The 288,358-nt window shown below is 41.4% G+C and overlaps 3 protein-coding genes and 1 pseudogene across 6 annotated transcripts in view; 2 read left to right on the plus strand and 2 right to left on the minus strand.

Moving 5' to 3' along the window:
- Positions 1-4,139, minus strand: part of LOC117485999 (anion exchange protein 3-like) — an 85,942-nt gene extending 81,803 nt beyond the window's left edge. Inside the window, 1 exon segment of the mRNA XM_034134717.1 lies at positions 3,989-4,139. The gene's annotated coding sequence lies outside the window, so the exon portion shown is untranslated.
- Positions 4,140-60,566: 56,427 nt separating this feature from the next.
- Positions 60,567-103,580, plus strand: col5a2a (collagen, type V, alpha 2a). Its single transcript, XM_034134294.1, has 54 exons — positions 60,567-60,810; positions 81,473-81,706; positions 82,773-82,792; positions 82,890-82,922; positions 83,018-83,050; positions 83,287-83,340; positions 84,729-84,821; positions 85,142-85,213; positions 85,894-85,938; positions 86,046-86,099; positions 86,241-86,294; positions 86,780-86,833; positions 86,973-87,026; positions 87,138-87,191; positions 87,338-87,382; positions 87,729-87,782; positions 87,886-87,930; positions 88,114-88,167; positions 88,996-89,094; positions 89,362-89,406; positions 89,489-89,587; positions 89,690-89,743; positions 89,885-89,992; positions 90,550-90,603; positions 90,717-90,815; positions 90,925-90,978; positions 91,074-91,172; positions 91,275-91,328; positions 91,975-92,028; positions 92,117-92,170; positions 92,313-92,366; positions 92,524-92,568; positions 92,655-92,753; positions 93,016-93,123; positions 93,350-93,403; positions 93,535-93,588; positions 94,597-94,650; positions 94,742-94,795; positions 94,939-95,046; positions 95,209-95,262; positions 95,417-95,470; positions 95,799-95,960; positions 96,581-96,688; positions 97,056-97,163; positions 97,264-97,317; positions 97,396-97,503; positions 98,195-98,248; positions 98,361-98,468; positions 99,590-99,643; positions 99,764-99,871; positions 100,082-100,382; positions 101,306-101,487; positions 101,633-101,875; positions 102,470-103,580. Exons 1-54 carry the CDS (start codon positions 60,720-60,722, stop codon positions 102,614-102,616), a joined length of 4,491 nt encoding a protein of 1,496 aa, XP_033990185.1. The 5' UTR covers positions 60,567-60,719; the 3' UTR covers positions 102,617-103,580.
- An 18,115-nt stretch (positions 103,581-121,695) lies between these two features.
- Positions 121,696-242,130, minus strand: LOC117485955 (PTB domain-containing engulfment adapter protein 1). Of its 4 annotated transcripts, XM_034134664.1 has the most exons (13): positions 241,948-242,130; positions 191,040-191,125; positions 161,698-161,778; positions 141,381-141,442; positions 133,737-133,808; positions 130,004-130,102; positions 129,730-129,867; positions 129,440-129,556; positions 128,798-128,884; positions 127,210-127,431; positions 126,223-126,364; positions 125,178-125,272; positions 121,696-122,452 (listed from the first exon to the last, which is right to left on the minus strand). In XM_034134664.1, exons 3-13 carry the CDS (start codon positions 161,723-161,725, stop codon positions 122,381-122,383), a joined length of 1,134 nt encoding a protein of 377 aa, XP_033990555.1. In that variant the 5' UTR covers positions 161,726-161,778; positions 191,040-191,125; positions 241,948-242,130; the 3' UTR covers positions 121,696-122,380. The 4 variants fall into 4 exon arrangements, with proteins under 4 accessions (XP_033990555.1, XP_033990552.1, XP_033990554.1 ...); XM_034134661.1 differs by lacking the exon at positions 127,210-127,431 and having other exon boundaries at positions 241,948-242,118; XM_034134663.1 differs by lacking the exons at positions 127,210-127,431; positions 191,040-191,125 and having other exon boundaries at positions 241,948-242,119.
- A 30,507-nt stretch (positions 242,131-272,637) lies between these two features.
- On the plus strand, positions 272,638-275,493 carry LOC117485867 (annotated as a pseudogene).
- The last annotated feature ends 12,865 nt before the right edge of the window (positions 275,494-288,358 follow it).

Raw genomic sequence — 288,358 nt, forward strand, 5'->3', positions numbered from 1 at the left:
CACCCACCTCCTTGCTACAGTAATATCCAATGTCCCACCCCCTCCATACCAGCAGTGTAATCAGAGAGCTCTGAATGGCTCGCCCTTTGAATGTGTGAAGGGGATGCTGACATACATTACATTAGTGACAGACATTGATAGTGTTGTGGCATGGGGGGGGGGGGGGGGGGGTGCCAGCTGAGATATGCAAACAGACACAAAAAAGGAAAACAAAACCACTGGTGAATGACAGAACCACGATATAAATGGTGATGGTATCCCAGGACAGACCCCTTTAAAATAAAAAGTACTGGCCCGAATGCTCGGTCATATGGACGAGAGGGCAGCACAGTCACCAGCTGATCCTTAATTTCCCCCCCCGCTTAACTCAAAATGTGCTGCTGATGATGGAATAGTTATGTAAGTAAAATATAATTTAAATAATGACGGCAAAAAAGAGAAAGTGATAATGAAAGATATCAATGACAAAAACTAAGAACACCAATATTACGCAGACACATTGATTACATAACTGGAGATTGAACCTTTTTTATATAAAAAGTACATAAAAAAGGCCAAAAATCATTTCACAAATCCAAAAGTAATTTCATCCAAAAGCTTGTTTTGTCAACCAACAGTCAAACACTGAAAGATATTCAGAGTATTATCAAATTAAACAAATAGAAGCAGCAATTGGCGTGTAAATAGCAAGTGATTAACAGGTGAGAACTAGTTAGAAGCCTGAACCTGAAGATATAGGTCATTTTCCAAGCAAAAGTAATTAAATGATCATTAAATACAAATGGTTACAGATTGATTTTGATTCATCTCATAACAAAACCATTACTTTCAATGAACACTAGTTTTTTCAAGCCATCAATATGATATGCAATACATATTAAGAACACATGTTCACATGACTATCTAGAGAAATACTGTATAACATCAATAAGGTGCAGTTCTGCTCTAATACATTTTATTAGAAGCCTGCCAGCCAATTTGGACAGAAAGCTCAAAGAGAGTCGGAGAAAGTGTGAGAAAAGAGGAAGGTGAACTTTTAATTGGCACAAACCAAAAGAGTGCTGAGTAAAAGATGAACAGTTGGACGACACAGTTGTGCAAATATTGTAAATACTGATTATTGATGAACATACCTCATCCTTTATGATTTGGGGTTTATAGTGACTCTAATACTTATTTTTGCAGTCAGTCCCCCTCAGTTTTTTGTCATGGCTTCAGGGCCAGGACTTGAAACTTAGGTTCCAAATGTATTTGAGTTAGGTTCATAACGCAGGTGCTTTAGGTACCTGACATTATCGCTGATTTTTGTTTCTCACGAGACATGAACAAATGCCCCCTGGGAAAAATTGTGTGTTTGATTGAACCATCAATCTACATCGACCTTGTACCTCACTCCTCATCACCTTATTTCCCTCTTTGCTCCCATCATAACTACAGCTACTAAAAGTCGCCTTACAATAAATGCATTATGATTGAAACTTCCGAAACTAAATAAAATATTATCCACAGTTGTAGTTGGGCTGATGATTATTCATGTACAAACTATTTGGTAGAACGTCCTATACAACGTTTCACCAACAATAATTTATTGTGAGCTTTGGAATTATTATGGCACTGTAGAAACCAGAATGATAAACTTTGATTAAAAACTGGACAAGAATGACTCTTGGCATCAGTGCGGAGACATCTTGCAGAGTTTCACAGTACATGATGGCAAACGTGGAAAGGACTTCACACATTACAGTGCAGAGGGAGAGTGTAAGATCACAAGTCACTGCATACCACAGTTAACCTGTCACACCACACGCATCACTCTGTAGCACCCTCACACAGTACTTCATGTAGCCTTGCATATCTGCACAGCAGGCAGCACTGCAACAAATACACTATCTCTGCAAACACATTCAGAAAGTCTTATCAGAGGCCACCTGCATAATCCTCATTCTCAGGTCTTTGCACGGTAACAACCACCCCCCCACGCCAAGCCAGATGCCCAGATCCAGCGATTTCAGACGCAGCTACAGTATTACTTCATGTATGGATCTATATTTAGAGACAAGTGGGTAGAAAACTCAGAGACACTGTGGCTCATAGTTCTACAGAAGCTTCAAATACAACACTGTGATGTGGAAGACAGATGCAACAGTGGGATAAGCTGCAAGGCTTAAGCTCATGTACATTATATTCAAATCACAGGAAAGGCTGACATTACAAGTAAAATATTGTAGGGATAATTCACCCTTACTAAAGAAGTCACCTTTGCCCAGACTTTAAGATACCCTATCATAAAAAAGGTCTCCATGAAAACAGTTTTCCCGATGCTAGCACTAATAGGGACACTTATTCTGGCAGGATATGCAACACCTTGGTCCAGAGTAAAATATCTCAACAGCAATGGAAATAAATACAATTTCTGACATGAAATATAACTTTGAAATATTTACAAAATGCACGTTAAAATAACTAACTAATACAGTATATAATGTGTCACATTTAAAAAAGTCATTTGACCATCACTGATCAATGAGATCACAGCCTAGCTAGTAGTCTAAGTATTGTGTTATTTTTTAAGTAACTAGTATTGTGTGGGATTACAAATTACTACACAATCCCAGGATGCTCTGCAACTTTGACATTCCGAGGTCAGTTTGTTCACTGTCCTACAAAGAGTTGGATGGAGGGTTGAGATCAGTTTGTATTTTGTGGATTCATTGGAGAACAGTTGCAGGACAAGTTAGCTTGGTGCGGGAGCTGAGGGAAAAAAAGGAGGAGAATGGGACTTCTGCAAATAGTAAAGTTGTCCAACGTACATAGTATGTGTTCTTGGCCGGCAATAATAAGTACTGTAATTAATAATAGTTTTCAAGTAGCAGTATGTTAGCATGGTCAGTGTGTGTTTATTAGCATGTTGACATTAGCATGTAGCAAGTAGTGCTGCTACCATAACTGGAGACTCATAATCTTGTTTTAAAGGACACATTGAACAAATAAATCAACCTATTGGTATTAAGTTGGAGGCAGAAATATTATACACGACTCAGGAATAATTCAAACCAAAACTTTTGTACATGCACGGTGAGATACCAATAAAGTTTCACAATAACATGTATTTGTTTATATGTAAATATGGTGACCTGATCCTTTAATCACTTGGCACCAATCATAAGGTTTCAGTCATGTACAATTAGCAAGATTATTATTATATGTTACATGAAAAACAGATAAGTCTTTTTAAATATTTTCTTTCAGGTCATTTACCATGATAACCCTACTGGAGGACAGTCTGTAGTTTACACAGCTTCAGCTATCCCACTCTCCACTTCTTCTTCTTGCCCAGACATAAGTGGTGCACTAATCAATACTTGCACTCAATTCTGAAACTCCATATTTATAAAACAGTGACGCTCAAATGTGTCAGGTTACCACAGGCATTCAGTTTCCACAAGAACTACACAGCCAGCTGCTCTGTACCATCATTTGAAAAAAAAAAAAAAACCTGTGACGCACCATTAGTTTACGCTCGATATTTGCTGAGTCATTACTACAGTATGTGACCTTATACACCTCCAGATTCTGTTTGAACTTGAATCTCAGACTATCACACTGATCACAGATAACATATATTGTTTCATGCTTTATTAGGTTATTAGGAATAAGCCAATGCACTTTAGTACCTAATCTATACTGCTGCACAACAAGGACCACACTACAACCAGTAAGCCACCGCCTCCACAGCCCTGCTGCTCTGACTGTGCACAAAAAAGACCTCAAAGCATTGCCGTGCACCTAAAGACAACGTCATACCTGCAAGGACACACTCTCTAGCATCGATTCACCATGGTGCATATCTCAGTCTGTGCAAAAAAATACTAATTGACTGCGCTTCTGCACGTGTCTTTGTTGCATAGCAATTACGCAGACAGCGACTCAGCATCATGCGTAGTTGCCCATTAAAGTCAATGCATTTGCTACCTAGCGTACGCCTTACCTGCGATTTCAGAGAGCAGACCAGCGGTAGGAAAACTGGAAGCAAGAGATGCTGCGACTAAAATACATAACCGCATCAATCCTGGTCCATGATGTAGTGGAGAGCATGCAGTCTGTGGTGGAGAGACACGCTGCGCACTGTGATGCCTCTGCAAGGGATGCTCAACAGGACCACGTGACTCTGGAGGACAACCTGCCAATCTGAAGTCACTGATGGAGGGACAACAATAACATGCTGCCCTCAACAGTGTGTTCTGTCTAAAGAGGGGGGTAGGTAAGAGGAGAAGTAGTTGTAGAAGCTGTTGTAGGGGAAGCAGTAGTATGGTAGTAGTATTTGCTTTAACAGCCTCAGGGATGGAGTAAATGTGTAAATGTGTGGTGCAATGAGTAGTATGCTAATATATGCAGCCTTATCACAAGCTGTCCACTTTTTTTTACTGCAAGTATACACCACATGCATACTTAAATAAACACACATAGGACAAATGTTCTTGATTTCACAATTATTTTGCAGATATTGACCTACTCCCTCACAATAACATTATCAGTAAATGTTTTCTTGTATGTTGTTTATCTGAGGGCAACAGTTATCTGAATGTCTGCTGGCTAACACTTTGAATTATTGTGTTTCTTTTAGTTTGCATACTTAAATAAACACACATAGGACTTAAAACCATATAGTCTATACAAACAGGATTGTCAAGTTACAGTATATAGCTGAATCTGTATTCAATGGGAACATTTACATAGAAATACATGTGTAAATAAACAAAGATAATTGCCAGCTTTTGAAAAAAAACCTGTTTTATTCAGTTTTGTTTTTCCTTGTATTATTTACCATACATGCATCAATGCGTTCATGATTATGTCATTCTCATGACATTGCCCCATCCCTTCACTGCAACATACATTCATATTCAGCATCATCTCATCTAAACATTGATAGCAGTCTTCCATAGCTGCCTTTCAAGAAAATGTTTTTTTATATCAGTTTATAAAAATATAATTATATCCAAAAAAAAAGACCATGTGAGTGAAGGTCTAAGGAGAAACAGGAAATAATCCCTTACTGTTTAACAGCTTTGTTATTGAGGTTTCAGAACAGTCAAATGACCACCACTGTGTGGCAGCAACGCTTCAAACTAAGTACAGAGATAGATAGGTTGCGGTCGAATTGTCCTAAAATCAGCTCCTATGGTCTTTTCCTGTCCACTATGTTCTTGACCTCTGTGTGAAACTTCACAGAGTTAAGGAACAGTGGTTAGGAGAATTCAAAAGGATTTAGGAAAAGAGACTGCACTAACACTATCCAATGTATTTATGAAGCGCCAGAGGATGTTTTATAATGTGCGTTGGGTCGGGTGTTGGGAAACTACAGTTTTCTATACAGCGGACTACTTTAAGCGCATCTAGTTAGTTTGCACCGTGCTCCTATGCAGGCTTAATGAACGTGGACAACAGTGAAACATGTATTCTTCATTAGGTTGGAGTTGAAATAAAAAAGTGAAGTGAAACTCCCCCCTCCGGTGATGTATGAAAATATGTATGAAACTTGTTAGGCCTTAACCTCTATCACTGTGTATATCACCATTCAAACATGTTTAAAAAAGTTGAAGAAACCCCATACAACTCAGTAAATACTGTGAAATGTTGACTTTATTTGATCATTCTACTGGGAAAAAGTAACGTTCATATTTCTCCTTTTGATTATTATAGTGTTGAACGGTCAAAACAAAGCACTTTGGCAAGTTAAGGCATAAATTGTAAAACGCTTAATAAGCACTGTAACTTTCATGATACGTATTTCTCGGTCACGATTGGTTGCTTTCCTGAACGGCCGAATGTTGTGTCCTCTCCTTTCATGAAGGAAGGTCCAGTGTTTCCTAAACTAAAGGAGGTTATAAAGGAAGTTTGAAACCTCCTTTCCTATCATCTAGAGAATTCAACAGCTCTTATCATGGCTGCCACTGAGGGACTTCCGGGTCACTTCACTCCGTGAGGAACCTCCCTAAGCTAAACTGACAAATCGAACATAACCATAGACTCACAATGCTGGACTATCAAACAGGTTAGACAGCTCCAGACCCCCAGGGTCCCCTAATGCCCAACGTTCACTCTGTCTTTTTTTTGTGGTCATTTTAATACTTTTGTTTGTATTATGTAGTGTATTGTTTTATCAGTTTGATCATTAATAAATAAAAAAGGCTTTTCATCATGTATTAATTACATTGTTTCATGTCCAATAAATACAAATAAATACATCCTTAATATTTCATTATAACTGTCATTTATAAACTAAGGTAACTCACTTGAGTTACCTAAAGTTAGATAGCTATACTAACTTTACCCAACTTATGTTGACGTTGGCATGAAAACATCAGGAAAACAATGCAAAAAACCTAATGTAATCATTTCAGCTTATGTAAAAAGTAGTCTGCTGCGAGCCATAGCATAACATTCTAACATTAACAAACTCATGGTTACTTTGGACTACACTCTATTTGCTGTTTAACGTTGCGTTAACCCTGGTGTTACTGCTAGAGTTTGTTTGTCTTATTCAAACTAATGACCACATAGTGTCTTATCCTTATAATGGTCTTGTGGTGTACACAACATCACAACTCTTCCAAGGTCAGGACTAGTGGGCCTGAGCCTGGAGCTCTGCAGCTAAACGCTTCTCATATTGGCATGTTTGCCTGAAGTTTATAGGTCTGAGTTCTTTCTGTTCTGACATGCCACACATTGTGTCTTTGACCTGCACGTTCAATAATCCAACACAGGTAATCTAATTTAGCTAGATTAAATATTACCGCTGGACAGTATCTTTAACTTGGGAACGCCATGTGTAAGTGTGAACTCTCACTGTTGCTTAAGATAATACTAAATTAGTCTGCAAATCCACACAAAAATAATAAATTAAATAAAGGGTAAGAACACAGCAATAGTTCTGACTGCTCTCAATTGTTTAATAAAGGTATGTTGCAATCTCAATGTTTTGACCTTTGACAGATTTGAGCAGATATACAAACAATTAACAATGAACTTAACCACTGTTACTTCTGATTATCACATTTTAATCAACAAACATAAATACAAACACATACACCTAATTCCATATCATCTGTTATAATCTTAATCTGCAGACTCCTGTATGACAGCAGTTGCCACAATGCAATATGGATTCACTCCACTAGAGGATGCTGCAACTTCAATTATGAAAATACAATACTCATTTTAAGAGTTACATGTGTTTGATGTACAGTACCTCAGTATAATTACTAACATGTTGCTATAAACCTATGAATATAAGAAAGAATTAGAAGGAAGAGCCAAGGGTATTTTAATAGGAGTAAAAATAATCGAGGTAATCGAAAAAATAAGTAAGGCTTTGTTTGTTCTTCAAAATTAAGTAACATATTTTTATGCATTATTCCTTAGATTGATTTATTGCAACAAAATATCCTGTTAAAAAAAGAAGACATGTATGGCTGACTATTAATGGTGTAAGGAAACCCTGTTAATGTTTAAAGTTCAAAGATGTTTAAATCTGTGAGGCAGACGCTTCACAGCTGGACGACCATCCAAACGGAACATTTTCCACTGCCACTATTTGTAAGAGCGAGAGAGAGAATTTATAACGTTCTGTTCCCATGGAAGCCTGTCACTTATTGTGTTCAGGTTTCCAGCTGGGACTATCTTTCAACTCTGCAGCGAAGGTGATTTCAGCCTCCCATGCCACAACACAAGTTAAACAAGACGAACGCCATCTGAAAATTGTTACAGTGTGAAATATGAATGCACAGGATGGAATTTAGGAGGAGCTAAAAGTCAGGATCAGCACCTCAAAATTGGGATTACTTGTGGAACTAAGTCAGCGGTCCAAAATACTGAACACACGTACAGTAGAAACAAAGCCTTCTCACAGTGAAGTTGAACTCACTTGCTTTGAGCCTGTTTCCTAATGTGACCTCAGACAGACCTCCTCAGGTGGTTTTACAGGATGTTTCATTTGGCTGCGTCACTACCTGAGGCTTTGGATCTTGAGGCCAAGGGGCAAGGCTGTTAGTCAAGTGATTACAGGTCTTAAAGAGCGAAATAACACAAGACCAGCAGTCATTCATTTCTCTCTGTTCTTCTACTGAGAAAATCAGTGAAGCTCAGTCCAAGTTTTATCCACTGTAGTACAGGGTATTTTATGCATTTGCCCAGTTTATCCTATACTATGTTTGTTTTGACGTATCTTAAAAATATCAGGAAGTGAAGAGTGAATGGATGGGTTAAAAAAACTTTTTACCCATCCAGTAAACTTTGTTTTAAATGTATGTCCAATATTGTAACAAACATAATTATTTTAAGCAAAATCATTGTCATTGTTTTCTAAATCTCACCAGGTAGTTTCATTGCCTAAACCTAACCTGGTAGTCTTGTTGCACCTTTGTTTAGTCTCAATTGTTAATGTAAGCTGTTCTGTACTGCAACCTTAGTTTAGGAGAAAATAAATGTCCTTCTAAATTGTATTGATGCAAGGTTTTATAACCAGATACTGTAGGGGTTTTCACATTCCTTTACTCAAGGAGATGTATGTGCGTTTCTCAAAATCAGAGAAACACACACTAAGTTGTGTATGCTACACCCACTGTCTATCACAGAAATGCTGACACGCATACAGGGAAACCGTCTCAGAGTTGGCATTAGCATAGTAGAAGTTTAAAATCAAACATAGTAAAGTGTGCAGTTTTTGGATGTAAACTGGAGCTTCTTTCAACAACTTACCTAAAAAATCCATTATACTATTGTATTTCTCAAATGACGCTGTGTCAGACGCTCACAAACTAACTAACAACCGGTAACAGAACGCCAGAAGAATGGGCCTTCGTTCCTCTTTCGGTTAAGTTGGGTTTTGGAATAATGAGCAGTCCCATTTACATGAAGGAAGCCTAAACGAGAGACACCAACTCAAGGCAATCGATGCTTCCAAACTTGATCTTTTCTCATTATTTTGTATTGTATTGAGAGACTCCTAGTGGCAGAAAATTAGTACAATAACTTTAAATGTTTACTAAATTACATCATACTTCTCAACATGCAACTTGTGCTCAGGGTGGAAACCCAACAAACCAATAACAATCATTAGCGAATAAGAACAGAAGAACTAACATTCTGCCTCTCAGTGTATCACAGAAGGGGATTTTTCTAAATCCGCCCACCAATTAGAACCAGCTCTTAAAAATAGCAACATAATAAAAGTTTCTCCAGTGGTTATAATCTCAAATACAATCTGTTAGTTCCTCCCTCTTGTTAGACCTTGTTTCCTTTGGAATTTGATGGAGTCTATTAATTTATTTTGTGTGCAGATTTCCTGTCTGAAGAGCAAGTCAAAGCTTGCCTCTCCTACTTTCTCCAGGCTCTTAACCTGCATCTTTATATGGCATGCATCTCATTTGGGGGAGGCATAGAAACACAGAATGTATAGAGAGGATTATTTGTCTATCGCCAGGGCAAATCTGTCATCTGTTCATTAGCAATGTTAGCATGTTAGCTGTTTTCAAATTAGAAGCATTCAAATATAAGTGAGGTATTTTGTGTTGTAAGATCTTTTTTGGAGACTGATGTCGATTTATTCTTGGTAATGTTAGTAAAAACATTGTGTTCTCCTGTTGTACGGAATGTTCGTACAAATACCTTTTTTGGTGTATTAACTCTTCATCAACTTAAAGAAAGAACTGCATATTTATTTTTATCAGCACTGCTTTACAATTGCAATGAATTATTCATGATAATCTTTATTAAAAAAAATGCAAGTACACGCCTGCACTGGAAAATGGTGAAGCTGAAGCAGACATTTTAAAAGGAAGCTGGCAGGATCGGGTCTGCAAATGTGCAGATGATGAACAGCGAGCCCCTTGGGAGCCCGGTTCCACGGAGCTGAACATCTTAAAGGAACAGTACAGCAGTTAAGATAAATTGTGATCCAGCTAATAAGTCCAAAGTATCATAAAAGAAACAGAGATTGAGAATGTATTTGACTCTGATATCGCATTAGAAAAGGAAAGCTGACTATTTGTGGGTAAAAATAATGTTATTACATCCAACCAAACTACTGAAAAGATCTAAGTGAAGAAGAAGCTCTTTGTCAATGTGGACGCAACCCACAACATGCAAGAGGAAAGGCTCCCCTGGAGAAGAAAACATGGTTTGCTGTGGTTCAGCCACACAATGCAGGGAGTAGAACAGTAGAAGAGCAGTAACACGACTCAGCAAACAACATCTGTCTTTCCTCAGCTCTGACAAAGACCCAGAGGGCTTGATCAGTCTAACAACTGAGTGCTCTGTTGAATCGGACAACTAAGTTATTAGTGACACTCATCCAAGACCGCGTGAAACCCCTCACTCTGGAGAGTTTCCCAGAAGTAGGCTGTTATAATTATAACTTGCTCGGTTTCTTTGTGTCGCAGCAATAACGCATTAAGATGCCAAGTATGACCCATATCCCCAACACAAATACTTAAAATTCCATGTGCAGACCCTTTCCAACTTTCTAATACTGCTTCAGCTTCCTGTCTGTGTTACCCCTGGACTAATCACTTGATCACATTTGAATAATAGGAGAAACACGTGTGTGTCCAATAAGGAATGTATACACACAGCAAACCAACTATTCTAACCATTAACAAGAAAAAACAAGTTTAAAACATTTTTTATTCCAATTACTTATTTGGTAATAACATACATATTTAAAAACACATAGATAAATAATAAAATACCAACGTGGACTTTAATTGTGCAGCCCCTTTAAGAGGATTGACATGGAGCTGTGTCTCTGTTTGTCCATGTGGTCTTCCCATAGCTTTATATTGAATTGTAAAAGTCTATGAACAGTTCTCATTCATTTTTCTCAACAGAACCTTGAAGAACATATTTCTGTAAGTAATGGGGATATGTGTGATTTAAATAATTACTTACTAAAAGTTATTTGAAACCGTTTTTTTTGGTGGAAATAATGGCGATGCTAATCGCGTTAGCTTGTCTATGGCATTTCCAATATTAAGTTAGCATTCAAGCTAATCATTGCTTTGCTGTAGTCTGTAATGAATGAAAATCTCACGTTTGTGTAGTTATGTTGAGTACAGTGATTGATGATGCAGTGTTGTTAATGTGACAACACTTAAACTTATTACAATTTGTAACCTTGTGTTTTTTTTCAGCATTTAGCTTTACAATTAACTTCTGATACATCGTAAATGTACCTGCTGTCCCCTGGGTGTTTGGGAATGGAAATGTGAAGTCATCAACAGCATGTCGGCCATCTTTGGAGGAGACAGGAACTGCAACCTGTTGACTAACATGTTGGGCAAGCAGCTTTTGTGAGTTTTTACTTGAAACTTTTGAAACACTGTTGAGTTGTTGGCTTAACAAACAACAAAATGATCATGTGATCAATTTATACTTTTATACCATCATTAAAAACGAGAGAGAGGTAGCCAACATCAGAAATAGACGCCCAATGGCTTGGGTGGCAGCTATCCAACCCAGTCTCACGGCATTTGGTGTTATAGTCACGGCATTTCATCTATTGATTCGTGTTCACCAACACGATTTTCCCCTTTTTTCACACAGAACGATTTTAAAAGCAATGTATTTCTATTGGTAGTATGTTTCGTGCCTGCAACACGTCTTTTTGTCCGGTCGGGTCTTGGAAGACCGGAAGCTGTGTGGTTCAGAAAAACATGTTCTTACTCAATATCAAGCCACGATTATTGTTTTTATTTAAAATCGTATAATGTTGGACTTTTTTTTTTAAATCATTTTTTCCTTCTAATTTGTTATTCTTTTCTAAATAACACACTGTTATTTACTCAACAATAACACACAATTATCCTTGTTTTTATTTATTTGTTTAATTCTATAATCTCGGGCTTTTTTGGCGTCCGTCAGGAACTGAATTTCAAAATAAATTAACCGGAAACAGATACACACCCACTGAACTGATTACCCAAGATCCTCAGCTATGGTTTAAGCTCGGTGATTGGATTGTTTAGCCGCAATGCACGTTGGGATATGGTGTTTATGCGATATGAAATCCGAAAAACATAAACAAATAATAATAATAATACTTTATTCCGAGTGTGCTTGCTTTTCTCTTTGAAAGTCATCACATAACGGCATTGTAATACACGGTTCGGCTGCATTAAATATTACACATCTGCCGTAGTTATTTATTTATAGAGTCCTGATTAAAAGACCTTTGGACAAACTGGAAGAACTGCCACCGAAACTGAATACGGGACGTGGATCATATCAGCAATTAAACAACATCTTCAATTTCTCTTCACACAATACGTCTCCTTGCAGTATCAACACTAATTCGGCTGACTTTTATATTTGATCCAATTGGTAGATAGGTTATATTTACACCATAACGGTGCACAGCTGATAGAAAATGACTTGTAGTTTTTAAAGATATTACTGATTTTCTTTGAATATAAGAATGTAAATACTGAGTTGAGAGAATAGTCAGGGGTTTTGGGTGATGGGAGACACATCTATGGAATCATACCTTTCTGTCTGTGATGTTTTACAAATCAGATATTAAAGGTGGGGTAGGTAAGTTTGAGAAACCGGCTCGAGATACACTTTTTGTTATATTCCATGGAATGCTCTTAACATCCCGATAGCAATGAATATCTTAAGTGCTTTGACAAGTCCAGTTTTGGATAGTCTGCCGTGGTTTCGTTCCATTTCAAAGTGCTGTTTGGCGCTCGGCGTAACCTTGGCGCACTGCCACTCCAACAACCAATCCCAGAGCTTGAAGATTAATCACGGGGACTGTAGTCCCAAACGATAGCTGGGGATTATGGGTAGTGTAGTGTCTTCGGCCATCCTAAACTCCGAAGTTTTTTTCGGATTTCATATTGAAATGTCCCATATAGGCCTATGTCTGTTTCCGGTTATTTTATTTTGAAATTCAGTTCCTGACGGACGCCAAAAAAGCCTGAGATTATAGAATCAAACAAATAAATAAAAACAAGGATAATTGTGTGTTATTGTTGAGTAAATAACAGTGTGTTATTTACAAAAGAATAACAAATTAGAAGTCAAAAAAGATTTAAAAAATACAGATTTCAGTATTCTGAGGCTCTGAGCCCCATTTCTTTTCCTCACGGATGGCAAAAAAAGTCCGACATTATACGATTTAAAATAAAAACAATAATCGTGGCTTGATATTGAGTAAGAACATGTTTTTATGAACCACATAGCTTCCGGTCTTCCAAGACCCGACCGGACAAAAAGACGTGTTGCAGGCACGAAACATACTACCAATAGAAATACATTGCTTTTAAAATCGTTCTGTGTGACACAAAAAAAAGGGGAAAATCGTGTTGGTGAACACGAATCAATAGATTAAATGTCGTGACTATAACACGAAATGCCGTGAGACTGGGTTGAGCTATCGGCTCAGTGTTTTGAAAATAACTAAAGCTAAACTACAGTAACACAAACAAGTACATAGTGAATTAAATGTATAACAGGAGATTTTGGTGTACACATAAAAAGGTCCTCTTTTTGGCCTTCAAATATGTAATTGTTTTAATTGCTGACGGGTGATGCGCTAACTCATAACACCAAAGACACTCTTAGCCATTTGCCAAGCTAGAAATCATGACTATGGTCTTGCAATGTCTTTGCTAGCTTACTGTCTAAAATCCTAAAATTCCCGTTGCTTGTTACATTGATGCTACGGCACTAACCAGTATGTCACATGTCCGATTAACAGTACCTGGGCTGGAGCGTTTAGCTTAGCTAGCTAGCAAAACAGACCCATTTAAGCTACCCTGGTACAACTGGTTGGAGTTTAAAGGAAAAAAACTAAACTGTTTCTTTCACTCCATTTTTATATTCTAACTAAAACTGTTTATTTTTATGACATTCTATATTAAAAACCTTCTACTCGCTTTTTATGGTTTGAATGCTGAAATGTACACCTACAGTGTATATAGTCTGTTGAATTGTTAATTGTAATAAAGTATCTGATAATGGCACTCCAAGCTTAACAAGAAACATTTGCTGACCTCAGTTTCTTTTATGAGTGAACCCAAATTATAGGGGAAATTGATGACAAACGCTGAATGCTACTTTAAAGTGCAACTTTTTCACCACATGTGAGCCATACATCAAGGCGTCAGCTGGATTCTGACAGTTTTTACTGGGATGGCAGTATAAAGGCCTAACCCCTGCATAAACACAAACCCAGACACATCTACATAGAGAAAGACATGGCCTGCTGCCAGAGAGGAACTGTGTAAACAGTGTCAAAGTACCTCTAGTCCAAATGATGTTGTGCATGGTGTGGCACAGCCTCATATATCTGCTCTGGCTAAACAAGGCTAAACAAGGAGTTGAATTACAAGCCTGTCTAGCAGCAACCAAAACACTAGAGATTGTAGTCTTAGAACAATTTATATTGTCATGTCAATCTTAGGAAGTATTGACAATATGTATACAAAAATGCAACTAAAAAAAACATTTTCTTGGCATTGCACTTTTAAACAGTGGGGGCCGTCAGGGCAAGCGAGGCCTTCTCTGCTGGCCTAAACACCCTCAAAATCACTGACTAACCTTTTAATATAGGCTTTTCATGAACATGTAATAAATGATTTCCAATAGTCTATTCTCTTCTTGTCATAGCTTTTCTCTGTGTTGCACTCGGTTGCGCTGCGTCTAGTAATGATTGTTAATGTTGGAGCTTTAATCCAACCATATTTAAGTCATAATGTGTTACTGGGTCAAAGAAATCTGCCCTGAGGCCTTCAGAATCAACAGTGCCGGCACTTGTAGCTAAAAAATAAATGGCAATGAAACTGTTGCATTGACCAATCAGATTTAGAGTTGGCGACACCGGGGCAATCTAGCATGCGTACGCTGACGTTGGCATTTTCACGTCTTTGTTTGGATTGTCAGCGCTAGCAAACACTAGCGTGTGTAGCGACCTGCTAGCCAACGGCATCTGTAGCGTCTTTAGCAACCTGCACAAGATAAAATATTTGCGTTTAGATTTGAACAAATATTCAAACGTATTGGTGAGTATAGTCTTTAATGACTTTTATTTAAATGTTTTGATATTTTCTGGTATTATTAAAGGTCCCATGTCATGGCCATTTCTACTGATCATAATTCCATTGTTGAGGTATACTAAAATAGATTTATATTGTGCAATTTTCCAAACTCACATTGGTTTCTCATACAGGATCTCTGTAAACTACTTGTATTCACTGAATTTCACTCTCTGCCTTTAACGGCTCGTTGTAGCTCCAATAGCTCCAGCCCCAACCCTCCCTGTGAGCACAGTGTGCTCTGATTGGTCGGGACGTTGTGAATCGCGCTGAGCTCCGTGGAGGTGTTGTTTCCTTGTTTAGCATACACAAACAGCCAAACTCATCCTGAGCACACACAAAGTCACAGTCGAAGTAAAAACAATAAGTGTGGCTTGATATTGAGTGAGAAAAAGGTTGATAAACGCTGTGAGAATGGGTCTGCAGAGAGAATTTCGCCGCGATCCCAACTGTCTGTTATCAGCCTGCAGCCAGGGAGGAGAAATCAGCTGAGCTGCCTGCTCCCTGCACACAGATGTGTGTGTGAGGTAGTCCGTGGATTGGTCAATTTGGACCAATCAGCGGGGGCTTAACGTAACGGCTCCGCGGACGTAACGTAACGGCTCCACGGATTGGTCCATTTCGTTACATCACCTCGTCCCGGAAGAATCAAATGGACAATGACGTATCTCCAACGAGGCGTTTTGGGGAGGTATTTTCTGTGTTAGAGTTTTACTCGCTACAGGGTGTACTTTGAGGGTTTTGACTCTGCACACCGTTTACATGCATAAAAACCTTCATAACACACAAGGGGACGGGTAATAATCGGAAAAGCATGACATGGGACCTTTAAGTAAATATTGATACTTCTGCTAGAGATGATGTTTGTGGCGCAGCTCTGGCTGCAATGAAGGGATACATGTTGCATTGTGTTATTTGGGTTTCTTACTTTGTATTGGCATTCATTCTTACTACATTAGATACCTGTGATGCAATGCCCTGTTATACTGCGTTTCTGTACAATATTGATGGTTTCTATAGCCGTGACGTCATAATGATGGTATTAAGAGGTGGGTTTATTCAGTTAGGACACTACTGAAGGCCTATGTGTGAAATGCACGGCCAGCTATACTGCTTTAATATATCCATCTGGGGGTGGGCCACTGGGAAGATTGGGAGAAATAGACATGTAATAGAGTGGTGCAGTTAAGACGTATTTTTGTAGTCTGACCCTTAAGTAAGAATCACAAGGCCTCCCTTGACAAAAAGCAATGGAATATTTCAAACATATTGCAGAAAATGACATCATAAAACATTCATCATACTTAAATGTTTTGTTCAGAAGGATAATCTCCACATATTTTCACTACTGTTAATTTTTTTTAAAGCGTTGATGCAATTGGCAGAAGTAAAAAGCGCTGCGCTTCAAACCAACTATATCAATGTTGCATGATTGCGCATTACTACTGCTAAGCTAATGGCGGCTAATTTTCAGCTTGATGAGGTAGTCTCATTAATTCATTTGTTAGCAACTGCCATTTGTATCACACAGAGAAGCTTCGGATATTTACATATGGGTTATTTACTGACATATTTTATGTCGTAGAACAAAAATATCTTAAGCTTGTGTTAACCACAGCTCTTACTTCAGGCCTTTAAACATCACCCGTTCAAAAAACATTTGGCTTTGAGATGAGGGAACCGAAAGTGGTAAGAAGATGACTCAGTTCCAGGTTTTGGGACTCATTCCTGCACCACTCTAGTCATGGGTCACAATCCAACCTCTTCAGAATGGACGCTACCTCAGACTTAAACTCCAGAAGCACATGCAGTACGTCTTTGTACAATCACCCACTGTCTGGAATGTGACTCAGCAGTTGGGGGGTAAATGTTCACCACACTGGGGGAGTTCAGTCAAGGCCCCTGCATCTCCAGGAAACAAGGATAATTAGCTCAGCCTTCCCACTCCAATGTGGTGAACAGATCTGAGCTCTGAGGTCATCGTCATCTTGGATAGGGGGCTTCCTTTTTCCCTCTCCGTCCCTCTTTTCCCTACATTCTCAATAGTTTTCCAAAGGTTTTCACTGCGCAGACTACAGTACAAGTACAATAAAACAAATTAAAAAGCACGAGTTGAGTGAGTTGTAATATGATCTTCACTTCTGAAGCCAGTCATTGGTTTTAAAAACAGCAGCAAGATGTACGTATACGAAAAAAGCGAGTTTGATGAAAGACTTAAAAGAAACAGTGCCAACTAACTGAGAAAAAAACACAATGGAGCTAGTCATTTTAAAGATACAGTATATCTATTGGCAGGCTATTAGGAGGCTTGAGAACTATAACACAAACCAGCTCCTATATTTTGAACAAAAAAACAAACAAAAACTCAAGTTAAATTGTTGAATGTATGTGAAAGACTTCTAGGTACAAAACATTACAATACATCATGAACTACAAGCGGATGTTTCGAAGTCATGGCAATATGCATTAGTCCACACCCCAAAGAGGCAGATTACAGCAGACATCTTAAAGCAAAGACTCACTTCAGAAATAACAGGGTGCACGTATCAAACAAGTCTGAAAACAAGAAGGAACGATTCCAGTGTGACAGCCAACAGGACAGTCACACTTTATGAGCCACAGTGCAATAACACCAGAATCCAAAGTAGAAAGTTCATGATGTACTTTCCTAATTTGTATGTACAGTGTAAACATAGCCTGAAAAACAGCTTACGATGGAGAGATATAGTCTATAAATGTAAAAATAGGTCTGGTGTGAAGGAGATAAATCCTCAAACAAAGTGTCTGTATTGAAAATAATCTGGAGTGACTGAGATAAGATACTGTGTCTTTTATTTCTCTTTAATATCTTAACATAGCATTCAGGTGGAAAAAGTATCTAATTTTAAACTGCACTGCTGTATAATGTACATATTATTTACTACAGCTGTACAATGTTAATATTATCTATCAAAACACTTTGTATGGCAGCACCATTCTGCAAATTGAATATTATACATGTCTTGGCAATCATTTAATACACATTTTCCTAAAACTGTCTGATAGCCTTGGGGATAATAACATTCTGTGGCTTTGAAAAAGAGTTGGCTGTACAAATTGAGTATGACTGTTCTGCCAGCAAGAGGAGGGAAGAGTAAAAGCAGACTTGTATTTGTTCAGAGGCTTTTTCTGTCGTTGCCTGCACACATGCATGCACTTGTTTATATGCATGAATATGTGCATGCACAAAGGATAGCTTCTTCTGCAGACAGTGTACATCCTTATTGTAATTAAATGCATGTTCACGAGAAGATTACCATGGGTCTAATCAGGGGCATTTCCTGGACCTGGAAACATTCGGGGCTTAGCCCACAGTGGCGGCGCCAGAGATTTTCTTTTGGGGGTGCTGTCGGGTAGCTTGACGTTTCATAGAGGGTGCTCAAACATGTAGGGTTTCCCATTAAGGTACCGGGCGCTACAGTGGAATTTTCTACTGCAACACTCCCCACGCAAATACACAGTACACCTGCGACTTTTACTATGAAGGCTCGATAATCAGCTCACAGCATATAGGTGTAAGCAGAGGTAAAGTGGGTGGACCTAACATCCTCTAGGGGGGTCCTCACCTCCTCTATTACTCTCTGATTGGTCTGGTGTCTTGCCTCTGTTGCATTCACTGAACACGGGAAATTACAATCCTGCCGGCCACTCTCGTGTCATGATGAGGTTCAGGTAAAGCACGGTTAATGTATTATATTATTGAGGGAGAATTGTCCGGAGCTACAGAAAACACATTCGGGGCTTCCAGGCCAGGTGACGCCACTGGGTCTAATAGTGTATGCATATACTGTATGTATTTTCCTATGTGAGAAATTAGAGTATAAGGCTGGTATGATTGCCACATCGCAACATGTTGGGCTTGCAAGCTGAAGAACATGGCTTCAGTCCAAACTCATTCCAGCAGCACACATGTTAATATGAAACACATCAACAAATCAAATGTTGGCTTGCATCACAAAATGACAAGAAAGGTAATTTCTGCTAAGAAATGCATACATAATTAGGTGTACACAACATGGTAGGAGTTTTTAAAAATCACTGTCAACAATCTTTTTTTAAGAAATCAACTGTTAAATGCCTGAAATTAAAACAGGACATATTTACTTTGGGAACAATGTAGAAATAACTTGTAGGCTTTTAAACTTTGATTTATTCCCATACAGTACAAGATAAAACAACTTGTTGAACTTCTCTCTCCTTTTTGAAGCTTTACAAGTCAGGACAGGAGGAGGAAGGTGTTCTCCCTGAGTTATTGGCAATGAAACTCAACACATCATCAATGCCTAGCAGTAAGGGGAAGAATAAAAGGGTGACAAGAGACACACACACACCTGTAGGCAGGGTCGAGGCAGGCAAACACTCCTACCTACCTGTACCAACTGCAGCCCGACATGGTTGAATAAATAACTTTATGAAAAGCTGTCATTACTCAGCTATCAGCTATTTGTAACATGACCTGCCCCGGGTTAGCGTTCCCTCTGCATCACTCCTCAGCTCTAAAGCATAATGTGAGTCATTCTGCTTTGAAGATTCTGTATACATTAAGGGGAGTCTGCACAGGCATGCAGCAGGCATGTTGCATGAAGCCAAACAGATACTGTTGTCCTAGGAGTCCAGGGAGGTTGAGGTGATAACTTTAGTACCGCTGCTTTTTCAGATTTGCCTGCCATCTTTTTTAGAACCATGTGATTTACTAGCAGCCTAAGGTTATAGGGATAGTTCGGAGTTTTTAAGTGGGGTTGTATGAGGTACCCTCTCATTGTCGGTGTATTACCTACAGTGGATTGTGGACAGCACGACCTAAGTTTGGAGAAGCCCAAGTGCCAGGAAGTGCAAAAGTATTTGTTAGTGGCAAAACTGTGTTACTACACTTCCATTCTAGTCGGTGACTTTATTTGGGCCCAAAAAGTTTTCTTCCCATTCACTTATATTGGGAAAGAGACATCTGTAAATCAGTGTTTAATTATTTTATAGATAAATCAACCAGCACGGACACTTTTATAACCCTTATTTAAACCATTATGGTCTAACAGTTGTACAATGCGCTAAGAGCCAAATCTAGTTTTTATCCCTCTCAGAGCCAAGACATGCAGATTGGAGGCAGTGCTTATTGTAAACTGAAGTGTGCATGCTCTATGCGCCCACACCCCTGGATAATCCGGGCAGGCACTTTTTAATTCCCATTTGGTCTATTTTTGGCATCATGCGCCAATAATCTTGATGGTTTATTGGGTCTTTTGTGTTTTAAAGGGTTAGTACAGATTCTCAAAAGTCACACAATACCTCAAACGAACGGTTTGAAACAGCTCCATTCCCACGTTGAAAATACAGCCTACACTTAAACTGATATTGATTTTTTTAGGTGGGCGTTTCTTTTAGTGGGCTAAAATATGCTTGCCTTCTGCCTCCGTCCCAGCGGTTCATTACTTAGCTTCATGTTGTTACTGTTTGTTTCTTGAAATTGGGCCCGTATAGAGTGGTGGTATTTATGTAGGCTGACCAGAATGAGTATTAAAGAAAACAAAATATGCGGCCAACACACATTTATGATATTATGAAGTGTTTTTAGGTATGGATAATCTTAACATACACAATATTAAAACCCCTTTTATAATAGTTAAAGTGGACCTATCATGCTATATTTGAATAATATATTGTAGGGCCATACCTATATAAGGTATATTTATACGTTTTCTTTTTCAAAATACCAAACAGATCATGCATTTTAGCCATGCCTCATTTCGCTCTATTTTGCTCTCCTCCACCCTGTCTTTGCATGCGCTGCAGCTGACCACGCCCCCCTGTAAAGGAGGGGGCCGAGTTACGAGCGTCGTGTTACCATGCTGTTACCATGCCACGGCAACCTCTCATTCCCCTGATAGGTCAGCTCCGCCGTCCTGACGTCAGAGGAATGTTCAAATCTGGATCAGTCTGTATCAGATCCGTTGCAGCCCCGTTTTTAGAGATTTGGGTATGGAGGAAAAGAGAGAGGGTTGTGTTTTCTGACACTTGGTGAGTTCCCTGACACACCGGGGACACATATTCATGTATAAAAGACGTACAAAAGTGCATTTTGCATGATAGGTCCCCTTTAAGCGTAAATGCAATCACCAGAAGTAAATATTTGGCTACGGTCCGTTGACCTCAAACCACCAACGTTGAGCTAAAGACAACTGCTTTTTATGACATGTCAAAGCTTGTATGGGGTATTTCGTGACATATTTTATGTCATGGAACAAAATGTGAAAATGTCTTAAGCTTGTAAGCATCTAACCAAATGTATCTAGGATTTATTCCTGGAGCACTTTTGGCCAACATCTAGTAGTAAAATAGCTATGGATAAGAACCTCATTCAACCACACTTTAAAAAATCAGAACTATCCCTTTAAGGGGTGGTTTCAAGTTTCCATTTTAGTTCTTCCTGTTGATAAAAAATATATCAGATGAGTTGCCGTTTACATCCATGGTGTTTTTTGTTGTATAAAGGTGCCTTTGTAACCTTTCATCATAAAATGCTCTACATAGATTTCCTAAACCATTGCTTTTTTTTTCCTAAGGGAATTATACATATTCTTTCCTCTTGACTCATAGACCTCGGAGTGATAAATTACTGGTTACATTCCATTTTGGACCCCCACTCACCAGACACACGGGGGGTTTGCTCATCTGTAGGATCGACTGGAATATGTTTTTTTTCCTTCTCTTTTTCCCCTCTCGGCTGTGGAAAGAAAAGGCCCACATCCTAATAAAAGCGTGACATCACCAAAGTACATGAATTTATTTTATACCCAGTAATTATCCCTGTGTTGGAGAGCGTAACTTTCTCATGAAAAATCTTCTTTCCTCTCACTTCTCTTGGTTTCAGTTAAAAGAAAGTCACATCCAGGGTCCACGGAATCTCTTATTTGTATTTGAATGTGGGATTTGGAATATGTTAGTAGATTGTGTTTATCTCTTCCGTAGAACAGTTAACCTCTTAAGCACGGCGGTCCCCCCATTGGACCCCTCCAACCGTTTTTTTTTTCGAGATAATGTCTCAGGGCTTCTTAACATTTATGAAACTATTAATGTGTAGCACCAGATTAACGGGAAGAATCTCAGCTAACTGAAGATATGAACCATTTTTACCAAAACAAAACACAAGTCTCATAAGAAGCGTCTAAATGACCCCTGAGCGAAAACATTCTAACGCACTGCGGCACATAATTCAAGATAAAAATACCCTTATTACTTATCGTAGCTGCACATACAATATAGCCGATTAAAGCTGAGACTCCACTGATTATTTAGGTATAGTATCATCACTGAGCGATCCGAACTTGCGACAGGGGAAGCAAACACAGACATCACAACACGTACCTTTACGGAGCTTTTACGGCAGATCGTCTCACCGTAGCTGTCAATTAGGTCAAAAAACGTGTTCAATGGCATTAAAACGAAAAAAGAAAATGCTACAACTGTTGATCCATAGGTTGATAATGTACCTGTGCCTTTGAAAAAATTATTTATAATCCATAATTCCATTTTTTATGTAAAAATCGGAGCGGAAAAGTTAGCTGCTAATGGTAGCCACCAGAGTGTATGCAGCTTCCGGTTTTGGTAACGCGTCACTCTCACTCCTTATTTGTTAACGTTTTGGTGTGTATATAACTTTCCCTCGATTCCATTGGCTCTAGCGGTTATAAAGAGATTTCATTCATCAAAATCGAGCAAGGGGGGCCAGAGATAGGTCAAATCGACCCAAATGACCCCAGAAGTGTTTTTTTTTGGCTAAATCTCTCTAAAAAGGTCAAATTTCACTTGTTTTGCATCAATCTTGATACAGGGTACTTATTATATGTTGTACTTTGGATTCCTAAAGCTTTTAGTCTACTAACCCATCATCCAAGGGTAGTTTTCACTATAAGTAAAAAAGAATTTTTGGACGGACACTATAATTTACAGTTTTTTACTATGTAAAATCTGAATTTTCTTTAAAATAAAAAACATCTATATTAATTCTGACTTTTCTACATCCAACTCACAGGTTTATCATTACTTTGAGAATAAAGATTATTAATTTAACCCTTTTAGAAGGGAAGATATGGTCATTTGTTCTGGGAATGTCATTTTCGAGTCTGAGACCTGAAAAACAGGCTCAGGGCTTAAGAGGTTAACAAAGAGGAGGTCGTAGTCCTATATAAGTTTTAGCCTGAGGTGTATAACGTTTATTAGATCATTTCCCATATTCACATTCCCAGGGACTATGAAGTTTATTTGATCTCATACACAGTTCATTGTAAGGAGAGATGTTTTTTTTTTTTATCCAAGCTCCACATAGCCTGGAGGTTTTCTACCTCAGTATGCAGAATTGCTCCCCTGCTTGTGGTCACTGGGGCCTGGAAGAAAACTTATTCTGCTATTACACCAAATACTCCTAATTGGTCTCGGCCTCCTTGCAAAGTATGGTCTCAAATGGAAGAAAAATGTTCAAATCACTCATATTTCTGAGATGAAATGGAATGTTTCATCATGTTAAACCAGTTCTGGTGGATCAGAGGTTTGGTCACCATGATGTGACACAGTGAACCTTTTGGATTGTTCTGCATCTGGCAAAGCAAACTGGCTAGATTCTGTCAGATGAAACAAAGTAAGGTTCCTTTGGTCCCACCCTTATGGCTCCTGGATGGTTCCCAGTGGAGGTATTCTAGGCTAGCTGTTCAAAACGATTGGGCTGCAGAGGTCAAATGGAATGGCCAAATGGAAAATCATTTTGGTAATTTATAACTTTAAAAAAATGAGCTAAACGGTTGTTGTTGCCTAGCACTCTGATATGTCCAGAGAGATACGAGGATAAAAATGGATGGATTGATATGAATTTACACAGAAGTCAGGTGTTGACCAGCACATTGTTGTGAATTCTTATCCTTCTCATCATCCAAGCAGTCTCACACTCAGCTCACACACTTGCTTGCCTTCTCTAGAGTATCCTGCAACAGAAATGGTGGGGCAACCCTTTTCAAGCCCCCACTGTTCCCTTACAGTAATTGGCTTAGTGTACTGCATTGACAAAAACGAAATAAAAACTCCAGAGAAGAGAGCAGACATCACTGCCTGGCGAAATGAAGGCCCGCCCCCTTTCCTGTGAAAACAAGGAATTGGCGGCAAGCGGGAAAAAAAATAGTTTTATAATGCCTAAAAGCTGCTGTGTTGTGTATTGCCAATCAAATGTGTTTCCTTACTTTTACATAAAAAAAGGACGGTAAAAGAAAAGATCTCTGCTGTCCGGCCATCCACAGAGGGTAAAGTGTAATCAATGGAACCCGGTCAGTCAATACATGTACGTCTATGGGAAACACTTTATTACAGTTAATTATGATGCTAATGAGGTTAAACACAACCATCTAAGTAAACTGTTGTATCTTAAAAGTACTATCTGTAGAAGCTGCATTGAAATATAAAGGACTGGCAAGCCAAGGAAATACCAGTTTAAGTCTTAGCCTAGCCTCAAAATTCAAGTCACGTGACTTGAACCCCGCTCTCGGGGTGGACGCCCTCTCAGCCCTGGTCTGACGGAAACACTGCCATCAATCCCCTATAGCTTTTAATGAAATGTATATCAACGCTGATTCTTGATCTCCGATGACATCATGTTATTGTTTGCCTGTCTGACCATCGTATTTTGGCTCTTGTAGACAAAGAAATGCACTCAATTCTTAATTTGTTTTGATCCTACTCGCATAGACCTTAGAATTTGTATTTCTTTTGCCCAAAAAGGGGCGCGGACATGATGTAGAGGGGAAATACCCAAATGGATTGCTCTCATGTACATAAGACATTGTGATTGAATAAAAAAAAAAAACTATAGACGTGCCAGAAACATTTATTATTTTCATAACAATTGTATTAATAAACATAGCAAGTATAATAATACAAACTGAACCCTTGCTACACCAGGACATGCACACTGATTAGTTATAGTTAAAATTGCGTTCTAAGTACCAATGTATTTGACCCTTGAAACAACATAAGGAGCACAGCTGAAAAAACAAGGGTCTATTTTTCGATAATAAAAGTGCCTCTTAACATGAAAAAACAGTGCTTTGTTGCTACAGACTTTCCCTGATGTGTTGGTACATTCACATCTATCATTGTTTTACACTCTCACTGCATGACCAATGCCTTGATGCCTGTGGGACACAGTGTGTCAGATTAAGTTGAAAAGTAATGAACTCAAGTATTTCCTCATCTTTCAAGTCAAGTTTGAGCTCCCATCAAACATTAGCTAAGAGTCGTGTTGCCTGCCAGTTTCCGAACAGTTTGACAGCCGCGCTGCGAGCCCCTAGGACATGCAACATGCTTGAAGCCGATATAAAGCTCCACTGCACTCACAAACATGCAAGCTAAGTCTTGTTCCATTTGAAAGGCCTTAAGTATGATACTTTGGCTAGCAATGCAAAGTTCTGTAGTTTCTGAGTTTGCTTTTGAAGAGTCAGAGGTCAAGATAAACAGTTATGACTATTCTCTTTTGTCCAAATCAACTTTAAAGGTCACCTATTATGCAAAATCCACTTTTCCTGTCTTTTATACATAAACATGTGTCCCCTCTGTGTAAAGGCATTCTGGAAGTTTCAGGAAAAAATATTTGCTCACTTTTTGTCCTGATCCATTTATATAAAAACCTGTCGAACGATTTTTTGGCTTGTGTAACCATTAGCCAATAACCAACCAAGGTAATTGGCTAATGGTTACATATATATATATAAATATATATACGAGAGTTATTATTACATGTTCATGAGTCCAGCAGCTGTTAAGATGCTGACTTATGTTAACGTGTCAATACATTACATGTCATTTGTTAGATGCTTTTATCCAAAGCGATTTCATACATTCAGTACTGTGGACATTCCCCACAGGAGCAATTTGGGGTGAAGTATCTTGCTCAGGGACACATTACATTACATTGCATTTAGCTGACGCTTTTATCCAAAGCGACTCACAATAAGTGCATTCGACCAAGAAGATACAAACTTGAAGAAAAACAGAATCATATAAGTACATCAGGTTTCATAGAGCCAAAACATTTCAAGTGCTACTCAACTGGCTTTAGATAAGCCAGTCCTTTCTTAGTATATAAGTGCTTTGTTAGCAATTCTTTGTTAGTAATTCTATCGCTCGAAGTGGAGTCGAAAGAGATGAGTTTTCAGTCTGCGCCGGAAGATGTGTATGCTTTCTGCTGTCCTGATTTCAATGGGGAGCTCATTCCACCATTTTGGAGCCAGGATAGCAAACCGACGTGTTTTTGCAGATGAGAACTTGGGTCCCCCTCGCAGTGCGGGTGCAGCGAGCTGTTTGGCCGATGCAGAGCGGAATGCACGTGCTGGGGTGTACATTTTAACCATGTCCTGGATGTAGGAAGGGCCAGATCCATTCGCAGCATGGTAAGCAAGTACCAGTGTCTTGAAGTGGATTCTAGCAGTTACTGGAAGCCAGTGAAGCGAGCGGAGGAGCGGTGTGGTGTGGGAAAATGTTGGAAGGTTGAAGACCAGACGAGCCGCTGCAATCTGGATGAGCTGCAGAGGTCGGATGGCACATGCAGGTAGACACAACGACATGCTGACTGCAGTGGGACTCAAACTTGCTATCCCCTGATTCGAAGTCCAGCACACTCACCACTGAGCCACAGCCTCCCATGTTGTCATCCATCAACAGCAGTACATTAACGAATTGCATTATAATTGTTAAAGTGTTCATTCTTATAATAATCAAATAACAAAACAGCTATAACGGACCGTCCACACAGCAGCGTTAAAAAAATCTTGGAGGTGGGCGTATCTGAAGCTTGGGGATTTTTTGCGAGCAAGGCACCAACAACCAATCACATGAATCTCCCGCCCCCGACATACAAAGCAAAAAAGCCCGAAGTAAACTGGATATAAACTCCCCAAACAGGCGAAAACATACCACTGTCTCTGCCACCTCCCTCCATGCCTGGCTCCTCCGGTTTATATCCCGGTAGGTCTTGTCATAAAGCACCGGGTGATTCCCTACCGCTAATTTCTCCTCCATTTTTTGGAATATGAGGAAATGACCTGCGGTATGTCTCTCCCAGCATACACGCGGTTTGATTGGCTAGCGCTTGAACTGTCAGATTTGCATACACGGGATTTGATTGGCTGACGCTTCCACCTCAGCTTCAAAAGTTGAACATTGCTCAACTTTGAATCCTGAAAATCCTGAAAATCTCTGCTCGCCTGCCCACAATGCAGTTCGGCGAAAAGTGAGGCAAAGTGACGTCACCCCATTCAAAGTGAATGGGCAGAAGCGTTTCAAGATTTTTTAACGCTGCTGTGTGGACGGTCCGTAATAGTAGTCATGTGAGGCTGTGCTTATAGGCAATGTGGTACTTTGTGCATAAATGGATAGTTCTGAGTGTTTGAAGATGGTTTGTGTGAGGTACTTATCCAAAGTGTGTATTACCTACAGAAGATGGCGTTCAGCATGCCCCTGGACAGGATTACCGGCACGGAAGTAAAGCAATGTAGCCTACCTCATAATATACCCACTTCAAAACATCCAAACTAAAACTTTAATAGTAACATTACAGTAACGGGGACCATGCTAACATGCTGTTGATAAGTCAAATTGACACGTCACAATTTCAGTTCAGCATGTTAGCTTCTAACCTTTGCTTATCGGCATATCAAATAAAATATTCGCTTCACATTTGATACTCCACATAAATATTTATATGCAAAACCAACTTAACCCTACGGTTAGCCTGATTTTGGCATTGTATTGTATGTATATTTGGATTTGCACCCTATGGTTATTGGTATCTTAGAGTTCCATATATGAACACTTTCCACTTTGTATTGTAACTGCTGCACAGCAATTTGCCAGATAGAAAGTAAAAGCATAGCAGAGGTTATTAAAATTCACCCTCTGGGGACCTTGAACGAATAACCAATATCATAGCTATCCTAATGGTAATTGTCAGTTTATTTCATTCAAAAACCAAAATGTGCATCACAAGTTCTAAAGGTAATGTCTTCATTCTCTATCCTGGTCACCATGAAAGTTGTTACCTTTCAGAATTGGAAGGTTTTGGAAATGTTTTCAGTCTGGACCAAAGAGGTGGATTGACTTACCCAATGTCAACTCATCATTGTCGTCCAGGCCTACTCTAATACAGTATACTATGGCATTATTTGTGCCTTTTTATTAAGTACAGTTTATTTTTTAACATGTTTAACTATTTATGAAATGTTTTGCACTGGCTAAATTGATACTTTCACTTCCATAAGACATCATCTTTAGAAAGTTAAACATCAATAACGGTTAAAGACTTTAAAGCAAAGGGTATTAATCTTGCGAAGCTAGCAAGAGTATGGTTGATTAAAGTATGAAAGTACTGTAGTGAACCTAAAAAAAAAAACAGCCCAGTGTTGCACTTTCAAATGAAATTTGACTTTCAAATGAAATTGGCTACAAGCACCACTGTAGCTCCACCAAAAGGTCACCCTTCAAAGCCATTCATCCAAAATTATCATTATGAACAAAAACATATCATAAAGAACAGAAAAAGAAACTTGGCAATTGTAAGTACTTAAAGGTCCCATGACATGGCCATTTCTACTGATCATAATTCCATTGTTGAGGTATACTAGAATAGATTTACATTGTTCAATGTTCCAAAATCACATTGGTTTCTCATACAGCATCAGTATGTGTATTCACTCTCTGTCCTAAACGGCTTGTTGGAGCTCCTGCCCCCCCCCCCTCCCTGTGAGCCCAGTGTGCTCTGATTGGTCAGCTCGCTCACTCTGTTCTGATGAGTCCACCACCGTTACAGCGGAACATCAGTGATTATGTGTTACAATGGCGTTAGCAACCAGAAAATGACAAACAGATGTGAATGCTGCGTGGGGTCTGGGTGCCGTGTTGGCGGGACGTTGCGGGGCTCGCTGCTGCGGACAGTGTGAGCTGGATTACTGGGGTCTAGGGATGTTAAGATTCACAGATTCGCATCGGTGTACCGGCATAAACGTTCAAGATGCGAGTGCACCGGTTGAAAGAGTGCACATCGGCTACAGTTTGGGTTGAACTCGCGATGCATCGATTGTAGCGTCTTTGCATCGGTAAAAAAACGATTCATTCATATAATATCCTCTCATCCTGTCAGCACTCAGCAGAGACGATCTTTGATCTTTGCTTCGCCACTAAGGAGGCCGAGAGTCTCAGTTATCAACACACATGGAAGTCGAGGAGAAAGAGAAACACAGCGCACCGAAAAATACCTACAAATCAAACATTTGGCAACACTTCGGATTTTTCAAGAAAGACAGACAACTTGAAAAATCGCTCGCAAATTGTAAACGATGCCGTGCCGCTTTAAAGTACACCAGTAGTACGAGGAACTTAGCGACGCACATAAAGAGGCGACATGGGGTCTGCGGCTGAAAAGAAAAACCTGAAAGTTAGACATATGAGTTAAATCACTCAGTGAGGTGTTCTGTCAGTGAGAGTGGTGTTTAGTTTACAACAGCCTGTGACTGCCAATAATAGTTTACATGTCTTCCTTACAATTGTAAGCAGTTATGAAATACCTGTTTGTGAAAGGTTATTTGTATTCTTTATTGTTCACATAGAAACCACTGCTTTCTGCTCACTGGTGAGTTAGCCTATGAATGAGTGTTAAGCACATCAGGCTGGCAGTTGTATGGGCATTGCTCTATGGTAGTTGTTATTTGCACATTGTTAATCATGGGCATTCTTAAATTGTTTAACTGTGAGGTGTTATAAAATGGTACTGTACTCTGGAGACAGAGAACACTACTACACTTGTGAAAAGGCCTGTTTGTGAAAGGTCCAAGTGTTTGTTTTTTTTAAGGTAAAAAAGAAACAGCATAATGGGATGCACTAGTAGAGAGAACGAAATATGTAAAACACTTTTTTGTTAATGTATGATTTGCTGCATATAAGGAATAAAACAAAATCATCTGTCGTACCATATTGAATTGTATCATTATTTTTGCATCGTGTTGAATCGCATCGTATCGCCCCGAATCGCATAATGTTGAATCAAATCGTATCGAACTGTATCGCAACAGGGGTGAATCGTATCGTATCGCATCGCCTGGTGTTTCAAAGGTATCGTTAATGTATCGTATCGTTGGCAACGTATCGAGATGCGCATCGCATTGGCCTCAGTGAAGGAGATGCACATCCCTACTGGGGTCGTTTCCTGGTTGCTGCGTGGGGTCTGCGAGACAGCGAGACATCGCAAAACTCACCTGTGCTCAGGCTGAGTTTCGCGGTGTATCGCTGTCTCAGGCTGAGAAATCCGCGGAGCCGCAGCTGAGAAAAGATAAGGCTGAGTGAGTGTGTGTGTGTGTGGAGCTCCACGGATTGGTCCATTTGGACCTGGGCATGGTTACGTCACCATACTCAGGAAGCAAAAAATGGAAAAAGAAAAATCTCCAACCTCTAAAAATAAAACAAAACCAAAAGCTGCACTCTTCTGCACTTTAATTGTGGGCAAATAAAAAATTCTATCAAAAAACAAGAGAGCATCAATGTTTTAACGGGTCACAACTGCAGGTGACTCGTTATCAATAGAGTATGTGGAAGAATTGACAGCGAAGCATCTCCTATGTCATCTGGCATTTATTCTGAGGACAACAAACACACAATGTCCTTTAACATCCACGTTGCACGTCACATCACCACATCACTGCTCACGTCACTGGCATAGTATACACATATTACAGAATTGCAGAATAACTATGAAATTGCCAAGATAACATTACCGTATTTTCCGGACTACAAGTCGCACCTGAGTATAAGTTGCTCTTGTCAAAAAACGTGTCGTTAAGAGAAAGAAAACATATATAAGTCGCTTCGGTGTAGCCTATAAGTCGCATTTATCCACTGAAGTCTTCATCCTCTGTGTTGCTGTGAAGGTCTCACTATCACCGAGCTAGCTATCCATCCAGTTAAACACTTTCAAAGAAACTCCAGCACAGAGGTCAGCTTTACTGAAGTTTAATGAATTGGTGAAACTGTAAAAACAATACAGACATGGCACACTGCTATTAACTGCCCGACTGACGAGCTGAATAAACAACATAATCCACACAATGAGCTACGGCACATAATACTGATACGCTAATTTGCCTAGCCGCTAATTAGCTTAGCCACTCGGAATTCTCACTGTATTTATACAGTCGCTGTTAAACACTTCCGCCAACTCCGGTGTCGATGAAGCAGCATGTCCTGCTCCGGGCTGTCCTCAGACTCACCATCAGAATCAGCTCCGATTAGACCTTTCTGAATCCCGACAGGATGGTGTCAGTCATCGCTGAAGCCCATGCTGTGTCGATTCAGAGAAGGGTCCAGCTGCAGCCGCAGCCAGACGGTTGAACCTGTAGGAAGTTGTAGGAAGTTGTACTTCCAAGTATGGTCAGAAGAGAGCGTGCCCAACACGTGAGATGCTGACGCAAGGATATTTAATGAGACATGGAGGTTTACAGAGAACAGACAACAGACAATATGGCGCACCGAGTACAGGTAATTAACGTCTTGTGGTTTTAGATATAATTACATACTATCTAGGTTCTCGGTTGTTTGTCGATTTGGCTGTTTAGCGCAGTGTAATTGTGTTTATTTTGCTAATTTGTATTTTAAATATTCAATTTAAAGGAATGGAATACATAAATAATATATATATGTGTATGCACGCTCACAGTGAGCAGTCACCACATCCAACTAAAGACTTGGATGAGCTCCTGAGAGGTGGTCATACTTTCCCCAATGCTGCATCCTCCCTTTTTCAGACACTAAGATCATCGGACTAGCCATGATCTCATGGGAACTTCATCCACAGATGGCAACCACTGCCTAAAAAAAAGGGATTGGAAGGACTGCCCACATCATAATTGTGTTTTAAATCAAATACAAAAGATGCCAATTATTAGAGGTAAAATGATAAATTTCCTCTTAGGATTTTTTAATATTTCTATTATTTATTATGAGTTATTAGGAAAACAGCAGTTTTTTTATGAAGGGATGATAAAAAGTCTTAGATGTGCCAGCTGTTGAGGTTTGTTCAGGGTCAGTGCAGAGTAACAATTTATACAACAAGAATCTTTGCTTTAATCCGATGTAAAAAAATCGAATGCATTTATACTTTGAGTGCAGTTCGCAGAGCCCATTGTACCATTGCTTTCTAGTTTAAGTGTTTGTCCACTCTCAAGCAGCTCTGTCAGCGATTACAGTCGACACTTTTCATACATTCTGCAACGTAACAGACATTTCCAATGGAATTCTTAAAATGTCCAAACTCAATAGTCTTAATAAGCACTTTAACTGTACGAATATTCAATCAAAACCACTGAAATGTGTTACGTGCTGCCTTCCATTTTCCCCTCCGTGTGCCTCTCAGCTCCTCTGTCTGGGAAGTAAACAAATGTCTGAGTCCGGACTCTAAGGCAGGACTTCCATCCCCCTCAGAGATAGCTGGCCAATGACTCATGCTCAGCGGCCTCAGCTCTCCACACATTTTCCACAAGGTGCAAATCATTTCCCCACAACCATGTAAAACCAAATGTACATGTGGTTAGGCATTAGGCCGCTCTGAAAACCTTTTTACCACTTATTTTCTTTGGTTGTTCCAGTTCTCTGGCTGTTCCTGCTCATTTGAAGAAGCATTGCACTAAAAAGCTAAAGCTGTCCGCCTTCAGTGCAACCTCCCATTGTGGAGCTGTGGCAGAATAAGAAAAGTATTCCATTCCATTTGTATGTGCAAAAGATTGGCATGTAACTCCTTAAATAAATCTTAAGTCATGACAAATGTATGAGTCATTTTTGTGTCCAACCATATCGGGTCTCAACCAAGGCGTATCATACACTCTTTTTTTGCATTTTACCAGTCACTACACCTCACAAATTTACATTGGCCATTAACCAGTTAAGCCCCAAGCCTGTTTTTCAGGCTGCACGCTCGTGAACTGTTAGCGCCGTGTAATGCATGCCCACTGCACCTCGCGGGAGCGCGCACAGCGTAAAGCCAAAACTCACAGACATTTCAATGATTTGTACGGCAAAGTTAGGTTTGGAAACGGTATCATTTCCTTTTTGGCGGGCATGCATAACACCAGAGCCTCGCTGCGGGGAAACTTTGGCGCTGTTCCGAGTTTGTTCTAATCTGTCAAAATGATGGACTGCTTGCAGATTTTTCCGTCATTGTTAAAAAAAATCCGCCATAGACGGAAAATATTCGGTTAATGCGACCTCTGATCAGCGCTAATAGCAACACGTAGTAACAGTAAAATCATTAGCATCTTAGCGAGTTGGTAGAAACTGATGGGCATTATGTGTTCTCCTTCATCAAATCAACTTATTTTATGGTCTGAAGGTGTGTGCATTAAAAAGCCAACAGCACTGACAGAAAACGCATTGGGAATTCATCGCCCAGACTTTCTGTCTCATTTAAATTCCCTGCCTGATGTTTAAGGAATGCCTCTTCAGCTTGTCAGTCAGCACCTGTAGCCCTCGGTTGAGAATGTCATGTTTTTATTTTCTCTCTGACTTTGTCTTGCCTACTGAGTTCTTGGCGCTAAGGCAACAATTCTACTTTGCCACATGGATTATTCCAATCAGATGCAAAAGAGGTCAAATTGCAAGCAGCTGCAAACTTTATGCGCTCTAATACCATTAACTCATGGTGAACCAGACTTAGAAACAGGACAGACAGCGGTTGAAAGTATACGCAACCTAATGTTCTATCAGAGGTTGCAATCCATTCGTAGTGCATTTACCTGTCAGTTCAGTAGATTTAGTCAGAATAAAAAATATATTTCCCCTCCATTTTTCGATAGAAGGCAGGTTTCTTCATTACTGTATCTCTCACATCATAAATATGTGGTTGCAATAATGATCTACAGTGATATACACCCAGACACTGACACACACTGGGGAATGGAGTCCTTCCATAATGCTCTCCACTGAAGAGAAATTAATTTTTTTGCCTTCAGTGAGATGCTTAGTTCCCATGTTAGTCCTCCCACATCACTGAGGAAATCCCTTCCCCAGATCTGCCCCCGGCCGCCTGGAGGAGCCTGTCTGTGACTGATGACTGTTTTGTTATGGCTTAGTTTTCTCATTTGTCACCCGGCATTCCTATTGGTTGCTCTGTTCGAGGGGTTTGTCAGGACTTGTTCTGACGGCTCCTCAACAATCTATTTAAGAGCATTCATCTCCATTACAAAGTCAGAAAGACTGTTGTCAGGAGAAAGGGGAAAGGGCCAGTGACAAAGGGTTGAATGGACATGCGTGGCTTCAGGTCTACTTCCATTGAAAATAAAACGTATGTTTATGCTCAGTTTTACAATATGCTTTGTGTGAGGTCTCACAAGTGGATTTAATGTAATAATACATTTATAAAGACTGATTTTGAGCATTTTGATACATTCATTGTTTACATCTTTGTGTACTTGCTAGCCTTTGCTGGTACATTACTGTCTTGTAGATCAAAAGAAGTGTGTGAAAACTATTGGCAGGAATATCAGACATCAGACGTACCCACCAGAGAAAAAAGTGTTCCATAGAGCTATAGTTTTTACTTTATTTATGATTACACAAGGTACCTTTAGAGAGGTCACATTACACTACAGGAAAGAGAAAAAACGAAAAAGCATGATCGGGCCTCTTTAAATGGGTCAAGAGACTGTTTTTCAATTTAATTAATATTTATTGTAGCATAACCACAGAGATGTATTACCCAATTAAGCTGCTACTCTCAGCTTTACTAAACGCTTTACCCTTCTTTTACGCAATTATTTTCTTTGCCTCATAAACCTAGTTCAGAGCTGTACCAGACAGCTTTTTATGTAAAAATGGGCTGAGAAATGTAATGTACACTACCTGCCCAGTTAAACATAGCCACTAGCTGTGTGACATAGGAGTATCTAGCAAGATAACGTAGCTAGAAGAGACCAAACCAGAGTTAAATAAAGATTGCATACTGGACTGGACTTACATTCATCAGGTTGCCAGAAACCAGCCTCCAAATATCCTCTGTATGTAAAAAGACACCTGGTTGTTAACACGTCCACCATAAACAACTTTAAGAAGGTAATAATAAGACAATGCAGTGTTTTTGGCAGCACACAGAACAATACTATAGCTAGTGAAAATAGTGGAGTGGTTAGCAGATAGAAAAGCCAGATATGTTCGTCAGAAATTGGTGAAGACTGAATGCTAATATTGCTATGTCTCAGGTCGAACCATGTGTTTACTAATGTCTTCATTTTGACACTCTCAAGGGTCCACATCTATTTTTGATTGAACCATACTTTAGCTTAATTGTATAGCTGTTCATCCTATAGTAAGTTACTGTCTTAAACCAAAGAATGAAAAGTATGACTTGGAACTTTCCAGGAAGCTAGGAGAAGCATATTTTTATTCAACAAATCCCTCTTTGCTAAGGACTTTATTCAGTGTATCCCTGTATTAACTGACAGAGTTAAGGTCATACTTAGTCATTGTGATTATTAACTCATTAGCAAACTTTCCGTCAGCCTTTTTTCTTCAGGATATCATACCTGTCGTCAAGGGTTCAGCAGGAAGACTAAGGAAACAATTAATATCTCTTTGAGGTAGAGGAGGTCAACCCGTGGTTCACTGCAGCATGCAGCACTCATATGTGGGCGCCTTGGAGGGCCCCTGGTGCAGGTTACAAAGTTTCCTTGCCGGAAATGTGCTTCATGCTAAACACAACAGTCCCCTGCCGCCCAGATGAGTTTTGAATTACGTGATCAAAGAAGCTAATTTGGTGAGAAAACCATTTCATCCTCAATTACAGTGAGACAACATGAATTTAACACCAAAAACAAAGAGTGAATGTAAAAATATGTATCTTTAAAGACCCATTGCAAACTCCCATACTGTTTTTAAGTCAAATTAGTCACACAGCTTTTGTAATACAATATGTATTGAGCCCTACTTGTTTATTAGTCCCCTTTGACATAAGAGGATGAGTAACATGAATCAGGGGGACATTTTTGTCCTAATGTGGCTGATTCATCTTACACATTTCTTTTATTATATAATTTCAAATGAGAGGCTTATAGCAGTTGATTAATCAAAACACAGTTTCCACTGATTGCATAGTTTTGAAAACTGGCTTGATAATGTGAGACGTTGTTTATCTTGAACATTTTGTACCTTCGTTTTTGTTCTGTTAAGAAAATCAGTTTTTCTTGTCTCAAGTTTTCTCCTGTTATTGCCTCCGTTTTATTGGCCTCAAATGTCTGCTAGGTTTGGGGGGGTTGGGGCGAGATGACTTTAGCAGATGAGCCCAGGCCACGAAACTGCATGTTAGGAAAGAGTGGAAAATGATCACAGCCTTGGCAGTCAGAGCTTAGTTTGGAGTGGAGGGAGGATTGTTGAAGTACAAGGAGGAGATAGCACAGAGGATTTTCCGCTGTAGGAAGCTGTCAGGACCAACTCTCTGCCTGTCAGATTAGCTCCCATTGAAGCACAGGTTTTGCGTGATTTTTCCTTAGACGAACATCAAATTTAACAAAACAAAATTAAATGTCATTATACAAACATATATACACTACAATACGTATTTTGTATATTTTTAAACTGAGAATTTAGTAGATTTGTGCTTTAAAAATCTTAAAAATTGTGTTATTTATGTGGACATTATCCTGCTTAACAAAACGTAATATAAACGTGTTTGCCAAACGTCTTATTTACTTTAATACTCTGAAATCGAATGGAAAAAACCATAGCTTTTGAGAGCCCTTGCAATGCTATTTTCTATTTTGTCCTACAAACATAATTCATCATTATCCAACTCTATACACAGCAGCCAGGCTTTCAAATGCCTCAGAAAGACAGGTTTGCAGCTGGATTTCTATTTTTAAGATTTTACATAATCCTTCATCTAAAGCAGGGGTTCCCAACCTTTTTTCCCAAGAGCCCCCCCAAATGACTCTTGTTGGAAGTTGCGCCCAATAACCATCAAAGTCACTCCAATAGTGCTCCTTAATTACAATTAAAGAAATTAAAGGACGGCGCAAGTGGAAACAATTCACAAGGGGATTAAACTCTTTAAAACACATGCTCAAAGTAAGCCGGATTTTGCCGATGTGTTTATGTGGATTCAAAAGTCGTAAATAATCTACAAAATGGAGGAGACGATCTGATCGGAGCAACTGTGACAAATAATCCAACTGAAACCGGCATGGACAATGACTATGTTTTAAAAATGTGCTTATCCAGAAAAGCCTGGTTTGGACACTTTACGGGCAGAAGAAACATTTCTATTAAAGAAAAAATTATACATTTCTGTCTTTTTATGCCTTTAATAGCTACTAACTTTTTACTTTTTCTTGATTGACATTTTAAAAAAAATTAAAAATAAAAAAAAAAGTTAAATATGATATTTGGCCTCAAATCATCTGAGGCCTGGCGCGCCCCCCAGGTTTGGAACCACTGATCTATAGGACATGTAAAAGATTTGATGGCTTAGCTTTAACCTACAGTTAGGACTCCATGCACTGAAATGTACTAACTATGGATGGCATTAATTTGGCCTCCAGTGAGACTGTAAGGAATCTTGGTGTTATATTTGATCAGGATTTATCCTTTAACGTCCACATAAAATCAATCTCAAGGACCGCCTTCTTTCATCTACGCAACATTGCAAAAATCAGGCATATCTTGCCTCAAAACGATGCAGAGAAACTAGTCCATGCATTTGTTACTTCAAGGCTGGATTATTGTAACTCTTTATTATCAGGGTGTACCAAGAAGTCAGTTAAGTTGCTTCAGCTGATTCAAAACGCTGCAGCACGTGTACTAACTAGAGTTCGGAAAAGGGACCACATTACTCCTGTTCTGGCTGCCTTACACTGGCTCCCTATAGAACACAGGATAGAATTTAAAATTCTTCTTCTCGCCTACAAAGCCCTTAATGGGAAGGCGCCATCTTACCTTAAATAACTCATTATACCCTACTGTCCTACTAGGGCATTGCGTTCCAAGAATGCAGGGTTGTTGGTTGTTCCTAGAGTCTCTAAAAGTACAATGGGAGCCAGAGCCTTTTCTTATCAAGCTCCACTTTTGTGGAATCAGCATCCAGTTTGTGTTCGGGCGGCAGACAGCCTATCCGTTTTTAAGAGTATGCTTAAGACCTTCCTTTTTGATAAAGCTTATAGTTGATAAAATAATCTAATAAGAGTGCATTGACGTAGACACGTTGTGCCTCTTCACCGATACATTTTAGTTCATACTCTTTTTCCTCACTGATGGTATGTAATTGGTTGTGTGTAGACGGTGGAAGCAGGGAGAGGCATTTACGTGCCTTGATCCCTGCCGAGTCGACGCACAACTGTTGATTGGTGTCAGTGCCAGAAACACTTTTTGGAGCAATGCGCTCATGGTATAGATGTGGCGCATACATCTTAAATCCTACTCTTTTCCCTCACCCTATCCTAAGGGAGTGCATGTACGTAGACACGTTGTGCCTCTCCACCTCTGTTCCCTACTTCTTACCTACTACCCTTTTCCCTCAACCCATCCTAAGGGAGTGCATGTACGTAGACACGTTAGTTTAGCTGCTATAGGCTTAGACTGTCGGGGGACACCTTACTTCTTCCTTCTGTCTGTCTGTACCTGTGTACTCTCATGTTCCGATTAACCCAGCTTCCCCCAAATTTCTTTTTGGTGTCTATCTACGCTGGGATCCTGAGTCGTGGCTGATCCTGTTGCTGCGGTCCTGTGTCCTGGATCCTCTATCCTGAGTTCTGGATTTGAGTCCTGGACTTCGAGTCGTGGCTGAACCTGTCTCTGCGGTCCTGCCTGACTCTCATCATACTACTTCCCTGATGGCTCCCACAGGATTGTTGACATCCTCGTGGATTCATCTTCTTATTATAGACACATGCATTTCCAAACATTTGGTCTACCTACTGTACGCTGTAACATGTATTATCTCTTCGATTTACACACTGCATCTATTGCACGTCTGTCCGTCCTGGGAGAGGGATCCCTCCTCTGTTGCTCTCCCTGAGGTTTCTCCCATTTTTCCCTTTAAACTGTGGGTTTTTTTATTTTTTGGAAGTTTTTCCTTGTACGATGTGAGGGTCTAAGGACAGAGGGTGTCGTATTGTCATACTGATATTCTGTACAAACTGTGAAGTCCACTGAGACAAATGTAACATTTGTGATATTGGGCTGTATAAATAAACATTGATTGATTGATTGATTGATTGAAATGTGCCATTAGGTCTGTTTCTCCTTTAACTTCCTAACACTCAAGGGTTAACTATCTAACTATCTAACAGAGGTCCCCAAGCTATCGTAACTAGGGGATGTTGCAGTTAATGTTCGCAGTGCAGGTTCCACTTGAATTCTGCCATAATGTACAATGACTTTGAACGTTTAAAAAAAAAAAAAAAAACTTGAGTTAGATTTTTTTTATGATGGTTTCAAGTTTTTAGGAAGCAAGATGGCCGCATTGTCTTTTGGCTCCTCTCCAACTTTACTCTTTTTCGTATTTTTTTCGTGTTTATTTACTTTTTGCCGTTTGCTTTTAACATGGTTCACAACATGCAAGCCGACCGCACCAACTCTGCTATATAGCAGAGAGGAACTTCTTCACATCAGAAACTTTGTGGACAATAGCCCACCGACAGACAATGGAGATTCGCCATGGCTACCTGTTGTCCTACCTGAGAGACGCAGGAGGAAGACCAAGCGGGGGTCCCGCGCCGGGCTGCTGGTCAGACTGAGAAAACGAGAAAACCGACCCCCTCTTCCGAGTATTGTTCTGGCTATTGTTCAATCCATTGAAAATAAGCTAGATGAACTCAGAAGTCGGATTGCTTTTCAACGGGACATTAAGAACTGTAACGTGTTCATTCTCACTGAGACTTGGCTCAACCCCGCAATCCCGGACTCCGCCATTGTTCCAGACGGATTCACTATTTTTCGCCAGGACCGGACAGTTAACTCGGGTAAAAGTAAAGGAGGTGGTGTGTGCATCATGATAAATAACAACTGGTGTACAGATGTGAGGATTATTTATTCGGACTATTCCGCTCATTTAGAGCACCTCGTGATCACATGCTGGGCTTTTCACCTGCAGAGAGAATTTACATCTGTTGTGATAACAGCAGTGTATATTCCGCCGCTCGCCGACAACAACACGGCACTCGATCAGCTGTTTGGGATTATCGACAAGACCGAGACTTCACGGCCAGAGGCGGCGTTCGTTGTGGCCGGGGATTTTAACACCGCTAACATGAAGAAGGTCCTGCCGAAGTACTACTGCCCGACGCGCGGGGGAAACATACTGGACCATGTTTATTCCCCTTTTCGACATGGATATAAGGCTCTCCTTCGCCCTCCCTTCGGCAAATCAGACCACATCTCACTGCTGCTGCTGCCTGCTTACAGGCAGAAACTTAAACGGGACAGACCGGTAACAAAGACACTACAACGATGGAGTGAGGACTCAGAATCAAATCTGCAGGATTGCTTTGCATCTACGGAGTGGAGTGTGTTTGAGGACAACAACATCAACACACACTCGGACATGGTCATCTGCTACATTGGGAAATGCATCGATGACGTGGTACCGAAGATTTATGTACGGACATTCCCGAATCCAAAGCCCTGGATAAACGGCGAGGTGCGTGGCAAGCTGAAAGCGCGCACTATCGGGCACAGAGCTGGAGATTTGGATGAGTTCAGGAAATCTAGGTATGAACTCCGGAGAGCAATCAGCAGCGCAAAGAGACAATACAAAGACAAGGTGAAATCTGACTTCAAAGGCTGTAACACCCGGAACATGTGGGCGGGACTAAGAACAATGACAGACTACAAAGGAGCAGCGGCCGGTGCTGCGAGAGTGTCTGCTTGCGCATCTCTCCCAGACGAGCTGAACAGTTTTTTCCAGAGCAGCCAGACGGGGGTGCAGAGAAGGATCAGGAGCCCTGCCCTTTTGTTTTAAACAGGGCAGATGTGTGCAAATCCTTTAAAAGGGTTAACACACACAAGGCTCCTGGACCTGATGGCATCCCTGGCCGTGTTCTCAGGGTGTGTGCAGTTCAGCTGGCAGAGGTGTTCACAGACATCTTCAACAGGTCCCTGCTGCAGTCTGTAGTCCCCACATGTTTGAAACACTCCACCATCGTTCCTGTCCCCAAAAAGACAAAAATCACCAGCCTCAACGACTACCACCCAGTAGCACTCACCTCCATCATAATGAAGTGCTTTGAGCGGTCAGTCAAAACCTTCATCACCTCCTCCCTCCCTGACTCTCTGGACCCCCTGCAGTTTGCCTACAGAGCAAACAGGTCCACAGACGACGCCATAGCCCTCACCATCCACACTGCCCTCTCACACCTGGACCAGAGGAACACATATGTGAGAATGCTGTTCATTGACTACAGTTCAGCCTTCAATACCATTGTGACCTCCAAGCTGGTCATCAAGCTCAGAGACCTCGGGCTCAACAGCGCACTCTGTGACTGGATCCTGAACTTCCTGACGGGCAGACCCCAGGCAGTGCGGGTGGTAAACATCACATCCTCTACCCTGAGGTCGAAAACCTGACATCTTGGGGCCAGGATAACCACCTCCATCTCAACGTCAGCAAAACCAAGGAGCTGATTGTGGATTACAGGAAGCAGCAGAGAGAGGGACACGCCCCCATCGCCATCAATCGGACTACGGTGGAGAGAGTCAGCAGCTTCAGGTTCCTCGGTGTCCACATCACTGAGGACCTGACATGGACTCTTCACACTACCACCATCACCAAAAAAGCTTGACAGCGGCTCTTCTTCCTCCGCAGGCTGAGGAGGTTCAACATGGACTCCAGGATACTCTGCAACTTCTACAGGTGCACCATAGAGAGTATCCTGACTGGCTGCATCACGGCCTGGTACGGCAGCTGCACCGCCCTCAATCGTAAGGCTTTACAGAGGGTGCACTACAGAACTACAGATGCTGCACAGAACATCACCAGGACGGAGCTGCCATCCATGGAGGACCTTTACTCCCAGCGGCTCAGGAAGAAATCCCTCCGGATTATAAAAGACCCCCCATCACCCCAGCCACAAACTGTTCTGTCTGCTGCCGTCTGGCAGGCGTTACCGCAGCATCCGGACTAAAACCACCAGACTCAGGGACAGTTATATGTCTCACAGGCTCCGCCCTCTACTGGACTCTATGGGTACTACCTTATCCCGCGTGCATTCTCCCACTGAGATTTCTATAGACGTAGCCGGCATACTTGCCAACCCTCCCGATTTTCGCGGGAGACTCCCGATTTCATTGCCCTCTCCCGGTTTCCTCCCGGGGTCATATTTCTCCCGCATTTCTCCCGATTTCTGACAAAATCAGATATACTCAGGACTGTTTCCACTCGGACTTTAATACAGCTACACCATTGTTTGGTTTCCATGGTCCAACTGAAAGTCTGAGAGGGTGGGGAAAATAGTCACAGAACCAGAATCGACAACTCTACCCTCTGCTCACTCCTGTCCTTCACATATGCTCCATAAAGGATGGTGCTACAGGCCGCGCAAGGCAGTGCCCTTACAACTACAATAAGCATGGTGATGTTAATCTAATACAGCTCCGGCGATCCACTAGCACCCCTAGTTAGCTAGTATGGTAGCCGGCCCAGGGCGGGCCTACCTGAATGCGCGCACATCACACCGTATAAAAGGAGGCCTCGCCTCCTGACTATCATCCTTTTTCTCTTCAGCAGTGGAAGTGATTCCACGAGCTTCGAGACCATTGAGAAAGAGAGAGTAAAGTGTAGGACCTGCCCGAAATGCCCGAATCTAATTACCCTTCTGCTTCACGTCCTTGGGGCCTGACCACGCGGTGGGTAATATGGGCCCGACGCTGACATGCCCAGACTGCCAGATGATCCCGCGGCTCACACGAGAGCATCGTGGGCAGCACTTCCTGGCGATCCTACACAATACACTTGCACATGTTGATGACTGTACAAATTCCCCACTCGCCGCCCCAGCTATAGCTCCCGTTAGGGAGGAGGCTAGTGGGAGTGTGCAGATGAGAGTGATAAACCGCAGGCAGCACTGTTATAGTGCGGTGCGGGTACAGGGACATTATGGCTGACGTTTTTCTGGTAGAAAAACCCCCGAGAGCGGGCCGCGGGGCGTTCATGGACAGAAGAAGCTCCGATTAATGCCTCTTTCTTCTAAGAGAAAACAGCATTATGGCGGAGCGCGCGCTCTTACGGGAGCGTGCCGTGGTGCGTTCAGGGACCTCAGTGAAAAATCTGCCGTTTTTTTCTCTGAGTGGAAACTGCATTATAGAAAAACGGCCCTTTCTGTGTCAGCCCCCCATGGGTCAAACTTCCTTTTATGGAGGGTTTGACGGCGGAGTGGGCCACCAGAGAGTACCACAGCTTCATAGCTGCGGCTCCGCAGCTGATTGCACATCCCCTAACACAATGTTATGGGGAATGGAAACTCAGCTGTGTACTGACAAGGTGGATGGACAGGACGCTGAAACGGGGCTATTCACTCCAGTTTGCAGCATCCCACCTCCTTTTATGGGCATGCGAGAGGTAAATCTGTCTTCCCAGGAGGAGATGGGTTTCCTCTCAGCAGAGATTCAGGCTCTGGTGCAGAAACAGGCTGTGTCTGTTGTGCATCCTCAGCACAGAGAGAGGGGTCATTATTCCATGTATTTCCTGGTTCTCAAGAAAACAGGGGAATTCAGACCTATTCTAGATCTCCGGGGCCTGAATCGTCATATTTCCAGCAGGAAATTCCGCATGTTAACTGTGAAACAGTTACTAGGGCTTGTGCAGCCAGGCGATTGGTTCACCACCATCGACCTGAAAAACGCGTACTTTCATGTGGAAATTGTTCCAGAGCACAGAAATTATCTGCGTTTTGCCTTCCAGGGAATAGCCTACGAATACAACAGGCTGCCGTTCGGTTATTCCCTATCCCCACGCACATTCAGCAAATGTGTGGCCACAGCGCCTCAACCGCTGCGCGCACACGGCATGAGAGTTTTCTTTTACATAGACGACCTCATAGTCATGGCTGGGTCCCGGGAACAGGCAATGTTTTGCACAGCACAGTTGATCACACACCTAACCAAATTAGGTTTTGCGATCGATTGGAAAAAGAGCACCCCCATACCTCGCCAACAGGCGTTGTATTTGGGTGTGGTGCTCGATGCAGACGCGCTGCGTGCCACCCTGTCAGAGAGCAGACGTGCGCCCCTTCTCAGGGCGGTGCACAGGCTGCGACAGGGGGCAACAGTGACAGCTTTAACTGTCATGCAGACTCTGGGTCTCATGGCGGCTGCTCACATGGTGGTCCCGCTGGGGTTACTACATATGCGCCGCCTGCAGAGGTGGTTCTCCAGCCTGCGTTTGGAGGCACAAACGACGGCTGGTGACCATCCCTCCCCCCCTCAGTGGAGGGCAACCTCCGGTTTTGGGGGTCTCCGGACCACCTCCGGAGGGGGTCTCCACTGGGACGGGTGACCTCCTACATCACAGTGTTCACGGACGCGTCCGGAACAGGATGGGGAGGGACCTGCCTGAAGAGGGCTATAGGTGGGCGCTGGGCTCTGACAGAGTTTCGACACAGCAACCTCCTAGAGCTACGGGCACTAGTGTTATTCCTCTGGCATTTCATGCCCCTAATTCAGGGGAGACATGTAATGGTCAGGAGCGACAACAGCACCACAGTGGCTTATATCAACAGGCAGGGCGGAGTCCGCTCCGCCTCCTTGTTGACTACAGCGGAGGAGCTGTGGTTATGGGCCTCAGAGGTGGTGTTATCTCTGAGAGCCCTCCATGTCCCGGGACTGGAGAACAGAGGGGCCGACCTCATGTCGAGGGGCGGCCCCCTGCCAGGCGAGTGCTTCACCCGGAGGTGGTGAAGCAGGTCTGGGCCCAGTTCGGGAGAGCAGAAGTGGACCTGTTCGCCAGCCGGCGCAACAGCCACTGTGCCCTGTGGTTCTCCATGGCCCTGAGCGACGACCCGCCCTTGGGGGTGGACGCGTTTGCACACGAGCCATGGCCAAGGAAGCTGCTCTACGCCTTTCCACCGCTGCGTCTCATTCTCCCTCTCCTGGGGAGAGTGAAGCGAGAACGTCTGGCAGTCATTCTGGTGGCACCGAATCGCGTCGGGGCTCCGTGGTACGTGGTAAATGACACAGATGAAGGTGGGCCAGCCCTGGGCGATCCCCCAGTTCTGGGGGGGCGATGTCTCAAGGGGCAGGTGCAATCGGGGCGTTACCCACTCTGGGCCGTCCTCTTCAGGCTTGGCTCCTGAGAGGGACAGGCTGAGACAGGGTGGATTGTCTGACAGCGTTATTCAGTCTATCCAGGCAGCTAGAGCAGGATCCACCACAGCCTGTTACAGGCCAAGGTGGCTGAGATTCCAGCATTGGTGTGAGGAGCGGGGAATGGAGCCCCTATCTTGTGAGTTGGGCTCTATTTTATCCTTCTTACAGTTACTGGTGGACAGAGGGCTGGCGCATTCCACAGTGGAAGTGTATGCAGCAGCCATCTCGTCCTGTCATGAGGGATTTTGGTGGCAGGTCAGCCTTTAATCAATCACTGATGTCGCGGTTTTTACAGGGGGTTAGGAGACTGCGCCCAGTAGTGCACGTCTCCACCCCGCAGTGGGACCTGCCCCTAGTGCTCGAGGCTCTGGCCTCGGGACCATTGAGCCTCTGGAGCTCTCCTCTCTGAAAGCATTGTCGTGGAAAACAGCTTTGCTTCTTGCCTTAACGTCAGCCAAAAGAGTGTCCGAGTTAATTGCTCTGTCGGTGCACCCGAGTTGTTTACTAATTCGGGGTGACCAGAGTGGCGCGACACTTAGACCGAACCCCTCCTTTGTGCCTAAAGACCTAAGGAGTGCGTTCAGGTTGAGGGCTATTCAGTTAGGGGGTTTTAGTCTCCCCCCCATGGGGGGCCAGGGAGGCTAAACTGCACCTCCTCTGCCCGGTGCGTGCGCTAGCATGTTATGTGGAGCCCACGGCTGCCCTTAGACGCACCGAACAGCTGTTCGTGTGCTACGGGGGCGGGGTGATCGGGAAAGCTCTGTCCAAGAAACGCCTGGCAGGCTGGCTCTGCGAATGCATTGCACATGCCTACGGACAGGCAGAGCCCCACGGGGATTCGTGCGCACTCCACACGGGCTGTGTCAACAGCCTTATTCAACAATGTGGAGGATATATGCACAGCGGCGTCTTGGTCGACGCCAGGCCCCTTTATAAGGTTTTATCTCTTGGACATGTCTGGCTCTTTCTCCTTGTCTGTGCTTGCTGGGGCAACACAGGATTTGTAGGGGGGGGGGGTTGTGGGTCAGTTGGCATCTGACCCCCTCCCCGGACGTGATGCGCCTTTCCTGGGCCCTCTGAGGGTCTCGGGATAGGCAAGGGGCGCGCTGGCCCGTTACGGGGCGGAGGGGGCTCTCCCCCCCCGTCTATCATATAACGGGGGGTTACGTATTGTAACCCTAGTTATATAAGCACAGGCGGAGCCCTCTACTCAGGGCACTGTCTGTCCTATTCCGCTCGCTGAAGAGAGGTGTAGGATGATAGTCAGGAGGCGAGGCCTCTTTTTATACGGTGTGATGCACGCGCATTCAGGTAGGCCTCGCCCTGGGCCGGCTACGTCTATAGAAGTCTCAGTGGGAGAATGCACGCGGGTAGTACCCATAGAGTCCAGTAGAGGGCTCCGCCTGTGCTTATATAACTAGGGTTACAATACGTAACCCCCCGTTTCATCCCACAGGCAATAAGACTGTTAAACACCTGAACTGTTGAAACAAAATCTGTTAAACACCTGAACTGTTGAAACAACATCTATAATATTCATCTGGCTGCTACTTAGAAATGATTTATCTATTTACCTAATATATCATATTCCAATAACTTGCTTATAGACTCTTATTGCACTATTTCACTATTTCACTTTTTTAAACTATTTTTCTTTTTGTATTTACTATTTACTATTTACTTGAACTATATTTTTCTGTGTTTTGTGTTGCATTGTTTGAGAAGCCTGTGACCTTGTGAAGATTTTCATTGGCATAACTACACTGTAGCTATGTTCGTATGACTAAATAAAGAACCTTGAACCTTGAACATAAATAAAGACATCATACATATGATCATCATAGTACAGCTGTGTGAAATATTTACCGGTTTCTTTTTTAATGACTGTGATCGTTTGACAGCACCATATACTACAACGATATACAACATGGAGGTCTGCATTTTACAATGGGCTCCATATGCATTCCATCTGCTCCGACATTCTTCCTGTCTAGCGCAATGGTTTAGTTTACAAAAAAGTAACACAAAGTAAAAGGAATTATGCTCCCTGGATTCAAATGTGATCTTTGCAAACCCGAGGTGGTGACTATGTTAGTTCTTTATGCATGGCTACTTCGTCCAAGGAATGGTGAGCTTGCTGACAGCGCTCTAGCTGGAGAGGCGGTTTATTGCAATATTTTGGCAGGCGTAGCTTTGGAGACACTGATAATTATTTCCAGTCTCTGTTTGGTTCCAAAGCTAAGGTTATTTGGGATCAGAGAGCAACCTTATCTCTGAAAACACAGAATGTACAGCTGAAGCATGGGTTGTCTTTTTGTGCATTAGCCCCTAAACATAACATGAATTCTTTAAATAACTTTCAGAACATTGTAATTTAGAGCATAAAGCCTTTTAAAAGTATTTTTATTTAAAATAAAATTGCTGCAATGACCATTGCTTTAGTCCTCCATTAGAGCCACAGAGACATTGTAACATCATATTGGAGGAGAATATGTTGAGCACAGTTTTAGAATAATAAAAAAAAGGCCAATAGTAGGAGTGTATTTCTGGAGATGGAGGAGTGAAATCGGGGGGGATTCCAGTGTTACCATAGCACACCTTTTGTTAACTATTTCCTACTACAGCAGCTTTTCTTTTTTTTTAAATCCTTGGATCAGCAACAGTTTATATGCTTGTGTGAACGTCACATATGGGGCTTTCACACCAACGCGGTTCCAGGGCCGGTTCGGAGCTGGAGCCTGAAAAGCACCTTTTTTTCTTGTTCACACCGCAGCGGACCGCCGGAATCCGGTTCGTTTCAAGCACCAAAAAATTGTCGGTCTAGATCAGGGGTCTCCACATTTTTAGGATGAGAGCTACTTTAAAAAAATAAAACAAGTTGTGAGCTACTTTTACGCCTCTTTTTTTTGTTTTTTGCAGTGTATATATTTAGCACATTTTAACATTATTATATGCTTACCTTTAACCTTTGTGTGCTGTTTGGGTCTGTGGGACCCGTTTTCAGTGTTTACTAAAAAAAAAGCTGGTCCCGCAAATCAATCAAGCACCTGATTGGTCGATATTCATTGTGGGGGGTGGGGGAGGAGGGGTGTTAGATAGATATAGAGTTGTAGTAAGTAGATCGCTATGATTGAGGTTTCGTTTATGCATAGGGTAGATTCTTTTAATTACATTTCCTTTTTTTTGTGTTTATTTTTTACATTTTGGATTTGCTTGGCGAGCTACTTATTGAGGGCTTACGAGCTACCGGTAGCTCGCGATCGACGTGTCGGAGACCCCTGGTGTAGATGCAAGAACCGCATACGTCAAGCTTACGTCGGAGGGGGGCGAGATTAACCTGAGCTAACAGTTAAAGGCGAGTACGGCAAATAAAAGTTGTAACAAGCAGTAGCGCTGAGCAAAGTGACTAGAACGCAACCACACACTTTATACGTAAAGTCAGGCAACACTAACCAGGCTTCGTGTGATTCTGTTTATTTGTACCTTACTTTGACCATCCGTTCGCTGTTATTGATCATTGTGGAGAGCAGACAGACGTTTTGTTTTGTATTATAGCAGCTATCGGATGGAATCAATAGAGAACCGCAGTGACACGTCCTAAAACCCGGAAGTAAACTCCTTCCGGTTCCTTCGTCAAAAACGCAAGGCAATTTCACCATAGGATTTTGGAAAATAGCTCGAAATAAGGTCTGTGGTTGACACACATTTAACCCTTGTGCCCTCCTCGGGCATTTTTGTACATTTTTCCTGACTTTTTTTTTTGATTTGGTGTTCATTTCAGCTGTGTTACAGCTTTTGGCATGGATCTTTGCAAGAAGTCTTCTTTTGAGTCAAATTTTTGAAATCCAATGTCGTTTACTCTTACATGTTTTGTATACTCTCGTGATGCATTTTGCACCCTCTGGACCCCTTCGTGGCAAAAATGTACACGCTCATAGAAACTGCTATTAAATCATCATACATCAATATTTTATTAAACTTTTTTTTCCATGAATCACTTGAACAACTTCTAACGTGCTCAAAACTACCAAACATCCAATAATTTTCAGGATTTTAACCCTTTAAATGCCTGTTTCATTATTTGAATTATTTAATTTCTCTTAAAAAAAAACACAAAAAATGAATTTCTTTCAATATAATAATTAGTAGAGGGATGGAACTTTGGTGGTTATTAGAGTCTTGGATGTGTCAAAGATTAGCAACAAAATTGATTTGACTGCATTATTAATTTTTACGTAGTGTCAGATACTACCTCTGGACACCTTCGTGGCAAAAATGTACACGCCCCAAACAACTGCTATTAAATCATCATACATCAATATCTTTTTCTACTTTTTTTTTCATGAATCACATATACAACTTCTCACGTACTCCAAACTACCAAACATTCAATCATTGGCAGGATTTTAACCCATTAAATGCCTGTTTCATTATTTTCATTTTTTCATTTATCTCAAAAATGCCTCATTGACTTCCATTCAGACCACATTTGTTGATCTCACTGCCATTGCAGTATAAAACCATGCATTTTGTAATGTCAGCATTTCATTTAGAAGAAAAGTAATGATATTTGATATTTCTACTCTATTCCAACAGATTAAACCATTTTCCCACTGTAGGCCGATGCATTACATTCTTACATTTTTGCCAGTTATATTATGGAGCCGTGTCACTACCAGGGGGCCCCGAGAGTGGTGTGTGTGTGTGTGTGTGTGTGTATGTATATGTATGTGTGTGCGTGTGCGTGTGTGTGTATATGTGCGTGTGTGTGTGTGTGTGTGTGTGTGTGTGTGTGTGTGTGTGTGTGTGTGTGTGTGTGTGTCATTTCCAGCAGCAGACTAGCAGGTCCTGCAGCATGTGACCTGGTGCTCTCAGGTGATAGAACAACAATTTTTTAGGCCTGTGCAGAACCAGCACACACCTCTCCTCCCTCTCCGTGTGTGTGTGTGTGTGTGTGTGTGTGTGTGTGTGAGAATCTGTAAGCATGCACAGATCATTTCATGGGAAAAAAAGGCCATCTTTTGAGGGATCTGTTTGATGTGTCTTTGAAGAGCTGCTTGATTACTCAAAAACAAAAAACAACTGTTAGTGTGTTTATGCACCTGGCTGCCAAAGATAAACATGCAGTTTGACCAAGGGCTTATTTCATTAGTGAGCAGAGAAGGAGAAAGACCTGGAGCAAAGAGAAGGAACTCAAATGAAGAAGCTTTTCAGTGCAGAAGAGACTTCAGAAATAATCTTGCAGCGTTCTTCTGCCAGCGAGCTGCAGGACTCATCTGAAGAAGACACAAGGTTCGAGGGGGGGTCTGACACTGAATGCTCTCTGGAGTCCAGCATTTCTTTGAGTTCCTCTGACCCTTCATCTGAAAGTGGAGAGGACACTGAGGGTCCGGCCCACCATCCACCACCACGGGGGGCTTTCTTCTCACAATCTGTGAGGACACCCTGGTTTTCCCCAGCTCCTCCACGACCTCCGTTCTTCTCTGTCCCCTCACTGTGGGCCGGACCCTCAGTGTCCTCTCCACTTTCAGATGAAGGGTCAGAGGAACTCAAAGAAATGCTGGACTCCAGAGAGCATTCAGTGTCAGACCCCCCCTCGAACCTTGTGTCTTCTTCAGATGAGTCCTGCAGCTCGCTGGCAGAAGAAGGCTGCAAGATTATTTCTGAAGTCTCTTCTGCACTGAAAAGCTTCTTCATTTGAGTTCCTTCTCTTTGCTCCAGGTCTTTCTCCTTCTCTGCTCACTAATGAAATAAGCCCTTGGTCAAACTGCATGTTTATCTTTGGCAGCTAGGTGCATAAACACACTAACAGTTGTTTTTTGTTTTTGAGTAATCAAGCAGCTCTTCAAAGACACATCAAACACATCCCTAAAAAGATGGCCTTTTGTTCCCATGAAATAATCTGTGCATGCTTACAGATTCTCACACACACACACACACGGAGAGGGAGGAGAGGTGTGTGCTGGTTGTGCACAGGCCTAAAAAAAATGTTGTTCTATCACCTGAGAGAGCACCAGGTCACATGCTGCAGGACCTGCTAGTCTGCTGCTGGAAATGACACACACACACACACACGCACATATACACACACACACACACACACGCACATATACACACACACACACACGCATACATATACATACACACACACACACATATACATACACACACACCACTCTCGGGGCCCCCTGGTAGTGACACGGCTCCATAATATAACTGGCAAAAATGTAAGAATGTAATGCATCGGCCTACAGTGGGAAAATGGTTTAATCTGTTGGAATAGAGTAGAAATATCAAATATCATTACTTTTCTTCTAAATGAAATGCTGACATTACAAAATGCATGGTTTTATACTGCAATGGCAGTGAGATCAACAAATGTGGTCTGAATGGAAGTCAATGAGGCATTTTTGAGATAAATGAAATAATGAAAATAATGAAACGGGCGTTTAAAGGCTTAAAATCCTGCCAATGATTGAATGTTTGGTAGTTTTGAGTACGTTAGAAGTTGTATATGTGATTCATGAAAAAAAAGTTGAAAAAATATTGATGTATGATGATTTAATAGAAGTTATTATGGGCGTGTACATTTTTGCCACAAAGGTGTCCAGAGGTAGTATCTGATACTACGTAAAAAATAATAATGCAGTCAAATCAATTTTGTTGCTAATCTTTGACACATCCAAGACTCTAATAACCACCAAAGTTCCATCCCTCTACTAATTATTATATTGAAAAATAATTATGTTTTGTGTTTTTTCGTAAGAAAAAATGAAATAATTCAAATAATTAAACAGGCATTTAAAGGGTTAAAATCCTGCCAATGATTGAATGTTTGGTAGTTTTGAATACGTTAGAAGTTGTATATGTGATTCATGAAAAAAAAAGTAGAAAGAAATATTGATGTATGATGATTTAATAACAGTTATTATGGGCGTGTACATTTTTGCCACGAAGGTGTCCAGAGGTAGTATCTGATACTACGTAAAAAATAATAATGCAGTCAAATCAATTTTGTTGCTAATCTTTGACACATCCAAGACTCTAATAACCACCAAAGTTCCATCCCTCTACTAATTATTATATTGAAAGAAATTCATTTTTTGTGTTTTTTTGTAATAAATAATGAAATAATTCAAATAATTAAACAGGCATTTAAAGGGTTAAAATCCAGAAAAGTATTGAATGTTTGCTAGTTCTGAGTATGTTATAAGTTGTTTATGTGATTCATGAAACAAAAAGTAGAAAGAAATATTGATATATGATGATTTAATAGAAGTTATTATGGGCGTGTACATTTTTTACCACGAAGGTGTCCAGAGGTAGTATCTGATACTACGTAAAAGATAATAATGCAGTCAAATCAATTTTGTTGCTAATCTTTGACACATCCAAGACTCTAATAACCACCAAAGTTCCATCCCTCTACTAATTATTATATTGAAAAGAATTCATTTTTTGTGTTTTTTGTCATAAATAATGAAATAATTCAAATAATTAAACAGGCATTTAAAGGGTTAAAATCCAGACAATTATTGAATGTTTGGTAGTTTTGAGTACGTTATAAGTTGTTTAAGTGATTCATGAAAAAAAAAGTAGAAAGAAATGTTGATGTATGATGATTTAGTAGCAGTTATTATGGGCGTGTACATTTTTGCCACGAAGGGGTCGAAAGGTTGAAAATTCGAGGAGGGCACAAGGGTTAAGAGACGGATCACGTTTTGTTCAGCCGGATAATATCCACATCTACCCTACTTTTATAATTTTCTAATCATAAATCTAGTCGCCAGAAGCAAAATGCTAACGTTATGCTATAAACGAACTACAGCAGGGTCGCTGCTTCAACGTCACGCCAACTTAAGATCCATATTCAAACATACAGATTCTAAATGGTACAAGTTGAAGCGTTTGTTGAACAGTTTGCAGGAGGCAGGTATTTGCTTTCAAGCAGAACAGGGCAAACAAACTTAGCGGGAGTGTTTTACGTGTTCGGTGTAATGACGTAAAACGGCCTGGACAACTTCTGTAGTCCTATTCAGCCACATGTTAACAACCATCGTTTTTCAGACACGTAAACTCTTCAAAAATCACCAGCGGGGTCACTGCTGATGTATTTAATGTTGTAGAACAAAACGTGATCTGTCTCTTCAATTTGTGTCAAACACAGACCTTATTTCGAGCTATTTTCCAAAATCCTATGGAGAAATTGCATTGCTTTTTGTCGAAGGAACCGGACGTGGTAAAAATGCTAACTTACTTCCGGGTTTTAGGACGCGTCACTGCGGTTCTCTATACATGGGCTGCACAGGTTGTCATGACTCATGTCCGACTATCACAAGTAGAATCATAATGAAAAATATGCCGGTAAAATGTGCCTGTAGAAAGCGGCTTATGCCACAATAGGATAGCAACAAAATGTAGTCAAGATAGTCAGTTTAGCTTCGGTTGCTATGCTAACATCACCTATTTTATACCAGAGAAACTTTCATAACAGCGTTGTGATGTCAAACAGCGTCAATTCATACTGAAACACATTCACTTACAGTATGGGGAATTGGGGATATGTATCAGCTGCTTGTGTGACAGTCAGACAGTGAATACTTTACAGCGGCCGCTGCTGTGTGAGCTAACCCGGAACAAAACGGGGGCTGAAAAGAAAAACCGGTTCCGAACCAGAAAAGCTCTATCACGGAGCTAGAACGGGCAATACAGTATCACAAAAATGTGACAGGGTTAAAAATGTATTTGTCACAGCTAGCCAGTATTTGTTACTGTTAAATGTGCACTTATGTTGCATTCATGTGTTTTAAAAGATGCTTAAATTAAAAGCTAATATAAACCACATGTGGCTTAAATGAGCCTCACCTGAGATTGTGTGACTGATGAAGTATGTGACCTGAAGACAGATGTATGTACTGTACTACAGCGAATGATGGCTTTATACTGATTGGCTGCTTCGGTTTCTGACATTTCGGATTCTGGCTCACACTTGAGTAGAACAGGGACATCGTTAACGTTATTAGTAACACCTGTGCTCTCATTACTCTGCCAGCTGTGAAAAGGCCTAATTAGCCAGGACATATACTTTAATATGATGGTTTACAACAGTTATTGACAGTGTTTTTTGCAGCAGGTTGACTATGGATGATTCACAGGTTGGGACTTTGTATGGAAAGAGAGGTGGCATATGAGAAGGAGGAGGTTAGTATTTTAATGAACAATAAATGAGAAAGGTTTTATTAGTAGTTAAAGTAAAATGTGACAGCTGTAGATAAAAATAAATGACCTATTTTATTTAGCATTTTATCTTAGCTAACGTTAACATAATGTTAGCTAAGATAAAATGAGCCTCTTGAATTCTGTTAGCTAGCATTATCACATACTCTACTCCATTATACTATTTGCTAACAGCGAGACACTTTAACTACGCTAACGTTAATGGCTACTTTGCAAGTTTAGCTAGTTTTCTTGAATGAGCATTATTGTAATATTGTTACGTCAAGTACAGAATTATACATGATGTATTACACTATAGCAATAAGCTGCTTTGGTTTCTGACATTTTGCTAGCTCACACTTAAATCAAACAGGGCCATCTTCTAATCTTTGAGCAACACTTGTGCGCTCCAAACTCTGCCAGCTATAAAAGAGGTCTTATAAACCAGGACACACACATATAATTTAATATGTGTTCTCAAACAGTTATTGACAGTGTTCTTTTTTGTTGTTGTTGTAGCAGGTTGACTCTGGATGACTTGCAGGTTGGGAATTTGTACGGAGAAAAAGAGGAAGCATACGAGAGGGAGGAGGTTAGTATTTGTATGAACAATAAATGAGAATGGTTTTGAATAGTTAAAGTGTAAATGTTACGGCTGTAGGTAAAAATAAATGACCTTCTAGCATTGTATCTTAGCTAATACTAACATGAAGTTGGCTTTAAAAACAGCCACTTAAATTTTGGTAGCTAGCATTATCATTACTCAAACTATTTGCTACACATTAACTATCCTAACGGTAATGGCTACTTTGCTAGTTAGCATTATTGTAATCTTTGCTACTCTACCTAATTTTGCAGTGTTGCCATTGACCACGAAATTGAAGAAGAAACAGCTCCAGTTACAGGTTTTAAGGTAGGGAACAACTCACTCCATTTCTGCAGCTGTCAACTGATTAGAATTAATGAAATTACACTTTGTAAGTTTCTGTTTTATGTATGTTCACCACACAGTTTATGTTGTTCATCAATGTTATTAAGCTTAAAATGCCAGATATATTACATTAAATTAGGTTTATGTGATGAAAAATGTACTTTTACGGAGTACAAACCGTGTCCTTAAATTAATTTGGCTGCAGACTATATTCTATTTTATCCTCATAGGCAAACACATGAATAACCGCAGATTAAGAGTCATTGATCTGACTTTTGCTGAGTCACTATCTATTTCTCCACATGAATGACTTGACCTGATACTGTAAGAAATAAAATCAATGTTTATATGGCGTAATTTAGATTAAATACACTGTTTTAATTTAGAACAGTTTTTATTCAGAAAACCGGAAGTTCACACAACGACTTCCGGTTTTGCAAGTAAATATTGTTAGCTTCAATTTAAGGTTAGCATTAGCATGTGGCTAAAGGCTACGTTTTGAAACAGTGAATTTCAGGTGAAATGACACGTAGTGTTGTACACTAAACACACTGTCTTTAACCCTCACTTATTGACACTGAAATACTTTATATGGGAATGTTTAAATAACCACAGACATTAGAATATTGTAAATTAACAACAGAAAAACGCCAGGAAGTGCCTTGGACCCGCCCCCGTCGAAACCGGCAAATAGGAGAAGACTACAGTTGATAACCCGTGATGGACAGAGGAAAACGATCTCTTTCACCCGGCTGACCCCACGTGAACGGGACAACGGGGGGAAGCAGCTGCTTTTGCATATTCCATTTGTGTCACCGTATCATTTGTTTAAAGGGGACCTATCATGCAAAATGCACTTTTGTACGTCTTTTATACATGAATATGTGTCCCCGGTGTTCCAGGGAACTCACCAAGTGTCGGAAAACTCAACCCTCTCTATTTTCCTCCATACCCAAATCTCTAAAAAAGGGGCTGCAACGGATCTGATAAAAACTGATCCAGATTTGAACACTGTCCTGACGTCAGGACGGTGGCGCTACGGCTATTGGGCCAACTCCACCAATCAGGAGGAGACAGCCACGGCCATTGCCGTTCGAAAGCGCTGGAGACGCTGTAGTACATATGCCAGGCCTGTAAGTGGCGCTGTAGTCTGACACAAAAGCAGCGAAGAAGACTTGGTTACCATGGTTACCCTTCTGTTTATTCTCCACTGTGGCTTTCTTTCTCCCTCCCCGAGGCAAGCGTTTGCTCCCGCTGCAATGCAATCCCTCCCCGTCGAGGCAAGCACTGTAATTCTCTCCGGTTAGTCCACCAGCAGAAGACAAACACCCACTTCTCCGCCTCTTCCAAGGAACGAGGGGACCGTGCGGCAGAGTTTCAGTTTGTTTCGCCGGTCAAGATGTCCGTTAAAGTTGAAATCTTCCGGACAAAATTAGAAAAGTGCTGGTCAAAGGTCTTCTTTGTTATTCATTGGGCTTTAAAACAAATGAATAACGACTCTATATAATAAAACACGAGGACAGAGATCTCTTTTTCTCCCCCTCTTCTGACAGCCCAGCAGCTGATTAGAGCACGTCTCCCCTCTCCTGCAGGGGGGCGTGGTCAGCAGAATCAGACCCGTAGACAGCAAACAGCACATAGAGCGAAATGAGGCATGGCTAAAATGCATGATCTGTTTGGTATTTTGAAAACAGAAACGTATAAATATACCTTATATAGGTATGGCCCTACAATATATCATTTAAATATAGCATGATAGGTTTCCTTTAATTAAATGCTGTTAACTTTTGAGAAAGCTTCCTTGGACTCTTTTCAGCTAATCCTGCTCTCAGGTCTAAATCACCTATACCCTATCACATTTGAGACCTATAACATTTCATTCAGTCTGAACAAAAAACACTTTTAACAGTCCAGTCAAATAATAAAAAAATAAAAAAAACTTTGTGATATATTAAAGTAGGAAGTAGAAATTAATGCTTATCTCCAGATTCCCGGAAATCTGAATTAAAATAATCCTCTTTTGAATAACTGTAAGTGATGACAGCCTAATCTTGCCTTTTATGTAAGAGGAAACCAGGACTTGTAGATTGATTTGCTACCTATCAGATGGGGATCACCCAAGCGGTTGATGCACATTCTGCAAGCAAAACCTCTGCTTCAACATTTGAAAAGGTCCATAAAATATCATCATGCAACACTGACTCTGGATGCGCGTTCTGTTGTTGACTTTCAACACATTTGTATACAGACCAGCGGGGGACACGACACAAATTGATTCCCAGAGAACCTATCCTCTTTTTTGGCAGAATTCTCTAAAATGAAAAAATCCTTGGCAATCTGGCAGTATCTGCAGTGTCCTGATGGTTCCTTTTTTTTCTCCACCAATGTTTCCACAGTAAACACATTGAATGCTTCTTGTGAGTCTTGTTAAGAAGATCTCTGAGTTGGCTGACCTGGTTTGTGGGCAGGGCCAACAAGAAAACAGCTGTCTTTCTCATTAGCTCTTCCCTAGTCTCTTGAACCCCCCTCTCTTTCTAAACACACACAGACACTCGCACACACCCTGTCTGATGGAAAGCCAATAACACAATGCTTTTAGCACCTTGTGAACATGGCAAACAGCTGTTTCCTGTCACACATTTCAGGGTTAGTTGTGTGTGCACCCTGGTATCACCAAATGGTGTATGATAAACATGTTAATTTCTTAAAAAATGTGTATGTTATCAGTCTGTATTTTTTGACCCCAGCTGATGATGTAGTATAATGAGTGAAAAGATTCCACAAAAGGGAGAAGGACTGGATGGATGTAAGGGCAGCTGTAGGTGTTCCATGTGCTTAAGTTATGTAATGAACTTACTTTTATTAACCAACACCTTTTATATTGTTTATACCTTGACAATAAGTTATTTTGCCAGCTATCTTTTTTAATTCATAACATTAAAGGTGGTAAGGTAAGTTTGAGAAATCGGCTCGAGATACACTTTTTGTTATATTCCATGGAATGCTCTTAACATCCCGATAGCAATGAATATCTTAAGTGCTTTGACAAAAAATCCATAAAAAAATGTCATCTGTGGAAGCCGTAATACTGTAAAAAGTACGACCAATCATTTTAGCCAGCCCGGCTAAAATAATTGGATGGCCTACCTGCCTGTCAGCCTTCCATCTGTGCACAAACTTATCTCGTGCCCTCATTGGTCATGTGCGCGTTCGTGTGTGTTGGAGGAGGGGCTCTGTAAGGAAGTGGCAGATTTTTTCCGGCTGTGTATTTTCAAATTCTAGCGCACTCAACCTGGTTTCTCCAAAATTACCTACCCCACCTTTAACAATGTGTTTTAAACTGCAGCAATGTGTCCGTATATAATGATTAGCGCTGGCTACTTTACTTTCATACTTTACGTAAATGACTTAACACACATACCCATTTGAACCCAAATTTGATATTTTCTTAACCTTACCAAGTTGATTATTTGAATTGACAATGTTAACCACATGTTCAAACTGCGCTGAAATCTGTATCAGACAAGATGGGAATGAAACATGACCTGCTAAATGTCCTTAAATGAGATCATGTTAGTGTGGTTAAGATGAACATTCTTGGTGTCATCTCAGTTGAAATAAACCAGTTTGTTTCACTATAAATAACAGCTGAAAAACAAAGGTTTGAACAGTTACTACTGTACAATCACGTTACTTGTGTTGGCTTTAAATGTGAAGCATTGGTAATATGTTCGTATCCAGGACTTCCTTACCATGATTCACCACGACTGAATGAGACAGGGAGAAACTGCTCTGGAGGGAATCCTTCCACTGCTCTTTTTTTCCCTCCTACATTCATTTTCCAATAGATGAATCAATGGCTTGTCTGCAAACCATTCTCAGTGACTTAGAGAACTGAAGTAGAAACAGATTCCTTCATGTCTTTTGGGAGGAGAAGGAATGGCTCATCATTCCAAGTAGTCTCACTTGTAGGAGGCGGGGTCAAATTAGGAGTTGAATCTATGAATGTTATGTGTCTGCCTGTATCTGGCATGAAGATTGGATTTCGAATGACATATGTGTTGGCAATGACCGAAAAAATATCAGATTGTGTTGAATATCAGCCTTTTTCGTATTATTATATGTAAGGGTTCAGTTTAAGAACTTTACACAAACTGACACTGTATGTATCAGACAAATCTCACTGGGCTACTTTTACCTTTACAGTAGGTATCCAAACTATTTCACTCTTATCAGATTTTAAAAAGCATTCCATGTTGTCGCCATAAATCAAGAGGTGTTGTTGACCTCAGATTTCTCTCTAAATTTAAACTCTGGATTCCCAATCGTGACCACCTACAGTCGTGACCACCCACAGTGACCGTCACACACAGTTTCACTTTGCTTTTTGTCTGCTTTTCTGCACTTTGCTTGTAGCTAAAGAGATGCTACAGAATACAAAAATAAAACAATTAACAGACAAGCTTGTATGTTTAAATTACTTCACTACAATTTCTCATCAGAAAAAGAGTTGTTATAAACTCTATTCTTGCTTTTAATTGGCCAGTAAAAAGGGATTCTGATCTTACTGTGGGTCTTGTTTGGTGCCCCAGAGACGGCAATAAAACAGCAGTTTTATGATCTTACTTAGCAACCACTTCTGAAAAGAGTCAAAAAATCAGTGACACCTCAAGACAAGCCAATGTCTTTTTTCCTTATCTGCTCCCTTGCATCTTTTACTGTTTTTTTTTTTAATACTAATACATTGTGAGATAACTAGACAGAAAGAAACGCAGAAAAGTATGAGAACTTGTGAACATGGGTGTAGTTCTCCCACAGCCACAAAAGCCTGTGAGAGGATGGTTATGGGAGAGGGCTGACAAAAGGGGGAGGGAAATTAGGCTGGCCAGCATTCTTCTCATTTAAAGCTGTAACTACACAAAAAAGCACTCACGCAGTCGGGGCTGGGTCTGCTTGCTGCTTACAAGGAGAGCTACTCTTGAATTCATGGTGGTGCAGTGCTAACCTGATTTTTTTTTTTCCTTTTCATCCTTTTTCCTCTTGCTTCACGCACAAGAAAGGCTCATGTATTTTTTATAAACATGATGGGTTTTGTGCATTTAAGGAGTTTCCTTTTTCTGGTGGTCTCCATCGCTCACGTTTTGATTGTTACATGTCAAGACGCAACTAGTGGTAAGTGAACTCATCTGCTGTTTATTTTAACACCCAATTGTGTTGAATATAATGTGTGATGGTGGCTGATGGTTGCCCTTTGAATGGACTGGACATTGTGCTGGACGAGTGAGCAGTTGGATTAAGTAGTTCAATGTCATTGTTTTTGCCTGTTTGCTCTTGATTAAAGGAGAACTCATTCTTGATAAGACCTTTTATTACATATTGTTAACTTCCTACACCAAGCATTGGATCTTTTTGCTAAAGTCACTTATCCTCACATGGCAACTTGATGTTCACTACTGCCTTGTTACGAATTGTGGTTTTACAGGACAACAGCTGAAAATGTAGTTACTGCACGGAACATGTGGGTAAGATCTCTGGTAGAGATGATTGAGACAAAACCTACCTAGTTATTAAAGACTAACTTAGTGAAGATTTAATAATAATGGTAGCTCTTATGTGGATTATCTGCAATAGAGGAACAAGCCCTTTATGTCAGGGAACAGTCCTGTGGACATCTGTCAGTGATTGCAAGTGATGTCACCCTCAGGCACTGAAAATGTGCAGTGGAGGGGAAATGAGCACCTTTGCGGTTTTGCATTACTCTTGGACTACTTCACCACTTTGGAACATTCATTAAGTGTTACCACAGCCATTTTCTTCCCCTTCGGACTTATATTGTACATCTGCAGAAAGGATTTCAGCACCAGCGCTTGCGCGCCTCTGAGGGAACACAGACTGCATGTTAATTCAGGCCAGATGTGAGGAGACATTGGAGGAGAGATGCTGTTGGAGCCTCTGACTCACTCTGTGCTGCTGAGGTCTTCAGCTGGCAACACACAGAGCTAGAACACCTGAGTGTTCTTGTTTTACTTGAACTGTGCTTCCCCCTTTTTTTCCCCAACTGAGTGTTTGATCTGGTGTGTCGTCACAGGGACTGTGTTGTTTTTACATATGATGTCATGGGCCACACTGATCACTGGAAAGTTAATTTGATTGGCCCCTGATGAAGAGTTGAGTTAAGCAGTGCCACACAGACAGTACTGTTTATTGTTTTAAAAGCTGTGGATACCTCTGGATAATTTAAGTTTTCTTTGACATTATATCATCAACTAAAATAAGTTTGCTTAATGTGAATTTACGGAGTAAAGCCGAGACAGCTGTGTGATAGTGTGGCATCAGATAGAGCACCACCCTGTGGTGAATGCAGCAAAGGGCCCAACACATCTCTCATACTGTATGCACACTTTTATTGACTAGAAACAAATATTTCTGTCCCTGCCTTTCTGTTTTGTTCCAACATATATTTTAACTCTGCTAATGCTGGACTTAACAAATAGGGTAACACTACAGTTGAATTCATTTCCCCTGCATATATGGACATTGAGTTATCTCTGAAAGAAATACGCGACTGTGAAAGAACAGCTGTACTTGGCTGCTCTGTCGTGATCAGGAAAATGACTTTATGTTAATCTGTTTGTCCCTATTTATTTCAAAGTTCTTATAGGCCTTCTTTTAAACCGTTTTCCATATGCCTGTGTCTCTCTATGTTGAGCACACTTCTTTCCATGGAACAGTGGTGGGTGAGGCGATTGCCTTTGACCAAATGAAAACAGTGGAAAGTTCATGGTTTTGTAGACGAAGGGAAAATGTGGTTCACTAGCTGTGTGTGTGTGTGTGTGTGTGTGTGTGTGTGTGTGTGTGTGTGTGTGTGTGTGTGTGTGTGTGTGTGTGGTGTGTGTGTGTGTGTGTGTGTGTGTGTGTGTGTGTGTGTGTGTGTGTGTGTAGTGTGTGTGTGTGTGTGTGTGTGTGTGTGTGTGTGTGTGTGTGTGTGTGTGTGTGTGCTGTGTGTGTGTGTGTGGTGTGTGTGTGTGTGATGTAGTGTGTGTGTGTGTGTGTGTGGTGTGTGTGTGTGTGTGGTGTGTGTGTGTGTGTGTGTGTGTGTGTGTGTGTGTGTGTGTGTGTGTGTGTGTGTGTGTGTGTGTGTGTGTGTGTGTGTGTGTGTGTGCTGTGTGTGTGTGTGTGTGTGTGTGTGTGTGTGTGTGTGTGTGTGTGTGTGTGTGTGTGTGGTGTGTGTGTGTGGTGTGTGTGTGTGTGTGTGTGTGTGTGTGTGTGTGTGTCTTTTTCACAATATGTCTAGTGTTATATTAAATGTTTTTATACTTTCCCATAAAAATAAATTGCATCATAAAGGGACATTTCTTTTCTCCTTGATTACCTTAGTCTTGACATAAAATATGTAATCTAAGTCAATGGAAGTTCCCGTAGCGAGAAGGTTGGGCTGGATGGATAGGTCAAATAAACACAGTACCTTTGCTGTTTGGTGTCCAGAAACTAAAAGAAAACATTGACTTATTTTAAGTTTAGTTTATAACCTCAGTTGTATAACAACACTGATCTTTGCCTTAACCCTAAGTACTGTTGTTGGGTTTTAAACCACGTGTCAAAAACTTTAAACGTAATCTCGGAGGAATGCTAATGCTAAGCTAACCACCAATGAGGGGCAACGAGAACATCATATGACACACTCAATTGTACACCTTCGAAACAATGCTGAAAATAGAGTACCACTGGGATATTCTGAACGCCAATGGCTACAAATACCAGTGTTCCTCCATTTAATTGGGACTTTTATGTGGAAAGTTGAAACTTTAAATTGAGTATGGTTAAATGTTGATGAAACTAAGTAATTGCAAGCAGTCTCATTGGCTCAGTAAACTATTAACACATTAAAGAATCTTTTTAATGAACTCAGCAAAAGTCCATGTTGAGGACCACAAGGTTATTGTAAAGTTATTGTGAAGATCTGATTAATAGGACTTTTGTAGAATGTATTAAGTCAAGTATGGTTCTTTTGAAGACTGAAAACATCTTTAAAACAAATGTTGATTTTCGTTTTTAGTCAATGGAGTTATGCAGCTCAAAATGAAAGTCATATGGTGGGCTGCACATGTGCGGAAAGTCTGCATGTAAAAGGACATAAGTTGGCAAGTGAGATCAAGGAGCAGACTTTATGCTTTAAGCAGTTGGAAATGGTGACGCCAGTACAGATTACCAGGAAAATAATGTGCATCCTTCATTGAAAACCTATGACCTGGCTGTAACTGGAGAAGCTGACATATTGAAATCCTATTTGGAGAAAAGTTTACCGATGTGAACATGGAAAAAGGAAAATAAAACTGCAATAATAAAACAAATAAAAACAGGAAGCCAGCCCACAGTTTTACCCTGAGAACATTGTGTCTAAGTGCGTAAGTGTGTGTGTGTGTGTGTGTGTCTGTATGTATGTGTGTGTGTTGAACATTGCTCCTCCCAGACGCTGACATAGCTGTAAAACATCTTAAAAGATGCCACTTAGCGCCGTGCATCAAAGACTTAGTCTTGGTTACACCAGTGAATTACTTCATTACTAACATTCATCTTGATTTTGGATATTCACACAGCCAAATCAACTCAAAATGTGTTTCCCTCTGTGTGAGCAACACATGAGCAGAAAGCAAAAATCTGCTATTCAAAATCAACAAAATCTTCATGAGGTCACTGTCTTCCAAATTGGTTCCAGTTGTTGCCACATCACTGACATCGCAACAAATGGGCTGTTTTCTACCAAAGCTGAAACGTCCAAACATGTGAATTCAACCAGGTCCACAGACGGCCCTGATTAGAAACACATGCCGCATTTTTGTGCCATGACTTGATTACACGCCTCTTTTCTCCCAGAGTTTAAGGGGGAGGGGCTCACCGAATTGTACATTGTGTTACACGCTAAGAAGATAACGTTTTTACAGTGGTCTGATATATAGCGTCTGGTGGCGAACGCTGGGGTGTCTTGGTGGCACAGACGAAGGAGTTGATTGATTTTCAATAAAGATTGTGCCTGGAGGACTGCTCCATGGGAACCGCTTATAAACCAAATTATTGCAGTCAGCAAATGGAGGCTTGGGGTGGGGGGATGACTTCCAGATGTTAAAATAGTTGCTTTGGCAGTATTTGGAATATCGTTTAAAACAAAAACGGCTAGATATAGTTGGAAACGGAGAACGATAACTGGATGCAAGATATACAGTGTCTATATTTCTTTACATTGACGAGAGTTTGTATACTACTGGCTCATGGTTTGCCTAAACAGTTTTCTCCCGGAACATTACTCCTCCGCAGGTTCAAGTTAAAGTAACTATTTGTTCGAAAGCCTTGCAATTATAGCTCCCCTCTGACAGACTTCCTGGTCCTTGATTGGCACTTAGTTTCCTCTGCCCTGTCATCCTCTCAGCCTGTCCTGTGGGAGGATGACAGGACACAATGTAAACACAGAAGGGAAGTGCTTCCGGAGCGCTATAATTCTCTTTATTTCATTCTAATTAAGAATGTGCCAAAACTGCTTCTCATACTAGTTACATGGAAGAGATTGGCCCCTTCATTTGATTGTGAGAACCTAAATAAAACTAATTGTACGTCCTACGGCCACCATGGCCTTTGTGCCCCTCACACTGTTAAAATCTCGAAGTTGCTTTGAAAGCGTCAGAGTAGTGGTCTGGTCTCTGACTGCATTATGCTGCGTTCGCAACGGACGCGATGCGAATATTCGCGAGTTTCACCGCGGCTGTCAGCTGTGTTTACTCCTGTCATTCAAGCAGGACGCGCTGGAGAGGGGGCGGTGCTTATATCCATGTAAATACTGTGGTAGAAACCAACTACAACAAAATTCACATATTTTACCGTGATTTAATTGTAATAGGCCTACACGTTTAAAAAATGATGCCGAAGTAACAAAATACTGATTCCGGTTAGTAAAAAACATGAATTAATGACAAGACGGCAGGCGAAAAACCTTTTAAAATGCGTGTTTTCTGAATGGAGATCAGATCGATCAGGCTAAACTAACCTGTAGCTGCTCTGTCCACACTCACAACAACGTCCTAAAGACAGAAATAAAGCAGCGACTGTATTCGCCATGACACAGACAGTCTGTGGTTTGTACTTGTTTAACTTTTGTCCAGTTTCTGAACAGATATGAGGAGCTGTGAGCTCTGAGGGCTAACAGCTAACGGCTGATGTTTTGGTTTTCTGATTCAACGTCAGTGGCTGAGATCCTCACTGCTGATTGATTGGCAACTGCGAGAACGCGTCACGCGAATTTGGCGCTCGAGTTGAAAAAATGGATTAAAGAGACTCTCGTACACGACACAGCACGCACAGCACGCACAGCACGCACGCACGCACGCACACACACACACACAGACTTTTGCATTTCAAAGTATTGCTTGTTCATACAGTTGAATGTTGGAGCTTCACTGTGCACTGCTGAATGATGTATGTGCAGCGTTTGACCCTTGAAGGCTTTTTCTTCTGCTCTGAAATGGAATATATTTGTTACATATAATAGAATTTTAGATTTTTTGATTTGATTTCGGATTTGTGAATGGGAGAAGTAGTAGATAGAAAACATAGCAAACACTAATTATTCAAAGTAGAGTATTTCATTTTATATACGGTAATACTAAGGAGGCATAGGCCTATAACTATATGATTATAATGTTTTTCCATTACTGATATTAAAAAAGTGATTTGTTTTCCATGTCATTCGTGTTTTTCTTATGTTATTTATTTGTAAGCTCCAAATCCAAATGTTTCCCTCAATGGCCTTTGTGCCCTAAAAAAATCTGTGACACCAAAGGCCAAATGGCCTTGCCCCTAAAATGACGAAATTCCAAACCTGGCGCCAAATACAGATTTATGAGGATGACATCAATCTAATGTCAGATTGGGCTTTTCATTCTTTTATTTTTAAAAACAACTTTGAATTGAGAGGTTTCGAAAAAAGTACACATATTTGAGGCAATAGGGCCTGAAAACCGGCTATCCTCTTGCATCATGGGAAATGCAGGACCCAGGATTTCCTAGATGCTGCTACTTCAATGTCCTCCATTTAAAAATATTTGTACTCATTTGTGTCAACCTTTTTAGGCTCATATTATCTCTCTTTCAACAATTAAAAAGTAATAATATCAATCCCGAAATGTCAGGAAAAACAAACATGACCGCCATGCCTTTGAAAAGAACAGTTCTCCTGTACAGTGAGTGTTGATACAGCTGCTTGTAGTTTTTTCAGGAGGTCAGGAGGACTCTTGCCCTTTGGAGCTTATCCTCTGCAGGTTGGCAGGCCTTAGTGTAATATAGCACTCCCTCTGAACATGTCTCTCTCTCCCCTGGTGACTTTTTCAAAGGGCTGCTGTAATTGCTTCAAATCTTCCAATTTCTTGAGATGTTGGGTCCCATCTGGACTCCCTCTCTCTGTGGTCAAGTGCTTCAGGCCAGCTAATGATTCAGCAAAATTAGATTATAGTTTCTGTTGAGTGATTTTCGCAGCAAAGAAGAGTGTCAGTAATAAGCATACAAAAGCATGCAAACATTTCCTGTCATGACAAAGCTAAGCTTTAGAGATACTGTAATCTATAGTGTTTGCTTTAGAAATAATGGCATTTTAATAACAAGAAACACCCAAGATGTAGCCTTCTCGTCATAAATTCTTCAAAACGACAAACAAGTCCGACTCTCAAGCATCACTTGCTTGTACGCCGCAACATGGTGTCTGTCAGCCATAATTGCAGGTTGTGGTCTAACCTAAATTCTAAGTTGTAGCTAGGTTGTGTATATTACATCTGCAGTGGGTGAACGAGTGGAGCTACATGGGTGACAAGGGTTAGCAATGTGGCCTGAGTTATGTTTAGGCTCTTAACAACTTGTTGGACAGCTGATTGACTCGATGGTGAACGCCTATAAGTGTGGTGAAATGGCTCAGGGCCAGTTCTGTATGCAGGTGGTCCTTCTTTAGTGGAGCCCAAGCCGATGAAGTGTCACTACTGCAAATAAATAGATATAAATAAATAACATTAGACTGTATGTAGGTGATTAGTTTTTAGTTAAGAACCACAGTACCTATGTGATTTTAAGCAGGAGGCAACATAAACAGCAGGCTCTGCATTGCTTTAAACTGAAACATTGTGGATTTATTATAGACTCTTCTCAAACACAGTTTCCTATGCATCTCTACAGAAAGTGATGCAATGTGGAACAACCCACCGAATCAATTTTAGGGCTGTCTTAGACTTAAGAAATTCTTAGTCGACTAACACTCAAGCGATAAGTTGATTTAATCGTCTCTCCATAAAGAACACCTGAATCTTGAGTTTACCACAGATAGGCTTTTGGCTAATACGTTTCTTGGAAATAGGTAACTTCGCAATACAAATTATTGAAAAATTACCAAGCCACTCAAGAAATTCATAGAGGAGAGGTTATGAGGCATAAAGAGCAAAAAGGTCTGCGTAGAGAGGTCAATGAGGATGGAAGCATTGAAGGATATCATGTTGTATGAGCATACGTTGTTTTACTCTATGTTGATTGTGCATGATACATGCCTTGACTGAGTTGCACCACATCATTGGATTCCCCTGTTCAGTGTCAGGACTTGTCTTGTGTACTTTATATTATCCACCAGATCAATGGAATACAGTCTTAAATCATTACAAAAAAGGATCTTCCATTGCTCCAACAAGGATTATCTCCATGTTCAGAAGTCAAATGCATTAGCTTTTGAGAAGAGTTGCTTCCAACACACAAAGCTCTGGAGTCTTAACCACACAACACTGCCAGAACTCTACAGAAGGGATGATGTTTCTCAAAAATGTAATCTACTATTAAACTCATATGGTTTTAACTGAGAACAGCGTCACATCTGGAAGCACAAAGTGAATCAGAAGGGCTGAAGAAGAGTTTTTTTGCTATTTAGAAGACTTTTTTTATTATATTGCCTGGTTTGCAAATCATTGTCATTGTTCGTTCCGATTCCTATGTGGCGGTCTCAAAAGATGTCCAGTTCAGAAGTAAGTTATTCAGTAGAGAGAAGGATGCATATTTTAACACAATGTGAGTCTGTACTGCCCTTAACTTTACTGGCCGCCATGTCCTGTGAGTGTTCCCGAACAAACACCTCTCACACAGAGCCAGACCCATGGAAATGTCTGCTTGTAGCCGATGACTCATGGCAGCCATTGAACCTAGATGAGCCCTGCTGCAGAGGAGACAGTGTGTTTGAGAATGTGGTAAACTGGCAAAGCTACATGTATTTGGTGATTTAGTTATCATTAGTTTGTATTCAAATTCTAAGCTAGAAAATAAATCTGTAAATAGAGGGTGGACTTTCCCACAAGTGAGCGCCTTTGGTTCGCCATGTTACTTAAAAATGTCACAAACATTGTTATTCTTGGCAAAATCATGATATCTTTTTCTAAACCACTCAAAAGGTTGTGCTGCTTAGAGCTGCTTTTTGTTTTGTTTCAGTTTACAGCCTTAACCACATGCAACTGCATTCTTGGGGAAAATACATTTAACTAGAAACATCATTGAAATTGCAATTTAGTTGTTTGTAAACTTAATTTTGTAGAACACATAGTTTTCATGAATCAAGTGACTTTACTGCCCTAACGTTTAACTGTTTACAGTACATTGTGGAAAGTTAGAAACATTTCCAAAGGAAGAATAACCATTTCAAATTCTGGCATAGTCATTTACAGTCCCCTATCTTTCAAATCAAATCCACATGAATGAAATCAAACCCTAGCACTTTGTGCTTTTGTAAATACACTAGAGAATTCAAGCAAAGCCACATGGGTTTTCTTAAGACACAGTATCCTGCACACTAACCTTGTAATTACTCTATACTTTATTCTCTCAGGCCTTACTTAATCAGTTCCACACCGACACATGCCTCAAGTTGGTGTTGTGCACCATGCCAGGCTTTATTTACCTGGGCTTACTTGGCGCTCTGAGTACAGACTTTGCGTCTTGATTTCTATTTCATCTCTTCCCCTCTCTTGTTTCTAAGCCTTTCACTGATGTGGCCTGCTGTTTAGGGGGTTCAGCTTTAAACATGGGATAAGAACAGAGGAGGAAAGTTCATTTGATCATCATTTCATATCTACTGTATTACGAGAGGGCTGCAGCCAGAGGGGAGAGAACAAAGAGATAGAAGAGAAAGGAGGAGGAGGAGGAGGAGGAGGACAGAGAGGAGTCGGGGCAGGGGAAGAGAGGAGGAAAAAACAAAACGGGTGAGAATGTGATGGGGGTGGGAGACGCAGCAATGAGGGAAGCCCAGAGGATTGTTTGGGACACGTCATTTAAGGGAAAATGCTTCTCTGTAGACTCAGCCTCTACCCCCTGCACATCGCAGTACTCTGGTCCTGCTCCAGCACAGGAAGTCTTGTGGAATTTCCTCTAGAAGAGCATCTGTTTCTGCTCTGGTTGTTGTCACTAGCAACAATTTGATTCACAGTCAAATGAGAGAACACTTGAGATTAAATTTTTTTTTCCGATTAGTGTTTTGACATTTTTGAGTGCAAATGCCTGCCTCTTCCGTGTAGAGTACCCACTTAATGAATAACATGTTATGGATAGTTGAGGGATATATGTATGTATATGTATATCCTTTATATCCATTCGATCAGCAGGCTGTTTTTCTTTACTCCTTTAGAGCCTTTTTGGAGTCTGCCTTTTGGCGGACATGTTTAGGACTCAGCCAGCTGCTGATGACATGTTGAATAAAGTATGCAGCTGTTACTGATGGAGGGGCGGAGTTCCAGTAAACAAACTGCAGCACATCGCCCAAGAAATAATCCTCCGCTTGGCACTGATGACGTTGCAAATAGAGTCCCAAGATGCTGGTTAAAGAGTGCTCCATCAGTTGGCGTTCTTCCATGGTGTCACTAGTGTGTGTGTGTGTGTGTGTGTGTGTGTGTGTGTGTGTGTGTGTGTGTGTGTGTGTGTGTGTGTGTGTGTGTGTGTGTGTGTGTGTGTGTGTGTGTGTGTGTGGTGTGTGTGTGTGTGTGTGTGTGTGTGTGTGTGTGTGTGTGTGTGTGTGTGTGTGTGTGTGTGTGTGTGTGTGTGTGTGTGTGTGTGTGTGTGTGTGTGTGTGGTGTGTGTGTGTGTGTGTGTGTGTGTGTGATGTGTGTGTGTGTGTGTGTGTGTGTGTGTGTGTGTGCTGTGTGTGTGTGTGTGTGTGTGTGTGTGTGTGTGTGTGTGTGTGTGTGTGTGTGTGTGTGTGTAATTGGGAGACCAATTTATTTTTAGCAGATTTAAACACAACTAATTGTTCAAACACAAAACTACACATTTGTATTAAGTAATTGGGAATATCATCATTTGATGTTGCCTTTCAGAAGTCACAAAGTAGTAACCCAGACTAGAGCATGTTATGTTAAGTCGGTCTTTATCTTTCATAGAAACATAACATTGTCTGACTAAGGAGTAGAACGTTGCAAATCTTTTAGGAATTTGCTCTTATTGATAGGGAAGAATGTTATTCCATTAACTCAAATGATAAAAAAAAACTACAACAACCAGAATGCATTGTGCTCTCTATGCTGCTATCATCACCAGATGGCGTTGCTTGACTTTTGGCTCATGCAACTCTTCCTCCTTTTAGAGACATAAAGCCTCCGCACTGCATCTCTTTTGAAACTAACATCTTTGATAAGGATTCTTTCCATTTGTTCAACATATGGACCTCTAGTGACTTTTAAAACATCCCACATTTGTTGGGTGAAAGCCCATTGTGTGCACATGTATAACCTTTTCCAAAGTCATGTACTTGGACACTGCTTGACCTGACCTGCTCTGAGCTCAGATGCATCACATCAGTTCTCCTCTGACCTCCTCCCCTCTCTGTCTGCATCTGCCTCTACAGAAATGCAGGCTGCAGTACACTTCAAAGGGCTCCATTTAGCAATACAGAGAAAGTGTGATAAATACTTTGTGTCCTCTGGGGCACCAGCATGAGTGATGTCACCACAGAGAGGGGCCTCACAGTGTCAACCCCCTCTCAGGTTTTTCTCTGCGCTCACTTATCTGACCAGTGTCTACCAACAGCAGAGCTCATTTGTTGATCCCATGAGGATCAGTGTTACAGCTAATAGCAGTCCCATGTGGTTTGTACCTGAGGAGAGGAAGCTATTAACCCTCCATGTTTAGAAACACTCCGCAGACTGTAGCTATCACAGTTGATCAAAAACAGGAAATTATAAAATGTATGCTTCACTTAGATATTTATAAACTAGGTGCAGATTACTTTCCTGTTAATTTAGTTACCAGCTTAAGGAACTCAGATTTAAAGTCCAAATGTGAGCTTTACATTTGGTTCAAATTAGGCTTAATTAAAATCAGAGGTGTTGTGTATGTCACTCATTTAACTCTGTTAATAACACACTGGAGAAGGCTGCAGTTTGACGTCACAACAACAACAACTGTTTAGAGCGGCAGGAACAGGAAAGAAAACCCAGACTTTATTACTCCTGTGAGAAATAAGGAATTGGGATGGATATGGGACACGGTGTCGTTCCTGATACTACCACTGCCCAAACGGTTATCCCTCTGTGTTTTAGTTACAATGAACATTCTCTAATTTCTGTTAGAATAATAATCCATGTAGATAAGAGCGTAATAAGAGCTTTAGTTCACCTGGAGAAGGTGCATCACTTCTCTGAGCTGTTAGAGTAACACGGAAAGAAGAGAAAAAGAACAGAGACTTAAAGGGAAAAACAGAGGAGTGTGGAGGAAAAGTCCAGAAAGCCATGGTTTCCATTTCAGAGTTGATGCTGGGCTTACGCCAACTCAAGCTTATCTCCTAATGTTTTGAGGAATCTTTGGCCTAACATCTGCTCAGAAAAGGTTTTCTTGACAGAGTCACACTGTGCCTCTATAAACCTCTCCATCAAATCTGCTCTGTGATTGAGTTTCAGCCAATTGCAAAATTGCATTACTTTAAATACCGATGCGTCACATGACCTCTAAAAGAACATCTTCCAGCAGTGATGGATCATTATGCACCTTTCTGCATTTATCATCTTGGTTTTGGCTTTTCAAGCCCTGCATTCACTCCCCGTACTGCTTCTTCCATACATTTGAGCCACTGATAAATAAGTCAAGTAGAAATCAATTACAACATTCATGGAGAAAGTCATTACTGTCATGTTTAATTTATTTGACAAAGTATGGAAGATAATTAAAGGGGATCTATTCTGCTCTTTTTCAGTTTCAGGAAAACCTCAAAAAGAATAAAAGGTTGTTTTACTTGTGTGTGTGAACACATTTGGCTTTTCTTAAGGCCGATGAAGAGGAGTTGGTCATAATATGTTGCTTTCTCAATAAAGCACCAGCTAAAATCACAGTAGTGTCAAGCTTGTGACCTCAGACCATGCAATTCTGTTAAAAGTATACATCTTTTTTGAATGCCTTCTGCCTGTCGCAGCCTGGCTGGTGCATCACTTCTCTGAGCTGTTAGAGTAACACGGAAAGAAGAGAAAAAGAACAGAGACTTAAAGGGGAAACAGAGGCGTGTGGAGGAAAAGTCCAGAAAGCAGCCTGCGTGCTTTGATAGGGATAAGAGGGAGGAAAAGGAGATTTCAGAGCTTGACGGGGATATGAGAAAACGCAGGCTAATGCGAAAAAGAAAGAGTGGGATTTAAGACGGAGCCTCCGGCGGCCATTTGGTTTGAGGAGTGGAAGCAGCATCCTGAAAATGCTGCAGCTCTGAGGTCAGACAAAATGAGGAGGCAATAAATCTCTGCTGCCTCGGGCCCGCTCCCCTCCATTTAAATAATACGCTTCATGAAGCGACTCCTTCCCAACCCGAAGAACAGTCGGACATGTTTATCCCATCATCTGCATTAAGATTGTTAGAAATGTTCCAAAAGGAAAAGTCTCTGTTACATTTTCAGCTGTGACCATATGCTGTACTGTTATCTGAAAGGCAATGGTGGATGTTCCTCAGTACATTGAATCATTTGAGGTACTTCTTTCTGCATTGAGTATCTTTCATTTTAATACTTGAAGTTACACAAAAGTAGTTGAAACATGTCAGCAGTGCTTTTTGTATATGCCAGATTCAAGATTCACAGGTTTTAATGTCATTACATTTGATTATATGTTCTGTAAGTACTTTTACTTAAGTAACGTGTGCAAAGCAGGACTTTGACTTGTAGTATTTGCAGTGTGGTATGCGTACTTAAATTGCGTAACAAATTACTTAAGGTACTGAACACCTCCTCCGCCACTGCAACCCTTGTTGTTAATGAAGATGCTACTGCTGTATTGATTTGAAGCCACAGCACTCAGAGGGGAAATAGATAGCAACATGTTGTGTTAATGCAGCGGCCTGCGATTGAGTTTCTGTCCTCACATATCCAGAGAGAGAGAGAGGAAGAGACACTCTGCACACTGAGGCAGAAACCAGATGTGTTGAGAGCTGCAGACAGTGCGGTTAGCAGAGCAGAGCATGCATTTGATTTATTCAAACTGTTGGGCAACCTCAATCACAAAAACACATTTACTCATTTACCCTTTATTGTCTAGCCATGCACATCATTTTTGAATTCTTACTAAGGTGATGTCTAAAATGTATCCCATATGCATACCATTCCTCAGGATATAGCAAAGCATGCAGTCAGCAGGGCCTATTTCTTTGGTGGAAAAGAGCTCAAATCAAAACTGTTGACAGTGAGCTCTGTGGATGACCAAGATTAGCATTTCCAATGCTTATTATTCATCAGCACAGTACAACATTTAGTACATAGAAACTACATTTCCCAAGTGCTGTATCTTTCACCAGCAGGGTGTGCACAGCTGTGTTGCATACTGCCAATGATTAGATTAGTATTGTTGAGTTGTGCCTGCCTGTCCAGTGTTGAATCATGTTTACTCTGATGAAGATCTGTCAGACTGAGAGCTCAAGGTAAACTGGATCTGCAGATACCTCTTCTATTAGGTAAGACAGATAGCTTCAATCAAAGTAACATTGAAATGAGAAAGATGGCTACAAATGTGGCTTCCAATGCTTGACCCTGACTTCAAGCTAAATCATGATATTGAGGGTATGAAACGTTTTGCCAGTGAGATCAAATAATCATTATTATCCAAAATTGATTGTGAAAAAAGTACAAGTTGTAGTAGTTGTGAGGAACCCTCAGGGGATAAAACATGAGGATGATGATGTCAAGGAGACATGCACATCCTCCATAATGCTTGTAGGATTTGACTCTAGATACATCTATTGTCTCTACCCACATCTTCAGATATTATATTTCACTGGTTGTTCTTCAAATACATCCGTCTGAAACCCTAGTCCTCATGGTCTTCCTCTGTGTTTCAGTCCCATGTCTCTCCTCTCCACAGTGTATGCTTCACATCTGGCTGAAGTGAAACACCGGGGTGCTCTGACCTCTTGTATATGTTACCGCTCTGCTCTGCTCAACTGGAATGTTTGACGTCACATTTTCCTCCACTGCATATCTGCTTTTACTTGGACCAGCCTCATGTCATACCGTTCATTGATTAAGAATGAAGACATTATCAATATTTATAGGAGTGGAGATGAAATAATGATGAAGTACTCTTTGGAGTACATTTAGTTTTCACTGGTCATGTAGCATGGGACTTTCTGCTTTGTTTTAACATACACGTCTGTGTGTTATAAGCAGCACCAACAGGAGATGTCTCAGAGTTGAATGTGTTTGATGGAGCTGATGGCTGGCTGGCTATGAAGACTGACTCAGTAGTGTAATGTATATTCTTTGCAAATACCTACTGTATATTATACACGTGGTGTATTGAAATGGCACAATGACAGGAAAGTGCACATTGAAACTTTTTTTTTTTCGTCAGACAAAGAAAAGTCACAGTACATTTTTCTGAAATGTTCACTGAGGATAAAAAGGCATTAAAAGTTATCATTCATTTAGAACTTTAATGTGCCAGTATCAGCCATACCGGACAATGTTAAAATCATATTTAAACTTTCACTTGTAACATTTTATGAAGAAACTTTATAATACACATTAGCATGTAAATAAGGCTTTTTTGCCTACTAAAAAGTGAATATACAGTATAATAAAATCTTTCAAAATAGGTTGGTTAGATTTCCACTCAAAATGTTCTCATGATGTACAGTATAGGGTACGTCATTTCAATGCACAGTAACTCAGGGAAAGAGTGAAATAATCTATCAAATGTGCAAATGTGAATCATGCTATCCTCTTTCGTCCTTGCTAAACAAGTGACGGAACACTTTAGATAAAAACCAGTGTCAGTACAAAACATAAATTAACACAAAAAAAAGAGTGACATGAAGAAAAAAACATTATTATCGAAAAAACTGTCAAATTGACATCAACATTTCTTTTTGAATGCCTGTCTTAATTTATTGGTAGAACTTTTCTTCACTGCCAATTATTCCAATGTTTCCATTTTCAGTTGAAGGTTGTTTGTTCATGCCAGTTCTTTGTTTCCGTGGCCAAAATGCTCCTTTCCTATTCTCGCCTCATAGCGAAGCATCACATTGTCCACATTCAGGCAAGTGTGACAGTGTGCCTTATTGACCATGATCAATGTGCAGTGGAAAGAGCTTGAGAGGATATGCAAACCACATGTTTGACACGATACCAAGACTGTGTTAGCTTTGAGTTCCAACAGCTTTACCTGATAAAGAGAACTCTCATGTTGTTGTGCTTTTTGTCTTTGAAGAAATTCCACACTAACCAAAAAAACTAAAAGGCAGGCTAATGGATTATGTTGTTGCAAGAATTCAGTCTGAAGTTTTCTTTTCCTGAATGCCTTATGATTGTGTTTGTGTGAAGGCACTTGACAGTAACATGGAACTACTGAAAGTCATCAAACCAATTGACTAAAGTTGTCTTAAAGGCTTTGAGAACTGAAACAAAAACACACTTATTTGAGCTGTAACATGCATGAACCTTTACCTAACCCAATCAGGTCCTTCTTTTTGCCTTAACATAACCAAGTAGTTGTATTGTTAAAATGTTTTGTTACTTTTAAGTAACAACCACATCTTTAAAACTACATTTGGGAGGAAGCAGTTTAAATGGGAACATTTTTACAGAAAACAAGGTGGTCTCCCTTACAGTCTACAGCTTAATAAAGTGAACTGTAAAAAAAGTAATCTTTTAGGGTTTATTTCGTTTAGTAACTGAGATTTAGACTACGCAGTTTTGCTCTGAAATATAGAGGCCAAATAGATAGAGAAGCCGGGGGGGGGGGGGGAAGCTGGTAGCTGTGGTTGCCTCTTTAATGGAAGAGCCATTGGAGACGGGGCTGCTGATGGAAAAGCCGAGACATGTAATCAGCAAGCTACTTATTCATTTCTACTTTCCTGGCCGAGCTCCCTACCCCTCCCTCGAGACTCTCAGCTCTGTTTGTGGAAGCCAAGGTGAAGAGCGAGCATGTTCAAACTAGAGCGTTGTTCCAGATTGCAAGCCCTGTGAACACAATTCAGCAAATCCTCCATGCTTCAGAATATTAAACCGATGGAATGTACGTTTTTTTTTTACGTATTAAAATCCTTGTGCCAGTGGACATATGGAGAGGGATAATCACAGGGCGTTGATGACCTTTGAAGCCAAACACTGTGTTGACATGTTTTTAACCAATTACGACTCAATCACAGGTTGGGCTGAAGGTCCTTCACAGAGGGAAGATTTATGTCTGGCCATGACACCGGGGGTTTGAGAGCAGGAAGGAGCAGCTGCTGCACACAGCCCTCAGCAGCTGTAACTCATCTGCATCTGGAACAGGAATCAGGCTGCATTCAAGTTAGTTACTGCAACAAAGAGCCTCTTCACAACAAGAACGGAAACAATTAGCATGATTTCATAAACTTACCATGCAGTGGGCACTATCCCTCTGAAAATGAGACCGAGTTGTGGCCATTAGTTTGGGGGCTGCACTTGGAACAACTCGTACTTTTCTTTTCTTTTTCCTAAAGGAAATGAGAGTTCCAGCTTTATGTGACTCATTGTTTCCATAAGGTCATTTTCTAACCCCCTCCACTTGTGGCTGCAAAAGATTCTCCCCAAACGCAGTGTGTTATGAGTATTTCCATATTAGCCAAGGAAAATCTATAAAGTGTCTACTTTTTTTTGTCTACGTTTGCCAAGCACAGCACATATGTGGCAATGCAAGAGAGCATTTTTCAGGTTATTATACCTCCGTGCCGACGTTAGCCGGAGAGATTCTGGCTTTGAATATTCAATACGTTCATCCAATTGTTGCAAACTCTACATCTCAGTAACACCTGGAGAAAATGTCAACAGGTTTGACACTTGGACTCAAGCATGAACTTATTAGAATGTGATGGTCAGAGGTCATCACATCTGTACCCTGCTAGTGAATGCAATATCTCAGGAACACCAGAAGGGAATTTCTCCCAACACAGGTCAAAGGTCATTGTGACTTGACAAAACATGCTATTTGCTATAACTATAATTTACACTCTTATTAAGAGAATATTGCACAAATGTTGTACTTATTACCACCACTATTTTACTTAAACGTTATATGATTTTGACATTTTCCTTAAGAAAATGTATGCTTATATATGTATTTATTTTATTATTTGTATTTTGTCCCTGTAGTATTGCACATTCTTACCATAACTTCTGCTGTTTATATAACATTTTAATTTTAATTTAATTTTAGAATGGAGCGCCTTTTGACAAAACCCATTTAATGATTTTAAAATGGAATAAAGACATTATTTTTCATTAGGTTTGACTGGTTGTTGGAGTCATACAGTTGTAATTGTAGTTTCTTCTTCTCTTTGATGTGTGCCGTCACTTATTTCAGAGTTCTTTGATATCTGTCTGCTGTGTGGTGAATAGCGGGCACAGAGCAGACACATGAGTCATGTCGCAGAGCTCCAGACTCCATGTTTTAAACCGCTTAGCTGACTCGTGGAAAATCCAGATCAAGCAGTCGCCTTCGGAGGGCCGCATGGGTTTTCGCCGCTGTCACGGTTAAACTGTTTTTTTTTTACGGCGTCTGTGGAAAAGTATGGAACCTGCAATGAATTAGCTGAGAGGGGGGGGAAAAGTGAACGTCCCTCTCCTCCTCCTCAAGGCTTGTGGTGGGGGTTTTAAGACCGCTCTCAAAAACCACACTTCTCTTCCAGTACATTTCAAACTGTCCCAACATGCAGAGTTTCAAACGTTTCAAACCCAACAGGAAACATGTCTCTCCAGCTCTGCGGCCAGACATCGCTGCTGTGACGCTTCAATGTCTCCGAAATGAAGGGAACCTTACCTTAATGATAGTATAACAACATATAATGCAGCGTGTTTAAGGCTATATACACAATACAAGGACATGTCAACAAGTATTCAAATCCTGTCATAAGCACTCAAGCATTTCAAAAAAGATACACACTTTTCTGAGATGCATGAGTAATTCATCTTCATTTTTTGGAAAGATTGTTTTGTGTTTACTCTGATGTTTTGTTTCTTGGTTTCACAAGACAACACTAAGCTGTTCCCTTAGAAGTGATGAAGTCGTTATGGCTGGCTGGATTTTAATTTGTGTTTACATTCTTTTACTTCTTTGTCATAATTCTAGCCTTAAAACATCCGTACATTCTGTTGTGAATGAGACATGATAAATCAAATGAATATAAAACTGGTAGGGATAAAAAGCTCAACAAGAAACTCCACATGCACAGAATGAAGATCTTGGTTTGATAAGGTTTTCATACTGGGGCAAATATATGCTCAACGCTTCAAATCCCTGATGATTTAACATTGAACAGAAGGCGACTGAAAACATCCCCAGATCATGTACATAATAACCATGTGTGTGTGAAGTGATATGGATGTGTGTTTATGTCCGAGTTTGCTCACTTGAGTGTGTGAGTTGAGCTGTATTAGTCTCTTCCTGTACTTTATCTGTCCTATGCAGTGTGTGTACATTCCTTGGCTTGTCTAACTCAAATATAAATATGGGATTAAGCCGTGTTAAAACATGTTGTGTCGTGGCACACAGCCTCAGTATAAGCACACCTGCATTGGTACCTACTGCTCTTTGACTTTGTTCTTTAAGTTGTTTGGAACCATCCAGAAAGCACATTGAGGCTGAGTGAAGTGGAAATGTAGATGTTTTGACATCAAATCACAATAACAGAAACCTCTATGAGCAGTCAGGGCTCCTCTGCAGCGTCCTCTCCCTGCAGCAGGTTCACCTGGCTCACCTGCACAGTGAGGCTCAGAGCTGCCCCCTGCTGGTCAACTCAGGAACAGCTGGAGTCACATTACAAAGTGTTAAAGCCATGATCAGTTGGACACATCCCTCTACATCCACAGTTCTTATTTATCTTTTGTTTATTCAGCTGTGGATGATTTGCTGCAAGTGTAAGGTAACACACGTTCAGATATTTGCACATATTAGAAAGATTGAAAACTTTGAAGACTTGATTTGGATAACAAGACTTCTGGTAGTAACAGATGCTTCACAGGAGGCTGCAGGGTTTTTCTTTTCTTTTGAACATGAGCCACATTTTTAACACCCTGTCTCTTGAGGAAATTACCTCACTCTTTCACTGCAGCCAAGAATCACCAGACCTTTGTTGTCTGACAGCCTCAGTTCATATCACACTGTAACATGTTTTATTGATCTCCAGTATGATTTATTTTGTTTCAATAGTGTTTCCTGTTGGTAAGATCAGCTGCTGGACACTCACACCTGAGATTGTGGCTTTTTTGGCATCAACAGGATAGTAACTACTCTTAGAGGCAGCTGGTTCAAGGACAAATAAATGAATCTCAGGGGTTAGTCCTGTCGTCTCGTAGAAAGATGATCCCCTCTGTGTTTGTGTTGAGGTTCTCTCAAAGGCAGTCAATGTGTTAACCCCTGGGATAGGCATCTATACATACAGAGGAACTGTTTAGTTTCTGTTTGCTTGGTTGAATGGTTCACAAATAAATGATTGATTCCTTGCCATCTTGTATCTATGGACATACTTTTTTGACATGGGCAATCAAATCAATCAACCAAATGTTATTTGTAAGCCCAATATTACATGCATACAGATGAAAAGAACGAGAAGAAGAGGGGAGATGGGATGTGAATAGGCGCTTTCACACCGCAGTACTTTTCCCACAAAGGTTCATCAGAACTTAGTTCATGAGAACTCTTTAGTTCTCATGAACTAAGTGCAGATCACGTTCACACCGGAATAATTCCCTGAGGGAGGATTAGTCAAATGAAGCCGCTGAGGTCACTTCTTCTTCTTCTGCTTTGGGTTTACTGGCAGGCCGCAAACAACTTCACGGCGTATATTGCCACCAGAAGTCCCCGGGCGGAAGTCCCCGGAGTTGGGGACTGGCTTCAGTAGAAGCTGCTGGGACTCCCAGCAGCTTCTACTGAAGCCTTCCGAGTAAATCGCCAGAACGCCGACACCTCCTCATCTCCACCGCTCCCATGTTTTATTTTGTGTTGCCATAAGTTAGTCTCTCTGCGTTTGTGCGCTGGGCTAATGCTAATGCTAATAATGCTAATGCGAGGATAATAAAATGGCGGCTTCACAAAACTTTTTGGGAGTTTTACGGGCCGTGGTTTGCATTCCGCCCAGCCAATCAGACATAGGAACCTTTTTCTCCCACGAAAGGAGAAGGGGGTCAAAAGGTTCTCATGAACACATTTTTGGTCCGTTTTTTTTTGGTGTGAACGCAACATTTCGGAACTATATCGGAACTAAAGTGGAAAAAAGTACTGCGGTGTGAAAGCGCCTATACAAAGGCTTAGAGAATCCCAGTCCACCTGATTAACTGTTCTCCTCCCCTTGATGCAGGAGATGATATGAGCTGCACGGCGGACGGCCAGGTGTACAGCAACAGGGACATCTGGAAGCCAGAGCCATGCCGGATGTGTGTGTGTGACAACGGCCAAGTCCTCTGCGACGAGATCCAGTGTGATGAGCTGAGTAACTGCGACAAGGTGGTGATCCCCGATGGAGAGTGCTGCCCCGTGTGTGAGAGCGGAATCTCCACCGACGGGGGCCAGGGCAGCTTCGGAGGTGGTGGTGGTGAGGGAGAATACATAAACATGTATTTGATGAGATGAAAAAACTACTTTTGATACCTGTTAAAGGTGGGGTAGGTAAGTTTGAGAAACCAGCTCGAGATCGCTAGAATTTGAAAATACACAACCGGAAAAATCTCCCACTTCCTTACAGAGCCCCTCCTCCAACACACACGAACGCGCACATGACCAATGAGGGCACGAGATAAGTTTGTGCACAGATGGAAGGCTGACAGGCAGGTAGGCCATCCAGTTATTTTAGCCGGGCCGGCTAAAATGATTGGTCGTACTTTTTACAGTACTACGGCTTCCACAGATGGATTTTTTTATGGATTTTTTGTCAAAGCACTTAAGATATTCATTGCTTTCGGGATGTTAAGAGCATTCCATGGAATATAACAAAAAGTGTATCTCGAGCCGATTTCTCAAACTTACCTACCCTACCTTTAATGTATTCAGAGTAAACAATCACACACACATGATCAACACAGATTAGAAACTAAATCTGTAGAGCTTCAATGAAGGACTCAGTTTCAAACTATTCAGCACATTTACACAGGATGTTTTTCTTTATAACAAGATAATAATACATTGTAAAAGCAAAAACCTTACTTATTATATGTTATAACATGAAAATATCTACTGAAGAGGTGAGAATGAATTGGTAAAACGTGAGCATTATTTTGTACCAACATGAAAGAATCCTGTTAAAACAGGAAAGTATATTTAAAGAACTGATAATATTAACTTTGACATGATATGGAATATCTATCGTATGATTACCATTATATATGATGTTGTTTAACATCATACATAGAAAAAATGACTGCCAATATCAAACTTTTAAATTGAAATTCAACCTCCTTTTAAGAATGAGTGAGATAAGGGTGATTGTGTTGCCTTTATTTACTTTGACAGACTTGCACAATGATGAGATATGAATTCACTTAAAGCTGATTCACTGTCTGCATTTCATTTTCCACTTGATGACTCATTGTTGGTTTTCGTACCTTTTCCTGACATGCAGTCCAATTAATCATGTGATCTATTTTTATTTTTCCTCTCTGTAGGTGAAGAAAGAGTCTATAAGGTAGGCCACATGCAGTGTCCTCATTTAGGCTGACACTCGTTATATATATGTGTTCCATCACAGAGTTTAACATATTTTGTCTATTCTGTTCATCCAGGGTCAGAAGGGAGAACCCGGGGAAATCCCACTGGTGAGTTTTGCCAAATATGAACCTTTTTTAAAAAGGATGACTATTTAGTTAAAACAGACTTAATGCAGATTGTAACTTTGATGATTGTCCTGCAGGTGACTGGTATCAGAGGCCGCCCTGGACCTATGGTGAGCATCTTATTTTTATAATTGAATATAGAATGATGTCTTGTGTGAAATGTGTGAACATTCAACTACCTGAACTGACACTAGATGGCATTAGAGGAACAGTTACCTCCTGCATCACCTCACCTTCTACACAGCATTCATCTGAGGCACTGTGTTAAGCCTTCCGGTGACAGGTGTCGTTGTGATGTCATCACTGTCAGACACTCATTGGTTCTTTCTGTTTGTCATGACTCCAGGGGGGTCCGGGCTCATCAGGAGACAGAGGAGCTCGTGGACACAAAGGAAGGCCTGTAAGTCTCCATGCACAAAAACACAATGTTAACATCCCAATAAAGTTCAAGTAGTGTGATCAAATGTTTTTCTATTCAACCCTTACACTTCTCTTCTCTTAATATGATCAGAAACAACATCATGGTGATATTTATTATGAGGTTTTCAAAGGATATATGGCAGAACACAAAATGATAAATCATAGCAGTATTGAATGGGTTACAGTTTGCACAGTCCGTATGTCTGTGTATGTTCGTGTATATCTGCAGCAATACTACGAGTGTCTCAGACTTGTAGATCAAAAAGACAAGATATGATAATATAACGCTTTTACTAATCCTGCAGAAAATGATGGTGCCAGACATTTCTCAAAAGCACAGCAACCTCAAATAACTCAACATGAAATCAAAAGTGCATAACAACAAGGACTAACACCACTGCATAATAGAACAGCAGTGAGAGTAACTATGCAATAGGAAATACAACGATCAAAAATATAAATTGTATAAGAAGTAATGCTGACACCAATGCCTTATATAATAGCAATCAGTAAGGCAAATCTATACAAATACAAATAAATACATTAAATTAAATTAACAAATATGTATAAAGTAGTGGCTAGTGGCTAATGAAAAAACTGTAAAAAATACATTTTGTAGAATATGTGAACTCAAATTAAACAGATGGCTCATTATTTATTTAGACTTATATGTTTTTATTGTTTCTTTAAATGGTGTTTTTTATGTTTTTGAGTTTATCTTGATGTCTACAGAATTCATTGGATGCTATCTCTGCCCTTGAATATAGCATTCTCATCAGAAAGGGTTAAATATAATGCAGTTTATACAGTATATTCTTTTTTTGTTTCAAGGGCAAGAGATGAACAGTCAGAATAAAGCATAAAGCGCCAGGCTGATGTATAATGTGCTTTGCTCAGCCGGGCTGTAGCAGGGTGATGAACGAGGTACAGGGCAGTCAGAGGCAGCGTTGGGAGGAGATGTATTAACCAGCGCTCCCTACTATACACGCTACACTGCTATACACGCTACACTGCTATACACGCTACACTGCTATACACACTACACTGCTATACACACTACACTGCTATACACACTACACTGCTATACACACTACACTGCTATACACGCTACACTGCTATACACACATCAAGCTGCATCTCTGCATCAAGCTGCAATGACTGGTCCAAGCAGAACAAAGCAAAGTATCTCAGCTACACTCACTCAACTTGATTTCAATATTTCACAGGAAATAAATAGCACTCAAACTGAAAACACAAGTACAAATACATATTTTCACAGCCAATAAATCAATGTTCGACTGAATGGTTATTCAATGTTTTTTTTTCATTCATTGACTCAGTGCTATTCTTTCTCTCTCTTCCCTATAGGGACTGCGGGGCCCCCAGGGTTATGATGGAGTGCCAGGTATACCAGGTATGCCCGGTGAGGTTGGACCCCCAGGACCCCCAGCCCAGCCAGGAGTGAGTCGCACTCTCACAAGCTGCAAACACACATATGTACACGTGTATTTACAGGCTAACAAAAGACAAGGGGGTGTTTACACACATTAGAAACACACACATCCTTATATAAAACATAATCAGCAGAATCACATTCAAGTCTCCTGTGGGGCTTCTTAGGCTGTAGACAGAGAGCAGCAACACACGTGACCACAGTCATGCACAATCAGCTTCTACCTGTCCTTTATATGTTTTGTTGTGTATCATTTGTATCCAGATTATTTTGAGTTATGTTAAACCAGAGTGTGCCCCCCCCCCCCCCCCCCCCGCTCCCCCTGCAGGGCCTGGGATCTCAGATGGCCGGAGGCTTTGATGGGAAGCACGGACCTCAGGCCATGATGAGCGGCTCAAGGGTAAGAGGATGTTAGCTAGATATGAAGTCATCTAGTAACTAAGTGTTTTTGTTTTTCAGTCCTCTAAATCAAAACACTTAGCAAAGCACTGTCTGGAAAGGGTTTGATTTGTATTCAGAGTCTTCTAAACTGCCAAGCTTCAGATGGTTTCTCCCACATTTCTCAGTCTTTTACTAAATAGGACATTTTTCCACTTGAAGTAAGTTTACTTGTCCGATAGTACAACTTGATGCATCTTTAGTTAACTCCTCCCTGTCTCATGAACACGTTCACCAAGTGGAATGAAACAGCTGACCCAGTCTGTAACTCAGGTCCTTATATTACATGTTTGTTGTGAGCCAGAGACCTATTGATGACAGGATTATTGTTCAGACTGGAGTACCCGCCTTTTAATCACAAATATTATGCAACACTGATGTTGATCTTCCAGAAATGGCTTCCTGCAATAAAACCACTGGGAGTTTGAGTTTCTCACACCTTTTAAAAAAACAATGATTAACATTATCCATGACTTTGATTATTAAAGCTTCTACATCCAAAATGAATCCACCAAATATATCATGTATCCTTGTCCTTATGCTGTTACTCTACTCCCAAAGGGCACATGTCATCATTTGTTTACATGTATGTGTGTTAGGTGTGATTCTGTCCATCATTTCATTTTGCATCGTGTGTTTTAGGGAGAGTCTGGAACAAGGGGCCCCGCAGGGCAAAACGGAAACGCTGTAAGTCCACAACATCTCAACACTTGTCTTTATGTGCAGCTAACACAGACAATACTTGAAGGCATATTATTATATTTTAAATGTGTCACTCTTATCACTCTTCTAAGGGTCAATCTGGACCCCAAGGACCTCCTGGAGAAGTTGGGGAACCAGGGCACATGGTATGACATCATTCTTTTGTACGATGGATGTATGTAGCCCACTTGCCGTACCTAGCTGAGTTGAACACGTTTTCATTTCACTGGGATGGATTTCAGGGGGATGAGTTTTCGCTGTCTGTTTACAATGTGTGCCTTTTACAGGGTACGTCTGGGCAGAGGGGACCTGAGGGCCCTTCAGGGAAAGCAGGTGAAGATGTAAGTCACATGGTCTCATTTACTAAATCTTCACTTTCACAATGGTAAAATAACCCAGCCTTCACTGTATTGTTCCAGTTACTAAGATTCTGTGAATGAATCTACAGTTAGTATGTATTAAGAAAGCTAGAAAAAGATCATTGTGAATCCGTCAATGACTTCTTAATGTCAAGCAGAAGATACTGAAGATACAAGGAGACGCATAGTATCAAAATAACATTTATAAACTGTCAAATGTGTTATAATCCAAATAAGTTTTGATACATTTCATAGAATTCTTTGTTTTTCTTTCATGGTCAGGTGGACTAAACAAGAAGTATATGTCAGTGACACCCTAAATAACCCTAGAGCAGGGCCGTTACAGGCTCCTTGTTCTAGCACAAATCTCAAGGGAAGAAATCTGAGGCATCTATTTCATTGTTAGCACGAAATGTTTCACAGCCAAACAGTTTGTAACCTGTTGATGCCACGTCCTCCTCACACAGGGAGAAGCAGGAAAAGGAGGAAACAGCGGAGATAATGGATTCCCTGGATCAGCAGTAAGCGCCTAGACCTCCACAGCATACCAACGTTTCTTCACTGCACACATTACATCTGTATTTATTCAAATCACAGATATTTGTGCTGTTTTGTACCACTGATATAACTGATGAAGATGTTGCATGTCTCATGTTTCAGGGATCCAGAGGATTCCCAGGTACTCCAGGGCCTCCCGGTCTGAAGGGTCACAAGGTGAGAGGACCTTCTCTCAAACATGCATTGTAATGCTGCTCTTCATGCTACTTGCTAAAGAATGATATTTCATGCATGTGGTTACTGATTTTCTTCTCTTTTTGACATCAGGGCCATGGTGGAATAATCGGACAGAAAGGAGAAACTGGAACTCTTGGATCCAAGGTATAAAATGACATTATTTCCAGTCTGTTCAATGTGTTGGAAAGCTGATTACTGTAGCTGCTAAAGTTACATGAATACCTGCTAAACACCTTGCCTGAAGTGTGCTCTCTTGTTACTTAACAAGTTCTTCTTTTGTGGTTTTACAGGGTTCTACAGGGCCTCCTGGTCAAATGGGAGGACCTGGACCCATGGTAGGTCATATTCTTATATGATATTATCTTGAGTGCGGCCCGTCTAAATCCTCTATTCTGTAAATTACCCTTTGAACCATCGAACTTTCACCTCAGCTAGAGGACAGCTGACAGGGTTATATTGTTGTTTGGAAATGTTATTGTATTTATGTCTCTGTACCTTCCAATCATGAATGTATCGTGTAGACATGCTGCATTTGTGCTTATATGTTTGAACCTCTGACTTGAATAAAGCACTTTGAGCTCCATCATGATTATGAAAGCTCTAAGAAACCTTCAAAGGGATTCAAATAAAGCTTCATGATGATTATTATTCATATGAGCTGTAATTCCCTGTGTGTGACAGGGTCCTGCCGGCATGCCTGGTGAGAGAGGACGCTCCGGACCCGGCGGTGTCGCTGTAAGGATGAAATCACTTCTGCATCAGAATCATCTGTCACCATCATCACTACATTACAAAGTGTTGAACTGTCATATTATATTGATACCATGTTGTGTTTTAGGGTAAACGTGGAGCACTTGGTAACTTGGGAAAGCCTGGTCCAATGGTAAGACATTTCATCATCATGGATTTACTGTACACCTCAGAGACCATCTTATATAGTTAGCTCAGATACTTGAGTAGTGAGGGATGGGACCACCTCATCACCTGCTTCAACTCTGCATATTCTATTTCATCTGTTTCTACAATTGCAACCTTTTTTTCTGAAGTCATTGTTGTTATTTGACAGGGTCCGCTGGGGCTCAGTGGGTCATCTGGATATCCAGGATCTCCAGGAATGAAGGTAAGAACAGAAAAACACGTACACTCATGTCAATTAGCTCTTTAATGACTTTCAATTCTAATTAAAGGTTTAGTTTGCTTTATTACTTTCATTTTCAAAAACTGCGTCCTCTCCGACCAGCCTCGGGATTAGCAGTTGACGACTCAAAAACACACAAAGATTGATAAATACATAATCAAATCCAAAACACAATGTACGTTTTTTTACACATTTTTATTATTTCTTTCTTAGTGCTATTCCACAAAGTCATTACTTAGTGTAATACGTCATTTGTACATGAATTGTGCTGTTTTCCAAGTTGCAAATGTTTCAATTTGAGAGCATATGGTTTCATTAATAATATATTGTCTGTTTTATGATAATCCAGTCTTTACACCTCTTATTGATATTTTCTGTAGCATTAAAAATATATATGTTTGATTGTTTTGTGTGTATTTCCTCAAACTTCCAAATGTTCAGTATGGAACTATAAAAGGACATGAAAGAAAAAATCAGTCATTCCCCTAAGATCAGATGCAACTTTATTGATCCCAGTCGGGATCTCTGCATTTGAACATAGTGATAGGAGCAGTGGGTTCACCCAGGGAAAAGTGTAGAGAACGGTGCCTTGCTCAGGGACACCTCGGTAGCACTTGGTCTTTCCGGGATTTGAACCGGTGACCTTCCAGTTCCCAGGCCAAGTCCCTATGGACTTCACCTGCACCGCCCTAAATTGGTCTTTTTCACTTTACGTTTTATATGATTCATTCCCATCATATGCTTGTAATTAAAATGCTATTCTACCAGTGTCACATTTCTGCATATTAACTACACTTTGTTGTTCCACAGGGACAAGCTGGCCCCACAGGGGTCCGGGGGCCAGAGGGCCCACAAGGACAGAGAGGAGAGACCGGTCATCTGGGCAGAGCTGGACCAGCCGGCCTCAGGGTAATGTCTTACCTTACTTACACATTTCCTCATAATAAAGTTATTAATGAAGCTGTTTTTTATTTTACAAATTCAATTAAACAGAATTTATTCAAAAACAATTAAACAATACAATTACAGTCATGACACATAATGGAGATATGGTGGATGGGGCAAATAATGGTCCCCAGCTATTAGGTTGATTTAAATCTGATGGAAACATTGTCATAGTTGAATATTTATAACAAATGTTAACATGATCTAATGTGAGACATGTTGTGTTCACAGGGACCCCTGGGTACAGATGGAGGCACCGGTAACAAAGGACCAGTGGTACGTACAGAGCTCTTCATTTTTAACGGCTTATTCACTATTTATGAGATGAATGTACTCATACACAGCTTCCTGTTTACAGGGTAATCTGGGTCCACAAGGTGCAGGAGGCCATGCTGGACCCCATGGCCCCCCAGGACCTCAGGGGAGCACCGGGCAGCCTGGTATCAAGGGACAACTGGTAAACTGCCTTTAAGTGTGGAAGACCCTAGCCTTATGTATTGCTGCACATTGTGAACAAAACGGTGACGATTGCTGCAGAAAACTCATATTTGTGTTTCAGGGGGACGTTGGCATCGGAGGGTTTAAAGGAGAGTTTGGACCCAAAGGAGAACCAGTAAGCAATCTACATCTAATCATATCTTCACATGCTGCTTTACTGAGTCAGTCCAATATGCATTGATGATTCAATAAAAGCAAACTGTAATAGTGTTTTTTCATCATTTACCATTTCGTGTTTTGTGTGTCAACTCTTTAGGGTCCTTCAGGCTCCCAGGGACCGCTCGGACCTCTGGGTGAGGAGGGAAAGCGAGGACAACGTGGAGACTCCGGCTCTCTGGGCCCCTTAGGTCCCGTCGGAGAGAGAGTGAGTCAGCACACTCCTCCATCAGAGCTGCACTTTAAAACAGGGAGATCTCAGTAAATGAGAGAAAGAAAAGCAATCATTTGAACTAGGATGACAATCCATTCATTTACAAATTATAATTAGGTCTGTGGGTTCTTGCCACCGATCGAAAGTCAGGTCAACTTGACAATGACCTTACACAAAGTAAATCCAGAGAAGAAGATGGACGAGCAGTGGTGTTCTATGCTTTGTTCACTGGTGCTGATTTGTTTACAACCTGTAGGCTGTGGTTATTATGATCAGAGCAGAAGTCGGCTGATATAGTATAAAGTGTGACTCCACATAGGGAGGAAGTCCCATTGATGTGTCAAACAAACACTGTTCCACCCAGGAGACCAGTGTTAATGTCCCGGTGAATCCAGAAGACAAAGTTGACTTTGACCTCATTGTTTGAACTCAAACCAGGATATTTAAATACTAAATGGTTTTGTTTAAATGTTCAACTTTAACAACAGAACTTGGAACATTTTGGTACATAAACGCTGTATTTGGAGTAAACCTGAAATATTGTTTTCCAGGGAACTCCTGGTAACAGAGGATTCCCGGGTGCTGACGGTCTGCCAGGACCGAAGGTACTGTCCTCTACCGTTTACTATAATGATTCAAAGTGATGAAGCAAGATGGTGCTACTGGTGTTTGGTTTGACACTCAATCAAGGACTTCATCATCTTTTGTTTTCCTCAAGGGTGCTCAAGGAGATCGTGGAATATCTGGCCCCCCAGGGCCAAAAGCTGCAGTAGGAGACCCAGGGCGTCCAGGAGAGCCTGGTCTGCCTGGTGCAAGGGTAACACTGACAGCTTGGCATTACATTTGATCTACTGCACTTATTGTTTTACTGTTTGTCTGTCGACCATATTTCCGTTGCTCATAGTTTGACTTTCTCTTTATGAAAGGGTCTCACTGGAACCCCCGGAGTCCAGGGAGCAGAGGGCAAGCCAGGTCCACTGGTAGGTTGCAGCACTCAAACACAGTCACGATTTCACATTGGCTTTTGATAAACCATATTCAATAATTGAGTTAAATGTGTTTTTCCTTCATTAAGGGAGCCCCAGGTGAAGATGGTCGTCCAGGCCCCTCAGGGTCCATCGGAAACAGAGGGCCCGCAGGAATCATGGGAGGACCGGGCCCCAAGGGCTTCAATGTAAGGCTGCATAGTCACTCAGAACATTGCATTACAATTCAGCCGGTCAGTCTCTATCTCCTGCTCGGTTTCTAATACATAATGTTCTTTCCACACCTAAAGGGGGACCCAGGAAAGACCGGAGAACTAGGGTCTGCAGGAGTGTCAGGTCAAAGAGTGAGTACTGCTTACCAATCACAAATGCTGTTGTACACTTTGTTTTGCTATCAGCATGGAATGGGAAGTCATAAGTAGTTGTAATCAGTAGAGAGGCTGGGTATCATTAAAACAGTTCCTATATCCGTATCAAGACCAGTACCCTTAAAGGGATACTGATACCAGTACTTCTTTTGACATCATGGAGGCATTTAGCTGTGACCACTACCACTGCGGATCTTAAACCACAAATACATGTTTAAAGGATTATATGTAATCAGTATTTATTCCTCACCTCAACACACAGCACTGTTTCACATGGACAGTAGCTGCGTAGGAGCGTGTGAATAGGAGCCATTCACACAACACAATCATTCTAAGAACGCTTAGGGCTGCGAGCAACACCCTGAATATAATAAGGTCATTTAGATCTTGGTGCAAAGGGATAATAATAATAATAATAATAATGATAACTTAGATGTATATAGCGCCTTTCAGGGGACCCAAGGTCGCTTTACAGAAAAACAGGAGTAAACAAAAAACAAAGATTAGATTGCAGGTATCATTTGACTCTAATAGTTTCAATACCACTTGTTCCTGTTATTCTGGTCTATGTCTTAAAGGTTATGTGCAATGGGCAGTTTGTTCATTCTCTCTTTCTCTAAAGGGTCCTCCTGGGAAAGATGGAGAAGTTGGCCCAGCTGGCCCCTCCGGCCCAGCTGTAAGTCGGATTTCTGTATTTTTCATCAATTTAATGTTTTCTTTACTGCTATTACGGATGACTGATGATTCATTGTGTGCTTTCAAAGGGAGTCGCGGGAGAAAGAGGAGAGCAGGGACCTCCAGGTGTAAATGGATTCCAGGTAAGTCATGCATTTTGGTTTGTAGATTAACATTCCAAAAATGTTGTATAACGCCTTTGAAACAGTAGAAATGATCACAAATGGCTAGAGCTCAGTCTGTGCTGGAGGACTCTGGTCATCTTTGGATTTGTTGTGTTTGTAGGGGTTGCCTGGAAATCAAGGCCCACCTGGAGAATCTGGAAAGCCAGGTGACCTGGTGAGTGTGACACAAGCTATAAATGCTGCTTCGGGATAAATGAACTGAAGCTCATTCCTTTATTCTTTACATGTCCATCTCATGTGCAACATTGAATGGTTTATAAGGAGCTTGGTAGTGTTTGACTCAACTTTAATACCATTATTCCTCTTTTCAGGGTATTCCTGGAGAGCTTGGTACTGTCGGACAAATTGGACCAAGGGTAGGTGAACTCCACAACACTAAATGATTCAGGCGGTCGGTGAAGTAGGATCCCTGAGACTGAGGATGATGCTTTTTCTTCCTCAGGGAGAGCGAGGTACACCCGGAGACAGAGGAGAGATGGGGTCTACAGGCCTGCAGGGACCTAAAGGCATCCCTGGTGCACCTGGTCCTGATGGTCCAAAGGTAGAGCACAGACGCATCCCCTGAAAGAACTGACAGTATTATACATCATGTGCACGTCGGTAGAGTTCTTTGATAATTGTGCTTATCAGAAGTCTGGATTGTATGAAAAGCAATGAGTCAAAGTTATCGGGGAAAAGACACCGTATGTCCATCCTACATCTTGACAGAACTCTTGTTTTCACTGTGTTGTCAGTGGGCAGTGGGTTTTTGCTGAACCATGTAATGGATCCATGTTTCATTCTGTGTGTGTTTGTCCCTGAAGGGTGGTCCTGGTCCTGCCGGGGCCCTTGGTGACGCGGGACCTCCAGGTCTGCAGGGGATGCCAGGAGAGAGAGGCATCTCTGGCTCCCCCGGGCCCAAAGGTGACAGAGTAAGTTCATCGATATCTCCGTTATTATGATCATTTATGTTATAAAGTACACATCATTTTATCTCGACTGCAAAATGTGTTTAAGTTGTACGTGTTCTTAAGTCACAATCAACAGATCTGACTTTTCAGTTCATTCCGTGTCTGGCTTTAATGAATGCAAATGAGATATGTTGCCAACAGCAGCAAAAGAAGGAGTCTTACACCTTTGTTCCTGTGTTGTGTGTAGGGAGCCCTCGGTGAGAAAGGGTCAGAGGGAACAGCTGGGAATGACGGTGCAAGAGTAAGCCACATATCTCTCACTCACAACCATAACAAGGAACCATACTGATGGTGCACATTAGGACTCAGCTTGTCCTAAGAAGTGTGCGCTCTGACTTAAAGGTAACCCCCTGATCTGCTCTCTGTCCACAGGGAGGTCCAGGTCCTGTCGGCCCGCTAGGACCTGCGGGACCCAGCGGTGAAAAGGTACAGTCTTTCTTTTCTTCCCAGCACACATAATCAAATAATCATTTATATATTAGTTACTCAACCCAAGTTCTCTAGACTTCTTGAAAGAACATTTGGTTTTCTGGCATGCCTACAGTACATGATGACAAAGAATAAGATACAAAAGTCTTGATAAACTGAAGCAAATGGGGACCACGTTTAAAAACAGCCGACATCAAAACACCCGTGAAAATCTGTAAACGTTAAGTAGTCCTGTGCTCACTTCTTCCCGAACACATGATTAGGGTTAGCTGAAGTTAGGGTTAGGGTTGTGAGAAACGTGCCCTCTACAAGTGCGTGACTATTAATGCAAAAGCATTTTAAACAGTTGGGTTTTAGCCAAAATGGTAAATGGACTGTTCTTATATAGCGCTTTATCCAGTCTTTATGACCACTCAAAGCGCTGACATACTACAAGTCAATCACCCAGTCACCCAGAGCAGGGCACCTTGCTCTAGGAACTAACATTCACACACATTCACACACTGCTGGCCATCGGGAGCAACTCAGGGTTAAGTATTTTGCCCAAGGATACATCGACATGTTGACTCCTCGGGCTGGCATCGAACCCACAGTTAAAAGACGGCCGCATGTCAATGTACATGTTGAAGAAGTGAGCATATGACTGTTTAAACGAAATGTGGATATCACTGCACAAGTTGTGTGAGAGTATGTAACACACAACGTGTTCGATAGAGTTTTGCAAAATGTACATCACAAGAGGGAACATGGAGGTTTTTATACACAAACAGTTATTTTGGGAAGTGAAGTATTCCTTTAAGAGGCTGCTATTCTCATCACAATGATTCAAGGTGATGACAAGTTGTGTTTTAGGAGAGCGTCAGTTCCCAGGATGCCCTCTGTTTTTATTTTCTTGGCTTAAGTACAGGCTTTGGCTTGCTTTGCATCTTCAGGATTTATGTAGCAGCACAGGCTCGATGAGGGGTTGTAGAACCTGTTGTCACTAAACCTTTAATATCTTTGCAGGGAGAGCCCGGACCCAAAGGACCACACGGACCCGCAGGTTCCAGAGGAGGGCCAGTGAGTGGACCCCGACCTGTTTATGATGGTGATACAGAATGTGTGTGCATTATTAGAGCACTTTATTAAAGTAACCTCTGTCCTACAACAGGGATCAAGAGGAGACCCCGGCCCCATCGGTGCTGTTGGATTTGCTGGAACTCCTGTAAGTACTCATTCTCTGTCACATATTTGATACGCTGAATATTATGAATAGGCCTCTATGATTCTCTAGGAGGAGGAGTACAAGTGAGGACAGGTTCAACTCGTTTTGATGTGTTTTTTGTAATATTACGTTACGGTTTACAGGGTCCTGACGGCCAACCTGGAGTGAAGGGAGAGCCTGGAGAGCCAGGCCAGAAGGGAGATGCTGGATCACCAGGACCCCAAGGCTTATCCGGTGCTCACGGTCCTCCTGTGAGTTAAAAGACACTATAAGATAAAAACAATTCAGAGAAATGTGTTTTAAAAGTCTGTGATATTTGTGTACAGGCTGCTATTTAATACTGTGCTGTCAGCTTTCACCTTTTGCAAACACACTGATAAATACCTCTTTTAATCAGTGTTGTTCTTTTGTAGGGGCCAACTGGCGTTGCTGGACTGAAAGGAGGCAGAGGAACTCAGGGCGCACCTGTAAGATCATTTCATAATTACACAAATCTTATGAGAAGGTGAAATGACATGGAGAGCAGAGGATTTCCTGAGCACAGGCAGTGTGTTGCTCTCACCCTCTGTGATAAGACTTGTCAAGCAGTATCTGAGCAGTGTGTGTCTTTCCTGCTTCCAGGGCCCCACTGGTTTCCCCGGATCTGCAGGACGAGTCGGCCCCCCAGGCCCCACGGTAAGTTCTGACCTGAGTTTCTAAGGTCAACAGGAAGAATTATAATTTCTGTTTTTTTAAGTATACTAAATACAAGGGGGATTCTTTTCAGTTTAGGTTTGTCAGTGATTAGCACGAAACAATTCTGCTGGATGTGGTAGTTAATAGCTAATACAAAAAACCACATGTCTTAAAGCCAGGGCTGCAGCCAAACATTTTGATTCATTTGTTCAGATGTCACACACACACTAACCCAGCAGCTGAGCGGCTGTACACACACCATCATGTTGTTTGAACACGCTGTCTAACGGCATGCCTCTATCTCATCAACACTTCCATCTCCTGCCAGGGTCCACTGGGAGAGCCCGGACCCCTGGGAGCTCCTGGTAAAGAGGGTCCTGCTGGGCTCCGTGGAGACAATGGATCCAACGGCAGACAAGGAGAGCAAGGACCAGCCGGACCCTCCGGCAGCGCCGGAGACAAAGGGGACTCTGGAGAGGACGGACCCACGGTAAGAACATGCTCTTCTTGTTGTGCCCATTTTACATTTAGTTAGTTTCATTCCATTCTGAATCAGATCAGAAATGATTGATCAATCCCCGGGGAATTGGGTTGCTTCCATTCCAGAATAGGAATATATACTAACATAATGAAATAATAAGTATATTAAATATGTAAGATATAACAAACAATATATAACAACAATAAATAGCAACATTAATTATGTGATGAAATAAAAGAATGTAAACAGATATGTATACTAGAACATTTATCAACATTGTAAATAATGCTAATAATGCTCAAACATGGAACCTATTATTTAAAGTGATGAAATGCAGGAATATATAATAAGAATATATGTTGAAATGTACAGTATACTGTAAATGCAGTAATAATACCAGAATACTGCAATAATGAGTTGTAATTGCTCATACTTGTTGAATCACAATCTTCCTATTGGAAGAAATCTGTGTCCGTTAAAACGACTGGATTATTTGTAGTAACGATTTTATACATGAACAAACCCATATATTGCTTTTAAGCAAAAGAAAAGTAAAACTACAAAATTGAATATAAAGAAATAGATTGATTTTGGATCTACTCAATGTTCTGCTTTTGTTTGTCCTTCAGGGTCCAGATGGTCCCCCAGGCCCAGATGGAACTACAGGACAGAGAGGCGTTGTGGGTCTTCCTGGTCAGAGGGGGGAGCGCGGGATGCCCGGCCTCCCAGGAACCGCGGTCAGTATCTGAGTCTGAACATGAAGCATAGTAAAGCTGCTGCTGGTCTCAGCAGGAAGATCAACGTGGATGAATCATTTGAAGTCAGCGATATCATCACAGAACTTCCCCTGCCGATTCATCACATTATGGGGATTCCTTTTTGGATTCAAATTGTTCTGAACTTTACATAATTACACCATAGTTTTGTAGATGTAATGACAATAAACCTTTGAATCTTGACATCTTGAAGGTTAAAACTACATTTTCTTAATAAGTTTAAACTATTTGCATACAGTACATTTCTGACCCTTGAAGTTACGTGAGTTACAGTTTGTTAAAAGGTCTTTTTACTGCTGCATTTTGATTTGTCTGCTTCTTTTTTTAGGGTCCTCCAGGAAAACAGGGCTTGACAGGACCCTCAGGGGACAAAGGCCCCTCAGGACCAGTCGGTGTACCAGGTGCTAACGGACCTCGTGGGGACCCTGGCCCTGATGTGAGTATACATCTAAATATGCTGTGTTTCTCACCAGATATCACACAGGCACGTCTGTAATGTTGACAGCTCTCCTAATGTTTGTCTCTGTGCTCCTCAGGGCTCTGCAGGATCCGACGGGCCCCCAGGCAAAGATGGAACTCTGGGACAAAGAGTAAGAGACAAAGCAAATGAAAGGTGTCCCCTGTGTTGTTTTACACACTGTTAGTGACTGATGGTGTTATTCTTACAGGGAGACCGAGGAGACTCTGGTCCAGAGGGTCTGATTGGTTCTCAGGGACTCCCCGGCACCCCAGGCCCTGTGGGGTCTCCGGGTGATGCCGGCAAGAGAGGAGAGGCTGTGAGTGGGCTTTCTTATCGCAGAACCAATTATTTTTAAATTATTAAACTAAGAATTTTCATAACACAAAACCTAAATCAACATTAAAACGATTTTTTCTAGGGTTTTTTCTGATTAAATGGTATACTGTTGGATGGTTCCAAAATAAGACAAGGCTACACAATATTATAACAAGTTGGGACTATTTCTGTCAAACATTTCCTATAAGACAATGGGATGTCAAAAAGTCAACATTCATTGAAAAAGTACAGATGTAATTATTTGCAAAATCATGGTTTTATTTAACCTGTTGACGTTTGGCCTTTCAAACCAATATCTCAACCAAGTTAACTGCGGTTAAAAAACTCTCCCACTTGCCACACAAACAATACCAACTTACAGTATTTAAAGAAAGTTGACTTCATAAAAAAAGCCTCATCAGACAATTCAGACCTCAGTAGAAGCTTCAAATGTAAACAGAGGACCATGGGGACAGCTCTGTGTGTGAGTCCATCAGCAGGAAGACTTTAATAACACATGTACTCATGGTTACACTCTGGAGGAGGATCTGATTGAAGAGTAGCCCGGTTTGGATCAGGTCTGAACACAGAGACAGATCCATGTGTTCGGGTACAGGAAGCAGTCTTTAGACAGAGTTTGGCAGAGGTGTGTGTTGCCTCTGGGATTTCTAATGATGTCACTCATGTTGCAGGGCTCCAGAGGACCCCTCGGCCCCCCTGGCTCCGCGGGGAAGAGAGGATTAGTGGTGAGTCAACATCATGCAGCTACATGGCACACTAATGCACACTAAAAACATGGAAAGAACTTCACCATTTCCAATCAATGATCATGAAATGAGTTCAATCTTTCTAATTCAGGGACCCCAAGGACCAAGAGGAGATAATGGTGACCTGGGAGACCACGGAGAGAGAGGGCAGAAGGGACACCGAGGCTTCACCGGTCTGCAGGGACTTCCTGGACCTCCAGTAAGTAACCCAGTCTGATCCTCAGGACCTCCACTGTGTTTGAAATGCATAGGAAGTGGGCATGCTGCCAATGTTGAAATGCATTAACTCAACTTGAAATGATTTCAGTTCCGTTTTGTATACCTCAACTGTAATGCTGTAAAGTTCAGGCACCTAGTGATCCACTGAGAGTCCTCTGATTCCAGCTTGATTTAACACTGATTACTGTGCTCTAGATGGATGTAGTGGAACAGACTTCAATGAACTCTGTGACCTCTCAGCCTGTTTGTAAGATATCAGAAACATGATCCTGCATTCCTTTGGTTTGATCAGAATGAGAAGTTTGAGTGAGTCCAAGTCTGGCCTAGTTGTATTTCTAAACCTTGGAACATCAGGCAAACTAGCTTAATAACACATGTAACTAAATGAGTCAGCTTATTTGATGTATTGGAAATACTTCATGTTTTCCAGTAATGGTTTGATTTAGTCTCACACCAAGGACAAGCAGAGCACAGACTTCTTATCTAAGTCAAGTTTTGCGCTTGGACATCATTTAGTCCCTGTATACGTCACAAATATTGAACACAATGATAAGCCAAAGTGTAATGTGTTTTGGGTTGAGGTTATATTCAGGCCTCCAAATGGAGTTCTCCTGCAGATGTAATCCTGGGGTTGATAAAGCTAGCTTATGCTAAAATCCTAGTGCTGCAGTTAAAGAGAAGCTCCACCACATTCTCACGCTTTCATTTCAGTATCAAAGAATAGAAAGTAGACTCAGAATCTGATGTCTGAGTATCCTGAGGACCTCACTGCAGTCAGTACAAGATGTCTGACCGAAGAAAATGTTAGAGCAGCTGGGATATGTCATTTAGCTGACACTTTCACAAGGTGCCGTCATACACTTCAATACAAAGACCTGCCTACAGGAGCAACTTGGGGTAGGGTATCTTCGATTAGGGTTTTCAGAAATAGTCTTATGCTGTATGGTGATGTTCCAACATGTAAAGTCTCCTGCGTCAGTATCTTTCTGAGGCTCATAGACAGCAAGCGATGGCCCACCTGTGCTTTCTGGGAACATTTTGAATTCCAGTGTGGGTAAACGATGTGTGTAAAGCTTATGAATGATTGAATTCTTACTTTAGGGTACAACAGGAGAGCAGGGAGCTTCAGGAATCGTCGGACCAGGAGGAGCCAGGGTAAATATCAACTCAACCATGCAGAAAACATACAGTATATTTGAGTTTTACACCAGAAATCACTGTAAAACCCAACTCCTGGTTTTATCACTAACAGTCTGTAACATGATTGTGGTTCAGGGACCTCCAGGACCCACCGGGCCCCACGGAAAGGAAGGGTACATCGGACAGCCCGGACCCATGGGCCCTCCTGGAACTCGAGGACTGAGTGGAGAAGTTGGACCTGAGGTATTTACTCTTTATGCAGAGCTAAACTAATAAAAGGATGGCAGTAAACGGTAAAAGCAGGCAGATGTGAGGAGACGTCATTAAACTGCTGGACATGTTTCCAGCAGATGTTCAGTTAGAAGGGAACAGGAACGCTATCATCCGTTATTGCGGTACGCACAGACCACTAAATAAAAACATCAAAAATAAAACCTCTCCATTAATCCACAGGGGCCTCCAGGAGAGTCTGGACCCGCTGGACTCCCCGGCCCCCCAGGACCCCCCACTGCTGCCGGAGATTACCTCTTCAGCGGCCTTCACGACTACGACTCCGGCCCTCCAGAGTTCAGCGAGGACGAGGCCATGCCCAACAGCAACGGCTCCACCATCCTGGCGGTGGACCCCGGCGTGCAGGCCACCCTGAAGGCCCTCAGCAGCCAGATCAGCAGCATGAAGAGCCCCGACGGCAGCAAGAAGCACCCGGCCCGCACCTGTGACGACCTGAAGAGGTGCTACCCCGCCAAGACCAGCGGTGAGTCAGCAGACAGAGGGGATATACTGTAGATATGTTACAGGAATCTGTCTTCTACACCTACTGTGGGCCAATCAGAACTGACATGAACTCCTTTGTCTTCCTGGTTCTGTTGCTCTATGAGACTGTATAGGGTTTCTGAAATTGGTTTTTTATTCAGTCTAGGCGGCCTTGAGAAACACATTCACACTTTCGCCTGCGGTTTTATTTTGACAACTTTACTTCAGCTTAATCCACATGAAAATATGAAAGAAGACAAGAGGGGAAAAATTAAAATAGATACAGTACTAGAGATACTAGTATGATTCAGGGGTGGGGAAGTTTAGACAATAAAGGGTTTTAAAGTGAATTGCGGTTAAGACACATTCATCATGGTGAATTTTCATCATCAGGATTATGGAGAGCATCCTCACATTGTGAGACTCATCTGTGTAGCTTGATATCATGTAGAGAAGTGATAACATGAGAGCCTGAGTTAAGAAACACAGACGGAACAGACTCACAGTGTTGTTCACTTTAAACAGTTTGATTTATCTTTACGTTATGCCGGTGTATCTAATGATTGTTTGCTTTTACTCAAAGTTGTGCACAAAAGTGTGTCCTATCTGTGCTGCAATTATTTGTTTCTTAACAACATGTACGGTTAAGTGATTCTAGAATGTTTAGAGTCTTAGCTGTCTTAAGAGTGTTAATCACATTCTGATGATTCTTGATAGCTTGCATTTATTTCAGCCAAAATATCATTACATGAACTTTTCATCTTGTTCTTGTCATGACCTTAGCTCTTACTTTAAACAATGCTGCTCTTTCACAGGCTACATGTTAGAAGTCATGTTGGGGTGTGATGTCTCTGATTTAAACTAGGTTAGCTTATAATTGTGTTCACACACTAAAGTGCATGTGTTGATGGTGTTGTTGTGCAGGTGAGTACTGGGTGGATCCAAACCAGGGCAGTGTGGAGGACGCCATCAGAGTGCACTGCAACATGGACACTGGAGAGACGTGCATCGCTGCCAACCCAGACAGCATCCCCCGGAAACAGTGGTGGAGCACCTCCAGGAACAAGCCTGTGTGGTTCGGAGCCGACATGAACCGCGGAACACATGTGAGCTCTTACAGGGGGAGAGGGGAGAGGGGAGAGGGGAGAGGGGAGAGGGGAGAGGGGAGATGGGAGAGGGGGAGAGAAACAACATAGATCTACAGGCTAGGATAAACTGCCTCTGTACTGATGTCTGTCTTTGTGTCTCTAGTTCATTTATGGCAACAAAGATCAGCCGCTGAACGCCGTCACCGTTCAGATGACCTTCATCCGCCTGCTTTCCAAAGAGGCCTCTCAGAGCATCACCTACCACTGCAAGAACTCTGTGGGCTACAAGGACCAGAAGAATGGCAACCTGAAGAAGGCCGTGATCCTGAAGGGCTCCAACGACCTGGAGCTCAAAGCAGAGGGCAACAACCGCTTCAGATACACCGTGGTGGAGGACTCCTGCTCAGTGAGTCCCCTCAGCCATTATGACCTGTTGATATCAACACATCCCATGGAAAGACCAAAAGCAACAATGATAACCATTTTTTATTAATAAATCAAATGTAACAAAAGAGTAGGAGACAGTTAACCTGCTAATGAAATCAACCAATCAGAGCAGATGACTCTCTATTGCAGTGTCATTATAGTTAGTGAACTCAGATCAGAGAGTCAAACTCTGTAGGGCTGATCAAATTGAAATCTAAATGATGTATCTGCATTGCCTCAAATGCTTTCAGAAACATCATTTAGTCTAGGCTACTTGCCACCTCAGACAATTTAAGCCCAAGTGTACAGGGGGTCAGTGTTGCTCTCTAGCACAGACACATGATATATCAGGCTGTGAATGGCAGGACATACTTGTTAATGCTATCCATTCATTGTAGGTTTTGGTCTTTTCATGGGATTTTAAAACAATCAGCAAACAAGAATTATTTGACTTATTGAAGATTCCTGAAGTTAGTGAGGATCCAGAAACACTCCATGTCATTGAGATGTAAGGCTGTTCACTGTAGAGAACTATTGAGTTATTAACTGAGCTTTTTTCCTCCATCTCTTACAGCAAGCGAATGGCCAGTGGGGCAAGACAGTGTTTGAGTACAGGACACAGAAAACGTCCAGACTTCCTATCGTGGACTTTGCCCCCGTGGACATTGGCGGCCCGGATCAAGAGTTCGGCATGGACATCGGGCCCGTGTGCTTCTTGTAAAACGGTCAGCGGGGACTGGAGGAGAATCCTGAGACTGTTGAACTTGACAGCTGAGAGATCAGCCACTTTGTACATACGAGTACTGAGGACTATTGTGGCCGGTGGCAGGATATTTATTGTGCCTTTAACCCAGTTCAAGACATCGAAGATTTGTAAGTTACAATGAATGTTTGGGATTTACTTAAAACAATTGGTAAGAATCATTCCTCTGTGGTCTTGTTCGGCTCACTACGGTGCTCCTAAAGATATTTCCCTTTTAATTTTATTTCACAAAGCAACATTGCCAAAGATTTATGAATATGAAAGCATTAAAGTAGTAATAAACTGCTGTTTATAGGCGTAGAGAAACCCCACTGAAGCCAAATGTTGTCCCGCTACTTTTTTACAGATTTGTCTATCTTTTTATTGTTTGTACTGTTTGCATATACAACAACATTGTGGTGCTATTGAGGAAACGAATAAAGCCGATGATGCGTTCACTGGCGCCGGTATTTTCTCAAGACAGTTTGTGTATTTTAAAACTCTGTGTGTGTAGATCATTAAAGACACATTAAGACTGTCCATTCCTCAGTGTTAGCTACCTCGTCACCGATGACACTACATGTAAATCTTCTTTCACAGGTGCTGTTTGTAAGTAGTGTGATCCTCGTGCGCTCCCACCGGCTGCGCGCCACAGGGCGGGGGGGTACAATAAAGATCTTTCTGTCGACGACGGAGAGACCAATATGGTGTCGTGTGAGTGGTGTGTGGTGATTTGTAACTTTTATTTCCCCTTTCAATTCCAATGTCCTACAGTGAAAGCTTGCACAGATTTTCTTTTATGCATGTCAGTTCCCCCTTTTCCGACACGTATATGCTCTTGAACTCTTTTTTATAACCAGTTTTATAGATTAAGGTGGCTGTGAGTGCATTTGCTTTGTATTTCTTGCTATGCAACAAATTAAACAAACTGCTTGTTAATCCCCCCAAGCTCTTGTCATATTGATTCAAACAAAGGTCCTTTGTTTGTAATTTTCATTGTTCAGTTGGGATTTTTTAAATGGGGGGGTGTGGTTGAACAATATTACAGTGTACACCTTTTCAAATATCCAAACCCCTCAATGAAAAGTAAGAAGCAGCTACATGTGTACTCACTGAATACACTTTATCCTGCACAGCAAAAGCCAAAATAATAATCACGATTCTTTTTTATCAATATTATGATCAAAATGTATTGTTTTGAGAAAAAGGACAGGGCGACATGGGTAAACGCTTCAACGGCCCAAACACTAATATTAGAAGAAACGTTTTGAACTGATTAAACATCTTCACCAACTTGACAACACATTCCCAGGGTTTACTGAAACCCTAAACGAATCGCTGTAAGAAGCTGAAAACACAACGGAAACGGGGACACTAAAAAGTGACGCACACAGATGGGACCGGAGTTGGCCAAAGGTAACTCTCGCACAGTCAGTGGGTGCTTCTCAATGTCAAGGAAGGATCCTTCAGAGCCACTATTTCAAGGATGCTACGTCATCGAATCCCGCCGAAGGACTGTTCCAATGTACAGGATCCTTGGAATTCTACCGAGGACTGAATCCTTTGTTGCAGGATATTTCGAGGCTGCTCATGTGTATCCTCGGCGGTCTTAAATGACCCTCAATTCTTTGCGCACGGACCAATTTCCCAAATCTTTGGCGGAAAATGGCTGAATCCAGGCAGTACACATTTAAATGTAAGTATGTTCAGTGGTGTAGTAAATGTGCACATGACTTGTGTTTAAAGTTTATAGTCTGTTTGAGTTTTGCCCGTGTGAACGCAAACCGAACCTTCTGAAAAATGAAACAATGTAACAAACTGTCATCTGGTGCACACCAGAGAAGCGGACTATTAGGTTTGAAAGAGACCTTAGAGCGTTTTGCACCTAAATAAATAATTAAAATGAACCTTGTTTTGACTTTGCCTCTTTTGTTGATATGTGTGGTTTATGCTACAATGTGCACCAATATGTGTAAAAAAGGTTTGCAGACATCAAGTATGATATATGAATACACATTATTATTGATTGGTGATGGTGATTTTTTCCTTATGGCTGCTTATCCTCCAGGACTTGTTCAAGGCTGCAAACAGAAGGAGAACGTTTTATGTTAGTTTAGTGGTTCTGTCCTGGAGAGATGATCATTTTACAAAATGCAGTTACTCAAGTACATCTTCGATCTTCGCAAATCAGTTATGAGTCTTCAAACAAATCGTGCTCAATTTAAGGCGGGGCCTTGCATATGACGCACACCTGCACACTTGCTAGCCTGTTCCATTCTTCGTTCTCCGAATGCCAGGAAGGATTCTTGCCTAGCCTCTGAAGGACCTGACTCGGAAGGACATGTCCAACCAAGGAAGCGTCCTCGTCTTTGAGAAACAGCGTGTGTTTCTGAACTGTATGTGTTTTGTCTGTATATTGATCATCATATTATTTAATAAGTACCAGTACATTTAGGTTCGTCTCTGTTTCAAGTGATAGTTGACCAACTTTATAATACTCGCACGCCAACAAGCTTTCCAGTCCAAGACGTTTTTGTAAGATATTCCGACATCCTATACTATGTAGTTCTTCTGATATTAACGATGTAGTATAGTATTTTTTTAACTATGCTATGTCAGTTTTTGTATTCATTTTTAATATACAGTACTATATTATGTTTTTATTTTTTTTATTTTTGACATACCATGATATGAAATTGTATCTAATCATTTTTTTACATACTATACTAAGTAATTTTTTCAAATATTTTCAGCATACTTTAATATGTTGTTTCCCAATATTATTGACAAATATAATATTCAGTTTTTCTAATATTTTTTCATACTAGACTATGTATTTTTTTCAGATTTCTTCTGACATTTTATACTCTACTAATATTTTCGACATAGAGAGGCGAAGTCCCTCCCTTTCCGGTGGACCTCTATGGGACCTTATTACGGAAAGAGTATGTATTGAAGTCAATGGCGAGAGAAACGTTATCTTTCGATCCCGTTTGAATTGTGCCACGAATTACACATATGATGTTTGTCAATTTAAAATATTTTTTTTGTGTGAAACCGCTCAATGAACTACATCTCTCGCACAACAACACACGTCACCAAGATGGCCGTCACTACTGTCTTGCCAAACAAGGGATTGACTACCCTCACTATCACCACAATGAAACACGTCCAGAAGAATGTCATGCAAAGCTGCCTGCCTGCCTTCCTTCGATTCTCCCTGAACTGCCTGATCTTTTTAATGTTCAATGTTAACCATTTGTGCAGATAGCATGAAGTAATAAAAGATCCCCGATGCTAATGTAGCGTTAGCATGTCTCCCTCGGGGGCATCCGGGCTTAAAGGTGTATTATAGAATGATCACAACGGTGTGAGAGTACTCTTCAAAGGGTTCACGAAATATGACTACTACTCTACTGTTTAACACTTTGGTTAACTTAATGTTACTTCATGTTAAGGCTAATAAAAATGACAAGGCTAAGCCGGCTGTAATGCTAACTAAGGTGCTTGCTACTAGCTAGGTAACTAACTTGATCCAGCCAGCCACTCCTGGTCCTTTCATCAGACGGGAAGCGAAAGAACGAGTAAGACCCATAGAGAGGCGCAGACTCATAGTCTTATATTTCAACAGTTTTACGACAAACTGTGACTTTTTTGACATGGAAATGATTTTTTAAGATTGACAAACATTATATGTGTAATTCGTGGCACAATTCAAATGGGATCGAAAGATAATCTTTCTCTCCCCATTGACTTCAATACATAATTTTTCCGAAATAAGGTCCCATGGGGCGGAAGTAGATGGGCGGGACTTCGCCTCTCTATAGATGAGAGAAGCACATGCGTCACTTCCGGGCGAAATTACGGCCCAGCCCACTTTAGGGAAAAAACATTCAATGCCATTTGTGGTTCTGACGTTTTTGGCATCACATAAAAAAATGAAGAAAACCGCCCTTTTTTTAATCTACAGGAAGCCCAATTATGATGGTAATGATTGCAGGTCTCCCTTGAAAAAGAGATCGTTGATCTCAATGGGATTTCATGGTTAAATAAAGGTTTAAACAATAGTTTAATCTAAATCAATTTATGGAAATAATGGGAAATGATGTACGGTCAGTCTGCTGGAGGACGAGTGGCAGGCAGCAATCTAACACCTAAAGTGTGATTTCTGAATTAGATTTTGCTGTCCCTTTTTCTGTAGAGGAAGTAAAGAAAACGTAACGCAGGATTTGTTTGTTGTTGCAGGTGCAATATATGACTCAGCAACTTTAAGACCTGAAGAAACTATTTCTTTTCGCTTCACTCGAATGCATTGTTTTCCCCTTAAAGTGGGCGGGGCCGTAATTTCGTCAGGAAGTCATAGGGTCATATGAAATTACCGAAATTACCCTATGACTTCTTTATCATTTTTTGACATAGCATACTTTTACTTTCTTATTTCATATACTACGCTCTGACTTGTTTAATGATAATATTGACATACTACTTTTTTTTTACATAATGAACAATGACTTTTTCCTAATAAAATGACATGGCTACTGGTGACGGTTTGACAAGAGGGAGGTCAACAAGTCTCTAGTTTATTTAAAAATATATATTTACCATCATTTGGGAAATGAAAATGTCAAAGTTTTGACCAGCTAGTGTTCTGTAGTTCATCCTCCATGAATGTCTCTAAAAAACGCTGGCAAAACACTCCCCCCCACACCAGTGAACATCCAGGGAGCGGACACCGAGATTGTGAGATCTTAGAAGTACCTTGGTGTTCATCTGAACTATAAACTGGACCACTCTGCTGCTCTGTACAAGAAGGGACAGAGCAGACTGTACCTGCTGAGGAGACTGAGGGTTGGGGGTGCAAGGGGCACTCCTTCAGACCTTCTATGACTCTGTTGTGGCATCAGCCATTTTCTATGGTGTGGCCTGCTGGGGCTGGAGCATCTCGGCTGCTGACAGGAAGAGACTGAACAGACTAGTTAAGAAGGCTGGCTCTGTCCTGGGGAGTCCTCTGGACACTGTGGAGGTGGTGGGAGACAGGAGTCCTCTGGACACTGTGGAGGTGGTGGGAGACAGGAGTCCTCTGGACACTGTGGAGGTGGTGGGAGACAGGAGTCCTCACTGTGGAGGTGGTGGGAGACAGGAGTCTTCTGGACACTGTGGAGGTGGGGGGAGACTGGAGTCCTCTGGACACTATGGAGGTGGTGGGAGACAGGAGTCTTCTGGACACTGTGGAGGTGGGGGGAGACTGGAGTCCTCTGGACACTGTGGAGGTGGTGGGAGACAGGAGTCTCACTGTGGAGGTGGTGGGAGACAGGAGTCCTCTGGACACTGTGGAGGTGGGGGGAGACTGGAGTCTTCTGGACACTGTGGAGGTGGGGGGAGACTGGAGTCCTCTGGACACTATGGAGGTGGTGGGAGACAGGAGTCCTCACTGTGGAGGTGGTGGGAGACAGGAGTCCTCTGGACACTGTGGAGGTGGTGGGAGACAGGAGTCTCACTGTGGAGGTGGTGGGAGACAGGAGTCCTCTGGACACTGTGGAGGTGGGGGGGGACTGGAGTCTTCTGGACACTGTGGAGGTGGGGGGAGACTGGAGTCCTCTGGACACTATGGAGGTGGTGGGAGACAGGAGTCCTCACTGTGGAGGTGGTGGGAGACAGGAGTCCTCTGGACACTCTGGAGGTGGTCGGAGACAGGAGTCTGGACACTGTGGAGGTGGTGGGAGACAGGAGTCTCACTGTGGAGGTGGTGGGAGACAGGAGTCCTCTGGACACTGTGGAGGTGGGGGGAGATAGGAGTCCTCACTGCGGAGGTGGTGGGAGACAGGAGTCCTCACTGTGGAGGTGGGGGGAGACAGGAGTCCTCACTGTTGAGGTGGGGGGAGACAGGAGTCCTCACTGTGGAGGTGGTGGGAGACAGAGAGGTGGGGGGAGACAGGAGTCCTCACTGTGGAGGTGGGGGGAGACAGGAGTCCTCTGGACACTGTGGAGGTGGGGGGAGACAGGAGTCCTCACTGTGGAGGTGGAGGGAGACAGGAGTCCTCACTGTTGAGGTGGGGGGAGACAGGAGTCCTCACTGTGGAGGTGGGGGGAGACAGGAGTCCTCTGGACACTGTGGAGGTGGGGCGAGACAGGAGTCCTCACTGTGGAGGTGGTGGGAGACAGGAGTCCTCTGGACACTCTGGAGGTGGTGGGAGACAGGAGTCCTCACTGTGGAGGTGGGGGGAGACAGGAGTCCTCTGGACACTGTGGAGGTGGGGGGAGACAGGAGTCCTCTGGACACTGTGGAGGTGGGGCGAGACAGGAGTCCTCACTGTGGAGGGTGGGGGGAGACAGGAGTCCTCTGGACACTGTGGAGGTGGTGGGAGACATGAGTCCTCACTGTGGAGGTGGGGGGAGACAGGAGTCCTCTGGACACTCTGGAGGTGGTGGGAGACAGGAGTCCTCACTGTGGAGGTGGGGGGAGACAGGAGTCCTCTGGACACTGTGGAGGTGGGGCGAGACAGGAGTCCTCACTATGGAGGTGGTGGGAGACAGGAGTCCTCACTGTGGAGGTGGTGGGAGACAGGAGTCCTCTGGACACTCTGGAGGTGGTGGGAGACAGGAGTCCTCACTGTGGAGGTGGGGGGAGACAGGAGTCCTCTGGACACTGTTGAGGTGGTGGGAGACAGGAGTCCTCTGGACACTGTGGAGGTGGTGGGAGACAGGAGTCCTCTGGACACTGTGGAGGTGGTGGGAGACAGGAGTCCTCTGGACACTGTGGAGGTGGGGCGAGACAGGAGTCCTCACTGTGTTGGTGGTGGGAGACAGGAGTCCTCTGGACACTATGGAGGTAGTGGGAGACAGGAGTCCTCACTGTGGAGGTGGGGGGAGACAGGAGTCCTCTGGACACTGTTGAGGTGGTGGGAGACAGGAGTCCTCACTGTGGAGGTGGGGGGAGACAGGAGTCCTCTGGACACTGTGGAGGTGGGGCGAGACAGGAGTCCTCACTGTGGAGGTGGTGGGAGACAGGAGTCCTCTGGACACTATGGAGGTGGTGGGAGACAGGAGTCCTCACTGTGGAGGTGGGGGGAGACAGGAGTCCTCTGGACACTCTGGAGGTGGTGGGAGACAGGAGTCCTCACTGTGGAGGTGGTGGGAGACAGGAGTCCTCACTATGGGAGGTGGTGGGAGACAGGAGTCCTCACTGTGGAGGTGGTGGGAGACAGGAGTCCTCTGGACACTCTGGAGGTGGTGGGAGACAGGAGTCCTCACTGTGGAGGTGGGGGGAGACAGGAGTCCTCTGGACACTGTTGAGGTGGTGGGAGACAGGAGTCCTCTGGACACTGTGGAGGTGGTGGGAGACAGGAGTCCTCTGGACACTGTGGAGGTGGTGGGAGACAGGAGTCCTCTGGACACTGTGGAGGTGGTGGGAGACAGGAGTCCTCTGGACACTGTGGAGGTGGGGCGAGACAGGAGTCCTCACTGTGGAGGTGGGGGGGAGACAGGAGTCCTCTGGACACTATGGAGGTGGTGGGAGACAGGAGTCCTCACTGTGGAGGTGGGGGGAGACAGGAGTCCTCTGGACACTGTGGAGGTGGTGGGAGACAGGAGTCCTCTGGACACTGTGGAGGTGTTGGGAGACAGGAGTCCTCTGGAGACTGTGGAGGTGGTGGGAGACAGGAGTCCTCTGGACACTGTGGAGGTGGGGGCGAGACAGGAGTCCTCACTGTGGAGGTGGTGGGAGACAGGAGTCCTCTGGACACTATGGAGGTGGTGGGAGACAGGAGTCCTCACTGTGGAGGTGGTGGGAGACAGGAGTCCTCTGGACACTCTGGAGGTGGTGGGAGACAGGAGTCCTCACTGTGGAGGTGGTGGGAGACAGGAGTCCTCTGGACACTCTGGAGGTGGTGGGAGACAGGAGTCCTCACTGTGGAGGTGGGGGGAGACAGGAGTCCTCTGGACACTGTTGAGGTGGTGGGAGACAGGAGTCCTCTGGACACTGTGGAGGTGTTGGGAGACAGGAGTCCTCTGGACACTGTGGAGGTGGTGGGAGACAGGAGTCCTCTGGACACTGTGGAGGTGGTGGGAGACAGGAGTCCTCACTGTGGAGGTGGTGGGAGACAGGAGTCCTCTAGACACTGTGGAGTTGGTGGGAGACAGGAGTCCTCTGGACACTGTGGAGGTGGGGCGAGACAGGAGTCCTCACTGTGGAGGTGGTGGGAGACAGGAGTCCTCCGGACACTATGGAGGTGGTGGGAGACAGGAGTCCTCTGGACACTCTGGAGGTGGTGGGAGACAGGAGTCCTCTGGACACTGTTGAGGTGGTGGGAGACAGGAGTCCTCTGGACACTCTGGAGGTGGTGGGAGACAGGAGTCCTCACTGTGGAGGTGGGGGGAGACAGGAGTCCTCTGGACACTGTTGAGGTGGTGGGAGACAGGAGTCCTCTGGACACTGTGGAGGTGGTGGGAGACAGGAGTCCTCTGGACACTGTGGAGGTGGTGGGAGACAGGAGTCCTCTGGACACTGTGGAGGTGGGGCGAGACAGGAGTCCTCACTGTGGAGGTGGTGGGAGACAGGAGTCCTCTGGACACTATGGAGGTAGTGGGAGACAGGAGTCCTCACTGTGGAGGTGGGGGGAGACAGGAGTCCTCTGGACACTGTTGAGGTGGTGGGAGACAGGAGTCCTCACTGTGGAGGTGGGGGGAGACAGGAGTCCTCTGGACACTGTGGAGGTGGGGCGAGACAGGAGTCCTCACTGTGGAGGTGGTGGGAGACAGGAGTCCTCACTGTGGAGGTGGGGGGAGACAGGAGTCCTCACTGTTGAGGTGGGGGGGAGACAGGAGTCCTCACTGTGGAGGTGGGGGGAGACAGGAGTCCTCACTGTTGAGGTGGGGGGAGACAGGAGTCCTCACTGTGGAGGTGGGGGGAGACAGGAGTCCTCTGGACACTGTGGAGGTGGGGGGAGACAGGAGTCCTCACTGTGGAGGTGGAGGGAGACAGGAGTCCTCACTGTTGAGGTGGGGGGAGACAGGAGTCCTCACTGTGGAGGTGGGGGGAGACAGGAGTCCTCTGGACACTGTGGAGGTGGGGCGAGACAGGAGTCCTCACTGTGGAGGTGGTGGGAGACAGGAGTCCTCTGGACACTCTGGAGGTGGTGGGAGACAGGAGTCCTCACTGTGGAGGTGGGGGGAGACAGGAGTCCTCTGGACACTGTGGAGGTGGGGGGAGACAGGAGTCCTCTGGACACTGTGGAGGTGGGGCGAGACAGGAGTCCTCACTGTGGAGGTGGGGGGAGACAGGAGTCCTCTGGACACTGTGGAGGTGGTGGGAGACATGAGTCCTCACTGTGGAGGTGGGGGGGAGACAGGAGTCCTCTGGACACTCTGGAGGTGGTGGGAGACAGGAGTCCTCACTGTGGAGGTGGGGGGAGACAGGAGTCCTCTGGACACTGTGGAGGTGGGGCGAGACAGGAGTCCTCACTATGGAGGTGGTGGGAGACAGGAGTCCTCACTGTGGAGGTGGTGGGAGACAGGAGTCCTCTGGACACTCTGGAGGTGGTGGGAGACAGGAGTCCTCACTGTGGAGGTGGGGGGAGACAGGAGTCCTCTGGACACTGTTGAGGTGGTGGGAGACAAGAGTCCTCTGGACACTGTGGAGGTGGTGGGAGACAGGAGTCCTCTGGACACTGTGGAGGTGGTGGGAGACAGGAGTCCTCTGGACACTGTGGAGGTGGGGCGAGACAGGAGTCCTCACTGTGTTGGTGGTGGGAGACAGGAGTCCTCTGGACACTATGGAGGTAGTGGGAGACAGGAGTCCTCACTGTGGAGGTGGGGGGAGACAGGAGTCCTCTGGACACTGTTGAGGTGGTGGGAGACAGGAGTCCTCACTGTGGAGGTGGGGGGAGACAGGAGTCCTCTGGACACTGTGGAGGTGGGGCGAGACAGGAGTCCTCACTGTGGAGGTGGTGGGAGACAGGAGTCCTCTGGACACTATGGAGGTGGTGGGGAGACAGGAGTCCTCACTGTGGAGGTGGGGGGAGACAGGAGTCCTCTGGACACTCTGGAGGTGGTGGGAGACAGGAGTCCTCACTGTGGAGGTGGTGGGAGACAGGAGTCCTCACTATGGAGGTGGTGGGAGGACAGGAGTCCTCACTGTGGAGGTGGTGGGAGACAGGAGTCCTCTGGACACTGTGGAGGTGGTGGGAGACAGGAGTCCTCACTGTGGAGGTGGGGGGAGACAGGAGTCCTCTGGACACTGTTGAGGTTGGTGGGAGACAGGAGTCCTCTGGACCTGTGGAGGTGGTGGGAGACAGGAGTCCTCTGGACACTGTGGAGGGTGGTGGGAGACAGGAGTCCTCTGGACACTGTGGAGGTGGTGGGAGACAGGAGTCCTCTGGACACTGTGGAGGTGGGGCGAGACAGGAGTCCTCACTGTGGAGGTGGTGGGAGACAGGAGTCCTCTGGACACTATGGAGGTGGTGGGAGACAGGAGTCCTCACTGTGGAGGTGGGGGGAGACAGGAGTCCTCTGGACACTGTTGAGGTGGTGGGAGACAGGAGTCCTCTGGACACTGTGGAGGTGTTGGGAGACAGGAGTCCTCTGGAGACTGTGGAGGGGGGGGGGAGACAGGAGTCCTCTGGACACTGTGGAGGTGGGGCGAGACAGGAGTCCTCACTGTGGAGGTGGTGGGAGACAGGAGTCCTCTGGACACTATGGAGGTGGTGGGAGACAGGAGTCCTCACTGTGGAGGTGGTGGGAGACAGGAGTCCTCTGGACACTCTGGAGGTGGTGGGAGACAGGAGTCCTCACTGTGGAGGTGGTGGGAGACAGGAGTCCTCTGGACACTCTGGAGGTGGTGGGAGACAGGAGTCCTCACTGTGGAGGTGGGGGGAGACAGGAGTCCTCTGGACACTGTTGAGGTGGTGGGAGACAGGAGTCCTCTGGACACTGTGGAGGTGTTGGGAGACAGGAGTCCTCTGGACACTGTGGAGGTGGTGGGAGACAGGAGTCCTCTGGACACTGTGGAGGTGGTGGGAGACAGGAGTCCTCACTGTGGAGGTGGTGGGAGACAGGAGTCCTCTAGACACTGTGGAGTTGGTGGGAGACAGGAGTCCTCTGGACACTGTGGAGGTGGGGCGAGACAGGAGTCCTCACTGTGGAGGTGGTGGGAGACAGGAGTCCTCCGGACACTATGGAGGTGGTGGGAGACAGGAGTCCTCTGGACACTCTGGAGGTGGTGGGAGACAGGAGTCCTCTGGACACTGTTGAGGTGGTGGGAGACAGGAGTCCTCTGGACACTCTGGAGGTGGTGGGAGACAGGAGTCCTCACTGTGGAGGTGGGGGGAGACAGGAGTCCTCTGGACACTGTTGAGGTGGTGGGAGACAGGAGTCCTCTGGACACTGTGGAGGTGGTGGGAGACAGGAGTCCTCTGGACACTGTGGAGGTGGTGGGAGACAGGAGTCCTCTGGACACTGTGGAGGTGGGGCGAGACAGGAGTCCTCACTGTGGAGGTGGTGGGAGACAGGAGTCCTCTGGACACTATGGAGGTAGTGGGAGACAGGAGTCCTCACTGTGGAGGTGGGGGGAGACAGGAGTCCTCTGGACACTGTTGAGGTGGTGGGAGACAGGAGTCCTCACTGTGGAGGTGGGGGGAGACAGGAGTCCTCTGGACACTGTGGAGGTGGGGCGAGACAGGAGTCCTCACTGTGGAGGTGGTGGGAGACAGGAGTCCTCTGGACACTATGGAGGTGGTGGGAGACAGGAGTCCTCACTGTGGAGGTGGGGGGAGACAGGAGTCCTCTGGACACTGTTGAGGTGGTGGGAGACAGGAGTCCTCTGGACACTGTGGAGGTGTTGGGAGACAGGAGTCCTCTGGAGACTGTGGAGGTGGTGGGAGACAGGAGTCCTCTGGACACTGTGGAGGTGGGGCGAGACAGGAGTCCTCACTGTGGAGGTGGTGGGAGACAGGAGTCCTCTGGACACTATGGAGGTGGTGGGAGACAGGAGTCCTCACTGTGGAGGTGGGGGGAGACAGGAGTCCTCTGGACACTCTGGAGGTGGTGGGAGACAGGAGTCCTCACTGTGGAGGTGGTGGGAGACAGGAGTCCTCACTATGGAGGTGGTGGGAGACAGGAGTCCTCACTGTGGAGGTGGTGGGAGACAGGAGTCCTCTGGACACTCTGGAGGTGGTGGGAGACAGGAGTCCTCACTGTGGAGGTGGGGGGAGACAGGAGTCCTCTGGACACTGTTGAGGTGGTGGGAGACAGGAGTCCTCTGGACACTGTGGAGGTGGTGGGAGACAGGAGTCCTCTGGACACTGTGGAGGTGGTGGGAGACAGGAGTCCTCTGGACACTGTGGAGGTGGTGGGAGACAGGAGTCCTCTGGACACTGTGGAGGGGGGGGGAGACAGGAGTCCTCACTGTGGAGGTGGTGGGAGGACAGGAGTCCTCTGGACACTATGGAGGTGGTGGGAGACAGGAGTCCTCACTGTGGAGGTGGGGGGAGACAGGAGTCCTCTGGACACTGTTGAGGTGGTGGGAGACAGGAGTCCTCTGGACACTGTGGAGGTGTTGGGAGACAGGAGTCCTCTGGAGACTGTGGAGGTGGTGGGAGACAGGAGTCCTCTGGACACTGTGGAGGTGGGGCGAGACAGGAGTCCTCACTGTGGAGGTGGTGGGAGACAGGAGTCCTCTGGACACTATGGAGGTGGTGGGAGACAGGAGTCCTCACTGTGGAGGTGGTGGGAGACAGGAGTCCTCTGGACACTCTGGAGGTGGTGGGAGACAGGAGTCCTCACTGTGGAGGTGGTGGGAGACAGGAGTCCTCACTGTGGAGGTGGTGGGAGACAGGAGTCCTCACTGTGGAGGTGGTGGGAGACAGGAGTCCTCTGGACACTCTGGAGGTGGTGGGAGACAGGAGTCCTCACTGTGGAGGTGGGGGGAGACAGGAGTCCTCTGGACACTGTTGAGGTGGTGGGAGACAGGAGTCCTCTGGACACTGTGGAGGTGTTGGGAGACAGGAGTCCTCTGGACACTGTGGAGGTGGTGGGAGACAGGAGTCCTCTGGACACTGTGGAGGTGGTGGGAGACAGGAGTCCTCACTGTGGAGGTGGTGGGAGACAGGAGTCCTCTGGACAATGTGGAGTTGGTGGGAGACAGGAGTCCTCTGGACACTGTGGAGGTGGGGCGAGACAGGAGTCCTCACTGTGGAGGTGGTGGGAGACAGGAGTCCTCCGGACACTATGGAGGTGGTGGGAGACAGGAGTCCTCACTGTGGAGGTGGGGGGAGACAGGAGTCCTCTGGACACTGTTGAGGTGGTGGGAGACAGGAGTCCTCTGGACACTGTGGAGGTGTTGGGAGACAGGAGTCCTCTGGACACTGTGGAGGTGGTGGGAGACAGGAGTCCTCTGGACACTGTGGAGGTGGTGGGAGACAGGAGTCCTCACTGTGGAGGTGGTGGGAGACAGGAGTCCTCTGGACACTCTGGAGGTGGTGGGAGACAGGAGTCCTCACTGTGGAGGTGGTGGGAGACAGGTGTCCTCACTATGGAGGTGGTGGGAGACAGGAGTCCTCACTGTGGAGGTGGTGGGAGACAGGAGTCCTCTGGACACTCTGGAGGTGGTGGGAGACAGGAGTCCTCACTGTGGAGGTGGGGGGAGACAGGAGTCCTCACTGTGGAGGTGGGGGGAGACAGGAGTCCTCTGGACACTATGGAGGTGGTGGGAGACAGGAGTCCTCACTGTGGAGGTGGGGGGAGACAGGAGTCCTCTGGACACTCTGGAGGTGGTGGGAGACAGGAGTCCTCACTGTGGAGGTGGTGGGAGACAGGAGTCCTCACTATGGAGGTGGTGGGAGACAGGAGTCCTCACTGTGGAGGTGGTGGGAGACAGGAGTCCTCTGGACACTCTGGAGGTGGTGGGAGACAGGAGTCCTCACTGTGGAGGTGGGGGGAGACAGGAGTCCTCTGGACACTGTTGAGGTGGTGGGAGACAGGAGTCCTCTGGACACTGTGGAGGTGGTGGGAGACAGGAGTCCTCTGGACACTGTGGAGGTGGTGGGAGACAGGAGTCCTCTGGACACTGTGGAGGTGGTGGGAGACAGGAGTCCTCTGGACACTGTGGAGGTGGGGCGAGACAGGAGTCCTCACTGTGGAGGTGGTGGGAGACAGGAGTCCTCTGGACACTATGGAGGTGGTGGGAGACAGGAGTCCTCACTGTGGAGGTGGGGGGAGACAGGAGTCCTCTGGACACTGTTGAGGTGGTGGGAGACAGGAGTCCTCTGGACACTGTGGAGGTGTTGGGAGACAGGAGTCCTCTGGAGACTGTGGAGGTGGTGGGAGACAGGAGTCCTCTGGACACTGTGGAGGTGGGGCGAGACAGGAGTCCTCACTGTGGAGGTGGTGGGAGACAGGAGTCCTCTGGACACTATGGAGGTGGTGGGAGACAGGAGTCCTCACTGTGGAGGTGGTGGGAGACAGGAGTCCTCTGGACACTCTGGAGGTGGTGGGAGACAGGAGTCCTCACTGTGGAGGTGGTGGGAGACAGGAGTCCTCACTGTGGAGGTGGTGGGAGACAGGAGTCCTCACTGTGGAGGTGGTGGGAGACAGGAGTCCTCTGGACACTCTGGAGGTGGTGGGAGACAGGAGTCCTCACTGTGGAGGTGGGGGGAGACAGGAGTCCTCTGGACACTGTTGAGGTGGTGGGAGACAGGAGTCCTCTGGACACTGTGGAGGTGTTGGGAGACAGGAGTCCTCTGGACACTGTGGAGGTGGTGGGAGACAGGAGTCCTCTGGACACTGTGGAGGTGGTGGGAGACAGGAGTCCTCACTGTGGAGGTGGTGGGAGACAGGAGTCCTCTGGACAATGTGGAGTTGGTGGGAGACAGGAGTCCTCTGGACACTGTGGAGGTGGGGCGAGACAGGAGTCCTCACTGTGGAGGTGGTGGGAGACAGGAGTCCTCCGGACACTATGGAGGTGGTGGGAGACAGGAGTCCTCACTGTGGAGGTGGGGGGAGACAGGAGTCCTCTGGACACTGTTGAGGTGGTGGGAGACAGGAGTCCTCTGGACACTGTGGAGGTGTTGGGAGACAGGAGTCCTCTGGACACTGTGGAGGTGGTGGGAGACAGGAGTCCTCTGGACACTGTGGAGGTGGTGGGAGACAGGAGTCCTCACTGTGGAGGTGGTGGGAGACAGGAGTCCTCTGGACACTCTGGAGGTGGTGGGAGACAGGAGTCCTCACTGTGGAGGTGGTGGGAGACAGGTGTCCTCACTATGGAGGTGGTGGGAGACAGGAGTCCTCACTGTGGAGGTGGTGGGAGACAGGAGTCCTCTGGACACTCTGGAGGTGGTGGGAGACAGGAGTCCTCACTGTGGAGGTGGGGGGAGACAGGAGTCCTCACTGTGGAGGTGGGGGGAGACAGGAGTCCTCTGGACACTCTGGAGGTGGTGGGAGACAGGAGTCCTCACTGTGGAGGTGGTGGGAGACAGGAGTCCTCACTATGGAGGTGGTGGGAGACAGGAGTCCTCACTGTGGAGGTGGTGGGAGACAGGAGTCCTCTGGACACTCTGGAGGTGGTGGGAGACAGGAGTCCTCACTGTGGAGGTGGGGGGAGACAGGAGTCCTCTGGACACTGTTGAGGTGGTGGGAGACAGGAGTCCTCTGGACACTGTGGAGGTGGTGGGAGACAGGAGTCCTCTGGACACTGTGGAGGTGGTGGGAGACAGGAGTCCTCTGGACACTGTGGAGGTGGTGGGAGACAGGAGTCCTCTGGACACTGTGGAGGTGGGGCGAGACAGGAGTCCTCACTGTGGAGGTGGTGGGAGACAGGAGTCCTCTGGACACTATGGAGGTGGTGGGAGACAGGAGTCCTCACTGTGGAGGTGGGGGGAGACAGGAGTCCTCTGGACACTGTTGAGGTGGTGGGAGACAGGAGTCCTCTGGACACTGTGGAGGTGTTGGGAGACAGGAGTCCTCTGGACACTGTGGAGGTGGTGGGAGACAGGAGTCCTCTGGACACTGTGGAGGTGGGGCGAGACAGGAGTCCTCACTGTGGAGGTGGTGGGAGACAGGAGTCCTCTGGACACTATGGAGGTGGTGGGAGACAGGAGTCCTCACTGTGGAGGTGGTGGGAGACAGGAGTCCTCTGGACACTCTGGAGGTGGTGGGAGACAGGAGTCCTCACTGTGGAGGTGGTGGGAGACAGGAGTCCTCACTATGGAGGTGGTGGGAGACAGGAGTCCTCACTGTGGAGGTGGTGGGAGACAGGAGTCCTCTGGACACTCTGGAGGTGGTGGGAGACAGGAGTCCTCACTGTGGAGGTGGGGGGAGACAGGAGTCCTCTGGACACTGTTGAGGTGGTGGGAGACAGGAGTCCTCTGGACACTGTGGAGTTGGTGGGAGACAGGAGTCCTCTGGACACTGTTGAGGTGGTGGGAGACAGGAGTCCTCTGGACACTGTGGAGGTGGTGGGAGACAGGAGTCCTCTGGACACTGTGGAGTTGGTGGGAGACAGGAGTCCTCTGGACACTGTGGAGGTGGGGCGAGACAGGAGTCCTCACTGTGGAGGTGGTGGGAGACAGGAGTCCTCTGGACACTATGGAGGTGGTGGGAGACAGGAGTCCTCACTGTGGAGGTGGGGGGAGACAGGAGTCCTCTGGACACTGTGGAGGTGTTGGGAGACAGGAGTCCTCTGGACACTGTGGAGGTGGTGGGAGACAGGAGTCCTCTGGACACTGTGGAGGTGGTGGGAGACAGGAGTCCTCACTGTGGAGGTGGTGGGAGACAGGAGTCCTCTGGACACTCTGGAGGTGGTGGGAGACAGGAGTCCTCACTGTGGAGGTGGTGGGAGACAGGAGTCCTCACTATGGAGGTGGTGGGAGACAGGAGTCCTCACTGTGGAGGTGGTGGGAGACAGGAGTCCTCTGGACACTCTGGAGGTGGTGGGAGACAGGAGTCCTCACTGTGGAGGTGGGGGGAGACAGGAGTCCTCTGGACACTGTTGAGGTGGTGGGAGACAGGAGTCCTCTGGACACTGTGGAGGTGGTGGGAGACAGGAGTCCTCTGGACACTGTGGAGGTGGTGGGAGACAGGAGTCCTCTGGACACTGTGGAGGTGGGGCGAGACAGGAGTCCTCACTGTGGAGGTGGTGGGAGACAGGAGTCCTCTGGACACTATGGAGGTGGTGGGAGACAGGAGTCCTCACTGTGGAGGTGGGGGGAGACAGGAGTCCTCTGGACACTGTTGAGGTGGTGGGAGACAGGAGTCCTCTGGACACTGTGGAGGTGGGGGGAGACAGGAGTCCTCACTGTGGAGGTGGTGGGAGACAGGAGTCCTCACTGTTGAGGTGGTGGGAGACAGGAGTCCTCTGGACACTGTGGAGGTGGTGGGAGACAGGAGTCCTCTGGACACTGTGGAGGTGGTGGGAGACAGGAGTCCTCACTGTGGAGGTGGTGGGAGACAGGAGTCCTCTGGACACTCTGGAGGTGGTGGGAGACAGGAGTCCTCTGGACACTCTGGAGGTGGTGGGAGACAGGAGTCCTCTGGACACTGTTGAGGTGGTGGGAGACAGGAGTCCTCTGGACACTGTGGAGGTGGTGGGAGACAGGAGTCCTCTGGACACTGTTGAGGTGGTGGGAGACAGGAGTCCTCTGGACACTGTGGAGGTGGTGGGAGACAGGAGTCCTCTGGACACTGTGGAGGTGGTGGGAGACAGGAGTCCTCTGGACACTCTGGAGGTGGTGGGAGACAGGAGTCCTCACTGTGGAGGTAGGGGGAGACAGGAGTCCTCTGGACACTGTTGAGGTGGTGGGAGACAGGAGTCCTCTGGACACTCTGGAGGTGGTGGGAGACAGGAGTCCTCTGGACACTCTGGAGGTGGTGGGAGACAGGAGTCCTCTGGACACTCTGGAGGTGGTGGGAGACAGGAGTCCTCTGGACACTGTTGAGGTGGTGGGAGACAGGAGTCCTCTGGACACTGTGGAGGTGGTGGGAGACAGGAGTCCTCTGGACACTCTGGAGGTGGTGGGAGACAGGAGTCCTCTGGACACTCTGGAGGTGGTGGGAGACAGGAGTCCTCTGGACACTGTTGAGGTGGTGGGAGACAGGAGTCCTCTGGACACTGTTGAGGTAGGGGGAGACAGGAGTCCTCTGGACACTGTTGAGGTGGTGGGAGACAGGAGTCCTCTGGACACTCTGGAGGTGGTGGGAGACAGGAGTCCTCTGGACACTCTGGAGGTGGTGGGAGACAGGAGTCCTCTGGACACTCTGGAGGTGGTGGGAGACAGGAGTCCTCTGGACACTGTTGAGGTGGTGGGAGACAGGAGTCCTCTGGACACTGTGGAGGTGGTGGGAGACAGGAGTCCTCTGGACACTCTGGAGGTGGTGGGAGACAGGAGTCCTCTGGACACTCTGGAGGTGGTGGGAGACAGGAGAATGGGAGCCAAGCTGCCCTCCCTGCTGGACAATGTGTCCCCCCCCCTCCAGGACACCCTGTCCTCACTGTGCAGCTCCTTCAGTGACAGGCTGCTGCACCCCCGCTGTCTCACGGAGAGATACCGCAGGTCCTTTCTTCCTGCAGTGGTCAGACTATACAACCACCACGGCCCCCTGGTGGACCCCCCACACATAACAATGGAGACAATGACACCCCTGCTGTGAAATGACACCAATGTGCAATGATGTAAAAACACAAAAACAAACACAGACTACGACACCGCTGTTGTGCAACAACACTTGTGTGCAATATGTACATTGGAAATGTCTTACGAATGTTTCTTGTATATTTAAATAACTTTTTTAAATGTTAAATATTTTGTGCATGCCATTTCTAATAGTGTTGTATATTTGTTGTCTCCATCTTCACTTTTGCTTTAACAATGTAAATTCCCCCTCTGTGTGAGGAATAAAGGCATTCTGATTCTGAACATGTAAATGTGAAAGCCATTGAGATATTTGGGTCAGGGCACGATAATGGACCTGTTGACCATCCATAGCAACATCCTGGCAGCGTGGCTAGTCTTAACTCATTGAAGCGAAGAGAGGAAATACACAGATACAATAAGTCAATAAGCAGTCTGGGATTTTTTGCAGTAACGTTTTCTTTAATATCTGTAACAGCAAAGTCAATGCAACCAAAAGTAAAATAATGGAATAGTACTGTATATGGACAGAGTCCTAAAAAGTGCCTTCTGGTGCAAGAAAAGGAGATTTAAATGATGACAAAGTAAAAATACGAGTAGTAAATACTGACGTGGCAACTCAATAAAAGAAATCTAAAAACCAATGACTGTCAAAGGTGAAAAGGTGAGTAAGCTAAAAACATTAGACTGTATTAATGAATTAAACAAAAAGTATATTAATGGAGTAAAATAAGCCATGTGATGTTACGGGTTGGCTGAAAGTGAAGATACAGATTCCATTTATTTTCTTCGCCAGCTTCGCATACAAACAGGAATGTGTTAACGATACAGAATCAACAGTGCATACACACAAACGTCTCATATGAAAATCCTGCCACAGAGTGTACCATTGGACATATATTTACATCTCTCATTGCCTGTGCAAGCAAAAGTACTTCTTACAAAAATAGTTCTTTTCTACAATGGATCTGAGTTCACCTCCAAATATCGAAAAACCAATCAAAATGCAAATGCATATAAACCTCAAGACGAGCACTGTGACATCTTGACTCGACCGTGGAGTGGATTTTGGCACTTCTTCATACAAACAGGTTAAAAGTAGGCGACAAAGAGCATCTTCATGGCATCAGCAGCGGCTGTCCAGCGGGTCCAGGGAGAACACGGCCCCCTCCAGGGTCAGTCCCATTTTGAACCCCTCCTGAGAAACAGAGAACAGCTGTGAGGCTCAGCGGCCACTAACACCTCACAGATCACATGACCCAATGTAGATCAATGACAGGAGGTTGGAGTGATCTTTGGAATGGAGCCAATGGGGAAGAAAGTCATAAAAACGTGTGAAATAGAGAATGAAATACAACAAAATGAGCTTACTGTTGTTCCGTCATGCTTGGCCATGCGTTACGTGCAACATCATAAACAAACACAACGGAGCATGAAGCTAATGAGAGAAGCACTGTGGAACTCATTTATACCAGATGGAAAAGCTATTTCATTTATATTGGGCAGAAAAGGTTTTATTTGGCTCGAGAATAAAGCTGCACTTTTTTAAAATTAAATATGACAATCGTTTCACAAGTTATAGCACACCTTTTGCAATTATTGGCTGAAAATCCACATCCTACATGATAATACATGTGTTTGCTCTCATTCATTAATAAGCCTCAGCAGCTCATTGACTACAGAGCTGAAAAACACTGCTAGTAAACACACTGAAGCCTGAGCGCTGCAAACTGAATATAAACTGATGTTTGAAAGAAGGACGAGGTGAGTTCATCACACGATGTACCAGCATGCAACATTCTCTGAGGGCATGCAAGACACAGACACAGAGAGTACTGACCATCTCTGACGCTGCAGGTGGAAAAGACAAGAGATGCATTCACTTGTTAATAGTAAAGAAGAAGACTGAAGGAAAAGTGAAAATAAGAGTGCAACACTGCCTCCTAGTGGCCGAGTCCTGCTGTATCATGCAGACAGTCAGACTTTGAGTCAAAGTAGAAGTACAAGAGTGTAGGAATACTCTGTTAAAAGTAAAAGTCCAGCATTCAAAATGTTACTCAAGTAAAAATACAAAAGTATTACCCTGAAAATATACTTAAAGTAGTCATTGTGCAGATTGGTCCATTTCAGAATAATATATATGATATGTTTTATAATGATTGATCATGAAAGTGTTCTCAAAGCTGGTAAAGGTGCAGCTAGTTTGAATGACTTTGTATACTACAGAGTAGCTTGTGAATTTACTCCAGGTGGAACTAAAGTCTGATTTAACACTTGATTATATTTCACATCATTCATCCAGATCTGTAAAGTAACTAAAGGTATTAAATACATGTAGTGGAGTAGAAGACATTGAAATACTCAAGTGAAGAACAAGTACACCAAAATTGTACCCCAAAATGGCTTTTTTTTAAAAAAGAAAATCAATACTTCCACTTATTTTTCGTTGTTTGGTTTTTATAGTCTAATAACCCCTAATTTAGTGTTTTTTGAGTGACATACACACTTTCTGGAGAGTGTGATAACTCTGGGTATGTAGAGAACTTAATACTGCAGATAATACTGCAAAAAATGACAATTTCATTAAGAAACACTGATACAAAATACAGAATTAAAAACACTTAATGTGGGTCTAAGAGTAGGATTTCAACTCAGCAGACATGTTAAACCAGAACAATATGATAAAGATGAGTATCCGATCTCTGCATACATGTAATATTCAGGCAGTGTGTGGTCAGGGGACATTGATTCTTAGAACTTAAAAATGAACACGTATAGAACAATTATTAATGTAATTAAACAGCTGCTAATTAACAACTTGTTTTTTCATGTTCAGTTAATTAAAATCAGTTTATTTTGGCTTAATAAGCAATCTGAGTCCCCCCCCCTTTTCAAGAGCCCTTTAATTCATACTTCCAGACAAGTGTGGGATATTTTTTTCTGAGCAGTGAATAAAACTCAGCTCATTTATTTCCTCATCACACTGTCACATGGAAATGTTCCGCTGTTATATTAAAACATCTTCATTTGTTTTCACTGTTCAGTTTCCATTGTCACATAAGACTGATCCAGATAGCTCTGACCATGGCTGTCCTCTGTCTCCTGCTATCTGTATTTTGCGCAGTATATCTCTGAACGATGCGATGGTGATTCCACTGTGCAAATGGGCAACATTACCTCTACTATGAAGGATGCTACAAGCCTGTCCATCTCTGCTTTGGTTACCGGTCCTCCAAATTCTAATTTGTGCTGCTTCGGAGTCGGCGGCGGCGCACTCACAACATCCTCACTCTGGGTTCGGGGGTCCTTAGCTATTAGCTTCACCTTAGCATGTGTTCTTTGCAGGTGTTTGTTGAGGTTTGACGTGGTGTTGTGCAGCAGTGGATAACAGCTTCTGGCCTGGACACAGTTTGCACCTCACCGTCACATTCCTGTCTATTCTTCGGACGAACTCAAAATAATGGGCATACCTCCACCCCTCGAAAGCTATCGCTGACTCAGCCATGTTTATGCAGCACTGCACGCGGAGATGTGGACGCGTAGGTAAGACGCATAAAGGATCCTAATAACACATTAAGTGATGCATAAAATACTATTTATGAATGCATTTGTAAATGAATGTGTGACTGGGTTTAGTCCCTGATAAATATAAAGATAGTCATAATTATCCCTGAGTCAGCGCGGGATTGATTACAAAGGTAATTGTGCTTTTTTCAGAAGTAACCAGAACACAGAAGCACATGTGCTTGTTTTACTGCTTTTTGAGCAATATTAGGTCAAACTTGATCTATTTGAACACAATTAACTTTAATACACAGTGTGCTGGAGCCTTCTTAAAGTCTATAGACGGCCCACCACGGAGGCATCTCCCATGATGCTTAGCGGCTGTCTCCTATAAGAAAAGCTGACAGTGATAATCCCACCTGCATCTCGTCCAGCTTGGACTGGATGTCTGGAGGGAAGTCAGCGGAGCCGCAGGTGAACGGATCAAACGGCTCGGCACCAAACAGATCCTTCCCTGCACACACACATAAACATCACACACCACACACGCACACAGACACACACACATACACCCCCCCCCACACACACACAGAAACACACAAATACAGAAACATCACACACTGAAAACTGCTTCTAATGATAAATAATGTCTTATCTGTGCTAAGCAACAGAAAGTATGTAATTAAAATCATGTTTAAATTAGAAATAGAAATATAACCATTAATAAGAACAGGGATAATTAAGATTTTAAAGAGTAAAATCGAGCACTTACAAGGTACCTAAACCAAAAATATCCTGACTTCTGGAATTCTTTATCACATCTACATTAGTACTTCATCAGACAGCTGTTCTGTGAGTGTATATATCGGAGTTTTCAAATACCTCACCAATCTTTAGACTGATCAACTTTGGACTTTGGTTAGCGCCCACAAAAAGCCATTCAAAGTGAAAATAGACGTGCAACACTTTGGGATGACTCTGTGTCAAAAACCATGCCTGTCTGTGCAGTCACGTTTCCTGTGATAGATATTAGGATGTGTGTGTATGGAGTTTAACATGGTGTACGTTTCTCCTTATGTACGGTACAGGGGCCCGGAGCGGCCAAAAAGGTGTGGCCCCGTTTAAAAGAAGGCATCTGTGTCGTCCAGTGCAAACCTTTGAAAAATAAAGTTTACACAAATGCTTTATAACTATGTTCATATTTACAGTATGTTTTGATCATAATTATTAATGTGACAGAGAGTTATTTTTATTTCACATTTTGTAATTTTGTTTTCAGTTAATGAAAACATACCAGTTAAAAAATAAGAATGTTCCAGAAGTTTCTATTCTTTGTAAAACCTTAAACCAAACATTTAGGGTATTTTTAGGGCTGCAATCCTTCAATGTGAAAAACAAATCTCTCAGTAGCCTAAGCACTCATCTGAAACCTGTAAATCTACTGATCATGGAGGTACTACTCACTTATATCAGGTGGTAACGTGGTGGGGGGTGGGGGTGGGCAGCCATTGCTGGCCGGTGTGGGCACCAGGGAGGTGGCGGGGGAGAAGGGGACCATGTCGAACACGTCTGTAGAGAGCGGGGGCTTCATGGACATACTCCCTGCCTGAGAGTCAGGAGGAGGAGACGGTGAGTTCAGGGTCAGACTGATGTCAGATCAGACCACACAGCTACGTTTTTTATTTAAAGGCAAGAGAAGAAGCAGAAAAAAAGCAAAAGACACAAAAGCAGGAGACACCGAAGGCCTGTGTCCACAGAGCAGCTTCTTTTCTGAACGCCAGCACCTTTTTCCAACAAAGACTCAGAGCATGCCGTTGAATGCGGCCGCTTCGAGGAAAAGTGCTACACCCAGCATCTTTTTCATAGCGCTCTGATGTTTTTATGCGGCTGCTCGAAGAGCTTTGACTTCAAAATATTTCAACTTTTGATGGAGAAGCTTGTTTTTGGTTGTGTCTTTCATTCGGGAACAAAGATCGAAAAGCCTGTTCAAAGTACAAAACTCACCAGTCAACGTATACTGCTGAGTTTACGTTGACTGGTGAAGCTTTAAACAGGCTTTTCGATCAGACACGACCGAAAACAAGCCTCACCAGTCAACGTAACCTCACCAGTATACGTTCAATGGTGAGTTTTGTACTCTTATCGGCGTAGGCAGGTTGTACACCTCGCTCTACAGCTGTCAGACTGACTGGTGAAGCTCCTTCATACAGAGTGTGAGAGCAAGCATCTTCTGGTTGGTGTTCAAGGTGTAAAAACAGTGTCAAACCATTATAAATGTGCGCAAATAGATAATAAAACTAATTAAAAATAGTGCTGGGAGCGTTTTTTGGGGTGAAACGCTGGGAGAATGCTCTCATTAGTGCCCTGACCAGCGCCATTCTGCCCAAAAAAGGTGGTGGCTACGTGGACACAGACCCTCAGGAAGCAGAAACACAGAGAAAGAGTGTTTACGCGAGGCCGTGGGATGCTGCACCCCTCGGGAGGTTTAGCAGGAAGGAGGGGAGGTTTGGCAGGCGGAGGAGTTATTAGCCCACTGGACAGGTTGGACTCCGGAGAGCTCATGGGGGTGAGCGTTACCGAGGAGATCTCCAGACAGGACAGGCTGTGGCACCAGAAGAGAGAGGAGGGCCTCTGCAGCATGTACGCTTCATTAGAGGCGTTTATGTGCAGCGGCTGAGAAGAGAGCGCAGACACACACAGAGGAGCAGAGGGACAGTGTTAGAGAGAGGGGGGGGGGGGGGGGGTTAGGTCACAGGAGGCTGGCATTTGGCCCAATGACATGCTGAATGTATCACGTTCCTCATCAGGGCGCTCAGGTGTGTAATTGCTTTGCTTCAGGCAGCAACACACACACACACACACACACACACACACACACACACACACACACACACACACACACACACACACACACACACACACACACACACACACACACACACACACACACACACACACACACACACACACACACACACACACACACACACACACACACACACACACACACACACACACACACACACACACACACACACACAGGAAATATCTGCAAGTCGGGAGCTTAACTTTGATAAACGTTCACATTTTAAAGATGTTTTTGGAATGTTTGGCCGCTGTGGATCATTTGAATGCTAAATGATCCGAGAGTCTGCAGTTAAGCAAGACTATGGCACTGTTGGAATAAGAAATAACCCAATTTTTCTTTTGTTGTATTCAACTAATTCAATATTAATATATAAAAGACAAGGCACAAGAAAAGTTAGTCGAAGTGTGATGGCATAGCATAGATTATAAAAAGATAGTCCTCCTGTTAGTCCTCCAATGACATCGTTTCTCGTCAAAACTCATGGCAAAATAACTACAACATTTTCCAAAAATACGTTTTAATATAAAGTCTAAAGGTCAGAATTGAACAAAGTGTTGTAGAGGGGCTAAAAGATGAACATGGAAAGGAAGAGAAAATACATGTTATACAAAAAACACCCTTTTTTATTCAGAGCAGAGGCTTTTGCTGCTTCAGCTTCACTCGACCTGGTCTCACCGTTAGCCTACGGTGGCTAATGTTAGCTGATGTTTAGGTGGATATTGCTAAGTCAGTTAAACCAAAAACATAAACCACTTTTACTTGCTTTATAGACACAGTTAAAGAGCTTCACTATGTAGAATATACATTTAGTGTATCACTAATCTGACAAGGTGTGTGTGTGTGGCCTAGCATTACTATACTTGTGGGGACCTAAATCTGTTTACACAGTCACGTGTGGGGACTCGCCTCCCTTATGGGGACAAAATGGAGGTCTCCATGAGGGGAATCATTAATTTTAGGGTGAAGACTTGGTTAGGTTAAGGGTAAGGGTTAGGGTTAGGCATGTGTTGGTTATGATTAAGGTTAGGATAAGTCTCCAGGAAATGCATGTAAGTCAATGTAATGTCCCCTGAAGTGATGTATACATGGTGTGTGTGTGTGTGTGTGTGTGTGTGTGTGTGTGTGTGTGTGTGTGTGTGTGTGTGTGTGTGTGTGTGTCTGTGTCCTTACTGGTGGCTCATGAGAGATCATCAGCTGCTCTTCAAGGTCTTGAAGCTGCTGCTTTAGCTCAGAGTTTTCTGTTTCCAGTTCTTGAATCTGCATCAAATCAAGATCAATCAGTTCATTAAGAAGTCACAGGACATTGAACTAAATGTATTGTTGTGTCTAAAATCATTAAATCGACTGTGATACCTATTTATTAGTTAGCATTAACCCTGATATTGAGAGATGGAACCATCTAGGGAGCACATAATTGCATAATATTTCATAAACATTGAGCTGTATTTAAATGCCATTTCTTTAATATGTTTTATCCCTTTGAGAACACCTGATCAATGCAAGTCAACATTAATATACATGTCACACTGTCCCTCATTTTTCTAATCCATATACATGTTTTAATTAGCCATCATTTAAAGAAAACCACTGGGAAATATAACTACAGCAGGGTTTACAATAATCCAGTTACAGGTTGTAACAACAGCGCTCATTAATATTCATTACCAACATTCTTCATCAACAAACTCAAACCAATCAATAGAAACAAGGCCTGCGTTAATTAATACAAATATCAATGTGTGAGTATGGCGGTGCAAAGTAAATTAAAGTCTGTGTGAAGCTGAATGAACGAGCTGAAGAGGGGGGACGTACTCTTTTCTGTAGAGTCCCGATCTGTTTCCTGGTCTCCACATCTTTGCCTCCGGACTCCAGGAACTTCTTGTAGGCCAAGTCGAAGGCCTGACCGATGGTTAGAGTTATCTCTTCTGCCTGTAGCAGTGGAGAAACAATATTATATATAATTATGTAATCTGCGTAAATGTCCCGAAGGCTTGTTTACGGTTGAATTGAGCATTGACCGTAACTTCAACATCTCAAAATAAAAAGACAGACGATCAAAATGTACAACATACACTGAAAGAGAAGGATCAGAAGGCACTTACACACTTCTCACTGTCAAACACGAAGCAGAGGTGTTTGTTGGACTCGGAGTCTTTGCAGATGAAAGTAAATATCCTTTTATCGGTTTTGTCATCGGCACAGAAGGAGATCCTGTGTAACTGACAGTTATACTGCACATCCTGGAAAAACAAACACATTGATTATTGATTTACTTCATGTACGGACACTACTTTCTCTACATGGTGTTGGATGTCAGTAGAACTTTAGCTGTCATGTACAGCTTTGCATCAACACAATTCTAATCTTTAGACTCACTTTTGTCTTGAGGTCGAGTATTTTCACGCCATAAATGGAGATCTGTAATTCCACTTTGGGAGTCTTCTGTCCCTCTGACTTCTTGATATGTCTCTGAAACTGCCAATAAGAGAAATATTGAAAATGTGTCCATTCTACCCAAGCAACAATATACACAAACAAAAAACACATGCTAGTTATACAGCAACAATAAAGCCGATATGAAAACACATTTTCACCTCAAACACGACAGCCAACCTTAAAGAAAAAAGGTGTGTTTAGGTCGTCTGTGCAAGCAGCAGATTGCGACCCATATTCGGTTTATTGTAAGGCGAAGACCTCTAGTGGTGGTAGTAAATATGACGTGAGAAAGAGAGGAAACTAAATGTCGTAGAATAAAGAGCAACAAAGTCTGTGTAGGAAGGAGGTAGGTGTTGATGGATGGGTGATTTTGTAGAGTTATTTGAACTTACACACAGTACTATGTAACTGGGTTAACTTACATTACATTATATTACTTTACATGTTACTTGTTAGATGCTTTTATGCAAAGCGACTTACATACTCAATACTGTGGACAATCCCCACAGGAGCAATTTGGGGTGAAGTGTCTCAGGGACACAACGACATGCTGACTGCAGTGGGACTCAAACTTGCTATCCCCTGATTCGAAGATCAGCGCACTAATCCACTGAGCCACAGCACGTACGTTACTGACAGCACAAATGTAATGATTAACTACTCAGGTTACATACTTACTTATGTAACAAATACTGTCATTTAGCCCTGACATCTATATTTTACTCAACAGAAACCAAGTAGTTCAGCTAAACATGTACAAAATACACACGTTTAACTAAAAATGTAACCAGTTCACAACATTAAACATGATCACGTGACTAAATCTACCTTTGTGCGACCATTACCAGTGTCTTATATATATCCATTTAGGAGTCAATAGCAAAAGATCTATGCCCGTCATTAAGTTTGAGTAAGTGCTGTGAACGTGCTAGCAATCAATTGACTGTTTATATATATATAACGCAGCTTTAGCATATCAAGTCGTTTTTGGCTTTCAGACATGTGCAATTTGAATTGTTACTCTTAATTTAGCTCTGTTTAGGTCTCAACATATCAGTATTTGAAGTAGCTGAATGCTCCACTATGCTAAACAACTGTTATTGTGTTTAACCTTGTCTTTCTGCTGTTTGGTGAGGATCGTTTAATGTACTGTTTGTTTATTAGAGCTATTTTCATGAATAACAGCTGACTCACTTAGGAAGAGATGAGCCAAATGTTATCTTTTAGGTGCAATTATAATTAGTTTAGACAAATATTATCATTACGGTCAAGTGTTAAACAGAAAACTCTAAGGAAATGAAAAGCATCTGTGATTCATTCAGTGGGTCATTCTTTCAAACACTGCCAAACAACAATTTATGTGTTTCCCTGTTATCTTGCCAACTGACATAAATACCAACAGGACTTGGCGGTGAATTAAGGCCAATAACATATACAAATGTCTGTAAAAGGGGCGTGATCACTGTCAGTCAAGGAGACATTTGGGAAACTTGCAGGAAGCTGATAAAACCATATAATGACTTCAAATGGCTACTATAACCAAGATTAAATCTGCATCACTTAAAATGTGCAACTTCATTTCAACAGTGTGTCTGTGTTTGATGATAATAGCCTCTAACACTACAGCACTCTAAGGCTTTATAGTAAATAATATATTCAACTGTAACCAAGCCCTTGTCAGGCATTGAGGTAAGCTTCTATCATTTCAGAAATGTACAAATGTTGGTCTGTTGATACAAACAACCGACTAAGAAAGAGAACAGTAAATGTGTGTTTTATGGATCTTAAGTAATAATAAAAAAAACACTTATATTCTAACTGATGAGAGATTAAATGATTTGCCCTACATAGAGGACAAATGTCTTGCAGGGCTCTCTCAATTCTCTTCACATGATCTTTAAAGCCTGTCCTAGTTGCCATTGTATCTGGGAGAGTAACCATGGAGCCTCGGTCTCAAAACAGGCTTTAAGATCAAATGTAGTGTGACAATAGAGGTGTGGGTTTGGGAAAACAGTCCTCCCCTTACAAGTGGCCTCACAGATTCAACTGTTGGCAGCAGAGGACGGAGGCCAGGCCAAAAGAGAGAGAGCAGATATATCACTGACAAGCTGTGAGAGAGAGACTGCTGCATTATGACCTGAACCCTGAAACACACACCTCTGGTCTGAAGTGACCCGGGACTATAAAATACACTGTCGTATACGTTAACATAATTACCCCCCTCTCTGGTATTCCTCAAACTATTTGTTTTTTTAACAAACAACAACCTGGTGTCAAAATACAAAAAGGATTTAAAGAAAAATGTTGTTCGAATGTTCTCCAAGAGGTTTATAGGGTTATACAAGTCTATTTTTATTTTTTTTATTCATAGTATTGTAGGTTGGATGCTTTTTTTGCTGCTCTATGGCCCTGTTTTTTCAATGTTACTATGAATAAATGTCAAAAATATGAAACAAGTTGAGTTGACTTTCCATATTTAGTCTGAGTTTTTTAAAATGATGGTCAGTCTGTAAATAAAGATATACTTCAGTCTAATGATGATGAGTTATGGACCCTAGCTGTCGAGCACCAATTGGAAGACAAAGTAGGTCAAGTAGGGTCTGGGGTGTGACCTTAAACCAGTTTGAGCTTTTGCAAACTGGCTGAACTGTCATTTATAATTACTGTATGACATGACCAAATTAAGAACAAGCACGCAACTAAAGACTGTCACTGCGCTAAATCCAACTTGTATTGCCAAGTGGCAACATTCTGATTGAATATTAAACATTTGTACACTGGCACAACCTTAAGATTGGTGACTAGCTGGTGAATCTAGTGGAACAATTGGCAGCTGAAGAAAACACAACTTTTTCAATGTGGTGGAAACATAAAACAGAGCTAAAATTGGAATGGCCAAATTGACTTTATGATGTGATAACTTAAACGTTTTGGGATTACAGCTTGTTCAATTGTCCCGAAGTGGCCAAAAAAGTAAATAAATGTAGCTTAAAAGACATCTTCTTTTGTGGCCACTTGACCATCTACATAAGAAGCACACACAGAGCATTCCTTTACTCATGAGTGATCATTTCACATGAGGTATTCAGATTCATTTTTTTTTATCAATGCATTCATTAACCAATGATATCATAATTACACACCCGGGTGAACATAAGGGGTATGAACACAGTGTATTTTAATATCAAAGGATTATATTGTTTCAAGAAATCATTTTTTCCCTATGCTAATTTCGGCTTTAGTAATTAGATCACATAACTCACAGAAAGAACCAGTGGCAGGGAATTTTAAGTGACAAGAGTTTTAACCATGTGTCACTGAGTCCTGTCAGTGAGTAATGAAGTACCTGCACTTTTATAAAGTGACTTTTTATACCTAAACAGTAGGTTGGCATTTGAGGGAAAATGTTAGGTTAATGGGATTGAGACCAAGGTGAGAAACAACAGGTTTGACGGCATATACATATCCCTTTTCTAGAATACTGCATCTACTTGGGGGAAGGTTATGCTGAGCTTATCCAGCAGCTATAGGCACCCACACTGGGAGCTGAGACTCCAAGGGCACCTTGCTGTAACTGATGAGGGGGCAATCATTTGTCAATCTGTTATCCAGTTTGGCCTCTCAGGAACAGGAGTTTGGTTCTCCTTCAGGCGACAGTCAGGACTGGCTTTACCTTCAGCTTCCTGACTGCATCCTTTACGACCTCTGTGCCTTTCGGGGCTTCAACCTCCGTGTTTCCAAGAAACTGAAAAGAGAAAGAAAGGCAAACTATGATTTGTCAGCAACACAATGAAAACCTACGCTGTGTATACTTAATCTTTGTACCTATCTAGGGATATTTTGTGCTTTTTTACATTTTTGGCTGAGTAAATGCAAATGAAATACATTTTGGCAAAGGTACAGGTTTTTCTTATCTCAGCTCCTGTAATATATCTATTACAAATGTGCAGCCAAAATGCATTCAGACCATTGAGGACAAACATATCCCCATTGAAACCTATTATAATCATCATTTTGGTCTTACTGCCATTTCAGCATAACAATCATACATTTGAGTACAGTCTTTCGGCTTAAAGTACTGCCTTGAAAATTGAAATGTTGACAGTTTTCTAGCAGACTGAGGCAAATGCATGCTTCTTTCCTGATGTCTTGCACAAAAAAGAAAAATGCCGTTAAACTTATTGTTGTTGCTAAAAACATTAGCATATCCCAGTTTGTGTTAAAAAAAAACGAAAACAATTATTATACAGTAAATAACCAAACATTTGTGTTTTATGCATAAACATTTTGTGGTGATTAAGAGGAAATATAGTCAAGTGGCACAAGGAATAAATTGCAACAATAAGATAGATACATGGTATTCATAGGCACCCTTTAATTAAACATTTATTTCACATTTCAAGCCAGTAGGAGTAAACTGTGGAAAAGTCATTTAGGCATAAATTGTAGCAGAGGATATATTGGACTGCATAAAGAATGAACTTGTCTTCGTTAACACACCAATCACTGGTGACCTTTAACTCAATATCATCTGGCCTTTTTTTCTGCGTTGAATTCACATAATTAATACACAAAACATTTGTGTCAAATTATTCATGAACACACACACACACACACACACACACACACACACACACACACACACACACACACACACACACACACACACACACACACACACACACACACACACACACACACACACACACACACACACACACACACACACACACACACACACACACACACACACACACACACACACACACACACACACACACACACACACACACACACACACACACACACACACACACACACACACACACACACACACACACACACACACACACACACACACACACACACACACACACCAGCAGCAGTTCTGCCAGCGTCCAACAGATGGAGCCATTAACCTCTGAGCCTGAACATGGTGTTTCCATCTGGCAGCAGCAGATGCAGTAAGTGTTGCAGTCACACACTCTGCTTCAGTGCCTCTCTGAGCTTAATGTGTGTAGCCCGTTCCAATATCAGACTTCATAAACACTGGTGTCAGCCCCTTAAAGGTTGGGGAAAACAGAATAACAATGTCTCCCACTGGAGCTCATACAGCCCAGACAGACGGGGGTTGTTTCTCCACACAGCCGACTCTGTAAGGCGCTCCGTGACTTGGCTTAGCTAACATCCATTTCATCTCAAAGCTTGGTTTGCAGGGGAAACGCCCATAGTCGACCAGTCCACTTTTTCAATTAAAGCCAAACAAAAAATCGAACTCTCTAAAACATCCCGAGATATTAGTATTGTTCTATGGTGATAAAAGGTGGTTTAAGGGCAATCAAAGGTTCATTTTTTTTCTGCATCCTGTTAACAATATACATAATATACTATTCATAAGCAGTTTTAATTATTGTTTACATGGCCGGGGAATGGAGTTGAAAACATGAGTTTAAAGGAGACAACCCAGATGAAAAGGGTATTCGTTTTCTAAAATGTTGTGTTTAATATGCAAATGAGGCATTATCTTATTAAATATGTGCTCATTTGCATACATTTCATGAAGGTTAGATAATACCAGGTTCAAAATTCTTGTTTTATTTTCTTTACAGATTAGATTACAAGTTTTTAAAAGGTGACTTCTATCAGTATGTCAAAAAATACTGTAAACAGCCATTAAAAGATCCATATTTGCCATAACTTATGTATAAAACTACCCCAAGTGACGTGGGGGTCTTGTAGTTTCACATTTCTGAAATCTTAACTCCAATATGCAAAACAGGCATCATTTAGTCAAAGCTTTGGTACATTTTTAACAAATCTCCAAAAGAAAACAGACGTGGTTTGTAAAATAAAACATCTAAATGTGTGTTTTGGATGTTTTAGTTGCAGTAAACAGACAGGAGCTTTCAGGCTGAGGTGTTTCATTCTTCATGTTATGAAAGAACAATAACCCTGACTTTTAAAATTGACCAGCGCATGAGAAAAACATGTATCTATATCTCTCTAAGATTCCTCAGATTTACAATGTTGAAATGTATGTTTACCATGCATGTTCCCTGTTGAACAAACATGTATACTGCAAGTAATAATGCTAGTATTCGTTTTGAGTGATTTCCTGGTTAGGGCATTTAATGAACGTGGGCAATAATTACCATTATTATGAAAGTCTGTGAAGATGCATGCCAAAACACACTTAAACAAACAAATATAAGGAGTAAAACAATTATTTTTTATATTTAAATAAGTACTCTACATAGAACCTATAACATTATCCCCATGTCTAAATTAAACGATGCAGGAGAACATGGCAGTTACCAAAAGAGCCAGAAACAGATGGAGGCTCCAAAGTGTCAGCACTGCTGTGACAAATGTACTCTGCACACTTCAGGACATAACACGTATGAGCGCGCTGCTGAAGGATGCCCGGAATAGAATGCCATGTTCCTGACCAGTGCATTCTGGGAGGCGACTGGGGAGGTTCCAGAACGTAGACCAAGCCTCAAGGCTCATCCATCACCTGGTGCGTTCAGCCAAGAGACACGCCACTCCTGACCCCGCAATGAGGATTCAAGGGGACTCTCCCCCCTCCAATGCAAAAACATCAGGCAAAAAGAAATGAAGAGGACTATGCCACTGCATTGAATTGAACTTTTATTGTCAAGTGGTCAAATTCAGATTGACAACGGAACATGTTTACATGGCCCAACCCTAAAATTGGTGGTGGAGACCAAAAACTGAGCTAAAAGTAGTAGAAAAAAAATCAGGCAAATAGAAAAGATGAGGACTATGCCACTGCGTTGAATTGAACTTTTATTGTCAAGTGGTAAAATTCAGATTGAAAACATAACATATTTACATGGCCCAACCCTAAAATTGGTGAGACCAAAAACGGAGCTAGAAGTAGAGTTTGCCATATCAACTTTATTACGTGATAACATGACTAAGTTTGTGTTTACAGCTTGTTGCACTGTCCCTATGGGTCCAAAAAGATATCAATGAATTCAGGATAGAAGTAAGACACTGCAATATTTTTATTTTGTTGCCACTATTTATTTTTTTACAAACCATGCTCAAAAATGTCATCTCCATGGCAGCCATGTCTGAAAAATGGCTTGATTGACATGATACAATGAAGAACTCAGCTCATCGGCCTTGCACAGCTCGCCATTGATTGAAGGGTTCTATCCTTTTTTTGACACAACTCTAGAAAGAGCAGGATCTATGTCGTATGCATTTTAAGTGGTTTCAGATTGTGATATGATTATTGATGTTAGACATCCAGCCAGCTCAGAAACCTCTCAGCAGGTCATCTCCTCCTGTCGTTGTGAGGTCAGTTGCACTTGCTTCATACAAAGGTCAACAGAAACTCTTCAAAAGCACAGGCAGCTTTGTACAGCAGCCAAATACAAGTGCATGTCAGAGCAAAGATGTTTCAGAGCATTAAATCAGTATGGCTCAGGTAGATGAAAGTCTATAATGTAATCTTACCACATGAACATAAAACGTAATATTCAAAACAGATAAAACTGGTTGCTGTTGATGACAGGGTAAATATTTAGCATAGGATGGTCTGTAACAATTCCCCCACAGCGCTATGAAATGTTTTCAAACAGCCAGTTTTATTTATGACTGTCCAAAACTCAACAGATATTCAGTTTACGGTCAACAAAAAATAATATTAAATCTTCATGTTTGGAAAGCTGACACAAGAGAATGTTTGCCATCTTTCTTTGAAAAACTTCAGTTGATTCATGAGTTATCAAACTGGTTGGTGATTAATATTCCGTCCATTGACTTATCAATGACTTGACATTGCAGCTGACGTAGCATCAGGGAAACACAGCAGTGCATATGGATAATCTATTCTTTGTGAGACACTTTAAAGCAAGGCGTAGCAAAGATTTGTGCTGAAGACACCTGCTGAGGTTCTGTTGAAGCTCCTTTAATCCCACGTCAAAGTTATTTTTAAAATGTTCCATATCCGATTTATTCAGAAAGCTGTTCAATTACAGTTTCCCCACGTTTGATTTCAAATGGAGCAGTTCCTTTAAGGCAATTTGGAAATGGATAACTGCGTATAACTCTATAAGAAAGTCCAAGAACCTAAATTCTTTCTCTAAATTATAATTATCAAAACATATTATTCATTCCATGAAAGAAAGGTTTTTTTTTAGGAAATTAAAATTAAATGTGTTGTAGATGAACCAGAAATTACTCTATTGCAAATTGTTATCAGGACTTATGTCGTTCCAGCTCATCAAATTTGAGGATTAGCTTCTTTTCTTTGTTTTAGATAATTAAAATGAAATATCTTTGTAGACTGCACTACAAACCAAACAATTTCCATATCTGACCTTGGGCTTTGGAAAACTGAAATGGCAGTTTTTTCACTATTTTCTGACTTTTTATCGACTAAACAATAACGGAAACTAATTAAAAACAAAAAAACAAACAAACAAACATCAGATTAATGGGGTAATGAAAATAATCACAAGTTGCAGTCCTAAAAGCGTAACTGTCACATTACAATTGACCATATTAATTCTGTTTATAGGAAATTCTCAAACCTTAGCTGGGAAAGTATTCACAGGCAAATGAACACATGCTAAAATGAACTGAAAAGACATACACCCCATGTATGTATTCTACTGTGAAACAGAGAACCTTAAGGCCCAGACACACCAAACTGACACCAAAGAACACGTCCCGACGGAACACGACTGTTGTGTGGCCTCACGTCTCCTGCGTCTTGGCCAACAGTCGCACTGGAACACACCGCAAAGACTTCAGCCGACGGCCAAGTAGCACGTACGAACTGCGCATGCGTGAGTGGCAATAACTCTCCTTACCAGCAGGCGGCGGTAGTGTGTATTCGTCATTCAAAAGAGGCAACAACCGGAAGACAGACTGGGTGATAACCGAGAGAAGAAGAACAGACTGCGTGATATAAACAAACAACAAATAGCGTGTGTGTTGGTCTTCGGTTTCTTCATTCCAGATCGCTATGATGAAAAATAAACTCTTGCGTCCAGCTGAGATGAAAATGAAAAAGAATAGCCGTTTGTGTGCGCCTTCTTAATCGTTTGTTTGGGTCCCTCACTTCCGTTTCGCTTCTCATGCACTGATTCGCTAGCTGAACAGCCAATCAGAGTGATTTATTTGACCGACAGCCTTTTGGCCAAAAAGGTGTCGGCACGGCCGAAAAGACACGACGGTGCGGGACACACCAATCTGAGTAGGGCGACACGACACTCATCGACGAACAGACATCTATCGACAGCCGAAATCGGCCCGGTGTGTCTGGGCCTTTAGAGTTCACTTAAGTATCTACAGCCCAGCTTTCCACTATGCATCACAAATCACACTTTATCTTCGGTTTACTTCCAGAAAGCCTGGGGGAAAACCTTCAGGATCATGAGAAGAGGTCAAATACAGCAGGTAGTTCAGTAGTGCCATCAAATCAAAAGTGATTCAAGACACAGAGAAGTTTTATGATCTCATTGAATGAATGGATCGAATAATTGAAGAATTATGTCTTTTCTTCAGGGGTCCTTCTCTTTTCTAACCACGGCTAAGATACAGTAAATAACTAACCAGGCTCTATTTAAGACATTCTGACTGCTTTAAAGCAGGGAGAATTTGGCTGACTCATTCCCTCCAATTCCTTCAGTGATGAGCGCTGTACTCAGATCTTAGCAAATATACAGAGAAAGGCAACATCTCAGTGGAAGCCGACTATTTGGAGACAGTAAGAACTGACAATATGCTTTGATATTAGAGACGTGTCTTCTGCCAGTGGTTCCTTCTAGTTTGCTGCATACTGTATAAGGCAGTCATCTTGGAGCTCTTTCACATTCCCTTCAAAACATTTCTAGAAACCAAGAGGAAGTAGGCTGACAGATACATCGCCTCAAAGGAGAGATACCCTCTGCCGAAATTAAGCAGAAAACCCTGTCACACTGGGAGGTGATGCCAAGTTATACAGTACTGTCCTCCAAGAAATGTTGGAAAAATACTTTTTTGAAAGTGTTTTGTCACATGCCATGTTTCCAGTGCGGCGTCTGATTTCAAGTTCTATTCGTGTCAGGACCAGTTCTGACAGGCTTTGACAGAAGCGTGAGTCACTTCATATAAACACCCCCCACTCATTAATAACTTAACAGATCAGGAAGGCTGAAACACAGAGAAACCCGTTCAAATAAAAGTTTGACAAGTGCAACTTTCCCCCATCACAGCAGAGAAAACAGCTGCTCCAGAAGATAACATTTAGTAAAATATACATTACAACAGTTCAGACTGAAGCAAAGCTGCCAACCCTGGAGAAAGTCTGGGAGAACTGCATAATGCTGAAAAGGGAGGCATTTTTGGAGCATTTTTCACATGATTACTTATATTTTTCCATATATCTCCATCATATTCCTTTTGTTTGAAAATGAAATGAGTTACCCTAGCCTTAAACCTAACCCCAAACCATGGGCCCCTACATTTATTTATTTTCTGGGGATATACCTAAAACATATATAGCTGATATTTAAGCATTTGTAAAAAAATTACATTTTATTTTATTCAATTATTACATGCTGAGCCTAGTTGATTGATATCACTATCACCCACTGTAAATAAGCCATGATTGAAACATATGGAGATAAGGAGGCAAGGCCATCTTTTTTGTAACTTAATAGGACTAGCAAGGAGTTCCATGAACTACTGATAACGATAACAGGTTTAGCTGCCATAACGATTATTATGATCACTGAAGAATCAGGTAGGTTTAACCATCTGCAACACTCGGACATGTGATTTACTCTGGCAGCTTAAAGGACATCTTAACAAGCAAACTAGCATGCAAATACATTCGTAATGTAAGGCTTATACGGTAACTTTACTTGGATGGTGGCCCCCACCACCAAGATTACAGGTCTGATTTTCCGTGGCATACCATTACATTTCCAAATCATCAAGTGATGCTTAAATGATTTAACTTGACAAATTAAATCGATGTTAAGGGGTAAAAGGTGTTGGGCAATGTGGGGGTTTCATCAGGTGCCATGCAAATACAAAAGCGAATTTGTCAGCCTGAGTTGCAACAAATGACCTGGTTGTCTCCGGAGAAATGCATCATGGGACACCTGGACAGAGGCGTGGGTTTGATAGGCCTGACAGAAAGCTGGCTAAGGATCAAAAAGATGGGAGCAACAAAAGGATGGATTCGATATTTCCATGTGGGGACCAACAAAGCCTCACCGTTGCTTAACAGCAGAATTCTCCTGGGTTTGTGTATTGAAATATTTGACAGTCACAAAGCTCTGGAACATACCTTGACATTGTAGGGGATGTAATGCTTGGCCAGCGCTTCCGGGGTGTGCATCCATGATTTATCTGAAAAGATACAAACAGCTCGCTCAATAAATCAGAATCCATGGTCTCATTTAACAACATCGGCAGAGGCTCAAACATCAGTATCAGTGTTTAAATCCCAGTAAAAAGGGGCGAGGACTTAATATCATAGGACACTGAAAAGTATCCCAGAAAAAGGAAGTTAGGAACAGAAATTTGAATTATATAACAAGCTTTCCAAACCAAAGAGAAATGTCAAAAGTCGACCTGATCAAAGCTTTGGCTTTTTAGTTAGTTTTTGTTTAACACTGATTGATTTCACTGAGAAAAATGCTTTTTTTCTGGAACAGCTTCACTCTCCAACACATTTACAATCCCAGTCTGATTGGTTGGTCACTGAGTAGCTTCGCTGCACAGCCGGGGGCTACAGGAAGTTCTCAAGGGCACATTAAAAGTGGCAATTAGACGAGGGGCAATGCTGCTTTCACTCTCTTGAATGTGTCGACACATTTTCTGTAATGGTGGGGCGAAGGGAGGGGGGGCACAGTCTAGCACACAGAGATGCACACGTGTGAATATTGTTTGTCTGATGATGGCCAGTTGGAACACATCGTCCAACCAGAACCCCAATACATTAGTATTTCTTCAGAAAACAGAAAAAACTATGACATAAAGTCATTAAATCTAAAATGAAATTGCAATGATATAATGAAACAATTGTTATGATAATTACCACAAAGGCAGTCACAAACCAAATGAGCAGAGGGTCCGAGGTCACTATGGGTCATTGATGTTTTCCCACATTTCTTAATGATCCACTGATTAAGCATCCATTTCCTCCTTCATTTCCCTTTCATAAATGACTGCTAATGAATCCTGGGACCAGAGACCCATGACCGTGACCTTGGGGGCTCCTGTAGGTCGGTCGCGGAATCAAGCCTCGACGATGTGAATCAACTTGGTCTTGTCCTCTGCTAATGCTAACACCTTTGTTTACACTGATGTTGTTGGCTAAGTGGCTTAATGAATTCCAAGTCTCTTCTAATTAGTGTTCATTTAGTGCCCTGCATTTGCTTAATTGTGATTGCTTATGTTTGGATTAGCCGTCATATTATTTACAAGGAAACCAATGCTTGTCGTGTTTAATTCCACCGAAGTCCATTTGATGGCAGGAAATAAGAATGCAGTACCACTAGCACACTTCGGATCCTTTCCACTACTCACATTGTACACATTTTCAATTTAATTAACAGCTGTGCAATGAGATTATCCCTTGCTTGCACCTTGCAACCGTCTCCTCCAAGGTGCAATCAATATGCTCTTGAATTAAAGTTGATCGAAGGATGATGCATCTCCTCCTCTCTTGTACCGCTAAGGAGGGGTATAAACTGTAAATTCCAAAATGAGGAAGGTGGAGAGTGGTGAGGGCTGACACAGCGGCATGGCAGGTAGGCTGACACTTTTTCCAAGGCGTCAGCACACACTGTACTGATTAAAAGAAGGAGGGTTGGAGGGGGAGGGCAAACTTATTTCTCTCACTTTGCTGCATAAAATGGCATGTACGTGAGCGCGCCAAGATTGGTACAAGTGCTGTCCGGGTTGCAAAACGTGAAGAGTAACTGTTGAGGCGTGTGGATGAGGTGGCAGCTGAAGGTCACTCTGTGAGGCTGAGTTGTCAGGTGTTGGATGGAGATGAGGGACAATTCACGGGATGACAGTCTGAGAAGTGTCGATTCCTCTCTGTGTCGTACTGCAGGCAGGTCTCTGGAGACAGGGTGGCATTGTTTCTGACAGATTTTTGTTTCCTGTGGGACCAGTAAGGACGTGTCAGCATAAAGGTCACATGTCCTTTATGCTGACACCCTCCAGCAACTACTGTTACTAGATATAGCTGACGTCATCTTTCCCCTTTCATATTTTTACAGTTTCTGAAAATGTCAACATTTCTGATCCTGACAATAAAAATCAGTTAGATTAATTATAGATTGTTTTTAAGAAGAGGATGTGGTTACTGTGATATCACCCATAATGCATTTTGTCATTAAATTGTTTTCCCAACTATGTTCCTTGGAACCAGAAGTGAAGCAAAAGGCAACATTTATTTTTAGGCAACCAAAATGTTACAATTACCTTTGAAGAACTTAAAACCCAAACGAGGCGATACTGTGTTGTAGCAACCTGTCAATCACGGGCAAACCATGTCTTAAACCCGGCTCTATCATCTAGTTTACTCCAAATTGGACCATCATTTACTAAATTAACATCATAACGCAAGGACGAAGACTTTCAACTATAGCAAATGAGATCATAAACTTGTCAGGAAATAGTTACTGAGGCAGTCAAATGAAGTGTGTGAAGTAGGGTCATTCTTTCATAGACTTCTATACAACTTATTTTTACAACCAGTGGAGCAACCCCCTGCTGGCCAGCAGAAAGAATGCAAGTTAAGAAGTTTCTGCAACTGTTGAGAGTTTGATATTGTGTATTCACCATCCAGAGCTCTTTGTCCCCATTAACCTGAGCAATAAACAGAAGTGTGTCTTTAGTTGAGATGTGGTATGTTGCCCTCGGCAGTGGAAAATGGAAACTTTGTTCTGTCTGATAAATGCAGACTCCATTACCTGTTCACAGACAGAGAGTTTCACCTGGCTCAGTTGTTTTAATTCCCCCCAATGCGTAGGAGGCCGCTTTGTGTCTGATTTGTTTCAGGCACTGCTGTGCTTCAGATGTTATGTTCAGTAGCTGTGGAGACGGATTGTATTCATATTGTTTAGAAATGGTTTGACTTTATTTGAAATGCATGGAGGTGTATTATAATTTATTTATTTGTTGCTTGTGTTATTGCTCCAGCTTGTTACGTTTGCAGTGTCTTGCGAGCCCCTGGGGCTGGGCCCCATTTGATGCACAACGCTGAAAAATAAATGACTTACTAAATATATATATATATTAGCAAGTCTGTGGAATAGAATCTACAATGATTCTCAAAGATATATATATAAGATATATATATATATATAATTGCACAGAGCAGAGGTACATGTTTTTTTCATAGGCAAGGTAAGGCAATTTTATTTATATAGCACTTTTCAGCACGTGGCGATTCAAAGTGCTTTACACATTATGTCATAGGACAAACAACAGCATTTGTGTTGCTTTGGCTAATAAAAGAGGCTCTGAGAAGGAATGCTGCAATATGTCACTCTATTCACATGAAGCGTTGGGCAGTTCACATCAATGGAATATTACAAGATATAAAGTTTCTCCAAGCTATGACTCAGAAACCAAAAATGTTGGAAATTACTCCTTTTTAAATAAACAACACATTTTATATTGCAGAAACTGCACTACAGGCCTACCAAGCCTTTGTATCGTGGTATTCTTGGGAAAAGAGACAAGTCATTTGTGAATGTATTGATGTTTCGATCTATCAGGCCGTTACCACTAACTATCTCCCCTTATCTACAAGCTAACAGTTGTTCTTTCCCGTTATCTCACATTCTACTGTGGATCCAGGCACTGAGGTGATAAAGGGGGTTCACAGTCAATAAGATATGCTCCCGAAGGACCGTTGTGGGTGAAAAAGAAAATGTGCCGAGCAGGCTACATGCATTATACATGCTAACCAGCGGTGTATGTGAGGAGGTTGATCCAAACGTGGAAGGTAAAGCAATGTGGTTCCTTTATTGGGGACTATTATCTCAGAAAAAGTAGTTTTGTTATTATATTACCTCCTACCCAGGCTCCATATTGTCTGTTACATACATTGCTCCTCATATGCTCTCATGCATATCCCTTTTCACCTCAAATATTGTAAGGTCAAAGATAATATCTTACAGAAAATAATTTAATTAAAAAGAAAAATGGCCAACAAGATGTTTTCAAAGCAGCTACATTTTTTAAAACAATTGCCTAAGAAAAAAGTGTTTGGCATACTCCTAATTAACCACCAACATTAAAACACGTTTATTTAGTTATAGTCTGATTTATTGCCTTGTCTTTTCGTCTGTGCAGTTCTTGTAAAAAAACAGGTAAATACAGATAAAGGGTAACATATAGTTTACATAACTATTACTACTACTACTACTACTGATAAAACAACAATAACAACCCTATGTAAAACAATATATTTTTCAATGAATAAGTGTTGTGGTCTGCCCTCTTTAATATTCTCCCAGCTCAGCTCCCATAGAGCTTGAGTGCTGCCCTATAAGTACACAATCGTTTCTATAGGGTCTCCAGAAGTGGGCAGGCAATAGCTTAATTCACTGCAGCGCTCAATCAATGACACACAATAAATGTGCTGGGCATGCACAGCTCTCCATCAGCAGAGACAACTTTAGACGGGCTCAGAGCAGAGGGGACAGGACCACACTCAACTGATGCCATATAGGACATGTCTTACTTTGAGGTGAAGCATTTCAAACTGTCAGGGGAAAAAAGATATCCATCTAGTTCCATATGTCAACTATGTTTGACATAAATAGTACAAATCGAAACAGTGACAGTGGAATGGAAATAGAGGATTTAAATGAATTCCTCAATCGTCACACAAATATACATGTACACCGCACACCGAAATGTATTGTCCACATATACCATTATTAGAAGCAGTGCGTAGCTTGTATACAGCGCCCAGGGAACAGGAGGTGAAGTTGTATCTTCCAAAGTAGAAAGAAGAACGTTTTGCATGGTCAATGCTTGTGCTTGTGAAATTCAATGCAATAAAAAATATACTGTATACCTGCATCATGTCAGCAAATCTGATACGTAATACAAATCTAATCACACCTGCACATTGGTAACAAAACCAAACATCAAAACCAAAGCAGGGCTCAGTATTCTGCAGAGTATTGTACTATATTATGTTTCAGTAAATATGCAAAGATTAGACTTGAATAACTGTATAAATTCACAAATGTTTAAGCATTAAATCAAAAGCAGGGCACGGCAGGCTACATGGGATAAAGTCTTCTCAACTTCCATCAACTGTTAAAGTGAACCGTCACTAAATAAGAGCCTCATTTTATACACATTGATAAAGATACCGAAAACATTGAAATGAATGGCAAAAAAAGCTTATTGTCAATATTTTAAAACCTCCTCCAAATGTTGACGAGGCATGTTTTCACGGGAGTTCATGTCTTATTAACGGGGCCAAGCTTCTGGGCTGCACTGTAGTCACACTATAAAACAACAACGCTGTAGTATGCATATACAGCCGGACTGAACTGAACCTCTCCGACAGTAAAAAGTGAATATCACAAGGTCCAGGATGGTAGCCAGGGTTTCTGTCTGGATTCATGCAAATGTGATTTCTCCTGTAAGTTCATATAAAGCCACTTCTCCATTACGCTGAGAAGCTATTGAAAGGGTTCACTCAATTTAATGGGGAGATCAACTGCTACAAATATTTCTGGTCCATTCAAGGCTAATACGGATTACACAGAGGCAAGAAAAGAAACGCTCAAGGATCGTGGACACATGGATTTGTAAAGCAGCAAGACGACATTCAGGCAATGACACACACTATAAAGCACCGAACTCTCCCTTAACATCAAAGTGTCCTTCCAATTATGCATGCCTTAATTACATTTAGTGAAAAAAAAATACTATGAATGTATCTGGTTTCCAATCATATTGCTAACCATTCATGACTTCTTGAGCGGGGTACATTTCTGGAGCATCATTCAGACGCATTTATATTGTCCAGCATCAAAGCTTACAAGGCCATGAGGAAATTAAAAGGCCTGTGTATCCTCTAGCCATCTCATTTTCTGTATGAGCGCGTTCTGTCGATTCCTTCACAATGATGGATAGAGGACATCTGACCTTAATAAAAAAACTGTTTAAAAATGATATGAATGTCACCATTTTTATGAATAAGTGTCCATGACCATACCCGAATGATCCGTCCAATCACTTTTGAGTTGGCTCGGTTTCACTAGCCATCATTGACATAGAGATTCTGGGAGTTCTGAAATAAGGCCATTGTTCAAAAGTGAGGAAACAAAGTAGAAAATCTATTTTGTAGTAATATTTTGTGTAGATGAAACACAAAATAATGATCGATTCACAATGACTATGTTAAATATAAAATATATATATATTAATATATAACATTTAAAAAGTAAGACAAGCACAATTTACAATATATCAGGGCGGAACAAAGCAAGTTAAACCGTCCGTAACCCTATATTCACAATACGGAAACACTATACATTGAGTTTGTTCTGTTATTGGTAGAGGAAGGAGAGCACAAGAGAGATATGAAAAAAGAGAATATCAGCTGTTATAGAATGTAGACGGGTGCACTGTCCCCGTCTCGTGTCTAATCACAGCAAATTGGAGCGTCATTTCTGGGATATTCTTCTGCTCTACCATGCTTTATCACCAGCCTCCATCTGTTGCTGTGACAGGATTGTGAAATATGTATTACTGCAGTCAATTAGCTCAGATATGATGCAGCACACTGCACTGACCTCGATGAAATTAAACAGGATTTCTCCAGCTCAGAAAAACACACACTGTGGCTTCAGTTTGTGTGCGTGCTTCCAATCATTAATAGAATTAATAAGTCTGGGAGTTTCTTTAATACATCACCGGGACATTGTAACTGGACATGTAGCAATTTCTCATAGCACTGCAACAGACATTACATTTTATTATATAAATGTTTTAATGCCACCTTCATCCAACATTTTATTTGTTCTTATTGTTACTCCACAAAGATTCTCCTTCTTTGAGGTCGAGGGACTATGTGTGATTTATTTAGGATTCTTTTTGAAAGGCTTAGTTGAACACTCAATTCTGATTGGTCAATATGGACATTCAGCAAGTCCTTTCAATGTAACATCAGCTTTGGCTGAACAAAACACATTTTTTCCTTCCCTTCAGAAAACATTATAGAATATGTTTAGAGTTTTCATTTTTCATACAAGGACAAGAAAGCAGTGCAAAGGGAGGGAAGACGTTAAAGACACAAAGAGCTCGACAACAGAGACATATAAGATAGAAGTAAACACCAACGGGAACACAGTTCCAACTGGTGCTATTCAGTGGGATGTTCTATTTTCTTTCGTAATGAAAGTTCTTCAATCAGTACAAACATGTTAATATCAATATTTTGTGTCAAATTATTGATTTACTTAGTACGAGTTCGCGTCAGGGTCTGCAAATAATCCCTTAAAGGTGGGGTATGTAATTTTGGAGAAACCAGCTCGAGTGCGCTAGAATTTGAAAATACACAACCGGAAAAAATCTGCCACTTCCTTACAGAGGGATGTTCTAGAGCCCCTCCTCCAACACACACGAACGCGCACATGACCAATGAGGGCACGAGATAAGTTTGTGCACAGATGGAAGGCTGACGGGCAGGTAGACCATCCAGTTATTTTAGCCGGACCTTCTCAGATGATTGGTCGTGCTTTTTACAGTACTACGGCTTCCACAGATGACATTTTTGTATGGATTTTTTGTCAAAGCACTGAAGATATTCATTGCTATCGGGATGTTAAGAGCATTCCATGGAATATAACAAAAAGTGTATCTCGAGCCGGTTTCTCAAACTTACCTACCCCACCTTTAAATGTTGCGGCAAACACCCTAGATGGCAACTGAACCAACAATCAGCAAACCAACATACATCAACTGTTGTACATTTACAGATATAATAGGTAAAATAACATAATACAAATATGGTTGGGGGTTTTGTCTTTTGGATGTCTTATTAAGACCATTATATTTATTTGGACAATTCCATGTCATTTAAAATTTCACGGAATGTTGTTCGTCAGGTTTACCATCTTGTGGCGGTATGCCTCAGCTAATTGGTCATGTTGTATTATACTTCCATGTCTCCCTGAAATGTCATCACTTCATTATTTTACCCTACTAAACTTGTTGGGGAAATTGTCATATTATTATGTCCCAAAAAGACCTTGACTTTTGTCCAAAAAATTCTAACCGGCTTATCCAAGTATAAGTGGGGACACTATGTGCCAAATATGAAAAAAAAAAAAAAAGAATCATCAAGGTTTTCTTTAGATATCACATCGATGAGAATGAAAAAAAACAAATGCCTTTGGACTTCACCATCCTTAACACCTTAATTGCACGAACCAAGACTTTCCAACTCAGGACTGTGGATAATTTGTAGATAACCTCCACAACATTCACTTCTTTAAAACATCCGCCTCTACTTCATGGTGAAAACCACTTTGTCTTGTAAATGTTTAAGCCTCAGACTTCATGAACTCAAATGTAAGAGGTGCACAGGATGCAATTAAACTTATCTTACTCTCCTGCTCATTGCTTTTTAATGCACCCGATTTGTAGGCTACTTTTTTCTCCATTTCCCAGCCTATAGATTAAACCCACAAAGGGCAAAGGGGCAAAGATCAATATAATGCTTCAAACTTAAATATTGTAGTGACAGGCCACATTTCCCATAATGCCTAGTGCTCTGCTGAGTCATTTTTTAAGTTTGATATTTTTCTTCCTTTTTGTTAGTTTGTGTACAGTATGTGTCTGTTTAGAACATTGCCTTTTTTGTGCTGGTTTATCGTTCTATCCAATAGTGAGGTGGCTGCTACATTTTCTAACTTTAGCTGTAATATAAACCTGAGGTCCAAATATGGGGGCTCAGTAGGTGGCCCCTGCTAGGAGTGGGCCCCGGGGAAGCCCTCCACTTGCCCCTATGGTTGCTTCACTTATAGGCACATGCTATTATATTCACATGGAACCATGCACCTGATATTTATTGTGCTAATTTATGACTGTATGCTGATGACCTTTTTCATTATATTAAAAAAACCGATTTTATTGACTGTATTATACCATCAATGACTGCCCTTTGAGTCCCCTTTGCTTTAACAATGTTCATTTCCATGCTGGGCGAGGATAAAAACAAGCCTTAGCTAGTCTGTTGCTGGAAAATGTTTGGCCTTCAATGTGGCTAAATATCAGTCATCAATAGAAAAGTTTGGTCTCATTTTGAAGTCGAGCATCTGCAGATAAATACCACATGCAGAATGTTATGATGGAGAAAGAACATTAGCCGGGGGAGATCTGCAGTCCAATAAGTCCAATAAGTGCACTTTTCTAGCCTGAGTTCTGTTTTCTAAACTGCTGCTCTGTGGCTCACCAGAACTCTGTCCAACTATTCAGTGCAAGTCACGTCTGAGATTACGGAGCAATAAATACTGGAGATAAAGATGATCAAAATCCCTATTGGCATTACCTGCTCGGTGTGATCAGGCCCACAGAACACAGCCAGCTACAAAGATAAAGAGGGAGGTAAATCAGGGGGGTGGGCCTGCTGCCAGAGACAGGCTTCACTCTCACAGCCAAGAGGAGCAGAGGCATGCGTGACAGGTGCAAAACATTAAGAAGACAAACACCTTTTTCACACATGTTGAACTCTATGTTGACCGTTACAGCCATAAATATGATGATGGATTATCAGTAATCATTTCAAAAGGACACAGACACATTGGATTAACCTTCAGCAGCATTTTTATGCGTTTTTATGCGTTTTTATGCGTTTTAATGCCATTGAACACGACTTTTGATCAGAAAACAGCAAAGGTAAGACGTATTTGCCGTTTTGGCCCCGTAAAGTAAAGTTGTGTGCTGTCTTTGCTTGCTTTCGCTTATACCATTGGAATCTGTGGAATCTCAGCTTTCATATGATATCTAGTTTGTTCAGATCCGATGAAGTATAAAATATTGCTACCGTGAGTTAATTGCGTTAGCACTCTTTCGCTTATTCAGAGGCTTGGCATTAGAGTTGTGTTTCGTTTCGGTAAAAATGGTTCATATCGTCAGATAGCTGAGTTTCTTCCCGTTAACCTGTTAAGCCTGGTACCCCCGGGGGCGGGGGCTAAAAACAACAATATTCACGAAACTGTGTCTCACGGCTGATAATCCATCATAACATTTACGGCAATAAGAGTAGTTTTCATATAGAGTGTATGAGAGCTGTAACCCAGCTTCCGGTTTTGGGCATGCTGGCTGCGCATCACTCTCATTCACCAATGGTAATGTTTAGATGGATTTAGGAACTTCCCCTCGATTCTATTGGCTCTAACAGTTCAAAAGAGGTGTCAATCACCAACATCGACCAATGGGTTCCAGAGATATGGCAAATACACAACCTGGTCTCACCAGAATGCGTGACTCCACCACGACTCCTTAACACCGCAGTGCGTGGTGGAGTCACGAACTTTGCTACATTTACGTGACTGCACCACGCAAACAACCCCAATGTAAAGTGAATGAGGCTCCTTTGTCGTGGTGCACACACGCATTTCTACAACGTTCAGCAGTGAGCTTTTATTCTATAAAACGTTTTTAAAATCTACTTTATAGCTTGTAGTAACTCACAGGAGGCTTCTTTTATTTTATTTGTATTCATAATAATTTTTATTTTTCGTCAGAATGTATTATGATGCATTATTCACCAATGTTTGTTCTCAAAAAACAATGCATTGTGTGTAATACAACTGTGATTTTTATTAAATTAGTTCGTTTTTAAGGAAGGCCAGAGCTTCAGCTGTGTCAAAGAGATTGTTCCCTTTAGTTAACGTTATTTAAAAGATAATTATATTCCTATTTGATCAAGTACCCTTTATTGTATTACGGACCCAAAGAGCTGAGCGTCCATTCCCATTGGATAATGGAGCATTTTACACCCGGAAGTAAGTATTCTCCTTATTGTCCATTGATTTTATTTACAGTGATATCTGCACTACTCATCAACTCAAAAACACCAGATTATCCTTGTTAATTACACAACATTGATTGGTTTAAATTGTGTACAATGCTTTTGTATTTTCCCCTTTCGATTCGGAGAAACAAATATGTTTTCGGAGTGTGTGGATGGTAGAAGACACTACACTACCCAGAATCCTCAGCTATTGTTCCGCTTTGCCTCAAGCTCTGTGATTGGTTGACCTCCAACTGCATTCCAATGAAAAAAAACGTTTCGTAAAAGATCAAATCATACTTTATTCAGCAGTGCTTGCTTTACTCTTTGAAAGTCATCACATGAATGCATTGTAATGAATGGTTTGGCTGCATTAAACATTACACATCTGTCGTAGTTCTTTATTTATCTACAGAGATCGGGCCTCAGAATGGACCGGAAACTATTCTTTTACCATTCTATTTTAATTTCACAATAAAGTTAGTAGTAATAATTTGTTTTGATATTATTGTTTTTTATTAACTACTAGACCGCTGGGTCATGTTAAGACCATCTTTTCTGTGTTGCTGTGGGTTTTTTACATCGCTTTTGTGTTACAAATATCAAAACAATAACAGAATATATCCGTCGTAAACTAAACCAGAAACAGCAGTATATTTTATTTTGTTAACACTGTAAACTTGACAGCTTTTTAACCCAAACCACCTACTGGTTAAAGCACGTTATTACACGTTTAGAGTAATTGCAATGCAGGTAGATTGTGTTGCTTTTTAATGACTGTTTTAAAATGCCTTTTTCTTAATGTCTTTCATTTTTGTAAAGCACTTTTGAATGTGTTATATTTGATGAAAACATTTAAATATTAAGAGTACATACTCTTAATATAGTGGGAAAGTGGAAGGTCAATGATATAAATAATATAGAATAGAAAATATCAAGAAGAAGTGATCTCTACAATAAAACAGTTTAGTGCCTGATAGGAGGATGTGCAAAACAGACAAACTTATAAGGCTTTATTTAAACATTAAAGAATACTTTAGGTTAAGGTCTTCTTTTAAATAAGAAAAAAGCTTTGGGGGTATCTACAGATATTAAGCCTGACAAAGTACTTAACGTCTAATATATTGCATGGTTTGTTTTGGAACTTGACAATCAACTTTCCTTCAATGTTAACTATGTTGAAGCACTTATTTTAACTGATATTATACATATTAATTATACTCTTATAAGATGTATGTAGATAGTATAAGAAATGTGCAGAATATGTTTAATGGTGGAGGTACACAGATATCGATAGATGTCTTGTGATGCACTGTTGATGAACCTGTGACCCAAGTGTTTCATTCATTGCATAACTACACCGTAGTTGTGTATATGATAAGTCAATAAACCTTAGAAAATCTTGAAATCTTGAAAGGGATGTGCAAAATAGCCATTATATACAGTTTTTAATTAACTATTAGCAGAGAATAACGAGTAATGAATATGCTTTATAGGGATCTGCAGATAAATATTTAGTCTTCTCAAGCACCCACTACCAAATATCTCGCCTGATTGTTGGCTGAATTCACTGAATTTTACTCAGGTGTAACTAAAGTCTGATTTAAGGGTTGTTTATATTTCACATCATTAATCCAAATCTGTAAAGTAACTAAAATAAATGTAGTGGAGTAAAAATACCAGGTTAACCTTAAAGAAAGCCCTCAGGATTATAAAAGACCCCCATCACCCCAGCCACAAACTGTTCTGTCTGCTGCCGTCTGGCAGGCGGTACCGCAGCATCCGGACTAAAACCACCAGACTCAGGGACAGTTTCATCCCTCAGGCCATAAGACAATTAAACACCTGAACTTAGAAACAACATCCATAACATTCATCTGGCTGCTACTTAGAAATTATTTATCTAATATATCATATTCCACTCACTTGTATATAGACTCGTATTGCACAATTTCACTTTTTACTATTTTACTATTTTTCTTTTTGTATTTACTTGCACTATTTGTTCTGTGTAGCCTATCTGTTTTATTGTGTTGCACTGTTGGAGGAGCCTGTAACCTAAGGAGGGGGGGGGGGGGGGGGGGGGGGGGGTAGGACACGTTCTAAGCACATGGTGTAGTCCCATAGCTGAGGATTCTGGGTAGTGTAGTGCCTTCTGCCATCCACACACTACGAACAAATATTTGTTTCTCCGAATCGAAAGGGGAAAATACAAAAGCATTGTACACAATTTAAACCAATCAATGTTGTGTAATTAACAAGGATAATCTGGTGTTTTTGAGTTGATGAGTAGTGCAGATATCACTGTAAATAAAATCAATGGACAATAAGGAGAATACTTACTTCCGGGTGTAAAATGCTCCGTTATCCAATGGGAATGGACGCTCAGCTCTTTGGGTCCGTAATACAATAAAGGGTACTTAATCAAATAGGAATATAATTATCTTTTAAATAACGTTAACTAAAGGGAACAATCTCTTTGACACAGCTGAAGCTCTGGCCTTCCTTAAAAACGAACTAATTTAATAAAAATCACAGTTGTATTACACACAATGCATTGTTTTTTGAGAACAAACATTGGTGAATAATGCACCATAATACATTCTGACGTAAAATAATAAATAAAAATGTCACTTGTTTTGCATCAATCTTGATACAGGGTACTTATTATATGTTATAGTTTGGATTCCTAAAGCTTTTAGCCTACTATCCCATCATTCAAGAGTGGTTTTCACTATAAGTAATGTTTATTTTTGGATGGAAACTATAATTACATTTTCTTACTATGTTCAATCTGAATTTACTTTAAAATAAAAATATCTATATTGATTCTGACTTTTCTACATCAATCTCACAGGTGTATCATTGCTTTGAGAAAAAAGATTATTAATTTACCCCTTTTAGAAGTGAAGATATAGTCATTTGTTCTGGGCATGTCATTTTAGAGCCTGAAACCTGAAAAACAGGCTCAGGGCTTAAAGCCCCTGTCACACTGTCCCAACATTGACACCAGATGGACACACAAATATGGAATTGTGAATTTCGCACGAAGATGGCCCCAAAGTTGGTCAACAGCCAAGCAACAGCCGAAGCAAGTACGATGCCTACAGAAGGCCACACGATGGCACCCGAACCGAACCACACACGAGAATATTGTCGTAGACTTTACTGATGATTTAGAATGTATCCAGACTCAACGTAAGAGCTTGTGCCTCTTCGGGGGGTGCTAACATTTAAACAAACACTTTATTCTTTACTTTCTCCATCTTTATATGTAGATAACAGATATTACTTATCTCCATCATGTTGTTTCCATAGCAACAACAACTTCCTGTCAACAGCGTAAACTCGCCTTAAAAAATAAAAGCATCTAAGATATTCTACAAAATAATATTTAAAAACATTAAAAAAAAAGATATTTTTTAAAAGATATTTTTTAGTTCTATTTTTCATTAGTTTTACCAAAATAACTTGATTTAATTGTATTTAAAATAACATTTCCAAATAAATGAATCCTTCGAATCTGCCTATTCAGTTTCTGTTTGAATGTGAAGGGTTAAATGAAAGAAGCTCTTCTGCGAGTTACTGTGAAGACAGGAGCTGATTGGTGGTTCTGCTGTAAATTCACAGAGGGCCCGCTATAGTAACTGAACGAGAGAGTAATGTCAAATGACTACAATTGACCAATCATATCTTCCCTCTTAACCCTTCTATTGTCTTCGTTTCCCCCCCCCTTACTTTGGTGTTTGTGGTCAAATTTGACCGGTCCTATTTTAACTGCTATTACATTAACACAACAACCATTAATCATCACCACATTTCATTTAACACCCTTTCAAACTGTAAATATTGTATCAGACTATTGGTATACATGAAAAACTGCAGTAAATATACAAAGAACAGACACTGAACATGTATTGCGTGTGCCAGGTGTGATCCATGTGGGGGGATGGGCACATAAGAGCGGGAAATGTTTCAAATTGTTCTGTGTGTGTGTGTGTGTGTGCGTGTGTGTTTGTGTGTGCCAGGTATGGTGCCAGGTGTGATTCACATGGGGGGATTGGGCACATAAGGGGGGAGGAACACATCTATAGTATGTGTGTGTGTGTGTGTGTGTGTGTGTGTGTGTGTGTGTGTGTGTGGGTGTTTGTGTGTGTGTTTTATCTGATCCGGATGGTTACTAATTCCTTTTCTTTATGGCGGTCATTTTTGACCGGGAACACCATGGGTGTTACAAAGTTGACTAAATCATCCAAAATTCAATGAAAGTGGTGATCAGCAATTGTATATGTTCAAATGTCTACTGTGAAGGATATCATAAAGCCTTAATGCAATCGAATGTAAAACAAAAAAGTTATGATTGATGAAAGTAGTAAATCGGTCAGATTTGACCCGAAGACAACAGGAGGGTTAATGGGTGGGTTTTATTATCGCGGACTTTATGACAAGTTCCGCCTGCTGTGAAGCTTTTCTTGTTTCCATAGCAACAACAACTTCCTGTCAACAGCGTAAACTCACCTTCAAAATAAAAGCATGCCAAATTACACTTAAAGGTGGGGTAGGTAATTTTGGAGAAACCAGCTCGAGTGCGCTAGAATTTGAAAATACACAACCGGAAAAAATCTGCCACTTCCTTACAGAGCCCCTCCTCCAACACACACAAACGCGCACATGACCAATGAGGGCACGAGATAAGTTTGTGCACAGATGGAAGGCTGACAGGCAGGTAGGCCATCCAGTTATTTTAGCCGGGCCCGCTAAAATGATTGGTCGTGCTTTTTACAGTACTACTACGGCTTCCACAGATGACATTTTTGTATGGATTTTTTGTCAAAGCACTTAAGATATTCATTGCTATCGGGATGTTAAGAGCATTCCATGGAATATAACAAAAAGTGTATCTCGAGCCGGTTTCTCAAACTTACCTACCCCACCTTTAAGACATACAACTGCAACGAAAGTAACAAACACAATGCAATATCCTTTTCAATTTCAAAGAACACAAATTGGGTTATTTACAGATGTTGTTTTGTGTTGTAGAGGGTCGCTTTCATTGATGAGTTTTGCACCCCGGGCCGTTGTTTTGATATTCCGCTGAAGTATACGCTGTGACGTAATAACTCTTTTTTTTTTCAGAGGGAAGAGGTGGGGGTCAGAGGGCCTAGGTATAAAAGTCACGGCTCGCCACTGCATTTAAGACATACAACTGCAATGAAAGTAACAAAAACAATGTAATATCCTTTTCAGTTTCACAGAACACAAATTGGGTTATTTACCTAATATGTTTACATGATTTTGTTGTGCAATAAATGCAATCTCGATGGCATCGTACTATAATACGATGGCTACATTGCGAGGGCTTCACGTAGTCGTGTTGCCTTCCTAAGACAATCGGGCAGTTTCTTGTTGCCTTCGTATTGTCTTCGTGAGGCGAAAAATGCCCGATGGCACCGATGATCACACGAAGTAAAGACGAAGACGCCACGATTTGACAAGATGCCCTCACGATTGCCTAACGGAGGGCAAAATGGACACACAAATTCAACACGAAAATGAACCTTCGCAAGGTCTTTCAGCAATTTTTTGGCATGCCAAAGATTTTGCCACCGCTCACGTTATCGTGTGTCCATCTGGTGTCAATTTTGGGACAGTGTGACAGGGGCTTAACAGGTTAAATACCGGTGCAGTGTGCACATTTCCACTGGGTAGTGTTGTCTCAAATCGCACACAGCTGCTGTGCCCTCACCAAAAGTTATGATAGCTCTTGTTAGCTAGCTAGCAAGGCTATCGGTTGGGGAACCAAATACATACATATTGCCTAATTAACTCAATTAAATAAATAGTGGTACATTTATTAACCTTCCTGGTGTCCTTCGGTCAAATATGAAAAAAAGAGCTTATTTGATATTATTGGCATAAAAATAAGATGGAGTGTTCCATACTTTGTTTTTCATGAAAAATGTATGATCACTACAAACATTGATTAATGGGTGTTCATTCAAATTTCAAGCATCTGTGGTTTTCAATTGGTCAATTTTGATTGAATTTCTCACTGTACTTGTGACAGTAACTTGGAAGTATATGATTATCCATCAAATTATTTGCAAAATAGGGAGATATTGTGAAAAAAGATCTTTAACTTTTATTTGCTTTGTTAACCGAAAAGACACAGCATAAATAAATTAGTCGAATGTGAAATCTCTACGAGAAAGTCAACTATTATTCAGGGGGGAGGTTGTCAGATGCAAACAAAACACCAAATGATGTTTCTGACTGATGTAAAACGTTTCATCCACAAAGTCAAATTTGGGAAGAAACTGAAAAGTCATGTTTTCTAAGGAATCAAATCTTTGAAAGAAACAATCTACCAGGCTCGTCTAAATCTATTCTAATACGATTCAAAGTCCTGCCCAGAGGAACAATTATAGCATCTTCTTATCGTCCAGTTCGAGATACCAGCTAGTTCAAAAACCCAACCTCATTTAAAGGCCTTTGTTCACATTGTTCAATTAAAATCTTTAAAGTTTAAACTTTAAAGTAACGTTTTATCTCCTCATCAACAGCCACTTTGTAATGGCGAAAGGAACAAATACTGAGGTCCACTGAGCATACATGCCAGTAGCTAAATATACCAGGCATGCACGTGAACGCTCCCAGATATTTTGTATATTTTGGCACATGCTTTCAAGTAAAAAATCTTTCTATCTTTCTGGGAGAAAAAGCTGTCTTTTGTTGACCTTTTGAAACCATTTACAATAGACTGACTGTAACAACAGAAATTACATTTAGAGAGAAGCCTTAGGGTCAGGCATCTGTTGGGGTTTAGACATTATAATGAAGCATGGAGTTCAGATAACTGTTGTCCTGTTTGTAAAAAAAAGGCTTTAACACACTTTTATGGCAGAGGGGTGAATGGGTTCAGCTCCTTAATTTGCAAAGACATGCATAACAAGTAAAGAGACAACTGTATACTGTACTGCAGTGACCACCAACTGGCGGTGGAGAATGTCTGGCGGGCCGGATGTGGACATTCTCATCCGGCCCGCACGACGGGGGTGACTGTGGCGTTGGTGGAGTGGTTAGTCCGTTCGCCCCCCACTCATTTATTTACAACGTCTCGTGAGTAATGTGCAGTACCGGAGTCCAACAGAGAGGCAGCAGCTGCGGGACAGTAGACTGTGTACTGTGAAACCTTCCCTGCCTTGAAGAAGAAGTGATCCTTCGTTGTGAAGAGTCTGCTTTATGTGCTCCGCAGCACAGCAGTAGCCCCGCTGCGACAGAGTCCAACAGAGAGGTAGGAGCTGCGGGACAGTAGCCTCGAAGTGATCCTTCGCTAGCGTGAAGAGTCTGCTAAGCTTTATACGCTCCGCAGTACCTGAGCGTGCACCACTAGCAGTAGCACCCCCCCCCCCCCCCCCCCCCCCCCCCCCACAATTACCTTTTTTCAAAATGCCCCCACAATATAGGCACAGGCAGATGTACTGTACAGCATGGGTATCAACTAGAATTCACAGAGAAATAAATGGACTTGGGCCATTTCCATCCTGTGCAATCAAGTGGAAATTGTATATGAGGTGTGAAGGGACTGCACCCTCCATGATTACCATCTTTAGATTTTTTCTATGGAATTGATTGGGTAAAAGTGAATTATAACACCCAAACATCATCAAGCCAGTCGCTGCACCTGGGCCCGGACACTTTCCCCAGCACCGTCCAGGGCTCCTCCAGGTCTGTTGATCAGCACCAGAGGGAGCAGGACAGATGGTGGTAAACACTTCAAGCTGTTCTGCAAACTGCACTCCCAAATATCCTTTCTGCTGCAGTCTGGCAGGGTCACCTCAACACTCTGCAGCGTTGCACAACCGCCTTAAATGTCCAACATGTGAACGCCTGGCATGTTTTTCTGCTTGTTTTGACAGTTCTGCTGTCTTACACATATTTTATGGAAAATAATAATTTCCCTTGGGGCTGTTTTTATTGCGATCCAGTGTCAGTGATACAGCCTTTGAAGGCACCCAGTATGTGATATTTATCCAAATAATAAAATCATCTAATCAACCAGAATAATAAACACAAACATCACACCATTTATTTCATTTGGAGCTTTCAAGTGTGAAGAGATTATTGTCCTGCCAAATTAATTAATTGCATGGGGCTTCAAATTAACAAGGTCATCCCGGGAACTTTACAACTCTATTAGCTGGACGTCTCATTTTTATTTAAGTGGAAGCACACTCTCCGCCCCCCCCTCACATAATAGTTGGCTCAAGGAGATCCTAAATCACGTTTTCACTTACAGACCCCAATAAATCCCATGACACGACCTGGAAGGCCTTTATTGGCTGCCATACATCGGGATGACAACTAGATGCACAGCCTTGACTTGACTGACTGATCTGTGGCAGCTTCTAGTGCCGTATGTTGCCAGGCGACACATTGGAAAGGTATGCATTGCCTTGCATCACATTGCTAAGGGTATATTACTGAGGCATTTTGTGACAATAGGATACATTTATATGTGATTAACGTCTTTGTATTTGTCTTATATTATAGTTTGTGATGCGTTCTGTGAGCGTTCTAACGACTAGATTAGGTAACCCGGGGTCGACTTAGTTGAAAACAACCATTGTGTGAAAGCTTGGCAGGAGTCACGCTTGTTTGGGTAAGTGAAGCCAGATAACGAAAAGATACCCTGGGTTTGTGGAACTGGCTTTGTAGCACAGACATCAGCTTTTTGTTCACAGTTCTGGTTTAAAATAAACAAAAGGAAATAAGAAAAAATACGAAGGTCATTCTGATCTCAGCTCATAGATGGTAGATTCATTAAACAGTGTCAGGGATACATGATTCACATTTTTCAAAAGTACAGCAGGACATTTATTTTCAAATAAAGGCCTTCTGTCAAATAACATTTCTTTAGTATTGTTGCTTTCATCTCTTTCGTGTTGTAGACAGAGAAATGTAATTTAAAGTTTAAGAAAGTTTGTGAAAAGGAACTTTGAATAAACTTCCAAAAGATTGGTAGACACAATAGAGACAGATTAGAAAACTGAGCCTAACTTTTATTATCTATTGTGGGTCAGCACATATTGGATCCTACGTTTCTGACAACACAACAGGGTAGAACTCATATTAGCCACCTTATACCGCATAGAACTTGTTTCTTTAGAACCCAACACTTCCCTATTGCAGACTTTCTTTTCCCAGGCTGAGATAACCCTGTTAATGTCTGGGAATTATTTCCAGAGCCAGGCTATATACAACTGTTTTCAAATGCTAAGCAGTGCTCCTTGTCAAGATTACAATTATCTTAATTGTGTCAATTGGTGGTGCGTTTAATGTCTAATTACATTTAAACGAACACTACTGAAAGATTGTTCATTTTTGTCCAGGCCCCCTTAAAAGTAAATGTTAAAATAACTTCATATAATTGTTTTCTTGCAGTAAAAATGGTCCCATATCAAAGATAGATCTGAGTTTGTCATACCCCATAGTTTTCCTCTCTAAGATGTCTAAAAAGTCAGTTGTTGTAGATAAAACAGGCGATGCAAAACACCATTAACTCGATGGGCATTTGGTTATTTCTGCTCACCTTTTTTCCTGTTGAAGGCGCGGTTCATAGTGGAAAATGTGCGTCTCCGAGGTGCCTCCGGAGTGTCTGCCTATATTCCACCTGGAAAAGCAGCAGGGAGAAAATGAGTTAAAAATGGCTTTGACCTCAGGCCTTCACTAAAAAGACAGAATGTCTGAACACATACAGTCTGAAGTGTTTTGCGGAAGTGAGGCAATGTTTAGCTTGTCAGAATATGTTCCCATTTAACTCCAAGACCATTTACATTACGGTTGTTTACCACTGGACAACATCACACTAATCATCTGTGAAGAATGTAATTCAAATATGGTGATATGTCTTAGAATGGGGATATAGGCAAGTCATATGTTTTGCACTGTAAAATGTAACATTATTCTATTATCATTTCATCAGCAGTAGGGTATATTTTTCCGTCAATGTGATGTTTGACCTTCAGTGTAACCTTTATAAGCAACATTGGCATTTAGTACACTATTATTCTACTTGTACTTACAGAGTACAGATAAAGTAAAAGATGAATGTGGGCTGTGTTCATGTTCAGTTTTTCTTCTTTATTTAAAATGAACTGTATTCATAGCAGTGTTTTTGCCTTTAAACAAAAACGGGTACATTACATCGACACTGCATCACCAAAAAATAAGCCATTTCCTTAATAAATATAAAACGCTTCTCTAAAATGTGACACTTTCACGTATATTCCCCATGAGAGTTCAGCAATTTAGAGGACTGCAAAGACCAAGTGTCTAGTGAACAAGGTAGCTGTCAGCGGGCTCCACAATCAATATCCTTTACTCTGTTACCGTGCACGAATATGCAAAGATTACCGCATACCTGATAATTTTATGAATTAACTTGCCCCATGGCAATTTTGAAAATGAATTGAATTCTTCCATCTTTGGCATTTTCCATTTATCAAGGGAAGCCTGAGAGATTACAAGATTTTAGTAAATTGAATGACAAATCCTGCCTTGGAAACAACTGACAACATGCATCCCAAGATAAACGGCTCCACATTTTGAAACAAAATATGATTTATGAAAACGGTGGTAGCTTTTATTCTAGAAAATACATTACATTTAGATATAAGATAACAAAGAGTCCGTATTTCTGCCTTATACTCAAATCAAACCAGGATCATACCAACCTTCAACATGTTTTTAAACTTGAAGGGAAGTAATTTTAAAATCAAAGTTTTAGATTAATTTGTAGATTAACACTTGTGTGAATCCCCCAGTCAGAACTGGTTGATGTGGCCAGGGAAAGGGAAGTTTGGGTCTCTCTGCTGGAACTGCTACCTACGTGACCCGACCACGGATGAGCGGGAGAAGATGGATGGAAGGATGGACAACTTCAGAAAAACAAACCAATAGGCTAAAAAGGCATCGTCCAGAGGGATTTAAACAAGGGTTGGGTTCGGAGTTAGGGTTAGGATAAGTAGGGCTTCCAACCATAAGCCTAACAATCACCAATTATACTTGGGTTTGCGCAGGTGTGTTTTCTAAAAGCACAGGGGGCAGTGGTTTCACCACTCCCTACATCCCAATTTAAAGCAAATGGACCAATTCACGATTATTAGGCAGAAGAAAATGGCAAGAAGCAAAAAAAGCACCATACTCAAAAACTGTGGAAAATATGAGCCAACTGCTTGCAATTTCATCCTCTCAAACGCAGGTAAAAGCCAAGTCTTAACAATTCACTTTTCTGACTAAAACATTTGGAATTTAGCTTGGCAGGGACTCTTTGAGGAACTGAGCTCAATCTACTTTGACCCTGTCAACTCCCTCAGGCACAAACAAAATTGAAATAAATCCGGATGCAGAAGTTAAGACATAAATGAATGTTTAAAAAGGTTTATTTGAGCAGTAGGAAGTGGCAAAGCAAAAGGCCCACTTGCCAGTACATTGTCTACCCTCCATAAAAACAACAACAGTATGCAGATCGGCTCTCCATCTTGCATCAGAAAACACATTTTTTTGTGTAATGTATTGGGCCCATTGGAAAATTGAATTGTATGGAATGAGACTACATTTCAGATGATTTATTGTGTATCCTTCCTCTCATTGGGTGGCAGCTTCTCACAATAATCTTTGCTTGTTACATCATCTGCCACTGCAACAAACGCTAAGGGAGTATATTCTGCGTAGTGCCTTTTGTGATGCTCAACTGCAATTATGAGAGTGCACTTAAAAAAATTAACTATTTTTTAACTGCAATTTTCTACCAGCAGTCGTTGGGGCTGAAAATAAGCGATAAAAACTAGTATGTGGAAACAAATCGATCACTGTAAAATGGGAGGTAATGGGTCATTAGCTTCGACTGAATAGCAGCGAAGTGCCACTGCAAAATGATGGAGCTATGCTATCAAGCAAATAAACTAACTGTATATCTGTTAGGAGAGGATGGTGACAATCCATTCTTTAAAAATAGAAACTTTGGTGACACTGCTCCAATTATTTCAGATTTTGCATTGAACAGCCGTTTCAAACTTCTTAAAAAGGGGAAGGAAAAACATCTTAGCTGCAGACTGTACATAATAAGACACATAATCATATACGACATATGATTGAGGAACATAGTTTGCAGATACAATGTATGTGGTTTCTCACACTAAGGGGGTATTTTAATGCAACAGAGGCCCTGCAAAGGGCTGGAGAAAAAGTTAAATGGAACAAGCTTCAGGGTGGAGACTGGGACATTCCTCAGTCTGCCAAAACAGAATATCTCTGCTGCTCAAAAAGACAACTTGTGGTTCTTATTTACAGGTTTAACATGCTGCTGTTGACATTGCATGGTCCGATGAACAGGGACACTGCTATTGTTTACATTTCACCAAAGCTATCGAGGGTGGAATTCTGCACATCTCAGCACCAAACTACTCTTCTGTATCTGGACTGACAAATGAAGACCTTGGCAGTGGTGGCCTTAGTATTTTAGAGAACCAGCTTTTTGGATTTAAGTGCACTGCTGCGTTCCACTTCAAAGCAAAAATAGCTATCATTGGCTGACTATGTAGAATCGTATTAAGAAAATACAGCTTTTCTGCAACGGGTTCTGGTGGCATAATGCTTAAAACTTTTATTAAAACCTGGGGAAAAAGACCAAAAGAAGGTTTTTTGTGCAGGAAGTATGGAGGGGATTTAGACTGCCTCTCTTCATTCCCATGAGGAACATAAAAAAATACATGTTTAACCAAGTGCAGCACTTTAGAGGTGTGGTACACCTTGAATGTAGCTTAAATAAGCCTTTAAATAAATTCCCACAGGGGCTGCGTTCCAGAATATAAAAAATAAATGGCATAAGGCATGTTTGACAGCTTGATTTCACCAAGTTAAACTGGTGGCAACACACAAAGGATTGGAAACTGATCAGGCTTTTATTTCCAATACGGAATTACAAAAAAGAATTCCTTAATTGGCCCCAATCCTGATCCTGTGGATTGGCTTACGACGTCCCTTAAAGTCACCATTAAGATCTTATCGTTCTTAAAGTTAAAGCTGGTCTAGCCACGGACACAGCCTGGCTACCTTCCTGTTTGTGTGTGACACACTGTGGTGTAATGCATTGCCTCGCCTGACACCTGACTGTGATGTCACTCATTTTGATTGGCAGCTGCACTGTTTGGCCTGTTTTAATAGCTTCCTGTTTGGTGAATCAACAGCACCCCCTTGGGAGGGCTGTCGACCCCGGCACACACACACAGACACACAAACACACACCTACACACACACCCAGACTTAACACTGAGCTGCAAACTTCCTCAGTCTCCCTGCGATGTTTGCCAGCTGTAGTGGGAGCACCAGGTTAAGTCTGCTCAGCTCTTCACTAGAAAATATTCTATATAGAAGCACACATAAAAATGGGTTTAAAGTCTGTCAACAGTCCATACCTGGCTCTCCACACGAGTAATTTTAAGATTTATGCCACGACTTAAAATCACAGAATGGGATAACACAGGAACCAGAACAGAGTCAGGCAAAAAAAGAAGAAAAAACCCCTCAAAAAGGCTTGGAAAATAACTTTAACACGCATTATTTAGGTATGAAAACAACTAAAAATATATACAATATTTGTTCTGAACTGTGTTTCTGAACTTTTGTTTTCAAAATAATGGAAAATATGTGCCAATACTTCACTCACTTTCAATATTATCCTCTTAAATGCAAAGCGAAATCCATGTCTAACAGTTTACCTTCAGTGACTCAAACATTAGGAATTTAGCTTGGGAAATACTTTCTCTGGTAATGAACGCGACCTACAATGACCCTGTTGAGTCAACTCCCCGAAGCCTAAACAACAAGTTTAAACTGAAAAAAAATAATGTGAATGCACAAGTTCGAAATAATCAAAGTTTAAAAAGACTCATTTTAAAAAAGAATAAACGGAAAAAGAGAAAAGCTAAAAGTTAACGTCCCATTTCTAAACGCCTCTCAGCCAGTCACTAATCTGACCCATATGCAGTAAAAGGCAGCGGGCTTTCACCATGGAATAGAAGCAGAGCATTCACTGTGGTCCCAACATAAAGCCTCAGAGAAAGAAGAAAATAGACAAAGATCCTTTGTTTTCTTCACTTCGCTTTCACTAAGGCTCTGGAATCTTGCTGGCTAAGCATTTGACATCGCGATCTGTTTATGAATTTAGTCCCAGTCAGAATTCCTCAGTTGACACGACCGTGGTGTCTAATCCAAAAGCCAGGCTCTCTCTCTCACAAGCCTTAAACTTCTGCAGATCAAATACAGCACCCTGACATGGTTTATCTCCCCGCTCCCCTTTACAGGAAGGAGACAGACAAGATCTATGGAGAAAAACGTGCAAACAACAACAGAGCTGAGATGAAAAGCTACTTACTTGCCGTCAAACCGGAGAGGAATAGTGAGGAGGAAGTTCCAGCGGATCTTAATAGTTTTCAGCTGTGGGCCAGATGGTGCTACACTAAGCACTGCAGCAAGGAGAGATGATGGGGTTTGCAAACTCAACAAGATGTTTTTGCCTCGACACATGATACTTGACTTCAAACCCCAACTTCCTCCGCCCACAGTCAGTCCATAAGGATTCTTTTTTGGAGTTGTGCAAAAGAAAAAAGAGACCCCTTTGGACAGGAAGAGTTGCACCGAGACGCACCGAGGCAGAGCCGGGAGGTTAAAGTCTGACCCTTTAGCTACAGAGTGTGATTCATCATCACACTATGCATGCCGGCTACGACCTTAGGTCAGCACCTTGGCATCTATCAAAACAGCGTTACGGCCACAACATTATGAGGTAGAAGTCACGAACCTCCCCAACATGAGAGTGAATGACAACCTAATAACACCCTTTCCTCTCCCACTGCACTCGAAACACATTCAAGGATCAAAAGGCTGCAGCCCGGCCACCTGTATTGGTGTTATAAACATCTTTAAAATGTGACGCTAGATTGACGTTTTATCACAAGAGTCTGGGAAGCCTCAAAGTAAAGAGCAGAGGGCAGGGGGATACAAAAATAACCAACACTGTTGGAGCAAAAAAAAACACCTAAAAGTGAAGTCCAATTACTTTGCTCATGGAGTGCACAATGAAGAGTTTTTTTATGCAAATGTTGTGTCCTTTGGGTCCAATTATTATGTCTGACACTGCATCCTCAGAGGCTCTTAGGTGTTTCAATTGAATTGATTACTTTAAATGGCAATTTTAATTGAAATAAAGACCACTATTATCTCCGAAAGAGGCAACACAATAGTGATGGAGCCCATGGCCCTCTCATGGATGTATTGCAATATTTATTCATTTGTGAAAAAAGTTCAAATATGATACACTAGTAGCCTGCTGTTGGCAAGGAATAACACATTCATTGTAATGATGTTCCAAATATGTAATGAGGTCTAAAAGATAATAAAGTACATTAAACATACAATGGTCAAATAAAAGCTTAAAAGTGAGTAATGAAATTATAATCAACATGTTACATTCTAAAGAAAGTCGTTTATATGTACTCGTGGTGTTAGTATTTATAACAAGGTCAAACTGTTGGACACTGATCTATTAGATAGTCTAAAGTTGCATTGACATGATATGCAAAACGGCTCAGCGCTGGCACCAACCAATCAGAGGAGAGAACCTTGGCTGAGTGCCGACTCAACTGTGAACCTACAACAGTATACACATTATGTTATCTGTTAATACTATGTTTAATGCACCTAAGTGGCTTTTGTGAAAGATTACTGATGTTTATAGTATTTCATTGCAACAGTAATAAATGAGTTTGTGAGAAGTCTTAGATAATTACTGTGTAACTAATGCGTAAATGCAATTGAATACAGAAAGTTTTCACTGACGCAACTCCACTTTCACTCTCTAAACATTTCACTCTTGTAAATATTTCTTCCCATTTCTCAGGGCGTAACATTTGCAGTATTACAAACTGGTTTTCTGTGGCGACATTCCCAGGAAAATGTTTACACCAAAAAAAACGTTAGCTATGCAAACAATTCTGAAAATTCCATACTCGTGTATCAACAAAAACATTTGAGACTAGTAAACAAGAAGCACAATTACATTGTTTTCAATCAACAATCATTTCTAAATCATTTTCCACATATTTATTTATTAATTTCCATTTGTATTCTTTTCTTTCGTGTTTGTTTCCTTTGTAATGGCTTTGTATATAGAGTTGGATGAAAATGGAAACAAATATATAATATTGACAAAAGTGTGATTATGTTTTTGAAATAAAACTGAAATAAATACTAAGTTAAAAAAAAGGAATAATAATTTATAAATCTAGACTGAATGCTTGCCACTTTAAGGAGGGGCAATTTTTTAAGAGTTTAAAACAATCTTTTAAAGATTGTAATAGAGAGGCAAAGTCCCTCCCCTTCCGGGAACCTCCATGGGACCTTATTTCGGAAAAAGTATGTATTGAAGTCAATGGAGAGAGAAAAAGTTATCTCTCGATCCCTTTTGAATTGTGCCACGAATTACACGTATGATGTTTGTCAATCTTAAATAATAATTTCCATGTCAAAAAAGTCACAGTTTGTCGTAAAACTGTTGAAATATAAGACAATGAAAAATACGCAACTAGAAAGACTACAAATCCCAGAATCCCGGTCCCGCATGCTGGCTCTTACGGAACCGACTAACTCCCCTTTTGTGTATGTACAGCTCTCAACATGCCCAGTGATTTTCACCTCTTTTAATACTTTTCACCTCATTCTGAAAGAAAGAAGTGAAATGTGCCAACGTGACTGGTGCGAGACGGGAGATGTAGTTCATTGAGCGGTTTCACACAAAAAAAAAAGTGTTACTTCACATTTTTACGACACATTTTTATTTTTTTGACTTGCAAAATTATCTTTTAAATTGACAAACATCATATGTGTAATTCGTGGCACAATTCAAACGGGATCGAAAGATAATCTTTCTCTCTCCATTGACTTCAATGCATAACTTTTCCAAAATACTGTAAGGTCCCATGGAGGTCCCCCGGAAAGGGAGGGACTTCTCTATAGGTATTTTATAAAAAATGTAACTACACAAAAACAACATTTGTGTTAAAGATTGTCATTGAGAAAAGATAAAAGATTGTTAATAAACATTTTAATTGACAAATAGCTCACATGTCTTGATACAATTGTTAGAGGCGCACAGCTGTCTGGCAGAAGTGGAATTTGAAATATTTGCATTGAGCTGGTTTTACAACAATGTGTACATTCATGCAAATATAATGAGCGTAGTCCAGACCCAGATGAATTCATGTCTGCATTAGCATGGATGTGACTGCATGAGTGTGCTGTGTACAGTAGTTTGCTCTTCAAAGAGTTGCTGTAATATATTGTGTAGGTGACATTGGAGAATCATGTTTGGGAAAGATCTGCAAAAAAACGAAATGAAAGATGAATTAGAAGGTAAAAAAGGTCACACACAATTGCCAACCACTTCATAAAGGTCATTGGAAAGAGTGGAAGGCACTTCCTGTTCCTTAAATGGTCTGCGGTCTGGAGACTTAGCTTGGTCAGGGCCTTGGGTGGCGCTGTGTTTTTCCTGGCCAGGAGGCAGACCTTGGTTGGGTTTTGCATGAGAGAGCATTTAGAGCAGGGAGAGTCTCTGGATTTTTTGGGCTGTTCTGTTCACGCTTTATTTTTCTATGTTTTTTTTTGTTGCACTGCCCTGTATCATTTCATGTTTTGCGTCTTGTATTAACAGCTGCGGTGGGATAAGGGAAGTGGCTGGCCCAGACAATTTCCGGGAAAGTGGGGCCGCGGACAGAACTGGGGGGTAGAAAAAAGCAAAAAATGTGCTCCATATACAGATGAAGTGGAGAAATTGTACAAGGGAACACAGGGATTCTAGCCTTTGCAGACCATTTACGTGCACACACAAACCTATTTAACACTTGACAGGAAAGGGCTAACCCTAAAAGCAAATAGGGCCTCTTTAAGTAAAAGATATCTTATTGATATTTATTGGCATTGTTTTACATGTATATTGAGGTAATCAACTGAAAGTAATAAGTATAAATAAGGTTATACTTGTATATTGTGATCCTTAGATAAGGTTACTGATTTCACATGTAACTAGTAGTTGTAACAGAATACATTATTAGTATACATTATCAGTATCCCATCAAACGGTGATAATACAGTAAAGTGCACTTCAAGTATGAGACAATGGTTTACCGACCCTTCCTGACACGTTTCTTATTTGTTCATCATCTGAATTTTATGCGGTCTTATGAGTGCAAAAAATAGAAAAAAGTTCAAGATTGCAGCTAAAGTAGCATGACAGACACAACAACTGCAACGCATCTAGGTCAACTGTTGAAAACAATTTGAATGAGTCATCTTGCCAGACTTTGTTTGGTAACTAGGCTACGGCATCATATTTTTTCATTGTTTATGGTAAGCAAAATGTACAAGGACAAAAAGTCAGCTTTAAAGGTCTCCTATTATACTGTTGTTCATCAATACATTATAGTTCTCAGATATATACAAAACATGTCTCTGAAGTGTTTGGCTGAAATACCAAACAGATCATTGTAGCATTGTAGCATCCCATAATCCCCTCTGTTTCAGCCCATCTTTTTTCCTGAAACTTTCAGCATCTCTTTACACAGAGGGGACACATGTTTATGTATAAAAGACATGAAAAAGTGGATTTTGCATTATAGGTCCCCTTTAATAGTGTTATAGTGAACAATATGATAAATAACTACACAGAATATAAATCTTTATCTTATTTCCGCACCAATGTTTACTGTCCTTATAGTTTACACATTTACACAACTTCAGAAGAATCCAATTATTTCACTCCTGGCTTGGATGTGTGTGTGGGGGTGGGGAGGGGGTGGAGAAGCAGGAATGTGCATCTCAATGAGAAGCGTCTCAGTGGATTTTCATTGAGATTTGCAACCTCCACATGATTTGTGTTCCATCTAAGCAGTAATGCAAAGTAGCGGTGTTACAGACGGTGTATTTCCAGTTGGCATGGCGAGTAGTGAACGTCCCTGCACCACTCACTGCACCAACAGTTATTGTGACGGTAGCGTAGAGTAAAAGCTATCATCCAACACTACTGCTTTGAACACACTTAACTATATTACCACAGGCAAACGTTGTGGTAAAAGGATTTACCGGTTCTTGAATCAAAGCCTAAAGTAGCAGGAATGAAATGGGTTTACATTTCTGGCTACACTGCGTAATAAAAAAGGTCATTCTTTGAACTCTAGATTTTGAGACCGGACTTTAGAAGCACTGTTTTGTCCTTTTATCATTGTCAATGTAGTCTGTTCATCTTTGTAACGAGACAGAGTAGGAAGAACAAGCACAGTCATCCCTGCAAGTGGTCTCACAAAGCTTGTTATCAAATCATTCCCTGAAACTCAGACTTTTTAAACTTCAATCATAAAAGGCAGGATTTGTACAACTGCCAATCACGTGCAACATAAACACAGAAAAGTGTATTGAAGATATGATCTACCTACATGGTCTGTGAAGCTGTATATAATAATGGTTGACATGCTTATGTTCAGTAGATGTAATGTTTATAATGGACACCATTTTAATTTAGCGTGCATGCCAATACTTGATAATAAGCACTGAGCAAAAAGCACAACCAAGACTGATTGGAGTGTCAATAGTTTTGAACGTAATTCATGCATTTAAATGTTGATCTTATGATGACGCTTAAAGAGAAAATATATGCATCCATCCTTTACCAAATCTAAAATCAAACCATCCAATATTTGTCGAGCCCCATAACTTAAAATCTAAATTATGAAAAAGCTGATTTAGCTTGCATGATGCTAGCAGGTTGCTCAAAAATAACAAAAATGTTCATGTCAGGGAAGCGTTTAAATGAGTACTAATAAATAATATTACTCGATTCTTGATCTCAATCCAATATGCAGGATTAAATTGGTGGCCTCAACCAAATATTGGAAGTATTGACTTCATTATATTTGTTCATAACCCATATGCATTCCAATTCTTATACTACCATACCATTTATAAAGCCATACAAAGGATTGAGTATTTCCCAACGGATGTTAAAAAATGCCTGGATATCCTTCTGTCTCCAGTTGTATTTAAAAGTATGCAACCAGGAATCTTTTCTTGCTATTCTTAACCACCATCCTCTGCACAACCGAAGAAAGGTCACATTGAACGAGCCGCCTAGAGAGCACAGACAGCCTAATGACAGTTCATCGTAATTACGCGCTACAGATTGCGACAGATATATGAGCCAGAGGGTCAAAGGCGCAAAGTCATGACTAAGTAGTACGTCCCAATTGTATGCACATGGCATGCAGCATACCCACTTTTTAAGGAGAGCTGCAGTACGTACTCAAAGTAGAAAAAGGCCATTTGGAACATAATACCTAGAGAAGTGCGAAGGGGAAACCACCAAAGCTAAAGTTGTTCTCGGGAAGTGTAGTGCCTCAAGCAGTCGCTAGACGGCTTCAAGAACATTATTATTTTGTTGAAGTGATTGGGAAAAATCGTTAGACAGTAAACATTTTCTACAGGAAGACATGAGGCTCTAATTTGCTACTTCAACAATCAGAATATTCTAAAAAGCTAGATCTTAATTATTTAGAGGCCCAGAAGCTTGTTATGTATAGGGTATTATATTATATAACAGATAATACAGCTGCCGAACAGATGAGATTTGTATGGGCTATACCATGTACTGCAGTGGTTCTCAAACTTTTTTTCAATCATGTACCCCCTTTGAAAAATAAATTCAGCCACGTACCCCTGATCAGCGCAAAACCAATTTGTTAGGGAACAAATGCCTATATAAAGAGGTACAGTACAGCGGCGCTGCACCATCAGTGTCTGATTTATTAAAACAACAACATTGTAACTGAGAAACACTTAAATGCTACATTTCAAATGTTTACAATCCTTCACTAAATTCATGGCAAACCAATTTTAACATCATGCAATAACACTAAGATGACATTAGTTGCATTGAACTGATCTTTTTAATAAGTTGTACTTACAATTTAGTGAGAAACATGGGCTTGTGCTTCACTGAGGATCTTTGTCATTCTGACCGGGAGGCAAACTGCAGTTATTATACTTCGCGTTTGGAAATATGTGTAACTCTGTTAATATAAAACCCACACTGCTCAAACTTCGTTACTTTTCCTAAAGTTGGTATATTTGTATATTTATATATTTTGGGGCGTGGGGAATGAAGAGAAAAAAATATATGAGCATTTTATGAGCATGGGATTTTGACCCCTCATATAAACATATGCATAATGCTGCGCTATACTTTGCGGCCACACGCCGTTGTCAAGCAACGCTTATTGTTTAGGTCCTTTGAAAAGCAGGCAGTCATATCATTAACTAGAACTAGCTAGATCTGATAGATTTGGACATAAACGCGAGTGAAGTATAACCGGATGCGAGAGAGGGATCAGAGATCAGATCAGCTGCTGCTGACGGAGAACACGCAGCTCTGCATGATCACAGCTCCGCCGCTGCGACGGACCGTTGAGCCGAGCAAAATACACTAAGAGTTAGACCTAACACACTTAGCTAGTTTATCTACTCTGGAACTAGCTAAACTAGTTATAAATATATTTATTCTTTACCGTCGGGTCACTTAATACAGGTTCAGCGAGCTGCACGAGACTGACGGGCTGTCAGGAGAGAGGAAAAGAGAGCACCCCGTTTATTTTTTCCATTTTATTATCCAGAATTACTGTAAACTTTTGAATAAAGTAGTTAATCTACTATTAGTAGTTTGTTTAAATGCATTAATTATGTTTGTTTTTTCATTAACATAAAATAAATCTCACGTACCCCCTGCAGTACACCAACGTACCCCTAGTGGTCCGCGTACCCCCATTTGAGAACCACTGATGTACTGTAATGGCAGAAAAATTAAGTACCATACTAGTATACTCAGCTCATGTTTACAAGTAAAACATAATGTCACCTGGAGAGCAATCTATAGAATGTTCTCATTGTAAAAAAGCAGTGAGTTGTTGGTAGGCAAAATGCATTGACTCTCATTTAAAACAGAAACACGTCACACAGATCAATTTGCCTGCAAACTGTAGAACATGAAAACTCAATAGGTCATGAACTGCCCTTTTTTCGCTGAATCTACACTAGGAAGCTAATTAAAAGAGACAAGCTAAGCAATATTATGAGACACAGGGTGTTCGTGTTGTCACTGCAGAGAAACACACTCGCTCTAGACAGCCCAAAAGGTCATATAATATCTGTCATGTTATGCTATTGGTATGAATAGATTAACTTCTGAGTTTAAACTTCACCTTCAGTTTTTCATCAACAGGAATCCTGAAAACTCATTCCACAGTGCCAGAAGGAGTAGAAGGACCCAACAGCAGCATTAGTGAAAGCTGAAGAATAGCTAGTTATTTGGTTATGACCTGATCTGGTTGCTTTAACCAGCTCAAGAGCGGTGAAAACTGAAAGAGATAAACCATTTTTTTAAAGGGCCCATGTCATGCTTTTCCGGTTATTACCAGTCCCCTTGTGTGTTATGAAGGTTTTTATGCATGTAAACCCTCAAAGTACACCCTGTAGCGAGTAAAACTCTAACACAGAAAATACCTCCCCAAAACGCCTCGTTGGAGATACGTCATTGTCCATTTGATTCTTCCATTTCGTTCCGGGTACGGCATGATGTCAAGCCGTACCCGGAACGAAATGGACCAATCCGTGGAGCCGTTACGTTACGTCCGCGGAGCCGTTACGTTAAGCCCCCGCTGATTGGTCCAAATTGACCAATCCACGGACTTCCTCACACACACATCTGTGTGCAGGGAGCAGGCAGCTCAGGTGATTTCTCCTCCCTGGCTGCAGGCTGATAACAGACAGTTGGGATCGCGGCGAAATTCTCTCTGCAGACCCATTCTCACAGCGTTTATCAACCTTTTTCTTACTCAATATCAAGCCACACTTATTGTTTTTACTTCGGCTGTGACTTTGTGTGTGCTCAGGATGAGTTTGGCTGTGTTTCGCTGTGTATCGCTAACAAGGAAACAACACCTCCACGGAGCTCAGCGCGATTCACAACGTCCCGACCAATCAGAGCACACTGTGCTCACAGGGAGGATGGGGACTGGAGCTATTGGAGCTCCAACGAGCCGTTAAAGGCAGAGAGTGAAATTCAGTGAATACACGTAGTTTACAGAGATGCTGTATGAGAAACCAATGTGAGTTTGGAAAATTGCACAATATAAATCTCTTCTAGTAGACCTCAACAATGGAATTATGATCAGTGGAAATGGCAATGACATGGGCCCTTTAAGTTAACAATAAAAAAATAGTCTCTTTTTCCTTATTTTAGACTCTTTTTGCACTTTGTCATCGTTTTTTTGTGTGTATTTAGCCTCTTTTAGCATCTTTTTGCACTTTTTTAGAAGTCTTTTAGTTCTCCAACTCCTTTTCCCATTTCCTTCAGACGTTGATGTAGACGCTTCTACAGCTATGTATTACATACATTTAGGGAGGTGGGTAATATTCCAAGAGAAAAACTAAAATATTCTGATCATAGATTTGCAAGAAATACATCTGAATTTCTCTTAGATTAAAGTTACAAGAGAAAAACCTCTTTAAAAAATGTGTTTCTTTTGACAAGGAACCACATTTTGACTCAAGGTTGGATCAACCTCATCACTAAACAGCAGTAAACAGAATGCCACATGCACACACTAGTTGAGTGTGAAACAGGGCGATATCCTTCATTTGTCCATGGCATTGTAGTTTCAGATCAACTCATCCAAATCAGAGTGTTGTTTACATGTGATAAGACCCAATCACTGCAATGGCTAAATCTGATTGCAAAATACTATTTGATTGGGTTATCCACGTCGGTTTTCAAATGGCAGCATTTGTAGCATGATGAGGTTGATCAAAACAGAGCTAAAACAGTATTTTACTTTTATTTATCAGGTGGTCAGAAACAAGACTCTCTCTGAAAAGCATTTGTATACCTTTTCCATAGAATGATACAAATGCAATCCCTGTTGTGATAATAACATATTCTAATATATAGAGCAGGGGTGCCCAATACGTCGATCGCGATCGACCGGTCGATCGCAAAGGTAGTGTGGGTAGATCGCATGGCATTGAATAAAAAAAAAAAAAAAAGAAGTTAGCCTATTGACGTACAGGTAAGCCAGTCTGAGTTGTATTGTGCCATACGGGTTCATGCAGTTATGAGGGGGCCTCACCTCCTCATCTGAAGCGCAAATGCGGCGCACTATTATGCGCTTGTGCGGCGCAATTAGTGTAAGCGCGCCACAGTTTATCAGCCGTTTAGTCCACTAGAACCCCCCCCCGTGAGCTCGCGACACAGATTGGGCAGGGGCGGCCCTGTAGGTAGATCTTTTGGGCTTGGTCATTTTAAAAGTAGCTCACAAGCTGAAAAAGTGTGGGCACCCCTGATATAGAGTATTAAACATCTGTACAAAAAAAAATATTGCAAGTACATCAAGACAAACAGTCTTTTTCTAACTGTAAAGTATTGACAGCCTTGGGAATCACTTCAACAGGTTTCTCTTGGCATTTTATTTTTGTAATGTCCAAGGAGGTATACTAATGTGTTTCACAGAAAAATGCTATGCAGTAGTATTATTAGTTGCTCATCTTAAATTATTGTTAGTTTAAATGTTTGCTTTGTACACACACACACACACACACACACACACACACACACACACACACACACACACACACACACACACACACACACACACACACACACACACACACACACACACACACACACACACACACACACACACACACACACCACACACACACACACACACACACACACACACACACACACACACACACACACACACACACACACACACCATTAAAATCCTGTATGTATAAGAGTTATCCCTCAGTAAATCAAAGGGTACCACTTTACAATAAGACTACCCTTATAAAGGGTTTACGAATAGTTTGTAATTCATTTATTAATTAGGTTGTGAACACTTTATAAATCATTAATAAGCTTTTATAAGACATGAGATAAACAGGGCAACTGTGACCGGTTGCTTGCCAAATAGTGAGCCCACATTCATCTGTACTGTTAAGTCTTATATTGGCTACCTAGCTTACTTTGTCTTCTTCATCAGCCAGCATCCTTGGTATCTGTTGCTCACTGGCCGTTTCTCAATGTCGAGTATACCTGCTGCAGAGCCACTATTTCAAGTATACTACGTCATCGAGTGGCGCCGAATGCTGGGCATTTAACATGCATTTAAACAGTCCTTCGGCGCCACTCGATGACGTATACTTGAAATAGTGGCTCTGCAGCAGGTTTACTCGACATTGAGAAACGGCCACTGAGTTGATTCTCGCTAAGTAGCCAATATAAGGCTTAGTCATCTTGCCAAATAGTGAGCCTGTGTTGATGTATGAAAACTATGTTAGAACTGGTTTATAAATGGTTCTTAATGATTAATAAAGTGTTTACAACCTAATTCATAACCTAATTATAAACCCTTTATGAATCCTTTATAAGGGTAGTCTTATTGTAAAGTGGTACCAATCAAAGATACACAAGCTTCAGCTATGGTGTGAAAAGCAAACGTATACTTTGGACATTTATATAATAACGCTCTATCAAGACAGCTTAACTATAAGTGCCAATAGTTTGACAGTATAGTGAGTTCTCTACTCTGACAAGAGGCGCTTTCAAACCAAGTACTTAGTCCCGCCGAACTCTTTAGTCACGGAACTGTCCTAGTAGATCGTGTTCACACCGGAATAAGTCCCTGAGGGAGGATTACGCAAATGAAGCCGCTGACGCCACTTCTTCTTCTTCTGCTTTGGGTTTACTGGCAGGCCGCAAACAACTTCACGGCGTATACTGCCAACCGAAAATCGCCCCCCGAAGTCCCCGGTAAATCGCCAGAAGCGCCGACACCTCCTCATCACTCCACCGCTCCCACGTTTTATGTTGTGTTGCCATAAGTTAGTCTCTCTCCGTTGGAGCGCTGGGCTAATGCTAATGCTAATGCGAGCAAATACAATGGCGGCTTCACAAAACTTTTGGGAGTTTTACGGGGCGTGGTTTGCAATTCGCCCTGCCAATAGAAATTGGAACCTTTTCCTCCCCAGGAAAGTACCACCTCTCTAGCAGGGACTGAAAAGGGGTGAAAAGGTTCGCATGAACTAGGTTCTAGTTCCAGATCTTTTTGGTGTGAACGCAAAATCCCAAGAACTATCGGAACTATTCCTGGGAAAAGTACTCCGGTGTGAAAGCGCTTAAGGTCAATATTTTATTGAGCACAGCATTATTCGGCTATTTTGACAACAATGACAACATGTTTACTTCCTTGTGAGAAGAGCAAATAGTCATGCGTAGGTGAAACCGCAACCAAATATGGATTTTATGCTAACAAACGTTTCACTTATGAACTACCGATCCCTTTGGGTTAATTGTTGTAATATTCTAAAAGCCAACAGAGGACAGAAATGGATTTCATCTGTCCATATAACATATTATGATACACTATGTCGGAGTTACAAATGTTGACGTTTTTCTCAAAGATCCTCTTCTTAAGCACATTACGTTTTAAACGGTGGAAGTTCAAAGATGCTTCATCCCTCCAGGTTTTGGGGAAATTAGACCAGTGTTGAGTTCGATTCTACCCAAAAGCAAAGTTAGAAAGATGGACAACCACAGCCAAGGTCCAAATGTATTCTTACAGTGTTGACTACATGCATACATACAGGCAGACATTTAAATATATCCTTAGGGTAACATAAGTTTCCTCTAAGTCTAGGCTAAACTGGAAGTGAGTACTATATTGAGACTCTGTAAATGAAATGTAATGAGTCATGTAATGTGTGGTTCTGTTCCACAGTAAACAGTCTGAAGTTAAAACAATGTCATTGTCACAATGGAGTGGTGCAGGCATGAGTCTTAAAACCCCAAAATGAGAAAGCATTTTACCACTTCCAGTTTCCTTGTGGATGCCTAACATATGAGTGGAGGTGACGTGAAGTCATGCGACTTTTTGTTCATAGCATTAGCTATTTATTTCTTGCAAGTTAAATTATGTTTCAAAAATCATAAAAGTATTGTTAATATGTGGTAGATATCCTGCTGACCATCACATGTACATTTATCCAAAATATCTTACTTTGTGTAAAATTAGAAAATCCAATGGAAAAATCCCATTGCTTTTTGTAAAGGGACCAGTTGTGATGCTAACTTTCATGTCGTCCTCCACAATGAAATCATGCAAAAGTCATGCTGAGTGCTTTTTCGTGTTCCAGTTTTACAAGCTGTTCGGAAGTTGATGTACCAGTTCCTAACAAACAAGTATTTGGAAAATGTTTTCTGGTGTATATTCAGCTTGTATATTTGGGTTATGACTGATTGTTTATACTTCTTGGGAAAGGTCCTTGTGACTCAATCATTGCAGAGGTGATAATTATGTACGGTAACTAACCTTTCTTTGGAATTTGATCTTTGCACTTGAAACAAAGGAAGTTGTTTGTTTGCTTTCGGATTAACCTAGTTTTGACGAAATGTTTACAGGGGGTGAAGTTAAACTTCAGTTGAACATCACCAACAAGGACTTGGTATATTATTCCTGTTATGCAGGTCTAGGACTAAGCACAATTGCACACCCTTGTAAAACATTAATGCACAAACCAGATGTTTCATAAGAGGAGCGAAAGGAAAACCTTCTACCACATCATTTAGAAAAAGTCCAATGTTGATATGCTTCATGAGGATTGAAAGTAATAGAGAGAGGAAACACACTTGTAGGGAAACCAAATTGCAGTGGTTCAGCACTAATATCCACACACAGTGTCCACAAGTCAAGGAGATGTCATGCTTTCTTAAAGGGGACCTATCATGCAAAATGCACTTTTGTACGTCTTTTATACATGAATATGTGTCCCCGGTGTTCCAGGGAACTCACCAAGTGTCAGAAAACACAACCCTCTCTATTTTCCTCCATACCCAAATCTCTAAAAAAGGGGCTGCAACAGATCTGATAAAAACTGATCCAGATTTGAACACTTTACTGACGTCAGTAAAGTGGCGCTACGGCTATTGGGCCAACTCTCCACCTATCAGGGGAATGTGGGGTTGGGCCACGGCCGGCCATTGCCGCTCGAAAGCGCTGGAGACGCTGTAGTACATATGCCAGGCCTGTAAGTGGCGCTGTACATGAGATGCGCCGGTGAAGATGGCCGCATTGTCTTTGTGCTCCTCTCCAACTTTGCCCATTTTCGTATTTTGTACATATTTCTTTTACTTTTGCCGTTTTACTTTTAACATGGTTCGCAACATGCTAGCCGACCGCACCTACTCTGCCATACAATATAGCAGAGAGGAACTTTTCCAATTGCGAAACTTCGTGGACAATATTAACCCTCCGACAGACAATGGAGATTCACCATGGCTACCTGTTGCTGTTCTACCTGAGAGACGCAAGAAGAAGACAAAGCGGGGATGCCGGGCCGGGTTGCTGGTCAGACTGAGAAAACGTGAGAATCGGCCCCCTCTTCCGAGTATTCTTCTGGCTAATGTTCAATCCATTGAAAATAAGCTAGATGAACTCAGAAGCCGGATTGCTTTTCAATTTTTCGGGACATTAAGAACTGTAACGTGTTAATTCTCACTGAGACTTGGCTCAACCCCGCTATCCCGGACTCCGCTATTGTCCCTGACGGATTCTCTATTTTTCGTCAGGACCGGACTGCAAACTCGGGGAAAAGTAAGGGAGGCGGTGTGTGTGTAATGACTAACAACAACTGGTGCTCAGATGTGAAGATTATTTCATCGGACTGTTCCGCACAGCTAGAGCACCTCATGATCTCATGTCGGGCCTTCCATCTGCCGAGGGAATTCACATCTGTTGTGATAACAGCAGTGTATATCCCGCCGCAGCCACTCGCCGACAACAACACGGCACTCGATCAGCTGTTTGGGTTTATTGATAAAACCGAGACTTCACGGCCAGATGCGGCGTTCGTTGTGGCCGGAGATTTCAACACCGCCAACATGAAGAAGGTTTTGCCAAAATATTACCAACACATCAACTTCCCGACGCGCGGGGGAAACATACTGGACCATGTTTATTCCCCTTTCCGGAATGGATATAAGGCTCTCCCTCGCCCTCCCTTCGGCAAATCAGACCATATCTCACTACTGTTGTTGCCTGCGTACAAGCAGAAACTAAAAAGGGACAGACCGATAACAAGGACAGTACAACGATGGAGCGAGGAGTCAGATTCAGCACTGCAGGATTGCTTTGCATCTACGGATTGGAGTGTGTTTGAGGACAATAACATCAACACACACACGGACACTGTCATCTGCTACATTGGGAAATGCATCGATGACGTGGTACCGAAGGTTTCTGTACGGACATTCCCAAATCAAAAGCCCTGGGTAAACGGTGAGGTGCGCGGCAAACTGAAAGCGCGCACTCTCGCGCACACAGCGGGAGATTTGGAGGAGTACAGGAAGTCTAGGTATGATCTCCGGAGAGCAATAAAAAATGCAAAGAGACAGTACAAAGAGAAGGTGGAATCTGACTTCAAAGGCTGTAACACTAGGAATATGTGGGCGGGACTAAGGACAATGACTGACTACAAAGGAGCAGCGGGGCGTGCTGCGGGAGTGTCTGCGTGCGCATCTCTCCCAGATGAGCTAAACAGTTTTTTTGCACGCTTTGAGAGCAGCCAGGCTGTGGAGGTACAGAGGGACCAGGAGCTACACTGCCCTTTTGTTTTAAATAGGGCAGATGTGTGTAAATCCTTTAAAAGGGTTAACCCACACAAGGCTCCTGGACCTGATGGCATCCCTGGCCGTGTTCTCAGGGTGTGTGCAGTTCAGCTGGCAGAGGTGTTCACAGACATCTTCAACAGGTCCCTGCTGCAGTCTGTAGTCCCCACATGTCTTAAACACTCCACCATCATTCCTGTCCCCAAAAAGACAATCATCACCTGCCCCAACGACTACCGCCCAGTAGCACTCACCTCCATCATAATGAAGTGCTTTGAGCGGTTAGTCAAATTATTCATCACCTCCTCCCTCCCTGAATCTCTGGACCCCCTGCAGTTTGCCTACAGAGCAAACAGGTCCACAGACGACGCCATAGCCCTCACCCTCCACACTGCCCTCTCACACCTGGACCCGAAGAACAGGAACACATATGTGAGAATGCTGTTCATTGACTACAGTTCAGCATTCAACACCATTGTGCCCTCCAAGCTGGCCATCAAGCTCAGAGACCTCGGGCTCAACAGCGCCCTCTGCGACTGGATCCTGAACTTCCTGACGGGCAGACCCCAGGCAGTGCGGGTGGGAAACATCACATCCTCCACCCTGATTCTTAACACCGGTGCCCCTCAAGGCTGCGTGCTCAGCCCTCTCCTCTACTCCCTGTTCACCCACGACTGCGTGGCCACACACAGCTCCAACACCATCGTGAAGTTTGCTGATGACACGACCGTCATCGGCCAGATCACAGACGATGACGAGACGGCATACAGAGAGGAGGTCGAAAACCTGACATCTTGGTGCCAGGAGAACAACCTCCATCTCAACATCAGCAAAACAAAGGAGCTGATTGTGGATTACAGGAAGCAGCAGGGAGAGGGACACGCCCCCATCGCCATCAATGGGACTACGGTGGAGAGAGTCAAAAGCTTCAGGTTCCTTGGGGTCCACATCACTGAGGACCTGACATGGTCTCTTCACACCACCACCATCACCAAGAAAGCTCGACAGCTCTTCTTCCTCCGCAGGCTGAGGAGGTTCAAAATGGATTCCAGGATACTCTGCAACTTCTACAGGTGCACGATAGAGAGTATCCTCACTGGCAGCATGACGGCCTGGTACGGCAGCTGCACCGACCTCGATCGTAAGGCTTTACAGAGGGTGGTGAAAACTGCACAGCACATCACCAGGACGGAGCTGCCATCCATGGAGGACCTTTACTCCCAGCGGCTCAGGAAGAAATCACTACGGATTATCAAAGACCCCCATCACCCCAGCCACAAACTGTTCTTTCTGTTGCCGTCTGGCAGACGTTACCGCAGCATCCGGGCAAGGACAAGAAGATTCGGAGACAGTTTCTTCCCGCGGGCAGTGAGACTGTTAAACAATTGAACTGTTGAAACAACATCAAACATTCAACTGCTACTCAGTAGTATGTATCTAATACCTAATATATATATATCATTCCAATAACTTGTATATAGACTCATACTGCACTATTCCACATCATAACTTTATTTCATTTTTATAACTATTATTATTTTTGTATTGCTCTTGCTCTTATTGTTATTATGTTATGTTATTATGTTGCATTGTTGGAGAAGCCTGTGACATAAGATTTTCAACTGCATAATTACTCTGTAGCTATGTCAGATTGACAATAAAGAACCTTGAACCTTGAACCTTGAACCTTGTAGTCTGCCACAAAAGCAGCGAAGAAGACTTGGTTACCATGGTTACCCTTCTGTTTATTCTCCGCTGTGGCTTTCTTTCTCCCTTCCCGAGGCAAGCGTTTGCTCCCGCTGCTTTAATTCAATGCAATCCCTCCCCGTCGAGGCAAGCACTGTAATTCTCTCCGGTTAGTCCACCAGCAGATGACAAACACCCACCTCTCCGCCTCTTCCAAGGAACGAGGGGACCGTGCAGCAGAGTTTCAGTTTCAGTTTCTTTCGCCGGTCAAGATGTCCGTTAAAGTTTAAATCTTCCGGACAAAATTTGAAAAGTGCCGGTCATAGGTCTTCTTTGTTATTTATTGAGCTTTAAAACAAATGAATAACGACTCTATATAGGCTATAATAAAACACGGAGGACGGAGATCTCTTTTTCTCCCCCTCTTCTGACAGCCCAGCAGCTGATCAGAGCACGTCTCCCCTCTCCTGCAGGGGGGCGTGGTCAGCTGCAGCTCACAAAATCAAACCTGTAGACAGCAAACAGCACATAGAGCGAAATGAGGCATGGCTAAAATGCATGATCTGTTTGGTATTTTGAAAACAGAAATGTATAAATATACCTTATATAGGTATGGCCCTACAATATATCATTTAAATATAGCATGATAGGTTTCCTTTAAGTAAAGCTTTCGACAAAACCAATTCCCTTTGAGATTAAGATACAAATGTCAGAACATATTGCTTGAGACAGCGTGTCGTATTCCACAGAGAAAAGTTGTGGATTGCAGAGGTGGTAAGTCAGTTTAAAAACTCCAACCTTTGACAGAATCACACTTTTGCCTCAAATCTTTGTGACTTCAGGTAAACGATACATCTCTTTGGGATATACGATGTGCAAGTTCAAACATTTCATAGATCTTTAGCGTATCCTTTAGATGCGAAGGATCAGAAGGAGTACAAATATCCTTTCAGTGGTGTGAAGGAAATATGTTTCAGGCTGTTCTGACTCTTACGTATTTATCCCTGCGGGATGTCTTTGTAAGATCTGATGGTAGAATAGTTTTCACTCTTTATGGTAGTTAACCAGCAAGAAAAAGTGGTGCAACCTACTTCCATTAGCAAAGGAAAAAAACCCAAAGCAACCCTCTATTCACCTTTATTACTTAAGAAAATGATTTAGTCTTTTATGGTATATTAGTATATATATATTTAGTACAGGGGCCAACAAGTGCAAACGTGCTACAACTGCCCAAAACACTTCCATTAGGAGGACTGCATGCAGCATTTAGAAAACATTCACCAACTTGAAGAAACATGTGCAGCCTTTACTAAAAGCGCAGCATAAATAAAACACTGCAAATACAAAACGCTGCAAATAAAGAAACGCTGCAAGAAGCTCAAAAAGGAAACATGTCAAACAGTGACAGTTGGCCAACTTTATAATCCCTGAACGTCAATGGGCGTTCCGGTCCCAGCTGTGTGCGTCACTTTTTTAGCAGCCTCTGCTTTCCGCTGTTTTTGGAGCTTCTTGCATTAAACTGATGTTCATTTGAAGTTATTCTAGTACATTTGCACTTGTAGGCAACCATAGAATATTTATAATATTCTTGTAGGTTCAATACTTGGGAGGTTTAGCAGAATAATCAAAAGTAACTCTGCTGAAAGTTTTGTACCAAGGCTAAAAAATAGTCCTATTTGGAACAGACAGGGCAATGGCCACTAAAATGTATGAGCTGCAATCTCTGAACTCATTATATCTTTCTTGATGGTGGTCATTATGGATTCAATTTGTGGCAAAGCTACTTGATGCAAATGAGCACATATAAGATAAGATAAGGCCTCATTTGCATATTTAATCATGACATTAGGGAAAACTTTTAATATGAAATATCATTTTCTTAGTGTAAGTAATCAACTGGGGAGGTTTAATTGTGTGCAAGTTGTATGTATGTAAAACGTTTTATATATTTCAAGAACAGAAATGTTCAAAATTCTTGTTGGTTTTGTAGAGTTAAAGTTTCTTCTTTATATCCTCACTGGCTGCAAAACAAGTCTGTCCCAAGGCCTCTATACCTGGAGGCACAACAAGGTTCTTCTACAACTATTACGGTACGTCTACACAGCAGCGTTAAAAAAATCTTGGAGGTGGGCGTATCGGATTTTTTGCGAGCAAGGCACGAACAACCAATCACATGAATCTCCCGCCCGCGACATACGAAGCAAAAAAGCCCGAAGTAAACTGGATATAAACTCCCCAAAACAGGCGAAAACCTACCACTGCCTCTGCCACCTCCCTCCATGCCTGACTCCTCCGGTTTATATCCCGGTAGGTCTGGTCATAAAGCACCGGGTGATTCGCTACCGCTAATTTCTCCTCCATTTTTTGGAATATGAGGAAATGACCTGCGGTATGTCTCTCCCAGCATACACGCCGTTTGATTGGCTAGAGCTTGAACTGTCAGATTTGCATACACAGGATTTGATTGGCTGACGCTTCCACCTCAGCCTCAAAAGTTGAACATTGTTCAACTTTGAATCCTGAAAATCCTGAAAATCTCCGCTCGCCTGCCCATAATGCATTTCGGCGAAAAGTGAGGGAAAGTGACGTCACCCCATTCAAAGTGAATGGGCACAAGCGTTTCAAGATTTTTTTAACGCTGCTGTGTAGACGCACCGTTAATGTGGAAGTAAAGAGAACTACCACCAAGGCCCTCCCACCAACATCCGGATGCTCAGATAACATTGCCTTTGTTCCAGCAGGACACTTTCCAAAGGAGCCTTCTGTAAGAAGGGAATTGAACCAGCTGGACACATCTCAGAACTCAAATAATCTCAGACCAGATTTGATCATGTGGTTAAGCTCACAAAAATCCCTGTACATTGTTGAATTAACAGTACCATGGGCCTGTCATCAATGAAACACTGAGGAAGGACGATGCCCACCTGATGAACCCAATTAAGTTATTAACCCTTCATCCACTTAAGAAATTAAGAAGGAGCCGTTTTAAATGAGGGATTGTATAGTCAAGTCCTATGAGCTCAACCAGATGGAATTGTGGATATGTTTTTGTTTCACTTCATAAATCAGTAAATACTGTCGACAGATGTAGCTGTCTGTAGGAATAACATTTTATATGAATAATACATTAAAAAACCCTCTTGTAAAATCCTTCAGAATATAGATAGGAATAGAAAAGGAGGGTAAAGAGTGGTTTGTGTAAGTGTTAGTAAGTAGAGATTCAACCCAGTCTCACGGCATTTTGTGTTATAGTAATTAATCTATTGATTCGTGTTCACCAACACGATTTTTCCATTTTTTTCGTGTCACCCAGAACGATTTTAAAAGCAATGTAAATAATAACAAATTAGAAGGAAAAAAAGTAGTATCATATCAAGTATTTCAGTATTCTGAGGCTCTGAGCCCCATTTATTTTCCTCGCGGATGGCAAAAAAAGTCAGACATTATAGAATTTAAAATAAAAACAATAATCGTGGCTTGATATTGAGTAAGAAGATGTTTTTATGAACCACACAGCTTCCGGTCTTCCAAGACCCGACCGGACAAAAAGACGTGGTGCAGGCACGAAACATACTACCAATAGAAATACATTGCTTTTAAAATCGTTCTGTGTGACACGAAAAGAAAAAAGGGAAAATCGTGTTGGTGAACACGAATCAATAGATTAAATGTTGTGACTATAACACGAAATGCCGTGAGACTGGGTTGGGAGAAAAAAAAACGAATTTAGAGAAAACAGCCTTTAAAGATATTTATTGGGAAATGTCATATCATTTGCAAGACAAATTATATAGGCATATAACTAACTATGTGGGCTGTTGCTGAAGTTGCAAGTTCCATATTTGCTGAATAGAGAGTGTCTTTTTTTAAAGTAGTGCATCACTGATGGGTACGAGACACATCATCAGTTTTAGAGATAGATCACATGGATCTGTCAAGGGCCATCATCTATAATAAATGGATTCTTACGCTTCATTACACACAGGAACAAGTGCAACAGCCTTTTTTAAATCCAAAACTATGTTATAATATATTCCTCCTATGATTTTCCATCTGGAATACACAGTTTCAAACTCTCTTGGACACTCAAATACAAATTGAAGGTGTAAACCAGGCCATTTCTACAAAGAAATAAAGGAGAATGTTTTCCTTCTGACAAGTGAAAACAAATCATTAAAATGTCACATTAAGCTGTTTATTTTAAGACATTTTTATTTTCGTGTCTGCATATTTCTCCTAAATTAACCAATTTATTGTACAGTCATGAGTTTGAAATGGGTCTCTACATTTCACTCAAAGCAAATAAGCATTTCAAAAATAGATATATTTCACTGGTATGTAGCAGGGAGTATGGCGATAATATCTGAATGGTTTGATTTTCAATAATGACATATCAACCGACAATCAAGCAAATGTACAAGAGTCTACTCTGGGAACAATCTTTAAAGCAAATATGGGTCTAGCAACATCAGCAACAGCCCACTGTGTTACTTTTATGTTGGCAGTAAACATGAGAGTGTTATTTACTGTCAAGAGTAAAAGACACATCATTGTGTCAGAGATAGATATAGATTTCAAAGATCTGTTAAGGGCCATCTACAGTGGCCAACAGTTACAGTACAAACGCCCTCCAACTGCCCAACACACTTAAATCGGGAAACACGAGCAGCACTTTAAAAAAGAATGTGTCCCTTTCTAGTGTCCCCTTTTCCGTTGGGTTTTGAGCTTCTGCAGCGTTTTGTATTTACAGCGTTTGATTTATGCAGCGCTTTTAGTAAACGCTGTGCATGTTTGGTCAAGTTGGTGAAGATGTTTCTTTATTTGCATGTGTTTTGGCACATTTGGGTTTTTATATTTGCATCGTTTTCGAAAGTGCAGCATGTTTCTCCCAATGTAAGTGTCTTTGGAAGTTGTAGCACGTCCGTCCCTATCGGCCTCAGGTGCATTATACATACTGAATGGATTCTCATGCTTTATTACAGACGGCAACAAGGGTGTTCACTGCCTTTTTATAGTCCAACACGAAAAACATTTCTCTTTAATCTCCTATCTAGAATATACCCTTTCAAACCCTTTCAGATTCTGAGATGTAAATAAAGTTTCAAAGTGTCAACAAGGCCATTTCTACCGAGAAATAAAGGAAAATCTTAGTACCAGTGAGGCAGAAAGCTATTCTGTGTAATACACTGCAGGTAGCAAATACATGTGCGACTGCCTCAGGACGGCCAGCATGTTTCACGGGGAATAAAAATGCCTCTTCTGGCTGATGGAACACACTCATAAATCTAAAAGAGGGAATTCAATGGTCCATTTATGACCCAATCCTCCCTCGATAATTCACTTGTAATCTACGCTTCTGTTTCTGCGTGATAAGGCATTTCTGAGCTTCAACATAAAATCTGAAAAAAATTATTTATACCGAGCAATATTTTAATGTCTGACTGTTTTACATGTCGTGACTAAACTGGGAGGCTCTATTAGGAATAACGGTTTGGATCATGTTTACTTTAAATGAAAATATAATAAGAAGTAGAGGAGCCACTCACAGACAGGATAAAGCACCTCTGCCACCATACATACATAAGGTCCCTTTGCTCTAAAGCTGCGATAGAGCACACCAACTCCACTGCTCTCCTTTAGTCTGCCTCTTTATCACTGCCTCTGAAATAATGCCTTTTATTGAAAGACGGTCAGTTATAGCGTGTACCAAAGCACATCTACTCAAGAACAGTACCTAGGTATACATTTGAGGTACATGTGATTTACTTGAGTAATTCTAATTATGGTACTTTATACTACTATACAGTCCACTATATCAGCTTTAGTTTATAGTTACACATTTCCGTCCCCTTCGTGTTGAGTTAAAAACAATTGAAATCCAATTGATTTCTAATGTTTTGAATAAAACTGAAGGATTAAATACTACTTCTAAAGCTAAACTCTTCAAAAACCCTATTGGAAAATGCATCGCCTCAAAGTAAAAAAAATACAGTATGATGATCTTATAGAATTGTATACATTGCTGTAGAATAAACTACCCAACAGTGTATACAAAAGATATATATATATATATATATATATATATATATATATATATATATATATATATATATATAATAAAGACCATTTGCAGCAGTAATATTAATAAAAACATTTTCACTGAACATTTTACAGCAAAATTAGTACCTTAACCTTTGGCAAATCGGATATTTAAATATATTTCGATACAAGTTACATATTTGTTAAATTAAGAAAGGGTTTGAATGCAGGACTTACATTTATAGTGAAGTCTTTTCTGAGTATTTCTTTCAGCACTGCACACAGTCCGTATCTGACAGAAGCCTGTCACAATGAACTGTGACACAGAGAGTATTATAATGGGTAATGTTTTCTTTTTCCTCACTTATTTAATCATACATATAATCACTGATCTTTAGTGAAGTCCTAAACAAACATGCAGCTTGATTTTGTTGCACTCACATGAGCAAAATAATGCTTTTACATGTCCATACATTTAACCATTAGTAATGTAAAGATGCATGACATTTGATATCTTCTTTGATATCTGATTAATATTAGTAGTGCAAATAACTTGTTCGATAAACATTAATGCTGCAAATAACATGTTCGATAAGTATTTGTGGCACCAATGTGCACATGTGAAGAACATGACACTGCAGTAATGGACATAATACTGTATTAAAAGTATTCTGTTCTTTTTCAGCTTCATATTAGTACTATGTGCCTCTACTGTGACATGTCTCCATGCTTTAGTGTTCAAAAAGCTGCACCTCTTTTCACCCTCTGTCTGAAACCAGAGCCCAGTCTTCTCTGATTGGTTAGCTAACCAGCTCTGTTGTGATTGGTCAACCGCTTAGAGATGTCCCGCCCCATCATGTACAATGTGTTGGAGTGGTAGCCAATCGAAGCGTGAGTGTTAAATGGTGATGTCCCTATGTTACGGAAGTAAAAACATAAAAACCTATATAACACACTACAAGAAGGGACAACCCACCAAAAAGCAAAATAGGGCCTGTTTAAAGTGTCTATCCTATGATGTGATGTGTACCGGCAGTGTAGGAATTCTATTTAAAGTAGAGAGCAGAAAAATAACTGCCAAGCATGCATGTTGGAAGAAGATAAGAAGGATGGCATCAAAATGTCACCTCGCTCCTGTTTATGTTATATCACAGAGCAAAGAGAGCCTGACAGGAATACACTCAGCGCTGTGTCAGAGCTGAGTGTAAGCATATGCCACAGCCACTCTTTTTTGTATAATCACACAGAAAATCACTGAACAATAAACAGGTGCATGTGTAGTGGGAGGATGGAGGTGGATGGGGATTTGAATTTGAGGGGGTTATAATAATATATAATGCTGGTATATTGATAAATGCAGTGAGAGAGATAAGGTTTCTTACTGTTACTGTGCGCTGTTGATGTTCAGGTTTCTTTGTTGTGCTTCACTCATCTAAAGGCTGGTGGGAGCTCATTAGTGCTGCATCTTCTGCGAGACGAGAAAAAAACACACTTCAGAATCAAGCTTTCAGAGAGCTGCTGCTGCAAGTCGACCCTGCGCTGATTACATTAAGCCATTTAATACAGTTATGTATGTGTCTGAATGTTATTTACTATTCCCATTTAGCAGGAGAAAATGTATTTGAAGATTGAAAGAAATCGCCGCGTGTTTGAGTTGCAATTAAGGCTGTGACAGATGCATAATGGCGAGCTGATTTGAGTTTTTCTGTTTACACCGTCAAAGATTGTTTTTCTACCTAACTGCAGAAGCTTTCACAAGTAACCTAGGATGTTGATGTTTTTCTTCTTTTCCTTCATTAACAGCTTTTTTAACCAAACTTCAAAAACAGAATAATTCAGACACATTAAGAATATTCTTTGTCCAAAAAGAAAAATGTAATCACATTATCTGATGCTTTTATCCAAAGCACCTTAAAAACACTTCAATACCATAGACAGGTCTACAGGAGAAAATTTGAGTTAAAATTATCCTATTAAGCTAATTTCAAGTTCAGATTTCTATTTTGTTCCTCTACTGTGACAGGTTCCCTGCTTTAATGTTCAAAAAGCTCTTTATTTTTATCATACTGCCTGTGCTGTGCTACTGCAGTAATGGACATAATACTGTATTACAAATATTCTGTTCTTTTTCAGCTTCATATTAGTACTATGTGCCTCTACTGTGACATGTCTCCATGCTTTAGTGTTCAAAAAGCTGCACCTCTTTTCACCCTCTGTCTGAAACCAGAGCCCAGTCTGCTCTGATTGGTTAGCTGGCCTGCTTAGCCTATCAAGTACAATGTGCTGGAGCGCTAGCCTATAGAAACAAGGCTGTTATATTGTGATGTCATTATGTTACGAAAGTTAACAAAGAAGAACACCTTGGCATGAACTTTGGGATTTTAGCTTTTGCAGACCATTTATGCACAAAAACGTTTTTAACACTACAGGAAAGGGAAAACCCCAATAAGCATAAGAGGGTATCTTTAAGTATCTTGCCCAAGGAAATGTCAACATGTTGACAGCAGTAGAGGGACAACTGACCCTCCAATTGGTATCCACCCATTTACCCCCTGAAGCTAAATGTCCCCACAGCATTGCAAGACAGTGAACAATACTGTTGGAACCTTTTTCCCTTGAATGACCTTTATTTCTAAATGTGTTTTAGGATCATGACAAGCGTAAGTAACCCTTGATTGAACCACTGGGAATTTGGTCTCTAAAAATGTTGTGAAGACAATTTCCTTTGGGCTCTCTGCAGTCTACTCAGTGTTAGGATCAGGATCTTTAACTGGGATTTGTCAGTCCATAGTATGTTCAGATGATATGCATGGATCCAGTTCCTATAGAACTCACCCTAGTCTAATCACTGAATGCATTTCTGTCTTTGCAAAAGCAACATGTTGCCTATTAATCTGAGGTTGTTGGAGGCAATATTGTGCACTTGATAATGAAACAGAAATATGTTCCTTTTGAACCTGCACAGATTTTGGTGCTAAGCTTCAATGACGGGTGTTTTTCATTCTACTCTTATTGATCTTTTGCTCAGAGGTATCTTTGTCTTGTTCTGCCCTTTACATTGTCAATCTGGTTGAAACATTGTCAAGCGATTTGTTCTCAATATACACAACGAACACTTCATACAAAAACACACTGATAGTATCTAATTGGAATTGATCAAACCCACGCTTGAAAGACCATTAAAAAACGTTAGCGTATGTGGACCAGATTGCCAAGTGGAAGAAGCTAAACTTTGAAGTGAACTTACAATCCAGTATACATCCCCTCAAAATGTATCCTTAAACGGTTCGTTTTATATCTTGAGAAAAGTTATTTTGCAATTTTATTTGCGATTTCCTACGAATATCCAGACAAATTAGCAACAGCGCAGCTTTGCATACTCAAATAGGGGAGCTTGTACCAGCAACAAAAGTACTTGGTTATGTTTAGAAAAAATATTGCGGTTTGAATTAAAACAACTATGAGAAGCAATATTTATGTAAGGGAGTGACATAACAACTCAATCAATGTTGACCGGGGAGATACACAACATTTTCCGAGGTTAAAAGCGTTTGTTTGCTATTAAACGCTCTTTTCCAACCAAAACTTTGTGTGGATTTTTATACTACGTCACCTGTCCTCGTTCACCATAAATACGAGAAGACACCAGTGGTGAACCGGTGGTGAAAGAAATCGATTAAATTATATGAATAATATTTTATAAAATATATATAAAATGAATAAATGAGATTCGTATCTGTGTTGTTGATCTGTAATATATATATCAGATATTTGTCTGGGTCTCTGGTGTAGAATATCCTTCAATCAAGGTATTCTATATCCTTGATAGAATGCCCTGGCCGTATACACTGAATGAGAGCGTACGTTTGGATTGACAGTTTGATCAACCAACCATATATTGATTTGTAGCCAATGGGCGTATTCTTTCAGAGTTTCCTAGGGTTCCAGGGTATTCTAGAAGGCCCGCTAGTTCACTGGCTCGAGACAGAGGATCTAGAATGAATGCGACGAAGCAATTCATTTGCCATTTTATTGTTGTTAACGTTGAAATGGCAAGTGCAATAGGTGAAGATGATGTTGTTGCGGAATTGTTGCGAGTACCCTTTTCAAGACGACAATTCAGTGAAAAGACGGACATTATAACGGCGGGGGGTGTGTGTGTGTGTACAGAAGGTCCAGTTGTGATAGACACGGTTCGCCACTGGTGTACACCTTTTAAAGATTGCAAAAGTGTATAGATCAGACCATCCAAAGTACAAATGAGAACTTGGAACACACTGGGCAGGTTTGTGTTAAAAAACGGTGAGACTTAGGGTTAGGGTTAAAAACAAAACATAATCATATAAACTTTATTCCACCAGAGTTATTACGTTACAGTGTGCTTGATGACTGAGGTGCTGACTCAGCTCTTTTCACTGGTAGCACACAATTCAAGCACCATAAGCAGAGCCTTCTGTTCAATACTATAAAGCATTTTCTGCTCATATAGGCTATTGAATTTACAGCGCAGTGTCAGCCGGGGATATTTGTGAGCTGTCAGTGTTTATTAATGGTTTGAAAGAAAGCAAACAAACACATTGATCAATCATTCTCAAAAATGCAATGTTGAAGAACAAAAATCAATGAAATGCTTCTCAGAACTCAGATCAAAAACAATAAGATGGCCGGTCCCCTCTACTCGAATGCAATGTGTCCTTCGTCTTTTTTAGACGTGCAATCTCTTGAGTTTCTTTCCTTGGGATTTTTCTTTAACATTTGAGGGTTGGTAATTACTATTTAAAAAAAGGGCACTATCCTTTCCAAATTAAAGTGGTTGTAGGTTACTTCACTTGATGAATGAGGGCCAGAGTTTTCTATTAAGTGCTACCCTGTGGTGTTGACAAGCTATCATGAAAGTGCCGGAGGGATTTGTGGGAAACGACATTCGGGGATAGATGTAAAGGGCAACGAGAGAGCATAAATGTGGACGATCCTGCATTAATAAGTGCTGCTGCAGATCATCCATGCACACACATTTTGAAATATTAAAATGAGCAAGCGAGTCATTGGGAGCATCATTTTTTGAGTTCTTAATAACTTTTGCTTTGCTCCGCGAGTTCATGTTGCTAAAGATGGTAATATTATACCTCAATTGATTACAGCAGCAAAAATCTAACGAGCGAAGGATGCCGTTTAATGGCATAAGTTCAAGGAAAAGGGAATGCAAAAATATATATAATGCATTGCATTAGGGAGGCAGACAGTGTCCAAGATGTTAAGAGCTTGTTGAATACTTTCCTTTGTTATAAAGTCTTTCCTGAGAGCTGGTATTATATTTCCCTATGCTTGTCCTCCTGAGTCCTACATTTGATGGAATTTTATTTTATTGTTTTTACTGTCGTTTTGTTTTATTTGATCTTGTTTCATTCTTAAAGGTAGGGTAGGTAAGTTTGAGAAACCGGCTCGAGATCACTAGAATTTGAAAATACACAACCGGAAAAACCTGACACTTCCTTACAGAGCCCCTCCTCCAACACACACAAACGCGCACATGACCAATGAGGGCACGAGATAAGTTTGTGCACAGATGGAAGGCTGACAGGCAGGTAGGCCATCCAGTTATTTTAGCCGGGCCGGCTAAAATGATTGGTCGTGCTTTTAACAGCGCTACGGCTTCCACAGATGACATTTTTGTATGTATTTATTGTCAAAGCACTTAATGTATTCATTGCTATCGGGATGTTAAGAGCATTCCATGGAATATAACAAAAAGTGTTTCTGAAATAAATTACATACCCCACCTTTAACTATTTTATTTGTATTACATGTTCTATCATGTTTTTTTATTACATTACATGTTTCTTGTTAGACGCTTTTATCCAAAGCGACTTACATACTCAATACTGTGGGCAATCCCCACAGGAGCAATTTGGGGTGAAGTGTCTTGCCCAGGGATACAACGACATGCTGACTGCAGTGGGGTTTGAACCTTGATCCGAACGCTCTACCACTGCGCCACACGCCCCTTTTATAATTGTTTTGTAATTTTAACTATATTTTCCAATGTCATCTATGTTTATTATTCTGTAAAGCCCACTGAGGCAAAGGTGTTTTGTGATATTGCGCTATAGAAATAAACGTTTCATTTGAAATCGGCTTATAGCGATCTCAAAGTATCTAGCTGCTTTTGGAAAATCTGAATCTGGTGTTATGATCTCCAGCCATTTCAACATTATCTTGTCAGCTTTTTGAAATAAAAGAAGAGCAATAGCTGCCGGAAAAGTCAATGCTTTTTTTGTAAACCCAAAAGTAAATACTTTTGTGATGTTTGTATTGCTTTATATTATTATGACAGATGTCAGGCTGGCATTTTAATGGCTTGATTATTTATTAGCACCTGTAAAACTTTGAAATGTTATTATTGTGAAATTGTTTTGTATTCTCAAGTGATGCAGAACATAATCATATGTATTGCAGTACTATATGGTTATTTAAACCATGTATGAACTGTATGTACAGAACAATTTCCTCATCTTAATATAAACTAATACTGTGTTGTAAAATGATTGCAGTATCACCCACCCCATGTTTATTGAGTAACACATTCATTCAAGTCTTAACGACAGAGCCTGCTTGCATTATTTCATGAGAATAAATATACTCCATAACTCAAATCATAATGTCATTTCCATCTGAGTGAAAACAAAAGCTAACATAATCATTTGTCGCCAATCTGTCTGCAGCTGAGGAATTCTCTCAGTGTGTTGAAGTGACATATTGTGGTAAATATAGCACTGAATAATGAAGCAGAATAGATACATTTTAGATTTCCCCTCAAGCAATGAGTTCCGGAAATGTGGTTTCACAAAAATAAATCTCAACAAGAAAACAGGTGTTTAGGATGCCACTCACACATCAATTCATTACATGGTTAAGTCATAAATATAGTTTGATTTCTAGCTCAAAGGCAAGTAGTCAAAAAGGCTTCAGTTTGCTGCGTTTCCCTTCCCTGTAATAACGGCACGTTGGAGAGTCATGTGAAGGAAAATGGATCACAGACCCATTCAGCTGAAATTAATTCACCCTGTTCCTCCTCATTAGTGGAAGCCAATCACCCAAAAATCATAATTACGATCTGCTGGCAATGAGAAGCTGGAAGTCCCGAGGACAGGGGCGGGTTCCTGTTATGAAAGAGGGAGGTCTGCTGGATTAATCTTCTTAGACAAGTTTTGACAGCTCGGCACAAAGTCGACTCCAAAACAAACTCAAAGAAGCGGGCCTTCATATCGTATTCCAAGTCAAGTCAACTTTATTTGTATGGTCCGAGATGAAATATGACTCAGAGGGGATTTACAAGCCCAGAATATGAACCCAGCTCAAGGTCTCAACAAAAGAGCTCCCAAAATACTCAAATCCTACTCCTCAGAGGGCCAGGGCTGCAGACCAAGGAGGGAACGTGTAATTGGATTAAGAGCCAACAAGAGGATTATAACAGGTCTAATAATACTGTGGGATTAGACATACAATTTAACCTGAGAAATATATCCAGGAAAGGAGGGATAACTTAAGTCCAATCACATGCTGGAATCAGTTCTTCCTATTGTTTCTAATGCAGGTCAGAGGAGGCGCGGAGACATATTACTGGATTAACCAATACAAACAGTGCAGGAATAAATCCTAAACCTAGAAATTAGTTATCATTTTGGCACTTCTTGGCTCCGTAACTATTAAATGTTGTCATGACCTACAGTAGCTGCCTTGAGCTTAGCAGCGGTCACGAAAAGTCATGCAACCGTCATGTGATACATTTTTCACATAAGCTATTTAACATTGATTGCATTCGTGCTGACAAACATGTTAATAACATAAAAGTTTGTTTGCATCAGACATATCATTTTTTTTATCCCATTGGCTTTTTGTCGAGGGTGCCAACTCAATGCTAACTTTTGAATCTGCCCACAAAAAAAGTAATCACTGCACTACTATATTGTGAAAAACGTACTATCCTACGTCAATGGACCTCTCGGATATTGCTCTTTGTAGGATTCTCTTCATATTATGTTTATAGATCCAAAATAAACACCACAATAGATAAAACATTGTCCTTTTTTATCCAGTGTAAAGCTTAGACCTCGGTCTAATGTGATAATGTCATTTCGCACATAATGTGCGGTGCGACACTGCATGACAACGTGCGGTTTGCCCGAGGCTTCACGTAAAGATGGGCATATTTGTAACAAATGCACATAGTTCAAATAACCTTTGGAGGGTTGAGAAATATTTGGCTAATTTTACTACATTTAGAAATCTTTTGGAACATTGTGTTTTTGTATTAATTGTTCTACTTTTACAAATAAGTTTGGTTCCATGACTTACAAAGCCTTTGAGCTCAGTTTGTACAGACTTTGAGCTTTTAAGAACACTTCAAGTGATTACTTTACAATAAGAATAAATACTAATGTAGACTGCGGACCGTTTCTTTAGAGTTCAAAGGGTTAATGGCTGAGTTCAAGCCTTGCAGCACATTCGATCGTACACTCCCATTAAACAATCCTCATTAAAAACAAAGTTTCCTAAAGAACCCTTTTCTCCCCTCGGCTCTAAAAGTCTAGCGATAAGGGAAAAGCATCATGGGGCAGCCGCACAGATCCAGTGTGTAACATGCTGGCAGTGGTAGATAAGAGACATGGGACCCAGAGATAGCAGCAGACTGGCTCTGACCCATCACACATCCTGAGGGTCCGGACCTGGCAGATGTTCTGCAGGTTCTGTGTGTGCAGAGGGTACGAGCTGGCAACTTAAAGTCTGCAGAATCCTGAGAGAGGAACTACAGAGTCAAACTGCATCGGCTATGAGTCATCTGAGAAAATAGGTTGCTCAAAATAACGAGCACAGACTTTGTGACTCTTGGCTTCTAAATAGCTCATCTTTCACGGTACATTAATGCTCTTATAGCATTGAAATGACGACGGGAAAAGATTAAAGGGCCTTTAAATACACCACTGTGAGGAGCCTTTATTAATAGTATTAATGTAAAGACTTCATCTTACAGATCACTGATTATCCTTTGAATGGAAAAGTGTTTTTTTTGTGTGTGTTTTTTTTTAATTGGGCCAAGACTCTTTTTCTTTATGCCAACATTGTATTCGAGGGTTATACGGGTTGCATTTTGGGATCCAGAGACTCTCGGGATGCACTTTTAAGTGCATCTTTAGAAAGAAACGATAGAAGCGGATGGTTAAAAATGCTGTTTCCACTGCATGATATAGCTCTGCTCAACTAGACTAAAGAGACTGAAGGAATTCTCAGCTTTCATGACATCATATCAAAGTGCCCCTCACTTAATCCTTTCTTCGGCAACCAAACAAAGAAAAAAGGCTGGACTTAGTCAATTGTACGCAGGGTCTACAACTTGGCTTTGGCCAAACATAATTGCAGTGGCTAATGACGCTAGCTTGGCTATTTGAAAATTGCTAGATTGTGCCATACGTCTTGTGTACCCCAAGTGACAATTCACTACGACCAATCAGAGGTCTGAGGTGTTGTAACTCTGTGTGCTATTATCCGCTCATTCAAAACCTTTAGAAACCGTGCCATTCAGTGGAAATGTTGGATAAGGATGAAAACACCTCAGATGATACATAACAAGTGCTTTGAGTACAGAAGGCAGGGGCGGACTGGCCATCGGGACGTTCGGGACGAATCCCGAAGGGCCGGTACTGAAGTGGGCCGGTCGGACGATGTGGGCCGGTCGGATAAGTCACTAGCACCCCCCCCCCCCCCGTCGACAATCTGCTAGCGGTATTTACTTGTCCCAGTCCGCCCCTCAATGAATGCCATTTTTTCTGAATTCATATGAACAAGCAAGTCCATTAGCTGCACATGAGATCCTTGAGTACAACAAGGATAAGAAGTGCTCAAAAATAATAAATAAACAGAAATCTCCAACTGCTGTTATAGATTATGCTATATCACTGAAAGCTTAAATGGGCCCTAAAATGCTAATTTCCAGGATCACATTTGTATTTTGTGTCTCTACTGTGACATGTCTCCATGCTTTAATGTTCAGAAAGCTCTTTATTTTTCTTATACTGCCTGTGCTGCAGCACCTATTTTCACCCTCTGTCTGAAACCAGAGCCCAGTCTGTTCTGATTGGTTAACAGCTTAGAGATGTCCAGTTATATCTCTCACAGGCTCTACTGGACTCTATGGGTACTACCTTATCATGCAAGCATTCACCTACTGAGATTTCTATAGACGTAGCCGGCCCCGGGGCGGGCCTACCTGAATGCGTGCGCATCTCACTTCCGTATAAAAGGAGGCCTCGCCTCCTGACCACCATCCTTTACTCTTCAGCGAGCGGAGGTGATAGCCTAGCACTGAGTCCGAGACGTATTATTTGAGAGAAAGGAAGAAAGAAAACGAGTATTTTTTGAAATCATGCCCTGGATTAAATAGCGGGCGTCGATCCCCACCACCTCTGCTTCGTGTGTTTGGGGGACCAGGATATGGCCGAGGCGGTGCAATTCACGTTCGCCATTCCTTCCGGGTCCGGCGTCCAGGGCTGTACTCTCCCTGGATGATGATCATGGCGGCGGGTGTGTGGGCTACTCGCTCATTGCTAGAGATGCCCCCGCCTCACAAGGTCAGAGCGATTATTGGGCCGCAAGGCCGAATAAGTAGCTTGCTCCACGGGCCTTGCCCCAGGCCCGGTTCCCTTTGGGGGACCGGTGCTCGGTGGCTTCACATGATATAGGGGCGACCCTACTTCATCACAGGCCGCCGCCGCTGCCTGCCGTGTGATGTCCCTGGGATATCACGCCGCATGGCACTTTTCAAAGAGGACCGTGTTGATCTCCTGGGAGCCGTGTTTACGGAAGGGCTCTTTGGATCGATCTCCTTGCTCACGGGATAAGGAGTAATGGGATAAACCGAGTGCTGTCAAAGCACTGTGCGGGTTCAAGAGACGCTATTGCCGGTGTGCTGTTGTCAGAAAACACACCTTGCCTGGTATAATAGCTCCGATTAATGCATTTCACCATTGAATGGGAAATACAGCGTTAATACGTGGGCGCGCAGCCCTCGTAAGAGGGGCTGCGGTGCGTTCAGGGACCTCCGCAGGAGAACGGTGGTTTACGTTTGTAAACTCTAGTTCTGGAGTGGTGTGTGTGTGGGAAAATGCATTCAGTAAAAACGGTTGCATTTATCCCAGAGTAAGAGTCATCTCTCTCCACAATTCCACTTTTCCCCATAATGTCCGTTTCAAAGAGAGGGCATTGTGACGGCGCATATCCCGGGACTGGAGAACAGGGGGGCCGACCTCATGTCGAGGGGCGGCCCCCTGCCAGGCGAATGGACGCTTCACCAGGAGTTGGTGAAGCATATCTGGGCCCAGTTTGTGAGAGCGGAAGTGGATCTGTTCGCCAGCCGGCGCAACAGCCACTGTGCCCTGTGGTTTTTCCATGGCCCTGAGCGACGACCCGCCCTTGGGGGAGGACGCGTTTGCACACGAGCCATGGCCAAGGAAGCTGCTATACGCCTTTCCACCGCTGCGTCTCATTCTCCCTCTCCTGGGGAGAGTGAGGCGAGAACGTCTGGCAGTCATCCTAGTAGCACCGGATCGCGTCGGGGTTCCGTGGTACTCAGAGATGACACAGATGAAGGTGGGCCAGCCCTGGGCAGTCCCCCAGTTCTGGGGGGCGATGTCTCAGGAGGCAGGTGCAATCGGGGCGTTACCCACTCTGGGCCGTCCTCTCCAGGCTTGGCTCCTGAGAGGGACCGGCTGAGACAGGGTGGATTGTCTGACAGCGTTATTCAGTCTATCCAAGCAGCTAGAGCAGGATCCACCACAGCCTGTTACAGGCCGAAGTGGCTGGGATTCCAGCGATGGTGTGAGGAGCGGAGAATAGAGCCCCTATCTTGTGAGTTGAGCTCTATTTTATCCTTCTTACAGTTACTGGTAGACAGAGGGCTTGCTCATTCCACAGTGAAAGTGTATGCAGCAGCCATCTCGTCCTGCCATGAGGGATTTGACGGCAGGTCAGCCTTTTTCCAGGAGTGCGTGCCTCCGCCCCGCAGTGGGACCTGCCGCTGGTGCTCGAGGCTTTGGTCACAGAACCATTTGAGCCTCTGGAGCTCTCCTCCCTGATAGCACTGTCGTGGAAGACAGCGTTACTACTTGCCTTAACGTCAGCCAAAAGAGTGTCCGAGTTAACCGCTCTGTCGGTGCACCCGAGCTGTTTACTGATTCAGGGTGACCGGAGCGGGCGACACTCAGACCGAACCCCTCCTTTGTGCCCAAGAGCCTAAGGAGTGCGTTCAGGTCGAGGGCTATTCAGTAGGGGGGTTTTTAGTCTTCCACCCCATGGTGGGGCCAGGGAAGCTAAATTACACCTCCTCTGCCCGGTGCGCGCGTTAGCATGTTATGTAGAGCCCACAGCTACCCTGAGACGCACTGATCAGCTGTTTGTGTGCTTCGGGGGCGGGGTGACTGGAAAAGCTCTGTCCAAGAAACGCCTGGCAGGCTGGTTTTGTGGAGGCATTGCACACGCCTGCGAGCAGGCAGGGAGAGCCTGTCCCACGGGGGTCCGTGCACACTCCACACGAGCTGTGGCTGCAGATTTATTCAACGGTGTGAGTGTGGAGGATATATGCAACGCCAGGTCCCTTCATAAAGTTTTATCTCTTGGACATGTCTGGCTCTTTCTCAGCGTCTGTGCTTGCTGGGGCAACACAGGACTGGTGAGGAGGGGGGTGGGGGCTGTGGGTCAGTGGGCATCTGACCCCCTCCCCGGGCGTAAATGCGCTTACATTTCTCCGGACCCCTGGAGGGTCGCGGGGTGATGTAATGCGCTCTGGGCCCTTACGGGGCTGAAGGGCTCCCCTCGCCTGCCTGGGGGCAGGAGGGGGAGAGCCCTCCACACTATAGTCCCTACACACTCTGCACGGGGTTAGTGTCTGAGTGTGGGGACATAGGGGGCACTTGCGCTCTCCCCGTGCTCTTAGGGACTCAGGAGAGAGAGAGTGCATAGTGAACCCATACAGGGCTGCAGACTTTCCCTGTCTGCTTATAGGCAGACGCAGGGGAGTCCTCAGCACTATTTTTGAGCACACTTTTTTGCGAGGCAAGCGTGTCAGGGTGTGCTCTATCGGCCGCAGCCCGGACTTCTCCACGGTTACAACCGAGGGAGAGGTGAGTGAGGCGCAGTGGCTGCTAAATCCTGTCAGGCACAGTGAGGTGGAATGGTGTGCTGGACGACAGTGCGTGCATACATCGGGGCTCCGCCCACTGTACCCATAGAGTCCAGTAGAGGGCGGAGCCTGTGAGAGATATAACGCCGGGTTACGTATTGTAACCCTTGTTATATTAACACAGGCGGAGCCCTCTACCTTGGGGCACTGTCTGTCCTATACCACTTGCTGAAGAGTGGTGTAGGATAGTGGTCAGGAGGCGAGGCGTCCTTTTATACGGAAGTGAGATGCGCACGCATTCAGGTAGGCCCGCCCCGGGGCCGGCTACATCTATAGAAATCACAGTAGGTGAATGCTTGCATGATAAGGTAGTACCCATAGAGTCCAGTAGAGGGCTCCGCCTGTGTTAATATAACAAGGGTTACAATACGTAACCCGGCGTTTCTTAACGTATCACCTACAATGTGTTGGAGCGCAAGCCAATAGAAGCGCTAGTGATGTCACTATCTACTGGAAGTAAACAAAGGGGTCCAATGGAGGTATTTCAAGCAGGAGGGGAGTGTGTGGGAGAGAAACTCCCTCTGGAGGGAACTTCAGCCTTTAACCTTTATAACACACTACAGGAGAGGGAAAACTCCAAAAAGCATAATAGGGCCCCTTTAAGAATTGGTACTGAATTGACATAGTGGAAACCCTGTTCTCTCATCTGCTGTTTTCAAGAGTTTATTCTATTAAATATCTACTAAATGCGCTTTTATATTATATGGTGGATTTCATACAGTGTCAAATGATGACAGTCACATCTAAATGATTCGTGTGCTAACCAGCCAGTTTACATACACATTAATAATCTGCACTGACACATCTACATATTGAGAACACTAAACAATATGAACTACAAACTACTACAGGCATGGTATATGCATTATATCCCAGATGAGTCCGACACATGCATTTTAAACACACTATATATGTTGATAAGCTCTTTTTTATCAGTACGTTTTCTTACTGTGTTAACTGTTGTTATTAGAGTTGTTGAGTAAAATGTTCCTAGAAAGATTGACACATACAAAAAAGACCCAGGAGGTGAACAACTATATTTCCATCACCTCGATTGGAGCTGTGAGGCAGGCGTCCTCCAGAGTGTGTACGCTCATCGGGAGGAGAAAATTGAGTTGGACATGTAATGAATAAAAAAAAAGGTCTGAAAAGCATATTGCAGTCTGAGAAATGCGAGGTGCAGACATTGTTTGTGCTCATGTCATATACCACATCTGAGAAGATTATAATTCTGATGCAGCACTGTTCTCCTTTGCTTCAGAAGAAAAGGGGCTTAATGTACCACCTGACCCAGTTCAACACTAACTGATATTCCATGTCAACCTCAGCCAAGCTACGTTGAACTGTGTCACTGTGCGAGCCAAGCTGAATTAATCTCCCCCCGTGTGCACAGAGCAAGACCGCTGGCTGACAAGCAAAACGCAACAAGGGGATTTGTATTATTGATAAAACATTACTTAACGCACACCGCCTTGATTTGGGGTAAACATCAAAGCGCTCCTCATCTCCGCCTCTGCTGAGCAAGGCTTAGCATGCGCAGTAAACATTTTTACTTCAGAGCGTGTAAGTGAATTCTACTGTTGTCTTATAAGGTTTAGAGGTTTCCGACAGACAACAAAAAGTCCCCTGCTGAGCGTAACACTCAAAGCAGTTGAGAGCTTTTCTCCTGTTGTCATAGAGTTGATGCTAAAAGCAGCAACCTGAGCATTTAAAACAACAGGCCAGGTTTTATGTCACAGAATTGCTGGTGTAAAAAAAGTGTGTAAATGTTTGAACTGGTAAATATTGCTACTCAATGCAATGTAGAGCTACAAGAAACGACTACTTATCATTGTGGATTAATATGCCAATTATTTGTTTTAATAATTGTTTGGTCTAAAGATCATGACAAAATAGCAAAAAAACACCAGTTCATCAAAGTCCAAGTTAATGTCCTTAAATGTCCTAAACCAAAAGATATTCATTTGAATTAGATTTTTTTTTTTTAAGAGAAAATCTGGAAATCTACATATGTAAGAGGCCGACAATTGCATTTGGCATATTTAAATGAAAAAACATTTATTGATTAGGCATTTTTTAAATAGTTGACGATTGGCAATTATTTGGCATTTGACTAATGTATCAGTTGACTCGATTAATCAACTTAGAGTTCTAATGTAGAACATGGGAAACAACATTATTTCGAAGAAATACAATCAGAAATTGATATAACTTGCAGATACTGCAAGTGAATGCCGGGTAGAGTTGCAAATAATTACTACTTCTTTATAATGTGCTGATTATTTTTCTAGATTTATTGTCTGGTCTAGAAATTGTGGTAAAACTGCGAAAATATCCAACCCAATTTCCGAAAAATTCCAAGATGGTCTCATTAAATGTCTAAAACCTAAAGAAAAACAATTTAATATGGTATAAGAGGTCATCTTAGCATTTGAGAGTCTGAAGACAGCATTTTCTGACAACTGTTTATCAAAGAAATCCTTTAACGACTATGCAATTATCTAAACAGTTGGCCATTATTTATTTGTCAATGGGCTAATGGTGGCAGTTCTAATTCCAAGACTGACGAAGAAAAGTGATTGTTTCTGGCTATAATGAGGTGTAATTTCCCTTTTTAGAACATGAGAAACGTCATTCCTTCTTCAATCAACAACACAAGAAACACTGATTGCTTCAAGCTAACACTACCGCTAACCGCTTATATTAAGTAAAGACTGCATTGAGAAGATTGCTGATTGATTACGGATATGTCTATCCACCCAACAGCCTGTAATGTGATTGTCCATGCAGGTGCTAACCAGTGAAGGCTCAGGCTGTCCCACAGAGCTTCAGGATTTTCAGACTCCAGCTGAGGCGTTTGAGCCCAGAACATTTATTTCGTTTATCTTGAGCCCAATTCTTATTCAGAGGACTGGCAGTGAGAAGTTCAGCCCTCATTTCAGAGAAAACGTGAACATGCATTCATCTCCAGGAGATTACATTTCTGCTATGTCCTCCCCGCTGCTCTCTCTCTAAAAAGGCTGGGCGGTGAGTTAATTTAGAATGCCACAGTGAGAGTTTTAACAAAAAGGGAAATGACACATCACAGGACTTCAAACCTGGCCTCACTGCACCGGCTGCCACACAATCGTAGGTTTGATTACAAAATTGGACTTATTGTCCAAAAAGCCAGGCCTAGCCTTCCACCTCGGTAAACACAGCACGCTTAGGTCTTCTGGTCCCAGATTCAGCATTCATATAGTGCAGCGGTGGGGAACCTTTTTCCTCTCAAGGGCCATATACATTTTTTCAACATCCTCCGAGGGCCGTACAAATGATTGACCTCTGCTTAAAAAAACTAAAATCACAGCCCATTGATTTGGCCTTTCTTTCATGCTGTGCAAAGAAAAAGCAACCTCTTAATCCAGATATCTTACCATGACTCGCGCATGCATGCACGTGCACGGTTGTGGACCACCAAAATAGATATGGACATAAGATGTGTGCAAATGTATTTAGTTTCCTATCCATGTGGACATGATTTAAGGGGGGGGGCTAACCTCCTCTAGGGGGGTTAGGGGGCATGCTCCCCCGGGAAGATTTTTTTTTAAATGTTGAAGTTGAAAGCATCAATCTGGTGCACTTTGAGAGCAACATTAGGAGATCTATGGATACATCTCTCAACACCCACATGAAACAGAACTGTAAGCAGATTTTCTTTTTCTTTATGGATATTTTACAAATCACTCACCTTTCAAACTCTATTCTTGTTTATTAATAACAACTTTTTTTTACTGTCATATAGTATTTTATACCCGTTTACTTTATTCTCTTATTTTTTGATAACTATAATGATCATATAAAGATGTGCCTTTACCTCACTGGTTGTAGAAAAAGCTTCTTATATTCGTTAGCATAGCTAGCTAACCAGATACTAATAACAACAACGTTATTGACTGTATGATCATTATGTCAGATGAGCAGATCGCCACTGGGCTTACAACTAAAGACACAGCCACGCAAAAACTGCGGCATGTGTACGGCTCCTTATGGGTACTGCAATTTATGAAGTGTTGGAGCGGCGTTCTGGTGCTCTCCGTCAGAACTACACCCCTGTCAGACGAGACATATAGCACGTGATGACACGTTAGGCTTGTGTTGTGTTCAAGGACCCTGACCTTGGCCAGGAAAAACAGGCACTCACTTGTTTAATTATTTTGCGGTCTAGATTTCTTTAATTTTTTTATTTTTTGCGTGTGTTTATAAATTACCTCGAGGGCCGTACCAAATGGTCTCGCGGGCCGGATACGGCCGGGGGGCCGGAGGTTCCCTACCCCTGATATAGTGTGTTAATACACCACTGCATGGGCGTCGCAGCCATTATATGAGGGTGGGACAAGTCCCCCCCACTTTTTCAAATGGTTAGTTTAGACCCCCCCACTTTTACTATGCGGAAAGTCCGTGAATCGGTCTATCCACTCGCCGCACTTTGTAGAGCGCTGTGTCAGTGCTTCACTATCAAATTAAATCCATTCCACTTGCTTATTGAGAGAATGCCCAAATCAATGAAACTCCGTACCATGTTTTCACTGCTACTTTGTACCAAGGCAGATTCTCACATAGCGCGCGCATGTTCAAGGAGTGTTGTCATAGTTGGACAGCTCAGATCTGTTGTATGAAGCGATGCCGGTAGCGGAGGTAAGGCACACACACCAAATGTTCAGGAAATGGTTAATACAGCGAAAATCAAAGCTGACGATCTCTTGGTTTGATATGTTTTCTCCCCCAGACAACATGGACATAAGAACATTTTTTTCAAAGAAGAGGAAAATAAGTCATCAGCTGGTAGCAGTTCATCAGTTAACAGTGATGGCGGCGTCTCACTTCTGGAGAGGAGTTTCGTCTTTATGTCATGATAGAGAGATACAAATACTGAATAGTTTAGATGAGAAAAGGCATCGAAATGCCAGGTTACTAGTATTTATCATGTAAACAGGGAACATGAATAACCCGATCTCTCTGTGTTCATGTAAACACCATATCCCCAATATGATCATAACCAGGATAATACTCATACACGGCTTACTGATGTCCATGTAGAGACGCAGTCAGTGTGTTTTACTGGAGCCTCAGTTCGATAAGAGATTATTTTCTGAGTTCTTTAACTTAGGTACTCTCTCTCAAAATGGTAATGTCGTGCATTATGTTTTAATTATACTTCTTATCATTCAGAAGCTTTTTGTGTGTGTTTATGTTTTACTGAGTGCTTATAGGCTATTTCCATCCCAGTATTCAGTTAACTATTTATTTTCTGTGCACATTACATAGAATATTCTACCTACTGCTTGGGACTTTGAGTCTTCAAAATGTCCAATGTCACAGACTGCGACTTACTTTAGAGTCAGTTGTATTTACATTCAGTATGACTTGTTATGATTCAATGTGAAAGAGTATACTGCTCAATAAATAATTATCACTTCACCACCTCTCTTGACATCTAGGCACTTGAGAGTGAGTCAGAGGCAGAATACAGGGACAGTGGAGAGAGGTCCATTGCTGAGGTGAGTGATGAAAGGGAAATGACAGTTGAGAGTAAATTGTGATGTGGACTCTCATCCCAGGATTTTAAGGAAATCAGTGGGGATATTGAACAGGAAACATTTCAGTCAAGGGGCATCATATGACCAATATAGACAGAAGAGCAACATTTATTTGAACATTTAAGTCAATGATACCATTCCTAGGTGAACTTAACATCTGTATGGAGTCAGATCAGTCTCAATATTAATAAATGCTCACAGAAGGATTCACAAATGTATTTTGCGATTTATATATAAATGACTCTCCACAACAATATCTCTCAATGCACTCACAAATAATTATTGTTGTATATAAATGTACAAAAAATGGGCATTTAAACTGCTTTTTATTAATTCAAAGACGGCTCTGAATTAATAATCAAATATGTTTCCTTTCTTTACTACTGGATGAAATTACAAAATGTACCCATCATTTTCCTCATGCTAGTATAGCCACATAAAAGTATCAAACCACCTGTTAAAATGCACCAGAATACAGGAAATCTATATTTTTTTTCGCCCCCACACCCCCCGTTAAAAATGTCCCCCCCACATTCAGGATGCTTCCTACGCCCATCCACCACTGTAGGAATTACAATATAATGGTTTATGTTCTAGTTGAATTTGCTAATTGGTTTTTTTTTACTAAATATTTTTATTTTATATTTATTGGTTATTTTATTTTAACTTATGTTAATATATTAATTGTATTCATAATTTTTGGGATATTTGATTTTAACTCATGTCTAGATGAAAATATATATATCTTTTTTTATTGCACAATTGTACATTATTATTATTATGATTCTATTTGTTTATATTAAAATGTGTATCTCTTTTTATTAGTTTTTTTCTTCAAAGATTCTGAAATTGTCATGAAACCCAATTTCTCCTGAGGTTAAATAAAGTGTTCTAACTGGTTTTCCATCTGTGAAGCTTTACATTGGTATTATCCTATTTGTCGCTATACTATGTCTAAATAAGATGTCGTAAAAAATATTGAAATGTTTATAAGACCAATGGTATTATAGCGAAGAAAAACTTAACTAAACTTTAGACTTTTGATCAACATTGTTTTCCAGAGGGAGAGAAGTGTTTTTTATTTAATATGGTACATTTAATTGGTGCAAACACATTAGCATAGCCTGTCGTATCTTTGCCTTCTGTAAATAAGTTGTTCCTTTGAAACCCAATGTAAGTTAAGACTTTATATTCACATTTTGGAAAGTGGTTCACTTACGCTGCTGCTAGACTTTGACTGTCTTGAAGTAAAATCCTCTCATTTTGTCTCCTGCGGCCCGATGCCAATCCAGCGCCACAGGGGTTCCACTCTGACCATCCCTGCTTCCTGACTGTGAAAATACTCTCATCTCCACTCAGAGCACTCCTCTTGAAACACTCTCATGCAACAATCTCACTGCTTTACACTTGTGATTTAAGACTCGATTCAGAAAAAGGTTTGTTGAATAAGTATTTTAACAGAAGACTGTAACTGAAAAGTATGAAATGGGCCAAAGGAACCAAGAGATTTAAGCTGCTTGAATAGCTAATGTCTGAATTCAAATATGGTACAAATGCAATGCTATAGGCCCTATTCTGCTCATTTTCAGGTTTCATAATTGTATTTTGAGCCTTATGACTGTGATTTAATGTTCAAAAAGGTTTTGTTTTTTCTCATAATGCCTGTACCTCATTTCACACTCTGTCTGTAACCAGAGCCCAGTCTGCTCTGATTGGTTAGCTGGCCGGCTCTGTTGTGATTTGTCAACTGCCTTGAGATGTCCCGCCCCTTAGCAAATCACTTACAATGTGTTGGAGGGCTAGCCAATAGTTCTAGTTCTTTTGACCCAATTCAAAGCTATAAACGTGTCAGAGAAGTAACACACGCACTTCAGTGAGTGGAATAAGCAGGGTGTCACAGAGGGTAAGCTGCATTTTTAACACTAGCATTTTTCACTCTGAAGACGTGCTTTGACACTTACTGGTTTAAAGTCAGCGGTGCTTTTTACACTGACTGTTCAGCATCTATTCTGGGAAAAGTGACCTTTCCAATCTGTTGACCTTTGGAAGCTTCCCTGCAGCTGTGATGTGTTGATAGCCGACTTCACTTTTGATTCTGGATTTGACAGAAACGTGTTAGGTCTTACCCGCTGTGATGGGGAGTCATCAGTTTTCATTAACTTTATTGCTGACGTTAAGTGTTCCACTAAAGACGTTAAGTGTTCCACTAAAGATAAATGAGAATGTGAGACTTGCTGAGAAGCATTAATGCTGTTGGCCCAGGCTCCACGGGAACGCATACGGCAAAACGCATAGGATTAACGCAAACGCAATCGCCAAAAAGCTTCCGTCCACACGCAATATACACCGGATAGTGTCTTGCCACACGAGACAGCTCCGTTTACATCCTACCGCTGGAAAAGCTGCAGTACATATGCCGAGCCTGTACGTGGCGCTGTAACTTCCTCCACAAAAGCAGCGAAGAAGAATGGTTGTCATGGCTGCACTTCTGTTTATTCTCCTTGGTGGGGGCCGAGGGAACCGGGCAGAGTTTTTCGCCGGTCAACGTGTGTTAAAGTTTAAATCTTAAAGCTCCCATGTCATGCTTTTCCGGTTATTACCCGTCCCCTTGTGTGTTATGAAGGTTTTTATGCATGTAAACAGTGTGCAGAGTCAAAACCCTCAAAGTACACCCTGTAGCGAGTAAAACTCTAACACAGAAAATACCTCCCCAAAACGCCTCGTTGGAGATACGTCACTGCCCATTTGATTCTTCCGGGTACCGCCTGATGTCATGCGGTACCCGGAACGAAATGGACCAATCCCGAAGAGCTATGGCCACACCAGCAGCGGCGTGTTCCTCCTCCAGAGGTTCGAAGAACCGGCATTTCACAGACGAAAGCTTCCAAAACATTGCCCAGTTTGAGGCCGGATATGCACAGCTTGTTTGGACCGTTTGGAGCAGGGGAAGATCCGGGTATACAACCTGTAAGTTTGCATTGTTATTTGTAGGGATGCTCCGATCGATCGGTCACCGATCGAGATCTGCCGATACTCACTCTCTACCGATCGATCGGTGCTCTCTAAACATGCCGATCGCGAGGGCCGATCGCATGACGTAAAATACATGACACTTTTCTCTGTGCGCGGCAAAACAAGCTCGCCAAAATGGCTTCACCGGTCTGGCATTATTTTAAGGTGTCCGAAAAAGACAGTAAAATAGCGGTATGCAACGTGTGTGTGAAGCAGAAATCCTGCAGCTCCACCCGCTGTGACGGAGCGGTGAGCGGAGCGAAACACACAAGAGTTAGACCTAACACACATAGCTATTTTATCTACCTCTGGAACAAGCTAAACTAGTTATAAATATGTTTATTCTTCACTGTCGGCCTCACACATTACTGGATCAGCGAGCTGCATGAGACGATACTGACGGGCTGTCAGGAGAGGGAGAGCGGGGGAGAGAGAGGGGGAGAGAGAGAGGGAGAGAGAGAGGGAGAGAGAGGAAAAGAGAACGCTTGCTCATTTCTCCCGTGTTATTATCCAAAGTGAATGTAAACTTGAATAATATACATAATTTGAATGTAATAATTAAGTTGATTGTTGTTTGTGGAAGCTCCAGTGAATGAGCCCCATTAACTGAGTTTTAAACATTACTTTAAATGGAAGATTTAAAGTGATGTTTAAATCTTCCATTTAGGCCCCGCCCACTCGATCGGATCGGCGATCGGTATCGGCAGATACTGATTCCGGCGATCGGCGATCGGCTATCGGCCCCAAAATTGGCGATCGGAGCATCCCTAGTTATTTGTGTATTTATCAAACAAGACTGTTTAAATGTGTAAACTGTGTTGGACTGCTAAGCCATTGACACAGTGCTAACTGTGCTAACTAAGTTGCTAGAGTTTCCATATATCAACTCTAATATCAGCAGATGGCCTTGCATACATGTATCTCATAGCAGGAGAATGTCTGCATTCACACACAAAATACCTATTGACAGTATACTCCGGTTGAGTTGCCGTGCGGTCAGTCGCGAAACGTAATTACATTATAGCTGACGATCTAACACACGGAGCTAGAGCTAGATTTGGTCGGAAAAACATTTTTGTGATGCTACGTTGCTAGCGTTTAAATATATCAACTACAATATCAGCAGATGGCCTTACATGTTTGTCATGGCAGGAGAATGTCTGCAGTCACACACACGGAATACTCATACAGTATACTCCGGGTGATTTACCGTACATTGTGACAGTACATATACTGCATGTAGCTAACGAGGCTAGCTGTATGCTAGCGCAAAACAATGTATTCATGCAAGTTACATTGTATGGTAGCAGAATACCCGTATACGATTGCAATTATAAACACGTTATTGCTAGCCTAATATGAACCACTAGCTTTTGTTCATAGTAGTTTTATTACACTGCATTATAGTTGCCTTTCCTCCAAGCTAACGTTCATATCGTGTTAGCTACCAAGGTAAACAAAGCTAGGTTAGCATATTAGCAGGCAAGCTGTTCATTACACAACTACTACTAACGAATCTAAAACAACTAAGTTTCTCTAATATTTTGTGATTTGCATTTGATTTCGTCCAGCCAGATCCTGGCGGACAATCCATGATGGGGAAGGGACTTCGACTACTACTGAGGCGTCGTGCTAAAAGGCACCGCACCGACTGTGCGCAGGCAAGAGGAGGAGGAATGGATGATATACCGTGTATATATGTATATTTATGTTCATTTTGTACATTTCTAAAAATAAAGTTTAATGGAAATACTTAGTAGGCCTATCCTTTCTTCCCTGAATTCATATATTAGCAAACCATGATTTGATTTCTCATCAAACAGTAGTAGTTTATTACAGGTAAAAATAACTTACTCTTTGTTATGTCGGCTCGTAGGCCACAACGGAAAGGCAAGGAGACATACACGAGTTTACAAAACCACGGCACATTTATTGTGGTAAATGCAGAGATAGGTGGTCGAGGGGAGAGGGTCGCTCAGTTCGTCCTTCTGCAGCCGCTTTGGAGAGAGACTCCGGGCCGCTGGGATTAATAGCACCGGCTACGGAGGTGTCCGTGATCGCGCTGATTACCCTCTTCAGCTCCACCCCACCGTAAGTCCTGCAACACACCTGCACAAAGGCCCTGGGGCCGTCACACTCTTCTATAACAACAGTTGTAGGTTCAGTTCGGTTAGTTAGTATAAAATATCAGCTGTACCATTACACTGATGTTCCCCGAAAAAAGCGGGCGGAGCCTCTCTGGTGGTTGACTAATCAGAACAGAGTGGCCGAGCTGACCAATCGGAGCACACTAGGCTCACAGGGAGGGGGGGGCAAGAGCTCCAACGAGTCGTTTAGTGGAGAAAGTGAATACTGCTGAATACACATGCTTGACAGAGATGCTGTATGCGAAACCAATGTGAGTTTGGAAAATTGCACAGTATAAATCTATTTTAGTATACCTCAACAATGTAATTATGATCAGTGGAAATGGCCATGACATGGGCCCTTTAAGGACTTATAAAAGTGCCGGTCAAAGGTCTTCTTTGTTATTTATTGAGCTTTAAAACAAATGAATAACGACGATATAATGATATATAATAATAAAATACACGGAGGCTGTCTCTTTTTCCTCTCTTCTGACAGCGTCAGTTGTCTGTCTCATGCAGCAGCTGATCCAGTAATGATGACTCGACAGTAAAAATAAACATATTTATAACTAGTTTAGGTAGTTTGAGAGGTAATTAAAATAGCTAAGGGTGATGATCTGACTTGAAGTGTGTGTTTTGCTCCCGCTGCATCACAGCGGGAGGAGCTGCGTGTCTCCGTCCTGTCAGATTAGACTTCACTCGTGTTTATGTCCATATCGAGATAAAGATAAATAATCTGAATTCAGTGTGCAGTGTACTTTTGCGGGGGTGAGCAGCAGAGGCGGGGAGAGGCGGGGCTATTGCGTCGTCATTATCAGAAAAGGATGACCGTATAGGCTACCACACGGAGCCGTTGGACCCCCCAGAGCGCTCCGTTCCCAGATCTATCCACCTCTGGACCCGTTGTCGTTTGCAGGGTCCGTTTCTACCGTTCCATTACGGCGTTGTGTAGCAAAAAGGGCTATACGCAAGAGAAATATGCGGATACAACCCGTTTTCGTTCCCGTGGAGCCTAGGCCTTAAACTCTGAGGCAAATTCCGGTGTTTGGAAACAAAAAGTAGGACAAAGAGAGACGCTATACTGGATTACAATACACTTGTTTCTGTTTCTGGAACTGCTTCCTGAAAATATAGTATATGATGGATAACACAGCATGGACGTGAGGGTCGGTGGGTATGACCTGAAATACATAGGAACATCCATTGTTACATTTAGAAACTAGTTCTTTTTATAGTATTCTGTGCTCAACAATCTCAACTCTTGTGTATAAATTATACATCATACTGATCAGAATATCATTGACTTTACCTCCAAGTAACATTTAATTCACACGTTTTCTTCACATAAACTGGTGCAGCAGTGTTTTAGGGCAGCTGTAGAAGTTAATGTGAGCATAAATTAGGGTGGCTTGATCTGAACTCCCTGCATGTCGAAGTGTTCTTGGGCAAGATACTGAACCCTAAATTGCTCCCATACGCATGTCTGAAGTGCTCAGTATGTAACCATTTCACATTTATAAATGACATGTAATCTAATGTAATGTATTTATTACCGTTTATGTATTTGCATAATGCAGTGATGTTGCTATATGTGTCATGCGTCACTGATGCATTCATATCCAATTGGACACAGTTAACTCACTATTGGAGTGAACCCAGTGTCAAAGGGGCCCCATAATGTTGAAACCGAATATCTTCACCAGTAATTTACATTTTCTTACCGTCTGCTAAAATATTTTGCGCAAGACATGATCCTTTTTTTATTCTCTATCAGTGATAAAAAAAGAAATAGCATGCTCTCTTTCTGAGAAAAGGCATAGGCTTGTAGAGTATATTTAAAATGTTAAACTAACTACTAGCATATAAAACATTGTATGGATTGAATCACACTTTTAAATGTTCTGTTTACATTGCGAATATATATATTAGATTGATTAGAATACAATGAATCAAGTATTCGTACAGAAAGATGGAAATAATCCACAGGTTTATCAGTACAATTTGTCAAAAAAGAAACATATTTAGTTTTTTAACCATTTGAATGAGGGTCCCGGGGACTCATTGCGTAAAAGACAAATCATCATAACTGGGGATAAAATCAGTAGTTCATGGCTTCTATTATCTCATCACAGGGAGGTTTTAGGATATGAAGTGTCATTAACAAACTATAAAGACAAAGTTATATTCTAGGAAACTGCCTTGTTTTCTTCCTTTTTTCTCTTGGCAATGCATACTTTATAATGATTTGGTTTTGTGATATGAAACAAATGTACTCTTTATTTTACCTCAATTATTTTCTATATCTTGTTTTCAGGAAGTCAAAAATGTACCTGTGAGATGGCAATTGTTTTCCTGTACCAGCTCTTCCTCATCTGCAGCCTCTTTAACATTGAACTTGTTGTTTCTCTAGAGAAGCAAGCATGACTGGCAGAGGTAAAACTTTGCGCTATGGGTTTAATATGACTCACTGCCGTGCATGAAAGGGGTAGAAATATCTGTTGAAGAGCATTAACTGATATTATTTAAATCATGCTGTCGAGTCGTTCATTCTCCCTGCTTCAGAATATTTTCAGCAGCCCTACATTAAAGACTTGCGGACTGAACTTTACTGGAGTAGATTCCAGTCACACAAAGGAAGGCGGACCTCATGCCAACTTTAAAGTTCAATCCATAGGCGGGCCAAAACCATCTGCCAGGGGGCCATCCTTCTCTGTGAGTGTAGAGTAGCTGTGACAGGAAGCGGTAACAGAGAGGTGCAGTGATTAAGTATTTTTTTTAGGCCGACCCGGAACTTAGCACTGCAATGGGTCCCGGGACAAAAGAGCAATGGGGTTTTCCATTGGATTTCAGACTACTGCAGAAAACAAGATCTTTGGCGAACACACGTCTATGATACTTGCAGGATTTTTACTTTGGAAGCGTAAATGTTTCTCCAGAAGTAAAAAGCTAATGCTAAAAATAAAACAACATCAGGATAGCATGGCTGCGCATCGCCAACACTAAGCTAAAGGAGACTAATGTTCAACGTGATGATGTTTAGTATTCTTTTTAGTCACTTGTTAGTAAATGCTGTTTTTATTACACATAAGCTTCAGACATCCACGATGGGTGCAACGTATTTAATGTCTAGGACCAATAGAACCTAATGTGAAAATATCTCACTAATCATTTGTGTTAACCATAAACACATTCACAGAAATTGTTGACATCTTCGTTTTATGTTTTTAAATGTATAGTACGGTTATTTATGGGTATTGGCATTTAGAAATTCCCAGATGTTAACATATTAGGGCTGCTCGATTATGGCAAAAATCACAATCACGATTATTTTGGTCAATATTGATATCACGATTATAAATACGATTATTCATTGACTTTGAAACCATCAATTTATTGAACTTTAAAACATATATCTATATCAAGTATCGTTTTAACAGTTGATTACCCTGAACTTTAAGTATAATTCAACTGAAAAGTATTCAGCTGAAGCCACATCTTTTTCAACTTCCCCACGGCATTTGTCATATAGGGCAGGCAGTGCAGATCTGGTGAAATGATGCAGAGATGGCATCGCGTAATGCTTGTCCATAGTGCTAACCAGTTGTCCGTAGTGTTAACCAGTTGTCCGTAGTGTTAACCAGTTGTCCGTAGTGTTAACCAGTTGTCCGTAGTGTTAACCAGTTGTCCATAGTGTTAACCAGTTGTCCATAGTGTTAACCAGTTGTCCATAGTGCTAACCAGTTGTCCATAGTGTTAACCAGTTGTCCATAGTGCTAACCAGTTGTCCATAGTGTTAACCAGTTGTCCATAGTGCTAACCAGTTGTCCATAGTGTTAACCAGTTGTCCATAGTGTTAACCAGTTGTCCATAGTGTTAACCAGTTGTCCATAGTGTTAACCAGTTGTCCATAGTGTTAACCAGTTGTCCATAGTGTTAACCAGTTGTCCATAGTGCTAACCAGTTGTCCATAGTGTTAACCAGTTGTCCATAGTGCTAACCAGTTGTCCATAGTGTTAACCAGTTGCTTAAACCCCTGGTTGCTAACCGTGCTAACTGGGCACATGTCTATAGCTAGGTAGAATGTGATGGCATGTGTTACATCTTTGTGTCTTTGCGAGCTGGTTGAGTAGGCCGTTGCACTGTAAAGCGCGTCCTTAATTGATGACTGTGATGTGGTGGATGAAGTCGAGGGGGCAAGCTTGTTTACTGTCAACAGGGGGGCGGGGGGGGGCCTCGCTACGGGGAAACTGTGGACCTCAGTCGCCTGTCAGTGCAACTGAAATGATGACGTTTAGAAAAAGCGCCTGTGATTCTCCAGAACACACAGATGGCCAGTCCGCCCCTGCTGCACTGTACTGTTTTTTGTTCACCGTCGGACTCCTTAAACCCAAAGTATTTCCAAACAGCGGAATTAGTTTTACCTTTCTTGTTCTGCCATCTTCGCTCGCGCTGAACTCACACAACTATTGTCACTCACAACCTGGCCGAGAGGGCTTTTAGGGAGGGGAGAAAGCGCACGCAGCAAAATAATCGTTTTGAAATACGATTAATTGCACAGCCCTATAACATATGTTGGACCATTAGCATCATTTACATAAATTAGCATTATGAAATATATGGACAATATGCCGGGTCATTGTCTTGGCCGACGTGAACAATATTGGAATGGTTTTGTGGGTTATTGAGTATGCTGAATCTATTTCGGCAAAAAAGCAGTTTAAACTAGAAAGCGGACACATTTCAACTCCCAGACAATTTGATGAATTTTGAGTTGATTTTGTATTAAAGTTTGAGAGCCAGGTTTTAGGATTTATACCTTCACCACCCTATTCCAGGGTGAGCCAAATGCATCTTCAAGCTCATCTGAATTTAGTGGATCAACTCAAAGGTTAGGACGCCATAGTTATGACTGTAGCTCAAACTCCCTTTGGGGCACAGTAAGAGCATTGAGTGACGAATATGTTTCTAATGACAAAGTGTTATCTCTTGCATGTACATCGGGGCAAACAAGCATTACGGCTATTCTAGGTGGACCAACTGTATAATTCATGATGATATACAGTATTTATCACACTCCAAATAACCTTGCCACAGTCCGTAAAGAACAACTGTCCCACTTACAGAGTACAGTAGCTGTGATCAGAGAGATGAAAAAAAAACATAAAATGTAACCTCTCTGCCGGGTATTCAGGTGAGCAGCTACTGAAATGTGCTTATAAATCACAGTCATTGCCAAACACTTGACAACAGACTTGCTGAAAAAGTCATGATATAGTGAGAAAGATAATTTATAACACATCACCTTACCTTATCTCATAACTCATTTGAGTGAGACATTTAAACAGCACGACTGAGAATAATCAACTGCATAGTCACTTTAGACTCTCTTTAAATAAAGATGTCAAAGTCAAACCTGTATCTTTGTTATTCTAGTGCGGTGCTGCGCTCCCTGACTGTGTTACTACAATTTATATTCATTACTCGTCATGCAGAGACCAAGATGAATCGGTCATCAGGAATAAAAAAGGACAAATAACAGTGACGGTTTCCAGAAGGATGGTGCCTACTGAATTAAAGCAAAGCCCTGGTGAGGAATACGTTTCAGGTCAATACACTACAGTGCCTTTTAAACGTGGTAGCCATCAGACTCAATAAGCTCCAGATTTGCCAGCTCGCTGCTTCTGAAGAAACACAAGATAACTGTGTCACAGTTCATGGACTGGATCTAGGACTGGGCAGAATATAGAAAGGATGTTATGATTGAGTGTTATGTAAGAGATAACGTGCAGTGAGGTGGTCATTAATGTAAACACCCGACAGAGATGAAAATGTATATCTGTTGTCCACAGCTGACATCAAATCGACAGTGGATTGTATGACTGAATATAGTCCCTTGATACTCCTTAGCAACGGTCATGTTATCCTTAGCAGCAGTGTGTTAGGGAGCATTAACACACTCTGAAGTGCCCAAGTTGACCAATCAGAATACAGTGTTCAACTAAGGAGTGTAAGGTTTGGTATTGTGATTCGAGACTAGATGTCGTCTTATATTTTAGAAATGGTAATATCAGAAGTGTTGTCATTTCCTGGTTTTAAAGGCTGCAATAATGTATAAGGATGTATTTTTCTAAATTGACCAGACTGTTCTAGCTGTTCAATCATATTACTTTACCCACTTAATTATTATATCCACACTACTAATGATTATTTATCATACTTGAAAGCATCATGGGTCAACCCTAAAATATCGTTACAATATCTATATCGAGGTATCTGGTAGGCCATGCGCAATTAGTCGAAATTAGAATATGGGTTGGTGCTTTTTTCTCAGCCTCAGCTCGCGCACCTCCAGCTTCCTCCACCAGGCGGTCAGGATGCTGGAACTCTCTCTCACTCTCTCTCACTCTCACTCTCACTCTCTCTCACTCTCTCTCACTCTCACTCTCTCTCTCTCACTCTCACTCTCTCTCACTCTCTCTCTTTTTCTCTCTCTCTCTCACTCTCTCTCTTTTTCTCTCTCTCACTCTCTCTCACTCTCTCTCTTTCTCTCTTTCTCTCTCTCTCCCCTCCCTCCCTCCCTCCCCCTCTCTGACATCTCTCCCCTGAACTCTCCACCCTGCCTCCGACCTTTCTCCCCTGCCCCAAATGGTCCTGGACTCTAACCCCCCCCCCCCCTCGGCGGCCGATCGATCGGAGCATCCCTAATATTTACCATTTAGTCATTGATTTGATCGATTGATCTTATTTATATGCATTATGGCTATTTTTATAGCGGACACAAGACTACAGCTCATCTATTAATCAATTCTTTTTTTTTCAGAAAAAACAAAAAAAAACTCTGCTTTCCTAAATGTGAGGATTAGCTGCTTTTTTTGCTCTGTCATATTAAAAGGAAATGAAACCTTATTAGTATTTTTATATTAGCTCTGGTAATCGAGAAAAAATATCAGAATATCTGATGATAAGAAAAATGTTAGATTGAAAACCCAAACCAAAAATGGTTAAAAGCTGGAAACTCGCCATTGTTTTTCAAGACTAAGAACACAAACCCAGTTGCCTTGGAATTATTATTTCTTTGACACAGCATGCAAAATATCTATAAAAGGATGACACAATAATATGTAATAGTTTGAAACTTCTGAAAAGGGAATTTAGCAGTTTGTTTCTGAAAGTGGATTTCTGAATATCAAAAGATGACGTGCAGAGAAGCAGAACCACATACAACATGTTATAAACACATGCCACATCAAAAAATCATCTATTTAATCCAAATAATCCAAAGAAAATGCTACAAAAGCTTCTTTGTATTGGGGGTTCTAATAGTTTGTGTGACATGAATTTGAATCAGCCACCCAGAAATATTTCAAACGATTATTGTGAGCAACAAACCGCGTAAATAAATCAAGAGAACAAAGCTATCTGCAGTCACGACACGAGGCCTGCTGAGATCAAAGTGGTTCTTTCCAGGTAGCTTATCCCAGAGACATTTACTCACCAGCACTCCGTCTTTCCGCTATGAAAAGAAATGCTTTTGGGCTACAAAAAGATCATATTGGATTTTTCTTTAGTCTCGGAGTCAGTAAATCGTTTTATTTCCCAGCACTTTATAAACTTTTTATGAATAGTCAAGAGGAAGCACTCTTTGTATTTAACATCAAAGAGAAAGCTTAAGAAAACAAGTCTTTTTAATTTGAGATGCTGTTATGATTTAGAGAATGTGTTCTCCATTTGCCTGGGCATAATTCTTTATGAAATGAACAATGAATGTTGTCTGAGTTAGACAGTAACAGTATAGAGTGGTGCAGGGAGGACATATTATTTCATGGCCGATCCATGTGTTAGCGTCGTAAAAACTCCGGCAACAAAAAGCGATGGAATTTTTCCATCGCTTTTTGGAAAATTGTAGAAAATAAGAGCTGTGTAAAACACAGATTATGATACTATACTTTCGTCAGTAACGTTTTGTCATACAAAATACTGTATGTATTGCTTAAAAAACTGCCTGAAAAATCATTTGACAACTTTGCAATACCTGTTTCATATTCACATGTTCTCTTCTACTTTTACATGCGTCTTATTTTATTGATGTGTTAGTACATGTTGTTCTTAAAGTGAGTTATCAAAAGTTATTATCAAATGTATGCTATTGTTTGTATATTGATATTGTGGTTTTTATAAAATTGTGATTTTGAACATTAATGAGGTGGAGGCTCTTCGTAAGCCCACTGGGTTAATCGCCTCTTCCTAGGGCTGTGCAATTAATCGTATTTTAATCGCAATTACGATTTTGGCCTGCCACAATTACGAAAACAACATAATCGAAAAAAACAATTATTTAGCTTTGCTTGGTTGTGACAGTGCAACATATTTGATTTAATAAATGTTTGTCTAATTTATTTTTATTTATCATATTTATATATGTTTAGTAGCTTGTTGAAGTGCGCTCCAAAATATTTGTTGATCTTGTTTATTGGTATTTATTCTTTTGATATCATTTATTTAAATGTATTATTTATTTTTGTATTGGTTTTTCAGTTGAATTATACGTTCAGGGTAATCAACAGTTAAAAAGATACTGTTCAAATTATTATTTGTATTTGTTTTAAAGTTCAATAAATGGATGTTTTCAAAGTCAATGAATAATCGTATTTAATAATCGTGATATCAATTATTGACCAAAATAATCGTGATTATGATTTTTGCCATAATCGCACAGCCCTACCTCTTCCTGCTCCGTTTATAATTTGTTATCTGTTGTGTTTTTAAATTGTGCAAAACAATGAAACACTAAATACAATATACACCCCTTTTATAATAGTTGAGGCTGTCGGCAGAAATAGCTTAGGCAATGCTTTAAAGAACATCATGGTCTGAATACTGTGCATAACCACTGCTAATGCTGCTAATGTTCAGCGTGATGGTGTCTAGTAATCTTATGTATTCAGCCACTTTTAAGATATGAAAAAGCTTCAGAAACATGCCACAGTAATATCATAAGCTTACATTTACCACAGACCTTATTTCAGGCACTCAACCAATAACTTCAACCTCATTCAGAGATTAAAAATGTTTACTTTGAGACGAGGGAACCAGGAAGTGCTAAACACTAACTAATTTCTGGTATTTATGCTCATTCCTGGACCAATGTGGTGCTGTAAATGAGGAGAGCAGCTCATTATCTCATGGAACAGGGAAGCCTGGTCTGAGCCTGTTGACTGGCGGTGGGGCTTGGGGGGGGGTCGCCACATAGGCAAAGCGATCAGCATCCGTCACTGTCTGCTCCTCTCAGACAGCGTGAAGGCTGTGACAGATGAAGGAGGAATAATCAGGGGGGGAACAGCACAGCATGGCAGAAGAAAGAAGCCCGGGAGGAAGAGGATGAGCTCTGCTTTAAAAGGTCAGGATAAGGAGGGACAACGTGTGCTTTGTGGAGATGACAGAAGTCTGAGTAGCCGTTTGTGTGTGGGGAAGCTTGAGAAGGTGCATTGGTAAAAACCTGCACGCTACAGGTGGAATTTTAAAATACGCCTATGATAGGGTACTGTCATTTGGGACAAACATCAGAGCATTGTCAATTCCTAACACATGCTACAAGGCATCTTACACTGACAGAGGAACAACAGCATTGTCTGCATTGATATATTTTGTTGCAACTTCAAATCTGTTGCTGTCTGGAGAGTGATGAAACAAATGCACAAAACACAATATCCGTACATTTGTCCTCCAAAGATGTTCTAATGTTTGCAAGCATGGAATCCTCTGACTGATCACCACTAGTGTGTATCATACAGTACAGCTTTCTACAGAGCAAGGCTATCATCTGCTAGAGGTTGACCGAATAATCCAAGTTCAGTTTGTTTCTCTTTCCACAGACCCTGCTCTTGCAATGTTGTCAAATACTTAAACCTTTACCTATAGATTAGGGCTGTCAACATAAATCGCGAACACATTGTCTTCCCATTATTCCTGTTTACCATGAATGACATGGCAGTGAAATGGCAAAGAAAGCTAGAACATCAATGCAGAGCCATGCATTGCTAAAGCATGCGCCAGTTTCTTGAAGTTGCGCGTGTGGAAGATAGCGGACAGGGGTCAATAATGTAGGAACAGATGGTGCTCACAATATGATAGCGAGAGCAAGAATAGTACCATACAAGCATATGCCTAGCGTAGCACACTTTACACAGAGGGCAATCACAGCAGATTAACGGACAGCAGCTTGGTAGATGCTTGTTGATGAAGTGTCGGAAAATGGTTGGCCTTCATGCCAATCATTCAGAAGTCACGTTAAAATATAGAATAGGATTTATCTTACCAGTTTGTCATGCATCCTGATATTGCAATGTTATAAGACACTGCATCATACACCTTAAAAGTAGGACTATCAACGTTAAAAGCGTTATTGTTCGCTATTAATCTGCAAAATGTAATGGATAAATTAAGCACACATAATCACAATACTAAATTCAACCCAAACTGAATTTTAGCAGTTTGGGTTAGCATAATCCAATGCAAATGTAAGATACCAGCACTTAGAGCAGGGCAGCAGAGCGTTGCCATTCCCTCATATTTCATTCCCCCCCGAGGAGCGACACCCCTTTAGTAACACTGGTTGAATAAAGGAGTGTCTGAAATGTTGTGACTTCTAATTTCCCTCATGACAAGAGGAATTTCAAAGCAGTGTTTTGGGTTTAATGAGTCTATTATACAAAGACAAAGCTGCAGGAGCTCCTTTTGTTAGTGTTGGCATTGTTTCCTCCCCGACACAGACTCCCCTGTCACTATGTAATCAAATATTATCAATCATACTTTGCCTGCTGTTATTTTACGCAAGATTCATTTCAGTTCTATTTCAGCATGTGTATTCACTCTTTAATATGAGACAGAGTTCTGTATGCTCAAGCTCTGTCTGCTTACTGACTTTTCCTCATCCCCCATCTGCCCTAAGGTGCATTTATATTGCCTCCCATCATATCAGTGAACTGCACACACCACACTTTAAAATAGAGATGCCCCAATCTCTTTAGTCCCCAAACAGATACTGAGCACTGGGTTTTAAGTGTCGGCCAATACCAAGGGAAGAACTGATCTGATAGCAGTGTTTCATTATTAGTTGTATGCTTCACTGTGTGGAAGTGACCAGGATCATTTAAGGAAAGATGAGGCTTGCCTTATACCTTGCTTTCATAACCAGGGTTTCCCACACATAGACTATACTTGGGCGGGCCGCCCAGGTATATTAACGGCCGCCCAAGTATATTTCGCGACCCATTTAGGTTTTTTTATTTATTTATTTTATTTTTTTATTATTATTATTTATTTTTTGTTCGTCCGCGACCACGACGCCATCTGCGATCGATTAACTTGTGGACAATGATCCCTCGCTCTACGCCTCCTGTACCCAGTCCCGGCCTGGCCATCGGGAGGACCGGGGGGTTTCCCGATGGCCAGGCCTGTTAAGTGGCCTGCCTCACACAGGGTGACTGGCTGTCTACATGATTTGGCCTGCCGACATGGCCACTGTCATACAGATCATAAATCAAAGCCCTCGATTGGTCTCTGTGTGTCAGCTCGGGATAACCTCAGCTCAGGTGAGGTAAAGGACTCTCTGAGTGTTTAGATAGTTAACTTAGTCTAAGTTCACAGTGGGTCTCAAACGTTTGGTCACCATTTATCTAAACACATATTTCCATTTGAGGGGGTAGTGATTAGTAAAATATGCATGAATAAAAAATAAAAAAGTTAACTAGGGGAAAAAAGGTAAGATACACTTTATGATTATTGAAATGTAAACAGTTCTGTTTCATATAGGTCAGGGGGGTCAAACTCAAATACACAGTGGGCCAAAATTGAAAAATGGGTACTAGTCGAGGGCCGGACTGGTTCAACGTTTATTGCAAAACTTATTGAAATGAACTTCTTGCACATATTAAACCTGGAACTAACAAAGCTTAAATGATTGCCTATAAAAACATTAAATAAATATATTAAACAATAAATAATCAGTTGCATTCATTTCTTATGGCTCTATCTGCAGCTTTTCCAGAGTCATTTCTTATGATTACATTTTTCCACAGGCCAACAACAGCTTCAAAAAAACAATTCCCCTCAAAAACAAAAACAAACATGCCCTGTTGTCGCAAGAAAGAAAGTGCAGAAGGAAACCTCCATTGAAACTCAGTTTGCTGCTCTGTGATGCTAAGCCAGATACTTGGCATCTCATCTTGGGTGCAAGTTCATCAATGTTTGGGGTCAGGCTCTGAGCTGAGGAAATCCTCAGGATTGAGTGAAGGTGTGCGTGCAATATACCGGCGGGCCAGATCTAATAGTAATTAGAAATTATCCTGCGGGCGGAAATTAAATCCACCAAGGGCCTGATTTAGCCCCCGGGCCTTGAGTTTGACCCATGTGATATAGGTGTTCCCATAGATCTAGTCTCTTTATTTGCCCCTCAAAGTGCACCAGATTGATGCATTTAACTCCAAAATAAAATAAAAAATCTTACCGGGGGAGCATGCCCCCGGACCCCCCTAGAAGATTTGAGGTCCACCCCTACTTAAAATCACATGGATAGGTTCCTAAATACATTTACCATTTTTTTTAAATAGTAACTCATGTCCATGTTTATTTGTGGGTAGTAGATTTAAACTATAGGGCTATCACTATGGGCCCCGCCTGTACCTGTTCGCTCTGCCATCGCGTGAAGGGTCTGCTAACAAGCGACCAACAGAAAGGTTAATGTTAATGTTGATGTTGTTGCACGTCACAAAGGCACGTCACCTCACATGATAACTCTTTAGTTCTCATGAACTAAGTGCAGATCGCGTTCACACCGGAATAAGTTCCTGGGGGAGGATTAGGCAAATGAAGCCGCTGACGTCACTTCTTTTTCTTCTGCTTTGGGTTTACTGGCAGGCCGCAAACAACTTCACGGCGTATACTGCCACCCGAAGTCCGCGGCCGGAAGTCCCCGGAGTTGGAGACTGGCTTCCGATTAAATCGCCAGAACGCCGACACCTCCTCATCTCCACCGCTCCCATGTTTTCTTTCGTGTTGCCATAAGTTAGTCTCTCTGCGTTTGTGCGCTGGGCTAATGCTAATGCTAATAATGCTAATGTGAGGATAATAAAATGGCGGCTTCACAAAACTTTTTGGGAATTTTACGGGGCGTGGTTTGCATTCCGCCCAGCCAATCAGACATAGGAACCTTTTTCTCCCACGAAAGTACCTGCTCTCTAGCAGGGACGGAAAAGGGGGTCAAAAGGTTCTCATGAACTAATTTTTGTTCCGGATTTTTTTTATGTGAACGCAACATTTCGGAACTATATCAGAACTAAAGTGGGAAAAGTACTGCGGTGTGAACGCGCCTATAGGTTGACAGTGTTACTTAATAAAATAATGAATTGTGCACAAGCAGCTTGGTAATAAATCTTCGCATTTGTGGAATTCTTTGGCAAGATGCTTCTGAAGGTGCATTATATTTTTTGGTTCCCTTTATTGAGAGATAAAGTGGTGAAGGGTGGGAGACAGAGTGGAGGACATTGCCTTAAAAGTTTGGCGAGCCAGATTTGAACCCCTGTACTGGGCAGCAGACCCCGCATAAGGGCGGCCCGATTACGTTTGTTTTGTTATGCAGTGCTAATGCTCCCCCGGATGCATTTGCAGATATTGCAAGTAGCCATATTACTTTTTGACATAGAAGCATGAAATACCTCCAAGCAACTGATATTTTCATCGAGTTAGCGCCCTTAGCTTCTGCTGAAACATAACATAGTATGTGCACATGTAACCAGACATAAACATTGAGTTGAATTGAAAAGTTCAGACTATTGTCAATGATACCTTATTGGGCTAGACAACTAATTAAAACTGTATCAAAATTGCAATTTGGACTAAAGGGCACTTTCCAAAATGCAGTTCGCTAAATATTTGGTAAAAGGCAAATATGTCAAAAGAATCGCTTTGTACTATGGTGCTGCAGAGTAGACCCGACTTACAAAAGGTACACAGACTTAGTAGAAAATCTTTGTTTGGTACAGATTCCATAAAAAATGTACACAAGGATGCATTTATTTTTCAATAACAATAATCATTCCCTCTCATATTGCGACTAATAACCTACCTGTAAAATAACTGAAAGTAAGCATAATTAGTTATTTCTTCCAAATGATGCAGCCCTTATACCTGATCCAGCCTTGCTTCAGTATCAGATCAATGCATACTTTTTTTAAAGGCTGGGCTAGAAACTAACTAGTTCATAGACGTCTAACCTTGTCTCAAGTTCCGCAGAAAATGAGATTAGACAAAGGATTAGTTCCTTTAACTGCAGCTATTTCTGCAGAATTGGTATTACAATATTAATTGAAAACCAGATTGTCTCGGTTCTTATAACCTGTCTGCTTTAGCCTAACTCGTCTTTGAAAAGAACTCAGGCCCTTTCTGAATCCTGCTGAGTATTGTTAATGTGTGACTTCAGACTGCCCCTGTCCCCCTAGCTTTAAAACTACTGTGGTTAGACATTTACTCAAGAAATCCCGTGTTAACCCAGAGGAATAATGACTGTCTCTAACAGCTATTGGCCAACATTCTGTATTTAAGCGTTTTCAAAGTCTGTCTCTAATGGAACCTAATAAAGTGTGTACCTTGCGTCTTTTCTATGAGTGCAGCCTTTTGACAGACATTTTGTGTGTTTGGTAATTAGCTGTTAATAAATATGGCATACATCATATTTTCTCTTCTGAAGATCAATGTATCTAATGCATGTTTGTTTAAAAGATAACTTCATAAATAAAAATAATAAAACGTAAAAATATAAAAAATATATATAGACCATTATGACAATAATAATACTTTTAGTAATAATTGTAATAGTAATAACAATAATATGAATAATAATTATAATAATACAAATATAAACATACATTGTGTAAGTGGGGAATAAATATTATCTGATGACCACCATTTTTCATAAAATATTCTTTAATATCGTTCTATAAATGTATCGTTCTGATTGCCTATACTGTCATTTTACGATCTTGGGTTTTTTATTTCCTTATCGTGTGTCTAAGGACAGAGGGTGCCAGAGGCTGTGTGGTTTGTAATTTGTGTTATTTTATCTAAAAAAGAAAATCATCTTGACTTGACTATCCAGCCGAGCTTGCATCAGCAGTCAGAGTCCCCCCCCCAACTATCTGTGCTCCTGCACACAGAGCTAACCCTGCTGCTGTTAGCGCTGCAATTACACACTGGATTTCCTCCCTGGCCTCATTTCTGCCCACAGTGCCAGAGCAGCTTTCAAAGCAACCGCCAACCAAGCTGCTGAAAAAGAGACAACTGAATCTCTGTTAAACCAACTCGGACATCTTTTTTTTTTAATCACATCATTCTTTGAAATGTGCCTATGAATGAACAATACGTTTTTATGTCCATGTTCCTAAAGAGTACATAATAAACATTGCATTATTATTTAGTTACCCTAGATTCATTGTACTTATTCAACTGAAACCCGTTGAGGGGGCTTTTGAGTTTGGCCTTGGTATTGACATTGGGCTTGATGACACTTTTAAAAATCTAAATAATATAACAAAAATAAAGGGGCCCTTTTCTGCTCATTTTCAGGTGTATATCAGTATGTAGTGTCTCTACTGTGACATGTCTCCATGCTTTAATGTTCAAAAAGCTCTTTATTTTTCTCATACTGCCTGTGCTGCAGCACCTCTTTTCACCCTCTGTCTGAAACCAGAGCCCAGTCTGCTCTGATTGGTTAGCTGGCTAACTGCTCCCTGCCGCCAAACCAAGTGGATATTGTTTTTGCCCTTGAGGGATTATTAGGGCGCATTCACACCAGCCTTTTATAGTCCGGTTGAATCGAACCCTGGTGCGTTTAGCCGCTTGGTGCGGTTCGTTTGGGTCGGTGTGAACGCAGTCCGAGACCTCTGAAGTGAACTAAACAACCAGACTCTGGTCCGCCTAAAAGAGGTGGTCTCGGAGCGCTTGCTAGTGAACTCTGGAGCGGTTCATCGCTGGTGTGAACGCAGTCCGCACCAAGACATAGGAAGTGTAGTATTTACGCGTCACAAGAACGCGGGTGTTTAGTTTAAGAGTGAAGCAGAATGAAGTGTTGAACAGTGTCGTAACAGTAAAAATGCTCCGTCAACTATACATAAAGGTCAGAGCCACCTGTCGTCTGTGAAACCTCCTCCTGACTGCAGAACGTCTCTCATTATGTGTTATCATTTTTTTAACGGACGTTGTCTGATTATATAATCATATGCGCGGGCCGCTAGAGTCTGTTGATCTCCAGATTAACAGCAGCATGAAAATAACCTGCCGAAAGTGCCGATGCTCCATGGCGGAGGCTCCGGTAGAAATTGTCGGGATTTGCGTTTTTAACCCCTTAATGTCAGACCAATTGTTGAACAGCATTTCCGTGCACATGACTTGTGTTTAAATGTTATAGTCCGTTTGAGTTTTGCCCGTGTGAACGCAAACCGAACCTTCTGAAAAATGTGAAAATGTAACAAACTGTCGTCTGGTGCGCACCTGAAAACGGACTATTAGGTGTGAATGCGACCTTAAAGTATGTATTTTTCATTTAATAGTTTCGCTCTCCAGCTTTATAGAGGTTGCTTATTCACTGCTCCCATCAACAGGATTCCATTTGCAGTAAAAAAGCTCTAAAAAAACACTGTACCTTAACTGCTAAGCACCGAGCAGCAGACATATACAGTTATTGACTAGCTGGTTAACAAAGTGGAACATTAAGCAGCAAAAGAGCTACACAACAAAGTTAGCGGACCAACACAGAGCTATTGGAAGAGACTACATGTTTTAGACTTGGATGTATCAGGCCGAGACAAACAAACTGAATGCCAGGAGTGAATTCTGCAAATCTGATATAGAGCCTCAGCCGGCTGTCGCCATGTATCAGAACGTCTCAAGGTGCAGCAGATTTTTCCCAAGCAGTGGGCAATTACTGTGCTACAGCTAGAAAGAAATAGCAATTCTAGGATATATATATATCTTTTTAAAAGTAGCGCTGCTGTAACACAAGCTACTAACTGGAAGATTTCTCAACTCCAATCACAAAGAACAAGTTAAAAGAAGTAACTGTCCCAACTTCTGTGATGAATAATGAATTATAATATATTATATATATATACCACTGTCTTTTTGAATGTTCCACATTAAAAGACAGGTCAAAAACCAACAACAAGGACACATAAAAGACAAAAACTAAAATGTAAATAAAAATAATTCTAAAAGAAATAATTAAATACAAATGAAATCGACTGACAAGACATCACCTCAAATAAAGTAAATTCATATGTGTGTACGCATGTGGTAAAGATAATAAACAAAACAATTACAAAAATAAAACAAGAATACAATAATTATTATAATGTAAAAAATTGGTATTTGGTTTTTGAAGCGCATAATGCATATATATATTTATTTTTTATTTTGCTTACAATTGTTTTTATTTAAAACAAAGCCGACTGAAAGATCTGAAGATAGCGGGAAAATAACTCAAGAGTAAACATATAAAAAGTTTTAGAGAATGACTTAACCGTGCACCAAGGAAAACTACAAATAGGTATGAAATCATCGTTTCTGTGAATAAACACCAATAATGGAGAAATGCGGCTTCACTAGGACAGCCAAGTATATGTCAAAGAGATAAAGGAGGCTGTAGTCAACAACAACAGCAACAGAACAACACTGGGAGCCTGACTGTGTGTGCACGGCGTTGTAACAAGCCCAAATAAATCGAATTAGTTTGAATGTGAATGATCTTTATGGAGGAAGATAATAGTGCAAAGGAAGATAAATAAATGCGCTTGAGAAGCACAAGTATTTATCCAGACTGCAGCTTTGGCAGAACATCCAGAAGACATCAATAGCCATTGAGGCCTGCGAGGATGAGATATGCAGCATACTCAGAGAATGAACAGAGAAATCAGCCTCCCAGCGAAAAGTGCTAAACAATACCAATAAAACACCCGTAACTCCTGCCAATTCATTACAAGAAGGAAGGATAATGCAGTCATGGTGTCTAAGGCGGATAAGGGAAAGCCCGCCACAAAGCACCGAGGCCTGCCCCTTCAAATTAATGGTACTCATGAAGAAATAAAAGAGCCATAAAAAGTGGTCTGTCTTCGCCCACAACGGGGCGACTTCTCGAATTAACGGGGGACGCATTGGACGGGCGTATGCCGCTGATTTCTTCGGAGGTGTTGGATCGTGAAGACATGTGTTATAAAGCCAAATTGGAACACCAATGCAGACAGTGTTAGTCTGTCTGCCTGTCTGATGTGCCAGCAGCCATCAGCCCAGAATGCTGTTTGTCAGCTCCATAAACGCTGCACACAATCTGCGATGGCGTGATGAAGTGCGGATATCTGAAGCCTTCATCTGCTTTTCACTGTTGGGACTAAACAAGAGAAGAGGATGTTGTGACAAATGTCTTTATGGTAGTGATACCCAGGCCTGAATGCTTTTCCATAAAACAAAATGTCAAAGTATAATGTTTACATAAAATACATTATGAGCCAGTCACCTATACCTCTTTATCTAGACAGTGGCAGCTGCAGATTTACATTGCTATCTTATGTAAATGTGGTCCACTGACAAAACAAGTGTACAATATGTACGCATATTTTGTAGATCATTTACAATGACGAGGGGCCAGATTTACAAGTGTGGAGGAAATATATGAATACACTATTTCCAACACCGGTTGGAAGGAGGAAATGAGTCTAGCAGAGAGTATGTCACTTTCCTCAATACACCTTACTAATACTGTTGGTAGAGTTACCTGAAGGCCTTACAGAAGTTTGTCAGTAATGTGTTTTAGTTTCAATATGGCCTGAGCAAAAAAGCTGCAGATATTTATTTTTGAACCCAAGTTAAAAGTCCCAACGTTTGCTAACCGTACATTCCTTCACAAGGACCATAGTGGAACCCTACGGAGATGTGGACGCAGGAAGTATGAATTGCCTTTTAGATCGCCGAGTGAGTAACCTGTCCTGCCTTTATTTAACGAGGAAGGACTCTTTCTGATTAAAATCACTTTCTCCAAGAGAGTCCTGGACAAGATAGGGAGGACCAAGATAGGCTATTACCTCTATGCTAAGAACTAGGTAACAACAGTCAAATGTTCTCATTGTGTGTCTTTAGGCAGCTCTTTCGTTTGAATTGCTTCCTTTGCAGTGTTTTTGTATTCTAGCTAGCAGCAAGTGTTTCCATTGAATGTTGAGTAAAGACTTTAATACGGTTTTCTTGCCTGAGTGGATAGCTTATTCCGCACTACAGTCCGGGTTAGCCATGAGTCAAACACGCTGCCACAGGGACTTGATCTTGCACAGAGCCGTAGGAATACAAATGCACTCTGAACAGCATGCATGCCCTGTGGATGTGGACTTTGAAATCTTTTTGACCACAAATGTATAGAAATGGGGATGTTTACCAGCTTCGATTTCCACAACAAATGACAGTAAAGTAATCTCTTCTGATGTCTAGAAGATGTGAAGAATAAAACCAGCCTTCAGTCCATGCCCGCTGTGTATAGCAAGTTACCATCACTATCACATTTTGATAGCCTTGAGCGTTGATTGTGAGAAGCCATGTTTCTCATCCCATTAGCTTATCTCTAACAAAAGGCAGAAGCCACATTCATCAGGAAATTACATTGCGGAGAGATTTCCATTAATCACAATGTATAGCAACATCCATTGACATTCAGCTGTGTGAAAGGATGTTGACACAGCTGAATGTCAATTCCCCCGCCTTCAATGACACAAAAACAAGAAAACACGTCAAAGGTTCCTCTGCTAAATGTAAAAATAACACGGGCAAAAAAAAGTACAAAAATAGATACACATCTGCAAATATATGACTAATTTTAGTTTTTCAGGGCTTTCTAAATGCAGTAGACTTAATTTGGACACAAAGGGCAAGGAAGTGAAACAGCTTGAGACAGAAACAACACCCAGCATGCAGCGCCGCACACAGAGCCAAAGATGTCGACCACATTGAATCAGATCAGCGCTTGTGATTTGACTCAGATCAGAGGAAGTCCAGAGTCACAGTGTGAAAGCAATAATGTAATGAGGCTGATGAGAGCTTTCCCATAATCAGCTCGGCTGCTCATTTCCCTCTGTTATCGGCCTCCCTCGTCTCTGTTGTGATGTACTTACAATCAATCTGACGCGTCCCGGGGACAGTGAAAGACACTTGCGACAAATGTCAATGGGCAACAGATGCTTAGGAATACTAAAGCACCTTCCACATTCCTTCACCTTATCGGAAAAAATGTTGAAGGGTGCTTGTAAGAGGTTTTAGATTCTGAGTCATGCACTCAATAATAAAATATTGCTGCAAATGATCTCGAAGTGAAATATTTGGTATTAATGAAGAAAATAATGAAATTACTCAAAATGAATATAATCATATGTTATTTTCTAATATTAAATCAAGAAAATGCGGAAACCAGTCAGTTGACCATTATGATATTGTTATATTTTTGGTTCACTGAGATCTTCTGGCAAATTTTTTTTTTTTTTACTAGTATACAGTGTATATATATATATATATATATATATATATATATATATATACACTGTATATTGATTTATTGATGAAAAGTAAAACAATTGATGGATTTAACCTAAATAAAAATGATTGTGAACACTTACTGTGAACTTGGAGGAGCTATGTCTCATGGCCTTCGTGAGCGCATTGAGTTTGCTCAGTTACCAAGGAGATTATTTGGTTGTTAACAATGTGGCTCAAAGTTGAGGACATCTTCGAACAGGGGATCAAGGACAGACTTGTCAAACACATATTTAAAAGTGCAATATAGAACCTTCAAGCTCAACTGTAAATGAACTATTACCAGCACATAGAATATAATAAAGTAATCAGAAGAGTGCCTGACTTACTACTATACTGCAAGAGTTTTTTCAAATGGAAAGAATAAGCCAATACGGATATACTTTACCTGCAATGAGCTAATATTAGCCTGCTGCTTTAGTGGACGTTACAGCATTAGCACATACAGTGCATTTAAATGAATAATGTAAGCACGAGTGCAGTTCTGTTGGTATGACCTTGCTGTATATTTGATATACATGTTTTTAACTTGCCTGTCAGAATTGTTCCTCCACTTGCAAAAAACTACAGAATCTATGGGGAGTGAAGAAGAGTGATTTCTTGTGTCACTGAGCATTGTTTATAATTATTTTTATTTCACTCAAATTCAGCGTGATTTGGCACTAAGTCACTTCACACAGAGGCCGGCAGCTTACGAATAAACGTCTTATTTTGTTAGACCCAGAAATAACTTAATTCATCAAAATGATTTATTGAAAATATGGGCTAGTGCAATATTCAAATTGCAGTAAGTGCAATGTTTTGTAAAATATATGAATGAAGTTTTATAGAGTTCCAGAGAAGTTCGAGGCTACGAATGCTATTATATTGACTTAATAAAAAAATCTGTTTGGTACAAATCCTGTTCAGAAAAAAATCGCATAATGATAACATTAACATGTCTTTCAATGATAATGTGAATAGCGTCTCAAAAATGATCATTCTCTCTAGTATCGCCAATCATAAAGCAACGGCATCAGTCAAAGAAAATCCCCATTAGCCTTCTTCAAAATAGTGTAGTCCTAACTTAAAGATATAAGTACAAGCAGTGAGTTAAATAATTAATTACCTCTCAAATTTAGATAGGTATAACATATCAAGACCACATTGATAGTTTGATGTCAAAAATGGATAATTAACAGCTTTGTGAAAAGCTATGGACAGAAATGAGTCCCTGCCTTGGACACATAATCAATGGTTGAACAGATTTGACCTTTTGTTTCAAAGGGTACAGTTGTGTTGCCTACCTTGGTGTCAGCAACACACTTTGCCACCCAGCATATTTCAACTCTGACTTTATTCACAGCTGACCTTTCAAAGTACTACCAATGAGGCGAAAGCTCTACATCGCACACGCAGCCACTGTGAATAAAGCAATATACTTATACAGCGTATTGGATTATGAGTTGATAACACCAAAAACACATTTTACCTTGGGAGAGGAAGTATTCCATGACAAATTGTTTGCTGCAGATACTGAGGCAGTAAACGCTGTTTCTGTAAACACACCTTAAGGCAAAAGTACAGGAAGTATCTTACAGAAAAGCAATTTCCATTCTGGTTTGTAGTATGGCATCCGAAAGAGCGAAACCAATCATTTGGTTCATTTATCACGCTGAAAGTATTCATTAGGGCCGGCACCCTGTTGCATTGACTTGTATATACGCTTGACTCATTTGGCTTTTTAATGGAGCAAGTCCAACTGCTACAAACAGAGTCCAGACAAGAACATTTCCAATAAACAGGCTTGTCTTTGATTTTTGGTACATTTTATCGAGTCCTATTTTCTGTGAGTGCACATCTACACAACTCTACAAACCTCTTATCGAGTCAAAAGGCAGAGGTATGTTTCCAGAACCAGTTTTCTGGCTACAGAAGTAATGTCTCCAGCTCTTTTTCCAATACAAGGGACATATGCATACACATGATATTAGAATTGGTCAGTGATGTACCCATTTAAAAAACTACACTAACTTAATATTATACTAAATTATATATATATAAATATATGAGTTATAAACAAACATTTCACTATACTTGGTCAAAAGAAATTCTAGAAAATTGTGATTTCACAGTTTTGCTTTTGGTTGAAAAGTGGGGGAAGGGGCAATGTAAAAAATTATATAATTGCACATTTATTTTGTGGTCACACAAACTCACCAGGTTTGCTGTAGCGGTTTGTCCAGTAACATTTCTTAGACACTTTTTTAACCGTATACATTACAAACACTACATTTATGTCTGTCTTTTGCAATGATTTATGCTGAAGGAAGTTGCACAAAAAGTGTTATTTCCAGCTCAAACATTAAAGCACTGAGTCTATAAAATACCTTTAAAGTGCCTGGGACTTCATCTTGAGTCATTTCATTTTCTCCTTGTGCAACTCAATATTATTCCTGAATGACTCATCATATGTACAATAAAGTAGATCCATTAGTGCTATAAAGGAGCCTCCATTCAACGATCAATAGTAGACTCAGTTTTGACTCAGTAGTCAAAAAAACAAGACACGGATATAAAACAGGCAGTAGACCCAGCGTGCCCTCAGCTGTCTCATTTGCAAAAGCCCATGATTAATTGAGGTGTATAATAAATGCTGAGAGGGTTAATTCAATCACAAAGATGGTGAGAAAGAAGGCTTTGACATTTGTCGGTGTCAACACCTTAACCCAGCATGAGAAAAATATCAATTATCTTAAGTCCATGGTATAGTTTCAGACTATAAGAAGGATTTTCTTTTGACATGACAATAAGAAAATAGAGCCAGTGATAAGCGCATGTGTAATCTTCCTGCTCAAATTTGATTCCAGAGGTACCAGCTGCTATAGTCACAGTGAATAGAAAGCTGTTTGATGTTTCCAACCGAGGATGAGGTTTCTGACAGCAAACAGCTCTAGGTGGAGAAATGAACTCTTTGTAATAGAGTTTTTTGTATGACAGTGAGAAATGGGGAGCATGGGCTGATAGTAATGATGTTATCAGTCACTGAGTGATCTTGCACTGATAGCTCAAGTGTCCGCTGAACCTTCTGAAGGCAGGAAGTGAGTGGTAAACATGAGTGTTGTCAACATTACAGTAGCCCTCATCTGCTGAGATGTCCTCTCTCAGATGTCTTTAATCAATATGTGAACGCCATTACTGTGATCAAAATCACTAGACCACATGTTTAAAGTGCTTTACATAACAAACCAATAGTATTTGCTGAAAGTAGTTTAGTTCTAAGATGATTCAAATTCCATGTCAACTATTGGAATTTAGTAGTGAATACCAATAGAGAGGCGAAGTCCCTCCCTTTCCGGGGGACCTCCATGGGACCTTATTTCGGAAAATGTATGTATTGAAGTCAATGGAGAGAGAAAAATTATCTTTCGATCCGTCACGTTGGCACATTTCACTTCTTTCTTTCAGAATGAGGCGAAAAGTATTAAAAGAGGTGAAAATCACTCCAAGTCTGGGCATGTTGAGAGCTGTACATACACACAAGGGGAGTTAGTCGGTTCCGTAAGAGCCAGCATGCGGGACCGGGATTCTGGGATTTGTAGTCTTTCTAGTTGCGTATTTTTCATAGTCTTATATTTCAACAGTTTTACGACAAACTGTGACTTTTTTTGACATGGAAATGATTTTTTAAGATTGACAAACATCATATGTGTAATTCGTGGCACAATTAAAACGGGATCGAAAGATACGTTTTCTCTCCTCATTGACTTCAATACATACTTTTTCCGAAAAAATGGATAACTTTAATCTCTACTGAAATAACAAGTCTCACATAAAACAAATCTCTCCAATTCTTATGCATTACTAGCACCAGGGTCCATTGAGGAAAAATGTGTTAACTCTGCTGAGAAAGATACAATAACAATGAGAATCAAAAATAAAGCCATCTGATGTACATTCATGAATTTATAGTTATAATGCAAAAAGGTATCAGCATGATTTAGTGTGCTGTGTGACCAAAATGTAAATGGATATATCCATGACAAGCTTTGGCTTCCTGTTTATATTAACCAAAAATGAATTCATTTTACAAGAAAAGGCAAGGAAATAGCAGCAACAAAAAGAAATATAAGCTTCGTGTGTGGATGTGTGTTTGTTTGTACACTATCAATATACAGTTTTATGATTCTGCTGAAAAGAATGTCTTAGAATTGCTCTTAAATCTCCTGAACACTGACATTCTATGTAGTCAGACCTTTTACCATGTGTTGAAACCTTTTTGACATTTTATTATGAAAGTTATGATCGCATTTTGGATAGTTAATGTTCATACATCTCCTAGAACATGTATAGTGTCGTTGACATAAATATGCATGTATGAAAAGCCTAGAGAAGACACATTTTGAATACCCCAAAAGCCTGTGATTAAAAATAGAGTAAATAATCATTTTACTTGACCTCTGAATATGTCCCATGAAACCTAAATGTATATTGTTTGTGTTTATAATATTCTCTATTATAAATAGCAGTGAATTATAGACATGTCTGCTTGGGTAATACAGCTTATTGAGCGATCCCAGCTTCATAACAATGACAACAATTCAAATGTTTAGGATTTTGGACACTATTCAGCTATATATACATTATATATTACCATCATACTCATAATGTGGATCTCTTATCTCATCCAACACAGAATAACACAAGGTGGCAGGCAAGGCTTTTGAAGCTTGAACTAGACAATAGTGGAAAAAACATTGCAATATTTGTTTTCTGGATCAAAACAAACCAAGTAGCAGTTTTTGGCCAATATCTTCCTTTACTGTAGCTGTAATATATGCATACAACTGATGTTGCATATTTCTTTTGCAACCAAAACTTTTCTCCTAAGTGTTCATCTCCTACTACTAACTAATTTTCAGGTTAGGTTTGACAATTATCAGGGGGTTTCCAAGAAGGCGGAAATCCGTTCTACCGTACAGATTCTTCTTGTAAATTAGTCATGGATAAGAGATGTATTCAAGCTTTTCTTTTATATTATGCCTGAAAAGTTGAAGCATGATGTATTTAAGTAAATGTTGTTACTTGACATCATCTAATGTGACTATTGTGCACGCACTTATTGCAATTCTGATGCTAAAATTCTGATGCTAAAATTATATATTGTTCAGCCTCAGCTGAGTAAGACAATGTTGTTACATTGACATGACCTTAGATCTCCAAAAGGGAACATATGTCATTTGTCATGCAAATGTTGTTATATAATATTGACACATTGCAAGAGAATGCATTATTGCACAATGGGATTATTTTGGTAGTTAAAAGAGAATATCAGTAGGAAACGTCCCCTTAAAGGTGGGGTAGGTAAGTTTGAGAAACCGGCTCGAGATACACTTTTTGTTATATTCCATGGGATGCTCTTAACATCCCGATAGCAATGAATATCTTAAGTGCTTTGACAAAAGATCCATAAAAAAATGTCATCTGTGGAAGCCGTGGCGCTGTAAAAAGCACGACCAATCATTTTAGCCGGCCCGGCTAAAATAACTGGATGGCCTACCTGCCTGTCAGCCTTCCATCTGTGCACAAACTTATCTCGTGCCCTCATTGGTCATGTGCGCGTTCGTGTGTGTTGGAGGAGGGGCTCTGTAAGGAAGTGGGAGATTTTTTCCGGCAGTGTATTTTCAAATTTTAGCGCACTCGAGCTGGTTTCTCCAAAATTACCTACCCCACCTTTAATGGTAATTTTTTATATTCATATTCACTCTTTTCCCACTTGCCATTGACACACGGGTATGTGGTAGGGATCATACGCAATCACAAACAGAAGATTTTCGTGTCATTGCAGTTAAGTTGTACATTACTACGTTTTCAGAATCTGCAAGTGAGTGTTGTTTGGTCTTTAGTTAAGTCTGTAAGAACTGTGTGCGCTCCTTCAACAAATGCTCTCCCTTTCCTGTCAACTATGGCCCCATATATACATCCTCTGCATCTAATAAACAACAAGTGTCCAAAATAAATACCATAACAAACATACATGGCTTCTACATTCTTTCAAAAAATAACTAATATCATAATTGTTTCTATTGGTGATTTGAGTGTTCAGTTCAATTTGTATGATATAATAAGAAAGACATTTGCTGTATTTTTTTGTGTCGCAAGCAATTATTGCAAAACCGTTATTGCACACATTCCTCATATCCTGCTGCCTTAAAATCCATGACAAGCCAGTTTTACTCATGAAAGACAACTAGGAACAAGACAACATTTCAATTAGCACAACTCTTCAGGGCTAATTTATGCTTATTTGAACAGCATACACTTGGAGATCAGCTGCTTTTCAATAAACCAGTGGCTGCCAAACATCCAGAGCAGGTTCAATACACCATCCACCTGTTAAAAGGCACAGCGAAGATAGGTAATAATAGTTATTGCTGACTTCAACAAGTCTCTCAAAAAACTCAATTTCACAACCACAGAAAGACGGTGACTCCTCAGCCGTGAAATGAGAACTGTGTGGAACAGAAACCCGAAGTGCTCCACTGTCAGATGCTTATCCATCACCATCAATCAATAATGGGTGTATTAATATCTTGCACAGACAATTTACACAGATGTTGTCATGGTTATTACCCGTTGAAAACAATCATGTTGGCAGAATATCTGACATGTGAAGATGAAAGGTAGATGCCATTTAATAGATGCTTGTTCATTTATGAGTGTCACTTGTCTCAATATGCCTCTGAAATAATGAAATGAAGTGCTATCACACACATACACACACATGCATTCTCCACATGGAGGTTAGAGGCTATACACTCGCAGCAATTATGAGCATAAGTCTGAAATAGTGCCTCAGTATTCCATATTTGTCACTGCCCAAGAATAATGAGCAGTTGTAGGGTGTGGGGGGCAACAGCGGCCAAAACTTGGACCCCCTGTGGCCCCTCTCCAAAAAAAGACAAATGAAAAACAATTTCTGATAGTGTTGCAGCAAAGACTGTGTTTCTAACTTGGATCGAAAATAACAGGAATAATTGATCAATAATATAATAAAATCAACTATAAACTAAAAGGATGTTACTAAAACAAACTAATACCAATAATTGTATTGTATGGGGTTTTTAGGGCTATGACTTTATACTGAATTGTAAATGTGAATATCTTGTACACGGTCTTTGTGGTGTTTTGTCATGCATTAAACGTGCCCCTCTCATAAAATAACTGGCCCCCCAATTCAAATTGTTCTAGAACCACCACTGCTAAGAATAATAAGGGATTAAGGGTTTGGAAACAGGAGAAAGAAGAAGACATTTATGTTCATGTCCCACTTCCATCACTAACAACACTGACACAATATCTCTTGATGTCACCGCTACAATGACAGCGACAGCTTTTTTAGCGACGACCTGTCAAATAGCGTCAGAACGAGGAGACTGCACGCGGACATTCACAGTGTTTCCACATCAAAGTTAGTCAAAGATTTGCAAGCAACAAAGACACACAAACTCGACGTTAGCTCAGAGTACACCTTGCACGGACTTGCGCAACAAAGTTTCCCGTTAGGTTAGGAATGTATTAACTAGGGAAAGAACAGCGTACAATAGAAAGCTAACAACAATGTCAACTTCGAGTTGTAAACCAAGCGCGAAGCTAATGTGTGCACCAACACACAAGAAACTCGACAGCTCACTCCGCACAGCAGTCAGGGAATCTTTGCTATACACAGGAAACCGCGTTTACTTACCAAAAAAGAAGAAGAAGTCCGAGTATTGAAGTCCCGTAGAAAGAAAAAAAAAGCCCCGGTCCTCCTCGGTGCTCCACAGTCAGAGCTCCACATCCAGCAGCGTCCTTCCCTCTCCTCCTCCTCTCCTCAGTCCTCGGCTCCTCTACAGCTGCTGCTGCCGGATAACTTTGCTGACGTCACCGAGCACTCGGTGTCTGCCGGCGGAGCTCTTTGGTCGCAACTTGAATAATACATGGAAAGGAGGGGAGACGCGACCGGAAAGAATCGGGGAGGCAGGCTCCACGCTAGAGGCTACCCTTTCACGACAATGGCCATAATATTAATTAAAAGAAAAAGAAAATAAGCTGCTAGGCTATGAACAGGTGAATAAAGTGAGTGGACAAAATGACTGCGTTTGAATTAACATTTGAAGATACAGTTGGTAAAAGAAAGTTATGAAGCAGCCTTTTTTTTCTGTGAGGAGGCACCTTGGTGTTTGGGGTTTCTGTATCAGGGTATCAAAATGTCCACAAAATATTCACCCAAAAGATACAAAAATGTCAAACATAAATCACATCAGCTGAATTTAATTCAATAAAGGAGCAGGGCTGTCAACTTTTCAGTTTAGTATGGACTGAGAGATAGTAAAACTACTGTAGATTTGATATTGTAATTTACCATGAGGACTCTGTTGTGTATTTTGAATAGGTACCTACGGTGGCCGACAGGTTCAAACGCGTTACAGCCAAGAAAATGTAAATTTTGAGAAACATGCTTTTTTTTTCAAAAACACAAAACAATTAAACGTACATTTTAGGTACGTTTTCAGTGACAGTTGGCCAAATGTATCATCACAATATGTCAACAAACAAAAAACCCTTAGCCTTCCTTTAAAATGCATTTAGTTTTCATATGGTCAGAGTCAAGGTGATTCTGGATGGGACTTTGTTGAACATTTCAGCTATTATATTACGACATTTTGTTGACATGGTCATAGTCAGGGTCAATCAGAACACACTTACAATAAACAGGTCAACAAAACTCCAAAGGATCATATTAATTTCATATGTGAGGGTTTATAAATGTTTATAAAATAGTATGTCTCTAACTGCTGTATCTGTAACTTTGAACCTAAAGGCAAAATATATAATTTGCTGCCACTACGGGTTATTCAATCAAAACAATTACAGAAGATAGAGTTCAGTAGCGGTATGAAGAAAGAGTTGGATTTTAGACATTTTTTTATTTATGACTGATCTATCAATCAGTTCTGGGTAAGGATTTATTCAGTGTTCATTGATAGTTTTTCCTGCAGTCAAATTAAAAGCATCCAAAACAAATGGACCCGGTAAGTGAGACACTAAGGCGTTGTGCACACGGGAACGTTTGCGTTTATGCACAGTATGCGTATTCAAAAAAGTCTTCCGTTCACATGCATTCGTTTCATTTAACGTGTCTGTTCAAACGAGACCGCTGGAAACGCTGTAGTACATATGCCGGGACTGTAAGTGGCGCTGTAACTTCCGCCACAAAATACACCAAAAGCAGCGAAGAAGACTCCGCAGCAGCCCCGCAGCAATGTTGCCATGGCTACCCTTCTGTTTATGCCCCGCGGTGGATTTAGCAACATGTAGTTCATGTAATTCTCCATGTCCACTTGTTGCTGATGGTTGTGGTAGAGGAGCTGTAGATTTTGCACTAATATCTGTAGCATGGTCAGTAGCAGTAGCACTAGCAGTAGCTACTGACAGGAGGAAGTGTGTGTGGCGATTGCTGGTATTCAGCGGGATATAGTAATTTCCTCAGCATGTAAATATATGGATAAATGCAACGGGGAAGTTAACTGAAAGAAACCGAATCTGTGGATATTGCATCGACCGACCAAGAAGCATGTCTCCGTGGAGAGGACGCGCTCAGAAAGAGAGATATTCTCTACAAACACCGGGTGAGATCGCTCCTCTGGGACACGCCGGTCCTCGTGTTTCCTTTTTTTGTGTGGATTATAAACATTTCTCTTTTTGCCGCCGACGGGCGCAGGAGCAATGAACAATAATAGCCTGGATTAGGCAGTAAAGACAAGTTTGGTGTATCGCAGAGCGGACTTTTTAATTTTGTTTGTGTTGTTTGGCTGGAAAATTGTCAATATAATGGATCAATGCATGAAATCTGACTCTGTTTATTTTGTTTAAGGAGTATATTGGGCGTTAACAATTCTGGTTTGCCTTTTATAATATTATTTCATTCAAGAACCCCTTGTGCGTTTAATTAACACAGCTATTTTTGATAGTTGCTACAGCAGTGAGCAGGAGAGGTGGGGAGAGGCGGGGAGAGGTGGGGCTATCGTTATTTTTTCAGGAAATATTCGTATAGAGGCGATTACACGGACTCGTTTGACCCCCCAGAGCGTTTCGTTTGCAAATCTATCCACCTTGGGACCCGTTATCGTTTGTGGGGTCCGTTTCTATCGGCCTCGTGTAAATAATAGGGCTATACGCACGCGAAACTATGCAGATACAAGCAGTTTTGTCCTCGTGTAAACGGCGCCTAAATAAGACGTTTCACATTCAAATTGATGTTTCTACAATGCTGTCATGAAGACGTCCCAAGGAAGCAGTAATTCGAGTGGCCATGCTATCTCAGCTTGTTTGTTGTTGTTAAATCGGACATATTAAAACTGGGACAAGTATTCGGGAAAAGGTAGTACTTTGATTTTCATTTCCTTTATTTTCAAAATGTGTTAGTCATGATTTAAATTGTCGAAGAGACAGTTTATTTCCTGGTTGTGATTATTCTATTGTGCACCGCAAAATTGAAGTGTTCCAAAAAAGTTTTCAAGTGTCCCTGAATCATAAAAAAAACAAAGAAGAGATGATTAGTTTCCACCAATTATTTCATGTCAGACGGAACCCTTAAGAAAGAGCAGTGTTCCAAAGCAATAAGCAAGAGAATTACGCTGCCATCAAAAAAGAGACATAGCATTTAATTTTTTACCACAGCCATGTGTTACATAGTGATGTCACTTTGTTACAGAAGTAAACAAAGGAGTCCAATGGAGGCGTTTCAGGCAGGGGGGGGGGGGGGGGGAAGAGAAACTCCCTCTGAAGGGAACACAGGGATTTTAGCATTTGCAGACCATTGACATGCACACAAACCTACAGTATATAACACTACAGGAAAGGGAAAACACAAAAAGCATAATAGGGCCAAAACTTGGATAAAAAGTCAATTTATGACAGCTTTTGGTAAACAGCCATTACTACTTCATATAAAACAAATGAAGCGCACCATTATCTTGATTAAAATAACAGATTTCTCTGGGTTCGAAAATGTTTGTCCCCATCTTAACAAATCATAAAACATATGTGACGTTGTTTAGGGTTACATATTAAAGCTTTAAATTAAAGCACAGGCTAGGTATACACTTGGTCTGTGAAATGAATACAATGTGGGAGTATATATTGAAGGAGCTTGATGTTCATCTTACTCTAAAGGCAGCAAGTGGGATGCTCCTGCAAGATATGACTGTGGCCTGAAATTAAGACAACGCTCACAATAAGCTCTCTTTAATTATAATTGTTTTTGTCTCAGCTCATAAACCCCACTCTGTCCCTCCTACACTCTGTGATCTTTCTGTTTAAACGTCAAACAGTAAAGGTGTTTCTATTTTTCTATTTTCAGTATTTTAGTTACGAGACAATGACAAAAGTAATGTGAATAAATATCACATGTTTTCAATCAGTCATTCTCAGGCTGCAGTGCTGATCAAATCATTATTTTATGAGGCTGCTGAGTTTTATTCTTCAAAACAATAACCCCCCGGACTGTGACTGGTGACTGGTGAGGATATCAATGTCGTTTTGCAAGAGTTCCCCGAGCACACTAAGACAGCGATTCACCCAGCCAGAAAATCTGTTTGTGTTGACTGTGGAACAAAGTGGAGAGGGAAAAACAATTGTTTTATATAAAGACTGTCTTACTGTAGACGATATCTGAGTTTAGAAAACTGAAAGAAAGTGTAGCAACTGGTACTTCAGCTTTATAAAAGTCCTTAAAACATGTATTGCTGTTAATGATTATGATGCAAACTTTACAAAATGACTTTTTTTGGCGAGTTAAAGTGGGACACAATGTTTCAGCTTCTGCAGACTCGTCTCACATTTTTTTTAAATGTTGTAATATTATTTATTTTGTTTGAAATAATAATTTCATAATTTACTTTTGGATTATTGGAAATACAATGATATTATTTCAAATATATAACATAGAAATGTCCGGCAAAGGTCACTGAAACAGCCCAAAGAGAATCTTCCTATTGCTAGTGGCATATTTTACTTTAAACACTTCAACACTTTAACATAACAATATAATTTTGATGATGTTCAGGCTTTTGTACAGGAATACTTTCTCATATGTATTTATCCCGCTTAATAATCGGAGTAACTTTGTGATCAATCAATCCAGGCCTTAAGGGAAGCAAAAAGACAATAACAAATCCAAGTTTAAACTTTTTTTAAATATTATTTACTGAGATTTTATATTAATTATATTTAAATAAATACCCGTGCACACAGAATATAGATATAGGCTGTTTTATGACTTGATTAATGTGAGGAAAATAGTTAAAATACCTGATAATAATAATAATAATAATAAATAGGTGAGCATTAAGACAAGCATCAAAGCTTCAATCAAATATAATATATAAACATATAATTATAATTATAATAATGATATTAATTATAATAATTCTTGGCCTTGAGGTTAGAGAAAATGCAATGCCCTTTAATTAAGATTCAGAAAAAATATAGAAAAATATAAATCCATGTCTTAAGGACTCAAACAGAAAATCTTCTCAAAACAAATTCCAAACAGGTCAGTGTGTGTATCCACGATGGCAGAGATTAGCAGCTCTTGATTAAAGCGTTTACAGGGAAATGAAGTCCATTTCATGGCAGTCCATGTCTAGCTGCTATATTTCACAGAGGATTACAGAGCTGATCTCAGAGGACCTGGTAGACAGAAGTCTTCAGATGACTCTCCCCGGTCTCCAGTTTGCTAAAAATGTATCAATATCTGAGGAGGATCACTGGGGCGCTGTCACAGTATTTAACATCCCCCCCCCTCTCTGACCAATTTCAGAGACTCTGCTGATGACATTGCAGATACAGTATGTGTCTCGGCTTCCAGATGGCAGGTTAGGGGCAACACTTTTTTTCCTGGAAATGATGGATTAAACTGTCCATGAGGATGAATACTATGAATTTTTGAGATATATTTTATAGATAACCTTCCTCGCTTAATTAGCATTCATATCTGGTTTTATTCCCCTGTTAAATCTAAAGGCCTTCCTCCAGCCGCACAGTCTGGATTTAATCCCCAGTGATAACACAAAGTAATCTCCTAGACATTGCATTTATATTCTAATTTGTTTTGTCAAATATTAAAACTTAATTGCTGCTTGGATATCAGTCAGTGGCAATCTGGTGGCAATAAGAAATATTAATTGACAAAGTCTAGTAACTTAATGTTCTGTGTTCAATTTTTGTCAAATAAATATTACTTTTAATCTACATTAATTAGCAACAGCTTGGGAAATGTAGTTTATTATTATATTACAGTTGAGTCAATTGCACATATCACACTGTTTTAAATGCTTAGTAAAGCACCAAACATGTATTAATGCACTCCTGAAAATAGTCCTCACCAAATGTTTATTTACCTCTATTTGAGTAACATTTTGTCTACTCTGAGTAGGGAATGAGTCCTTAACCTAACTGAAGGATTTCGGGGTTTTGTTCACGATTGATGGCACAGTGGAGTGTGAAATGGGCTGGAGAATCAGAACATGGATGGATTTATTAAGAATATTTCAAAAATAAATACGTAAAACATAGGGAATTTTTATCTTGTTAATTTTAGTCTTCAAATTGATTTTTTGAAAAAACAAGATAGAATATTAACATTAAGAGTATTGCCAGTCTAATTTTTTTACGTTAATTAAGGAGAAAATTGGTTTTGGCAGCTGACGGCCATGTGACCGGAGGAATTCACTGATCGAAACTAACGATTAGCTAATGAAGGAGGGAATTTTTTTCTACGAAATGCCTTATTAGACTCGTAGTTAGCATTCATGTGTTTAGTAGGAGAGACAGAGAGTGTTGAAATGAGTACATTTGAAAAAGGGTTCACAGAGCTCTTCAGTGGCCCAGACAGGGGTACAGGGGGGAGTCGGGGACAGAATATGTCTTTAAATCCCTGCCGTCTTTATCAATAGCTAAAGAAGCAAACCACAACCGTTTGCTAACACGAGTGCTTTGAGCTTCTTAACATGACCATAAAACATTTCCATGAGCAGATTTATTGCAAGACATACCGTGGAGGAAATTTGATAAAAAACATGGACATGGATACTTGAGCAAGAACATGTTGTTATGTTTAGTAAACCAATTATCTTGTGATATTAAATATGTACAAATCCAGACATTACTTTTTTCTGGGAATGCATTTGGTCTTGCAAATTAGTGGTAGATTTATTTTTACCGTGAGATAACAAGCTTTACTTCGTCTTTGATCAAGATGAAGAAAATATGTATTCTTTGAAGAAGGTTACAGAGTCACAAAAACAGCAGCACAAGATTGTTTTTAATGTTGTTGCTTTTAAAACCGTTTCATGGTCAAAGTATTTGATTATAAGATGAAAACTCAAACCTCCTTTCTCAATAGTGCTGGAACCAACCCTTGGGTAGGAACAGGACACTACTGTATGTTTGTTCTGTAAATTAAATATGCAGTTTGTTTATTCAAGTGTTAAAGGCTGTTTGTGGCCTTGATATATATTGCAGTAGTATAAAACCGTGTGCTGCTGATTTGCTGGGCAGAGCTGCAAACAGCCTCATCCACTTTCTCCCAATTTACCGTTGTTTCCCTCAGCTTCCCTGCTTCTCAGAGCATGCAACAGAAAACATCTTTTTTCAAAGGAATCCCTGCATTAGAGATGCTGTCTGCTCCAAATAAAGTCAAAGCCAGCTGATTTTAACTGCACGGCAAGTGTTTTTGACATGTTTTAGTTTATAGTCAGCACCACAGTTATTTTAAAGCAAATATTAAAGATTCACACCGTCTCCACCCTGCAGATGAATCCTTATATCCAAATTAGATTTTCCACTTCCTCTGAAGTTCTTCCTTTTTGCAACAGCAGCTTTTTCCAGCCACCTCTATTTCATATTTGTATTTGCATTCCCCTTCTCTGTGCATAACTGGGGTCTATTTTCAGGAAATATTCATCGTCACAAAATCCATCCGTATCCATGAGGTGAGATGAGGATGCGCATTAAAGTGGAGCTAAAGACCGATCTCCATACCACCATCTACTGCAGCATATTTTTTTATACATGTCATTCTATCTAGTGTGCAGGTTCTATTCCTGTCTCTTTGTACAATAAGTATTCTTTGTTTACCGTGTTTCTATATTTCTGACATCCCTTGTGTTTTTTCAAAGCTCTTTTTAAAGGTCCCATGTCATGGTCATTTCTACTGATCATAATTCCATTGTTGAGGAATAGATTTATATTGTACAATGTTCCAAACTCACATTGGTTTCTCATACAGCATCTCTGTATAGTATGTGTATTCACTCTCTGTCCTAAACGGCTTGTTGGAGCTCCTGCCCCCCCCCTTCCCTGTGAGCCCACTGTGCTCTGATTGGTCAGCTCGCCCACTCTGTTCTGATGAGTCTACCACTATGGTCTACCACCGTCACAGCGGAACATCAGTGATTATGTGTTACAATGGCGTTAGCAACCAGAAAATGACACCAGTAAGGACAAACAGATGAGAATGCTGCGTGGGGTCTGGGTGCCGTGTTGGCGGGACGTTGCGCGGCTCGCTGCTGCGAGAAGCGGACAGTGTGAGCTGGGTTCATTTCCTGCTTGCTGCGTGGGGTCTGCGAGACAGCGAGACATCGCGAATGGACGCGGGAAGGGGGATGCTGAGGGGGCTGCAGCACCCCCGTCTGCAAGGCTCCACTAGCAGTTTTAGGGTTTGTGACTTTGCAGACCGTTTACATGCATAAAAACCTTCATAACACACAAGGGGACGGGTAATAACCGGAAAAGCATGACATGGGACCTTTAAGTAATTCAAAGTGTTTAAATTATTCCGTTATAATACAGTGAGAAGTGGAATTCCATACACAATATAATGTGTGTGACTGCAATAAAAGCAGTCACACACACTATACAATATATAAATGTGTGCTATTAAAATATGACTATTTTGTTTGCTTCAAATCGCAGTTTATAACCAGTTTATAACCAGTTTATGTCCATCCAAAACCTCCTCACTATATAATTTAATCTTATTTTTAGTGAGTTTTGGTCAACACCATGTTTTGTGAAGTCCTGTGTTTCATGATTTTGAATTTAAAAAATAATCAGTCCATCTTAAAGTCCAAGTAGATGTTTGTGCCAAAATGTAGGATATTCACTCCAAATGCTCCTTGGAGAGAATGGTACAGACCAGAGGTTACAGTGACCTTGACTTGACCAAAAAACATTGATACTGTTGGTTCAACCATGCATTTTTTTGGCCACATTTAAAGCAATTACTTTCAGTTGTTTCTGAGATATTAAAAAGAATGAGACGGAAGTGAAGTCATACAGAACTTGACCTTTTAACACTAAAATGGTAAGTATTCTGAATGTGACACAAGTGGTGCTCAAATGCAGGGACATGCACAGACATTTGGAGAGGCTATTGCTCTAAACTGGAAAACTTTTGAAAATTCTAACTTGTTTTTAATGTAAAAGAAATCAACCGATTATTACATTAACTAATTTGAACAGTAATTCACATCATCATCTCATAACAAAATAAGCTAAGGCGACTACTTGCATTCGGTGACTTGATTTTTAAAATGAAAACCAGGGACATTTTTTGTTTTGCGATCCATATCTCATTAAAATATCTAATGTTAGTAACTATTAAAGAAAAAATGGGGACAATTCAGTTTTAATGTAGTTTGACCATTGTAACTGCTGTGCAGACATATAGGGCTAGTGATAAAATAGGGCCTCTAACTAATTACCTTAAATAAACTCACAAATTAATTAAACCAGTGCAATACGCATTATTCTTATCATTCTTTATGAGCGCAGTAACGGTAAGGTATCTAATGACTTATTTATTTAGTATTCCATAACTTAATAACAGAGATGGTCAAACTAAATGGGTAGAGACATGGCAGAAATCCTACAATGAAGCGGGACAGTGAAGTATTCTCCCGTGAGAGGGCGATCAAGAAAAGAGAGCGAGCGGCCCCGTTGAGGGAGTTTACGGAGCAGATGAAAAGACACAGAAAGACAGAAGCACAATAACAAGTATATTTAGGTGTTTTTTTGTAAATAACCGACGGTGTCAAGAGGAAGATAAGTCCCCTCGTTTGTCCCTACTCTAACTGCCATGAGAAAACTCAAAATCAATTTTCCAAAATCCGACACTAGAGGTGGTCTTAACGCACTGGCACCAATACAATATATAATACGTAAAATGTGTAATCACACACTTAGCAATATAGAACATAAATAATAAAAATGTACTTTGTTTAAAACACTTTTGTGGTCATACTGTAGAATGAGTTCACACTGATACGAGTTCTTCATTCAAAATTAAAAGTAAATTAAGTAGTAGAAGAAGAATGAAGCTGCTAACACTAAATGCTAACGCTAAGGTTACAATAATTGTATTGCTACGAACAAGCACCACGCCATTGAAACATCAACTTTGTTACAATTTGAGTTCACCTTGCTATGTGTTTTTAAAGCATATTTAAAAACGGAGACATTTCCGGGGACAGATTGACCCGGGGATTGGCCACCAAAGCCAGGCAGGCATTTGGTATGATCACCATAGCCATATGAGGCCGGACTCGGAGAGCTCTCCTTTGCTTTCAGCTGTCAGATTGTAAACAATCTGTCACGTGACTGGGGGCAGATGACAGCGCTGACAAGGTGTGTTTTATCGCAGCAAGATGCTACAATACTAATTGTGGGCTTATCATGTTTATTCGGCCACAACAGAGGGGCAGGTCAGCCAAAAAGGGCAAACGGGCCGTTGCCCGGGCAACATTAGCCCGTACCTGTGCACGTCCCTGCTCAAATGCACGACTGAGACACGGTTTCAAAATCAAAAAGGTCAAGATGAAAACAAAGTACAACAAAAACATCTCTTATAAAGACGCAAAATGTAGAAAAGCAAACTGGCAAAACCATGGAACTTACTAAACTCTGCTGTGGAATATCACTACAAAGATCCTTGGTCTAAACGCTCTGTTGACGACACAAGACGAACTGGCACAGGACAAAGGGAGACAAGGACTATATATATACAAGAGGTAATGGGACATAGGTGGCAACAATCAATGGAGGGGCTGACAATCTCACAGGCGGGAAAACACACAAAGGCAGGAAGGACTCTGAAATGAGAGGGAAAGGTAAGTACAAATTAAAGTGCAATGACAGAAAGTGCTTGACAAGACTAGACATGAGTGACTGTAACTTAACAAATGAACAATGAGACAAGACTGAACATATATCTAAACATGGATTTTTAACTAAACATGAAACATATAACATGAACCTAATCAAATAACTTAACATGACATAAATAAATTACTAACTAAAATGTCCAACAAAAGATACAAGAAAAGAAAACTGAATAAAAAACACAAGACCATACACAATGAAAGTCGTGCATACTGTACTACAATATTACAGCCAACCTCCAGAGAAAACCCATTTCGGCCGCTTGTATCTCGTTTTTTCGGTCATGACCCATCTTTCATGACTGTAGGTGAGGGTAGGAACGAAGCTCAGCTCTCTTTTCGTCACAACGGTGTGGTAAAGAGACTGCAATACTGCACCCACTGCGCCGATTCTCTCTCTCCATTGTTCCCTCACTCGAGAACAAGACCCCAAGATACTTGAACTTCTTCACTTGGGGTAAGGACTCTTTTCCTACTCGGAGTGGAAGTTCATCCGTTTCCTGCTGAGAACCATGGCCTCTGATTTGGAGGTGCTGATCCTCATCCCAGCCGCTTCACACTGATCCAGTGCTGAAGGTCGCAGACCGCTGAAGCCTTCAGATCCACATCATTTGCAAATAGCAGTGATGCAATCCTTAGCCCAACAAACTGCAGCCCCCCTTCCCTACGACTATGCCTTGAAATCCTGTCCATGAATATCACAAACAGGATTGGTGACAAAGCGCAGCCCTGGCGGAGTCCAACCCTCACCGGAAACAAGTCTGACATACTGCAGAGGACCTGGAAACAGCTCTTGCTTTGGGAGTACAGAGATTGAATGGTCCTGAGTAGAGACCCCCTCACCCCATACTCCCGCAGCACCTCCCACAGTATCTCCCTGGGAACCCAGTCATACGCCCTCTCCAAATCTACAAAACACCTGTAGACCTGATAAGTGTACTCCCATGCCCCCTCCGGGGTCCTTGCTAGAGTGAAAAGCTGATCTGTCGTTCCACGACCGGGACAGACTCCGCATTGTTCCTCCTCAATCTGAGGTTCGACTATCAGCCGGACCCTTCTTTCCAGCACCTGAGAGTGAACTTTCCCAGTTAGGCTGAGTAGTGGGATGCCTCTATAATTGGCACTCACACTCTGATCCCCCTTTTTGAAAAGGGGAACCACCACCCCGGTCTGTCACTCCACTCTGGTAATGTTCCCGACTTCCACGCAATGTTGATGAGACGTGTCAACCATGACAGTCCCTCAACACTCAGAGCCTTCAGCATTTCTGGGCGGATCTCATCAATCCCCGGGGCTTAGCCACTGTGGAGTTGTTGGACTACCTCAGTAACCTCCTCCCAGGAGATAGGTGTCGATCCCCCATCATCCTCCAGCTCTGCCTCTACCATAGAGGGCGGATTTGTCGGGTTCAGGAGTTCCTCAAAGTGTTCCTCCCATCGCCCTAACACCCTATCAGTTGAGGTCAACAACGTCTCATGCTTTCTATATACAGCTTGGATGGTTCCCTGCTTCCCCCTCCTGAGGTGTCGGTCGGTTTTCCAGAACAACTTTGGTGCCAACCGAAAGTCCTTCTCCATGACTTCTCCGAACTTCTCCCAAACCTGCTGCTTCTCCTCGGCCACGGCTGAAGCTGCTGTCTTTCAGGCCTGTCTGTATCTTGCAACTGCCTTGGTAGTCCCCCAGGATAGCATATCCTGGAAGGCCTCCTTCTTCAGTCTGACGGCTTCCCTGACCACCGGTGTCCACCAGGAGTTTACCGCCCCTTGGGGCACCTAAGACCTTGAGACCACTTTGTCTTCGGTTTTATTTTTTATAGCACATTTTTAAACGATTTTTGGTCGAGCCAAAGTGCTGTACATATAATAAAAATACCCTACAGTAAAGACACTTTACAACAAATACAACAGCACAGTTTGTTCAGAATATCAGTATGAGAGAAACGACACCCTCTGTCCTTAGACCCTCACATCGTACAAGGAAAAACTTCCAGAGAAAAACCCACATTTCAAAGGGAAAAATGGGAGAAACCTTGGGGAGAGCAACAGAGGAGGGATCCCTCTCCCAGGATGGACAGAAGTGCAATAGATGCCGTGTGTAAATCGAAGAGATAATACATTTACAACATAGGTAGTCTGAATGTTTGGAAATGCATGTGTCTATAATAAGAAGATGAATCCACGAAGATGTCAACAACAATCCTGTGGGAGCCATCAGGGAAGCAGCATGACGAGACCCAGGCAGGACCGCAGAGACAGGCCCAGCCACGACCCGAAGTCCACGACTTAATCCAGAACTCAGGATAGAGGATCCAGGGCACAGGACCACAGCAAGAGGATCAGCCTCGACTCCGGATCCCGGCGTAGATATAGACACAAAACAAGAAAAATGTGGCTGGGTTAATCGGAACATGAGAGTACACAGACACAGACAGACAGAAGGAAGAACAAGCACTCCCTTAGGATAGGTTAAGGGAAAAGGGTAGCAAGTAAGAGAGTAAGAAACAGAGGTGGAGAGGTACACGCAGGGAACAAAGGCCCCACTGGAGCCATAGTTGGAATTGAGCAGAGGTAGGGAGGAAGCTGTGAATATGGTCATAACACTCGCCTGCCTGGATAAGCTTCTCTGCAAACCTGTTTCCCTCTAATAAAACCTCGAAAGGTCAGAGAGGGGAAAGGTTTTTGGATAAAGAGAGGATAGAAAGAATCGATTACAGGAGTAGAGAATATGAGAAGTAGAGAGAGAAAAGATTTAGAAGAATGAGTAGTAGTAATAACCTTATTTTTCAATATAAAATCCACATTTTTAGGATTTAAGTGAAGGCCAGAGAGAAGAAGTGAGTTTTAAGTGTTGATTTAAAAACCCCTAGGGTCTGGGCCGACCTCACATGGAGGGGCAAAGTGTTCCAGAGCCTGGGGACCGCTGCTGCGAATGCTCGGTGCCCTCGGGTTTTAAGCCTAGTCTTGGACACTATCAGCAGCAGCTGGTCAGCCGACCTTAAGGCTCTGGCTGGGGTGTAGCGCTGGAGCAGTTCAGCTATATAGGCCGGAGCCAGCCCATTTAGGGCTTTGAAAACAAATAAAAGGAGTTTAAAATCTATTCTGAACCGAACTGGAAGCCAGTGCAATGAGGCCAGAATTGGGGTGATGTGGTCACGCTTTTTATGGCCAGTGAGAAGACGTGCAGCTGCGTTCTGAACTAGCTGCAGGCGTCTAATTGAGGCCTGGTCCATACCCACATACAGAGCGTTGCAGTAATCCAGTCTCGAGGTAACAAAGGCGTTAATAACCCTTTCTAGGTCTTTAAAAGATAAATACGACTTGGTTTTAGCCAATAGTCGTGTTTAAAAAAAGCAGGATTTGACTATGGTGCTGACCTGCTTATCAAATTCAAAAGCGCTAATAAAGGTCACTCCAAGGTACATGACAGAGGGGAGGATGTTATTATTGAGGGAGCCCAGAATGTCAACCGGAGAGGCTGGAGGTTGGGGTCCAAAAAAGATGACCTCGGTCTTGCTCTCATTGAGGGTAAGGAAGTTTTGGCTCAGCCAGGATTTGATCTCTGTTAAGCAGTCCATCAGCTGCTGTAGTGAGTTGGCATTTTGATTGAGAGGCAGATAGATCTGTACATCATCAGCGTAACAATGGAAGGGGATATTGTGTTTTGTGAGAATTGAACCTAGGGGCAGTATGTACAGTAGAAAAAGGATGGGGCCCAGGATCGAGCCTTGGGGAACCCCACAGGTAAGAGGGGCTTTAGCAGAGGAGAAAATACCCAACTGCACTGAGAAGCTACGGTCAGTCAGGTAAGACCTGAACCATGCAAGGGCAGAGCCTGTAATGCCTGCGGACTGTTCAAGCCGTGACAACAGGATACTGTGGTCCACAGTGTCGAAGGCAGCTGTCAGGTCTAACATAATACATGTTTATTAAAATATATACATTGTTGTACACCAAGTCAAATCTACATTTCATGCTCACGGTTTTCCAAATAAAGCTGTCCTGTGATCTGCTGCTGCAATAATTGGAATAGAAATCCATGCAGCTCCATAATGAGCTCTGGGTTGTTTCAAAAGTACAGCATTATTCCCTGTACATCCAATATCATGAGAAAATGAGAGTATTGATGTTGCATATTGCAGCCATTAGGCAGCGGTGCTTCAGCAGTCTTTGTGTGATTTTATTGGCTTAAAAAATGTCACCATGATTGCTTTCATTGTCATGCCTCACTCACATCAATTTATCCTTCCTCTCTGTTCCCTCACAAGAGGCGCGTTCACACCACAGTACTTTTCCCACTTTAGTTCCGATATAGTTCCGAAATGTCGCGTTCACACCAAAAAGAGCCGGAACTAAAATTAGTTCATGAGAACCTTTTTACCCCCTTTTCCGTCAGTTTTCCGTCCCTGCTAGAGAGCAGGTACTTTCGTGGGAGAAAAAGGATCCTATGTCTGATTGGCTGGGCGGAATGCAAACCACGCCCTGTAAAACTCCCAAAAGGTTTTGTGAAGCCGCCATTTTATTATCCTCGCATTAGCATTATTAGCATTAGCATTAGCCCAGCGCAGAAACGCAGAGAGACTAACTTATGGCAACACAAAAGAAAACATGGGAGCGTGGAGATGAGGAGGTGTCGGCGTTCTGGCGATTTACTCGGAAGGCTTCAGTAGAAGCTGCTGGGAGTCCCAGCAGCTTCTACTGAAGCCAGTCCCTAACTCCGGGGACTTCCAGCCGGGGACTTTGGGCGGCAGTATACGCCGTGAAGTTGTTTGCGGCCTGCCAGTAAACCCAAAGCAGAAGAAGAAGAAGTGACGTCAGCGGCTTCATTTGCCTAATCCTCCCCCAGGGACTTATTCCGGTGTGAACGCGATCTGTACTTAGTTCATCACAACTAAAGAGTTCTGATGAACTAAGTTCTGATGAACTAAAGTGGGAAAAGTACTGCGGTGTGAACGCGCCTAAGGTGTTCAGGACCCAGGCAGAAAGGTGAGCCTGAGAGCAAACCTGATATGTATTTATAAGTATATATAAGTGAGCTCAATTAAGGCTCTGCATCGTTGAATAGTCACAGCAGGGTAATAAGTCTTATACGTTTTCCCCAGATACCTCTGCAGCAGGGTGTACATTTGCTGATTGGAGTTCAAATTAGATCTGGTATTGTGATTTTCGTTTTTGAATAATGTACAGCATGACAAGTAGGGAGCTGTTTATTAAATAAAATATGCAGTATAATTATTTATTTAACTAATAACCCAACTGTCCATGGGTCTAATTTGAACAGTTTTTAATTATGTTTTTATTTTTATAGAATCAGTTGTCATTATATGCTGCCAAAACAAATCTGAAATGGTTTTAAAACTGAATTCTGACTAAACTTTAACATAATAATAATACAAATACATATTTCTTTTGATTTATAGCAACTTTCAAACATAGTTACAAAGTGCATTCACAAATTAAAAACAAAACACATTTAAATAAACACAGAGGTAAAAAATGAACTAGAAATGAACCATTTTGTGACGTTTAGGAAGGTCCTGAAGGGAGTTTGATAGGTTGACAGTCTTCTGAAAGTTATCTGCAGGGTCACAGCTTAAATAGATCGGGGAATCGTCTGCATAAAAACAAAATCCGATGTAATTGTTTCATATGAGGTGGCAAAGAGGGAGCAAAATATCGAAAACATGAATGGACCCAGCACTGATATGGGTAACCCCACAGTGAATGCCTGTTACAGCTGACCTGGCCTCAGCAATGCCAACACAAACATTCCTTTCTGTTATGTAAACCATTGACCAGTCTGTGATAATCCATCAAGATAAATGCATCGGATTTTTGCACTGTCTTCAAAAGATTCCTCAGCTGCGGGAAGTACATTTGCTAATTGGAGTTATGATGAAATTTAGACCTGGTAATGTAATTTTCTTTGCATATTGTACAGCAAGACAAAAGCACAGCGACATGCCCAGCCTTTTGGCAAGATCCTAATAGCTACAAGAAATGTCTCTCATGAATGATTGAAGAAAGGAGAGTTACAACACAGTGGCAGCAACTAAATAGAATACTGAAGAGATGTGATGGGAGCAAGACACTACATCAGGATAAACAACATCATAAATCCCTGTTTTCAGCTAGCAGGCTTCTTAAGAATGTGTGTCACCATCAGTCTTATTGCACTGACTTCAGCTTTGTGACGCAATGCTATCTCGTGGTTAGGTCATTATCATTATCAGCTAATTTCAGTTCTGTTTTTCTACATTGGTTTAACTGATTCTAACTGAAATGGATATTGTTTTTCAAGAGACAACCAAACCTAAAGCTTGTTCTGGCAAAATGACGAGCAGCCATGTTAAAACTGTTAAAAAATAAGGGAAGTTTAGCACCACACCCTCTCTTATGGAAGTTTCATTTATCCATATGCAACTCATTTGCAACAGAAACAAGTTTTTGGTAATTCAGATTGGATTCCATTTATTTTTAAACCAATAAGGAAATGTTTCAGACCAAATGATTTCACTTATCTTCAAAATATTGATACTAAATGTTTGTTTCATTTTGTTTCCCCCCAACTAGTAGGTATTGGAATTCTATATAAAACTACTTGGTTAGGTTTAGAGAAAATAGCATCACTTAAGTATGCAAGTTACGTCACAAATAAATAAATACACATAACACACACAGTGTTTTCCTCTGTGAATATCCAGTGTTCTAGCCCTTAATCTACTTACACAAACATTGCCTTTAAACATACAATTCAGGGAGCAATTACGTTTTTGAAGTCCCTGTAGTACCACAAATCTTAAAAAATACAAAAGACAATACATGTATTTGAGCAAACACAATTCAGCATTGTTCCAATGGTTAAGGTTTGTAAGACCAATATGGGATTCATGTTAGATCTGATTTGGGTTGAAATAACTGTAGTTAAAAAAACAAAACATCATGATAATAAGTACAGGAAACCGGAAATAAACCGTCTCCAACTGTATCCAAAAAACAACCTCACTCCCCTGCTGACTTTGTGACCCCATAAGCATGTCATACACATCCTTCTTTGCTCTAGACGCACTGAGGTTAATCATGTCCATGCCCTTAAGGACTTTGAAATGTAAACTTTAACATACTGTATGTAATTTTCGGGCATAAGACTGCTTAAGACAAGGCAGAACTTCAGGCATAATACAAATGTAAGTGTTGGGAAAATGTAGGACTTTGATTTTCAGTTTTTTTTCAAAACACATTATTCATGATTTCCTTTCATGAAGAGACAGTTGTTTTCCTGGTTGTGACTATTCTATAATACACCATCAAATTGAGGTGTTTTTTGGAAAAAGCTTTCAAGGGTCCCTGAATCAAAACCAAAGAAGAGATGATTGGTTTCCTCCAATTATTCTTAATCTCTTATCATTGTCAGAATCCTCATGAAAGATTTCCATCCAGAAAAATTAAGAAAATAATAACCAAGAAATTAAGGCTGTAGTCAATAAAGTTTAACTAGGACATATTAAGCTCATTTTCAGATTCATATTCTTTATTTCGTGCCTCTACTGTGACATGTTTACATGCTTTAATGTTCAGAAAGCTCTTTATTTTTCTCATACTGCCTGTGCTGCAGCACCTCTTTTCACCCTCTGTCTGAAACTATGAGCCCATCCAGCTCTGATTGGTTAGCTGGCCGGCTCTGTTGTGATTTGTCAACCGCTTAGAGATGTGCTGCCCATCATGTGCAATGTGTTGGGGCGCTAGCCAATAGAAGCGCGAGTGTGTTACATATGCGGCTTTCACACCGGCGCTTTTCACTTTCTAGCTCCTCGCGAGAGCTTTTCTGGTTCAGCTCCCGTTTCCCTTTTCAGCTCCCGCTCTGTTCACACTGCCCAGAGCTGCCGCTGCTGCGTCATGACGTCACAGTTTACGTCGCTGATTTTCTCCCACAACAACAACGGGCCGGGGACTGCGTCGGGTCGTGTTGCTTTTAATCATACGAAGCCAGATTAAATTAAATAACGACTTCTCCAACCTTATACTTTTCTCCAGAGTGCCGTGGTTCATTGTTTATTAATGTGTTTCAGCGGCATTTACCGACCGCTGCAGTGCTGACTGCTCTTCAACGGGAGTTTATTCTCCCGTTAGCTCCGGGTTAGCTCACACGGCTCTAAAGTATTCACTGTCTGACTGTCACACAAGCAGCTGATACATATCCCCAGTTCCCCTTAAGTGAATGTGTGTCAGTCTGAATTGACGCTGTTTGGCATCACAACGCTGTTATGAAAGTTTCTCTGGTATAACATGGGTGATGTTAGCATAGCAACCGAAGCTAAACTGACTACTTGCTAAGCCGTTTTCTACAGGCACATTTTACCGGCGTATTTTTCATTATGATTCTACTTGTGATAGTCGGACATGACAACCTGTACAGCCCATGTATCTCCACAATGATCAATAACAGCGAACGGATGGTCAAAGTAAGGTTTCCTGCACGCCTCGACGTAAGAGACGTAAGCGACGCCGCGTCATAGCTCCGAAGCTCTTGCCTCTGGACCGACAATTTTTTGGAGCTGGAAGTGAACCGCATTCCGGAGCTATGACGCGCCGCCGCTGCGGTGTGAACAGGAAAAACCGGCGCTTTTCAGGCTCTAGCTCCCAGCAGGAGCTGGAAAAGCGCCGGTGTGAAAGGGGCAACTGTGATGTCCCTATTTTTGTTCCTTTTTCTTAGGTATAATAGCGTCATGGTGCTCTGAAGTTTATAGAGTTCCTTTTTTTAAAACAAGAATCACACTCAGTCTAACCCCTTCACTTGGAAGTTTTTACCTCAATACATAACCACAGATATTACTATCTTATCAGTCTGAGCAGTCGTGTATTTGCAGTGCGCATCTCATCAAATTTGCAATACCTTAAAAGTGAACTAGTTTTTCCTTACTCTTAATGACACAGCTCGTAAATAATTAGTCAATCTGCTCCACTTGTGCAGTCGCGTGTATAAAAAGGCTCATAGTTTATGTATACGATGCATGCAACAGAATTGTACAGCCAACAGAAAACAGGGAAAAACAAAAAGAGATATGAGAACCCATTTGAGACATGAAAGCGTTCAGTGTGATTGCAGCCACAGGCGACTCAGACCCTGAGGGGAGATATGAGTTAATCAAACCTCCATTACCGTGTGGAAGAGTCCATGTATTGCCGATGTAACTACCCTCATTATGGTGCTCCTTTGTGGAACACAAAAGAGAATGAGCTGGTGCCTGTGAGCCTCATTTCTGTCTAAAGTAATAGCCAAGGACAATTTATTACATAAACCTGTTTACCTCGAACTGTGGAACACCCTACCATGATAAATCAGAGAGGCAAACACAGTGGACATTTTTAAACAACAGCTGAAATACATTTTTTATCAAGCTTTTGATTGGCTATAGAGTTGTGCACTGAGGATGTCATTTTGAACGCCAACCGGGAAATTAGCATTGCAAGGGCTCCCTCAACCAAAAGCAATGTGATTTTTCATTGGATATTGGAATATAACAAACAAAAAGATCCGTGGAAGACACATGTTTAAGATACAGGATAATCTCCACATATTTTCACCACTTTGTAGATTTTGGAAGTGTAAATGCATTCGCTGAAAGAGCTAACATTTGGCTATAAACTAACTACACCACGATTCCATGGCTGCGCATCTTAGTCGCTAAGCTCAAGGCGGCTAATGTTTTGGGTGATGGTATTTACTTGACTCATTTGGCCCCTTGTTAGAAACCAATTGTTTGACACAAAGTAGCTTCAGACAATCACGAGTGGGGTATTTACTGACGTGTTTTAATTTGTATGATAACATATTTTAAGCTTGTGTTAATCACAGATGTTCATTTAGGTATCTAACCAAAAACTCACAAAAAAAACCATTGACTTTGAGACGACAGACCAGAAGTGGTGAAATGCTAACTAATTTTTAAGATTTAGGATGCATTCCTGCACCACATAATTGATCTTTTATGGTCTTTTTTTGTTTATTTATACAGTATGTGTTTATATATTTTTTGAATGATTACAATATTGTAATTATTAATAGTTTCTTATTTCTGTCATACTTTTAATGAGTGGGTTATCTGTTGCTTACTTTTTGATTATTTTATTGTTTTCTCTTTTTTTACCTTCTTGGAATTGTGTAAGTATCATGTACAGTACATGCTGCATGGGTGCTTATATGTTTTAACCTTTGACCTAAATTCAATGTCTTGTTTTTATTTCTCTTGTGTTGTGTTGTATGGCAAAGCACTTTGAGGTGCATCCTCTGTATAAAAATTGCTTTACAAATAAAGATTTATCATAATAACTCCATGAATATAACAATAATAGGAAACAGAACAATTGTGATCAGCAGTCGGAACCAACAAAGGCAAACAATTAATGAACGTCCATTTAAAATCGTAAGCAAAGTTCCCCACCTTCAACGTTATAATTTAACGTCTTGAGCGTTTGTTTAAGACAATATCACACAGGTTTGTGCTTATCTTTCATAATTCTTTTGGGCTTTTATTCTGTCATTTCTAAAGAAATGTCCTTCCTATCATAGCTTCTCGATATGCTTTTTTGCACTTTGGATGACAGATCAGGTCAACACAAATGACTCATCATTACACATTCAGCAAAAGCCATTAGTCAAACTACGAGCCACCTCTCCTAGAGACTAATTTAGAACTCCCATCCTTTTCATTTTAATCGACTCTCTTTAAAGACACTGCCAATTTGAGTTCTTGTTATCGGAGGCCCGCAGGCTCGAGAATTCCCATCGCAAAGAAAAACCGTTGGCCGTCACTCAGCGTGATAATCCTGGGAATAAAAGCCTGCACGTAACAAGCAAAGTTAAGATCCTCCCAAACATGTAATACATAAGAGAAGAGATTATGTGCTGAATGAAAAACACATTTAGAACCCACCTGTGACGACGTTGTCATGTCTAATGGTAAGACAGCTAAAAAAATGCTTTGGCAATGAGATTCATATATTTTTATTCGCTTGTTCATTCAAATAAAGACATAAGATGATGTATTTTGGGACCTGTATAGGATTTCATAACACCTCTCTATCATTCTAGTGAAGACATTTCTTTTGTTTATACCCCACTACAGAGAAAAAACTGAAATATTGAATGCCGCTAAAATTGGCTCACAAAGCTGTTGCTGAATACAGCTGTCTGCACATTCCTCCTTTATTATGACATTATGATAATAGGATGTTCTTTAAGTTGTTTTCCATAGATTTCTGCCATTTGGCTACTGTGCCTGCTGAATCAGCTGTTTTGGCGAGCGTAGTACCTCTGCGAAAATGGGCAAGTTGCCTTTAGTAGAGGTGGTTTAGAGCAGAGGATTAACCAGTTAAGCCCCGAGCCTGTTTTTCAGGTCTCAGGCTCGAAAATGACATTCCCAGAACAAATGACTATATCTTCACTTCTAAAAGGGGTACATTAATAATCTTTTTTCTCAAAGCAATGATAAACCTGTGAGCTGGATGTAGAAAAGTCAGAATCATTATAGATATTTTTTATTTTACAGTAAATTCAGATTGAACATAGTAAATAAATGTAAATTATAGTGTCCGTCCAAAAGAAACCATTACTTATAGTGAAAACCACCCTTGAATGATGGGATCGGAGACTAAAAGCTTTAGGAATCCAAACTATAACATATAACAAGTACCCTGTATTAAGATTGATGCAAAACAAGTGACATTTGACCTTTTTAGAGAGATTTAGAAAAAAACAAACACTTCTGGGGTCATTTGGGTGCATTTTCCATATCTCTGGCCCCCCTTGGTCGATTTTGATGATTGACACCTCTTTTTAACCGTTAGAGCCAATAGAATCAAGGGTAAGTTCCTAAAATCCATCTAAACATTACCCATTGGTGAATGAGTGATGCGTAGCCAGAATGCCCAAAACCGGAAGCTGTCATACATTCTCGTAGCAGCTAATATGAAATCTCCGTTATTGAAATAAACATGAAGATGGATTATTAGTAATCATTTCAAAGTGACACAGACACATTGAATTAACCTTCAGCAGCGTTTTATGCGTTTTAATGCCATTGAACACAACTTTTGATCAGAAAACAGCAACGGTAAGACCTATTTTCCGTTTTGGTCCCGTAAAGCTACGTTGTGTGTTGTCTGGGTTTGCTTCCCCTGACGCGAGTTTTGGTCGCTCAGTGATGATACTGCAGATCCGATAAGTAATAAGGTATCTCTACCGTGAGTTCTGTGCTAAGTGCGTTAGCATTTTTTTGCTCAGGGCTAATCCAGAGGCTTGGTATGACCCTTGTGTTTCGTTTAGCTAAAAATTGTTAATATTGTCTGATAGCGAGTTTCTTCCCGTTAAGTGGGTATGACACATTCATAGTTTGTTAAATGTTAAGAAGCCCTCAGACGCTGTTTCTTGCAATATGTTGCGTTTTGCCGCCGGTACCGGGGGCATGGTTAAAGGAGATCACTGTCATATTGTCTCAGAGCATGTACCAGATTATGTTCCTGATCCCAACTGCAGACCAGTCTTTAGCCAACCGCTTATGAAGCGTTTTTTGCAGGAGATCAGGAGACAGCGCCCAGTGGTGCATGTCTCCACCCCGCAATAAGAACTGCCATTGGTGCTCGAGGCTTTGGTTACAGAACCGTTTGAGCCTCTGGAGCTCTTCTTCCTGAAAGGTTATACAGCTAGACGGCTTTAGTCTTCCACCCCATACAGGGGTGGAGGGCTCTCCACGCCTGCCTGCGGGCGGGCGGGGAGAGCCTTTCCCCACTGGGGTCCGTGCACACTCTACACGTGGTGTGTTACGTATTGTAACCCTAGTTCTATAAGCACAGGCGGAGCCCTCTACCTAGGGGGTCTGTCTTCCCTATGCCGCTCGCTGAAGAGGGTGTAGGATGACAGTCAGGAGGTGTAGCTGCCTTATATACTGTGAGCCTGCGCATGCATTCAGGCAGGCTCGCCCTGATTGGCTGGCTACGTTTATATAACTTCAGTGTGTGAACGCTCGCGTATCATTGATGAGAGTAGTACCCATAGAGTCTAGTAGAGGGCTCCACCTGTGCTTACAGAACTAGGGTTACAATACGTAACCTCCCGTTACTGACTGAAAAGTAATGTTAAACGCAGAGGCATAAGCATGGTAGGAAAATGTGGTTGTGGAAACGATGTTTACAGCTCGCTAATCATAAGAGTTAAATCTTCCTCTGTGACATAAAGGTGTATAGGTAACACACATGTATGTTTGTGTGGGTTGTATGTATTGCCATAAGTCTTGAGTTTCCTGTCAGAAGTCACTGGTTGCTTTCTCGCTGCAGCCTGTCTCTATCACTGACTTTCTGCAGTGAACTTCCTTTGATTCTCAGTGTGGCTGTTAAACTCAGGATTCATGGCTGCTGGATATGTAATTATGTGGCTGTCACTGTCAGAGGCATCAAAACCAAACCTTGCTCAGAACCTTGGTTCAAGGTATCTTTAACAACAACAACAGAGTCTCTGCTTAGTTATAGGCAAAATACCTTTGAGAACACATGATGTAAAACGGGAATAAATCAGTTCTCAGTCTAAATGTTCCGGCCACATTCTCAAAATGCCTTATAAGGGGGTTGGGACCATTTCCAGTTTGAATTTTGTGGCTCTAATGCGGAAAAAGGTATAGGATGAAAAGCCTTTATAGCACTTTCTAAATGTTGCTGTACTATGCTACTTTTTTATGGTATACCGTTCATTCTGGAGAATAGAGAACTCGACTGGGACCACCCTGAAGGGCATCATGGTCCGTTGCCTTACGAAAGCCGATGAGTTTCCACAGTACTGCTCAGTCTTTAAACGTCCACTTAATGGCATCACTTTCTGATACATGCAGCTATTTTAACACTACAGTGACCATGATGTTAACGGAATCACCTCAACCGTGATGTATCAAATGCATGGCTTAATTCCGCTAACAAGGTCACATGTTGAGACCTTGGAGAGGATTTATTCACACATGCAGTCACAGATCCATCAGTAAGACCGTTGAGTCGGACTTGTCTCAGCTGAGGCCTTGCTTTGAAATACAATTATGGAATCCATGCAGGGAAATATTATACAGAAGCGTGGTCGCTGATTCATTATCCAGCTACAGGATGTAGAGAAACAGAAGATCAAAGGCCACAACGACATGACTTTTCATCTTGGTAATGGCGAGAAGCTGATTCAATGTCCGTGTGAGTGAGCTCCAGACTCCTATGTGATTCATTTTTTGCTCAGGAAAGCCTTGAATAAAATATAAGAGAATGGTAGTTTACACTGGTAGGCAAACGTAGAATCAATGATTTAAGATGCAGCATTTAGATCTTAGTACTAAGGTACATCAGAGACGAGAGGTTTACATGTGTATCAATGTGTCTACTGCATGTCTGTATACAACGTTCTTTAATTTAGTAGGACTTTCTCATTAGCAACTTATACATTAACTAATGACTGTGTTCAATAAACACAACACATCCCTCTGGTTCAGTGGTAGACTCAGGCTGTCTGAGGGGCTGGCACGGAATCAAATATTAAAAACAATATCAGTGCTTGGGCAGTGATGCCAGCATAAGGTCTAAACCCCAGATATGATTTCGATATTTATATGACTCATATATGACTCAGGTAAAAAATGAACTTTCTAGCAGCTTATTTGGCACTGCATCACATCTCCACTGGCAGGGCACCCTATTGGGCACTTTTTCTTTTGGCATAACGATTTAGGGCACTTTCACACATATATTTTTTTTCCAGAAGATAAACCAGCAGGTACATTTTATCAGTTTTTATATAATAAAAAGGCACCCTTAAGGACACTTGATCAAGTTGTATTTGCTGAGAGTGGACTTCATGACGTCTCTCCGCTGTAAGGGCACCCTCAAGGTACTTTAACATGTTTTCTCCACTGGAAGGGCGAATCCGAGGGACACTTTGACAAATGTTCTCCCTTAGAAGGACACTCTCGAAGCCACTTTATCACATTATCTCTTCTCACAGGGCCCTCTCTGGGTAAAGTTGTCTCCACTGGAAGAGCACCTTCAAGGACATTTGATCATGTTATTTTCACTAAGAGGGCACCCTCAAAGACACTTTATCACGTTTTATTTGCGCAGAGGAGACTTTATAAAATCTCTCCGCTGGAAGGCCACCCTTGGGGGTCACTTTATAAAATCTTCTCGACTAGGAATCCACCCTCAAAGGCACCTTATCAGGCTTTATCTGCTTGACGGACACCCTCGAAGCCACTTTATCATATTAATCAATGGAATGGGCACCCACGAGGGGGTCTTCACAATTTTTGTAATGTTACTTTATAATATTTTCTCTGCTTAAAGGGCACGGATACAGCACTCCATCACGTTTTCTCCACTGGATAACTGTTTGGAATAATACAAACCTTGGTGCAGTTTTTTTGCATCTAATGAGTCTACTGTATATGACATTAATGTTACTGCAACTGGACTTTCTGGATTGTATTACATGACTCACTGTACCCGCCCACCCCAAGGAAGTCCTTGTGTTGCAGATGTTTCCGGCATGTTTTGCACGGAAATCAGTGAATCAGCCAGAATTGAATGGCAATTCTGTCTACCCATCAACCACCATGTCTGCAACCTTCTGTTGCAATTTTTGGCTATATTATTACTTCTGCTGTTTTGTTTCTGCTTTGGTTTAGTGACCTAACACACACTATGTTCTGTTGTCATATAATCTTTGGGTCTTGTATAGGGGTAATCCAATGAGTTGTCCACTGTGTTTCCTAAATTATTCAATAGGTGCAACAAACCTCACTGCAAAACATATGTGAACGTTGGAGGAAAAAGTCAGTTCATGTCGGGTGTTCCTGGATTTAAACTAAACTAATTTACATTTCTACAATTGAGAATGATCAAGTAACTATGTGCAATGCAATGTAAAAGTGGTTTTTCAAAGGGACCAACCAACAGAGAATTATCACCCAACTAAGCAGTTTTCTTTAGCTCCATAAAGCCTTTTTACGGGTCATTTAGGGGTTTTACAGCTTGCAGCTTTACTGTGTGGTTTAATCTCAGATAGTTTGCAGCAGCAGATCGCTGTTTTCAACCCAGAAGCTCTGATAAACTTCACGGCACAGTAGCTGACATCTAGCGGGTTTAGTATTTGTCATAAACTTAAATAAGCCGGATATTACCTTTGTTTTAGACAGAGTAAATATGGGATTTTTATTCATCAGGTGATGAATGGTAATGTGGCTCTGTGCCGGCTGGATGTGTTAATGACAAATATTTGCGTGTTAGCCATTACAGCTTTAAAGAATAAGAATATGTTAGTGTTGTGTTTACCGTCTTATTTGGTGCCCCCTAGTGTCTAAAACAAATGAATGAGAAAGCTTTTAACTATTTAAATTCTAGTTTCTTTAACTTTATACTTTTCATTATAAATAAAATCCACTATACACACAAGACACATGGATACAAGTTCGAGTGGGATTTTCAAAATAATATGGAAATCAATCAAATAATATGATGGAATACAATCATTTAGTTATGCGCCAAATGTAAACAAGAAACTATAATGAGTGCTAGAAGCTGGCAATTTTTATTGTAATGATAACATATGCTACAGTTGGATAATGGAATTTGTTCTTATAATGAAAAATAAATATCAATTACAAAGTGGATTAATGACATTCAAATTATGAAAGTATGCATTCAAAATGTAATGCATTTCTATTAGAGGTGGATTATATAATTAAGTGTGTGTGTGTGCATGCATGTGTGTCATTTGAAAATACTGATGAATTTACTCATCAATCTTAGGAAGATAATACAAATGTATAAAGCAGATTTATAAATATGCTCATGTGAGTAGGTGTCTATGTGTGTTTTCTCTGGTTGCATACTGAAAATGATGTGTGAAAGGGAGGCTGTTTTGAGCCCTAAACCTCTCTCTCTGTGGGAGATGACCGAATGAGTTCCCCACACAAGATGGAACCCACATGCACAGAACACATGGAATAGGAAATCCCATTAAAATGCTCCAACTGATAAAAGAGATGAGTGCATAGCGCTCCAAGTGATTCCCAATTTCACACCTCAACATTTCTTTCCTTTCAGGGTGAGGATAGTGTGCAGTTGGAAAGAGAACTGCATATGCAATACATCAAATCATATTCAGTATGAAAACAAACTGTGTGTCTAAACTCTGCAGATGGCTGCAAAAATATCTCAACAAAATGAAATATTGTCCAGATTCTCCCTCCTAACTCCTGGCTTCTGTTTCAAGGTCCAGAATGTGCAGAGTTGGAGCTGATAGCACGAGATTTGTTCCTCCATCATCATTGTTCTCAACACACTGTTCCGACTACAGGATCATAGCCAAGTCTCTCCCCTGGAGCCATAAATCACTTGTGCTGCTGTTGGTGAGCCTGCCTGCTGGTAAGCTATTGTTCTACAGACGTGTGCTGTATTATCTCTGACTTGAATGAGGATGATAATTCGGTATTTCATTCTCCTGATTCAAAAATGTCTGTGATATTTGTCCGCCTCATTTTCTAAGCTTTGCAGTCCTCACATGTTCATTCAAAACCTTATATTACATGAAATCCCTCATCATTAAAGGCAATAAAGCAACAGCATTAAGTTTAAAAACCACCATTTATTAGATTTATTTGGCCTTTTAGGGCCAAGACTTCACAACATGCTGAAAACCACATTCACATAGGACACAGCCTTCTTTAGCTGTCTAAACATAACCAACAGTAAAACGACTCGTGATTTCCTATGGAGAGCGGTGCCACCTAACTGGGTGGAAGTGAAACCTTGAGCGTCGCCTACCGCTCAAAATTGCCACCAATCGTTGCACTCAAAATAGAAAAGTATGGGATTAGTTTTGTGTCATTAAGATAAAGCAACACTTTCTCAGAATCAAGCAAAACTAAGAGTTCAAGAGAAAAAAAAACTGAGTCAAGCAAAATACATTTTATTTAAAAAATAAAACTATAAATTGCAAACAAATCATTTGTGTAATCATGTAAACTATAAGTCTTTTTCTTTTGTTTTAACATATCTTTTTGTTTGCAGTTCTCTTTGCTTCTTTCTCAATGATCAGACTTTTGCTCTCGCTGCAGCTCTCTCGTTTGCGCTCCTTCATTTTTTGTTTTCGATTCTGACACAAATGTCCCAGGTGGGCGGGACTTTCAGGGGTGCGTCCCCATTGGCTACTCAGTTTTTTAGTGACAGCCCACTACACCACAGATCATACAGTGCAACTCATGCAGCAAACTCCGGAGTCCACTCGGCCACATTTGTGTTGGTGCCTCCTGTGGAGTTTTCATGAACATATCAGACTTATCTTATGGATTGCTGTGCATTATACTTGTGTTGTGTAGTTTATATTTTATTCCAACTTTAAATATTTTAATACCTGAACACACTGCTGCTGTAAAATAATTTCCCAATTTGGGATCGATAAAGTGTCTGTCTGTCTATCTATTTATTTTATAGATAAAAAAAACACATCTATGTATTTTCAACCTAAAGGTGATACACAATATAAACTGTATACTGTTATTTTTTCAAAGACATGTTACATTTCAAAAGCATATATTGCTATGTTTAGGACAAACAATTAAAGACTGCTTTAATGTAACAAATTCTACAATATAAAAGTGGCAGATTTGCTTTATTAAACAGACCAGACCTAGGCTGCATACCAACACAATTAGGAACATGCTCACATCTTACTATGTTGGTCTGAAGAGCTGAAGCATTCATACACAATGGATACAAACTGTGTTGTCTCATTCTATATCCTGTGAGAAAATGATATACATTTAGCATTAAAAATTCGACATACTATTCCTAGCCTGAGGAAGATATGAATAATCAACCGATTTGAATGGAATCTCTAACATTTTCATGTAGAATAAAGACAAAAGAGTGATTATACAAATTACATTTATTGAAATTTGAACCAGAAGATGAAGTCTCAAAGAATGTTTTAAATATAAGGACATAAAACAAAAAGGTGGATAATAATAAAATCTATTAAATGTATAAGTAAAGACATTTGGTCAAATGAAATGACACTGAGCAAGTGATAACAGCAACGCCCAGCGTGGATGAAGCTGGTGCAGGTCTTTCTTCATGCCCCCCCTCCGTGCTGTCCCCTCAGAGGAAGTGGGAAAACGGGATAAGACCTCTGGACACCATGCTGTCTCAATGATCCACACTGTTAATATGAGAGGAAAATAAATGTTTTAGGAAGTGAAAAATATGAAGTTAACGAATAAAACACAGCTCAGGGGCAGTCATGGACGGTAGGTTTTCATACAAAGAGAAGTAGTTAACTCAGCCTCCATTGATTTTCATATCAAATTAGCGTGTTAATAAAATAAGCTATCATGGCTTATACTTGCATATCTAAACAGAATCATGAAAGCATGTTGGTAGAGTCAGGCACACAAGTCCGGTTGAGTGTGTCGGCCGGTGTCTGAATGCTCACTCACTGCTAGCTATGTAGCTAACTGTCCCTGCTGTTAGGCTACTTAGCTTGCATTGTTATGGATCTAAAGTTAGCAAAAGCTAACTTTCATAGCACAGCTTTTCTTTACTTCTCACTTAACACTTAGTGCAAGCTAGCAGGGAAATAACCATAGACATAAAACCAAAGAGATAAAACTTAGGCAGCTGTTTTGGTCACAAGTCTCTGCTAGCAACCTTGCGGTGCGCAAATTGCATATCTTGTGACAGCAGCTTAAAGCAGGGTTGCCAACTCTCACGCATCTGGCGTGTGACACACGCTTTCACTCTCAATCTCACGCTCTCACGCTGCCCAAACTATTCTCACGCCAAAAACAAGATGAACCGGCGATCGTTTTTGGCTGGTTATTTACAATGTTGACTTAACAGCATTATTTGTAGTACTTCCATTTACTGACGATGGGGGCGCTGCATAACTACGTCGCCTCGATTAAAGCAAACAGAAGAAGACGACATATATCAACAAACCACTGCAGCCCGGACTTGTATCGGAGCAGCGGAGGAGTGATGAGGTATCTAGAGATCTGAGTCCAGTGGGCTGCTTGTGTTTCTGTTCATCAGGACATCATATGACCAGCAGATCCTGTGTGAACGCACTACGTTAGTCAGTGGACGTCCGACAACATGCACACTCCACCCAGCCATCTCAATACTCATATTGCTTGAGGCACAGGCCGAGGAGGTGGAGTTGCAGTTCTTTGACTCAAATGTACTTATCAATACTAAACCAAAATTAAATGATACCTCCTTTGAAAGTCTTGTTTTTAGTCTTAAGCATCCGACCTGGAAAACTTTGCAGCCAATCTTATTTGTTACAGTGTACCGTCCGTGCACCAGGTCCTTATTCAGAATTCTTATCAGAATTCTCTGAGTTTTTATCAACTTTGGTACTTAAAACAGATAAAGTAATTATCGTAGGTGACTTTAATATTCATGTTGACGATGATAAAAATAGCCTTACTGTTGCATTTAACTCTATATTAGATTCTGTTGGTTTCCGTCAGAGTGTAAATAAACCAACCCACTGTTATAATCACACTCTCGACCTTGTTCTGACTTATGGTATTGAAATTGAGCAACTATTGGTCGAACCGCATAATCCTGCTTTATCCGACCATTTCTTAGTAACTTTTGAAGTACTGTTACTAGACTACAAACCATTAGTCAAAAGTTCCTGCAGCAGAAACCTATCTGTTAGTGCTATAGCCACATTTAAGGAAGAGATTCCATCAATACTTAACTCGATAGCTTGTCTGTATGTAAGGGAGGAAACTTATACAAAATGCACACCACCCCAAATTGATCATGTTGTTGATAGTGCTACAGATGCGCTGTGAATACAATTAGACTCTGTTGCTCCTTTGAAAAAGAAGAAAATAAAACATAGATTAGCATGGCATAATGCCGAAACCCGCAAAATAAAGCAAAAGTCGAGACAACTTGAAAGGATATGGCGTTCCACTAAACTTGAAGAATCTCGTTTAATTTGGCATATTACTCTCAATGAATATAGAAGAAGGAGAAAAAGAGATCTCCGTGTTTTATTATATAGAGTCGTTATTCATTTGTTTTAAAGCTCAATAAATAACAAAGAAGACCTTTGACCGGCACTTTTCTAATTTTGTCCGGAAGATTTAAACTTTAACGGACATCTTGACCGGCGAAACAAACTGAAACTGAAACTGAAACTCTGCCGCACGGTCCCCTCGTTCCTTGGAAGAGGCGGAGAGGTGGGTGTTTGTCATCTGCTGGTGGACTAACCGGAGAGAATTACAGTGCTTGCCTCGACGGGGAGGGATTGCATTGCAGCGGGAGCAAACGCTTGCCTCGGGGAGGAAGAAAGAAAGCCACAGCGGAGAATAAACAGAAGGATAACCATGGTAACCAAGTCTTCTTCACTGCTTTTGTGGCAGACTACAGCGCCACTTACAGGCCTGGCATATGTACTACAGCGTCTCCAGCGCTTTCGAACAGCAATGGCCGTGGCTGTCTCCTCCTGATTGGTGGAGTTGGCCCAATAGCCGTAGCGCCACCGTCCTGACGTCAGGACAGTGTTCAAATCTGGATCAGTTTTTATCAGATCCGTTGCAGCCCCTTTTTTAGAGATTTGGGTATGGAGGAAAATAGAGAGGGTTGTGTTTTCTGACACTTGGTGAGTTCCCTGGAACACCGGGGACACATATTCATGTATAAAAGACGTACAAAAGTGCATTTTGCATGATAGGTCTCCTTTAAAAAACAATGATTTATTTGAAGATTTTCAGTCTGGCTTTAGAACACATCATAGCACAGAGACAGCTCTGGTTAAAGTCACAAATGACCTTCTAATAGCCTCAGACAAAGGACTTGTCTCTATTCTTGTTTTGCTCGATCTCAGTGCTGCATTTGATACTATCGACCATGACATCTTATTGCAAAGACTAGAGCACTTAGTTGGCATACAGGGAACTGCTTTAGGCTGGTTTAGGTCCTATCTATCTGAACGCTCTCAGTTTGTATGTGTCAACGATGAATCTTCCATGCAGACCAAAGTTAGCCATGGAGTGCCACAGGGCTCAGTGCTTGGACCTATTTTGTTCACATTATATATGCTTCCGTTAGGCAATATTATAAGGAATCATTCTGTACATTTTCATTGTTATGCGGATGATACTCAACTATATTTATCAATCAAGCCTGATGAAATTAATCATCTAAATAAAATTCAAGACTGCCTCAAGGACTTAAAAACGTGGATGACCTTAAACTTTTTGATGTTAAACACGGCCAAAACTGAAGTTATTGTACTCGGCTCAAAGAATCTACGAAACAAATTATCTAAAGATATATTAACTATGGATGGCATTAATTTGGCCTCCAGTGAGACTGTAAGGAATCTTGGTGTTATATTTGATCAGGATTTATCTTTTAACGCCCACATAAAATCAATTTCAAGGACCGCCTACTTCCATCTACGTAACATTGCAAAAATCAGGCATACCTTGCCTCAAAACGATGCAGAGAAACTAGTCCATGCATTTGTTACTTCAAGGCTGGATTATTGTAACTCTTTATTATCAGGGTGTACCAAGAAATCAGTTAAGTCGCTTCAGCTGATTCAAAACGCTGCAGCACGTGTACTAACTAGTTTGGAAAAGGGACCACATTACTCCTGTTCTGGCTGCCTTACACTGGCTCCCTATAGAACACAGGATAGAATTTAAAATTCTTCTTCTCGCCTACAAAGCCCTTAATGGGCAGGCGCCATCTTACCTTAAAGAACTCATTATACCCTACTGTCCTACTAGGGCATTGCGTTCCAAGAATGCAGGGTTGTTGGTTGTTCCTAGAGTCTCTAAAAGTACAATGGGAGCCAGAGCCTTTTCTTATCAAGCTCCACATTTGTGGAATCAGCTTCCAGTTTGTGTTCGGGCGGCAGACACCCTATCCGTTTTTAAGAGTGCGCTTAAGACTTTCCTTTTTGATAAAGCTTATAGTTAGGGCTGATTAGATTCAGCCCCTAGTTTTGCTGCTATAGGCTTAGTTTGTCGGGGGACACCTTACTTCTTCCTTCTGTCTGTCTGTACCTGTGTACTCTCATGTTCCGAATAACCCAGCTTCCCCAAATTTCTTTTTTGGTGTCTATATACGCCGGGATCCGGAGTCATGGCTGATCGTGTTGCTGTGGTCCTGAGTCCTGGATCGCGAGCCCTGGATCTTGAGTCGTGGCTGTGCCTGCTGTGGTCCTGGATCATAAGTCCTGGATGGATATCCTTGTGGATTCATCTTCTTATTATAGACACATGCATTTCCAAACATTTGGACTACCTATGTTGCAAATGTATTATCTTTTCAATTTACACACGGCATCTATTGCACGTCTGTCCGTCCTGGGAGAGGGATCCCTCCTCTGTTGCTCTCCCTGAAGTTTCTCCCATTTTCCCCTTTAAACTGTGGGTTTTCTCCGGAAGTTTTTCCTTGTACGATGTGAGGGTATAAGGACAGAGGGTGTCGTATTGTCATACTGATATTCTGTACAAACTGTGAAGTCCACTGAGACAAATGTAACATATTGGGCTATATAAATAAACATTGATTGATTGATTGATTGATTGATTGATTATATTGCAGCTATAGGCTATACTTTGGTTTAAATTGCGTGAATAAACTAGCTAGAGAGCTAAAGTTAATTTCATTCATCCAATGTCAGAAGGATTACCTTTTAACAAACGTTGTAATGCTTTTCTTTCATTTCAATTTGAGTAAAACATTGAAGATATAACATTGTATTGTTTTCTTTTTACACTGACTCAGATATAATGAAAAGACTACGTCAGTCGAAGCTCAGCTTTGGTAAGGAAGAGACAGGACAGGCAGAGAGAAAGAGAGAGAGAGAGAGAGAAAGTGATGGAAGTCAGGGAGGAACTGCAGGTACAGTCACACACAAATAATGTAGGCTTAATAACCCCATCTATCTATCTATCTATCTATCTATCTATCTATCTATAACTTAGTCTTCATTTACAATAGACAATATGCATAATTTAAAAAAAAATTACATCTATTGCAGTTATGATGTCATAATAACATACAATTGTATAAAACACAATTTGATTACATCTTTGTTCTCTTTTGAGAATCAAACAAAACAGATTTAAAAAAAAGAAAAATGCAAACAAACAAGTGAAATGAACTAAATTGTTGAATTGCTTTTAATTCACTGGCAGGAGCGACAGGAGTGAGCAAAAAGTGAACAACGAGGGAGAGATTGAACAAAGAGAAAGATTAGAGGACAGAGAGACTAAAGAAGATGGAAGAGAGGGTGCAGGTTATGGAAAGGAGAGAGACATGGAAAATGAATGTTGACAATGTTTTGTGATCATTTTAGCCTCTTCTGCATGTCCAGATCAATAATAGTAACAATTAACTGATTCAAAATAATTTATGCTGCAGCCCACTGACATGGTTTGAAATCGATATATTATCCAATTTGTGACCCCCCACAGGACTTAAAAAGCACCTAACTAGATCATGAAAATCCCGGAAATCTCGGGGGAGTATACCCCGAACCCCCCTAGCATGTTTGGACCTCGGTATTTAGGAAATCCTGGATACGGCCCTGGTTCTACTAGGCCAAAATGAGTCAAAGAGTATATCAGAGTGAGAGTGTGTTAATTAATATACTTGGCAGTTTGGAGTAAGTCTGTAGATTTGTTTGTGTGTGTGTGTTTCATGTATAGGCCTCTCACGATAATTAATTTTGTTGGATACATTTTCCCGGAAATTATTGCGATAAACGATAATATTGTCTGCACCGTTGTATGACCATTTTAGACCACTGACATAATGATAATATATAATAAAACTATAACTGCTAGTCACATCCTCATGTAAATGGCAATTTATCGAGTTCATTTTTATTTATCGAACGATAAGTCAATTATTTGCTTATCGCGACAGGCACACAATAAAACAGTGGAAACAAACATGTGTTTGACTTTCATTAGTGAATGAAACTGTGTGCCCTTTATAGTCTGTGTCCAATATTGTGTATTTGTATATATTGTATATATATCCTATATATATGCTAAGGTCTACTGACACGATAGCAGTCATTTAGTGCGCATATGTGTAATTAAACCCATGATATCAAAATCTCACTCCAGCCAGGTACCCAAAGTTGGCAACCCTGGCTTAAAGATGTTATCATTTGCTTGTTTTATACATCTAGCAGACACAAAGCGACATTAGCATTCATCTAGAGCAGTGGTTCTCAACTGGTGGGTCGCGACCCAAAAGTGGGTCGCGGACCCGTTTCGAGTGGGTCGCGGATGTGTTATTTTGAAGGCCCGATGTTCTAACGCTGTGCATACAGTAGGCGTTGGACTGGAAGTACTGGAGACCATAAATGGTTTTGAAAACTTCTGTCAATAAAACATCTTTGCTGATGTTTTTTTGAGTCTTCTGGCCAATCAGAATCAAGATTGTTGCCGGAAGTCCCCACGGAGAATAACTTTGCGGTAGAACTATTCTTTATACATCCATGGGTCAGATAAAAATGAACACATAATGAAATATGACCCCCGGTTTGATGATTGACAGGTCACAGAACAATGGGAGCTATCTACCCTTACCCACAATTTAAAGTAATTCACACACTCTCTCCTCTTTACTCTTCTCTCTGTGTGGAGCAGCAGCTGTCAGAACAAAGTGAAACACAAACAATGGCATAACAATGGCATAACATACATTAATACCACAGAGTCTATAAAAATGTTCATACTCATATGTAAAAAAGTCGGGGGGGGTGGTGTTTCAGAAAAGAGATATATCATCAACACATGGGTGGTGCCAAAGCCCAACACAAAGGGAACATTGATTTGATGTAGGATCAATGCCTCTTTTCTACTGTATCAGATCTTAAGGAAATGTTATGACAATATCATGCATTCAGAATACACATTGACAACTACAAATATAAACTTTAAATATGAATTTGAAATGAATCCAGATTGGTTAGTTCAGGTAAAACAATGGCAAGCTAGTTCTGGTATCAGCATTATTATGCATTTTGGGAAATGACATGATAATGAATATAACAATAAACAAAGGTCACAAACTTATTTTATATATTAAATTATTTAAGCAATAGCTCACGACAGGCCGTGGTATATGGTCATTATATCACAGCTAGGGGCGTGGTTCACCCCCTAGCTGTGATATAATGACCGCATATCACGGCCTGAAGTGAGCTATTGCTTTTATAAAACGGTTACCAAGTGTGGCAATATGAAAGAAAAATACACACTCTAATTTAAATAGTTTTTATTAGTAAATAATGATGTTCAAAATAAAATAGTCCCTCCGTTGCCTTCTGCACAAAACATGCGAGGTGGTTGCTATGCAACAACACTAACAGCTAGCAAACATATTAGACAGAGAGCGTTGATCCATTATTTGGCTATTTATTTACATTAATGTGTATGTTGCCGTTTATTGTGCACCCACTGAAAAACTGTCCAGCATCAGTAGCATGGCTTACGTGGTCACTTGTATAGGTTGAGGTTGTACTAGACTGTTGCTTGGCGTGGCGAGAATATTGCTCCACTTTCTCCGGTCCCCGAGATTCGGCTTCCAGTAGCTCTGGAGAGAGCTTTCGCACCTGTGGCCACTAACGGTCATAATTTCTCTGCTTTCAAGACCTGCATCAGAAAGCTTTTGAATGGTGGCACTTTTCCAGTTGGTCTACCTGCTCTTCACGTGGCTCTGCATGTCGTCGTTTAGGTGCTTCTTTTTCTGGAGATAGGCACTGCTCAATCCACTCCTCCATAGTAAGGCAACCCCGGAGGTCGAAGTTAACCTTAAATGTTTCCATCTTAAGCTTTGTTAGTTAGTTAGTTTCATAACAGAGGTAATGTAACAGCTGTAACGGTTGTATCTTTTTCTCAGACGCGGAGGGATACTGACTTGTTGTGAAAAGTAACTACAATTCTACCCGTGATATACAGTACGCTCATTATATCACGGCTAAGAACAGATTGCTTGATTTGATTTGTCTGTTATATAAATATTAATATATCAGTTCTAAAATGCACTTGAAGAGATTTGTATGAGGAACTTGAATGGCATTTGGAAAGCGTAGACCTCCACAAAGGCCCCTTTTTCATGTCGGAGATCTGTTGTGTGTCTGCGCCTTGATTCAGAATTGCTCCAACATTTAAAGTCTTCTTTCTTTACCATGCTTCACCCTTTCAATAGGTTTCATGCAAATCGGAACAGCAGTTTTTCTTTAATCCTGATGATGAACAGACACACAGACAAACCAACTACGTACTGAAAACATACCCTCCATAGCAGAGGTAAAAAGAAATGAAATACTTGTTGCCAAATATGTGACTAGAATGTATTGCTCAGGGCTTTAGGTTGTGTGCCAAGAGTAAATTGTGAATGTAAGGAAGTGAAAGTGTAACGTTGAAGCTTGGCGGTGGGCGTGTCTGAAGCTTGGGGAGTTAACGCGACCAATGTGACCAACAACCAATCACAGGAATCATGTGAATACATGTCACAGTTTATATGATGAACATTTATAACATTAATGTTTATGGTGCTATTTTATGCAACATTCCATGCTGGCTAAATATACTGTCTATGCCTGCTAGCTGTCCATTCAAACTAAGTACACTGGATATAAACTCCCCAAACAGGCGAAAACCTACCAGTTTCACCCACTGTCTCTGCCACCTCCCTCCATGCCTGGCTCCTCCGGTTTGTATCCCGGTAGGTGAACAGGGACTGGTCATAAAGCACCGGGTGATTCCCTACCGCTACAATGATTTTGTCCTCCATTTTTTGGAACATGAGGAAATGACCTGCAGTATGGCTCTCCCAGCATACACGCGGTTTGATTGGCTAGCGCTTGTACTGGCAGATTTGCATAAACGGGATTTGATTGGCTGACGCTTCCGTCGAAGCTTCAAAAGTAGAACATTGCTCTACTTTTGAAGCGAGCAACGCTTTGGGCAAAGTGTGACGTCACCCCATTCAAAAGTGAATGGGCAGAAGCGTTGAAGCTTGAACGCACGCCGCTGTGTGGACGGGCCGTAAGGCTGCTTGCTGAATAGGCTTTTAAAATCCACACAATCCGACAAACAGTTATGCAAAAAAAAAACTGCTTGCCCAACACTTCCTTGGTTTCCACATTCCCTTGGAAAATGTTCAGTCAAACAAGGCTTCAATGAAGAATCTAGCTGAGGAAAGAATATGTTCCTCTTGTCAGTTATGAAACTTTTTTCCACTCAACTGAACAGGAAATGACGAATAGAGCTGTAAGAAAAAACTATTTGTCCAGCGCCAAATCAGGAAGTGGTAGCCAGGGGGAGCATGCTGTATTGATAAGGATGTCATGGGGAGAGTGGTCTTTAAAGTGTGAAACATGGCTCATCCCTGAGAGGTGAAATAGTTTTCCACCACATTATTTGGAATCCCTCATTGCCACTGCACAGTGGCAGTGCCAGTGCACATGCTGCTGCAGGCCAATAGGAATTCATTACTTAGTTTAGCCATTGATTTTCCTCCTGCTTGGAAGGATGCGCCAGAGAAAATATGAACAGCTTTCAAGATAAATTGCCAGCACTCAGAGGGAACTTGAAGGACATTTTATAATGACAATACTGTGCTCGGAGGCAAATAGAGTTGGCTCTCTCAAACACTGTTGGCTTTAACATGCTTCAAATGTTTGTATATTCCAAAAAAATGAAAGCAAAAATGTGATAAATATGATTGGATTCCTTTAAATAACAAAAGCTCATTAATCATTTGCAATAGTTCTGTTTGAGAATCTATCGAGATACATTCATAGCGGTGAAATCCCAAAGTAGATTACAGCTTAATCAATCAAAAACCATACAGCAGTCAGAGTCATATCATCAGTCATATCACATGAAGGCTCCTCTAGTGTTATCTCTAACTAGGTGAGAGGCAGCGGGTGCACATTAATAGGCATTAACGCTATCATGAGCAAGACTTTACAGCAGGGGGGCAGCAGATTGGCTCATTAAGAGTAATCACTCCATATAAGACTTCATCAAAAATAAATTTGCACCGGACCATTAAGATTCCCTCTGAGGCGGAAAGCTCAAATGCAGAAAGCCAACAAACATTGTTTACAGTCAGATGTGTACGTATTAGACATGCTTGACAGAAAAATGAAATCAGCATAATAAAATCGCATTATATTTCCCACCTGTCACCCAGTTTATGAAGTGTGATGAAGCAGCCAAAATGTTTATTTGATGCATATTAATTCAGGTCAATGAGCCAGTGTGACGTGTGTGTGTGTGTGTGTGTGTGTGTGTGTGTGTGTGTGTGTGTGTGTGTGTGTGTGTGTGTGTGTGTGTGTGTGTGTGTGTGTGTGTGTGTGTGTGTGTGTGTGTGTGTGTGTGTGTGTGTGTGTGTGTGTGTGTAATTTACTTCAGCACTCTCAGCAGAGAGAGGAAGACTACAGTTGGGTGTTTATTTCCTTTATCAAATGTTTGCAAAGTGGATAAAGAATAAGCGCTTTGTTGGCCAACATGCTGGTAAGCTCCATTATAGTGACAACTCCATGACAGCTCATCAGCCAGCACGAGCTGTTCTTTATTGTGTGGGAATGGCCTGCAGCAATATCACACTGACCAGCATCTTTGGGGGGAATTAAATAACAATGCAGTGGGTGAGGAATGCATCTATAGACATTTTTCAGCATATTTCCTCACTAAGGTTTGTTAACCCTACGGCTATGCCAGCCACAAATGGAAAAAGCTGTGAACAAACAACCAAAAAAAGGAAAAATCCACATATCACAGCTGTCATTCATTATTTTGGCTCCTGCTTTCCCCCCTTGTGTGTCCTGAGTAATAATGCATTTTGTTTTTATTTTATCGTAAAGGAAAGGCAGCAGAGAGAGAATACTACCACATACAGTGTGTCCTGTGTATCGCACATTATACACAGGGCAATCACAGCAGCTCTCCATGACAGTGGCTTTGTCGATGCTTAGGCAAAGTGTGGGGAAATTGTTGGACCTGGCCAATAATTCAGAAATCATGTTCTAATAAAGTAAAAAACGCTCTGTTTTTCATGCATTTCTTTGTAACAGAGAATACTACAGTTTGAGCATATGTCCTGTGTAGCACACATTATACAGAGGGCAATCACAGCGGCTCACCGAGACATCAGCTTTGTCGATGATTTAGGGTCAGAAAATTGTTGGAATTCATGGCAATAATTCAGGAGTCATGTTATAATAAACTAATAAAAAAATGTTGCTTACCAGTTTGTCATGCATTTTTCAAATTACAATACCCCACATGTTTAGCCTTTTTCACGCAAAAATAAAGGTAAATACAAGTAATTTAAACTTGTGATAAATCGTGAATAATCACAGATTATTATTGTGATTACAAATGTTTTGGATTGACCAGCGACTTTGGAGGAATGAAATGAGAATACAGTGGGTGAGGAATGTATTTATTGATATTTTTCAACATATTTCCTCACTAAGGTTTGTTAACCCTACGGCTATGACAGCAAAACATTAAAAAAGCTGTGAACAAACAACCAAAAAAAGGAAAAATCCACATATCACAGCTGTCATTCATTCTTTTGGCTCCTGCTTTCCCCCCTTGTGTGTCCTGAGTGTTAATGTATTTTGTTTTTATTTTATCAGAAAGGAAATTACAATACCCCCACATGTTTTGGCTGCAAACATTAAAAAAGGTATATACAGGTAACTTACATTTGTGATAAATCATGACTAATCACAGATTATTATTGTGAACACATATGTTTTGGATAGACCAGCGACTTTGGAGGAATTAAATTAAAATACAGTGGGTGAGGAATGTATTTGATATTTTTCAGCATATCTTTTCACTGAGTGTTGTTAACCCTACGGCTATGCCAGCAAAAATGTGTAAAAGCTGTGAACAAACAACCAAAAAAAAGCCACATATCACAGCTTCATTCTTGTAGAGTCTTATGGATTACGCTCCTGCTCACCCACCTCATATGACCTGAGTCTTAATGCATTTTGTTTTTTAGTTTTTTTATCAGGGAGCTGAGAGAGAAAACTACCATACAAGCAAATTCCCTGTGTGTCGCACATTATACAGAGGGCAATCACAGCTCCAGTGTCGAAAAATAGTCAGACTTAATGCCAATAATTCAGAAATAATGTTATAATAAAGTAAAAGCACTCTAATTTCTCTTACCATTTTGTCATGCATGTCTTTATTGAATGAAATCACAATAGAGTGGATTAGGATTGCATCTCAGTGATATTTTTTTCACTGAGGTTTGTTCACCCATACGGCTCTGCTTGCCCAAAAAATAAGAAAAAAGTGGAGAACAAAAATAAATAAATGAAAAAGGCACATATCATAGCTGTCATTCATTATTTTTACTTCTGCTGGATTTGGCTCTTGCTTACCCCTTTCACATGCCCTGAGTCTTAATGCATTTTGATTTTTTTTTTTTATCAGGAGGCAATGGGTGATGCTTGTCTGGCAGAGAGAGGGGAATGGTCGATACCTGCCAGTGTGGTGAGCTGCTAAGTGGAGCCCCTGTGGCAGCAATGGAGGTATATCACCATGGCTACCTAATTTCCCAGCCTGCACTTTAGGGACCAACAAGGGCAATTTTCAGCTCTATCAACACTTCCTGCGTTCCCCCCCCCCACCATATCCTCCAGCCTAGGTCTCACAGCTGTAGCTGCAAAGAGAGATGGAGAAGAAAAAGCCAGATAAAAGAGAAAACAAAACAAATGTGACGCAACAAAAAAAGCTGCTAGTGTCCAAAAGAATGCGCAAGAATGTGGATCTGGGCTTTAATGAATCTTGGCAACCCACCCGAGCATGTCCCCGGTGGAACGACCTACTAAAGAGACAAAAGAGTGCTGATTTGTCCGTTTCCTCCTCTCCAAAGCCAAGCGGTCCAGTGCAGGCCCAGTTTTGAGGCCAACATGGTATTCAGGGTGTTTAGCAACACGAGCGAGCATTCTCAGCATCGGCGGGCTACTCATTAGAAGTTATGTGGAAATGAGACGCAACTAGATGCTTTGCAGGACATGATTAATGCGATTTAAAATGCACATTCCAACATTCCTGTCTAATCACGCTGATTTATTCAAACAAGGATTGCTCTTCAGCGCCATCAAATAATGTAGGAATTTATGTGAGTTATTTTATAATTAAATTGGGAAAATAAATGTCATTTATGTTACAATCTTGAAGATCTCCATTTCTTCGTGTGAAGGTGTGTTTTTTGGATCCCACTTAAACTTTTTTTTAAAGTTTCATTGTTAGTCATCGCTTGATCGAATCAAATAGTTTATTCCATCATAGTAACATTAATAAACTTTATTTGCATTTATTTTTTTATTTGTTGTCATATTACACCACATTTACTGTTTTCATTTGGACATTTTTTAGATTTTGTTTTTATGGGTAATTGATTGTTACATTTAATTGAGTAAACATTAAACTTATCCTCTGTAATTGAGAAGATTGGATTATTATTACGAGAATAATAATGGAAATGTCCCAAATCTTTGCTAAACTCTACGGAAGACCTGAGATAAAAGTGAGAAAAATACAAATCTGGTGATTCATTTTCTGTAAGTCTGTGAAGTGGGTGAATATTTTTTGTGTCAGGATCATATATTTATTTATAAATATGGTGGTCATGTCATGTCAAACAGTAACCTTTATCATTATTTATATGACTTATCTCCATGATGTTAAACAGTTCAGAATACACTTTTTTAAATTAACAATGTTTCAGAGACCCTGTGAAGTCATCAATAGCGATAAAGGATACAGAAGTGTATGTTTTTGTAATACTCATTTTGGCCACAGGAGGCTGAAGTGCAAGGAGTAAAAAGCATCATGTTTTCTTCTAGGCCAGATGTAATTTCTCTTTGCACTCTAAACTCAATAATTTGTTTTGATGTGTTAACAGAAGCTGCTAACTAGCGACTGTTTAGAGGTAATGGTGTACTTCAGCCTCTTGTGGCTGAAGTACGGTGGCCCTGAAGTGCAAGACACCACAGCATTTCAGAAAACACAACAGCATTTCAGAAAACACTACAGCATTTCACTAAACGCCGCAGCATTTCACAAAACGCTACAGCATTTCAGAAAACACCACAGCATTTCACTAAACGCCGCAGCATTTCACAAAACACTACAGCATTTCACTAAACGCCGCAGCATTTCACAAAACACTACAGCATTTCACTAAACGCCGCATCATTTCACAAAACGCAACAGCATTTCACTAAACGCCGCAGCATTTCACTAAACGCCGCAGCATTTCAGAAAACACCACAGCATTTCAGAAAACGCTACAGCATTACAGAAAACACTACAGCATTTCAGAAAACACTACAGCATTTCACAAAACACAACAGCATTTCAGAAAACACAACAGCATTTCACAAAACACAACAGCATTTCACAAAACACAACAGCATTTCACAAAACACAACAGCATTTCAGAAAACGCCACAGCATTTCAGAAAACACTACAGCATTTCAGAAAACACCACAGCATTTCAGAAAACACCACAGCATTTCAGAAAACACTACAGCATTTCAGAAAACACCACAGCATTTCAGAAAACACTACAGCATTTCACAAAACACAACAGCATTTCAGAAAACACTACAGCATTTCAGAAAACACTACAGCATTTCAGAAAACACCACAGCATTTCAGAAAACACTACAGCATTTCACAAAACACAACAGCATTTCACAAAACACAACAGCATTTCAGAAAACGCCACAGCATTTCAGAAAACACTACAGCATTTCAGAAAACACCACAGCATTTCAGAAAACACCACAGCATTTCAGAAAACACTACAGCATTTCAGAAAACACCACAGCATTTCAGAAAACACTACAGCATTTCACAAAACACAACAGCATTTCAGAAAACACTACAGCATTTCAGAAAACACTACAGCATTTCAGAAAACACCACAGCATTTCAGAAAACACTACAGCATTTCACAAAACACAACAGCATTTCACAAAACACAACAGCATTTCAGAAAACACAACAGCATTTCAGAAAACACCACAGCATTTCAGAAAACACTACAGCATTTCAGAAAACGCCACAGCATTTCAGAAAACACCACAGCATTTCAGAAAACACCACAGCATTTCAGAAAACACTACAGCATTTCACAAAACACAACAGCATTTCAGAAAACGCCACAGCATTTCAGAAAACACCACAGCATTTCAGAAAACACTACAGCATTTCACATTGGACGGAAAGGGTATTCCTTTAGGGAGAACACTTCTTGTTTTTGATTGGACAGAGCCAGCCAGAGAAGCACTGCTGTGATTGGTTGTTTTTGCTGCCAGTCAAGAAATGACGCTTCGTGATTGGTCAGCACCCGACAGCGCAACATGTCCCAACATGTCCCAACACAGCCGTTAGCTGTTAGCACTCAGAGCTCACAGCTCCTCATATCTGTTCAGAAACTGGACAAAAGTGAAACAAGTACAAACCACAGACTGTCTGTGTCATGGCGAATACAGTCACTGCTTTATTTATGTCTGTATGACGCTGTTGTGAGTGTGGACGGAGCAGCTACAGGTTAGTTTAGCCTGATTGATCCGCCGCCTCTCCAGCACGTCTTGTTTGAATGACAGGAGTAAACACAGCTGACAGCCGCGGTGAAACTCGAGCGATTAGAGCGATGCGAAAAAACCATGAATTAATAAAGCATTAATTCATGTTTTTTTTAAGGGGGCTTATCACCATGTAAATACTATGGTAGACTACCCAATATTCACATCGCTCGAGTTTCGCCGCGGCTGTCAGCTGTGTTTACTCCTGTCATTCAAACAAGACGTGCTGGAGAGGGGGCGGATCGATCAGGCTAAACTAACCTGTAGCTGCTCCGTCCACACTCACAACAACGTCATACAGACATAAATAAAGCAGCGACTGTATTCGCCATGACATAGACAGTCTGTGGTTTGTACTTGTTTAACTTTTGTCCAGTTTCTGAACAGATATGAGGAGCTGTGAGCTCTGAGTGTGTGCTAACAGCTAACGGCTGATGTGTTGGGACATGTTGCGCTGTCGGGTGCTGACCAATCACGAAGCGTCATTTCTTGACTGGCAGCATTACATTACATTACATGTTACTTGTTAGACGCTTTTATCCAAAGCGACTTACATACTCAATACTGTGGGCAATCCCCACAGGAACAATTTGGGGTGAAGTGTCTCAGGGACACAACGACATGCTGACTGCAGTGGGGTTTGAACCTGTGACCATCTGATTCCCAGACCAAGGATCTATCCACTGCGCCACACGCCTCCAGCAAAAACAACCAATCACAGCAGTGCTTCTCTGGCTGGCTCTGTCCAATCACAAACAAGAAGTGTTCTCCCTAAAGGAATACCCTTTCCGTCCAATGTGAAATGCTGTAGTGTTTTGTGAAATGCTGTAGTGTTTTCTGAGATGCTGTAGTGTTTTGTGAAATGCTGTAGTGTTTTGTGAAATGCTGTTGTGTTTTCTGAAATGCTGTGGTGTTTTGCACTTCAGGGCCACCGTACTGAAGTGAGTATTACAACAATAAACTCAAAATGTAACCTTTTTTGCTTTCTCACCTGTTTTCACAGATGAATAATAAACTACTTTGAAAGATTATCCTGCCATATCCTTTTTCTTAATTCATAAAAACAGGGACAAAACCTATTTAGATAAGATATAGAAAAAGGATTACTGGTATTGTTTTTCTCTCAGGGCTTCAGAGTATAGTATTGAGTGCAGTTTCAAGATGCATTATGAAATATG

Source organism: Trematomus bernacchii, unplaced genomic scaffold (genome assembly GCF_902827165.1).
Source record: "Trematomus bernacchii unplaced genomic scaffold, fTreBer1.1, whole genome shotgun sequence".
Lineage (NCBI taxonomy): Eukaryota > Metazoa > Chordata > Actinopteri > Perciformes > Nototheniidae > Trematomus > Trematomus bernacchii.

What these genes read in the sequence shown, in the direction of transcription:
- col5a2a (XM_034134294.1), top strand. Translation starts at nt 60,720, where the DNA reads ATGATGGGTTTTGTGCATTTAAGGAGTTTCCTTTTTCTGGTGGTCTCC. An exon ending in CTGGTATCAAGGGACAACTG is followed by an intron (nt 89,588 to 89,689) that starts GTAAACTGCCTT and finishes TTTGTGTTTCAG; the next exon opens with GGGGACGTTGGCATCGGAGG. An exon ending in ACATGAACCGCGGAACACAT is followed by an intron (nt 101,488 to 101,632) that starts GTGAGCTCTTAC and finishes TTGTGTCTCTAG; the next exon opens with TTCATTTATGGCAACAAAGA.
- LOC117485955 (XM_034134664.1), bottom strand. Translation starts at nt 161,725, where the DNA reads ATGAACCGCGCCTTCAACAGGAAAAAAG. An exon ending in TGTTTGACAGTGAGAAGTGT is followed by an intron (nt 129,557 to 129,729) that starts GTAAGTGCCTTC and finishes CCACTGCTACAG; the next exon opens with GCAGAAGAGATAACTCTAAC. An exon ending in TCGGGACTCTACAGAAAAGA is followed by an intron (nt 128,885 to 129,439) that starts GTACGTCCCCCC and finishes GATTTGATGCAG; the next exon opens with ATTCAAGAACTGGAAACAGA.